This window comes from Streptopelia decaocto (assembly GCF_964273445.1).
Source record: "Streptopelia decaocto genome assembly, chromosome: 19".
Lineage (NCBI taxonomy): Eukaryota > Metazoa > Chordata > Aves > Columbiformes > Columbidae > Streptopelia > Streptopelia decaocto.
Window position 1 is genome coordinate 2,097,836 of NC_138674.1, and position 249,064 is coordinate 2,346,899.

General features: G+C 47.7%; 14 protein-coding genes and 5 long non-coding RNA genes across 30 annotated transcripts; 12 read left to right on the forward strand and 7 right to left on the reverse strand.

Annotated features, from left to right (window-relative positions):
* Positions 1-364: 364 nt before the first annotated feature.
* LOC309448031 lies at positions 365-1,905 on the forward strand. Its single transcript, XR_014185714.1, has 3 exons — positions 365-664; positions 1,343-1,503; positions 1,614-1,905. It is a non-coding gene; the product is annotated as an uncharacterized lncRNA (long non-coding RNA).
* Positions 1,906-10,204: 8,299 nt separating this feature from the next.
* PIM1 (Pim-1 proto-oncogene, serine/threonine kinase) lies at positions 10,205-14,350 on the forward strand. The gene is made up of 6 exons (XM_082068983.1): positions 10,205-10,522; positions 10,607-10,713; positions 10,803-10,853; positions 11,403-11,769; positions 12,429-12,605; positions 12,894-14,350. Exons 1-6 carry the CDS (start codon positions 10,441-10,443, stop codon positions 13,049-13,051), a joined length of 942 nt encoding a protein of 313 aa, XP_081925109.1. The 5' UTR covers positions 10,205-10,440; the 3' UTR covers positions 13,052-14,350.
* Positions 14,351-19,849: 5,499 nt separating this feature from the next.
* Positions 19,850-33,953, forward strand: TBC1D22B (TBC1 domain family member 22B). The gene is made up of 13 exons (XM_082068901.1): positions 19,850-20,092; positions 24,115-24,171; positions 25,083-25,396; positions 26,282-26,461; positions 27,197-27,267; positions 27,854-27,982; positions 28,425-28,490; positions 28,647-28,761; positions 29,723-29,829; positions 30,160-30,235; positions 30,484-30,611; positions 30,774-30,869; positions 31,293-33,953. The coding sequence occupies exons 1-13, from the start codon at positions 20,037-20,039 to the stop codon at positions 31,419-31,421; spliced, it is 1,524 nt and encodes a 507-aa protein (XP_081925027.1). The 5' UTR covers positions 19,850-20,036; the 3' UTR covers positions 31,422-33,953.
* Positions 33,954-34,117: 164 nt separating this feature from the next.
* Positions 34,118-35,814, reverse strand: LOC309447868. The gene is made up of 2 exons (XR_014185681.1): positions 34,969-35,814; positions 34,118-34,312 (listed from the first exon to the last, which is right to left on the reverse strand). It is a non-coding gene; the product is annotated as an uncharacterized lncRNA (long non-coding RNA).
* Positions 35,815-57,344: 21,530 nt separating this feature from the next.
* On the reverse strand, positions 57,345-71,047 carry LOC309448011. Its single transcript, XR_014185709.1, has 3 exons — positions 70,863-71,047; positions 57,820-57,886; positions 57,345-57,661 (listed from the first exon to the last, which is right to left on the reverse strand). It is a non-coding gene; the product is annotated as an uncharacterized lncRNA (long non-coding RNA).
* Positions 59,437-82,295, forward strand: NGF (nerve growth factor). The gene is made up of 3 exons (XM_082069184.1): positions 59,437-59,666; positions 78,176-78,309; positions 81,429-82,295. Exon 3 carries the CDS (start codon positions 81,441-81,443, stop codon positions 82,152-82,154), a length of 714 nt encoding a protein of 237 aa, XP_081925310.1. The 5' UTR covers positions 59,437-59,666; positions 78,176-78,309; positions 81,429-81,440; the 3' UTR covers positions 82,155-82,295.
* Positions 82,296-91,833: 9,538 nt separating this feature from the next.
* On the reverse strand, positions 91,834-105,719 carry LOC309448009. Of its 2 annotated transcripts, none has more exons than XR_014185706.1 (4): positions 104,694-105,719; positions 103,669-103,740; positions 93,659-93,840; positions 91,834-92,641 (listed from the first exon to the last, which is right to left on the reverse strand). It is a non-coding gene; the product is annotated as an uncharacterized lncRNA (long non-coding RNA). The 2 variants fall into 2 exon arrangements; XR_014185707.1 differs by lacking the exon at positions 104,694-105,719 and adding an exon at positions 104,027-104,116.
* On the forward strand, positions 104,141-122,399 carry TSPAN2 (tetraspanin 2). Its single transcript, XM_082069183.1, has 8 exons — positions 104,141-104,370; positions 105,726-105,828; positions 114,450-114,547; positions 114,996-115,070; positions 115,615-115,716; positions 116,556-116,627; positions 117,310-117,393; positions 118,453-122,399. The coding sequence occupies exons 1-8, from the start codon at positions 104,302-104,304 to the stop codon at positions 118,516-118,518; spliced, it is 669 nt and encodes a 222-aa protein (XP_081925309.1). The 5' UTR covers positions 104,141-104,301; the 3' UTR covers positions 118,519-122,399.
* LOC309448010 lies at positions 105,835-123,390 on the reverse strand. Its single transcript, XR_014185708.1, has 4 exons — positions 123,106-123,390; positions 107,674-108,702; positions 107,395-107,581; positions 105,835-106,084 (listed from the first exon to the last, which is right to left on the reverse strand). It is a non-coding gene; the product is annotated as an uncharacterized lncRNA (long non-coding RNA).
* A 1,033-nt stretch (positions 123,391-124,423) lies between these two features.
* Positions 124,424-130,094, reverse strand: TSHB (thyroid stimulating hormone subunit beta; the record flags this gene model as incomplete). 2 transcript variants are annotated; one of them, XM_082069083.1, is made up of 3 exons in its annotated part: positions 130,070-130,094; positions 125,349-125,511; positions 124,424-124,666 (listed from the first exon to the last, which is right to left on the reverse strand). In XM_082069083.1, exons 1-3 carry the CDS (start codon positions 130,081-130,083, stop codon positions 124,424-124,426), a joined length of 420 nt encoding a protein of 139 aa, XP_081925209.1. In that variant the 5' UTR covers positions 130,084-130,094. The 2 variants fall into 2 exon arrangements, with proteins under 2 accessions (XP_081925209.1, XP_081925210.1); XM_082069084.1 differs by lacking the exon at positions 130,070-130,094 and adding an exon at positions 126,352-126,390.
* A 642-nt stretch (positions 130,095-130,736) lies between these two features.
* Positions 130,737-149,545, reverse strand: SYCP1 (synaptonemal complex protein 1). The gene is made up of 30 exons (XM_082069367.1): positions 149,300-149,545; positions 148,232-148,313; positions 148,020-148,066; positions 147,423-147,587; positions 146,808-146,875; positions 146,543-146,616; positions 146,318-146,376; positions 144,838-144,907; positions 144,114-144,187; positions 143,156-143,264; positions 142,795-142,889; positions 141,559-141,743; positions 141,077-141,144; positions 140,536-140,597; positions 140,087-140,191; positions 139,334-139,437; positions 138,738-138,855; positions 138,425-138,495; positions 138,108-138,189; positions 137,580-137,642; positions 136,759-136,821; positions 136,451-136,567; positions 134,518-134,628; positions 134,035-134,127; positions 133,464-133,538; positions 132,639-132,698; positions 132,233-132,412; positions 131,772-131,915; positions 131,426-131,512; positions 130,737-131,343 (listed from the first exon to the last, which is right to left on the reverse strand). The coding sequence occupies exons 1-30, from the start codon at positions 149,405-149,407 to the stop codon at positions 131,200-131,202; spliced, it is 2,883 nt and encodes a 960-aa protein (XP_081925493.1). The 5' UTR covers positions 149,408-149,545; the 3' UTR covers positions 130,737-131,199.
* A 16-nt stretch (positions 149,546-149,561) lies between these two features.
* Positions 149,562-153,680, reverse strand: LOC309448115 (bile acid receptor-like; the record flags this gene model as incomplete). Its single annotated transcript, XM_082069366.1, has 10 exons — positions 149,562-149,830; positions 149,968-150,081; positions 150,473-150,592; positions 151,143-151,271; positions 151,606-151,705; positions 151,803-151,907; positions 151,997-152,136; positions 152,281-152,421; positions 152,898-153,263; positions 153,590-153,680. The coding sequence occupies 10 exons, from the start codon at positions 153,678-153,680 to the stop codon at positions 149,592-149,594; spliced, it is 1,545 nt and encodes a 514-aa protein (XP_081925492.1). The 3' UTR covers positions 149,562-149,591.
* Positions 153,681-162,251: 8,571 nt separating this feature from the next.
* Positions 162,252-165,595, forward strand: SIKE1 (suppressor of IKBKE 1). 3 transcript variants are annotated; one of them, XM_082069217.1, is made up of 5 exons: positions 162,252-162,575; positions 162,646-162,751; positions 162,946-163,088; positions 163,730-163,843; positions 164,159-165,595. In XM_082069217.1, the coding sequence occupies exons 1-5, from the start codon at positions 162,417-162,419 to the stop codon at positions 164,282-164,284; spliced, it is 648 nt and encodes a 215-aa protein (XP_081925343.1). In that variant the 5' UTR covers positions 162,252-162,416; the 3' UTR covers positions 164,285-165,595. The 3 variants fall into 3 exon arrangements, with proteins under 3 accessions (XP_081925343.1, XP_081925345.1, XP_081925344.1); XM_082069219.1 differs by having other exon boundaries at positions 164,175-165,595; XM_082069218.1 differs by having other exon boundaries at positions 162,253-162,575; positions 164,195-165,595.
* Positions 165,596-167,100: 1,505 nt separating this feature from the next.
* On the forward strand, positions 167,101-181,103 carry CSDE1 (cold shock domain containing E1). Of its 2 annotated transcripts, XM_082069032.1 has the most exons (20): positions 167,101-167,196; positions 169,598-170,026; positions 171,776-171,974; positions 172,089-172,198; positions 172,504-172,596; positions 173,130-173,227; positions 173,710-173,791; positions 174,132-174,260; positions 174,424-174,549; positions 175,042-175,254; positions 175,588-175,728; positions 175,816-175,974; positions 176,446-176,553; positions 176,726-176,901; positions 177,210-177,322; positions 178,004-178,123; positions 178,353-178,531; positions 179,215-179,378; positions 179,524-179,656; positions 180,197-181,103. In XM_082069032.1, exons 3-20 carry the CDS (start codon positions 171,776-171,778, stop codon positions 180,242-180,244), a joined length of 2,391 nt encoding a protein of 796 aa, XP_081925158.1. In that variant the 5' UTR covers positions 167,101-167,196; positions 169,598-170,026; the 3' UTR covers positions 180,245-181,103. The 2 variants fall into 2 exon arrangements, with proteins under 2 accessions (XP_081925158.1, XP_081925159.1); XM_082069033.1 differs by lacking the exon at positions 172,504-172,596.
* Positions 181,104-181,559: 456 nt separating this feature from the next.
* Positions 181,560-188,042, forward strand: NRAS (NRAS proto-oncogene, GTPase). Its single transcript, XM_082069039.1, has 5 exons — positions 181,560-181,718; positions 182,584-182,762; positions 183,176-183,335; positions 184,139-184,262; positions 184,691-188,042. The coding sequence occupies exons 1-4, from the start codon at positions 181,608-181,610 to the stop codon at positions 184,256-184,258; spliced, it is 570 nt and encodes a 189-aa protein (XP_081925165.1). The 5' UTR covers positions 181,560-181,607; the 3' UTR covers positions 184,259-184,262; positions 184,691-188,042.
* Positions 188,043-189,941: 1,899 nt separating this feature from the next.
* On the forward strand, positions 189,942-199,961 carry AMPD1 (adenosine monophosphate deaminase 1). Of its 3 annotated transcripts, none has more exons than XM_082069036.1 (15): positions 189,942-190,070; positions 193,021-193,195; positions 193,650-193,815; positions 194,807-194,969; positions 195,076-195,295; positions 195,610-195,739; positions 196,013-196,207; positions 196,420-196,551; positions 196,637-196,800; positions 196,933-197,059; positions 197,461-197,624; positions 197,988-198,108; positions 198,538-198,711; positions 199,412-199,522; positions 199,646-199,961. In XM_082069036.1, the coding sequence occupies exons 1-15, from the start codon at positions 190,049-190,051 to the stop codon at positions 199,799-199,801; spliced, it is 2,220 nt and encodes a 739-aa protein (XP_081925162.1). In that variant the 5' UTR covers positions 189,942-190,048; the 3' UTR covers positions 199,802-199,961. The 3 variants fall into 3 exon arrangements, with proteins under 3 accessions (XP_081925162.1, XP_081925164.1, XP_081925163.1); XM_082069038.1 differs by lacking the exon at positions 189,942-190,070 and adding an exon at positions 191,223-191,231; XM_082069037.1 differs by lacking the exon at positions 189,942-190,070 and adding an exon at positions 191,312-192,166.
* A 171-nt stretch (positions 199,962-200,132) lies between these two features.
* Positions 200,133-216,939, forward strand: DENND2C (DENN domain containing 2C). 4 transcript variants are annotated; one of them, XM_082069345.1, is made up of 19 exons: positions 200,133-200,177; positions 203,256-204,172; positions 205,104-205,252; positions 205,785-205,897; positions 206,317-206,484; positions 208,133-208,229; positions 208,827-208,871; positions 210,463-210,644; positions 210,983-211,092; positions 211,552-211,621; positions 211,959-212,036; positions 212,830-212,970; positions 213,264-213,412; positions 213,811-213,988; positions 214,219-214,260; positions 214,878-214,983; positions 215,807-216,046; positions 216,366-216,452; positions 216,718-216,939. In XM_082069345.1, the coding sequence occupies exons 2-19, from the start codon at positions 203,400-203,402 to the stop codon at positions 216,747-216,749; spliced, it is 2,760 nt and encodes a 919-aa protein (XP_081925471.1). In that variant the 5' UTR covers positions 200,133-200,177; positions 203,256-203,399; the 3' UTR covers positions 216,750-216,939. The 4 variants fall into 4 exon arrangements, 3 of the variants coding, with proteins under 3 accessions (XP_081925471.1, XP_081925472.1, XP_081925470.1); XM_082069344.1 differs by having other exon boundaries at positions 200,140-200,354; XM_082069346.1 differs by lacking the exons at positions 216,366-216,452; positions 216,718-216,939 and adding an exon at positions 214,559-214,575 and having other exon boundaries at positions 200,138-200,354; positions 215,807-216,024.
* Positions 216,940-217,047: 108 nt separating this feature from the next.
* BCAS2 (BCAS2 pre-mRNA processing factor) lies at positions 217,048-219,843 on the forward strand. Its single transcript, XM_082069347.1, has 7 exons — positions 217,048-217,203; positions 217,276-217,368; positions 217,580-217,650; positions 217,732-217,893; positions 218,710-218,760; positions 219,085-219,165; positions 219,422-219,843. Exons 1-7 carry the CDS (start codon positions 217,111-217,113, stop codon positions 219,549-219,551), a joined length of 681 nt encoding a protein of 226 aa, XP_081925473.1. The 5' UTR covers positions 217,048-217,110; the 3' UTR covers positions 219,552-219,843.
* Positions 219,844-220,757: 914 nt separating this feature from the next.
* On the forward strand, positions 220,758-242,272 carry TRIM33 (tripartite motif containing 33). 2 transcript variants are annotated; one of them, XM_082069368.1, is made up of 20 exons: positions 220,758-221,254; positions 226,044-226,162; positions 226,251-226,398; positions 226,929-227,061; positions 228,762-228,878; positions 229,359-229,473; positions 229,651-229,797; positions 230,293-230,410; positions 230,894-231,138; positions 231,380-231,544; positions 232,335-232,535; positions 233,088-233,220; positions 233,900-233,963; positions 234,240-234,399; positions 235,147-235,493; positions 235,960-236,083; positions 237,624-237,698; positions 238,263-238,415; positions 240,070-240,120; positions 240,200-242,272. In XM_082069368.1, the coding sequence occupies exons 1-20, from the start codon at positions 220,807-220,809 to the stop codon at positions 240,410-240,412; spliced, it is 3,276 nt and encodes a 1,091-aa protein (XP_081925494.1). In that variant the 5' UTR covers positions 220,758-220,806; the 3' UTR covers positions 240,413-242,272. The 2 variants fall into 2 exon arrangements, with proteins under 2 accessions (XP_081925494.1, XP_081925495.1); XM_082069369.1 differs by lacking the exon at positions 240,070-240,120.
* Positions 242,273-249,064: the final 6,792 nt, after the last annotated feature.

The following is a 249,064-nucleotide window of genomic DNA, read 5'->3' on the forward strand; positions in this document are numbered from 1 at the left end:
GGGATGATGCCCTGGGAGCTGGAGATGCCCCAGCAGTGGAGATGAGCTGCATGGAGCTCGTGATGCCACGGCGGTCACCATCCTTTGGTGACCCAGCTGTCCCCTTCTCCGTCACCTCCTGTGCTTTCTGCCCTGGTACTGGGGACAGGTGGGAGGTGGCCACACGTTCCTGCTGTCCCCCGCTTGGCCTTTGGCTAACCCGCTGTGTTTTATTGCGCGAAAGCAAAAGCAGCGGCTGCTCTTGAAGAAGAGGCTGGTGCTGGTGCCTCGCTCAGCACCGCGGCTCCTCCCAGTGTCCTCGAGAAGCCCAAGGGTGACATATCTGCAAAAACGTCGCATGTTCCTCCCCATGCAGGACGTATCCGGCTGCGAGGATGCAGCTGGGGGGGCTCTGGGTGGTCACCATGGGGGATGCTCCTGTTTGTCCCCTCCTGGGACTCCTTGGTCCTGGCCATGCGTCACCTCCCACCGCCCTGTGCTGGGGGGGCAGCTGCTACGCTCAGATAATCTTCCAGGAATTTGCAATTCTTCTCCCAAAAGCCATTTCCTTCTTTGAATTTTGCAATGCGACCTGAAACAAAGCAGCATCCAGGGCTCAGCGCCTCGATAAGGCACCGCTGGGAAAAGCCTGGCTCTCCTCTCCAGCACCGGGCGCGAAGCTGTGGTGAGCTGATAAAGCCGAAAACACCGATTTCCCTGGAGCGGGAGCAACTCGGGAAGCATCTGTGCCCCTTCCCTCCCAGCGGCCGCAGGGACGGACGTGTCTGAGCGGGAGAGCCCCGGGCGCTGGGCCGGGGTGGCTTCCCGGCCCTGGGTGACCTCCCGGCATCACGTCATCTCTCTCCGCTCGGAGAGGCTGAGTTCACGTCTGGCCTCCCCAGGGCTGGGGATGGAGCCTGGTCCGCCCGCCCGGCCCGTGCCCTGGAGCGGGGGTGACGGCCACCTCCGCAGCACCAGCATCTCAGCTGGATGTGGGCTCAGCACCTGCTCTGGGGGACGGAACTGGGGTGTCCCGAGGCACCGCGCACCCCTGGCTCACCCCGAAGCCCCGGGTGCGGGACTCGCAGCCTTGAGTCGCCGTCGGGCAGCTGCCGGCCGGGAGGCACGGTGAGGGGCTGGCGCTGGGGATGCTTTCCCCGTGACTCACAGCATTCCGCGCAGGGCAGCGGCGGCCGCGGACACCCCGACAGCCCTCGCCGCCCCTGCCCTCCGCCTGAACTCCCCTGGCAAAGCAAAGTTCCCCCACACCGGCTGTGCTGGGCAGGGGGAGGCAGCGGGGTGCCCCCGATGGGGACGGGTGATGGAGCCCATGGGGGTATTTGTGCCTCTCTGTGATTTGCAGGTTTCCTCCTCTTCTGCTGCTGGTTCTGCAGAATCCTGAAGAGGAAAGGGCTCCCCGATGCAGCCACGGATGCTCCCCCAGCCCAGCTCAGCTCTGTGCCTCAGTTTCCCTGTGCCACGGAGAGGAGAATGTCACCAACCCCTCTGTTGCCATGGGTGGAGGTGAGAGGGTTCCAGCTCCTTCTTCTGCCCCAATTTGTGCACATCCCACCCCTCCTATGGCTCAGATTTCCCCCCACCTGAACTATTTCCCTTTGTCTTTTCAACTTGAGCCCTTTGCGCTCCTGGGGACCCTCGGGCTGCTCCCCCGGCACAATCCTGCATCTCACTGCATCCCACCAGCCCAGCTCGTCGCCATCCAGGTGACACATCACGAGTGGGTCAGTTCATTGTTGTAATTCCCCTTCCCAGCCAGGACCAGGGCAGGAGGAGCAGAGCTGGTGACAGCAAAGTGTCCCCGCAGCACAGGAACAGCCATGTCCCCGTGTCCCGCCAGCTGCCCCCGCGCTCAGCACGCAGGAATGCCGTGAGTTTGCAAAGTGGTTTCAGCGAGACGTTATCTAATGGAGGAGGAGGAGGAAGGCGGATTAAGCCAAACCCACACCACCGGCTTTCAATTAAACCAAGCGAATTTATGGCTTCTCCTTCTGACACAGTAAACAAACGCTCCGAGCGGCCGGTAGGGTCCTGACCCGGTGTTTCCCCCCCGTGCCCTGGCAGGCGACAGGAGCAGCATCCCATGGGTGGGAGCGACAAACCCTCTGGGCTTTGCATTATTTACCACTACGTGAAGTGCAGGGAAATGCGGGTGATGCTGCAGCGGGCAGCGTGCCCAGAGCCATCCCCAGGGACCTGGGCTGTGGATACAGGGAACGGATGGGGGAGAGGTGGGGACCTGGAAGAAGAAACACCCCAGCAGCATCTGCTGGATGGGAGACATGCAGAGAGCCTCAGGCTTTGAGAAGTGCAGGAGCGCCCTGATGGAGGGTGCTGCGGTCTGCTGCTCGGTGCAGGCAGCCCTGGGGCCGGGCCCAGCCCTCCCTGGCTGTCCCTCCATGTCCCTGCTCTGGTCCTGCACACCCCGGTGCCTCAGTTTCCCCCTCGGAGCAGGGAAGGGCACGGGCGTTCCGGGGGTGGCAGGAGCAGGGCGAGCCGGGCGAGTCGGATGAGCCAAGAGATGATCTCGCAACCAAAGCCAGGAGCATCCTGCTGGCACCGCGGCCAGGGCTGGGTGTGAGGTGCAGCCGCACGTGTGCCGGGGCACGTCTGGCACCCGCTGCCAGCAGCCCGGTCCTGCCCGGCTGCCTCCTCTGCCTGCGATGGGGGGATGGCAGCAGCCCCATCCCCTCATTCTGCACCAATGGGTCTGGTGGGATGAGAACGGTGCATCCTGACACTCCAACTCCAGCTCTGCCAGGCACCCAAGGCTCCCCAAGCTCTTGAGGTCACAGTGGAGGAGTCCTGGGCATCGTGTTGGTCCCTGGCTATGGGAGATGGGGCCATGGTAGCCAGGTTGGTGGCACAGGTGGCTCCCCAGCCACGCTGTGCCGCAGCAGCACCCGCGCCCCGGATGCAGGCACCTGGCCAGGAGGGTGACGGAGGAGCCGAGCGAGGCTGCCGGGTGACGTCCTGGCACTGCAGCTGACGTCCATGAAGGGGAAATCCCTCCCTAGAGCAAATAAGTGGCCAGGCTGTGCAAACCTGGCTTGGCGAGTGTCTCCTGGCAGGTATCTGGTCCCATCTGGCCGCTGTTTACCTGCCCGCTGGAATCCACCCCGCAAACTTCCTCCTGGAACAGCCCTGATAAGATGAAGGAGCCGCGCAGGGGGGACCCCGGTATCACCGCTGCCCCTGAGTCGGGGGGTGGTGATTCCTGGGGGACACCTCAGTCACCGCACAGGGTAACAGAGTGAATCCCAACAGCGTTTTGGGGGATGTGAGCACCCGGCTCCCACCAGCTCCCCAAGGCCGGGGCTGAACCCTTTTAACGCCATCCCAGCACTGAGCACCCCAGAAGCTGCAAATGGGTGTTCAGGGCTGCTGGGCCCCTTCCAGGCGGGTGTGGGCAGGTCACAGCATCCCCATCGCTGCCTCAGTTTCCCTCTGGGCTGGGTTCACCTGTCCCGCACGTCCCTCCCTGGCCCACGGCACCGGCTGCTGCGGCGTGCAGGGACCTGCGCCACGCGGGGAGGGGACCGAGCGGGGACATGCCCGGCCATGGCGCTGCCTGGTGCAGGCGGGACCCTGCCTGTCAGTGCCACTGCTGCTGGCTTCAAAGGCAGCCGGGACTGCTCCATCCCCCGAGAGACCTGACACACCTCACCGCACCTGCAGTGAAACGCATCCACGCTCCTGCAAGCACCTGGGTTTGCAGCACTCGGGGATGTATTTCCATCGCTACCCAGGGGAGACTGAGGCAGGGCAACGCAAGCCAGGTGGGAAGGATGGTGGCACAGCAGAGAGCAGCCCCGGCCCCGTGCTTGTTGTGAAAGCCGCCGGTTATCAGAGCGGCAGCGTCACGCTCGGAGCGAGCGGCTTCCAGGAAAGGAAGGAAGCGTGGGGTCACCCAGCCCCGCTGCGCCCTGTTCCAGCAAACAGCCCGGGCCTGCTGATAATGGGGCCGTGTCACCGGCCGCCCAGGAATCCGGAGCCGCCGGCCGCACATGCTGCCCGAAACGTGAGATTTCCCCGTTTCCTCACCCATCAAAGCCAGCCGCGGTGCTGGGGTAGTGGCAGCGGTGCTGATGCTGCGTGGCTCTTGCTCAGGGTGAGGAGCAGCATCACGCGTTGGCAATGCCCCAGTTCCACCCCAGTGCTTCTTGCTGGTGGGAACTGGGGTGGAACTGGGCTGGGTTTGCTGCTCTGGGGGGTGGGAGGGTGCTCGGGGGCATGTTTCCCGCCGGGCTGTCCCGGCACAAGGCAGGTAACCCAGGTGTGAGGTTGGACTGGGACGTATCAGGGCAAAAGGGGGCGCGATGGCAGGTGCACGCCTGGGTCCTCTCCCACCACCTCCTGCCAGACACGGTCTCAGAGGCCAGCAAACCAGCAGGGCACCGGGCATCCCACCGAAATAACGGGGGTGACCCCCTGCACCATCCTGCCACGCAAAGTGCCCCAGGAGGGAGCAGGGACTGGAGCCTGGAGCCTGCTCCACCCCGATACTGAGAATAATTACATGATTATGCGATTTGGAAGCAAAGTGCAGATTAATCTCTGATCTCGTTAGTCCGTGTTTTACCATCTGCTCCGCACAGGCAGGAGAAGCCCTCACCCCGCGGCGCAGCCGGGGAGAGGCGATGGGGAGAGCCGGCGTCCCGCGGCACAGCGGGACCTGGGTGCTTTAGGAAAGGTGAGCATGGGGACCCGAGCAGCACATGAGAAGCGGATGCCACCCAAGGCACCAGCTGTCACCCACGGCCGCTTGTCCCAGCCCCGATTCCTGGAAGCCGGGCCGGATCCGGCTGGGCCGGGGCAGGGCAGCGCTGCGGCTCCTCCTTTGACCAACACGGGCAGGCGGCAGCAGCGGCGGCCCTGCGGTCCTGGAGCTGCCGGGAGGGAGGTGCTGGGGTCCAAACCGTGGGGAGGGATTTAGTACAGTCCAGGTGGGATAAAGAGATGCAGGGATGGGACCAAGGGCACGCAGGGGGTCTGTGGCAGAGAAGGGGGTGGCCCTACGTCTCCTGGGCTCCTCAGGGGCTTCCCTCCACCTCCTCCACTTGGGATTTTTTCCCCAAACGGGCATGGAGGGTGAGATCTGCCTTTTATTATGCTCTTCCCAAGAAACCAGGTTGGAAACAGCGTTCGGCCTCCCCAGAGCCTCCCCGGATCCTTCCCTTGTCCAGCTCCAGACAAAACCCCTCTCCCGCTCCCGGGCCGCGTGTCGGAGAAAGGCCCAGGACAAGATGAAAGGGATTTCCCGGCTGACCTCCTCACCCCGCACTATTTGCGCCTCCTTTCCCGCACACAGACAGACATTTTTCCCATGCTCAGAGGGTCAGAGCCCTCCCTGCGCTCCCGGAGCAATGCCAGGAATGTACCTGGGGACAGGCAAGGGCTTCGCAGGGCGGAGCGGGGAGAGGAGACCTGGGCACCCCTGGTCCCCCATCAGCCACCAAAATAGTATTTATAACCCAAAGGTTCTTTTCACATGCAAAGACTCTGCAGAAAGACACCTGCTCTGCCGGGCAGGCTGGGGCGGTGCAGTCACCCTGAGCCTTGGGTGTCACTATATTTTGTGTCACTCCCTCCCTGCCCCTTTCCCAGGCACCGGGTGGGTGGCACAAACCCTCTTGCAAAAGCAAATTTGTTCCTGCCTGTGCACAGGGATGATCCGGGCGTCTGTAATTCAGGGGGATGGGAAAGCTCCGGGGGCCACGGGAGGACACGGCCCGGGAGCCACCCCAGGACACGCCACGTGTGCAGGGGACCGGCCATGGGGCCGTCGCTGCGGAGGGGCCATCGGGGAGGGATCCGCAGGGGCCGGGGCTGCCGCTCTGCCGTGCTGGCCGGGACGGGCTGCGGGCGCAGCGCGGGCTGGGGTCCCGGCATTGCCCCGGTGCGCCCCTCTTTCCCCTCTTGCTCTGCAAAAGGGTTTGCTTGTAAACAGCAGCCCCCGGGTAGCACTTTTAATCCCTCGCCTCTTGGCTATTATTCATCCCCAGCTAACCTGAAAGCCTCCCCCTTTTTCTGTGCGAGGCACCCCCAGAGCAGAGGAAATTCCTCAGCCCTGACGTGATGTGAAACACGAGCGGCTCGGCCCCAGCCGCCCCCTTCTCTGCCCCAACCTCGCCGGGGCCATTTCCCAACCCAGGTTTCCCTGTAGCATCCACTCCCCCCTCCTCTTTTTCCCCAACCACCCTTTTCTGCTTTAGACATTGTAACCCGAGAGGCTGGAAATGCAGCTCCTTTCATCTTCCATTTCCCACATCCTGAGAGTCTGGGGAGAAGGAGCCCACCCAGATGATGGAATCCCAAATATGTGGCTCCCTCCACCTCCCCGATCCCCTCGGCTGCCCCCCGTGCGGCTCCATTCACAAAGCAGATTAGCCATGCTGCCGCCTCCGTGCACACCTCGCCCAAAAAGCCCGCGCTAAAGCCAGCACACATGCAGGAAAAGAAAGAAAAATACAATTAAGAAGCAATGCCCATGTCTGCTCCTCCTGGGGTGCAGGATGCATCCGTGCATCTCCTGTCCCACTCGCAGTTCCCATCACCTCGATAAGCTGGAGGGTTTTGGCACCCAAAAGAAAACAACAAAAAGAAAACAAGGTGCTGGTTTAGAGGGATTTTGGGGCGCTCCAGCCCAGCAGTGGGGACTTTCCCCCTCCAGCCCCACGGTGGGACATGCGGTTCCCAAGCTGTCACTGCTGCGTTGGGATCTCTGTTGGGTCTGGGGGTTCCAGGGGACATGGAGGGGATGGGACACGCTGGGGTGCGCTGGCTCCTGGCAGCCATGGTCCCAACCCACACCTGGGGGAGCCCAGCACCTCCACAGCCCCCGGAGCCTCCACGCACCCCGGGATCGGCCGCATCCTGCTGGGCGATGCCCATCGCTTGCACCACGATGATGCTGTGCAACGCACACACTTTTTACTGCTTTTCCAAAGTCGCCAGTGAAACACTTTTCGCTGCCGGAGAGGTGACGTGAAGCAGGTGAGGGCGCATTGGGGGTGCCCCCGCCGCAGCACCCACAGCCTGGCCGAGGGCAGCGCCGCTTCCTCGCCGGCGTGCCGGGGATTGCTCACCGCGTGTTGCTCACCGCGCGTGGGTGGGAGCATCTTCGCTGGCCCCACTGGGGAAGGTTTCGCACTTTCCCCGAGCACCGGCAGGTCCGTGCTGCCGCTTCGCCCCACGCCCTGGGCCAGCCGGTTCTGCGGCGAGCGAGCCCGAGCCGAGGGAGCCACGGGGAGACGCTGCCAAGGTCACGCAATGACTCAAAGCTCACGTTAGGAAAACCACAGCCTTTCTGTGTCACGGCTTTAATGGCCCCGCAAACCTCCCCTCCTTCTTCCAGGGATGCTGCCCATCCGGAGGGGGATGCTGGTGGGGCTGATATGGGGCTGTGCTCCTGGCTTGGCATTGACCTTGCTGTTTTGTCTGCAGGACACTGGTGGAAACCTCAGTTTTAACACTCTATGGGCAGCAAATCTGCTCCCCCTCCACCCCAAGGAACTCCTGGGCAGCAAATTGCCCCTCTCTCCTCCTTGGGTCCCATCTTGGCCCTCCCCCTTTTCACCTATTTACTAATTGTGCTGGCAGGAAAGGCGACAGGGAGGAAATACAAAGTAAACTGCGAAAGCAACGCTGCAGCTCCAAGGGCCCAGCACAGCAATCAAGCGATAAAGCAGTAATTAAGCCTGATTATCATGCAAGGCAGCCCCGGTTAGACTGGAATGCCGCTGAAGAGCCCCAAAGCTGCCGGGATTGTTTGCAGGGCTGAGAACTGATTTTTCGATGTCTGCTGGGAGCTCGTCTCCCACAGATCTGCCACCAGCGCCGTGTGCCACCCTGGGGTCCTGCGAGAAGCAGGGAAGGTCCCACTTGGGTTTTTCCTCCTTGCAACCTCCTCCGAGTTGCAAAATGCTCCTTGGGGGCTCACACCAAGCGTTGGGGTGGAAAGAGGCAGCCTTGGCTCAGGGCTGCTGCTGCCTGGCTAGGGCAGGGCCTGCAGTTCTGCTTGGACATCCGTGTGTCCACGCAAGTGCAGATGTGCTAAAGGATGCTAAAGGGATGCTCTCCTGCACCCGCCATCCCCAGCGGCTTTCATTAGGAGGAAGAGGATCGGGGAAAGAGGTGATTCCTCCGGTTCAGGGCAATGTTTGTTTCATGTTAGCTTGAATGTCTGACACATCCCAATGGCCTCACCCCGGCTGGCAAGGGGAAAGGTGAGTATGTGGGATGGGCTTGGGGGGAAAAGGCGGCTCCCAGCCCTGGTTTGGGTCATTTAGGGAACAGGGATGTGTCTGGGTGATTTACTCTGGAAAGAGATGGATACAGCCGGGAAACAGGGCTGCATCCCCGCTCTGCACATGGAGAAACGTCTCCCCACCACCTCCAAGACCGGGGTTTCCCCAACCCAGAGGGGATGCAAGCCCTCCGTGCCGTGCCGGCAGGAAGAGGCGGCCACTGACTCAGTCCCCTGGGGAAATTAGCAGTTGTGCAGGTTTACGCACAAGGATGATTTGGCCCCACATCATCCAGGTTGCAAGACACACGCTGCTCCCTTCGACGTTAATTAGCAGGTGTGGGCAGAGCGAGGAAGGAGGCTGCACCTCCCCGGGAGGTGGGGAAGGCAGCCCCCAGGAAAGCCCTGCCGCTCCGGGATGAGCTTTGTTTGTCAATACAGAGTCTGGGTTTCCAGGGCAGCCCCTTCGGTACCTTTCATCATCTCGGCAAAGAATTTGATAATGAGTTTGGGGCCAGATGCTGAGTCACTTCATCCCATGGCTGAGCAGCGACTGGCAGAACCAGTTGTCCCAAATATGCCCAGGCGTCGGGTGGGAATAATGCAGGAGAAAGGTGCTGCCCGCCCCCCTCCGCTTGCGTCACCCCAAATAATAACAACAATATATTTAAAAAAAAGGAAGGTAGGAAGGCTGCTGCGTCAGATTCTCCACACTTTTCCCCAAATAAAAATGTCACCTTCTGGGTAAAAACCAATGTAGGTTTTTAGTTGCCTCAGCTTCTGAAAGAGGATGTGCAGACTTCTCGGTAAGTCTAAAAGAGGCAACGGCAGCAGCGAGCCCTTCCCGGCCGGCGCGAGGGCTGCGCCGCAGCCCCGTGGATGACTTGGGGGTTTGCGTTTTGGTTGTGTTTTATTCTTTTTTTAAAAAGAAATACTAAAGGAGTCGGGAGCTCACCAGCATTTCCAGTAAAACCCATTCGATTTCAAGCAATTCATCCCACAAGTATGTGTGGGATGCTGGGAACTCCTCGGTCTCGCTCGGGCGCGGGAGCCCAGATGGGCTTCGTCTGGAATAATTCAGCTCCCGGTGGCTGGAGCTCTTTGCTCTAAATGCTAATAGAGTGAGTAATCAGAGACCAACATCCAGTAAATAATTTATCTTATCTCTGGAACTCGGGAAAGCATCTCAGCCAGTGACTTTTGAGGAAAAGAAAAAAAAAAAAGGAAAGAAATTTTAAAAAGAGTCACCAACTGGGATCGCCACTTTTACTAGAAAAGGGAAAAGGTCAGACACCGGTTTGCTCGCGATGAAGTAACAGCGGCGTGGGATGAGCCAGCGGGATGGGGTCCAGGGGACACTGAGCACCACCGGGAAGTTGTGAGATTGCAGGAAAAAGTAATAAAGTGAAGAAGCCAAAAAATGTGGGGATTTTGATGTGGACATGGGGAGGAAGAGGAGCTCTGTGACTCCCACCCGCCGGGCTCTGCCAGGGATGCCGGAGCCGGCCGGGGAGAGCCCGATCCCGGGCCGGGCCGATCCCCCCGTGTCCTCGCCGCTCGGGTGGGTGTCCCCTTCATCCCCCCACCCACCCCACCTGCTTGCGCGCGTTTAGCGAACAATGCGCAAGGTTCAGCCTTGGCAACCGCGGCACGCGGGGACACTCCCGTTGCGAACGGGGCCGCGGACGGACGGACGAACAGCAGCAGCGGTTCTCCTTGCTCCGATCTCACTTTCTCTCCCACCCCACACTCCCCAAAAGCCCCCCGCCATGGAGCCCCGCACCCCCCACCCGCCTTTGGCGCCTTTTCCTTCCCGCCACGTCGTGGCCCGTCGCGGTCGCTCCTGTGCCCGGGTCTCTCCCTATTGGCTGTGGCGGCGCCGCATGAGTCACCGTGGTTGGTCCTGGCGCGGTGGCCCCGCCCCGCGGCGGTCCCCGGCCCGCCCCCGGCCCCCGCTACTCCCGGAGCCGGCTGGCGGCCGCCGCGCCACACCGGAGCGCGGCAGTGCGGGGAGCAGCCCCGCCGCGCCCGCTGCCTCCCCGCCCCGCTGCCGCCAGGCTACAGCCTCCACCTGCCCGGGCTCCCCCGCCCGACCTCAGCCGCTCGGCAGCCCGACCGCCGGAACCGAGGCACCGCTGCCCGGTCCGGTTCGGGAGGTGCCGGGACCGGCTACGAAATTGGGCGAGGGGACCGGGATGCTGCTCTCGAAAATTAACTCGTTGGCCCACCTACGTTCCGGGACCGGTGGGGAGTTACACAGCGCTAAGCTACAGCCAGGTACGAGAAATACGGCCCGGTTTTGCTCGGCCCGGTTCGGTTGGGGCCCCCGGCGGAGCGTTAACGGCCGCGTCTCGCCTGCAGGGAAAGAGAAGGAGCCGCTGGAGAAGCTGTACCAGGTGGGCCCGCTGCTGGGGAGCGGCGGCTTCGGCACGGTTTATTCGGGTATTCGCCTCTCCGACAGCACGCCGGTAAGCGGGGCCGGCGGCGGGGCGGAGGAGGAGCGGGGGGCGGCGGGGCGGGCGGCGTGTGCTCAGCCCGCCGCTCCCCTCGGTTGCAGGTGGCCATCAAACACGTAGCGCGGGACCGCATCTCCGAGTGGGGCGAGCTGGTGAGTGACCGCGGCCACCGGGACAAACCGGGGCGTCACGGGGGGGGCGAAAAGAGGAGGTGCCGGGAGGGTGGAAACGGGGACACGGCGCGGGGAGCGGGCGTGAGGTCACCGGGGGACGCGGAGCATCCCGGGTTGGGGGGATGCCCAGGCACCAGTGAGACCAGGCAGGGGGGCACCGGAGCATCCCCTGGGTGGGGGGATGCCCAGGCACCGGTGAGTCCAGGCAGGGGGGTACCGGAGCATCCCGGGTTGGGGGGATGCCCAGGCACCAGTGAGACCAGGCAGGAGGGTACCGGAGCATCCCGGGTTGGGGGGATGCCCAGGCACCAGTGAGACCAGGCAGGGGGGCACCGGAGCATCCCCTGGGTGGGGGGATGCCCAGGCACCAGTAGGACCAGGTAGGGGGGCACCAGGACTCCCCTGAGTGGGGGCGATGCCCAGGCAGCAGTGAAGCCAGACAAGGGGGCACCGGAGCATCCCAAGCCGGGGGTACCGGACTGCTGGGGCAGCATCAGCCCCGCTGACCACGTTGTGGTCCCCCCACAGCCCAGTGGCACCCGTGTGCCGATGGAGATCGTGCTGCTGAACAAGGTGGGATCTGGCTGCAGCGGCATCATCCACCTCCTCGACTGGTTTGAGCTGCCCGACAGCTTCGTGCTGGTGCTGGAGCGTCCAGAGCCCTCGCAGGATCTCTTCGACTTCATCACGGAGAGGGGGTTCCTGTCCGAGGAGCTGGCGCGGGGGCTTTTCCGCCAGGTGCTGGAGGCAGTGCAGCACTGCAACAACTGCGGCGTCCTGCACCGTGACATCAAGGACGAGAACATCATCATCGACCTCAACACCGGCGAGCTCAAGCTCATTGACTTCGGCTCCGGCACCTTCCTCAAGGACACAGCCTACACCAAATTTGACGGTGAGCCCACACCCGGTGGGATGCTCGCAGTACCAGGCATTGCACAGCCCAGCCTGGCTGGGCACCGGAGCTTCCTCCATTTGCTGGGGGGGTAATTAATAATTCAGCTGGCTGCCAAGTTGCTTTTTGGCGTGGGGCGGATGTTGTGAAACGGGAGCCGGCTCCTGGCCCTGCTGAGAGGCTCCACCACCCACCCTGCCCCGGGCTGGGGCGGGGGGAGCCGGCCCGACAAAAACAAACACCCATGGGGGTAGCAGAGGGGGGGTTGCAAAATGTGCGTGCCAGCCGGTTTGGTTTGCAGGCGTGGAAGGGCTTGGGCTGCTCCGCTCCCCTTGTTTGCCTTGGCTTATTTATATATATATATCTCTGGGTTTTTTTGGCCAAAGCAGGGGTGGAAGGCGTGGTTTTTCCCCACCCGTGGGGTTTTTTTTGCATGTAACGGTTGGGCCTTCCCCGCGCCCGTGCTGCCCTCTTCCGGCACCAGCGGCTTTTTTTTACAACTCAAAGTTTGTAAACAAGAGTCACGTGCTGGCGAGGGGGTGGCGGGTCACACCGCGTGTGTCCCCCGCCACCGGCGCAGCCCCCTGTCCCCATGGCTGCTCAGGCGAGGATGGGGAGCGGGCAGCATCCTCCTGACAAGCTCCGCCTGTATCCCATAGGAACGCGGGTGTACAGTCCGCCGGAGTGGATCCGCTGCCACCGCTACCACGGCCGTTCGGCGACGGTCTGGTCCCTGGGAGTGCTGCTCTACGACATGGTCTGCGGGGATGTCCCCTTTGAGCAGGACGAGGACATCATCCGGGGCCAGCTCTTCTTCCGACGGCGGGTTTCTCTAGGTGGGCACCCAGCTTCGCGGCAGGGGCAGGGGAGGATAACCGGTACCGGGCACGCAAGCATCCCGGTTTCATCCCGGTTTTACGCTACGGAGGCGGCTGATCTCCCGTGGTTAGCTGGAGGAGGTGGCACGTGTCCTGCCATCCTCTTTCCTCCTAAACAAATAATCACTTGGGAGGTTTGGGTGCAGCTCTGAGCACACCCAGCACGGCCTGGGCTCAGCAGACAGTGGTACAATATGGACGAGAACCTTCTCCAACTGACCGGCGGTTTCTGGTTTCTCTCCCCAGAGTGCCAGCATCTCATCAGGTGGTGTTTGTCCATGCGCCCCTCGGACAGGCCGTCTTTGGAAGACATTTTCAACCACAGTTGGCTGCGAGGCATTCACCTGCCTCAGGAGACAGCAGAGATCCACCTGCACAGTTTGATCCAGGAGCCTGGCAAGTAACAGCGTCACGCATCTCCTGGGCACAAGAAGCAAAGAAAATCAGACTTCTGCCTCGTGACCGTCACCGAGCGGGGATCATCAGATGGGAACACGCACATCTTGTCCCGGAGCTGGGCTGGAGACTTGTTCTTCCAAGCGCTGGTGGCCACCGTCCAACTCAGCTGTCCTGGGGTCCATCTGAACAACCCTTTTCTCATTTGACGTTTTGCCAGTCAATGGGGGTTTTTTGGGTTTTGGTTCTGGTTCTGGAGGCTCCCAAGTGTCTTCCTCACCTGCTGAATTTGGAACTGCAAGAGGATCAAAGACCTTATTGCGAGAAAAGCTTCAACCAGGGAAAACTGCTTGAGGGGAGGGCAGGTACCGCGGCCAAAGGCTGTCTCTCCTCCGCTGTCACCACGCTCGAGTGCCTTCAGTTGCGATCTGGGCTGTGCTGGAGGAAATACTTGAATTTTCCTACACTGCTGCTTTTCCAAGACTCGCCTGGGTATATAGTTCCTTTTCCCTTTTCAACAAGAAAAGGGGTCAGAAGATGGTCGGGAGCCCAGCGGGTGACGCGTTGCCTCCCGTGCCTGCAGCTCTTCTGGATTTTCTGGGGTTCTTTGCTTCCCTGTGCCCTCATGAATGCACAAACAATGCAAACCAACAGAGCTGTAAATATGTACAAAGCTCTATAGGAGCAAAGCTTGATGTACAGTTGTTAATAGTGATAACGTTTTACCTTGTTTCTTTGGGTTTTTTTTCCATTTTTTGTTTTTTAATTTATTTTCATGAATTTCTTTTTGTTTTTTTTTTTTTGGTTGTTTTTTGTTTTTTTTTTAAGAGAGAGTTCTAGCCAGTAGGATAACTTATTTATTTATTTATAATTCACGTGGGTTTGCAACCCATGCCTTGCTTCTACAGCTGCTGATCTCCCCCCGGTTTTCCATTCGGGTCTTCCCTCCGTGTCTGTCCTGTGTCCGTCCCCGGGTCCGTAGCGTTCCTGTCGGATGTCTGGCGGAGGTGCGGGGCGCCTGCCTGCTCCCCACCCGTCTGTGTACATAGTTCTGGTTGCTGTTGTTTCTGGCTGCTGTTATTTCTTCACCACGTGCAGATGAGTTTGCAGATGAGTTTTGTTTTTCCTCACGGGTGTCTTGTCTGGGGCTGGGGAGGGGGAGCCGGCCCAGGCTGTCCATGCTGTTGAGTCTTTATATGTAACCAAGTGTGTAGCCGGCAGGTTTTTTGTTAATAGTTAATATTGTACAGGGGAATTCAGAAATCTTATTTTTTTTATGCGGTTTTAAATAAAAATTAATGACTTGATGTGATGGAGTCATCCAGTTATTGCGGGGTGGGATGAAGGATGCTGGGACCGTGCGGGGTACCGGTGACCACACCGTAGCTAATGCGGGGACTACCAGTTCGTCTCCATTCGAGACTAACTCCAAAAGTCCCACCTTAACCAGGATGACCAAGCCGAAAACACGATGAGGAAGGCTGGATCCGGCCCTCGGTGGGGTGTTTCCAGCGCCGACCGCGCCTGCCAGGGCTCCTGGGAGAGATGAAAGGGATGTGGAGCCTTTTTCCTTTCCATTCATCCACAGGCTGGTGCGGAGCATGTGCTGGGGATGGTGAGTAAACAAAGATCAAAGCAGCTTTACGAAACACCGGATGTTGTCGGCTAAATTACATCTTGGTAAGGCAGATCCTGTTGCTCCGGCTCTGTTGGCGTGGAGCGGGTGTTGCATGCCGGCTGCCGGTGGTGAAGAAAGCCGCCAGCGGGCTGTCCCCACCTCCAGCTCGAACGCGGAGCGAGAGGAAGTTGATCTTCGGATTACGAGAAGTCGGTCACTATCAGTCAGCAGCGGTAATGCTTCGCTCGAGCTTTTAGCCTCCAAACTGTCAAACCCCACTTCTCAGCTCCACTTTGCTTTGGCTTCAGGGGCGTGGGGTTTTTTGGTTTGCTGTTTGTTTTGGTTTTTTCCTTGGGATTTTGTTTAATGTGCTGAATTTTGAAGCTCTGTTCCTGCTCTATCTCGTGGGGCACCTGCTGCCGGGTGCACGCAGGGCTGTGTGTCTCCTGCTCCGTGGAAGGGACACGTTTCCCCTTCTGCATGTTACTTTGCAACACCCCTAGCTACGTCTGATGCAGAACAGAACGGTCCTTTCTTTGCCTTACCCCAGGGTTTCTTGCTTAAAAACCCCTCGCTCAGGGAGTCTCCCCTTTCCCTGGGTCACCCCAGGCTTGCCAGCACCATTCTCCAAGCCATGGGGCTGCAGTCACGGGGTCCTGGAGCCACGTCCCAGGCTTGCAGGATGAGCTGGTGCGCTGTGTCACCGCTGGGCCTCTGCCTGCAGCAGAAAGTGTTAACTTGGTTTGTTTATTTTGCTGGTTTTTTTTCCTCAGCTGCATCTTTCATCTCCTCAGCGCCGCTAGAAGCAGGAAGTGCAGCTCCAAATGCCTTCAAAGTTTAGGCCTATTTTGAGATGTGGTTTGTATTGAACCTTCTTGCTTTTTCCCCTTGGCCATCTGGGAAGCTGCTCTTACACGAAAGCAAACTCCACCACCGTGCCAGGATCCCGAGCCCCTGGAGCGGCCACCGTCCCCCCCAGCACCACCAAAACGCTATCGCGGCCGCCCCGGCTGCAGGCTGAGCTTGGCCCACCCTTCCCGTAAACGCTCGCTAACTGCTGCGGCGTTTCTTAGAAAACGCGCCACAGAAAGGCCGAGCAGGTCCGGCAGAGGGCTGGGGTGCTGATAGTTGCTTCGTTTCCGCCTGTTGCTGACGATTTTGGCCCCGTGCTGCAGGAGGGGAACGGTGACATGGTGTCCCCTGGTGGGATCCCGCTGCCTGGGTGACAACTGGGTGCATGCAAGGTTTGGGTGTTGGAAAAGGAGCGGTGCGCACCAGCCTTCTGCTGCAGTAACACCATCATGAGGCCGAGAGCCACCAGGTTTGGGTCCCAGATGTCTGCCCCAGGGAAAGGACCGTGGTGGATGCGGTGGGAGAGCTGCAGACGGGCAGTCACAGCACTGGCTGCCCGCTGTTCCCTCCGCAATGCCCATCGCCATCCGCTTGGGTCCCGGAGGGGCCTGAAGAGCTGGAGACTTGGAGGTGGCATCTTGTCCTCTGTCTTGTTGCAGGGAAAACATCCAGGTGCTCCTGAGGTAGTGTCTGAAACACTTAGCTCCTGTGACTCACGGTGCCAAGGACCAATTTTAAACACCTGCTTTAGGATGGGGTGAATTATCAGCAAACCAGGTGTCCCACAGCTCCAGCTCCCTGGTAATGACTCCTTGGGGAAGTTGGTCTCTGAGTACTTTGCCGATGGCAATAGCATTATCTCCACAGGGCTTGTGGGGAAACTGAGGCACGATGCTTTGACTCACAGGAGATGTTTTGTGGTAGAGCTTGGGCTTGCTTGCCTTTCCCTGCCCTATTTCTCCTCCGGCTGGGACCAGCCGTGGAGGAACCTCCAGGTTCAGACATCCAGTGTTCCCCGGGCAGGGGATTTAGTCCTCCAGGAGCTGAGACCAAAGCCCCGCACCCCTGTCAGCATGAACCTGGGGTGAAACATGTCCCTTCCCACACCTCCTCCAAAAAAAAACCCACACTGTGACAGCAAGGGGGGGCAGGTGCTGGTTTCACGCACCTGGAGCCTCACTCAAGACTAAAGCCTCATGTTTTGGGGTTTACAAGGACCTTAATGACAGCGAGATCTGTGCTAACCCAGCCTCCGTGACACATCGAAACTGCATCACTGGGCCTGAAAGCCGGTGGGGTTTTTTTGTGAGGTAAAAACACTTTACTCACTGTAAAAAGGAAAAAAAAAAAAAATCAACCGCAAAACATTTCCAGTGTGTAAACTTGAGTCAAATTTAGCAGCTTCAGCTAAGGAAACATATTTTTTAAAGGGGTAATCAGAGTGTTTCTTTCATTGTATTCCAAGCTCTTGGTCCCCTTCCTCCAGGGTAATATTTTTCTGTTCTTAGTCACTGTGTTTATTACAGTTAGGAGGGGGTTAAGCGACCTGAAAAATGAAACAACAGCTCCTGTTTCAGACTGAAGCAGCCACTTCGGTTAACCTGAAATGACACACAGACGTGCGTGCATTTGAAAGGCGAGCGCGTTGCAGGGACGGAGATCTCACCCCACTGCCAAAGCTGTGAGAAAAACAGAAGCGGCGAAATGTCATTTCAGGTCAAGCACCGCTGAAGTTCTTCATCTTCATCCTCCCCAAAATGAGCAGGCAGGGCTGGGCTCCCCAGTACACGTGTGTGGGCTCATAAGCCATTGGTACCGATCCCAACGGAAGCCGCCCCCGCGCTGCCGACCGCATGGCAGGAATGTGCCACAGCAGCCATGGTCTCGGTGCCAGGCTACTGGTAGCAGATCTCTGGCTGTAGCATCCTTGTGCATGTGTGTCGCATGGTGCTTGTGTTGCTCTAAAAATCTTGTTTGCTTTTGGTCAGCACTTGAAGGGACTTACGATTATCACAAAATCGTAGAATCGTTTGGTTGGAAGAGACCCGTGAGACCATCAAGTCCAACCATAACCCACCCCTGGCACTGCCCCATGTCCTGAGAACCTCATGTCCGTCTGTCCAGCCCTCCAGGGATGGTGACTCCAGCACTGCCCTGGGCAGCCTGTTCCAATGCCCCACAGCCCTTTGGGGAAGAAATTGTTCCCCAGATCCAACCTCAACCTCCTCTGGTGCAACTTGAGGCCATTTTGTCTCATCTTATTGCTTGTTACTTGGGTCACTCTACTGTTTTTCTATCTGGGTGTTTCCAAACAAAGTCTTTGATAAAGCAAATAAATGAAGCATGAGAAGATGATGTGTGAAGTGTGAAAGCTCCTCCAAAGCGGATTTATCCCTCAGGCTGAGAGGGGAGAGCAAAGTGAACCCGCCCTGCCCAGGTGGAGGGGACAGCAGGCGTCCGAGGGATGTGCAGACACCAAAAGTGACCCTAGGACGGACAGACAGACTCTCCGGCGCCCTCAGCCTCCCACTGACAGCGAGTGCTCCCACTCCGATGTGGGATGGTTTCCATTTCTCAGAGTTTCCAGCTGGTATGGGATGAATTGATATGTGATAAACCCCGTTTGTCGCACCTTGTAGCCCACAGGTTTTTAACTCTGGGTGGAAGGAGCAGGGTTTCCACTCTCGATGTCTCCTTGTTGGGACCAGCTCCTTTCTGGAAACTTTCCTAGTGCAACACAGCCCCTCCTGACCAAGAGGTACCTTAAAATGCTCTATTTTTACCAGCTTTTAAGTTTCCCTTCCCCACTTCAGCTTTGGGATGGGAAAAGGAACTGAATCTTCTCTCGGCTTTCACTCTTCAGAATCGAAAGCTGTCAGATATCACGGGCTCGCTGCTGCAGTCTTGGGCTCTCTCTGCCCCCCAAAATATCTCCCTGTACCCCACGAGCAGCGGATGGAGACAGAAAGGGCAGGAGCAGGTTGGGGCAGGGCGAAGCACCCAGGCCTGGCTCTGAGGTGAAGTGCCAGCGACGAGCCTGGGCCGCCCTCTGCTGTCAGCCCTGCCTTTAGAACAGGCTGGTTTTACAGAAACGTGCCCGCTTTTTAATTTTTCTTCTTTATTTTTTTTTTGAGTGCTACCGGCCCTCCTGCGCCCTGAAAAGCTCCCAAAGCCTCTCGCCGAGTGCTCAGTAGGAGCCATGATCCCTCTGAGCTTGGATCCGACCCTGAAGGGAAGGCAAGAGCCACACGTGTCCCTTCCAGCCCAGAGGCTGAGCTGAGGGTGATAATTGTCCCTTTTACAATGTCCCCAACGCCTGAGACACCCCGAGGGACCCCCGCTCCGCTCCTGCCATTGCCCTGCCCTTTACGAACAGGGGAAACTGAGGCGCCTGGCTGACTCATGTGGGGCACGGCCACGCTGGCGGCTTGACCGGGAGAGGTGGCTGCTGATTCACCAGGGGCCATCAAACGTCTCCCTGAGGAGCGGGAGGTCCCCGTGTCCCCACAGCCGTGACAGAACATCCCACACCCGGCGCCATCGAGGCCCCTGGGGGGTTTCTCCTCAGGGCATGAGGGTGACGGCAGCGCCTTGGGCTGGTGGGGTCGCGTGTCACCCTGAAAGTTTGTGGTTTATTCACATCTGTGTGTTTTTTATCTCCAGTTTATCCCTGTTTTTTCAAGGGGTGGCCACTTGCGCCTCACAGCTTGCCCCATAATGGTGGTTCCTCCCTCACCCCAGTTGTCATGATGAGGGGACACCAGGGCTCAGCTGGGGCTGGAAATGGTCCCCAAACGGTCCTGAATCCTTGAGGGGACCATGACAACCGCGGGTGCCCGCAGAGCCACACCGGGGTGCCACAGGGACCCCTCTGGACCTTGTCACCGCTTGGTGTGTCCCCCGCCCCGCGAATGGTTCTGGCCAACGGCTCGCCCTCGCGGCCCCGTGGCGGTTTAACCCGCTTCCCCCCGCCCTCTGCCGATGGTTTCGCCCCAGGTGCTGGCTGGGCGTGTCTTCCCCCCCACCCCCCCGCAGCGTGAATGGTCTCTCCCCTTCACCAGGGCGATATTTAACCCGTCCCGCCCTCCCCTCCGCAAGATTTCTGTAGGTATCGCCGTCTCAGCGTCGCTTTCTGACCTCTCTCTGCCTGCTAGTGGTTCCCTCCATCCCCTTCTCCACCGAGGCGGAATGGTGTGTCCCCTCTCCCCCCCCTCAGTTGGTCTCTCCCGCCTCGCACAGCCCCGCCCTCAGCCCTGCCGAACCCGCCCCTTCGCGTTACGTCACTCCCTCCTCGCCCTCGCGATTGGCCCATCCTTAACGCCTTTCCCGAAGCGACCAATGGCGGCGCTCTCCCCGCCCGTACCCAAGATGGCGCCGCCGGGGGCAGCGGGCGGGCGGCGGTGAGGCGGCCTGCGGGGGGTCGCCGCCTTCCTCCGCGCTCCGCCGCTGCGCCGCGGGGCCGGCCGGCCGGTGGGCTCGCTCGCTCGCTGGCTGGCCGGCCGGGCCCGCTCCTCCCCTCCGCCATGGCGGCCGAAAGCGGTCGCCAGTTCTGGAAGCGGAGCGCCAAGCTGCCGGGCAGGTGAGTGCGGGCCCGGCCGGTACCGGCTGCCCCCCGCCACCTCGCGGGGAATGGGCGCTGAGGGGGCGGCGGGGACCGTTTTCCCCCCTGTGCTGGGGGGTGGCAGGGGCTGTGGGGCGGGGGAGGTGGCTGGGCGGGCTGGGGTGTCCCCTGCAGGGGGGGCGCCGGGGCCGTGGCCTCCTCAGCTGGGGGTTGTTGGGGAGGAAGGGGCTGACAGGGGCACCCACCCTGGCTGTGGGTCTGGGGTCCCGGGGTACCCCCCTGCAAAGCGGGGGGGATATCAACATTACCCACCCTGGCTGTGGGTCTGGGGTCCCGGGGTACCCCCCTGCAAAGCGGGGGGGATATCAACATTACCCACCCTGGCTGTGGGTCTGGGGTCCTGGGGTACCCCCTGCAAAACGAGGGGGATATCAGGATTACCCACCCTGGCTGTGGGGCTGGGGTCCCGGGGTACCCCCCTGCAAAGCGGGGGGGATATCATGATTACCCACCCTGGCTGTGGGGTGGGGAAGCTGTCTGGGGGCCCTGGGGCACCCTCTGCAATAGGGGGGATGCGAGGAGCAGCCCCTGGCTATGGGGCAGGGGAGTTTTACTGGAAGAACCCCCCCTATGTAAGAGACAAGGATAGCGCTAGGATGATCCCCTCATCTCTAGGGCAGGACAGGTCATTTTGGGACCGTGTGGACCCCCGTGTGCGCCCTCCTTGCCAGGAAGGGGTCAGGGCTTTGGAGGGGCCCCCCTGGGGCGGCCCCAGAGCCAGGGCTGTACCGTCCTCCCTTCCACAGATGCTGAACAAACCTTATCCCTTCCCAAAGCCCTTAGAGATGACATCTTGGGTGGCAGGAATTCTGTCCCAAAAAGGTGCCCCTGCCAGCACATGTGTCTCCCTGTTACCATCTCCTGGGCAGGTGTCACTGCTGGTCCAGCTCTGCTCGACATGAGGGGCTGTGGGGATCTCTGTGCACCTCCCCTGCTTCAGTTCCTCTAACCCAGGGGTGGCAGAAACAAGTGAAATGTCTGGTTTAGGAAGGAGGGGATGGTGGTGATGACGGACATGCTCCCTATGAGGCCTTGGCAGCAAGGCTGGTATGGAGAGAGTGCACCTGCCTCTCTGGGGAGGCTTTCACTGGTGCTGTTCCCATCTGGTGCTCCTCTCCTTTGCACCCCTTTGCCTTATTTGAACCCTGCCCTTCTCCTCCTGGTGTGCGGACATGGTTTGAAATATATAGTTGACTTTAAATCCTGCTACACCAGTTAAATCTCTCTTTCTAATGTGTTTTCACGTTTCTTTGTTGCTGCACTGGTTCCCTTAGGTTGGTGGGACAATCATGTCTCTGGCAAGCAAAGGGAAATGCCACGAGCTCTGCGCATTCCTCCTCTGTGCTCTCCCTGGGTCATTTTGTGTCCCGATCAATCCCGTCCCTCACCAGAGGTCACAGCTGGTGGTCTCAGCATCTCTTTTCTGCAGTGAGTGACTTCCAGCTCCGGCTTGGAAAGCTCAAACCAGGTGAACCGGTCTGGGAGGCAGCCGGTCTTGTCTAGACAATGCACTCTAACGTCGAGTTTTTGGCAAAGTTCTCCCCTGCTCCTGACTGCCTGCTTGGCAAATGTCCTGCTCTCCAGGAGGTTTGTCACCGCCTCCAAATACCCTGCGTGCCCGTCCGTTCCAGGGACGGTTACCGACAGGTCTTGGGCAACACGACCGTGAAAGGTGGAGGTGGGACATGCTGCGTCCATGGTCGCTGGACACGAAGCTCCCCTCCTTCTTTTTTGTCTGGGATCTTCCTGTACAGATTCTTGGCTCTCTCCTTTCTTTGCCCTGACAAGCTGGCAGGGGGAGGCTTTGTGAGGATTTGGAGACTGTGTGAGCTTCCTTTTCTATGAGACTTTGTGCATTTGGTTGCTTAGTTGTATCAGCTTTCAGTTGGTGCTTTTTCCCCTGTAGATTTAGGGCTGGAGAACTAGTAAATGCTGTTTTGTGTTTCCAATACTGCCCTGTGTTTTTTGCATCATGAATTCTCACCCCAGTAATTTTCCTGGGGAAGTGCAGGCAGGTTGGTCTAGTGTAATCCTGTGCGATGGGTTGATTATTTCCTGTTGTTTAGAGCGATGGGCAGCCAGGCGCCAGGATGGGTATTTAAATGTTGTTTTTGAAAGGAAAGAAAGAGAATCTGCTGGGAGTGAATACGTTCTGTGTCCAAAGTGGCAAGAAGTCACCTGTTGCATACTTTGGAGCATTTGCACTCCTGTCCAGCCTCTGCACGGGTGGATGGAGCAGAGAGTCGGCAGAGATGGGACAAACATGGGGAGAACCACAGCGGTTGGAGCTCAGCGTCTCTGGAGCCTGCTGGAAACCAGACTCTCATCTTCAGCCACTTGTGTGGGGGCATGGGGCGACGGGCTGTGCAATCAGATCGGCTCAGTGTGCCGCGTTTGGGTTCAGATTCTTTGGAAGGAGCTGCTTGGGAAGCAGGACCCTCTGCTGTATCAACCGTTAGCCAGCGAAAGCATCAGCTGGTTGCTTCAGAGCCCCAGGAAAGGGTTTCCTCACCCTGCGCTGGCTGCCACATCCCCTCCTTTATCTCTAATGCACATCATTCCTTTGGCTTGTGGAGCTGAGGCCGTTGCCCGTGAATCAAAGCTGTCACCGCACGTGGATCCCAGCGTGGTGGCTGCTGTCACGAGACGCCGCGAGCTCGGTCCTTCTGCGAGGAGCTGCCGTGAGTCACTGGGAGGGAGCACGGATCTGGAGAGCTTGTTTTCCTTACTCCTGATCATCTCCTTGCTGTGCCCACCCACGGGGGTGCCTCTGCTCAACAGCTGTCCCGACTCCTGGATGCTCATCAGTCAGCAAACTCTTTCCTGGGGTAAACACAGGGAGCCTTTTCAGCGCTCCCAGCCACGAGCCCACCCCTCGCCGGGCTTCACGACCAGGATCTCTCTGTGCTGCGGTTGTTTCCAGCCTCTGCCCTGGATCTCTGTGCCTCTCCCCTGCCAGCTGGGCCTGTTGCTGCCTCCTCGCCAGCATCAGCTGGTTCCCAGTGTGTTTTCCAGCTGCTGTCCCCCTCCTACCTGGCTGGGCTCTGCTTGTTTTACTGCCGGGCACCATCTGCAGCTCCTGGAAACCCGGCCAGCTCTTTTGACCCAAGAGAAGCCTGCCCCTTGTGCGCCAGCTCTGAATGGGCCCTTGTCCCCGCCGCGGGACGCAGGACCACACTGTGTCCCAGGGGATGGGGAGGACTTTGTTTTCCGGAGATGCTTTTTCAGGGCGGGGTGGCTGTGAATAGTTACCTACATTGAGGTAATAACTCAGGATCCCTGTCTCGTGTCCAGAGCTTGTAAAACTTGTGATGAACACTTGTCTAGTAGCTCCTCTCCGAGGTGATGTTCCACACGTGGTAGTGCCTGCAGCCCTCAGGCTCCCCTGCACAGAGACTGGGACGTGGTGACTCAATTCAGGCCGCATAGGAAGCAGTTGATTAAGCCGGGATTTGGACCTGAGTCAAACCGTGTACAGTTCCAGAGGCTGCTTGGCTGTAGCGCTGGCTACGAGCCTGAGAGCCAGCGTGGGGTTCAAACTCTCAGGTGTGTGGGGGAGCCCCGGTGCTGCTGGTTGGAGCCCTCCCTGTCCTGCAGGGCTTGGAAACGTGAATTCCCCAACCTGGGAATCCCCTCAATGGAAAAGAGAACAAACCTCGGTGTGTAAGGCCAGGGGACTGAGACACACGGTCGCTCAGAGGGAGTTGGTGGCACAGAAAAGAGCAGATCCCAAATCCCAGCTCAGGCTGGGGAGTTCAGACAAGGCTTCTTTTTGCTGCTGCAAGAACAAATCTTCAGCTGAATGTGGCACTTTGGATCTAAGGCTTTGAAGACAGAAAGTTATTGAAGTAGCTTTTGGTCTGTATTCAGTTCCACCAGCAGGCAAGAAGCGTGACCCCAGTCTAGGCTGAGAAGATTATTTGTGGGTGCTCTGTGGCTTTTTCACATTGTCTTTTTCCTTTTTTTCCCCCTTCCTACAGCATTCAACCTGTCTACGGAGCACAACACCCTCCGCTGGATCCCCGGCTCACCAAAAAGTAAGTGTTTCTCTCCTGGAGATGCACACCACAAGGCTTTGCAGGTTTTTGGCTCAGTCCTGCAGTACGTGGAGGTCTCCAGCATCCCTGGTGACGTTCTAGCAGAGCAGGACAGCAGCGGGGTGCGGTGCTGGGTTCAGCTCTGCGAAAGCTTGCAGGGAAAGCTTATCTGCTGGCGCCCTTTATGGCCAGAAATCCTTATCATACGATCCAGGAGACAGGCATATATTTTAGCAATTTTTTTCTGAGCCCTCTGCTTCCCTCTGGAGACAAAGGAATTAAGGGAAGGGGAGGTGAAGCTGCTCGGCAGCTGCAGAACCGCAGCCCCTTCTCAACAGGAAAAGGCAGAGCTGATCTGAAGTGCCTCCTTGTCCCTATCGTGCTGTGTAGTGGTGAAGGTTCCCTGGTTTCTGTGACGCTTCAGGGGATGGACTTTGACTCATGTAGCTTAAGGTTAAATGCAAAGGTTCTTCCTGTGCCTGAGAAAAGAAGCAGGCGGGTGTGGGAGCTGTCGCAGCTGGATCAGGAGTGTCCGGGAGCGCAGACGGGCTCTGTGTAACTCTGACATGCAGCTCCGCAGGTCGCAGGACTTTTTGGGGGGTTTTATGTTTTCTGTAGAGTGTGGGGAGGCGGAGCTGGAGGAATTAGAGGTTTCTCCCCTTGGCCGTTCTGAGCTGGGAAGCCGGGCAGCTCACCAGCTCTCTGCTGGCACTGTGGCCTCTGTGCCACCGCACCGGCGTGGGCTCTGCCTCCCAGCAGCCCAGAGGGACTTAAAACCTTCCTTGGGTTTGGGAGGAGGGGTGGGGAAATGGGAAAAAGGGACCGGCTGATTGGAGTGAGGATGTAGGGAAGGAAAGAGAATGGATTCGTGTGACAGCACAGCTCTGATACTGTTTCTCTTGGGCTCCCAGTTTCATCAAGGACCGCTCCAAGGCCAACGCGCTGCCTATGAAAAGCAAGAAGGCCTCCAGCTTTCACGAGTTTGCCCGCAACACCAGTGACGCCTGGGACATCGGTGACGACGAAGATGAGGATTTCTCTTCCTCGTCTTCCTCTTTGCAAACTCTGAACTCTAAAGTGGCCAAGGCCACGGCGGCCCAGGTTCTGGAGAACCACAGCAAGCTGCGGGCAAAGCCTGAGCGGGCCCAGGCCGCGCTCAGCGACGTGCCCACCAACTGCAAGGTCATCAAGTCCAGCAGCGAGGCCCAGCTCTCCAGGACGTCTGGTAAGAGCCGTCTTTGGGAGCAGCCTCCTGCTCCACGCTCTCCTGGTTGACCGTTCAACTCAGCCGCTTGCTGCAACTTGCGTGTTGTGGGCGAGAGGCTGTAGCACAGCCCGCAAGCTCTACAGGTTTTTGCCTCCTTTTAGTATCCTGTACTCCAAGGAGCCATTTTTGGAGGCCTGGCCTTAATGCTTCAGTGTCCTCTGCTGCTCTATATACTGCACACAGGCACATCTGTCCCAGGGGATCCCGTGTTCTGGGTGAAAAGGGATTTTTGGAGATCTGTTAAATTCTTGCTCAGGATCGCTCAACTTCTGCTTCCTTTGTGGCGCAGGGTGCTGCTCTTAGGAAAGGTCTGGATGGGTCCTGGCGGCCCCAGGTTGGTGCAGCTTGGGCAGGGACCTGGGCAGCCTCAGCCCCTGCTCGCCCTGTGCTCTGGATGTCACCCAGCAGGTCCTTGCTGCCCGCAGGTGGCACTGGCAGCCCGTCACCTCCTCTCTCTGCGCTGGCAATTAGCTTGATCGCTATTCAGATCCGCAGCGAGCAGAGCAGATTGAAAGTCGGTTGTTCTGGGATTCCCAAAGCTGCTTGTGCCTCATCTCCTGTGTCCTCTGCCTGCAGCTTCCCCTGTGGAAAAGGAATTCTGATCCACTGGCAGCCGCGTGTCTGGATGCAGGAGGAAGAAAGGGGAGGAAAAACGGGGGGGAAGTGATGGAGGAGCCGAACAGATGCCTGTGAACCCGCTGATCCATCAGGCTGGGACAGTGATGCTCTGTTTGCTGGGGAAGAGAGGGGTGAAATGTGCAGCGGGAGGTCTCTGAGGGGTGAGGTGGGGTTGGAGAGGTGCCACCTCCTTCCCCACCTCACCGCAGCATCTGCTCCTTGCAGAGGAGGCCTGTGTGCGCACCCCCCTCCAGAAGCAGCAGTCCCTTCCCCTTCGGCCCATCATTCCGCTCGTCGCCCGAATCTCTGACCAAAATGCTTCGGGTGCTCCCCCCATGACGGTGAGGGAGAAAACCCGCCTGGAGAAGTTTCGGCAGCTCCTTTCCAGCCACAACACGGACCTGGGTGAGTGTGGCAGACGGGGGTGTCTGCGGGGGGAAGGGGAAGGCGGCAGGGGGGCTGCTGCCTGCTTCAGGTCATAATCGGGTCTGCTCCAGGGTGGAAAAAATGACTGCCTGCAGTGGGATAGTTGTACAGATTGCTCTGGTGACAGGTGGTTGTGTCCTCAACCAGCTGCCCATCTGTTCCTGGTCTTTCTTCATCTTGCAAATGATGAGTGTGATCACCAGGGAGGTCTTGGGCTCTGCATGAGAACTGAGGGTCTGACACATCAGAGCCCCTGCAGCCACCAGTCCTGTGCCCAGGCTGAGCTGGAATCAGAGAATCACAGAATCATTCTGGTTGGAAAAGCCCCTCAAGATTGAGTCCAACTGTTCCCCCAGCCCTGTCCCTGCCCCATGTCCTGAGAACCTCATGTCCGTCTGTCCAACCCTCCAGGGATGGTGACTCCAGCACTGCCCTGGGCAGCCTGTTCCAATGCCCCACAGCCCTTTGGGGAAGAAATTGTTCCCCAGATCCAACCTCAACCTCCCCTGGCGCAACTTGAGGCCGTTTCCTCTTTCCATCTCTGCTCCGCTTGCTGCAGACCCTCGTCCCCAGTCGCTGTCGATGTGGAGCCTTCCTGGAGGCTCAGTGTCTGCAGGGCCTGCAGGAGCAGACTGGGCTTTCCTCTCCTTCTAGGTGTGGTGGTGCCTGGACGTGCGTAGGATCTAATCCATTGCCACCACTGTCCGTTTGCAGATGAGCTGAGGAAATGCAGCTGGCCCGGTGTGCCCAGAGAGGTCCGGCCCGTGACGTGGCGTCTCCTCTCAGTGAGTACCTGGAGCTGTGACACAGGACTCTGGGGGGAATTTGCCAGACCAGGGACACAGAATCATAGGATGTCCTGAGGGACCCACCAGGATCATGGAGTCCAACTCCTGTCCCTGCACAGGACACCCCACAGGTCACACTGTGTGTCTGAGGACGTTGTCCAGTCTCTTCTTGAACATTGTCAGGCTTGGGGCCGTGACACCTCCCTGGGGAGCCTGTTCAGTGTCCAGCACCCTCTGGGTAAAGAACCTTCTCCTCATGTCCAACCTGAACCTCCCTGGTACATCTTCCAGGTGTTTTTCGGGGTCAGGGGGTGTAATCGCTACATCCTCTTTGAGCACAAAGCCCACGCTGGTGCTGGGAATATCTGATTTGCTCTGTTTTGGGAAACTGAATCGCGTGATGTTGGATTACGCCCAGATCAGTAAAGGACTTGAGGGCTGGGAAAGCCCAAACCCATGAAAGCTCTTTCTCCAGCTCCTGAGTCTGTGTCTGATGCTTCTGGGTGCTCGGCTGCCTGGGGGGATTTTGGGGGTTTGCGGTGAGGGAGGAGACTCTGCCCTGACACGGATCTTGCTGCCGCAGGGTTATCTCCCCGCAAACATGGAGCGGCGAAAGCTGACTTTGCAGCGCAAGCGGGAGGAGTATTTCGGCTTCATCCAGCAGTATTACGATTCCCGGAACGAGGAGCACCATCAAGACACCTACCGACAGGTACGAGCCCTCTGCCCATCCCCTGACTTTCTGCCTTGGTATCTCCCTTTCCTCCCTCTTGCTGCTGCTTGTCCATGCAGTTGGGGTCATGCTGGGACTTCTAGCTGTAGTTATTAGGAGTCTTCTCCTTGGGGACAGGGCACCATGTTTCTGTCCATTTTCTTACTGGTATTAGTTTAAGCCTTACCTAAATTGATCTAATCACTGGATTTCAGACCCCAGCTCTTTCCCAGCTCCCACAGCTGAGCAGAAGAGACTGGAGATAAAAGTGTGGATGGTTTTCTCGGCACAGCTGCTGTCTGTAGCCCTCACTGTACTTGTTGCCATGTGCAGCTCTCGCCTGGGGGGACACTGGGGGGTGGGTTCCCCCCTGCTGGCCTGTGATGAGTTATTGTGTCCCCAGAAAGCACGGCTGGTGTGTGTGACCCACCCTCTCTTCCAGATCCACATCGACATTCCACGGACCAACCCGCTCATCCCCCTCTTCCAGCAGCCGCTCGTGCAGGAGGTAAGGGGGAGAAGGCTTGGATGTGTCTTATCTTACCCGTATTGCTGCAGAAAAGCCTGTCAGCGCATGATCTGCTCCCTGAGCTCAGCAGTTATGCTCTTCTGCCTTTCCTTTGTGCACGGCTAATGCAGGTACCTGCTTTCCCTCCTTCCCCAGATCTTTGAAAGAATCCTGTTTATCTGGGCCATCCGGCACCCAGCCAGCGGCTACGTGCAGGGAATCAACGACCTGGTCACTCCCTTCTTTGTCGTGTTCCTCTCGGAGTATGTTGGTAAGTGAAGTTTGCTGCTTGAAGCACACACGGTGCTGCCTCTGGCCAGCGGGGCTGGGAACGGTGTGAAGTGCTGGCACCAGCAAAGCTGCCCTGGCCAAAGGGGATGATGTGTTGTTCTTCCTGCAGCTGGAGATGCGTCTTGTCCTCTTACTGTAGCTTTGCTTGGTTGAATTGACTTCCGTTTCATAACGTTGCTGAGCTCCAGGGAAGCTGAAGTGCTGAGGCTGGATTTGCATTTGAATCTCCTTAACATTCTTAAAGCTCGGAGGAGAATGGGGCCTTGTGGGCGCTGCTGAGGGAGTTTAGGCAAAGCCCTGGTACACAGAGCTGGGGGAGGGTCTTGCTCTCAAAGCCTGGGCTTAGAGCTGGTTCTGGTTCTAGGAGCAGCGAGTGAGGTATAAAGAGACCCCGCTGAGAATGTAAAATAAGCCATTTACATAAAGATTCCTGTCCCATGCTGCCAGTACAGGTGTGCTTCTCAAGCTGAGAGTTTCAGAAAGCAAATTGACTTCTCCCTGCTGCTTTTGGCTTTCTTGGCAGCCAGTTGCTTTTAGCCAGAGATCAAGTCATTTCCACTCATAGCATTTTTATTCTTTCTGCAGCTCTAGCTGCGTTCTGGAGTTGACGTTGTTGCTGGGACGCTGTAATCCCTGTGCCCAAAGGCTCTTAGTTCTCACTGTAAAGAGAAGGAAAAAGGAATTTATAAGACTGCATTAGTGACAGAGAGATCCTGATGAACATATATTTTTTAAGATCTCATCCAAAGCTTGTTGAAGGCAGGGGAAGCCTTCCAGTATCTAGCTAAGGCTTTGTAAACTAGTCCTGGTCTGCCTGTTCTGAGGATGTTGTGAAGGAACAACTGGTGTGGTCAGGATTGATCCCCGAGGTGCTGCTGCCTTGGCTGGATAAAGCCCCGCGGTCTGTCCCCTGTCAACGCTCTTCCCTCTCTGTTTTGCAGAAGAGGACGTGGAGAACTTCGACGTGACGAACCTGTCGCAGGATGTTTTACGGAGCATCGAGGCCGACAGCTTCTGGTGCATGAGCAAGCTGCTGGACGGGATACAGGTGAGCTGGGCCGCGGTGTCTGTCCCCTCACTGGGGTGACAGCATCGTCGTCTTCTCCACGTCAGGGCGCGTGCTCTGCACATCCCAGCATCAGGAGATTCCACTGAGCTGAATCTGTGGGTAAAACCCCGAGGAAATAAGAGGGTGTTTCTGTGCAGCTGGTGCTGTCCCAGCTAGGGACTTCACAGCAGACAGATGATCCTGGTGCTCAGGAGCCGCATCTCCTTGGCTCGCAGTGATCTCCGCTCCCTGTGGAGCTGGGGATCTGGTTCGGGTCATTTCTGGCTGTTTTCAGAGCTGCTCCTTCTGACTCGCGGCCTCTCCCTGCAGGACAACTACACCTTCGCACAGCCCGGCATCCAGAAGAAAGTCAAAGCCCTGGAGGAGCTGGTCAGCCGGATCGATGGTAGGTGACGGGGGTCTGAGCAGGCTGGAGCTGTCACAACAGTGGGAGGCTCCTTGGCAAGGGGCGGACACTTGTCACCACACGTACGGGAGCAGGACGGGGAGGGTCAGCCAGAAACCCCCTGGGGACGGGGTTTTTCTAGCCAGGTAGCCAGAAAACGCATGAAAGCCGGAGTGTTGGGGACAGTGCCGTGTGCGGGAGCTGGGGCACCACGGTCCCAGGTGTGTAAGTGAAATGTGCTGTTTCAGAGCAGGTACATAATCACTTTAGGAAGTACGAGGTCGAATACCTGCAGTTCGCCTTTCGCTGGATGAACAATCTGCTGATGAGGGAGCTGCCGCTTCGCTGCACCATCCGCCTCTGGGACACCTACCAGGTACAGGGGCTCCCGCTGCCTTCCCTGCTTTACTGGTCACCGTGGGGACAATTCCATGGGACGTTTATAGCCACTTGGGTGATGGGTGGCCCAGTAGGACGTGGGTTTCTGGGGAGCTCCAGTGGAGCTGCAGGAGCTGATCCGGAGTTTTGCTACTTGCAGTCGGAGCCAGAAGGATTCTCCCATTTCCACCTGTACGTCTGCGCCGCCTTTTTGATCAAGTGGCGGAAGGAGATCCTAGATGAGGAAGATTTCCAAGTAAGTCCTTGGGTCTGGGGGTAGAGGGGAGGGAATTGCTCTGGTTGTGAGGCCAACGTGGACACAGCCAAGTGTTGTCTTAAAGGATCTTTGCCTTAAAGTAACTTGTGAGGCTCAGTGCTCAGGACAGAGAGCGGGGCCAGTGGAGGGTTCAAACAGCAAATCAAAGCTTGAGGTCTGATCACGGTAAGTCCCTCCGTCTTTGCTTATGGTGTCCAGCTGTAACACTCCTGGACTGTTATCTCAAGGAGTTTGGGGCATCTGCTTGGATCTAGACACAAGCACATCTTGATGCTGTCTCTGAGCCTTCCAGACCTGCGAGTGTGCTGAGCTGAAGCGACCGAGCGCTGCCGCCCCCGCGCCTGCTCCGGATCTGCGCTCTGCCTTCCACCGCCCCAAACTCAGCCCCTTCCCCTTTTCCAGGGCCTTCTCATGTTGTTACAAAACCTGCCCACGATACACTGGGGGAACGAAGAGATCGGCCTCCTGCTCGCCGAAGCCTACAGACTCAAGTACATGTTTGCGGATGCCCCCAATCATTACCGCCGATAGGTGCCAGGACTCGCCTCCCTCCTCTCCCCCGTGTTCCCTCCTCCTGGCCCGATCTGATCACTGTGGCATTTTTGTCGTCCCGAATCCTCGGACGCTCCGGCCGGGCGCTGCTCCTCGCTGTACAAAGCTCACGTCGACTCTTGTCTTAACTCGGAACGCGTGCCTGTCTGCCGCTCCGTGCGCCTGGATGTGCCGCTCCAGCCGCCCTCAGTATTTCAGGCCGTGCCAGCGGCTCGAGCCGGGGAGAGAGGCTGGAAGGGGCTGGGGGGACATGGGGGGCAGCTTTACACATAAACTGAGCCCAGGATGCTGCCCTCCTGTCCTCTCCGCCCCAGGCTTGTCCGGCTGGGACCACCTTGGCTTTGCTGCCACCACCTGCGCTGTCCCCTCTGCTCCTTCTGCTGCCATTCGCTCCACCTCGCAGGTGAAAATGCCTTATCAGAGCCCACCCGGCCGCAAAATCCTTCCCCCGGGGCGGCAGAAGCTTCTCTCGGGGTCCAGATTTGTTCCGAGGGGCTTGAGACCCCAAGCACTTTGTGGGTTCGCGGGAGAGCCCCTCGCCTGCCCTCTCCCCCCATACCGGTCTCCCTCCCCCCGCAGCGGGACGGGCGCGGGGCCGCACTCACTCCATCCACGCGCGGTTTGAACGATGCGTGTAAGCTTGACGGGACTTTTGGGGACTGATGTGCTGCCGGTACAGCCCCCAGCACGGGGCGGGGGAGCAGCACCTCCCAAAAACCCCCCCTTGCAAAGCCCTCGCTCCTCCGAGGCGTTCTGTGTATATTGTGTTCTTGTGTATATGGGTCAGAGATGTACAATATATGTTTTTCTGTTTGTAGCAGATAATGATTTTATATTTATAATGTGCACCCCTTGTTCTCCCATCCCCTCTACCCCTGGGGACGGTGGCGTTGGGCTTTGGGCCCCTCCCGAGGTTTTGGGGACATTTTGGAGCCGCCGGTATTTCTGCTCCAAGGTGTTTTGGCGGTGTTAGATGTGCCAGAAGAGCTGTGTTAGAAATACCTGTCTCAGGCTTCCTGCACACAGAGGATTTGGGTGTTTAAAGGAGCTGGAGCTCCCAGCGGGGAGCTGTGTTCAAACAGGGTATTGGGGCTCGTTGGCTGGATCGTGTCCCCGTGCGGCCGGTGACTCCGGGAGGGACAATCCCTCTGGGGCCGTGTCCTCGCTGGCGCTGCCACCCTCCGCTTTTAAATCAAACCAATCGTGAATGTTTTAACGGGACGTTTTCCGTGTTGTGCCAAGGGCCCCTCTGGTTCTCCTGCGGCCATGGGGACGATGCCGGGGACACGGAGGGTGGGAAAGGGCAGCGGGGCCGAGCATGTGAAAGGCAGAGCCTTGTTGCCAATAAAACTCCAAACAGTGTCTCAAGAAATCATTTTCCTAACCTGGAGTTGTTTTTCTCAGGCCTTTGGACTTTTCCTTCACTTTTGCATGTTGTGCCTTTTGTTGTCTTCTCAGAGACACAGGCTGGGGGGCCTCAGTTTAACATGAAAGGAGGAGGACGTTCCCTTCTCTTCTCTGTCTTGCTGGAGTCTCAGTCTGCTCAAGCACCATCACGTCAGTAACGTTCTGGACCACAGAACACTAGCGAGGAGAGGCTATTTTTTAATACATTTATTTCTCAAAGAGAAAATAGATTATGGGAGTTAAAATGAGCATTTTTTTTTTCTTTATAAACCTATATTTTCTTATTACCTCTCTTAGACCCTCCAATATAAATCATTCTAGAAAGGAAATAAACTCCTTTTCTGCAATAACCAGCGCGACCTGTGCTCTGCACAGACTGACAGCAACAGCCAGACATGAACCAGCTCAAATTCTAAAAATGTCATTTAAAAAACACCAAACCACCAAGATGTTACAAACACACAGAGGTGCCAGCTGAGCCGCTCACCTGGACCGGTGGTTGCGTTCCTCCAAATAAATGACACTACGTGCATACAACATACCCAGCAACACACCTGGGGACGTCAAGAACAACGGGTGACAACAGGTCTAAATAATTTAGGACAATATTTGACAACACATCCTTCCATAGGTATTAGTATTATTGTTTTTACAAAATCCTGTGCCCCATCTCTGTATGGCACAGGAATCTTCCTTGAAACAGGGTTCCATGTCCCAAGGTGCAAGTGGTGCTTTAAGAAAGCAGAGCAGGTAGAAATGGCCGTGATTACTCGCCACTATTCGTTATTATTAATTATTGGGTTTAACCCAAAGTGAGCCAGAAAACGTCAGAGATGGAAAAAAAGGAAGAGAAGCCGCACACCAAATGTGCACAAACCAACACGAAATGTGGATCTTCCTCCAACCCAGATCAACCTCAGTGCCTCAAACTGCCCCAGCTCGTTAGACACCCCCTACATCAGTTTTGCTGCTTAAAAAGAAGTTAATCTATCTTTGCTGAGGCTCAGGACTGTCCTAAACCACGGTACGAAACGTTACTGGAACAAGCACAGGTACACAAATCAGAATTTAAATGTGAAACAGCCAAATAATTTTCTAGACATACACACACAATCTGGTAATTTGCTATTTGTGTATTTAGAGCTCTGTGCACGCGTGCGCAGCGGAGGGGGAGGGTCCCAAAACACCCCGAGCTTTTCTAAATGTCATGAGAGAAACCTCACCTGAAAACACTGGACCCAGGCAGGGAAATGATGTGAACTCCCAGCTACGATTTGTCTTTTTAATGTGATGGGACAACCAACGTCAATAAAAAAATGAAAAGGCCAATGACAATGTAAATTGGGAGACGCGTAAAGGACCCTGGTGCGGTTCCGGTGCTGATGGGGATGCTGGTTTCTCGTTCCTCCATCATCTTCAACTCGTCTGTGCCGAGGGGATTGACTTTGTCACACGGGAGCCACCTGCAATGGAGAGAAAACAGCGTCACCGAGGGTAAAACAGCAAACGCCTGTGATAACACCCTGCAGGTATTATCACAACACCCACAGGTCAGCACAGCACAGCGCTCCTTACAATGCAAAAACCTGAATGTATCAGTTCACTTCCTCGAAAGATGCAGCACAAACAAAATGAACATCAAGGCAACGACTGACACGGCAAGTGCTGTTCACATCCCTTTTCTGCTGGTGTCATGAGATTGGAAAATCGCCTCTTACTGCCAAAAAAACAAGGGGGAGCAAAAGAGAGCCCTGGAAACACCGGAAGCGCAGTAACACACGGACTGCAGCCGCCCCCGGCCCCTGTTCCCCCAGCCCCCGTCCCTCGGCTGGTTGGTTTGGTTGTTGTTCCTAAACCACGGATGCAAAACTCTGCCCCTCGGGCTGTCCGAGCGCTCTCGGGCCCCGCCCCCGCCGCGGGCCCCGCCCCCGGCCCCGCCCCCGTCCCCGGCCCCGCCCCCGCCCGGTCATCCCGCGCATGCGCAACGCGGCAGCGACTGCACCGCGCCAGCAGGGCGCAGCACAGACCCACCAAATGCCCGCACAAAGAACAGCAGCGAACAACCGGCTGTGCCGCCGGTCACCGAGCACCGGCGCAGGGCGGCGGGCACGGGCGGTACCTGCTAGCGGAACACCGGAGAGGTTCACCGCACACCCCGCGGCCGTGCGCTCCCCGGAGCGCGTCGCACGGGAGCCCGCGCTGCAGCGAGGGCCGCGGGTCGCGTGAGCATCACGTGGCGGGGAGCGGGCCTATCAGGCGGCACGCCGCGTGCGCGAGGGGGCCGGTCCGCAGCAGAAGAGCGCGAGCGGGAGGGGGCGGTGCCAACGGTCGAGCGCGCGGGGGCGCCACAGAGCCTGCGCGAGACTGAGGCGGCGGGAGGCGGAGGAGATACCTGAGGAGATACCTGAGGAGACAGCGGAGAGACCGCGCACGGGCCGGGCGGTGAGCGGCCCCGGAGACCCGCTCCGGGCAGCCTGGGCCAGGCTCGGGCACCTCCTGTTCAGATGGAGCCTCCTGTGTGTCCTGCGTGCCCGCCGCCCCCCGCCTGGGGCTCGGGGGTGCTGGGGGGTCAGGGCTGAGGTCTGACTGAGCTCCTGCCTGAGTTGTTGTCGCTTTGCTGAACCAGGTGCTCATTTCCTAAAACCCTAAAAACACTGCTGCTGTGACTGTCATTCTAAAACAGGTGTCTCCAATCAGATCTCCACTGTTGTCTAATGTGGCATCTCCTACACAGAGAGACTTTCTTTCTTTTTTTTTAATGGATATCGGTGCTAATGCTCTGCAGGACAAGTGCTCGATGGACATCTCTGCTAACTAAATGTAAAATACAGCTTGAAAATACATAAGCCAAGCATCAAAAGTTACTTCAGCCTTTATCCTGAAGACACTAAGGTGACAATCCAACAGCCTTTTCAGTGTTAGATTCTTGTTTCTCCTTGCAGCTTCCCCTGGGCAGCCCTGCGGATCACACCAGCTTTGTGGAGGAAGAAATGCGACCCCAAGAGTGAGCGTCACGCTCACCCGGCTCTGAGCGCCCCGCTCGCACGCTGAACGGTCCCGTGTCCCGGTGCCCGTCTCGCAGGGCTCTTGGCACAGCAGTTTGTGCAGAGAAGAAACGCCTTAAATAATAAAATAAGACACAACACTGAGCAGAAAATGAAATAGATTTTTAACAGATGGTAGATGTCCTAGGGCTAGAAAGTCATTCTCCTCAGGGAAAAAAACAAAACCAAAATCAAACCCCAAAACTCCCACAAAACACAAAACCACCTTAACAGATTTTACGATCTTAAATAAACTGACACTTTTGACATGAAGTTGAAACAGAAATTATCCGTGGTTTTATGTGCATCTTGGCACTAGGGAGTATTCTAAATTCAATCTGATAAAAGAATTAGGTGAGGGTTTTTTTATGGTTAACTAACTGTATAATAGTCTGCAGTGCAGGGTTAGGGAAGTGTCACAGTGCTCCCGTATTACCACGGACACAAAAAAAGGCATTGTGATAAACATAAAAATCAAAGCCAAGCTCTGACCGAATAACACGTCTGATGAAGACAAAGAATTCTGATAGACCCAATAATTTTCTGATGGTTCTTTCCCTCCAAACAATTACTCCATTTTTCACAAAGCAGCAGCATCCAGCCTCAACAGCTAAACTCGACAAGCATTTTTGCCTCCTGGGGTTTTTCAGGGGTTATTCTGCCTACTGATAAAGCCTGTAGTGTTATGAAATTAAGTCACATTAAATGAATTGAACAGAGAGCATTAATCTGGGCAAATTACTTCCAACAATTAGAAAACCACGGCTGTAGCAAGTCAGACAACAGGTCCCATTAGGGAACAGAAAAATAATGCCATATATAACCTCCTTTCGCTTAGACCCAACAACTCAAGGAAGGTTTTTGTTCTATGGCGATCCCTATTAAGTTAACCATACGTGCCTGGGATGGTGGGTGAAAACACAACTGTTCTTTGGAGAACCCTGAATTCCAGCTGAGGGGCAGGTACGGGAACAAAACTGAAACACGTAGCGTTCCTTTGTTCTGAACAACTGTCACTGCACGTCAAACCTAACTGGTTACATTCCTTGTGCGTATTTACAGGCTTTTTTTGGCAGAGACGTGCCAGCTGCGGTAACATCTGTACAGCGGTAAGGCTTGGGAGAAATTATTCATTCTGCATTTAGGCTAGAGATACTATGGAAAGAAGAGAGATGACAGAAATAAGAGAAGTTTCCACAGGTCAAAAGCTCCTGTTGTCCTGTCTTCTTTCAAGATGTTTCTCCTGCATTTCAGCCATTCAACCAACTGCACTGAATACACATTTCTAGTCAAGCGCTTCTAAAACTGCCAGAACACCGACTTGCCGCCTGTTCGCGTTCCCATTGTTCTCTGGCTGAAGGTGTCTCTGCTGCTCCCCGTGTTTCCAGCCGTGCTCATTCTCCCGCCTCCTTTTCACGCACGTGGACAATGGATCTCTGTACTCTGCTAAAAATAGTTCCCTCATTTTCTAAAAGACATGATAGCCATTATTTTTTTCTCCAGTAACCATGCTTTAGCGACTTGATAAGTGAATTTCAGGCAGTATTTCCATTTCAATTATTTACCATCAAAAGGCACTTTTTTTCCCCGCAGACTGAATCCATAGCGCGGCAGAGAGTTTATAAAAAGAAAGACTCTTATCATTGTCTGTCTTTATTATCTATGCAGCCCATATTCTCAGAAAATTAAACATCTCAGCACATCAGTACAGTCCCCCATGTTATTTATCTTAGTATTAGAAAATGCTTTTGGGGACGCATTGACAGAAATCCTCATACGATAACTCATTTAAGCAAGCGTGTGTTTCTCTGTTGAGTCTCTGAACTACCAAGGACAGAGTTTAGCAGCTAAAAACACTGCCCTATGAGTCCCTCTTGAATGTGCAACCCCAAACTGGACATCAGTGGGACAGATTAAAATACCAAGAAATACCAAACATCCAAAAGAAAACGGAAAAGTGCCCAAGTCTAACACACAGCATCAGAATAATATTTCCAAAAGTGTTATTGGTGGGACACACGCATCAGGCCCCGTGGATTTATCCAAATACTCATCTTCAGTAAGCGATATTCCTAAACTGGCAGTCTGCAAAGAAAAATCTGTGTTAGAGCATTTTTCATTCTGATCGCCAGAGAGTTTGTGCTGGATGTTGAAGGCAAAAACAAAGACTTCATTGAGAGAAATATGGAGAGTGTCTCATTCATGACAAGGAGAAAAAGGAATCGGGAAGATAATATGACATTTCACAGGCATGCCAATCCCAGTGAATAGCAGCGCAAGAGCACTTTTCGAAATTATTCTCCGCAGTAAATCGCCTGCACACAGTCTATTCACAGATGTCTTTGCTCTGCCAATCTAAAGTAGCTATTCTCCCAGCAGTTCAAGAGTAAATACACACTTGTGACGCATCCAGATATCACTGAGTGCATTCAAGTGTCTGTTGTAAAAACCGCGCTCTGGAGCCGAGCGAGGCGCTCCAGTCACAGCCATCCTTCAGTTCCTAAAGGTCAGCAATGACAGCTTCACTTCTCCGCTCTGCACTGAGCATTTTACCACGCAAAGCTCTGGTGTCATCCGGGAGCGCGGTACAGATCAGCTCTCCCAGCCGCGCAAGTCCTAGTTTTAAGTCAACAACCTCTGCTCAAAACCAGCTGTGACACGGCCCTCAAATGACAGAATCCACCCCAAAAAATTCATCTGTCCTGTAAGACCAACCCCCCAGATTGTCGCAGCTTTCAATGGAAAATGCGAGCTGTTTATCGACAAGTTGTTCTTCCAATTCTGAATAATTTCAGAGTTGTATCTAGAAATGATCACGAAAGGTGGTTCTAGCATGGCAAACCCAAATATACTTGATAAATTCACGTAGGATTCAGTGAGCGTGAAGCAAAGCGAGCAGGGTAAGAAGAACGTATCTTAAGTGGGTGTTTCATTGTCCAGTTTGTACCTAAAATCACTAAGTTACATCCATCGGCATGAGGAGGAAACAGAGAGTTTGAATGCTGGAGAAAAGTGGGCCGAGCATCACGTGCCCAGCGCGGCTCGCTGGCCGCACAAAACGTGTCTGGATTCATTTCCAACATTGGCTCACTATCTGCGGCCGGTCAATAAAAGGTCACTGGAATTTCAACTCCAAATTTAATTAATTAATCCCTTCAGGCCAGTTAAATTATTGCAAGCTAGAAACATGACTAAGACCTTGTATTGTGTAGAAAAATCGCTACAGTGTCGCTGCTGTAAATTTGAACTAATGACATTCACAGAATGGCACCTTCTTTGTGTTTGCTCTTAGGATCATTGGAAAATCCAGGTTGGAAAGGACCTCCAGGTCTCCAGGCTCCCGCCAGGAATCAGCTCAGACCGAGTTACCTGGAGCTTGTGCAAAGGAACTCAAGATAGCGACCTCTAAATGAAACCCAAATATCCCTTGATTCCACTACTGCCACTCCTTAAAAGACCACAGTGAGCTACCCTTAAAAATACATGTCCAATAGTCATTTGCCATGTGTATTAATTTATTTGGTTCGAATTATATAAAATCCCTGTAAAGGAAGTCATATGTATTAATAGGAGAACAGAGTTAACGTCTAGGAAAAAAAATAAAGCTTGCTATTATTCCTGACTTTCATTAAAATAATCTAATGCTGACAGATTTGAAAGTGATCTTTTGTCTCTCAGTGTTTTGCTGACAAAGTACTGCTTAATACATTTTGTAATTTACTAAATGCTTTAGACAACAGCATGAAAGTACAATAGGAAATTCAAGATTTATATTTGTGAGCCCTTTGAGGAAATAATCTGAATTCTGCTGTTTCAAGCTAATGTGTTGTTATAGCATGTTTTGGAGACGAAAAGTGGAGTGAGAACCTGAAGTGAGAGCTGCGATATGCTGGTTAATCCCAAATTATTGATTAAACAAACTGGAAGGTTTTTCGGGGGTCAGCTTCGGCAGACAGCAAATACAAGGCTAAATTGCTTTTTCCAATCAACTCATCTGAGCATGGGCCACTGATCCAGCAAGTGCGGTCTGTAAAGTGGGTGTTGTTGTACTAACAGTCAGAGCTCAGGCACCAGAGTAGTTAAGAGTGTAGAAAAAAGACACTTAATTTGACCTAAATAGCACCGAGCTTACAGTCTGTTAACTTGCACAACCATCATAAAACACCACTATAATATTAACGCAGCCTCTGGAAAAACTTGTCTCGTATGCACAACGCTGACCTCCTTTGACAGTTATTTTTGGCAAGTCGTATCTAATCTATAGTCTGACATTAGTGAACTGACTCGTCGTTTATAACCAACAAACAGGGTTTGGTTACAGTTCTGCACAAGCACACTTTGATCTTTTAAGGCTGGCAAAGACTTATTTAGTATCAACATGTTTAACTAAGACAGATTCTTCTAGGATCCGCACTTGCATGATGAGAAGGAAAGTTTCCAGATTGTATTTCTAGCCCTCGCGCTGAAACCAGCCCGCAGCACAATGGCACAGCACCGAAATCAATCCAAACTCCTGCTCCTGTCGGCTCCAGGCGGCGAGGGACAAAGTGAGGGACATGCACCTACTGCCTGCACTGAGCGCTGCTGCTCAGCCAGCTTCCCCGAGCCCACAGAGGCTTCTTACCACATCTTTGCCATAATTCACCCGCCACCTTGTCTGAGCATCGCCAGAGCTCTTCCAGCTGCTGCCATTCCACCTTGCAGACGCACATTCCAGCAGGAAGGCCAACCGTCTCCCACTAAACTTGTTTTCCAGGCCAAAACCAGCGCGGCATTGGGGTGAAAGCACCACTGTTTTACAAACATGTTTCAACTAAACCCACATTCCAGAGTCCTTCCTCTGGAGCATGAGATCTACTGGCCGCAATTGATACCCAAGTATTCTAGTTGTTAGTAAGGTCAAAAATAAAATCCAAGAAGCTTTGATACTAAAAAAGCGTGTCCTTGCCATCTATACCCTTTCAAAAGGCCCCGACCTGGAAGTGATGTCCCTCCGAGGGACACATCCTGCTGTGCCTGCTCCTTCCAGGTGCAGCCAGAAGAGGCGACTCGAGCCGTTCAGTGATGTTTTCCAAGCATACAGCTTCAATATCACTTTGTTCATATATGCAGGTTAAGTGAAAATACCAGCATGGTATTCCTCAGCATCAGGACCTTCAAAAACTTGCTAATAGACATCGTGACAGCCCTTAGAATGTACAAACACAGGACAGAGGTGTAAAAACGCCCATGAAACAGCGATAGCTCGGGGGGCAGGACAGGCAGCTGCTCCCCTGCTCTGAGGGGCCTCTGCTGAAGTGCTGGTTTGCTGCCTGGTCCATGTCAGCGTGGGAGATTCTATGCGCCTTATATGGATCGTTCTGAAATGGATGGTTCTTCTAATGACTTCACAGATTTTTTCATCCTATAATCACATAAAAACATTTCCACATAATTTGTCGTCGTTAAGCGAAATTATCAGTGCACATGAGAAATATCTTTGGCCCAACTTCGCTGTGAAAATCTTCACAGGGAATTATAAAATAAATTGTAAAGTCGCTTAGTTAACTTCGGTATATATCCTAGTGTGGTTTAGAAGACAGAATGCCTTGCTTAGCACCTCACATTGCACTTGTATTAAACGGGTTCTAATTGGTTTGACGCTGGTTTTACACCCTATTCTGGGGGTTAAAACAAGCCTGGTAAGGGAACCAGACCCTGCCAGGCCAGACAGGATCCTCCCCTCTCCCCCTTTTTAGAGTTCCAAATAGTGAAAAGAAACTCAGAAACTCTTCTGCTTGTTTGGCAACTAACAGGAAAATATTTTTGTTTGCACTTAGCAACACTCTGAATCAGAATTTTTAGTCCAGAATCAGTTTCCAGAGCCCATCCTGTTACTCCGGGCTCTCTGCAACAGTTTCGCTCTGGCTTCTTGCCTTTTAGAAATCGTCAGAGCCGAGAAGTTTGTCAGGAAACGCCACTCAAGGCAGGATCTCCACGCTTCCCTTCGGGTGCTGCTCTTCCCGAGGATATTGCTTGGTTTTTGAAAAAATATATTCAGACAGCAATAAAAACACCTCCCCAATTAACATGGGAAAACAGAAATACCATGTTTATGTAAACTCACTGTACTATGTTGGGGTTTTTTGCTTGATGACAGAAAACAGCTGTACTATCTGCACATAAAAACTTTTCAGTCTCTAATGTTATACGGAAGGATTTTTAAATGGTGAGCTTAATCCATACAGTTATTTAAAAGTATAAAGTAAATGATAAATATAGAAATGGGTAAAGTTTATACCTTCTCAGGGCACGGTTGCCCTCTAAACCACCATCTGAATTCGCTCTGTCTCATCTAGTGTGGCTTAGAATTAAAGCAAGAAAGTGAAGTTCTGCCGCTGGTTCAGTTCAATAGAAAGACATGAATTGTGGATCCTGAATACATTAGGTAACTATCTGAAAACTTCTTGCCTTGTTAAAAAACAAAGAATGGTAAAAGGAAAGAGCCGGTAAAGCAGTTTCAAGGCAGCTGCCGAGAATTTGTCATGGTAATTAGCTCAGTTCATAGACTTCAAAAATATAAACAGGACTCATTAAATACAGAAGAATGACATTTTCTACATTCATAAAACTATAGATCAGCATTTGTAAGCCCTCCTGAAGGCATCCAGCCCTCATCCTAATTAGACATGGTAGTTTAAAACCTAAAAAGGGGAAGGGGCAGATATCTATTGTTGCTTTATCAATTACAGCATTTTCTAGTAGACTAAACCCATGCATATAGGCTTTGAAATACATAACCCTCCTGCCAGTTTCCGTAGTTATGAAAAAAGGGCAATGCTCACGACAAAGGCCGTTTCGTGTTCTGGTATTTCACTTGACTGTCTCTCTCATCAGTTTAAGGGACGTGGCCTGAGGCCACAGTCATGATAGTGAGCTATATATAACACTGGCAATAAAACAAGTATAGAATTCTCGTAGGAACTGGGAAAAAAATAATCCTGTATGCATACATGCATTAAACTGGAATGGTAAGTCTACCTCACGAGTCTCCTGCTCTACTTTTTGTAAGACATTTAGGAGATAACTTAAAACTTAAGCAAAAAGTTCACATATGATCTATCAAAGTATACATAAAACCAATGGTCTGCTTACCTACAAGAAACATTTCTGATTGTCCTTCCGTCAGGAGAACAATTCTCTCTGGGCCATGTGACCCTCAGGCTGATAAGAAGCAGCTGCACATGTGCATAACGAGCACCCAGAGCTCGAGCCTGTGCCTGTACCCACAGTTCACAGAACCCCAGAGTGTCAGGGGTTGAAGGGCCCTGGAAAGCTCATCCAGTGCAATCCCCCCATGGAGCAGGAACACCCAGATGAGGTTACACAGGAAGGTGTCCAGGCGGGTTGGAATGTCTGCACAGAAGGAGACTCCACAACCCCCCTGGGCAGCCTGGGCCAGGCTCTGCCACCCTCACTGGGAAGAAGTTTCTTCTCATATTTAAGTGGAACCTCCTGTGTTCCAGTTTGAATCCATTACCCCTTGTCCTACCGCTGGTTGTCACGGAGAAGAGCCTGGCTCCATCCTCCTGACACTCACCCTTTATATATCTGTAAACATGAATGAGTCCCCCCTCAGTCTCCTCTTGTCCAGCTCCAGAGCCCCAGCTCCCTCAGCCTTTCCTCCCACGGGAGATGCTCCACTCCCTCCAGCATCTTGGTGGCTGCGCTGGACTCTCTCCAGCAGTTCCCTGTCCTGCTGGAACTGAGGGGCCACAACTGGACACAAGATTCCAGGTGTGGTCTCCCCAGGGCAGAGCAGAGGGGCAGGAGAACCTCTCTGACCTACTGACCACCCCCTTCTAACCCACCCCAGGTACCATTGGCTTCCTGGCCACAAGGGCCCAGTGCTGGCTCATGGTCACCCTGCTGTCCCCAGGACGCCCAGGTCCCTTTCCCATACACTGTTGGGTCATTCCCCAATTTATACTGGAACCTGGGGTTGTTCCTGCCCAGATACAAAACTCTACACCTCAGTTCTTGGAGTGCAGCTGAACTGGAGCAAAAGAAGTGGAAAGGCACAATAATTGTTTAAAAGAAAATATATAAAAGGGGAAACCAAACAGTTAAACAACTGAAGAGGTATTGAAATCAATGAGACTTTCAAAGGACATGATGGACACGTGTAGTTGACAAAACACTCAACACCATTACATGGAGATTATTTCAATGCTGATGTTTGATTTGACAGGATGATCAGGCTGCTCTAATTTCTATCTCTCCTCCATTTAAGTTTTATTAGGATGACATTTCAAATATCAGCGTTCTGCATGAATTCCAGAAGCAACTTGTGCCAGTGGGAGGGAGATGTACAGCATCTGAATGAACGCAGGAGCTTGACCAAAATCTCAGCCTCGTGGTTTTTCTGAACACTTGCTGTTCTCCCTTCAGGTCTGGAAAGTTGCAGATTGACATATCTCTGGATTTTTTATGTTGTGATTCTTTTTTGCTAGGATCTATGCCCTGCTGGTTCTGGGAAACTTGTGACCTCTGCATTTTTAATTAGAACTCGTAACTTTTTCCATAGCAACATATTCTGATGTCACAAACACAGAATCTGTCAAATCAAGCAACTTCTGGTCAGATGGAGTCCGAATACATAGAAATGCTGGGCAGCCATAGGATGTGTGATCTGCCACAGTTAGGAAAAAAATGAAAATAGACTGCAAAAGAGGGATGGGGGTCTTGGCTTTGGTAATTTCTAAGTTTGATCTTAATAATTAAGGAATTGATACAAATATAAAAGAATCACATTTCATACTGAACTGGTTTGGATGAAGAGTTGTTAAAACTGATTTCCTTGCCGTTGAGAGCAGATCAAATGAGCTGTGACTGGTGTCCCAGGGCTCACGTGGCGCAAGGGAGCTGAACCATCCTCCAGAAATATTCTAGAGAATACCAGGAGGAACTCTGTAAGCAGGCAGGAAAGGAAAAGAAATGCTCTGCAACAAAGCCTGAGCTCAGGTAGTAACAGACCCATGAACAATGCAATTCAATATGATGGCATATCAAAAATAATTTAGTATAATACAACGGTTATAATTTTTTTCAAATTTCCTATCTAATATGAATATGTCTAAGACAAAAATCATGTTATTTGCTGGTTAACCAGACTTTTGCTCACTCTTACCACAGTCAGTGGTAAGGAGGGCCCGGCCCTCCAGCCAGTTCTTTACCCATCACGGATACACCATCCAGGCCATGAGCTGCAGCTTCTCCAGGGATACGGTGTCACAGGCTTTACTGAAGTCTACGTGCACAACACCCACAGCCTGGCAGCAGATTCACTCCCCCATGATAGACTTTCCCTCACCTGCTAAGCTGGTCACCTTGTCACAGAAGGAGATCAGGCTGGTCAAGCAGGACCTGCCTTTCATGAAGCCACGCTGGCTGGGCCCGGTTGCTCGTCTCCTTTTCCTGCTTTAAGCCAAGATTCAGCTTCAGCCTAAGAAAACGTCTTTCAGCGCCGTCACTGACACCGTGTGAGACAATCATCAAGAGCACAGGGATGTTCGTTGTCAGGCCAGCAGCCAAGAGATATGAACGTGCTCATTAAGTTTTTTTAAAACAAATGTCGAACTGCATGAACATCTTCAGGAAGAAAAGGCGAACACCGATGTGCAATAGCTGCTCTTTTTTGGTTTTCCCCCTCTGGTTGGCATTAGACACATGGTTACTGTCCCTCTGTCTATTCCATCTGTTGCCATTTCCCATAAAAAACACTGGAACATTCAGCTAAACTTGGTTTCAACCTTACATTGCAAATCAGGCCTTTCTGGGGTTCCTGGACCCTACAACACCACAGGAGCCCCAAAAGATTTCCTAGCAGACATCTGATATTTCCCCTCCCTGGTATAAAACAAAACTAAGTTCACTGTACTTGGGTAGCCTGCAAGGCTGTCCAAACAGACTATGAAAATAGATTACATTACTTACACAATTTAGATTTTCTACTTTAAAATTAAATGTTCTATTTGTATAAACTCCCCTCCAATTGTCAGAGGAGGTGATTTTTCCAATTAAATGCTTCATCTCACCATTTCACAGTCACTGCTGTGAAAGCTTTGATTTCCAAACCCCACAACTTTTAAATTTATGTAAAACCAAGATGGAACAATTTAATAAATCTACTGCTGCACATGACATTCACTGGAGCAATCTGACAGCTGGTTTGCTGCTGTTAGATATGACACAGAGGAGCATCACTATATTTATGTGTGTCTCAAAAAGGACCATATTATTTTTAAAAAACAGAATGTTTCAGAGTTAAAAAACATTTCCAGGATTTTGCCTTCCAAGTGTAGATAGTTCAAGCTTATGCAAACACTCATTCATTTCTGTGTCTGCAGTTTTCCCAGCTATTTCCATAGATCCCGGCTGCCTCCTGGGTCCTGAGGATGCCATGACATCAAACAGTCTTCTAAATGTAGAGGGGGAACCCATCTGTCTCTCGTCTGAAGCGGAGAGCCCAGGATGATGTCTACAGGGCTTCACCAGCAAATTGCTGGAAAAAAGCGCCACGATTGAGGGTCCCTGACCTTTCCCAGCCCTCCTCCAGCAGCGCCAGCCGGAGCCGGGGCTGTAAAAGCTTCTGCTCACCCAGGGGGAAAAGTTAGAAATCTTCTCCAGGAACATTCTCTTTTCTTCCACCAAGCCCACTCGTCGCCCGGCGAGACATGGAAACCAGCGAGAAAGAAGTGAGTGAAATGCACATCACTCCATGAGTTACAAACATGCATTTCACTCCATCAGGGCTTCCCACAGCAGAAAGTAAATGAGCAGACACAGAGAGGCCAGCGCTGCCTCACAACGTCTCATCCCCACCGCTCACACCAATGGCCTTTCGTTAATGGTGTATTTTCTCCAACAATGTTTGGTCTTAGTGACTGTTCTATAAGGCTTTTGGAAGGCTAATGATAATTTCTTGGAAAAAAACTCCTGGTTAGTGTCGTGTCATTTTTATCATCAGTCATCACAGATCAACATAAAATTGACAAATGTGGACAATTTTCCAATAAACTAAAAGTTAAAAATAACCAACCGCAGTAACTGGGGTTTTATAGTTCCATTCACTAGTGGTCAGGTTATAAACAGCCTTTTTTGAGACATTCAAAATGGTTTTTGTGCCCCATTTTTGTGACCACGTGGGATTCCTGTCGCAGGTTCTGCCCGGGGGGACACGAGGCCTGGAGAGATTCTGCAGCACCCGGTGAGCCCGACGGCGGCAGCACCGGCGAGAGGAGCAGCCGCGGCAGCTCCAGCCGGCTGCTCAATGGGTAAAATGCACCCTCAGCACCAAATTCACACATTATTTTACTCCTTTCCAGCCTACAGCATTCAATTATCAGGCTGCTTCTGCAAGAGAAATAATTGCCTACTCTTCATGGTAGTATTATAGGTATTTTTCCTGATTTTTAATAGTCAGTTCAGAGCCAATTACTATAAATGTAAAATTAGGGGGTTGAGTTCTTTGGGTTTTTTGCTTGTTTGGGGTCTTTTTGTTTTGTTTTTCTCCTGATGCATCACTTCTTGGAAATGAACCGTTCCACCCCATCTTCTGGCCTATTGTCTAAAGCATCCATTTCAACCGCAAATGCTGGACTATTAATTAACCAGGGAGTGTTCACTCAACTAAAATTTGCTGTAGTTTTAGTTTATACAGTTACTTTACACTTACAGAACTTCTGTAATCAAACACTTTAGCAAGAGAGACACGTACTACTTTATGTGGTTATAGTTTATATAGCAGCATTAAATATTTATAGCTATGCAGTTACAGTTTACCTGTCAGCAGAGTAAGTTCAGTTCATGGGGACGCAACACTGAGGACAAGTGAAATTTTACTTCAAAGTCACCTAAAACAAGAAGAAAAAACACGCTTTAGCAGTAGTTGATTTTGTCACTGACTGTAACAAGTAGTAAATTTCCTATTTATAGTCAGAGAGACCGAGGAATAATTTTTACTGAAGATACCTGGTTTTGCAGCTGGTTCACATAAAGTGTTCTGAGTATGAAAGACCATGGACAAATGTCACCTGTTATCTGGGCTGGATAGGAGGTGATTTTTTGGCAGCATTAAGTTCTTGTAGAACGTCTTTATGTCCAAGATTCCTCAGTATTTATTCTGTAATTATGTGTCCGTGTCCTTTGGGAGTCTTGGTCTGAGAACTTTCTGCCGTGGTTTGGTCGGTATTTGAATGAACATTCGGTTTCTTTTGTGTGTCGTGGAGTCATGCTCCCCCTCAAGCCTCAAGTTTGGGTTTCTTTACCCGTCTTTGGAGAATTTATTATCTGACACTAATCCCCTGAGCCTAGAGATTAACCCTCCTGGTATATTTAAAGCCTAAAATTTGAAAACAATCAAATGAGCACTAAAGGCAAAACATGACATTATCTGAGAAGAAATGTTACACTGATGGATCGGCTGGCAGCATTTCAGGAGCTATATGGAATTTGTTCTCATCTCCTCGTGGCAGCCAGTGAATCTTATTTTTCTTTTCAAGGGAATTGCTGTAGGGAATTATTTGCTAATGCTACATGGCTAAAATATTCCATTCTATCCAAAGCTGAACCTGGTGATCGGCTACGCTGCAGTTTAATTCTGTAGAGGGAAAGTCACTGTTCCTTGGGATATTAACTCCTCAGAAGTTCCACCCCATGAGTGAGTGCAGACTTCAAACAGGGACAACCACCCTTTCTTTTTCTAAGTGGGAAACACCGCAGAATCCTCTTCATTTAACAACATATGGCAGTAAGGAGAATAACGTCAGAGTATCCAGGAAAAGGAATCAATATCCACAGTTGGTGTGTCTGGAGGGCGCAGACCAGGACCACGTCACCCACATAAAAGATGAAATAAAAGACTCCAGCAACCTCTGATGCATGACCAGATACTTACATTCCAATCTAATAATTTTTGAAGAGCCACAGGTATCATAGATTTCTCCTTGACCAGAAACAGCATTCAGAGAAAACCAGAGAACGCTGGACATCAGGTTTACTCTCTTTAACTGCCTTAATTGCTCTGACTGCATCTCAAATTGCTCCGTGTTTTACACCATTACTGTTCTTAAATAATTTAAAGGGATGGTTGACTACTGTGAAACATGATTGCAATTGTAATAAACATAACAGCAATACCTTCAAAACATTGCCTTAACCATCTCCGTAGCAGCTGCTGATGCTTTGCCGTAAGGTTAAAACGGATGCGCTGAGCATCTGTAACTGAGTCACCGCCACAGAGATGAGAACGTTGCGGTTGTGTTCAGATTATCTGCTGTGACCGTCCTGGGATTAATCTGATGAAGTCTGATGTTTGTGCACTTCCACCTTACTGTTATCTGCTGGGAGCAGTGGTGACACTGGAAGCTGTGCTGCCATCAGAGACCTGGACAGGCTGGAGAGTTGGCTGGGGGAAAATTTAATGAAATATAACAAGGGCAAGTGTAGAGTCTTGAATCTGGGTAGGAACAACCCCAGGTTCCAGTACAAGTTGGGGAATGACCTATTAGAGAGCAGCGTAGGGGAAAGGGACCTGGGGGTCCTGGGGACAGCAGGGTGACCATGAGCCAGCACTGGGCCCTTGTGGCCAGGAAGCCAATGGGACCTGGGGTGGGTTAGAAGGGGGTGGTCAGTAGGTCAGAGAGGTTCTCCTGCCCCTCTGCTCTGCCCTGGGGAGACCACACCTGGAATATTGTGTCTAATTGTCATTTTTTTCTGCAGTTCTACAATTTAATACAAAATCTGAGAAAAAGAAAAAAAGAAGTAGCTTCTGAAGTCCATACCAAGTTTTAACAAAATGCATCAGTTTCTTCTCATTTTCTTCTAGTGAGGACACTATGATTCCAGGAATGTGTTTGGCCCAAAAGTTTCAATATCACTGAAATGCTAATCTTTAGAAAACACTGGAAGATGAACTTTGACTGTATAGACCTTTAAACAAAAATAGCATTTTTACTAATGTATTCTTCCCAAGCGCCTGCTTCTTCTTACTATGTTTCCCATCCTAATACTGTATGTTTTTGCAGCTGGCAACTGACGCTGCCAATGAGCCTTTATGTTCAATGTTGTTTAATATATTCCCATCAGAAAGCTATTTTTACTATTCAATTTCAGTATCTTCAAGAAGTGTCTTGCATATAATGTTCATATTTTAATTTGCATTTTTTTCCCATAGGATAAGTAAATAAAGGTTCAAACAATGATACTGAAAGAATTTAGGCTTGTTGGCTGAAAGAAAGAGTTTTATGGAAAGGAAACCCACTTTGTTTTACCAAAAATAAAGGAAAAAATGCAATTTTGTGATTCAGATGGCTATAGCGGAGATAACCGATACAGCACCACTGTCATGGGCTGATTCAGAGTGTTTGAAGAGCAGGTATCATTGACTTGTGTTTGCCTGGGACAGATCTCATTGCTGCGTTACAGTAAGATGGACATTTCCTTTCGTCTACTAAATAAATAAGCATCCTCTGTCCCTTGCCCTGGACTGAGAACATTTTGATTCACACACAAGCAGTATAAAAATACTATGACCTCTTTAACAATCTCCAAGCCAATACTTTCTGCTGAATTGGAAAAAAAATAATCTTATGTGGCTACAGAAATAATGTTTGTGTTTTATCAGTGTTGTTCCCGCCAAAGGCTGGATTATCTGTTTCACATCCATTTAAACACAGGAAGGTTATAACAGGGCAGACAGCAATCTGGACTTTATTGGCTGGGAAAACTGACCTCATAAATCTGATTTGATCCATCTGTCCCTCTGGCTGTCTGCATACATGCCCATGCATCCAGTTGGCCGGGTGCCTGCTCGGTGGTGGAGCAGCTTCTGTGGCTACTGCACACAGGATTTTCCATCTCCCCCTCCCTGCTACCAAAATAAATAGAGTGAAAAAGTGCGGAAAGGAAGACATGGTTATGGCTGCTTGTAGGTGCTTAACAATGTCCTGTTGTGATAGATGGTCAGGAGGCCGTTCAAGCCACCCGAGCAATGCTGATTATGTCTGTCCATCCGTCACTGTAAGCAGACGCTGCTTTACTCTCATTAGCACACCTGAGTACACAGGAGAGTCTGGGGACGAAGCGCATCCCCACGCCACGGCCAAACACCGGTATCGACCACCTGAACCCGCGTAAAACCACCCAACTTTCAAAGAGACCAAGTTTCCAGTAGGGGATGAAGGACCAGAGCGAGCACTGTCTAACTACAAAATACGTATTATGCCATAACAATTATTCTAGCTATATGAATTTGCTGAATTGCATTTACTAGAGTGAAACATTTCGTTTTGTTTCTCATCAAAGACACACAAAGCACGGTGCAGATACAAAATAGTGAGTATTTTGAAGGCAGTCACCAGCAATCCTGTGATTTAGGACCATCCATTCAGGCTTACAACATTTGGTTCCCATCAGTACCAATTTAACACAATTAGTGAATACAAGAGGAAAAAAAAAAAGAGCACATTATGCTCATTACCTTTTCAAAATGAGGATTGGCTATTTAAATAGACGTCCCTCTACCCATGGGCAGGTTGGAAAGCAGCTCACGCTGGCTCAAGAACGTGTTCTCGTTCTGATAACCGCACTGCTCTCCAGGAGCCTTGATGTGAAACGCCAGCAGCGCTGCTCTTATACCTGGAAAAGTGACACCAGATGATGGAAGCAGGAAATAAAAACTAAGTGTTGTCATTTTAGAATGTTTCCCTCCCACCTTAGATTTTCTTTTTCAATAGACACATGGGTAATTTCATGATTGATACACATTTCTGTTTGAAATGTCTGACTTAGTTGCTAGACGCAAATAACAGCAGTAAATATATACCTAAGTGACGCCTGGCATCTGTATGGATTTATTCTTGTTTCAGGCACTGTTGCTTAACTTTGCAGTGGGAGATCAGAGGATTAAAAACCAGAATAGCATCCATCCTATGGATGGATTCGGCAGTGCCGCTGCTCAGAGGGAAAGCAAAGAAGAGGCTCATGCTATTGATCCAGTTTCCTGCCATGTGCTGTGTTTGGTCTGATCTTGCAGTGACTCCTCTTCCCACCAGCTCTCCTAGTAGCGCAGGATAAGATAAGAAGATCATGGGAACAGCAGCTGATAGAATAATCCGCCCATTGATCTCTCCTCCCTGCTTGCTCCCCGTGTTTTAACTGAACGTTGTGGTTCAGTGTTGGTTTCAGCCTGTGCTTCCCGAGTCAACCGGAGCACAAAGTAAAGCAATGGGAAAAATCAAATTCTTGAATTTTGTCCAAATGGAATTGGACAAAAATAGACTCAAAGATTCTCATTGCGAATTGGACGCTGGAATGAAGGTTGTGTTGCTTTTTTTTTGTTCTGGTTTGGGTTTTTCTCCTTTTCGCTCAGCCTTCCTCGCAATAAGGGCAATGTGAAAGGAGAATGCTGGGAAAGAGACATTTTCTTGTTCCCAGCAAGCAGGTTAAAAAATGAAGGGAGCTGGAGGTTTTAAGGAATTCGCTTTTGACACAGATGTCACAGAAGACACTCAGCAGAGCGGGACGAGTTGCTGCCAGTCACCTCTTACACAAATACTTTCTTTGCCAGTCACGCTGGAACTTGGTTTGCAGTCACTCATCAATGCACTATGGAAATGCTCATAATTTAAATGCTGGACATCTAAAGGCATTACTACATTAAATAGAATTCTGAAAGAAAGGGAGACATTTAAAAATAGAGATGAACAGTTCACTTCCACTCCAATTAAGCTTCAGTCAAATATAATAACAGTGTTTCCCACCACCTTGAGAGCACGGTCCTGCATCGCTCTCTTTCTGTTTCACCTGGAGAATGCCTTTAAGAATCTAGGAGTTAAGATTTACAAACATGGATGGTGATTTGTTTGACCGTTTACTAACGACTAAGCCTATGGATGATAAGGTCCAGTTCAGTATCTCCCCCTTCTCCAGCAACCCTGCAAACTGCAGGTTTGGAGCCCTTTCCTGGTTAGCAGAGCTGTCACAAAAGCTCGGTTCCGTTCCAAAAGGATATACGTGAACAGTCCTGTATACTTTTATCAAAACTGCAAGTGGCTAAGGAACTGATAGGCCATATATAAACAGAAAATATATACATGATGGACGAAAAGAAAAAAGGCACGCACATAACTTTTCACACCCACCACAAGGTTGTACATGACGCAGGGGCCACTGAAGAGCAGAAAATCAATATCAGAGCTGAAAAATAAGGGAGGCAACTCTCTGAATATCCTGTAAGTCGTCCTGGACCTCCAGAACTCCTCAGTATCTGTTCTCTGTAGGAAAACACGAAGCACGTGCATTATGTGAGATTTGTACGTTTGAGTCCTGCTCTTAATATAGGAACACTTACAATCCCTAGGTTAATTTCCAAGCAGAATTACTTTCCCCATCTGACGGCTTGCATTCGGAATGATACAAATTTTGGCAAGGCTTATGGAATGACAAATGCAACACAAAATTGCAGTTGCATGTCTTGAGGAGAACAGCAAGAAGAGGAAAATCCAAAATACCAACTCTCCCTTCTTGCATAATGAGGAATAGCTTTAAGACATAATGCGGTACAGCATTTCAAAAGAACCACAGCATAGCGAGGAGAACGGTGCCAAGACACACAGCAGAACGAGAGGAACTCACACAGCGCCAAAGCCTCCAACAGCGCAGACCCTGGGGGTCCCGGGGCAGCCGCACGGCCCCGCTGGTCACCGGCCGCACCGGGGGGTCCCCCAGGTGACAAGAACCAGGACAAACTGGGGCAGGAGCCTTCAGCGACACTGGGTACACACACGTTTTTCTAAACAGCAACCACAGGACGGACAATCAAAACTCCTTTTTATGGCCATGGCTGCTCTAGTCTTATCTTCTTCGTGTTAGGAAAGAGGGTACGATGTGTGTGCTGCATGGAGGGAAGGAGGAATAACATCGATATCCACAGCATTCTCATTGAAACACCGTCGATCCCAGGTATAAAATACACTGCAAATCCCATGGTGGTAAGATACCCAGTTCACCCATAGCCTCCAATTCTTCAATAGCACGCAGAGTAAGTTTTTGTTTGCTGAGCATTACATAAAGCTGCTGCTAGCAATATCAAAACATATTAAAAGTTTAACTAAGACAATGTGTTTCAGAAGAATTTGCTTTCGTTGGAGCTGGAATGTCCCCATAAAAAGGCATGATCTGTACTAGACCGAGCTGTCCAATGATCTGCAAACGCTGCAGATTGTGTCCTGGAGTAAACCCTGCTTTCTTCAAACCCAAATTGGTTTGGATTCCTCTTGTGCATGCAGAGAGCATTTTCAACTCATTCTGCGGCTGCATGTCCTAAACCTGCATTTGGATTTGCATGGTTGACTTTCACAGAGGCGCTTTCATTTTGGAGCATTGCAGGTCTTCAGAGCTGCAGAGCTCTTCACGGTGCCCTCGGGACGGGGGTGCCAAGGTTCACCTGTAGCTGGTCCTATTTTCAAGGCTTCATCCGCTACTACCCTGATTTAGCCCCCCAAAAAGCAACACAGAAGTGAAAACCATGGTGCGAATGAAATCATGTCTGTAGTATTGAAAGAAAAACCTGATGCATGAGCATTACAATCCCACCAGGGGTTGACTCCATGTCTAGTTTTCCTCACAGCAAAACTGAAAAGCTGTGTCTTGCTTCCGTTTTCAACACAGAACACTTCTCACACACAGGACTATGCCTTTACTTTTACTATGACTTTACCTTTACCACATACGTGGTTCTGGCCTGGAGTTCTGTCTCCAACAGCGCCCAGAAGATGTGTAGAAAACAAGTGCAAGAAACAGGGCAAGTGCAGAGCAAGGCACTCTTTGATATACCCTCCTAATTTACTGCCTTTTTTAGTAGTAAAGACAAGATGCAACGTTGGCAGGGAGTCCCAGCGTTTTACACTTCCACCAGTTCTATTGTTACACAACGCAGAGCTCAGGTCCTGCATGGTATGGAATTATATGAAATACTGATGAAGATGGTGGAAAAGGTGAATATGGAACTGCTGTTCTAGAAACCTGACATTACTGCGGCTTGCAGACACTCATTGACATGTGAGATCAGCTCAGAACATGTACAAGAAAGTGCTTTGAAGAGAGGGTGTAGAACTTGTGGATGTTGTTGCTGCAAAAGGCTGTGGAAGCAAACAGTGCCTGTAGGCGAGAAAAAGAACCAGACAAGTTCACGGACAATAGGTTCACCCAAATATAAATGGCGTTAGGGCAGGGGTGTGCTTTCAGTGTCCCCGCTTCAATGGCTGTGAGTAAATCTCGACTCCTCCTGCCACTTCTGGGGACAAAGCGTGGGGTTTATTCATCTAATTCCGCTGTGGTCATTAAATGCTTTTTTCTGTTCCTAAAGCTTCAATGAAAAAACACCCCAAACCACCAAACCAATACACTTACCACAGAGTACAGACTAACAAAGCTAATGCTTTCAGGCACTGATAGACAAAGAGTGAGTAACAGCGCTGGTTTTAATTACCGCCAGTGCTCGGGACAGAGCCCGTGGTTTACTGCAGCTCCTCCTCAGGAGCACACAGAGCACCGGCCACGGAAGATCCTGCACACGCGACTCTTTTCTCTTTTGCAAATGCTGAATTTGACTTTGGAAACTGAACCTCGAATGAGCGGGCAGCAATCTGTGGTTCTCCCCAGAGTGTGGTGACGGAGTGATGGGAAAGCACAGGTAGCTTGAAACCTTTTACAGGGCATGTTTGAAGAAAATTGCTGATATTGTAAAGCCTGGCCTGGTACCAGAGCTTGGACAAATCCGAGATGAACTTTAAAGCAGCCATGGAATACTTGTTATCACAGAGTAATTGCTAACTTTATGAAATTATTCTCTTTTACGTCAACTCCATAGCTTGGTGAATTTTTCCTAGTTAGCACTTCAGTCTCCTCTGTTGCAGCACAAATATTCTCTTAAACCTTTCAGCAAAACTGGTGCCCCAGAGAAGGAAGTTTTAGGCAGCGTGGACCTCTCACAACCGTGTCCAGACCAAAGAGCATGAAGAGATATTTAATGAAAAGCCTCCCTCAGGAACGACGCGCGGCCCTGCGGGCGCTGCCTGTGCGTCAGGCTCCGGTACACGTCGTGCTCAACACGGCGGGACCCGCTGTACGTGAAGATCCAGCACCGCCAGCCTGAGAGAGGGAGAGTTCTGATATGATCATATGTCATTTGCCCACTAACATGGCAAAAAGGATCAGATTATAACACTCATCCCCCGTGGATATAAAATCTCTTAAGCGGCTGCCAACTCCCAAAGGTCATGAGCAAAGTATGGCCCTACTGGCAAATGATTCTCATTATCTCAGCGCGCATTATGCACATGTGATGGAGCCAGACTTTGACAGAGTTTCTGTTAGAGCAGAAAAGCGGCAGAGGGCAAGAAGAGCAAACACGAGGCCCGTTTCGCAGAGCAGAGCAGAGCTGGTTTGTACCACTCGATGCTCCTCTCTGGTCCCAAACCACCGCGCGGAGGAGCAGCAGCTTCCTGGGAACCTGCGATGGAGCCTCGTGGCACAAAAACTTGTCATCCTCTCACACAGAGCGTGGGACAAACATCTGAGTGCTCATTTTCAAAATCCACGCTTCCTTTAATATTTTAAATAGCGTTTACTCTGTTTGATCCTTGCTGCCAACCAATAGTGTTAATAACAACGTATTCCAGAAATATTTGTAGTTGCAGTATCTTTCAAAACAACTACCAGGCAAAATCTCTGCTGAGTCTGAAGAGTAATGTAAAGGTTTTCTCATCGCTCTGCTCTGTCCGTATGTCACTGCCATCAGAATTCTGATCTCTGTCTGTAACGGCACTTGAACAATCAACAGACATTTTTCTTCAAGCACACTGAGGCTTTTGAGATGCCTTCATTTATAGGAAAGTGGTTTCTTTCTACTGTGCACTACAGAACTAACCAAAAGAGAAAGAAAAGGCCAGTGAAAATCACTTCCATAATTCACCATAAATGAACGTTTGTAACCACCAGTTGGTTTGAATTGCGGAGTATTGGAAACGCATCATGTACGGATGGATTTTCCGATGCACCCAAGCTCCGCTCTGTACGTTATTGACTCCACTGTGAAGCCATGTGGCAGAAACAGTTAAGAAAATATTTACAGGAGACTGAGTCCTACAGCAAATCAGTAATGAACTTGTTTGTCTGACCTATTTACTCATGACCCATAAGTGAGCTGCTGCTTTTTTCTAGTAACTTCTACCACACACATTTTACTACAAAGGAACGCTACACAAACTAACAAAGAACAAATAGACCACTTAACTTCTGAATCAACTTTTCATGATTTGTAACTAACACAACAAGAGAATTTGCATTGTGATCATTCCTTCCAACCTCTTACCTCTTACCCAGCCCAGTGCGGGTAAGTGTCCTCCCGCTGAGCATGAAGGGAAGGGTTTACTACCTCTTTACATTCGGTTTAGCCTCAGGAAGAGAGCTCTCAGGCTGGTTTGCGTGAGAATACTACGCTCTGTTTTCTGGAACTTTTTAAAAGTGGAAATGATAAACATCTTTTAGGTAAAGCCATCGCTGTCCTACACTTGCGATGCCGCATTTGAGCTGCTCACAACTTTTCTTGCATTCACATCAAAGCGCCTCCAGGACAGCTGGGGAAGTGGCTTATTTTAATACATATTTTTTCGTGTAGAGACGTGGTATTACAAGGAAGAATTAAATGTAATCGTTCGCGTGCACCTGTAAATAAGAAATGAAGAAAATGAAACTTGTTAACCTCATCCCATCCCCCTGTACTTTTATGGGACCTCCGAAAACCGTCGGATGCTCTTCGGGCCCCTTTCCCCGTGAGCCGCCCCCTCTCTGAGTGCTGGGGTTTGGGGAGCAGCCGCGCTCACCTGTGTCACCTCCGCACCCGTTCGGAGCGGGATCCCCGGATCAGACCTTTCGGTTCCACGGGAACACCTGGAAGGAGAACACAAGCTCAGAGCTTTTTCCCAGGGGTTGTTCTGCTGGGCTCAACCCCAGGGCTGCAAGAATAAATGACAAAGAAAAAACCCCATATTTTGATATCTCCGTCTTGATGCTGTTTGCTACAGTCACAACGGACTCGAATGCTCTTCCAGATTTTCCAGCGCAAAGTTCTAATCTGAGGATATTCCAATGAAGCGAGACGAAAGCTCAACACAAGAATAGCCTGGCATTTCTGCAAGGAAATATGGAGCTAAGGCCAAATCCCGAGGTCACGTTTTACAGGCCAAACTTCCAGAAACCCCGATGGAAATGAAGACATCAGACGTCGGCCTGGGGCTGCTTTCATGTGTGGAAAGCATTTTTTCTTTTAGAAAAACAAAGCAATCTGCATAATCCCGGGAAGGTAATTTTAGCACTTGCATCAAGCGTTTTGTGCTGCAATTTCCTTCAGGATATTTCAGGCAATTTTAAACATGCGCCACCTCCAAGAATCAGTCTGGCGCTGGAGCCGCTGTTATCTTTGGCACTGGGGGGAAGGAAATTTAAGGTTTGCCTGCTAGTTTTAATAAAACGTGACAATACGCTTGCTTCGCCTTCAGAAAGCAGCGTATCCATGTGGCAAATAGGAAACATTATCTCAAAGCCCCTTTGCCTTCTCGCTCTGTGCACCTTCCCCACTCGTTCCCGTTCCGTTCCCCGAGGGTTTCGGGCCGGGGCTCCAGCCGCCCGCCCTCTTCTGGACGGAATCTACCCATGTTCATTATTTCCACACAGATCAATGTTCTGCTTTTCAATGGAGGACGGTTTAATTATTTTGTCCTCGTGTCTGTGCAATCACACTATGCCAGAATGAGAGCTATCACATTCCAAGGGGCTGCTTTATAACAGTTAGCCCACTGTTTTTAGAGTATTTAGACAACTTGCTCTTTTTTTTTTATCATATGAAACTTTTCACTTTTGCATTTCTTTCCTATATTCATCGGTGCTTTAACACACACTGTTGTTTCCTTGTAAAGTACTTAATCCTCCTCCACAAACGTAATGAAAACCATCTCCATCTCTCTTTGTTGCTTAAAGTAAGCGTGTTAAACACAGAATATTGTGGCTGGAAGGGTTCTTATATAATCTCTTCCTCTGCCCCAAGTCAGGGTCACATATTTCTTTGCTACTCTAGAGCAGTGCTTGGCTGACCCCAGTTAAACACAGCTGATAATGGGGACGGCACCATTCCTGCAGGGAGCCCAGTCCGCTCCTTCCCCAGTTAACCATTAGCGTTCCTATCGATTCCTTTGTAGCCTTACGAGTAAAGGGCTCTGGGGACGATTAGCAGAAGAGCCCATTCAGCGGGGAGCCGGCAGCCTCTTTCCGCCAGCTCCCATCTCTAAGTTAAGCGCAAGGATTAAGATGCAAAGCAGGCTGAAGCCAAGAACGCCCCTTAAAGACGGTTTCAGCGCTTGACAGCGCAATCGGTTTGTTGGTTTTTTTTTTTCTCCTTGGGGAATTACAGCCGCGGAGCCGCACGGAGCAGCGCACGGCTTTGAAACTTTCCCTTGCACATCTGTGCGGGAGCGCCCGCGCTGGGCCCGCGGCCAAGGGCCGGATTCCTGCGGCTCCCACACGTGCGCCGCACTAGGACCCAGCGCGGGCTGTGAGTCAGTGAATGGGCTGGGGAGGCTGCGGGATGTGAATGGCTCTGCTGGCTGGGGAGAGCGGCCGCAAACCGGGGTGCTGAGCCCCGAAAACCAGCACGGACCCCCCCGGGGACCCCCAGGTGAGTGACCCCGCGGGCCGCGCGGAGTAACGCGGCGCCTGCAAGCAGTTGTAGAACTTCGGGATCTTCAAAATGAGCCGATGTGGGGGTTTTTTTTGCTGCACGGTGATTTTCGCTCTCCAGAGGGGGAAAAGATCGGATGGCTTTGAAATACTGAGTGCTCGTTGCTTAAAAATAGCGTTTGGGAGAACGGTGTGGTCTAGTGAAACTGAAATTGCATCTGTTAGCGCAGGTTAAACCGCACGCACATCTGGAAGGTGTTCACAAAGCATTTGTGTTTAAGCTTAAAGCTTGAAAAACATCTTTCGTAAGAACAGCTTAACCTTAGAGAAACGTGCTGTTCGTCTCGTTCTTCTAATCCAGGTATATGAGAACTTAGTTTTGCTTGCATCGTACAGCAGTTCCACCAATATGAAAATTCTTTACTGTCTTTGTTCTAAATATTAAGGCTTACTTAGCACTTTCATTTATTTTTTTGCTTATGATATTTCTACCCTAGATAAGAACTCATTCCTTTCTTTACTCATATAAATAAATAGGAATTCTGGCAAATCGAAGCATGAGTGGCTTGGGGCAGAAAGCTGCCGGCTGCAGGCAGAGCAGTTCACGCCGTATCCTCGGGATGTTCCCTTGGAAAAGCCTCAAACCCGCTGCCAGTGACAGCGTTTAGTGATTTCTAGGGGCTGATAAGGCTGTTGTAGCTGATACACCAGGCAGAGAGGAAAACGGGGACCCAGCCAGGGCGACAGACGGGATTTCTGTGCCGAGAACAAAACGTGTTTGTGCTCCAGTTGCTTTCCTCGCTTTAAATTCTCCTTATATGCTCAAGAAGTTTTAGAAAAGCAGCGAAAGTGAGCGTGCTTGTCAGGCTGGTTTTTCCAAGTTGTCACAACTTCCAGGCTGCACTGTAACTGTTAGTCAGATAATTTATGGGTGTTTTCATACATTAGAGTATCACAATGAAGTCCTTTGGGCACTTTTTTGCTAAGCCGAGATAAAACGTGACAATTATGTGCAAGGAGATGGGGAGGACACCGATGTGCCTGTATGTTCATACTCTGCACTTGTAAGCTGTTGTGGATGGTACAGAAAACAGGCTTTAAAAAATAACCCTGACAACTACCATTTCAGACACTCAGCTGAAATTCAGGCTACAAGATTTTCGGCACTTTCACAAAGAGGTTACGGTGACGGAATGAAGAACCAAATAAGCTGCAGTGTTCACATGAGTATGACAGGAAAGATTTGGCCTTTAAATATATTAATAATTACATATATGAATGCTTTTCTAACAAATCTCAGCCCGGCCGGGAGAGCAGCCGTCCCGATGAACCCGTGCAGTGCAGTGCAGTGATTTCACACCTCGATCGCCCCGAAGGGACCTGTCGGTCTCACTATTGGGCGCTCAGGAAAGTTACTGCGGCTTTTCTCATCATCTGAGCTGATCTGTGTCCATTTGCTCAATCAGTAGCTGAAATTGCATTTTCAGATGCCTCCATTCAGTGGAGAGTTCCAAGAGCACAAAGGATCCTTCTAACCCATACGCTGACAATTGTTACGTGGAATAACCAGGCAGCCTATGTAATCACCATAAGATGCTGATTTAAAAAATCAGGTTAGAAAAATACCATAAATATGTGTTCAGATTAGTATTTTCAAGTGTCAAATGTCTTTCTTTAATGGGATACCTGGCACAAGGGTCAGATAAAAGGCATTTAAAAACTAGATTATTTCAGTCAATAGAATAAGTCCCATAAATTCCCCTATAGCTCCATGACTTTGGCTGTTTAAAAATGTTCCTTTAAATGCAAATTCTGTTAAATGGTTTTCTGTTTCTTTACAAAATGCTTACAGGACTAAAAGAATACTGAACACATATTCATTAGCATTAGCTGAATTAAACAAAGGCACATGGAAAAAATATTGCTAATTTCAAACAGTTAACACAATTCTGCCGTTTTTAAGTCTATATTTTAAGAACAAACTCTGCCAAGAAAAAAATAAAGGGTTAATGAAATTAACACTTTCATTCCAAAAGATTCAATGTCCGAAGAGCAGAAGTCAGTGCTGGATTGGTGGGTTTAGGAATATTTGTCAATCCTTCGCATCTCAGTCCACTAAAAGCGGTGGAACTCAGTGCTATAGCACTGGTGACCTCTGCCGGCAGCCGCCCCGGTCACAGTGACCACAACGAAACCCTTCGCCCCTGCTCTTGTCAGGAGATCGTGTTGTCTATTTAATGTGAGTTATCTGCGCTCTCATCTGCCTGGTTCCGCTCATACTAAAGCTATAGGACTTAGTGGAAAGAAAATCTCAGACTCTCAATGTAAAGCCATACTGCCCCTGCGTCCTGTAGTTCTGGGCTTCATTTACGTCTCAGAAAAAACTATAAGATAAACAAGAAAAGGTGCAGAGTGATGGAAAGCCTGGAACATTTTCCGTCTTTAGAGAAACTACAGAGATAATGATTTCTAAGTCTGGAAAAGAGACGGCTGAGGAGGGGTAGAATGAAGATATTTATAGTCATAATTATCCTTAAGAATTTAAAAGGAAATGGCTGTTGTCGTCTCCCAGTTCAAAAATCGAGGAGTGAGAAATGAAATTAGCAGGTGGCAAGTCCACGGCAAAGAAAAGAAGGTGGTTGCTCTCTGTGGGATTCCTTTCCACAGGATATTGCGGTTCGCAGGGGCTCAGAAAGCAATCACGCCTTCCCAAAGCAGAGCCCGGCGGTTCGGGAGACGTGTGATTGCAAAGGAGCCGGAGCGGGACACACTCGGGAGATAATCCCACCACAGCCCAATTCATCGGCTGCTGCGGGAGAGCGAACCCCAGCCTGCCGAGCTGCTGGCCCAGGGCAGACACCCCAACCTTCTGCACAGCCTCACAGTGCCAAATACCAGCCCTACCCCGGCTGGAAAAGGTGACTGAGATTTGCTATGGGCTGGTAGGTCGCTGAGGGAAGAACGGTGATTCTGGCAAAGCAAAGAGGTAAAGATAGAACTGCTTATTTTTAGAATGACTTATTTTTAGGATTACTTATTTTTAGCTTTGTTTAAGAATTAGGTGTAGACACGTGAGCTCCCACTACAGAAAGACATTAACACTGAGATTGACATTATTCAGGCAAAGCGATGGCTAAATAGATGATGGCTGAGATAGTGGAAGCACATAACTGTTTGATCTTCTGAAATCCACTGAGCTATACCGCAAATGGGAAAATACAATTTTATCTCCTATCTTTACGGCCTGTTTGTTTTGGAGCTGACTCCTTGTTTGAAACTCATTATTGAGCTCAAATCTTTCCTAACCGCTTTCACTAAAAATATACGTACATCTAAGTAAAAAGTAGCGTGGAAATATTGCAGCTTTCCTTTGAGAACTGCATCCCCTGCAAAGCGCGGCCGTCCAGGGGATGGCAAAGCAAACAGGGCGATGCCAAGAACCTCCTGCGTGTTCCGAGGCTGAAATGCAGAGACACGAGATGTCAGCTCAGCTTTGCTGACCTGTCCCAAGCGCAGCCGACTTGCTGTTGATGCATTAAACGTGTTTTTCAGACTGTAGCAAGCGCAAAGAACCACTACAGTTATACAGAACCTCCTGCGCGCAAAAGTGGGACTTTGTGCCCACAAATTTTGCTCCTCTGAGATGATTAAATACTTGCAAATGAGTTACGACGCACTGGAACGTTAACTCCTGGCGCTTGTAAACAATTACGGGGATGCAGCAGAAAGGAGGAAATGAAATGTAATGGCTCCACCAGTGCAGGTCCAAGCGCTGGCTGCGCTGGTGGGGACCCGGGAGCCCAGGACACAGAGCTGGCTGCGGGAATGCAGCGGTCAGCACGTCCCAGGCGAGGACCCGACTCCGCACGCTCGCTGTCCTGCGCTCAGGAGGACAGACAGACGCAGGACTCACTCACCTTCAGGCGCAGCGGCCGTGTCACTCGGTTCACACCAAAGACATTTAGATCACAGTTACTGTGTAAGAGAAGAGTATGTGCAAGGCGCTGCTTGTTATTTGGTGCCTTGGAGGTGAAAATCACTTATCATGTAGAAATCAGGCCCTATGCACATATCTACTTGGCAACTTCCTATTTCCTAAGTATGGCTTTGCTAGTCTCAAAATCACTTTATTTGATTTTTTTCCTATTCTTAATAATTTTGTATTTTTCCCTCTGGGTTCAGAGGTGACGCAAATGTTTGTTGGATCTGGTTCACTGAGCTGCTTTGATTGTCTTTATTTTGTTCTTTACACAATCCGCGTTCTTAAAAAAAAAGAAGAGCTCTTCAGAAACTTTTGTCATAGAAGCCAAGCACCTCATTGCTATATATGACTTTAACAGCTCTGGCTCACAGAATATGTGGGGTTTTTCTATTATTTTGAAATATACCTTTTATGTTTTTAAAGCCTCCATGTGCGGGATGACTCAGGTATGAAAAAAGACCTGTGCTTGTTCACAAAGAGCTTTGCCCGGTGGTGACAGACACAGGCCGCGGTTTCCAAAATGCATCATTTCCTGCCCATTATTTCCCTGACGTTTGGTGTCCCGTCCCAGATCAGAAGGTGTTTTGGGTGCCTGTGTTATCGCAGCTGTTCAAATCGCCCATTTGAACTGCTGGTCTCTTGAAACATTTCAAGAGCGACTCGCAGCTCTGATGAACACGACTATAAATTCAGCATTACTTAGGGACCGTACGCATTTTTCATCTTATTTAGATGTCCAAAGCAAACTTCCTAAGTGCAAGGGATAGACTGTTCCCTGCACCGCCTGCAGGCAGCTGCTGCTCCACATTGCTGATTCCATAGCACAATTTGCTTCAGGGCCATTGACGAGTTTGTTCAGAGTGATCAGGTGAAAACGTCACATTTGTACACTTCTCTGCTTGCTTCTGAGCTCCTAAGAATCCTTAAGTATCAGGAAAAGGAAATGCATGGTTACATCTTTTTGCTACCACCTTCAAACACCTAGAAAAGGACTAAGCTTTGTGTTGGACTTCCAACATGGAAAATACTTCCAAGTGACAAATGTAAATAATTTTTTGTTAAAAAACCCACAGTATACAGAACAAATTAAGCAGGTCAGTTAGACAGGGTTCCCCGAGGGGCAGATGGCCTTCAAATGGTGAGAAGAAGTGCAGAATGAAAGAATAAATCGAACTGGAAGGGATGTCAGGAGGTCACCTGTCCAGCTGCCTGCTCCTGGACACCAAGCAGCAGCAGATTGGGATCAGGTGGGATCAGGTGAGATCAGGTGGGGTCAGGTGAAATTAGGTGAAATCAGGTAGGATCGGGTGGGATCAGGTGGAATCGGGTAGGATCAGGTGGGATCAGATGGGATCAGGTGGGATCAGATAGTCAATGACAAGCAGCAAACCCTGCAATATTCTGTCCTTGGCAAGAAGTGCCCAGTGCAGGATTGCGGGGACGAGCAGAGTCCAGCCAAGGAGCAGCATCTGAGGGACTTTCTGTCTCCGAGGGAAGACTCAGACTGGCTCCAGTGATGAAGACGATGTCCCTGTGACAATGTCCTGTCTTTATTGCTGTTTTGGCACATACAAGATTTTCCATATGAGAAGCCACTGATTCTTTCTCTCATTAGTGAGTTTGGGAGTTTAAGGGTTTCTTTTTCACTTTTCCAGCTGGCTGCAGTTCACCCTCATCGGCTTTGGTATTTTCTCTTTTTATTATTATACGTTGTGTTTCACCAAGAATTCGGGTTAAGTGCTTCCATCACCTATAAAACGATATCCTCTCCCAGGCCAGATTCTTTCCTGACTGTTTGGCTGCTGTACTGGGGACTCAGCCCAGTTCTTCAGCTCACCCCATTACCACGTTTTTTGACTTAAGCAAAACAGTAAAAATCCAAAGGACCTTAAAATCCTGGGCAGATCGAGAAGGCTCAGACGCTTGGTGCCTCTTCCACTATAAAAGCCAAGAGCATCAAAGGGAACCACCTGACGAGAGGTACAACAACAACAGGAACAGTTGTTCGCACACCACGGAGTTAAGCTGCAGAACTCTTAGTCACAAGGTATTTCGCTGCTAAAAATGTAAATGGATTCAAGGAATAGCTAAACAGTTACATGGCAGGGAAATAGAGTGAAGATTTTAAACACACAAAACCCCTCTGGCACGGAAAGCTGCTCGTCCAGACACTGCAGGAGGAAAGGAGAGCGGCTGGAAAAGTACCACTAATGCTTATCTTGCTCTTAGTCACTTCCTTAGGGATCTTCTGTTTGCCCCTGTCAGAGACAGGATCAACACGATCAGTTGGTTATTTTTCAATCAATTATGTAACATTAGTCCAAGGTTGTTTTATACTTACTTCTTCCCATAATAAAGACTCCAGTCCTGTAAATAAGACTGGTATTCTTCATTCATCTATGGGTGACATTCCTCTATATTCACAGAATCACAGAATCACAGAGTGTCAGGGGTTGGAAGGGACTGTCCTGCTGGAACTGAGGGGCCACAACTGGACACAAGATTCCAGGTGTGGTCTCCCCAGGGCAGAGCAGAGGGGCAGGAGAACCTCTCTGACCTACTGACCACCCCCTTCTAACCCACCCCAGGTCCCATTGGCTTCCTGGCCACAAGGGCCCAGTGCTGGCTCATGGTCACCCTGCTGTCCCCAGGACCCCCAGGTCCCTTTCCCCTACGCTGCTCCTACCATGTATTGCTGTTTCATAAAATGTGGTGTTTGCTTATGCTCAGTTTACCAAGCAATCCATAAGGCTCTAGGAAGTTTTTTCCTCTTCTTTGTCTTACTTCTCATATTTGCAGTCATTGCAAATATTATTTGTTGCTGCAGGTCACAGATACACATGTTAAGTAGCTCGGGTTCTACGCTTCTCTGTTCCTCTGGTTCTTATGTTTTGTAGTCCCTCCACCGTGTTAAAACAAGCAGTACAAAAAGCAGCAGCAGTAATGAGTCAGAGTTTCTGGTGTCTATTAAATTTGCAAGAATCCGTGAGGTCTGAATAACTTTCAGGACACATAAGTACATGTCTGCCCCAACATACATTTTCTAATCAAATGGACCTCTAACTCCACAGCTTTTATTTTGGCCAGGACCAGTACCTATCCCGCATTTTCATCCAACTTGTAGAAACATATTATCTTCAGCATATTATATTTTTGTTTTAAAACCTCTAACCTTCTGTTAGATGGGATCGACACTCAACAGTTTCCAGGGTCATCGGGTCAAGGGTTCACAAGACAGTGTCACTTCACAAGTGTCATTTCTCGTTCAAACAGACTGAACCCAGGCGATGCTCTTTGTTGAGCCGCATTTGAAGTCACTACACTGCCCTTGTGTAGTAGCGCATGTTTTATTTGCGGAGCTGCCAAGCCGCAGAAACTGGGCGTGCTTTGATTCTCCTGGTCAAGAATCCTTTCCATCCCTCTCCTTGTTATTGGTGTTTCTTATCAATGCTATTTATACCCAACGTCGATGTTTTTGTTCTGCCTAGATCCAAATCCTTGCTGCCCCAGTAACTCTTGCCAAACCCTCCCCTCGTTTTCTCAGCACAGGCTGTAAACACCCGAGTGCAAAGGTTCACCGCTCAGCCTCACATTCCAGGACACTTCACATATGCCAAAAAGTGTGAGTTTGTGGCTCTGCCAAGCACGCAGAGCCGCGGCGGGAGAGGGACTCCAATGGACTCCAGTGCACCAGCTCTCCCGAGATGCACATTCCTGCCCTGGAAACTGCCCGAGCGAAGCAAACCAGCGTTACGGACTAAAACCGCTTCTTTTCTCTGTGTGTTTTGAGAGAGAGAAGCATGTGCCCTTTTCCTTCTCATTTCTCCCACTCATTCTTTTCTATTTGAAAGCGAAGAAATTAGAAAACTATTTAAGGAGCTGTAGCATTTCTTACCTTTGTAAGACTTTTAGGTCACACACCTGCTAGGCTTACATTATTTAACACATAAATAAATAACGTTATTTTTCTCGTGTTAGACAATCTATAATTGTAAGGTATTCATCGTCTGATGAAAATTCTAGTGAAAATGGGCAAATACCAAAGAAAAACCTATTCCCCATGCTGTGATTATGACGACAAACTGTGGAGCTCCGCTCCAGCAGCATTTGGGATTTTCACACCGTAAATCACGTCTGCCCACACAGCACAGTGCAGCCAGATAGGAAAATTTGTAATCCAGGTGCGCGATTTGCAGCCAGATGTCTGTGTTTTAACTTTAATCTTTATATGATGGGTAATTAAAGAGGACTGCTGTGTCATATTGTGTTGAGTCACAAAGTGGTTATGAATACATTAACTGTGACATCTTATTAAGGCATTCGGTGTGCTTGGAATTCCTGATATTACCAATGTGATGGCATAGCTCCACATGACAAATACCAAATATCATCAAAGCAAGCAGGCAGTAAAACCGTGCAGCCCTTTGGGGGCAGGAAAAAGAGATGAGTCATTTACAGATGTGCTGATGATACATTTTTTGTCATTGCCCCGCCTGGGGCACATCAGGAACCAGATGAGCATTTAAACAACCACTGGTACTTTCAGCCGGACAAACTCTGCAAAAAATTTGACATCACCTGTCTTCAGGTCATATATGAAACAATTTTTACTAGATGTAAGAAATGAAACCCATAGAAATACCATTTTGGGGTTAATTCTCTAAAAATAACTGAGAAACCTACTGACAACTCTAAAACGCCCCATTTCCCTTCCAAGTGTGATTTTGCTGCTGGTAGTAATACCTGCAAGAGGCTGGGTAGGTTGGTATTGTTTATCTTTCTAAAAGCTTCTAAAAACTTGTTCTAATTCCTGGGAACTCTGCAAATGATCTGTCCCAGAAACAAGGCAGCCCCGGAGCATCGTTCAGAAAGGGAATGTGGGACAGGGCAGGTGTCACCTTCCAGTCTGTTCATCTGCACCTTAGAGTGTAACCTCATGTAAACCTATAAATGGAAATAAAGTTGTTCTGCTTGGAGGGAGCCCCAGTGAAAATCTTCAGCTTGGTGCACAGCCCTGGGGGTTGGCAATTCCCCCGTGCAGGCTGATCCATGGTGAATGCTGCTCATGCCAACACCGAAGGGGAGCAGGATGACTCAGCTCATTAATCAGCTATTTTTTCATATTAAGAAGCAAGTATTTGGCTTCCCCAAGTGCCAAAGTGATTGTTGTCAAGATCGTGTTCTAACTCAGATAGTTTTGGTCACCTCTGACTCACGCAGAGAAGTGATCTGTGATCTGTGATCTGTGATCTGTGATCTGTGATCTGTGGTCTGTGACCTGCCTGTCCCCCAGCTGGTGACGGGTGAACAGCAACAGTGCACCCGGGCTTTCTGTTCACCACAAAGTCTTGGTCATTTGGGGGAGAAATGTTCCCATTCCTGTTGCTTTCCCATCAAGATTTGTCCCTAATTTGGAACCAACAGCAAACTCGGGGTTTATGGGTTCTGACAGCAGTACCAATTGCTATCAAGTAGCTACTGAAACCAGAGCACTTGTATTTTGCTAAATAAATCTACAAACTTCTTTAGCCAGATCATAGCACAGAATCTGCAGATGAACCACGTCTCTAATTGCCAATCCAAAAATTTGCTGAATTTATAACAGAGGTCATGGAAGCCCGAACTTCATTTAAACTGCATTGCACTTTGTTCTTTGCTTAAAGGATTCCCATGTACAAGGGGCTGAACAGCACGAGAAAGGACCAGATCTTTTCTTTACAAACTTTTCTGTTCAACCGTCCCTTTGCACAGGATAACTGTGTGACCAGGAGAACCTTTCAAAACACGGGCATTTATTTCAGGGACAGCTGTGGATTCTCAGCAAGGGACCGTCCCTCCCCTCTCCTGTCACACTCATCGCTGTTGCAGTTTGTGTGAGGTAAAGATGCTGCGGAGCGCTCGGGCTCCAGAGGCTGCTGGTTCAAGATCCAGACAAGCCCCTTCCCTCACCTCATTTTCATCTTAAATTTCATTTCACCTTAAATGTCTGGGCGGGGAAGAAAAACCTCCTATCTTAAAACATTCCCAGCAGCTGCCTCCCGTCAAACTCTGACATAACACAAAGACAGAAAACTCCTCCTCGCCCACTGCTCGCTGGGTCTGTGCCCAGCAGCCCACATCATACAGCTAAAATATGGACCCAGTTCAAACTCTCTCTGCTCTCTGGGAGCATCAGTCAGATTTTTTGTGCAGCAGCTGCCTGACACGCTCAGGATGCTCAGAGCTTTGCACAGTGCACAAGTTTGGACCATATTTTTCTGGCCTCGTAGGTTTAGTGTCAGGGCTTCAACTAAAGTTGGGGAATGACCTATTAGAGAGCAGCGTAGGGGAAACGGGGGTCCTGGGGACAGCAGGGTGACCATGAGCCAGCACTGGGCCCTTGTGGCCAGGAAGCCAATGGGACCTGGGGTGGGTTAGAAGGGGGTGGTCAGTAGGTCAGAGAGGTTCTCCTGCCCCTCTGCTCTGCCCTGGGGAGACCACACCTGGAATATTGTGTCTAGTTCTGGGCCCTCAGTTCCAGCAGGACAGGGAACTGCTGGAGAGAGTCCAGCGCAGCCACCAAGATGCTGAAGGGAGTGGAGCATCTCCCGTGTGAGGAAAGGCTGAGGGAGCTGGGGCTCTGGAGCTGGACAAGACTGAGGGGTGACCTCATTCATGTTTACAGATATATAAAGGGTGAGTGTCAGGAGGATGGAGCCAGGCTCTTCTCAGTGACAGCCAATAGGACAAGGGGTAATGGGTTCAAACTGGAAAACGAGAGGTTCCGCTTAAATTTGAGAAGAGACTTCTTCATGGTGAGGGTGGCAGAGCCTGGCCCAGGCTGCCCAGGGGGTTGTGGAGTCTCCTTCTGTGCAGACATTCCAACCCGCCTGGACACCTTCCTGTGTAACCTCATCTGGGTGTTCCTGCTCCATGGGGGGATTGCACTGGATGAGCTTTCCAGGGCCCTTCCAACCCCTGACATTCTGTGATTCTGTAAAGCTGAGATTCTCAGAGCATAGGAATGAAGCAACCTCTTAAATCAAATCACTGTACTTATTCAGTACAAGGAAATGAAGTTTGAATTAGTTTTTTATGAACATCTATTCTGTTGCTAATGTACAGAATCCACGACATTCTGTTACTACCCCTCTTCATGGCTGCCAGCAGTTGTCTCACGTTGCAACTGTGTGAGTCACGGTGCAACGGGTTAACACGGGAATGAGTAAATACCTTCCACAGGAGATCAAAGCAAAGGTGCTCAAGACGAGGAAAGATCCCACATTTTCTGCAGCAAAGACTTGGCAGGGCAGCAGCTCCAAGGGCCTCTTGTGAGTGTTTGCTGCTGTACCACTTCATCATTGCAGCACTCACAGTCTGGACTCGGGGATGCGAATCGTGTTCTACTGCTGCTTTTGAATCCACCATCCCAGAAAGGTGCGATAAAGGGCTATGGGAAAGAGAGAAGGAACTGGTACTCATATGGATTACAAACACTGACAAAACCCATTGTTTTTCTGCCACTTGAGGCACACACACACAAACACAATGAACAAATAAGGACAATAAGGCAAATAACAGTGTGAAGAAGTAGGATGTTTCCCAGACATCTTGAACACTCATGTAGATCAGCTTTGCAACGGTTCGCTCTGCTGCCAATTAATCAAGATGTTCTTTTAGGCTGAAAACAGAGCAGAACAGAAAACATACAGGAAAAAAAATAGGTACAGAGAATTTTACATAATGTCAAGACATTTACACAGCAACCACACTTCAACCCGAGCCCCGAGTGCAAACACGGGAAGCATGAAAGCACATGGGTAAAAGTTCCAGCAGCCTCAGTTTACAAACCAGCTCTGTCTCTTCCTAGAAGTGATGTAGTAGAGTCGCTTCTGAATTGCTAGAACTCAAAGTTTAAATCCTTTCTGCTCGTTTCCTTTTTCTGATCATGTCCAGAAAATGGCTCAAAGGTCTAAGCAACATTAGGAACCTCCTGTTTTTCTTGGTAAACTACCGTGGATGTCAGGAGACTCCTGTTTCTCCCGTAAGAACTGCTTGTGCTTCCAGAGAACGTTGCAGCAGTTATACAGATGATACCTGATCGCTCTTGCAGGGTTTCTGTGTTTTACTTGGTTTTATTTGGTGGTGTTCACAGATTTTTTTGTGGACAGCTCTAGTACAGACGTCTCAGAGGCCCCTGTTAATGTTAAGCACTGAAAGGCAGCGAAGTCAAACCACTAATGAGCCACAGCCCAATTACTTAGGTTTTTAAACATTCAATTCAACTTGGGGCATGTTGATTTAGAGAAAAATATTCACATTTTAAGTTAAAGTTGTATTCCCACATCTTATGTGGACTTCTAACAAAATGAGTTAAATGTAGTTACAGTAAGGCAGGCACAGAACACACGTGTCTGCTGTGGGGTAAATACCCATTTGCAGCTGCAATAGAAATAAGTCAAGTGCTAAAGCTTCCATTTGAGTTTCCTTGTCACGATTTCCATATTGTCACGGAAAGGAAGTAATTAGAGAGGGAATTCAATCACTAAGAAGGTAATTTCATTCCATAGGTTCAGAAATAGGAAAGAATACCCTAGAAGGTTGAGGGTTGGCTTTTTTAGGTTGGTTTGTTTAAAAAAGGGGCAGGGGAGACGCGTCCACAGCTACTGCTTGGCCAGAGTCCCGTGTTATTCTTCACTTGCTACACAAGTAACTGCTACTGATAGAGCAGGAGCTGGTGCCGAGGCCCATTTGATGAAGTGCTTGTAAAACGACTTGACGTTTTTGGATGGAAAATGCTACATACGCAAAGTACCGTTCTGTTGCAGTATTGACTGTTTCTCCGCTATCTCAGGCATCTCTGAATGAACACAAGAGCATCTCCATTTTGTAAGCTGGGAGTTTTATTTTGCAATCCTTTGTCTATATCCTTAAGGTTTTTTTAAACGCGAAAGAGTCCAACACGTCCCTTTGAACAGCTACAAATTTGTTTAGCAAGCGCAGCCAGATCCGCAGCTTCAGTAAAAGACACGTTAAGGTTCTTTAAACTCTGGCCTCCTTTGCTGCATCCTTCTGTATTTTGACTTGCAAGTACAGACACATTTCAACTTCCCTCTCGTATTTTCAGAATTCCTGTCCCACTGGAATATCGTTGAGGCTTTTAAAATAGCTATAAAAGCACTGGAAGAACTGCAGAAGATAAAATTCCTTTTGATGTAAAGAATTAATAGAACAGAAAAGCCTGAAACACACAGGTATCAAGTATTAAAAAGTCCTGAGGACCTTGGCCGTAATTTCTCTTTGAACTTACATAATGTTCTTTTTCCAAATTCAAGATCTAGACAAACATTACAGATATGGAGTCTATATTTTGAAATCTGACCATGACATAATAGCTCATTTTGACCTTCTACTTCATTTTCGGAGTCACCACATTTTAGGTATCACATTTTAGGTATCACATTTAGGTATCTCATTTGTCTCAAATATCTTTCTACAGCAGTTGAAAAGCGCAAAAGGATAACGAAAATGAAAATTATGAACTCGAATAGAAATTAAACGCCAGCACTGCTGTTGGGATTCAGCTGGTTCTTATTAATCAGGGTTTGGACAAGAATCAGGATTTATATTCCCTTGTGAATAGCTGGAATCAGATCACTAGTTGGAAAAGTTTACTGGCCCTTAAAGATATTGTATTTTTCTGCCTTAACTACTTTTGGCTGTAAGATGGAATAGTAACATCGTAATCCGACTGCCCTCATACTTTCTTTTTCCAGATGAATTCCAGTTTGACTTCGGTAGTTTCCTGACGCCTGACGTTCCTCTTCTTTCATTTCTGGCCGTTTCGTACAGGGAAGCTCAGGAGCAAATAGCGCAGAACCAGCTCAGGATCCACTTGGGAAAGGGGTAGAGGGGGCCGGGCCCCGTACCCACCTTCCCGTGTCCTTCACGCCGGGTGGGATGGAGACATTGGCTTCCATAGACCCCAAGGGCATCAGCACCATCCGGGTGGGTTTATCCCATTTATGCTGCAGTAGTTTTCATGGCAGTGGGTGCCTGAGATCTTTAGTCACCCCTTTGTGCCAAAGAATTAGGCTTTATGAAACCCTGCTGTCCTGTCAAATGTATATATACAGCTTGAGGTCTGGATTGGAAGTTCCAAAGCAATCATCATATGTCAATCATTCATTTTAGGATTTGCTGTATAGCTGATACTATAGGGAAGATATACAACCGTAGTATGCTCAGATAACTTATTCCTAGCCAGCATTTTTATTTCTAGCTCACTTAATTTTACCAGCTTTATGCCCTTGGGGCCATTGACTTCAGAAGAATCAGATTCACATGTTACACAGAATCACAGAGTGTCAGGGGTTGGAAGGACCTGGAAAGCTCATCCAGTGCAATCCCCCCATGGAGCAGGAACACCCAGATGAGGTTACACAGGAAGGTGTCCAGGCGGGTTGGAATGTCTGCAGAGAGGAGACTCCACAACCCCCCTGGGCAGCCTGGGCCAGGCTCTGCCACCCTCACCGGGAAGAAGTTTCTTCTCAAATTTAAGTGGAACGTCCTGTGTTCCAGTTTGCACCCATTACCCCTTGTCCTATCACTGGTTGTCACCGAGAAGAGCCTGGCTCTAGCCTCCTGACACTCAGCCTTTAGATATCTGCCCTTGCCCAGGACGCTGCCGATGCTCACGGTGACATGATGCTCGTGGTTACACGATGCTCGCGGTGACACGATGCTCATGGTTACATGATGCTCGTGGTTACACGATGCTCGCAGTGACACGATGCTCCTGGCGACATGATGCTTGTGGTGACACGATGCTCGAGGTGACACAATGCTCGCTCATTGCTGTGGGACAGCATTCTTCTCAGTCTGCTGCTCTCCCTAGAAATACTCAAAGGAATATTTCAGTTCTGGAGGCATTTGGAACAAAAGGAAGTGCATGAGACACAGGTAGCTTCCAAGTGACTCTCCAGCACACATCAAGCTCTTATTTACAGGATGAGTCACCGCACACATAACAGAGGAATGAAATCTTGAGTCCATTAGAAATTCCCGTTTTCTTGCTCATCAGCGAAGTTGAAGGGAAAGCTGACGTGCCGAGCCTGACGCTGCTCTTACTCATCATGGCTTAAGGATTCCCTTCCAGGCCTCTCGGGCCACAGACGTTTTGTTCCCTGAATTGCTAGTGCTGGATTTTAATTCGCATACCTGTCCAAACGTTGCGGTGAGGAAGATGTGACAGCTGACACCTTCTCTTTAGCAGCAACTCCAGAAGCAACTGCCCCCCTCACTTCTCTCTTACTCCCAGAAGCGGCGCGATAAAACTCAGACACTAACTGGTGCTCATTGGGGTGACGTTCGTGATTCAATTTGCTGCACAGACAGCCAAGCATATCGTGCATCATTGCAAATAATACCAGAAAACAATACTGGCTGCAAACCAGTAGCCACAGCACAGCACACGTGCTCCATATGGTGTCACTGAAAAATCGCACAAACTCCTCTGCTGGGTCCAATCCTGTATAATAACATATCAGCAGCTTCTTCTGCCATTATTGAATAAAGCAACAACTTCTCAGCTCTGAAATGGAGGGGTCTAATCAAATACTTTGGGGACTCTACTGGCTCATTCAATAATCTGAAAACTATTATATCCTGCTACTATGATGTTAATTTTCTTCTATTGCCCATAATCTGAATTACAAGATTGATAAAACAGGTGTGTGTTCTCACAAGCCTAATCCCTCGTATTTCCCCACCTGAGAGGAAGCAGGTTATCTGCACTAGGGAGCTCACTTCTGAAATATGTGTCGCTTCAGAAATTCAAGATATAATCAGTGTTTCTGTAATCACAAAAGGATTCAAATATCCTGTTTATTTCTTGCACATCCCTAAAATACACCAGCAACTTCAAGAATGACAGCAAACAGCGCTCCAAACTGTATCGTGCTTTAGATCGCAGTATTTTGTGCCTGTGTTTATTGCCTGTGCTTGTTTTTAGTTAGAAAATAATTTACTTGCTGTACGAGCCAAACTGAGCGTTAATTTATCTCTTCTCTTACTAGCGTAGGAGCTACTCTAATGGAACTTGGTGAATGTGCAATTAGAAGGCTGAACTGTCCTCTCTATTAAAATAAGGCACTAAAAATATTCTGTGCTACAGAGAAACCCATTTCTGAGAACTGTTTCTATTTGAAACAAGGCAATACAGTGAGGCTACGATTTCTGCTGGAAACGGAATTACTAGAATTCATGTTCCTTTGAGACTTAAATATATCTTAACTGCACTATGTTGGCAGCAAAGAAGAAAGCAGCTATTTCTCTTCGTTCTATAGGTATGAACCCCCCCATTCTTAATGTCAAGCGTGATTCTTAGCAGAGTGATCGGAATGCCCTGGGATGATGGATACTGGATGTTCTCCTAAGCCCCGGAGCAAATTTCCGCACTGGAAAGCTGTCTGTTGTTCATGATATCACGGTCGAATGTAGCCAGAAATAAGAAACATTAGAAGCCCATGAACTTTCTGAAATGTAATTGTTTTTCAAGTAAACTTCAAGCAGTGGGTTTTCACCCATCTCCCCCAGCCTTTCCTACCGAGTCAATGAAAGAGCAAAATCAACCCACTTCAAACACACATGTAAAAATACTCCTGAAATGTAGCAAAACACAGTGTTGATGTTTTGCCAGTTACCATCAAGGATATATAATATTAGTCTGTGAAAACAGCTGATTTTAGAGGAGCACATAACTGGAAGGGACCCTCCTGGGTCGGTTAAGTCCAGTCACTTCAGTTTAAAATATCCCCTCCAGAAAAGCTATTTAAAGCATGAGGATTGTGACAGATGTGCAACAGAAGTATTTGTGACTTGTTCTGACAGAGCCGAATACCTGAGGGAGGGTTTTCTGTTGGTTAAACATCATCACCGCTGCTCTCTGGAGTTGTGCTGAACCCAGTTTCCAAAATCACAGCGGCCAAAATCCAGCGGCAGCTTTCACAGGGAAGTGGCCAATCTAGAAAATGCTCTTGGAACTCCGAAACTCTCACATACATCTTTACTTGCTTTATAACCCTGTTGCGATCTGTCCAAGTGCTGTTGTCTGGAGTCGATCTGCACTGGAACAGGTACCAGTCTGGGGGCTTTACATGGAGCAGAGATCTACACAGGGATTTGGTAACAATTTTAGCACTGATATTGTTATCGGGAGCAATTCATTTAGAAAATGTACTAAATTTTCAGTTCTAAATAAGTTTCCAGGTAATGTACCCTTGTTGTCTGTTCTTCCTCAGATTCTATGGGACAAAAAATGGGAATTCCCTATATATACTTGTTTTGCTTGGCACCTGTTTCGTGCACAGGTGCCTGCAAGCAAAGAGGGTTTCTTACCCACCAGGTTTGTAATGGTGCATGCATGTAATTCTGAAGAAATACTGACTTTAGCAGGATATTTTATTAACCTCTGGGAACGGTAGGTAGAGATGAATGGTGTATAGATGCTGTCTTCAGCATCATCTGAATAACACTGCATCATTTACTGGATTCTGCCACAACCAGAATCCGGGAAGAAGACAGTAAAAGAACTTAAATAAACACCCTGCTGAAAATAAACTCCTTTGTGGTTAAAAACCAGCCAGTTGGAACTGAAACAGTGTTTTCTTAGGGTGGCAGAACAGTCGGAAAAGTTGTTGGATTATTTTTGGCAGCGGCCAGCATATTATAGCTCTATCATTACTGTTACCGAACTGTTAAGAGTCCACTGAAAGGGTTATTACTTTACTAGTACATTCCTGCAAAAATACAGCGTGCTCAATCTGGGAGCATGGAAGCTTCAGATTTTAGAACTTTGACCTTTCTGACACGTTCACGTCCCTGTAATTAGCTTAATTCCTAAATACTTCGACCACACAGGTACAGGAGAACACGACAGCAGCAAATCCAAAGAGTGGCCAAATGGCACAAGTGCTGCCCGACGTGCACAACGAGCGCACACAGACCGACCCGCGGGCACCTCCTGCAAACAGCCTTGCGAGGTTTCGCTTGGGTTTTTAAAAGTTAAGCAGCTTGTACGTGGGTCTCGGCCGGAGCCGAGCCCAGCGGCTGCAGTTCTGGCAGCAGCTCTGCTGTGGACGGACATCGTGCAGGTGTCGAATCCAGTCCATTCCTTGGCATTAGCAGCATGTTCTGCTCAGCAAATGAGTCTCCACACTGAATCCAGCAGGATCTTTTGCAGTAGAGGAGCAATTATACAACCCCTAGTTACCTTATACAACCCTTAGTTACCTTATACAACCCTTATTTACCTTATTAAATGGAACACATAAGCTATCTAAATATTTAAGATGAATAAAATACCATCTCTACCACTTTCAACGGCAGTCCTGAATTTACAATATTTGACACCACTGAGGTGTCAAAGGCACAAGTCGGAGCGCCAAGCAAAGGGATTTGTCCTGTATTCCCGCTACTGAGTGGCGAACGGTGTCGAACTCACTGCTTTGCCGGCTGTTTACTGAAACAACCCCTTCTCGTTGCAGCGGAAGGCGGCACAAGCAGGTCCCGGCTGAGCTGGCGCAGAACGGCCCGATGGCCCCGGGCGGCCCCGCGCGGCTCCGCAGCTGGAGGGAATAGAGACCAACGCGCTGCAGTTCTGTGTGCGGATCACTCGCAGGTAAGCACCCCCATCACCGATACCACAATATACCATTGAAACACTTTCAAATGATGCTCGACCAACATACAAGTGGGGAGGAGAGTTGTCAACTTAAAAATCACTGGTTTGTCTTCTAAAGAATGAAGACCAGGGCAGTCTGCGTTTACTACCTCGCTGGTCCCTGCTAGCTGGCTACCGCCTGGCTAAGATGGGAGTTTTCACTTATTCTGTCTTCTTTTATTCTGTCTCCAAACACCCTGTCTTTTGTGGGGAATGTTTACTTATAGCGAGAGGTGGTTCACTTAGAACTCACAGTTCTCATTAAACATCCTCTGGTTTAGCGCAGTTTCTGTATTTTTGGCATGGAAATGCCCCTGATAACCCTTGTGGCCAGTGTTACAGACAGACCCGCGTGCTCCCAGCGCTGGAACTGCCAGCCCTGCAGCGCCCTGCACTTCAGGTGGGGGCATTTGGCTGCTCTGTGAACACTTCTAGGAAGCACCAGGAAAGGGTCGAAAGGAACTAAATATGTCACAAAGTTTAGAAATACCCAAAAATAGCCTGTAAAATATCCGTATGTGTCAACAAAGAAGTCTACAATCCTCACAGTGTAAGGCATACCTATTCTTTCAATGTTAACATTTCTTGCTTGCGCTGCGATCGAGTCCAGTCCACTTCTTTAAACTGTCAATTTCTGTCCTCCACTAATTTAATAATTGATTGAAAGATTCAGTTCTGAATATTCAGGAAAACTACCAGGTATCTCAAATCCGTTTGGTTCATGTTTGGGCCGTACTCCCCACTCCTACCACAAGGAGAGAAAACACAAGGCAAGTTTAAATAGAAAAAAAAGGCGAGCAGGTGAGATCGTTCTGATTTTGTCTTAATGGCCTTAAAGCAACAGCCGTAGCATACGCAGCACCAGCAACGGGAGATAAATGTAGCTGCACTGTAGAGCAGAGAATCTTGCACGGCACAAACCCAGAAACAGTTCTTTGTGAACACTGAAACATCTCCTTCCTATAGAAAGCAGTAATTAGAAAAGGGGTTTATGTATAAACACAATAGGTTGAGGCTGCTATTGGCATGTCTAAATTGCGCCTGGATTTTGTTCAGCAAACCTTTCCCATTAACATTTCTGTCGGGAAAGCTAACCCTTTGGAGATGTAATGAACCATCTGATTTTAATTTGGTTGCAGAACAAGGGGTTACTCTCTGAATGGCGCAAGCCAAGCTATTGAGCTACACCCAGCTCTGTTTCCTTATACAGACGATGACGACTGCTCAAGCACGAGCGGCGTGCGGGAAAGCAGCAACCCTCAGCCTCCTTTTAAGCAAATTAAAGCAGCTTTGGAGCAGCAGGGATTTTCTCTGTGAGGGAGATTTGACTCTCCTCAGCATTGTTTTGTCCCAAATTTTTCCAGGCCAGCTGTGGCCCAGAGAACCGCTCGTGTGGCTTTCGGCCTTTCTCTTCTTCCCCCCCGTGCTGCAGGGACTGCAGCATCTTCAGCCTCTTCAGCCACCACCTTCACTTGGCATCTCCCGCTGATTTCTTAAACGCTTGTCCAGCCCTGCACAAACACCGCTGTTTATTCCATTCCAGCTTTTGTCCGAGATAACCCTTTCCACCCAAGATCCTATGGGACATCTTAGGGCTCTGCATTTTCTACAAGACTGTGCTCTAACAAAGCTAAACCCCTGGTTTGGTGCTTTAACGCAGCTGGGGATTCTAGTCTGAGAAAACTCAATAGAGAGAAGGGGGAACTTCAACAGTAATTGACCCACACCCAGAAAAAACATTCAGAGATGCTGGGAAATCACAGCGGAGCTGCAGAGCCCGATTCCTCCTTTCCAAGGGCTGTTTGTCCAGCCCTGCCCGCTGGCCGGACACAGCCACGTCGGGGCCAGCTGAGACATGTCAGGCAAACAAGGCAAAGAGACGGGAGGAGCCTCACTTACTGATTTATTTTTTTGGTCTGTTTATACCCTGTCTCTGTTCATCAAGAGGAAATACAATGTCTGCCCTTAACTGCGATTTCAGATCGTTTTGGAAGGGCTCTCATTCCCAGGGTGTCTGTTGGTGATTTGTTAACCCAGCATGTGGCTAAATTAGTCAACACATGGTAGTTACTTAACAAGGTATTACTGCTGCTGGTCTTCTAGCATAAAATTGCTCTTAGAAAGATCTAGACACTTGTGTTACACTTTCTCCACGCCCAAACAGATGTGCACGCTCTCCTGGTAGAGGATGCTGGCACTGGACCTGCTGTGCAGTGACATTTGAGGACCTTCCTGCTTACGGCACCCTGAGAAAAGGACGGTGTTTCCCCAGACGTAATTCCCAGTACTGTGGCCACAATGATTTCAGCGATGCTATACCTGAGATGCCAACCCAGAGCAGCCTCTCACCCACAGGGCTCCTGAATAACACCCATATTTGTCCTAACAGGCAAAAAAATCCCGTCTGCCTTGTGATGCCTGAACTCTTCTTGGGGGGAGCGTGGGCTTTATCTGCCCCAACTGGGCACTGCGGTGTCTGGAAAGGGCAGAAGGGGCAGACAGAGGTGGCGGTGGGGCCCATCTGCACGGCCGGTAACCGCGGCTGTCGAGCGTGTGGTAACGGCCCAATTCACCAGGGCTGCCCCGTCACCAGGACCCGCTCGCGGTCCCCACCCCAGCCCGAGGACACCTCTGCAGACACATTAACCGAACCAAAAGCTGTTTTAGCCAAGGGAGCGCTGCGGCCCTCGCTGCTCTGCAGGATATTTGCAGCCAGGAGACCGGCCCTGGCCAAAAAGGTTGCTGCAAAAATCACTAGAGATTTCACTCTTGGGAACATGCTGTCTCCATATGGTCTCCACATTAATAACACCAAACAAGTGCTTCATAAACAGTGTTCTAACAACAAATACCAGAGGAATTAATAATAATCTAGCTATTATTTTCTAGTGTTCTCGCGCTATTAGGAACATTTATGCTGTCTGGATGAGCTCTTCCAGCAGAACAACATCTGGCGCCCATATGAATACCTGATGAAATCTGTATGATCCCGAGTATCTTATAAATTTATTGTCAGCAACGGCATCCGTTTGTGCCAGCATGGCTTCCAGTAACACGACGTTTTTCTTTTGTTCTAGGTGCATAGCGTAATGTCCATGCTGTACTACACTCTGACTGTAGCTTTTTTGATCGGCACACAGGCAGCTCCAAAGTCAGAGGACGATGCTCCACTGGAGTATCCCGCAGAACCCTCCCTGCTCAATCCCCACGGCGGCGACGGACACCACGCTCCCCAGGCGGCTCCGCAGACAGCCCGCGGCCACCCCACCTGGACGATAGGTAGAACAGAAGCTCTCAATATCACCGTGGACCCCAAATTTTTCAAGAGGCGGCGTTTCCGCTCCCCTCGGGTGCTGTTCAGCACGCAGCCTCCCCCGGTGTCGGGACACAACGCGGGGTTTCTCAGCAGCGCGGGTTCCCTCAACAGGACTGCCAGGACCAAGAGGACCGCGCACCCCGTGTTGCACCGGGGTGAGTTCTCGGTGTGCGACAGCGTCAGCATGTGGGTCGGGGACAAAACCACAGCCACCGACATCAAAGGCAAAGAGGTGACGGTGTTGGGAGAGGTCAACATCAACAACAACGTTTTCAAGCAGTACTTTTTCGAGACCAAGTGCAGGGAGCCGAAGCCGGTGTCCAGCGGGTGCCGGGGGATCGACGCGAAGCACTGGAACTCGTACTGCACCACCACGCACACCTTCGTCAAGGCGCTGACCATGGAGGGCAAGCAGGCGGCCTGGAGGTTCATCCGAATCGACACGGCCTGCGTGTGCGTGCTCAGCAGGAAATCGGGGAGACCCTGAGACGGCCCGAGACCCCGCGGCAACGACCCCCCTACCTCAGTCTGTAAATTATTTTAAGTTATAAAGGACTGCATGGTATATTTATAGTTTACACAGTACAGAAAGAACCTCATTATTTATTAAACTCTTTTCGAAACCTTTTGTGTTTTGCAATTTATTTACTGGCAGGACCCTTTAAAAGATGTTCAACTCTGCAGTGTTCACAGGGCCACTGAACAATCTCTGCTTGATATCCTACAAAAATGAAACATTTTCCACACGTATTCCTTTCTTCCACAACAAAAGAGTTTTCCTCACAACACCTGTCGGTTTACTCTTAAAATCTTGTAGGTTTATTTTAGATTGAAATGTTTCTTTCAAGTACCAAGAGACTAAAAAAGGTCTTTCAAAACTTGCTTCCAGTTTTGCTAATAATGCATAAAGATATTAATCTTATATAATTAATCACCTTAGTGAACTCCTGGTAGAAATACTAGTTCTTCATGTTGCTAGGTAAATTTCTAACTAAGGCCTTTAGTGTATTTTTTAAAATGGCTAAATTATTTTCACTGTGAAAATAATCCATTCGTAATTATTCTGGAACATTTGTCTGCACAAGAGTAGAAACACGATGTATGTATAACTGCATTAAAATTGTATTTTACAGCTCATTACCTATGAGCTATATTAGAGTGATGGGGCTGCAAATGTCAATACACATATATAAATTACAAAAGTTAATGTGGCTTATAATTAAAATCTGAACATTCTCTCAAGCTGGCATTTTGGCAATGGGGACCTCACGTAAACCCAGACCACAAAGCAATAGTGAGGCTGTGTTTTAGCAAGGACCCCAAAATAATTGGCTCATCATTTCCGTGCTTTGGAGAACTTTGGTCTGTGGAAGTTCGCGGCAGGGCCTGAGGCCTTCGCCGGGTGTTCCAGGCATCGCCCACTGAACAAAGTTGCCGTTTCTCTCATTGTTTCCTTTGGAAGAGCAGCTGTTATCCGTTGCAGAAACTATTTCAAAACAAATACGCTCAGGTTTTTCAGCTTGGTTTCTCCCACATCCTAGAGGGCACGCTCACGCCCCTGCCTTCCCTCATGCACCGCTCCTTAATGAAACAAGCAGGCCTGACTCTTGCTTCCTCCATGTAAACAGCAAAGAAGGGCAGCAGATCTCTAGAGAAAATGGTAAAACAGCGTCAGTGGAAATAGCCCGACCTAGGCAAGATGTGCTTTCTGGTGTGGGGGAAGCGGAAGGCACGGAGACCATTGCTGATAATCCCTGGAATGCCACTTTCCAGCCCCCTCTAGTAGGTGGTTATGGTGTGGGACAGCAACATGCCACTGAGAATGTTGTGCTCTCTCCAGAACAACATATTTGCAGTATTTGCATGAATAGTCAGTTATCTGAAAGGTCAAGGCGAAGGCAGGCTCCTGACGGCCCTGCGTCTGCCAAATAATGGCGACTTGTTCTGGAGCAGGGGGAGGCAACGAAGACGAAGGGACGTGGAGAGCGCAGCCATGTCGGCGTCAGAGCACGGTCACAGAACAGTCACCAGGGGAAGGTGGAGGGAGATCAGTCAAACAGCATCTTTGAGATTGTTGTCGATACCCCGTTGTTTGACACCGCTGTTCCAAACCGTAGTGAAGCCAATGACAAGTCGTCTTTCATAAAGACCTTCTGATTATCTCAACAAAAAGTTCTCTCGTAGCATCCTATATCAGAGCCAGGTGAATCGTCATGGAAAATTCCTCTACACAAACACACTGCGAGGGGATCCTGAAAGCCAGTGTTTCCCACTTCATCCTGGCAACCCGGGCTCGGAACGCGATGCCTGCAGGAGCTGAATCAGTGTGTGTTTGTCACTCATTATCCTCTCTGCTCTCTGCTTCCTGGGGCAACAACTCGTATCTTAAAAGCAAAGGGCTGCATCAAGATTTAATTAGAAAACTAACTCAGTGCCAACTGTTATTTTTTTTCCCCCAGAGATAAAATGCAGCCAGAGATGCCTGAGATGTTGTCTCAGTTGCAGTGAGTTGATCCTTTACCTCGTTAGGTTACAGTAGATTGTTGTATGAAGTGCTTTTTGGCCAGAGAAAAGGGGACAGACCCACCTGTCTTCAGCTTGTTCTTCTGGGAAGCACACCCACGAGGAACAGCAGACCCAAACACGAGTGATACGACGTTCAGAGGCAGATTATGCAGATTAAATAGAGACAGCAATGCAAATTTATGTATTCTAATTTGAAAAGCCTATTTTCAGTGTTGAAATAAGTAATTTTCCCAGTACTTAATGTGAATTCATTCAGTGCAGCTGTTTGGTGACTGCAACAGCCATTATCAACTGTCAATGTAGTTGTGAAGTCTGCAGCCTGTAAATATTTTCAGGAGCTGTCCTTTCTCATGGTTAGCTTTTCTCTTTCTCCCTTCCTTTTTTCTCCAATCAAGCATGCGGTGGTCTTGTTCTGCCATTTTATTGTCACATTGTGATCAATGTAAAGAACCCTGTATTGCTGCAGAGTCAGGTACAAAGAGGCTTGAGCGCCTTGCTTAAAATGCTTTTCTCTCCTTTTTGTGTTTAAAAATATACATTCCTGTGTAATGTCGGTGTTATGTTTACTGACAGAGATGCTGCTTTCACCAGTGGTTCAGAGTTACTGATGAGATGGCAGCAAGGTACAAACTTGCTGGAGAAACCCGACTGGTGGCAATTAGAGCAAATGATATTAAGAGGTTATACAGTAGAGCAAAAGTGGAAATCTGTTTTCTTACGTGATTTTAAGGAAAGAGGAAAGCAATTGCAGGATCTTCCTGGATTCTGAACGAGCTCTTGTGTGATCTAACTTACACCACAACTGCAAGAGAAGGGATGAGGGACTGAAGAGCCAAGTGACATCTCCGCTCAACTGACACTGCTAAAACACTGTTAAAGACACCCAAACCGGCTTATTTTGCTGCGGTTTCCACTGTATCCAAGGAATGACAAGAGCATCCACATTTGGATCAGTTACTTCCATTTGGAATAGCTGCAGTTTGAGCATAAATGCTGCTTCAAGGCTGCAGTTCAGCATGGGGAGCTCTGCAACAGAATGGACTTGATAACCCCGCTCCCTATTTGTATAAGGTCAAATGACTGGTAAACCTGTGGAGAAGGATTTCTTAGAAGTGACCTTGGTTTAACGCAGCTGTCAGCTTGCAGCACCGTCATTTCTCAAGAGCGCCCCTGGTACCCACAGCCTCTCCACTTCTTTTGCAACACGGGCTACACGCTGCTTGCTGAATTCTCTTCTGTCTACCAAGTTTTAATTCTTTACACAAGCTTGACAACCAACTGCTTCCCTAAAGATGAAGTGCCTTCATTTCTTGTTAAAGCCTTATTTATAAATGTAAGGACTGAAAACAATTACGGCTGAGAAAAACGAAAGCTACTTCATATGAAATAAGATCAAGTAGATGGACTGCAATGAAAAAGACAAACTTATTGGAAGAATTCCGTAGTCACTATTACAATAATCTGAAATTCACCTCTTTAGATTACAAGGAAAGAAAACCAAGATCCTTACATTTAAAAAGCAAATCAGACCAGACTTGGTTTTACCTTTAGTCAAATGCCACAGCATGACACCAGAGATTTCACTGCTGCTCATTTGGTCTCAGGAGTGAAGGTTAAATTCTGCCTGGAGGAAAACAGATTGTTCTCTAGAGGGCTGAAGAAGGTGTGGACCATAATCTGTTTCCATCACCGACCACGGGACTCATCCTCTCGTCACCGCTGTTATTACAGTTCTGGTTTGGTGGTGGTTTTTGTTTGGGGGGGGTGGGGAGACGACACACGTCTGAAATCCTCCCGGTTACGCAATCGCTCCGACCGCCGAGTCGATGCCAACAGCCTGGAACGCCAGAAAGGCCATTGTAACGCCTGGACCTGAAACCGGGTCATACCTCACTGGGCCTTGCCTTGATTATTTTCACTTCGACTGCAACACAGACAGGAAATGTTGACATCGACAGCGAAGAGCCAGCTTACGTAACAGTCATGCTCTCCCTACATGCTTCCTTTCATCCCTTACATGACACTGATGCTTCATTATCTAATCCCTTATTTAAACGCATGATTAAAGAGAAACCCTGCAGAAGCCACACCCTGGCCAGCTTTTCGTTGGTAAGCAACGTCTTTCATTAAAGCAATTACAACCACTGCCAGGGAACTTAATTGTAAGTCTGGGAATCACTGTGTGTTGTATTTTCACTTTTCTTTGCTCTAGAGAAGCCAGCCTCTCTATGCCTACAGTAAGATATTCCGACATGGTACCTCTAGCATTATATGGCAGTCATTAGACCTGATACGTGATCATGAACTGCAGCGCTTGGTCTCCCTGACCATTGAAGACTGTACATTGACACTGCAGCAGCATTTTGGTACCTGTTGTCCAAGTGATGGGGACACTACAAACTGACTTTAATTAAAATCAGCGGGGTGGGGTACAAGGTTCTTCCATTGTGCTTGGGCCAAACCGTCCTGGAGGACAAATATTTCAAAAGAAAACAAAAAAATGTCTAAATCACTTAAATGGATTACTGTTTTAAATGCACATGGCTTTTCCTTTGAAGCGTTGCTTTTGGCACACATGGCTTTTCAACAGAATATTGCTAGCCAGCATTAAGGCACAAAATCCACCGTACTTTGCAAACTGGTGCTTCACTTAATGCTCAAATTGAGTTACTGTGCGATGGCTCCGTCTGCCAGGAAAAGGCAAGTCTGTGCTGAGCACGCTGACTCACAGATCGGCTCTTTTGTATCACTTCTATTCCATAATCCACCATCCGCGCTGGCCCCTCTTCAGGCGTTTAGCAAGATCTTGCCCGTAAGAGTGCGATCCAAAGCGTGATCACTGGAGATGTGACTCACCCCGTTGTAAAGCTGTGCAATAACGTTCAACCCAGGTAATACCTTTAGCCTCTGATTAACACAGCGCAGATGCTCTCGGCATTTCTATGAAAAGCTCATTTGCTGTTGCTACTGCTCATGTGCATCCTCTGGGGATTTTGCTCTGTTTTCCTTTTCCCTCTGGAATCATTTCATCTGGTTAGATTCCAATTCTGCTGCACAGAATCCAACTCTGAGAAGAAGTGAAGCTGTGGCAGGAAGGATGGAACGTGCACAACAATTCCCTTGTGAGATCTGTTGTCCAATAAATAACAAGACAAGGTTCTAATTAAAACAGAACTTGTCTGATTTAGGAGTTAAACTGTGTACTAATTCCAATATTCAGTTTGATATGTTGCAGTAACACTCGAGCTCTATTCAGATCCATTTTGTATTGACTCGATGCACAGTAAAAAAATGGGGGGGAAAGTGTTGATGTCACCAACTACAAATTATTGCTGTGGTTCCAGGTTATTCACACAGACTGCAACTCAAATTTCCAAAGACTGCGAGTCTTTAGACACCATGTGATGACATTTTAAGTGGGGGGAGTGCAATGAACATAGGAAAGAGCTGCCGAATAGGTAAATAACAGAAGAGTGTGTGCAATTCACTAGACAATATCAAGTATGTCAAATTATAACTGTAAGATCCAAGTTTTTATTCCGTCTTCTCACACAAAGATACAAATACTTTTTGGAAAGCCATGAAAAACAATTTCCTATTCTGGCAGTAAAAAACTGAGCAGACATATTTTGTACAAATTTTTCAATAGCTTTTACGTCAGCTGACAATGATTATAAGAAATTTTAGCCATAAATATTGTTTAGTAAACAGTAAAACTAGAGGCTTGGGTTAAAAATATTCTGAATCGGAAGAGCTGTATGTAACCAGCTGAGATGAATGGAAGGTGACCAGAATGTAGAAAGTGTATGAAAAGTCCCTTGTCCTCCTCCTAAGAACAGAAATCAGAGTAGACAAGGAGAGCAAAAAGATTTTAGTATCACAGAAAGAAATTGAGGATGTAACATAGGGAAGGCTGGGAAAGGGCCACTCTAAACTGGGCCTGTTTACTGGCTGGCGGTGGCAGCCCAGTCCTCCCACTGCAGGAAGACCAGAGCTCCTCAGGTTCCTTTCCAAGCGCCTCCCAAAGCAGATCCCTGAAGCCAAACACAACAAAGTTCGCAAGGGCTATTGTTAGTCTGAAGCAAACAACTTTTCAGATGTCTGACCGAAGCGAGTTATTAGATGCTAAATGCAGAACAGTTCAGCACTAACACCACTTCCAACAGCCTCCCAACCTGTATCTCTTGCAGAGGTATTTGCCAACTACAATGTTAGAGTTACTACATACAACTGTGGAACAGTGGCGATAAAGTTTCTGAAAAAGGTCAAGGCTTTCTGCTGTGTCCTGAGTTGAAGCAGTTTCTCTGGTCACAATTTCCAGCAGGAGGAAGAGAGTGGCCCAAGGACAATTACAGTTGTACATCCCAGGAGGGAGCTGGGGCTCTGGAGATGGAGGAGACTGAGGGGTGACCTCATTCATGTTTACAGATATCTAAAGGGTGAATGATAGGAGGATGGAGCCAGGCTCTTCTCAGTGACAACCAATGACAGGACAAGGGGTAATGGGTTCGAACTGGAACACAAGAGGTTCCACTTAAATTTGAGAAGAAACTTCTTCTCAGTGAGGGTGGCAGAGCCTGGCCCAGGCTGCCCAGGAGGTTGTGGAGTCTCCTTCTCTGCAGACATTCCAACCCGCCTGGACACCTTCCTGTGTAACCTCATCTGGGTGTTCCTGCTCCATGGGGGGATTGCACTGGATGAGCTTTCCAGGGCCCTTCCGACCCCTGACATTCTGGGATTCTGTGAAAATTTGACATACAGACTGTCTAATCTACAACGAATTTGGAACAAATTGAAACAAATAATATTTATCCCGTCTTCCCTAAGCACAGGTCATCTCCAACTTTATCCAACTGTTTAGATATTGTCTAATGCATGTGAACAGATGAGTCATCCAGCGATTAATAACTCCCAATACAGCTGTCACCCACAGCAAGGCTTAAACACTGACTTGAACATCAAAGCTACACAAGGGCAAACGCGCGTAATCAAATTAATAAACGAGATTCTGCAAACTGGAACTATTCCGAGGTTCTTCAGCACTAGGCTGAAAAACGATGTTTATTGTGAGAGTTTATTCCCTGTGTTCATAACAAGCTGTCACTCTCCGGACAGAGCACACGCTCCCATTGATCTCACACCAAATTCTGGTGTCTGTTAACTGCTCCTCACAGGATCTTACGTTCAGGCATCAAAGATGATTTAATATTGTCACTTAGCATCGCCCTGTATTTACTTAAAACCTGCTGCCTCTTTTAACAGTGCTGACGCATTTAGGAAACAACTGTATTAAAAGTCAAACAGGCTGTCTTGCAGTTTGCATGTTTCCACTTTGTTTTAGCGAATTTTCTCCATCCTATCCTTATTTATTTTTTCTTTTCATGCACTACTTTTTCTTTGCACTCAGGATCTAGCTTATTAATACTGTTTTAAATGTCCCTCAACAGCAGCAGCTCTCATTCTATTTTTGCCCATTTTTCACAATACTTACCTACATCGCACCTAATCCCATAAACCTCCCCTTTCTATTTTGCTGTTTGTTTCTCAAGCTCTCACCCTGATTAATAAGGCACATACCTTATTAATCATACTGATTAATCATACATTGAACACGCACACAGAAGATGCCGTAGCTCGCTCACCAGGCAGGTGACCACGCACAGCAGGGCCCGGTCAGTCAATCTGGGACTGCAGAACACGTGTAATTTTTTACCTAAAGGATCTTCCCTGTCAACACCCTAAACTGAAACAGCCGCTGGAGGCAGGAGCAACCAGTTCAGCTGCCTTTGGTATAGTAGATGGAGGAATAAATGCATTTTACCCACTGAAGCTGCTGCTAACACAGTTCAGTCGTTGCCCAACAGAGCATCTGCCATCCAGGTACCTCCTGTCTGTCTCTCAGATGTGTCTGCTAAATGCTGTATTTTGCAACTTGAGCATCAGTTACAGTTGGTGACAAAATCGCCGCTCCGGAGTTTTCAGAGCAACCCATGGAAACAGCAGATTTCCTCGGTCATTTGCCCTGTTTATAGGAGCACTGTGCAATCCCCTCCACTGGGAAACTGCTAAATATATTGTACCTCTTTGCGAGGCTGAGCGTTTTCCGATATCTTGTAGATGTAAGGAAGTTACTCTATAGGAAATGAATCATTTATGCTGGACTGAAAATGAGCAAAAATGCATAAACTTACAGCATTTATGTTTGACAGTTCCCTACTGGAGTCTTCACGTAAATACCACATCTCAAGCAATCATTGTAAAGCCCTAAAATACCCTTTCAAAGAAAACGTGCATTTTTGAAAAGGCTTTTTTGTGAAGCTTTTGTTTGCTTGTTTGAATAAAGTGGCTCTGAGGATTGGGAAAAAAAAAGGTTCCTGGGCTGACTCCAGTTGCTTTCCTGGCTGTTTTCCAATGATGTTCAAATCAGGAGTTGTTCAAACTAGCAAACAGTAGTTCTGTGGTTTACTCACGCGAAAAAGCGGGGAGCTCTGGTATTTTTTTAGCACATATTACTACCAGGGTCCAAGAGTACCCTCTCCTGTCATGTGCATAAACATCGCCTTGACCAATAGGGGCAAATTTAGATACTTCCCAGAATGATTCGTTGCATTCTCACGACAGTTGCGATCCCAGACTGGATTAGATCCAGTGGGAAAAATGTTTAGACAAAGTCCTGCACCAAACAACGCTCCTGAGAGATGAGCCTGTGGTTTGCCTACAACAGCAAGTAAGGTTCCAGCAAGACGTTTAATCATGTGTGTTAGAATGACCTGTTACAGAGTGATAGTCCAGAGAGATTTCAGGCCAAAAAACCTGAGCATCCAGCAAATGTGCTTGTTATCAACATCGACCTCTTGGTTCAGCTCTGTGTAATTCAAATATCGTGACAGTGCAGAAATGGAAACCAGAAGAATAAAGGAGGTGCATGGGGAGACCGGGGAAGGAAGCTGCCCCTTTACCCTCTCTCCAAACACGTTCCCTCCTCACCTGCTGGATTTTAGGCTTCAGGAGTCCTTAGGAACTATTTAGCTAAAAAGACTGTGCTCCTCATTGGGTGATCAAACACAGAGGTAAATGCGGGGAGACCGGGAGCTGCAAAGTGCAAACGCAGCATGAAAGTGGAAGCAGGAAAATGGTTTTAGCACCTTTAGGATGCCGCACCAGCCAGAGTGTAACCAGCAGGGCGGGAGGAGCAACTGCTCCCCTGTGTCCAACAGCTTCCATGGCAAAGAAAAGAGGTGAAGAGGGAGACCACTGCGATGGAAACCACCAGAGGGAGGCACTGGGAGGACACCGCCACTGTTTCTAGGCAAAAATGGAACTGGGTGAGCAGCTGGTTTTGGATTCCAGGTGTAACCAGCCTCACACCAAAGTACTTTTGCCTCCTCAAACATTTCTACCTGCACTCACATTTTACTTACAGATTTTGCAACGGATTTGCTTCCCATTCACTGCACAGTTACGCTGGAAGAGCTGAAGAGCAACCACAGCTCCTTTTGCGCAGTCAGGTGTGACGCAGTGTATAATGGTTGGGGCAGAGTTTATATCCATCACAAATGATAATTCTGTAGTAATACTAACAGCTCCTTTAGCGTCTCAGGTATTTTAGAGACTGAGCTCTGACAGCAGCTCAGGCCAGAAGTTGTTCCATGTGAACAGACAGAAAGCAAAATGATAAAACTCTTCTACCAAAATATTTCTGGCAACAAGACCCGATGAGGCAGCACATGCAGAAGCTCCAGTTCCCGAACTGCTCAGCTCCTTTGTCTTCTCAGTTCCCAAGATTTAAACCCATCTTGGACCTCTACTCATTTCCTTTCACCAGCTACTCCGGGACAATACTACTGCCCACTACTGTGGCATGTAGTTCAAAAAAACAGCAAATATTATCATTATATTACTATCACAGTTGAAATTTGGTTCCACATTTGCTGCCTATTCTTCTCATCCCCCTTTCCCTTGACATTTAACTGTCTTAATTTGGAGATAACATTTCCGTTTGCATTTCAAAAGCATACATGCTCCTGGCATCTGAAAAATCACCAAGAAGTCACCTTCACTTCCCACAATGTGGACCCAGAGCATCTAAAGTACATTTGCTTGTTATATTAATAGAATTCAGAAAATCGCTCTACAAAATTCCTAAAAGAGAATCAGCCCAAGTTAGACTTGGCATCTGCGCAAGTCTCAGTTATTTTTTGGAATACTTTGACAACGCTCTTATGTTATTGTCTCCCAGTTCATTTTTCTGCCCGTATATTCCCCAAAGAAGGAAAGAACGGTATTCCTGTGCTCTGAATAAGGACACATCTTGCTTGTTAGAGTCATTTCATTATTTATTTTCCCTTCTCCTTCTTGAATTGTTGGATCTTCAGACCATGAGGCTTCAAACCCTTCTCACTCTCACTCTTCCACATGAGGGCACAGAATTCACCCCGTTGCCTCCAACTGAAAGAAATGAGAAGGTTTTACCAGCAGAGGAGACACTTGCTCTCGGTGTTTGTTTTCAGCTGGGTGCTGCATAGAGAACCTTCAGAGATCACATAAAGCCTGACAGTTTCCTAAATCTAATTTAGTAACCTGAAATAAACGGAGCTTTTCCATGGCGGCGAGAGCTGCAACGCACACCCCCAGCTCCACAAGGCTCCGCTTTGTTTCACCTGGGGACAAAATCAAGCTGAAGGATGAACAGCGTTAGTCCTACAAAGCTGCTTCTGCAGGAACTCTGCAGCCAGTTGAGAACGTTTTCATTTTCTTTCTTCCATTTGATCTCCTCTGCAACATATTTTTTGTATTACTCCTCACATTTTACTTCCATCTGGTTCCAGCTTTTGATTAGAAACTTGGAGGTTCAACTTGAACAGCTCGATGCAGAGACCTGAACTGCTTACAGCCCTTTTGCTCCTCGGAGGATCTTAATTCAGCCGTATGGTTCTTTTTACCGCGGCGCTGCTCACACTGCAGGGTATATTCTTAGTAAATAGCTCGCAACTCTTTCAAAGAGCAAGAAGCCCTAAACGCTGCAAACACAGCAGGGTTTTGTTATCCTGAAAGAAACAAAACCTACAAAACATGATACTGTTTTAAAAACATTTGCTATACCAAGTGTCGTTGTGGGGAAGCTGCAAATTATCAGGTTTATCAGGCAAAACACAACACACATTTAAATGTTAGGCAACAGTTTCACTGATAATATGGGACCAAAAGTACTTCAAATATCTGAATTCAGTGCAAAGTCACCAAAACCCAACACCCAAGTTATCGCTCAGAAAAATAAATGAAAATGTTCAGTAATTTTGCTGGGATTTGCGTGTCCTTCCCTGTGCAGGATCAAGAGAAGCTGGCGGGCACCAGTTGTATAGACAGGTCAGGAAAGGCTGGTGATGGTCCCGTTTTCACCACTAACAAGATCATCTTCACCTGACAAGCGTTAAACCGGCATATTGAGTCAGAACAAAGACTGACCTGTATCCACTGACTGTTTGTACCAGGACACGCCGGTGAAGTACAACAGGCGAGCACATCAACACCCAACGGAAATGTGGGTGCAAAGACAAACTGGTGATTTGGGAAGAGTGACTGTCCCATAACATCTCAGGTCCAGCAAGATAGCCACAAGTGCTTAATTCTCAAGGACCTGGGAAAGTCTGAAAGAAAACATCAGAAGGAAGAGAAACCTTGTGATTTCAAGCACAATTTTCAAAGGCATTCTGAATTACCACCTTCCACAAAGCATCCATGGAAGTGACATACCCAGCCTGGAAATGCAGAAGAGACCTGTAGAAAAGGCATCCGGCTGCCAACCAAGAATCAAGGAAATGGATTAAGGCTTCCTACATTTCTGAGCAACCGAAACAAGGCAGCTAAACAAACACAGAAAGCAGCTTTCGGCTCACACTGCTATGAAAGAAGCGAGTTTCGGTATTCATCCTGCTTCTGTCGCCTGTATATTTTTTGTCTACATTCTGAGCCTGATACTGCTCCATCTGGGATGCACTTTAATATTATTCTTTGCAGTATTTGTTTGCAGAGTTCATGGTGTAAAGATTTGAGACATATGTAGGGCATATGCAGGAGATCTCCTGGAATTATCTCATGTTTACAACTCGAGGAGGGATAAGAGAGCTGAAAGTTGGTCTGGATTGTCCCCTAGTGGTCCCCACCTTTCTGGGGGAGCAGAACCCAGAACAGGCTGTGCAAGTGCTGGTGTCACGTTCATCTCGCAGTTGTCACCTCTCCACAACATGCTGTACATTTGCCTCCTTCCCGGCAGCACTTTCTGCTCAGTTTGCAGTTTGCATCTCCCAAATTTGCCACTACAGACCTTATCTGGCCATTTACTTCCAATGCTGCACGTGTGATGATGATTATTCCCCCACAAAAGCAAACTGAAAAAAAAACCTGCAAGATACCTCAAAGAGGAGGTTTACAAAAGGAAGTAAAAATGGGAGGATTCAGGTGGTCAGGGTTTCTACTAGTGTGCTCTTATGAGACAGGTACACAGGATATACCTGGAAAACAACAGATCAGATGAACATAAAGTAGATACGGGGACACAGCCACTCTATTCCACTCAGGTTTTTGCACTAATCTCATTAACAACTTTCAAGCATAACCCAATAGCAGCTTAAAGATCAAACCCAGTACTTGCCACAAGACACTTCTCCCTCTTTCCTCGTCCACAGGAAAAGGGATGGGGGTTCTCTCATTGCTCTCATTTCCCCTTGTGCCTCGATTGCTGCTGGACTCGGATCAAAAGCGCACACCTTGCATTTGAATGGAATGCACAGAGATCCGGGCTGGCTCACGGATCCTGTGAGGGCTTGTCCAACAGCAAAGCTGGATCCTCCGCACAGCTCTGCCCGGCTGCACAAAACATGGTGTGTGTCCGTCGGGCTGGCAGGTAACGTGTCCTACCTCAAGCTCCTGCGAACAGGAAAACTCCCACTGTGACTTGATATTCAAGCACAAAAAGCCAGAAGTTATAGGTCAGCAATATTTTTTTTTTAAAGTGACTTTTCCCAGCTTTAAATTATTTAACTTAATAAGGGCAAAATGGCAGCCAACTAGCTAAACGCAGCCAGCCAAGACAATTTATGTGGCTCCCAGTGCGGCTCTTGCACCCCTCTCTGATCAGAAAGCTGCTTTTTCATGTGTTTGTATGACCCTGGGCTCATCTGGAACCCCGTGCAGCTGGGAACTGAAAAAATGAGATGAGCCTTTGGTTGGCTCTAAGTTCCCGTCCCTACGGGCAGCATCCTTCACCACTGCAGCTGAGCTGAGCGCATGGGAGCGGCTGCAGACGGGTCTGAGGAACAGGACACAAGAAAGCAACCCCGGCAAACGCAGCTGGAGACACGAATCAGAACCAGAGCAGAGGGTTAAATGAGAGGGAAAAACAGTAATGAGGGTGAGAAGGTTCGGGGATGAGAATAGTCCACAGTGCAGGAAAACTGAGTTAAAGGGTGGTGAGAGCCTGGCCCAGGTTGGCCAGAGAGGTGGTGGATGAACCATCCCTGGAGACATCCCAGGCCAGGCTGGACGGGGCTCTGAGCACCCTGAGCTGGTGAAGATGTCCCTGTCATGGCAGGGGGGGCACTGGGGGAGCCGGGAAGGTCCCTCCAACCCAAACTGTTCCAAGAAAGATCTGTAGGGGCACAATGGGAAGGAGCAGGTTATAAGGATGAACGAGATCTAGAAGCAGGAAGCAGCCCAATAGGGCTGAGCCGCTAACAAAACTCTACTACCATTGATCAGTAATCTTATATTATTTATTCCTAATAGTTTACATTACCCATAAGTAAAGCTTAAACCTGGAAGTTTACACAGTAGGTTGCTGGGGAAAATTAACTAATAGTTCTACCGACCTGATACCAATAAATCCCACTAATTCCTGTGTTAATTGTGTCCAGTGCTGCTCCTGAGGACAGATCCTGCTGTTCTGACCTTTACCTACTCTGGAAAAAACAGCTCAAGTGCCCTCTAGTGTGGTGTTTGAATATCTAGTCCCTGCTTTTCCCGCTTCTGTGGGACTAAATGAGATGGTTTGTATTTGGTTTGAAACTTTTTTATAAGCCCATAGGATTTGATGACAAAAGCGCCACTGTGAGAAGTGACAGTGATTGTGATTTTTTTGGTAAAATTGCTAAATAATAGTTATGGCTGGTTCCACAGGTATATTACCTGCTTTATCCCCAAAATGCAAAACAGCAAAACTTACTAAACATGTCAATTTTTGGTGACTATTACACCTGCTAATGAAGTGATGCTCTTGTTGGGTTCTGTTCCTTGACATAGAAGGGCTCAGAGCATCACTATTCTGGAAAAAAAAATATGGTTCTTCTACTTGCTTTTTCAGCTTCTTGTATTTCCAAACTTTTAATATATATTTATCAACATAAATATTGTTTTTATTTCTACTACATTTTTAGTAGCTTTTTGACCACAAAGAAATAATTTCTGAAATGCTGAAGCGATTCTTCCTTTTCTATTTGATTGACTTTCCTCGCTGACTCAACCCAAAGAGATTTGGCCCTTTCCAAGCTACTCAGAGTCTGAATTATGAACGTGCTTGGATCACGGCACAGCACATGTTTCTGGAGGCTTTCCTGGCCGTGGTGCAGGCTCTTTGAAACCAGCTTCCTGCTCAAGGGACACACTTCTTGAGCTCCAGTGGTGCGCACACCATGCAAACGAATAGACTCGGGCACCAAACGGATTTGTTTTTTCCAAACTGAAAGTAGAAATAGGAAGAGTCCAGAGCAGGGTCTAATATTGTTTCAGATGTTGTGCAGTGTAGTGAAATTCTCAGAACTGACTTGAAAGAAATGACAGATATAGAAACAGGTTCTGGCCGTACCAATGGTCCGTCTACTTTTATCAGTGGCTGCCAGTAAGGGCCGAAGGAAACAGCTTGAAAATGGAAGTGTAAGAATAGGGGCAGCACTTTCCTAGTATGAGCCTCCTGGAATTCAGCAGTGTTTGTTTTAAGAAGAACAGGAAAAGAAAATGTAGAGTGAGAATAGTGGAAATCAAGGACGGCCCGAACTGTTCGGCTGTGGAACGATTTCAAAGGGTCCTGTCGCTTGGCTCATCTCGACTCACACAAACTGAAACACTAGAACTGGCTCTCTCAAATCCCCCTCTCCACTCCACAGACAGTAATGAAACTGCAATACCTTTTTCCCCATTCTCCTTAACCACTGCACCCTCTGTCCTTCTTAATGGCCTTTTCTATAACATCTGAGACCTGGGAAAATGCAGAAGTCTATTTAAAACACTGGCGACTCTCCAGGCAGCAGCAGCAGCTGGGGCTGGGATCAGCAGCGCTGCCGACAGAAACCTCTTCTTGTTGTGCACGGTACCACAGTACGATCGCATCAATATATTTCCTTCAAGTTCCGTTTCATGTCTGTTATCCTTAGCGTTCTTTCCCCTGACCTCCCGCACACTCTCCGGTTTCATGTGCTGCGTCCATGTGCCGATATGGCCTTTGCAGTCATATTTCCCCCTCCCATCACTGGGTATCATATCTTTACGCCCCACATTTTCGCCCACTCTGCAGTCTCTTTGATTTCAGAAATAATTGAATCCTCACACTATGGGAATTTTAACCATCTTTAAAAGCCAGCTAGTAAAAAAACCTAACTCAGTGAAGTTCTGTATACCTAGGCATACAATAAGTAGTGATTATAGACTTGAGCACATTCAACTTAGCCTGTAGAACAGACTAAATAGCAGAGAAATCTTCCCAAAAACTAATAAAGTAATTTACCATAAGCTCGTTGGATTGAGGATTCCTTGCAACAGAAACTTCTCTTAGATAACTGAACTCCGTGTCCAAATATTTTTCTGATACAACACAGAGTTTTTCTGTGCCAAGAGAATAATCCCAAGTCGTAGTAAGGGTATAGCAGGCAGCTTGGTGGTCTCCCAGATACAACACTAACTAGATGCTACTAATGATGTAGCGTTTTAACTCCAAAATATTGTCTGTACAGCTATAATTCTTAATTGCAAGCCACCATGATGACACCAGGCAGAAGTGGATCTGAACTGACGCCAGATCTGTTGGTGGGCGCGCGTTGGGCCATACACGGCTCGTTCATCCCCCAGGAGCCGCCCCAGCTCCCAGAACTCACAGGCAGAGCCCTTGTGTCTCATCATGCTACAAATCACCACTGTCCTTTATGTCAGTGAAGTGAAATGCAGAAAATATGTGGCACGTTTCACCACTCAGTTCTCTTATTTCACATTCCAGTCTTGACGCATTTTTGAAGGACCACAGAAATGTGTAGTTTAAAACTTGTCTAGTAAACTTCCTTGATCCTGAGGCATACGCTTTGAATTTAAGTAACTTTCTTTTCTTCTGTTGCCCTTTGGAACAGTTTCCTTTTCCTACTTGGCTCACGCAGTTTTTCAGATGAAGACGGCGGCAACAGCGAGTTCCGTCCTGTGATGCAGACTGTGAGTCGGGGCCTTGGGGACCTCGGTGCTGACTGAATGAAATTACAGTCGCCCCAGGGTATTCCCAGAGCGCCTGGCAATGTGTGCACTACCACACACTACCCTCAATTTCTGCTGTTGAGACACAGCATAGAAACCCTCTTGCTTTCCAGGCAAAGAGCAGAACTGCACACCCTCCTATACGTCATGGCATGCAGAGATCAGCAGAGAGGTTTTTTTAATAGGCTTTCTCTAATAAACAGTCCCAGACCACTATGAAATAAGTGACTTTTAGACCCTTTTTTAATGCATGAGATTTTAATTCCCTAAAGAGAAGAACAGATTTACAGGGGAGCAAAGCACAAGGCTGAGCTGGGACAAGTACTCGAGAGCTGAAGTTCTGGGATCACTCGGCAGCCTGGTCCCTGCAGACAATCTCCACTCTGACGCCGGGCCTCAGGCTGTCTGTGGTACTGCCACACAGACCTGAGAAGCGTCCTGAGCCCAGAATTAATGAACACACAAAAGCCAGAAGCTCTGGAAAAACAGCCACTGTAATCCGGAGCGGAGACTCTTAGGCCTAGGCCAAATAAGTTTATCCCGGTCCAGCTGCTCCGGACCCCCGTGACTCACCATAGAACTAGTTCCACAGCTCATTTTCCATGCTGACCCAGCCAGATTAGCTCAAAACAGCCTTAGCCATCATACGTAGCCGAATTCCTTCTAATTAAACCTTGAGCAACAGTTTTGATAACCAGTTTTTCCTCAGTATTTTTCACAGTTTGACAGATCATGTTATTACCCTCTAGCCCAGGTTTCCTGGGAAACGAAGCATCTCCTTTCTCTTTTAATCCTTCCAGGGAAACGAAGCCAAATTAAAACGTTTCATAGGCATTCATCACTTTTTATCATAGACAGTTCATGCACCCATCAACGTCAACTGCCCAGAATATGCTGCTGCTTAACGGGAGGCAGAAACAACTAAACTTGCTTTTTGTAACGGTGACTTCTTGTCCAGGGACAGCAGCAATGGGGACAAAACGTCCTTTCTGGGCAGCGCTTTGTTTCATCCCCAGTCAAGGGAACGCTCCAGTTCTGAGAACTGGATGTTGCCATGGCAAAGATGTGTGAAAGGGCCCTTCACAGCCACGCCAGGAACTCCGGCTTCTATTTTATGTGTTTGTCTCCTTTGATTCTACGGAGCGGAGTGTGGTGTTCTAAGTTACAGATTACAGCAGGTAGTTCGGCTATGATAGGGAACCTTGTTTCTGTTTTGGGTAGTGAAAATTGAGTGGAAATGTTTGTATAAGTATTAAGGACCACTCATCTGCACCTGGCAGAGGAACTCACCTGAGTGGGAAGAGTTGCTGAAGCAAAGTGTGCAACTCTCGTATTGGAAATCTACCCAAGGAGAGAGAAATCGGGCTCAAAGAGCAGAAGGAATGTGCAAAGGCGGTATATTAACTGGCAAATGGATGAATGCCTCTCGTTTGTTTAGCGGAGAGCTGGGACAGGACTCAAAAAGCCGAACTGGGACTGAGAGCTGCTCACTGGGAGAGAACTGAAAAGAAAACGAGGTGTTCTGTCCTCATTCCCATTTTGGCCATTAAGTGGAGATGCTAGAAATAACATCCGGATCATACGTACTGTAGAAATTAAGTAGCTTAGAGGATTCTGTGATTTTACAGACTTGCAATGCCTTTTCTGAAAAGCAGCTTTAATAGGTAGGCCAGCAGTTGAGGCACAGCAAATTCTGGACACTCTTAAAAAGAGAAAACCAGGCGGATGCAGTTGTCAGGGGATCCAGCCATCTCAACAGCCTCACACACGCTGTGCAGACTGATCTGTCACGCAAGTTCCTGATGCAAAGCAAGAAAATGTGTTTAAAAAAACCTAAAGAGCATGGAAGGAAACAAAGGAGCAGACTATTTGCTCAGACAGTTGGAGAAGCTCAGTCCCTCCTGACCTCCTTTGTAGTCCAGCGATTCCCGAGCTGCATTTGGAGACAGAGGCGGCGTTGCCAGGCCCAGCGTTCCGGCAATTACTCAGTGGAAATGGAAACAGCATGACAGATGCCAACGGTGTGATGCAAGTTTCATTGTCCCTGTCAGAATGGGAGCCCATTATGGTTTCTGGGCTGTTTGCTTGGAATTTGAAGTCAGTTGTAGTTCCACGTAAATCACATGTTTAAGCCAGGAAATAAGGTTATTTCTTTAAGGGAGCTCCTCCTCGCTCCCTGGCCTTTGCTTCTCTGAAGGGCTGTTGAGGAATTTGAACACAGAATTTGAGCTCAGCATGTGTAGAAAGAGCGAGGAACAGGAAACATGAACAATCCTTTGCAGAGCTGAGATGCATGCATATCAAAGTCTTGCTGTTCATAAAGCATAAAACTGGAATAATTGTAGGCACATGCTTGTAAAACACTTAGGAAACAGTTGAACACCAGACAGGAATAACAATATTGTGCCCTCCTAATCTCTCAAAGGTTAATGAGCTAACAGAGAATGACTTGGCAGACAATGAAAAACAGTGGAAGAATAGGTCAGACCTGGAAGAACAGTAAAATTCAGGCCTGTAAGGATATATTTTAAATGTTTTGATTCTGAAGTCAGTTTAGAGATGATCTTTATGGGATTGAAAACTCAGGCTTTCTTCTAGTAATTGAAATGAAACAGCACTTGCTCAAGCAGGGATAGTTTCTTACCTGTCCGTCATTACCAATAAAATAATACCATATGTTTAGCAGGATCTAAAGATCTAGTGCTACAGCTGGATAACACTTCTTTCAAAAGTTTCCCAGCATACTCTGCAATGAGAAAATAACCAAACCCAAATGGTCTTTGCCCCAGGATGTACATCATTGCAAAACTAACTGCAAAGAAGCTTCCAGGTTAGAAAGCGGTTACAAATATCCATACACTTGTTTTATCTAAGATATACTATGTAAGAACCTACGGGGGAAATGGCACTTTGATAATAGAAGGCTCTTTAATATGTAAAGCAGGTCGATCTGTGGACTTTGAAGCTGGGCATGTTCAAGATGAAAATACAATGTCAATCTGACTGGTGCAGCTCATGAAATAATGTGAATTTACTACCAAGTGAATGTTTACTTCACAACTTGAGAACCCTATCGACAAAAACATAGTGAGCCCCTTCTTTCCTTAATTATATTGCTTGGTTCCATAATAGTCTATTAAATTAAAATATTAACCACCTTTGTAGTTTTCCCTCAAGAATCTCTTAATGGATAGAAAACCTGGGAATCACCAACATTACTATAATAAGTGTCAGGATGGCTGAGTTGCCAGAGAAAGGCAAAGGATGTGAAGGGTAATGAGAGAGGCTGGTGCTTTTAGAGCAATAGATAGATGGGATTTGTGGCAGATCCCCCGCTGTCCCGGCCCCGTTCCGGCGGGACCGGCGGCGGGTGGTGGCGCGGCGGGGCCAGCAGGAGGCGCTGCCGCCCGCAGGGTGCGCGCCCGGGGCCGCGACCCCCCCGCTCCATTCAAATCCGGGTTTTTGGTTTTAGATCGGAAAAAAAAAATTAAAAACCGTAATTTTCGTCGGGTTCTGCTATTGAAAACTGCGTGTGACTCGTAGGAACACACTCTGCTACATCCAGATATTGGGGAGTCTAAAACTCCTGCCCAGAGCAACGTGAGGTGGCGCAGAGCTCCCCAGGACGGGTTTTGAAAGGTGATCTTTGATCTGCTTTAGGAAGAAAACACATTCTGTGCTACAGGACTGTGCAGCTTGGGTTGAAGAGGCTCCGTGAGGGGAGCAGGACCAAGACTGATGTTTATTCGCTGACATTCTGTGCATGGACTGTTTGCTGCCCCCCTTGCCATAGCCCTGGGAACACGTTTTAGAGAAAGAATAATGGGGGAAGCCACTAAAATCAACAATTCTGAAATGCTTTTGAGAAAAAGGATCACAAAAGTCTAGAATCGAGTCCATATCAGGTGATCTCACATCTCCTGCATACGGTCAAGGAGCCAAACAAGAGAATGTGCTCTTGTCACCATGAGCGACTTCGGAACAATGGAATATTAACATAAATGTACCTGCAACAAGGAGTGAGCGGAAAAGCCCAGTCACACAGAGCAGAACATCAAACCGATGCCCCTGTTCACAGCACCAGCTGAAACTGCTGCCCCGAAACAGCAAAACCTCCCTGAAAAATTCATTGTTATCTCAGCTGATTTCATTCCCTGCAAGAATCACGTAGCCAGTTCTACTGCTCCTGAAGGCTGAACGCTCCATTCCCAAACTTGTAGAGAAAATTAGCATGAAAATTACTAGAGAAGCAGAGCAGCCTGATAAAGCATTTTTTCAAACCTATCTATTTCGCCAGCATAAGCCAATGCAAAACTTTCCCCCTTTTACATTTTTTACTGCTTCAAATGTATCAGGGGATAATGAAGCACTTCCCTACTGTTTGATACATCTCATTATTTTGTCTATTCAAAAGGATTCGTGGTTTTGGTTTTCCTAGAACACATTATACCTGGTAGGTTGGTACCATTTAGCACAGTATCACTCTGAAGCAAAAAGGGGAAACTGCAGGGTTGGGTTTGTGTCATAAGGCAGGCTGAATGTTGCTTAAAAAAATAATAATAAAGTGCATTTCATTGCAAATGGAACATGAAATTCTTAATAAAACGCCGCCATTGCAATTCAGATAAGCTACTTGGGATGATTTTCCCAAAATGCTGCCAGGCTTGAAAGCAGCTGAAAATAAACAGCAAAGTGAGTGAAAACAGCAACCACCTCCAACATCCTTCAGTATTACTGGATTGTGAGTGTAACTGCATTCAAAACAAGACCCAAGCATCTTTTCCTATGCCTTTTTGCACGGTTTTCATACACACCTTGGGAAAAATTGGTCCTAAACATGAAAACACTCTGGTAGGTGAAACTGTACAGTTACTTTGATACAGCACAAACCAGGAAATAACTGTTTTTGTTAAACAGTGAGAGGAAATGTTTCCCACAGAAAACCCACTTCTGAGGAGACTCTCCCTTACCTTGTTCCCTGTCCAAGCCCTGCAGGCAGCTCCACACTCAGACTCGATGAGGATTGGGAGAGACAACAGCAGCTGAAAAAAAATTGTAAGAGGAGAAAGGTCTAAGATTTTTGTAACATATTTGGGCAAATCTTGAGAACGAAAGTGGATGTATTAGTGATTGGAAAATGAACTTTTGGGGCTCTTAATGAGTGTGAGCAAACAGTGTTAAGGAGAATGGCCCTTTTCCTGCTATGCTCGGATTTCACACATCAGATTATCGATCTTGTTTGTAGTCCCGCATAATTTAAATGCCTCATTTGAATCCTTGGCCTGAGACACACGCCACGCCCAGAGGGCCCAGAGGGATTTTACTGACTCCACGCGGAAAAATTAAAACCCCGAAGGTGCCAGGGCCTGCCGGGAAGCGCGGAGCTGCGGCGGCGGGGGCGGGCGGGGTCCGGCCCCCCCGGGCACCGCGCTGGGCACACGGCCCGCCCAGGGCCGCTCCCCGGGCACCATCCCCACCGCCCCCCGGGGCGGGTCCGGGACTGCCCGCCCAGCGCTGCACCTGCCTCCCGGCGCCGCCCCGCGCGGAGCCGCCGGCGGAGTTGGGCCGAGGAGCCGCCTCGGGAGCGGGAGGCGGCGGCCGCCATGGGCACGGAGTACTGGGAGATGCGCTGCATCAAGATCCTGCTCTTCATCTTCAACCTGACCTTCTGGGTGAGCGCCGGGGCTGCGGCACCTGCCGCGGGTCGTTCCGGGCGGTGGCGGATGCGGGGCGCGAACCCGCGACCGCGGGGGAGAGCGCGGCAGGCGGGGGCGCGGGGGCCGGTTGGAGCAGCGGCCCCGGGGCTGCCCCGCGGCGGGGCCGAGCTCGGGGGGTGCGGGGCCGAGCTCGGGGGTGCGGGGCCGAGCTCGGGGGGTGCGCGGGTCCCGCGGCGCTGCGGGCCGGGCCAGGCGGGGCCCAGGGCAGCGGTGCCCCCCGGGCAGGGCTCGAGCTCCTACTCGCTATTTGGTACAGCCCTTCCTGGGGAAATACATACTTGGTGCAAGGTGGCATTGCTGAAAAGACAACGTCTTCTTAAGCTGATGATCTGAAGTAGTGAGCATTTCCCTAACAACCGTAGAATTTCCCACAACAGGAGGCTGTGAGGTTGTCCCCGCGTCCCGGGCAGCGTGGGACAGCGGGACACTTCGCAGCATCACGATGCTTTTTGATAATGTAGTTTCTAAAAGTGAGCCAACAGCTGTTACTTTTACAAGCGCATCCTAAGAGGAAGTTACTCTAATGTGGCAATGACCAGTGTCTGTGGCAGAACCCCCAGGAGATTAAGGGAATTCTGTGCCCATTCTCCCTCATTGCATCTTTGCAATAGTCTCACAGTTCCATAACACCATTGAATTCAAGCTTGCTTTCTTCTTTCTCTTTCCCTCATGCATCCCTTGCAGTAGCTTTACAGTCTTTCACACTGGAAAACAATTAGCAATATTATCTTCTTAAAATGTCTTTTTATTTCTGATTCGCTGTTGTTTTTCTTTTTTTTTTTTGAAGAAGTCACAAAATAATCCTGTTCAGCCTCTCTGGAGCAAGCAGTTTTGGGCTTTTGTCTCCTTTATGCTTGAAGCACAGTTAAAGCAACTGCTTTTCCCTCTTGGTGACAGCGCTGCTGTGCTCGGGCTGCGGGAGCAGTGATGCTGCCCAGCTGCAGCTGCAGGCCAGCACAAGGACAAAGCTTCGCGTTATGTTGTTGCACAAAAGTGACAATTGCTGTGTGTTGTTATCTGCCTTTTCACTGGGATGGCAAGAACCATCTCCTCAGCTGGACTTGGGGACATTCATGTCAAATACACCCAAATTAACAGAGGCACTGAGATTAGAGGGGGGGGTCCTGGTGCAGTCTGAGCTGAGCCCATCCCTGCAGGCTGCTATCAAACACTGGCAAGTGCTTCCTGAATTTTCTGACAGTGCAATCCTGAGCTGAGGGGTTTCAAAAAAGCATAAGGTGCCAATGACTCTCATTCGATGCTCTCCAGCCGGTTGTTACTGAAGTCTTGACTGGTGTGTTATGTTCCAGCTGGCAGGACTGGCTGTCATCGCCTTTGGCCTCTGGCTGCGGTTTGGTGGGGTTATGGCAGACTTGGCTTCAGACAAAAAGTCTCCGGAGTATTTCTTCATGGGTAAGTTGAAGTGCCTATGATGACAGGAGCCTTTAGCCGTGGTTTCATCCTGGGGCGTGTGACATACCTTTGTGCACTGAATTATACAAAGGCGGACAATTCCTGGGCTGAACTTCACAAAACTGGACATCCTGGTGCTGTGTGTCACGTGCACGATGGCTTTTGTTTTTCTCTGCTTGGCATCAACTTCCTTAGGCCTCACTGAACTCTCAGACTTGATCCTGTTCTCATGTATCTGAAGTGAATTGTGCAAATGCTGTCGGAACAGAAGTTGAGATGGGTCAGAGACTCCTGGAACAGGACTCACCAACATACCCTTCCAGAGTTTTCTGTGGAGCTGCTGGCCAACAAAGCAACAGTGTCACTTGTGAATGTTTCCAATACCAGTGCAGCTTTACTGACCAGCGTCTGCACACAGAGGCCCTCAGTGTGACTTCAAGTGTCAGAGCAAATCCTTCCACAGCTGAGAAGTAAAACTACACAGTGTTCAGTCATCTCAAGAACTGCTTGTCCAGCCTAGGCAGGAATTGACTAGTTCCCCAAACCCACAGAATCAGTCTTATCTACTTTTAGGCATTTAAGAGACTTTTTTTCTCCCTAGGATTTCCAGTTCCATCCATTCAGATGAAAATTTGATTGGGACCTGGGGGTTACTGTGAAATACTCTGTAGCACCTCCACTGACACAGAGACCAGGAAGTATGATTTACCCTGTTTCCCCGACAATAAGACCCTGTCTTATTTTTGGGGAAACAGGGTAGTTTTTCTCTTACATCTGAGCTGCTATGTCAGCAGCATATTAGATCAGCAGCTTCATTTCCAGATCCAGTTTATACCTGGTGAATTTCCTGTGCTGGATCTTGGAACTCTTCCCTGCTTTACCCACTTATGTTTGACCCAGGAGAGTGTTCTGGCTTTCAAAATCAAGTGCTGTTGGTTTGTTAGAAGGCAGAAAGTGCTGCATGCTGTGATGTGAAAAAGCACCACAGTCATTTCACAGCCTTGTGGTGCGGGCTGTAACGCTGTGTAAACAAGATATTCTTTGGTGCATTGTGTATTTAAATCTCTAAAAGATGTAATCTGCCTCAGTCCTGAATAGGAATTACAAAAGCCGCTCAGAGTTGTTAATTTTGGGAAGTCCTGGGGAATGTTCTTGTAAAAGTTTCGTCATGTACCGTGACATTCAGCTATTGGGCTGCCACATGTATTTATAGAGCTGTACGCTCTAAGATGTAAATGCTAGCAGAGGAAGTGCTGAAGAACAGGACATAAATACATTGAGAATTATTTTAAACTTGTACTTTTGACTGAATTCTAAAGCAAAATTTTGGCCCTTTTTTTTTGTAACAGGTATTGTGCTCTGAACGGAGCGTTCCTGCTGCCCTCCCTCATTACAAATTGTGTTAAATGCTGTTTTACTTTTGAGCATTTGCTGGGACAGCCATTCAGAAGTCTGAGGCTGTTAACAATCTCTCACTAAGGCAACGGTAAAGGAATGGTGATAAGTTCAGTAACGGGTGTTTTTTGGAGGAGACAAGGCTGCATTTGTCATGCTCAAGAGCTTTACCTCTCTGGATTTCAGCTGAGTCCCCTGGACAGGTGTGTGCTGGTCCCTTCTCCCGGGCACTCTGCAGTGTTGGTGACTTGCTTTGTGTGTTGCTCTGTAACACACATGCTGGGTGACAGCCAGAATTCTGCACAGGAATTCTTAGTATGGAGCGCTGGGCAGCACAAGGGAGCAGCTGCCCAGAGGGCTGGAAGAGAAAGCAGATCATCAGTGTGACTCGGACATACAAACATATGGCCATATATTTTAAAATAATTTCTTTAGCTCTGCTCCACTGACCGCTTTTGTGGCTGCCTTGTGATAACCCCTGTGATCTGATTCTGTGATCAGGTCAGCTCCGTGTCAGTGCTTGGAACAACATTCAGAGGTTGCTTTGTAGGTTGAAGCGCTCTCCAGAATCACCATCTTGTGGAAACAAACTGATTTTCTTGCTTCTAAAGCACAGCACATTCTGCTCTTTTGGTACCTGGATTCAGCTGCCAGCTCTTGTGCTTCCTTGTGATGGTTTTTTTCCTAGGTCTGAAATGTTGTTTTAGTTTAAAATAATTGATAATTACATCCTTGCATTTTCCATTAAGCCAGGAGGAGTCTCCTTAAATAGCCTTGTTCTTTACCAGCAGTCCAGCTGTCTTTTCTGCCCCCTGGAATAGTTTGGGCCATGACTTGGCAACCAGGCCTGTTCATCTTTTCCAGCCACTGAAATGTTTTTGTTGGTTTGAGAACAACTTCCAGGCAGCAGTGCTGAGGTCAAGCACATATGTGTTCTTAGTTTTCTGTTGCTTGTGGTTTTGTGTTCAGTGATGCATATTCCCCACTGCAGCTTGCAGTTTTTTAACCTACAACACAACAGGTTGGGACTGGAATTCTCTGACCCACGCAGTGTCTGTCCACTTTACCAGATGTATCTGATGCTGCAGCAGCCTCCGAAGATTGGACATGGTCTCTCTGCAGCTCCCCAGCTTCTGGGGTTCCCTCTGCAGTGGCAGGCGTGACAATATTTTTATGTTACTCCATCTGACAGCATGGTTTTTGTGCCTATGCTTCAAGTGCTAAGGCAGAACTGTAGCTTTCCTGTTCTGTTGTAGTCTAGCTCTGGTACAGTTCATGTATTCTTCTCTTAGATGTACTTGAGAGAAAAAGAGAGAGAATTTCAGCAAAGGTCAATAGCTGGGCAGTTCCCTCTTTCATCTGGTTTGTCTGTGACACTGCACTGACCCAATGCAGGAAAGAGCTGTGGAATAAAGGGAATTCCCTCAGATTGCTCAACCTTCTTGAGGCTCTGGTGAGTTTTTCACTGGGCAGGAAAGTCTGCAACAATCAGAAGGAAAAGAGAGATGCTTGTGTGAATGCAAGATGTCAGCATTTCTGTCTCACAATTAATTAGTTTTAAATTAATTATTTGTAGTAGTGCTGTTCTTAAACTTAAAAATACCTAAAGTACAGAAGTGAAAAAGTGTCTGCTGAATGCAAGTTGAACATTTTCTGAAGTAAAAACTAACATGGGGACTTTTTAGGGGTCAGTTCAAGACACCTATTCTCCCCGCTTTGCTTTTGGTGGATGAAGAGGAAAGTCTGTTCTGGCTCCTTTTGCAACTTGAGGACAAACTCCCTGTATCCCTAATAAATGAAGTGCAGAGGGTCACACCACTGCCAGCAGCAATAAAAATGAAGTGTATATACTCAACAAGCCCCATCAGGAATGGTAACAAAACCCAATGAATGCAAATGAATCAATCTAGATGGCTCTTTCTCATGACTGGCAGCACCAAAGCATCGCTTGTCCTGCTCAGCCAGAGCTCACAACCCTCCTGCTGTGTTACATTCTCTTTGCTCCAGCTCCGCGATCCAACCTGCGGTCCAGGCGTCCATCGGGGCCAGCTGGGGACAGACAGGGGGGCTGTGGCTTTTTCTTGGGGTCTGTGAGAGTGTGAGCAATCATTCTGGCTTTGAAAGGTACAGTTAGATGGCGCATGCCTTAGCATATGAAGTCATGTCTGGAGTTGAAGGATATTAGTAGTTTTTCTCCACAGTAGCAGATGCCCATACAAACAGGAGTTGGCCGGCAGTTAAATCCATGTAAACTGCAGTTCTCTGCTCCTGTGCCTCATTTTGCTATAGTTCTGTTAATGTCTTTTGGAGTCAAGCACTAGACCCTTAGTCAACAGTATTTTCTCCCCAAAATCCATCGCCTCTCAAACTTCATCAGCCTTTAAAATGAGAGCTATTGACAAAGTAGCCTCAGTGTAGAGATGCAGTACCACAAGAGGTACCACAGATGGTCCTGCCATCAGGCTTTTAGTCTGTACTTAAGATTTAAGCAATGAACTTGTCATTCTTTCTATCATCTTGCGTGCAGTCTCTTCTGCAGAAGAGTGGTTTAGAAAAGGCTGATAGTGGCCTTGAGTGGAAAACAAAAGCTGCTGCACTGGAAATCTGCTTAAAAAGTATGACGCTACCACCCCACCAAAAAGGCCTTAGTCAAAATGAAAGATGTTCAAAAGCTCTGTGCTGGATCATAAAATGTAGCAATCAGTTCCTACGAGTCGGTATCGTCCCCCCCGTCCTGCGTAAACCTTTCTCCCACCCTCTCTTTGTGCAGCGGGTTCCACACGGCGGTTGAACCGACACTTACACCATTTCCTCCTTTGATCCACCCTCCTGTCTTTAACAGGACTAACTCTGCTCTAGATGCCACTCTCTGAAGTGGCTTCTAGTGAAAGAACCAAACCAGTATAACATATTGTTTCTCGATGCAGACGTGCTGTGTTGTGTTTTATTCTGGCAGAGCACAATGGGATTGTCTGCTATGAAGCCATTAGGAGGACTACCTGCGGAGTCTTAATTTCTGCTGCTCTGGGGCTCCAGGTTTCTGTGGGTGCATTATGGCCATGCTCCGTTTTCTGTTTTGGGTGGCTTGGAGCCTGTGCATTTAAGCATTAGAAGTGTATAATTGTTACTGACATCTGCATGGAAATGTATGCATTCAGGATTATTCAGGGTGTCCTAATCTAGAGAGAATTACAGAGAATCATGAGAGGATTTCAGAATACCAAATGACTGAGTATTCAAAAGCCAGATGAAATGCAGTATCAATAAAGCAAAGTGACGCACGTGGTAACAGATAATCTGAGCAGTATAAACACTGACAGACTTCAAATGTAGTTATAAGCACACAGGAACATGATTTCAGACTTACTGTCAGTTGCTCTTGACAAAAGTGCTTTGCTCAGCTGCAGTCAGAAGGGCATATAAATGTCAGGAGTTATTAAGAAAGGAAATGAGAATCCAACTGAGAAATGTTAATGTCATTGTGTAAATTGCCGGTGCACTCGGTGTCTTGAACGCCGTATGTGGTTCTCGTCAAAAAGGATGCAATAAAACTGGAAAAAGCACTAAGAATTTTGACAGGATTATTATCATAATATACACTATGGCCAACTCCCATGCTAGGAAGTTTTCCACACTATTCACATCATTAAACTGTAGAATCCATTCCCACAGGATCCTGTGAAGTTCAGCTGCAATAGTGCAGATCCACCACATACAGGTTCAGAGCCACTGGGGACCACTGAGAAGGTAACAACTCACATACTGCGGCTTATGTGAATTTGGGACATAATTATTTAGGGTTGTGAGATGCGTGTGAGCGAGATATGTAACAAGTGCTGGTATTTTGTGGCAGGGGGGAGGCAGTGGGCCAGGATGTTACTGTAATTGCAGTGAGGTTGCTTTTAAATTGAAATTCAGAATTCGTGCATCAGCAGCAGCCTACAAACAAGCTGGTATCTCTAATGCTTCTGTGGTTCCGGGAAGATTAACCACGAAATACCTGTTGGATTCACACAAGACGTGTAATTATGTCTGTGCATTATGCTCAAATTAAGGGTATGTTCCAGTTCCCCAGAAATTAATCTTTCTTCAGCGGACTCTGCCTCTCTTTTCCAGTTTTGTAAATATATTTTGTAGATAAATATACTAAAAATTTATTAACACAAAAGTGATAATCTCTAGTGATGAGCCCATTTCAGAAGCGGACTTTGCTACCATGTACAACGTCCCCAACGGCCCCTGTCTGGCCCGTTATTTCCAGCTCCTGTGTGTGTTTCTCATCTTTGCCAGCAGAGCGTTTGCAGGTTCCTCGGTGCTCCGAGGGCTCGGGATCCCGTCTGGCACCCAGACCGTAATGCACACATGGCTTCACCAAACTCTCCAGGTCGTGTCTGGGTTCTGGGGTTCCTGTCATCGCTGCTCCTGGATCCCTGTACCAAGAACAGAGCTGCTTGTTTTCTCAGTGGAGTGCGAACAGTTGGCAGCTTGTTCAGTGTTAGTTACTCAGCCCAAAAAAAGAAAAAGTGGAATTATTTAAAATGGAAAGTGACCATAGCAGCCAGGTAAACAAGAAACCCACGTGAAATAAAGCCAGAGAGAAACACAGTGTATGCTTGTCTGCTTCTGCTGCTTGCAGTAGGCTCGAGACAGTGGGTTGTATCTCAAAGCTGTCAGTAAGATTTTGGGGGAAAAAGAAAGAGAGGAAACAAAACCAAACCACCCACCAAAACAAAATTTTCCATTGCCCGAAACAAGCTCTCAGCTGTGACCTGACTTGCCGCTTCTTTTTGCCACGCTGAGTTTTGTGGTGAACTTTTCCGTGTCAGAGTTTCTAGCTACCAAACGTGTTCCATTTTGTGATTATCAGCTAAGTCTTTCTTGTTTCTCTGCTGTGCTGTATATGCCAAATCGGAGGCCATGCCAAGGCTTTGTATTTTACAGTGGAAGCGCTTATGAATAGCAGCTGATAAAGGCTTTGCTTTCCATCCTGCTTTTTTGAAAGGAACAGGCTTTATCTAAGCTTAGTTACTTCTGACATGTTAGACTATTGCATAGCAATGTATAACTTTAACACCACCCAATTTCTGGATTTGTCTGCTTTACTGACCATAGCTGGGCTGATTCACGGCTATCGTTGCATGATGTTTCTGTGATTCTAAGGGGTGCCACACATTGTTATCCTTTTGTTTTCCTTTCTAGAGAGTCCACTTTTCACTTTAGGTCTGTTCCTTTTAGGAATTTGAGGTGATCATTCCTACACTGCTGAGTATTCCTCCCTAGGACAAGCAATACTAGCTTCCTATATTATATACGTACACCATCTAAGGTGTTTCTGAATCTATTGCTTTGATATCCTTCCTGGAAATCCTGTTCCAGTGGAGCAAACCTGGATCTGGCTGCGAGGAAACCTGGCAGTGCAAGCTGAGAAGTAACCTGGTCCCTTTGAATGTTTTCCAAGTTTCTCATTCCCACGTGAAAGATTACACCTGTGTATATAGCAGAAAAGTTAAAACATCTTTAGTTGTGTGGATGTTTAAGTGTTGTCATTCTTTTCCAGCTAGGAATAGTTCTATCAGCAGCTACTAGTCCTAAACTGAGAAAGGGCAAAGCCTGGGATGAATTCTCCTGAACAGAACATGAAGGTGGTTTAAAACTCCTGGCTGGCTCAGCTGTGGGGCCAGACCCAAGCAAGCTCAGCTTTGTTTGGTGTGTGAGCTCTTCCTGTAACACGCCTTAAAAGGGAAGTTCTGCCCGAGGTAGCGGTTGAGCTGTGAGTCATGCCAGTGAAATGTTAAGTCTGTTTCTCCGACAAAAGCAAATCTGAATTCCAGAGAGTGGTCTCCCCCGGAGCCTCAGAGAGCTGCATCTTTGCTTCTGGAAGCAACAGAAAGAAATGGGAAGACTTATTTCTAGTCGTCTTAATGGGAAAGTCTCTCTGCTAAATTGCCTGATGAGTAATTACAGGAACTGGAGTAGAAAGTAACATCCAGAAAGGGTCCAGGAAACACCTTGGTAATTACAGTCTGTTTGTTACCATGGAGAGCTCAGAAAATGGCAGTTTTGGTGTCTGGCAGTTGAACAGCAGGTTCTACACCTCAGAGAAGTTGTTTTTTTTCCCAATTAATCTTCTTTCTCTCCTGAGCCATATATATCCCTCCCAAGGTAAAAAACACTGTGTTGTGAGTATGTGTGCAAGTCTTAGCTTGGTGAATGCTCAGTCCTATGAAGTCCCAAGATGCTGATATTAAAAATCCAGAAAATACAGAATATGAACTGCCAGCACAGTCAGCAGCAAATCCCACATGTCTGGCGTCACAGACCTTGCAAAGCCATATGAATTATAATCATTTTGTTATTTAGCAGAATGTGTTCCTCAGCAGCAGTCCTTGGCACGAGAAAAGTACCAGGGCCAGAAGGATGGAGGGGAGAAGGATCACGATAGCTGGGATAGATGTCTGGCCAATATACAGTGACAGGACAGTGATGGGCCTATAAATGTGCAGCAGGCAGGAGTCTGTCTTCTCCAAGCAGGTTGCATCTGAGTGGCAGCGTAGAGAGATGCGTTGCATTCATATAGTGATTGTTTTTGCATTTTCCTAGCAGTCATTGCAAACTGTCACTTGTAGGGCTTTCTAGTCCAGGTTACACAAGGCCTGCTGGCAGTAAATGCCAGCAGCTCTGCCCACCCTAAAGATTTGGGTCAGGTTTTACAACAATGTTTAAAGCAGTAACTGAGAATACTGAATGTTCTCACTCAAGTTTGCGCAGCCGAAGCGGGAGCAGGGCGGCTGTGCCCTCTAGTGTGCACGGTCCGTAGCTCCGCTGTCCCCAGCTGCCAGGTCCGTTAACATCCACCCCCACACAGCAGTACAGCACATTTCCAGCACCAGGCTTCACAGACATAAGCCTTCGAGCATTGTGGGATTTGGTTTTTGCTTTATGTTCCTCACTGGATTGTTGCCAGGTGGTTGGGGATGGTGTGGTGTATGCCCTGGGGACAGGACCCTTGGGAGGTGGGAGTCTTCTCATTTCTCTTCATGAGATTCCCCAAGAATTTGTAAGAATTCGTCTCCTTTTGTGGTGAGAGCAACTTTTCTGTGTAACAGGTATTTTTGTGAGAGCCAGAGATCATTGTTACTTACAAATGTGCAGTTTTAACAAAATAGGGAGCAGACTTTGGGAAGAGAAACCTTCTTAAATTCTTCTCTGATTCTGATTTCTCATAGGACTCTATGTATTGGTGGGAGCAGGGGCTATCATGACCACAGTTGGATTTTTTGGGTGCTGTGGAGCAGCGCGGGAGTCTCAGTGCTTACTTGGAGCAGTAAGTAAAAGGTTTCAAGGGCCTGGGCTGCACAGGAAACTCTTTTAAAAGCGTTTGTTTTGTGTCATTAGCAGAAAGATCTTTGCTGTCCAAGACCTGAAATGTCTTATGGCCCTTTACTGGCTAACCTAGTGTCTCTGGCCACCGTGCTATTGCAGACCTTCCATAGATGAAGAAGTTCAGTTGATTGTCTCACGTGATATATTCCTGGAATTACCTTCTGTCTCTTCTGAAGCCGCCAGCTGAGCCACATCTTTGCCATTTTCACCTTTTTTCTGTATTACAAGAAATCTGACTTTTTGATGCCCCTTTTATAGACTTAGCAGCTTGTTTTCAGTTACTGTGTGGGCTGTTGGGGCCTGGGCAAGGATGAGGGACTGACCAGCAGTCTATATAAAGTAGAATTGTGCAAGGTATATTAATATAAGATTCTCTTCCTCCTCTGCAGTTCTTTGCTTGCTTGTTGGTGATATTTGCAGCTGAGATCACTGCTGGAGTATTTGCCTTTATAGGCAAGAAAGTGGTAAGTAGCAAGTGACTTCTAATGTACTAAATAATGGGGCAGTTGTGGGTTCTGTGATGACAGACCTACAGTCTGGCTCGTGCACAGGAAAACTTTCCAGGAGACTTTTTCCAGGAAGACTCTGGCATTCTTATCTGGAGTCCAAGAGAGCTTGTGTTATCACAGGTCCAGAACAAGAGGCAGTTTTTGCCTCCCCTTCTGTTAAAGAAGATCTGTAGGTGTGGTTCAACCTCACATCCATGGGGAACATCCAGTAGAATTATACGGCAAGAGGGTATTGCCTGGGAAAAGGGCACATTCCAGCACGGAACTTCTCCAATTAACAGGGTTTAACCAAAACACAGGACATAGCATATGTCCATCCTGACCCTTGCAGGGTCCCTCTGAATGCCACCAGGCCACAAAATCTATCATTCCAATCACGGTACCTCAGTTTACTGGCCATAATTTCCTGCTCCGGAGGTTGATGACACCAGCTGGAAGTCTGCACTGGACTGGGGGTAAGACTTACTAGCCGCTTACTTGGAACGTTTGATTTCTGCAGGCAATACAGGAAGCCCAGAAAATCTACGAAGATATTTATGATGACTATATGAAAAACCCCGGGGGGAAGGTCAACAAGACCATCTATCACTACCACGTGGCTGTGAGTAGTCCCGCTGAGCTTTAACACCTTGCACCATTTCACTAACTGAACCGAGTAGGTAAAGAACCGAAAGTATACATGTGACTCCGTCCAGGCCACCCAAAAAGTTAGTGTCCGAATCAGAATTAGAACTCTTGACTTCTTGAATCCTGTTTGTGTCCATCCTGCCTCCCACAGAGATCAAGCCCAAGCTTTGTTGCTCCTTACAGCATTCCCACGTTCTTTAGAACAAACATTTCACAACCTCAGACCCTTTTGTCCTTCTCCCATAGCTGTTACTTCTGACCCAAACAGGAATCCCAAGCATTTTGTGGGAGATAGGCAAACAGGAAAAACAAACCCTCCGAAACACTCAGATTTATTACTGTGTCCAAACCCAGCACTATGTTTTGTCAGAAATAAAGATTCTAGCGTTGTTTGGTTTAGCTTTTGTGCATTGCCCATAATTCTGCAGGCGCTATTTGAACTTTCTGCTTTCTCCCTTTAACAACTCCTGTTTCCTTGTAAGCCAGGGATTTGCGTTTCCAAAATCCACTTGTTTGCTTCGTTATGAGATACTGTGATACAGATCCTCTCTGGACGTTGTTGTTAGTACAAATTTGTGTGTTTTCTGTGGCTTCAGACAACTGAAACTGATTTTTGAGAATTTTGTCCCACACAGTTGGAACTCTACCAGAGGTACCAGTTAGATAGGGAATAAACTTATGACTTGATCTGTATAGTTTCTTTTTTTCAGTTATTTATCAGCTCACTTTCAGCATGAAAGTAGTGACTCACTTTCAGTATGAAACACATCTATGGTTTCCCCTTCTTTGATTCTTCATCTCTCTCTCATTTAGCTCCAATGCTGTGGTAAAGACAGTATAGAACAAACGGCATTACCCTGTCCAGAGAATATCCAGCTGCCAAAGGCAAGTGTCCTCTGTTCTGATTACTCTAATCATGTTTTCATGCCGATTGTTTAGTAAAATGGGAGACATTCTATAAGTAAAAGAAAGGAAGAACATGAAATTCCATATGAAACAGAGCAGAGCGGAGGCAGAAATGAGCTGGAGGTCATATTAAACATGCTCAGCCCTCAGCTCTGAATCCTGCTTGTAGCATCCCACGGTGGCTGAGACAATATTACATCATCTGAAAAGAAAAGCAGGGAGGACGTAGCAGTCCTAAAAGAAAAGCCCCACGGAGGCGGAATTTTGGCAAGTGCCTGCCTTAGTCATGCGTGCAGACGAGAAGCTTTGTTGGTGTTAAGAAGGATCCTGTTATTTCTGTCTTTTGTGGGATCCGCTTCTGAATACGATGTCAATCATAGGGCCAAACTTCCTGATTTAGTATAGCCTGTCATATAAAGGGGTTTAAATATAGGGAAACACGTAAGAAAATGACTTGTATGTGTCAGCCTGTGCAGGCAGGAGGTACAGATGTCTCACTAGGAGAAGGAATATACCCAACAAAACACAAGGCATGGATGCAAGAATGACAGTGACAGCAATAATATGTCATGTTTGTCAGTTGTTTACTGAGCACAGTGGACAGAGTTGGTTGGAGTATATTCTTCTAGGAGTAAAAATCTTTCCATTTTGTTTTTAATAGAACTGCCTGGTTGAAATCCAGAATGTAATTGATGCTCATCTGCACTTAGTTGGAATTATTGGAATTGCAATTGCTGGCACCACAGTGAGTAAAGTCGCATTCTCACTCTCAAATCTGTATTTGAGTCCCTTACTCAGAGCTTTGTGGAAGGTTTTTTGTAGCAACTGGCACGATTCCTCAAAGGTGCAGCTGTTCTTACGCTTCCAGTGTGTGCTCTCACTGGGAACGGCCCACGTTGACACAACCAGACTTGCATGACTTTGTTTCACCAGTTCGTCTCATGTCCTTACACAGGGTCGCAAGTAGCTAACAGTAATCTTATTTTGTTGCAATAGCAGGAAACGGGAGTGCACATGAACCAAACTGAAAAGCAAAAGGCCGTAGCAGCATTTAATCTATTCCAAAACAACTGCAGACTGATGCTTTAGATTTCATAAGGAATAGGGAACATGCTTTGTATAGAACCGGCTTTCCAGGAAGATGCTGTAGTGTTGGTTCAGTGGGAGGGATGGTTTATGAACAGACTGTTGTGTTCCCAAGGCTGCTCCTTCTTGACAGAACTGTGACCAATAGATGTCACCCTGCGGCAGGAGCGGCCAGGCTGTTGCACAGGCTGTAACAGCATTTTCCAGCATGCGTGTGCTGTGACTTCTGCATGAGGAGCCAGAATATTGGTGACAAAATACACCTTCAGCTGCTCTAAAGTGAAGGAGGTTCATGGGCTTGTGTGGACACTTAAAAGCCGATCAAGGGTTTGTGTACGTAACAGAAACCATGGTGTGGGTAAATGGGATTAAATATTCCTGTGATTTGTATAAAATGTGATGGTGTACTCAAAAATACAGCAAAGCAATGCGGGTGGGACAGAGTTCCAATAACCTCAGTGCTCAACAAGGATGCACTAGAAATGCAAACATCCCTTCTACGGCTTCCCACACCAAATACAGCAGGTTATGAAATTATAACCTCTTTAGCCACAGAAACCTGTCTGTACATTTTCTGTGCTTGTTTCTAACAATAGGGATGTAGATGGAAGCAGCCACTTGCTACTCTGCCCTAAGAACCTTCAGATTGTTCTGATGTGGAAACTACTCTATAACTGTTTTGTAAGTGCCTCCCTAAATTGCATCCCTTCTCTTCTAGATCTTTGGCATGGTATTCAGCATGGTTCTGTGCTGTGCGATCCGTAACACCAGAGACATGATCTAAAACGTTCACTGCACAACTTGTCCCAGGAGTTCCAGACTAAGCTTTACAAGAAGTGCTCTTCTACACAATTTAATAATTGTAATGCATTTTAATGAGTGTTTTAACATACTGAGAGGAAAATATCCCATTAGGTGAGCAGGTGAATTGTATTAGTTACAGTAAAACCGAAGTGAACAAAAAAGGGTTTTAAAATGTCCTTTTTAATGAAAAAGCAAAGGTGTATCTAAGACTAATTTGATTTTTAATGTTTGTATATGTGCAATTAAGAGTTTACACATCTATAGGTATTGTGTAAGCACATGCATATCTCTCCTTACAAATATATTTGTACATGAGCAGGTACCTGTATATGCACTACCTTGTTTAGGTGAGTCCGTGCAAATGGAACACGCTGTGTGTGCATGTTCTCGAGTCTCGCTGTGCAGGAGTGCACACACACCCAGAGGGACGAGTGCTCGAGACCCTTCCATGTTGAACTCCTGTTTGCCAAGAATTACCAGAGGAACAAGTGCCATTTTTAAAAGTAAGGCCTGTGATCCATTCTGTAACTGTTCTTTCCAAAGCCCAAACAGAGTAGAATTAATAACACTGGACTTCATGAAAAAAAACCTTAATGCCTAAGGGCCTGCTCCAGCAAAATAATTCGTGTGAGTAGACCCATTGACTTCACTGTCATGCAGAGACTGGATTTTTTTTTTTTAGGACTGGACCCTTCATGCAAATGTAGAAAGCTCTGGGGAGGAAACATGTCCAAGGAGATCCAGGCTAAAGGAGGAGAGGGAAAGAGGTGGGAAGCTGGCAGGATAACACAGTCATTTGGGAGCAATTGCAGTGCCAAGTGTGCTGGAGACACACCAGAATAAACCAACCCGATGAATTAAAGGGGCCACTAAAATCTGTATTCAGAAGCCCCTTTACCCTGCAAGACTCTGTCCGGTGTATAAGCTGGTGCAGGAGTGGAGCCTGTATACAGAAAAGCAGGAGCTTTGTCAGATACTCTGTAGGTGCCAACTAAAGAGTGAAAATGGTCAGGGAAAGACACACAGCACTTTAATATCCTCTGTTTCTGCTTCTGTGACTATCACAGCTTCCACGGGGCTCTTACCTCAACCTCTCACCCTTTCTTGCAGGTGTAAGGCAGGAAAGAAAGATGGGACATTTTTACAGAGCCATAAAGTAAATTTTTTTACTGACACCTTTAGATTGCATGTCAGGTAGAAAAAATTATACTGTGTGCTTGAAATACCTCAGGGCTTGCGTTTACATAGTTTGTTTCTATATTTTTATTTTTCTATTTGTCATATTTATTCGTAAGAGAATGTTCCTTTTAAAACAGCCTAGAAGGGAGAAGGGTTGTCCCCAGAAGGGGAAGATAAATTACATCAAAGGCTCAGAATCTCTTAATTTTTGGCTTACTCGAGATAATTCACCATTTCAGAGAACAGCTTTTTGCTAATGATACCTACATAGTAGCTCTGTCTCTCTGATGATAACTGGTTTAGATTTCTGATGCAGTTGTTCAATACACGATGGGCAAAAGCTCAGCTGAACTACGTGTGTCATTTAAATGGTCTATGATGTCTAACAGGACTTGGCATTCGCAAGTCAGCGAGTCTTTATTCCACTGAAACATGACAGAAAGAAATTGGATTTCAGAAATTATGTGCATTTTAGTGAGTGTGTTTGTGTGGAATGTACACCCCTGATTAGCTATGGATGCCGTGTAAACGTAGGGCCTGGGACCAACTGTTACAGCCAAAGCAGTTTCCTGGATCCCAGGGACACTCAAGACTGTCCCTGCAACAGGTTCTGCTCTAAATAGGTAACGGGATAGGACACAGTAACACTGGCAGCAAGAAGAAGCCTGTGTATAGTGTCATTTTTCCCATTCAGAGCAGGACAACTTTGCAGGAACACCAGTAAAATTACCACCATAGGGAAGCCAGTGGTTCATATTCCAAGATTATTGCCCTACAGAGACAGAAATTTTTTGCAAGTAAAGCTATTTGCATCTATTACACTCCCCCTCCTAATGATAGTATTTTATTTAAACACAGCTACATATAATTGGTTTTAATTCCTCAAGTCTATAGCACCAGAATGTAATGAAAGGACCAGAGTTTACGTCTGTATTTGTTTACTGTCTCTTGAGTAAGTTGGCAGACGCCCACTCCTGCTTTTGAGATGCACTGAATAAAAGAGCAGCTTGCAGAAACTTGGGTTGCTTCCCCAGCTCCCCCAGAAGTACCAAAACATCCAAGTGCCTTATGAACCCAGGGAAGAATGGTAGAAGGAAACATTCTGTAAATTCAGACTTGAACAACCGAACTTTCTGCTGAAGTGTTTTGGGTTTGTGGGGTTCTTTCTTCCTCTGAACAGTGCATTTGTTTTTTTTTTCTGAGCAAATTACTGCTTATACTCCAGGGTTTACTGCTATTTAGTTCTAGGGGATACTTGCACTGCATATCAGGAACAGAATAATACCAGTTTCTGGTTTAGTTCTCTAAGTTATTGGTATAATTTAAGCTGGAAATCAGTGTTATGCACCTACTAGTGCCTTACTAGAATCCAAAGTCGCAGTCTCTTTTGTTGCATCTACTGCTGTGAGGTGCACAGTGTATTTGCAGGTTTCTCTGCATCTTAGTAACTGAAAGTCTTTTTTAGCTCATTACTGGACAGAAAACACAGCTGTTCTTCCCCTGTCAAAGCTGTAGGAATTCTTTCCTGTCGCTTTTAGATCCTAGCTCGTTAACACCTCCAACTTCCATTGACTAGCTGGAGCAGCCCTTTTGAAAGCTCCACTGTCCCAGGCCACGTTCTGGCTACCGAAACCGCATCAGTAGCGCCTGCAGTTTGTTGTGCTGCTGCTCTTTCATTCACCTCTCCAAAGTGCAAAATCTTTGATATTTGTCAGCAGTACAAGATCATTTCCAAGCAACTACAGTGTATGTCTTCAATAAGAAAACTTTTCGAAGGTAACTAAATCCAAACCAGTATCTAAAATTCCTCAAATGCAGTTAATGCTCCAGAGTTGCATGCCAGGGTTTAATTAACAAACTACAATGCTTGTATGCACCAGATACATAGTAACTGCCATTTAAGTCAGCAGAAGTACCTATTTATTCCTCTCCCTCGCACCCATTTCAGAGGAAAGAGGGAAAAGATCAAATCCCTCCAGCTGATAATTCTGAAAACACATCGCACACATTTTCTTCTGTCAGTTTGTTCTAAAGCATAAATATGCAAATTGTTGATGCTTTTATTGTATCTCTAAACACCGTTATTCACAATTCCCTTGTCTAATTTTTCTAAGTAACTGACTTCAGTGGGAGCTTCATTTGCTACAGGAGAACCTCAGCCAGTTTTGATGTCTTGCAGAGATAACACAGGAGCTGATGAAGCACAGCCCTGTAATATCCCTACAGTGAAGGTTCATATTTCACTTTTCTTCATACTGAAAGTGACCGTTTTATAGCAAAATGTATTTCATTTGTATTGAAAAAGAAATTGAGTCATCTTAAGCCTTCAAATGCTCTATTTTACAGCCTTTGGAGGCTACTGACTAAAAGCAACAGATGCTGTTCATAGAAAATGTACATAAATAAAGGTTTTCAATCTTCTTCCTCTCTATTGGTGCTCCAGCCACAAACACAAACCACTTCCCATGTCACTTATTTGCTTCTATAGCACAAATTCTGATTTTGGGCAGAACTGGCACATTGGTTTATGCTGCAAAGTCTCTCTTTGAGAGAAAAAAGAAAAAACAAACAACAAACCTTATTCTGTTGCTGAAATCAGCTTTCACTTCCCTAACGTGTTCTGAAGTGGCATTTTATCACCTTTTCTGTCTTGAATTTGAACCAACTTTCTAATAAAAATAACCTGAAATAAACAACTACTGGACAGAATGTGTCTCTGTGCCCTGTCAGACCAGCTCCCACAAACTGCCCAGGAGGTACCATGGCGAAGCTTCTCCTGCGAGCGCGGCAGCGGGCGGCCAGAGGGTGCGGAGCTCTGACCGCGACAGGGCAGGGCCCGGACCCCGGCACCTGCTGCACCCGGCCCGTGCCTCAGCGCTCACAGAACAACAGAATCCCAGAGTGTCAGGGGTTGGAAGGGACCTGGAAAGCTCATCCAGTGCAATCCCCCCATGGAGCAGGAACACCCAGATGAGGTTACACAGGAAGGTGTCCAGGCGGGTTGGAATGTCTGCACAGAAGGAGACTCCACAACCCCCTGGGCAGCCTGGGCCAGGCTCTGCCACCCTCACCGGGAACAAGTTTCTTCTCATATTTAAGTGGAACCTCCTGTGTTCCAGTTTGAACCCATTGCCCCTTGTCCTATCACTGGTTGTCACCAGAAGAGCCTGGCTCCACCCTCCTGACACTCACCCTTTCCATCTTGACCCCCAGGAATGAGTCCCCCCTCAGTCTCCTCCAGCTCGAGCCCCAGCTCCCTCAGCCTTTCCTCACACGGGAGATGCTCCACTCCCTTCAGCATCTTTGTTGCCCTGCGCTGGACTCTCTCCAGCAGTTCCCTGTCCTGCTGGAACTGAGGGGCCACAACTGGACACAATATTCCCCTCACCTGCTGCATCCCGGCCCTCGTCACGCGCCGTCTCCGGGCACCCGCTGAGGCGACGGCACCAACGCCGCGCGACGCCCCCGCCCGCCGTCTCCTCAGGCCGGGGCGCGAGCGCAGGCTGCGGGGCGGCTCTTCCCGGAGCTCGCCCGGTACTCTCGGCTGTGCGATCGCGCCGGCGCCGGGCCACGGGTGGGCTCCAGGTAACGGAACAGGACCCGGGCAGCGCGACAGGAGCCGAACCGGCGGCCGCCGCTTCACCGGCCCCGCTCTCCTCAGAGACCCGCGCGGCGCCCCGGCCCCGCCCACCAGGGAGGGGCAGCGGGCGAGGCTCGCTCCCCATTGGCTGCACGCGCAGCGGGCAGTGCGCCTGAGCGGAGCTTCGTCCGCGCTGCGGGTGCGGGAGGGCGGCGTAGCGGCCGGTCTGTGCGATCGCGGCGGCAAGGCCGAGGCGGCCGGCGCGCCCTGAGGTGTACCGGGGGCAGCGCTCCGGTTCGGCGGGGCCGGGTGAGAGGTGGTTCAGTGTGCATGGCGGGCCTGGGGTCCGTCCCGTCGCCTCAGGCCTCTTCTCCCGGCGCCGGGGCGCTCTGGGCGGGGCTGCGCGGCGGCGCCCCCTGGCGCGTGGGCGGGGCAGCGTTTTTCCCCCTCAGCCGGAGCGGCCGCGGTCCCGATTCCCCAGGCGCGTTAATTCGGTTGGGATTGTGATGCCCCAAATCGACCGCAAGGAACCGGCTCCGCGCCCCTGCTGCGGGTGGTCGCAGGGGGCCCGGCTGCGTGGCTGGAGCTGCTGCGGTCAGAGGGTGACCCGGTTTTCAAGCCTCTCCCAGGTAAGACGGGGCTAACCAATGTGACAGTGACATCAGTGATGAAGAGGAGGCCGATGACGTTTAAGGGATAAGTTTGCTTCCACGTGGATTCTGATTGACCAAGCCCCCTACGAGCCTAATTTGAATTCTCTGCTCCTGTGCTTTCCTGTTACTTCCTCACCAGAATTAAGATGTTGAGAAGAGGATGTTGGGATTGTCTGCAAATCCATTGCTTAGTTATGTGAAAAGGCATTTTAAGATAAATTAAATGTAAACCAACCCCTGACCCTAAGGAGCCATCACCTCAATAGAATGCTGTTGCTGTATTTGAGGGTCTTAAAGTTGGACACAAATTCTGCTGAAAGGACAAAGGGACACAATGTTCTGAGGGCATGTCAATATGTATTGAAATAGAATAAAACTCCGCACGCCAATTTGCAAACCTATTGTGAAATACGCTTTTATTTACGTGTAGCTGTGAGCAGAGAGGTACATGTTGACCACGTTCTGTTGGAAGCTTACATGTTACAGAGCTTCTGTGGTTTAGTGCAATAGTTTGTCCTCACCTTCTCGTGAACACAGTCACTGTAATCGGTGTTACATTTGCCACACTTGCAGCTCACGGCCACAGGGTAGGAATAATACGGGACGGTGTGACGAGGGCAGCCCGGAATCAGCACCGTTTGATACATCATCTCTTTGTACGTGCACACGTTCTGGGACAGAGCACTTTTGAGTAGCAGCTTCTTGCCGTTGCTGTCCTACAAAGAAAAAACAAGCGCATCGTTTCACCAAAGCGTACACGAGTGTCACTAGACCTCCTTTGATGTTTTCTCAAACACGCAGACAGCAAACCTCTTCACCCTTAGACTGGCTCTGATATTTTCAGAATACTTCTGTTCAGATGGGCAGTTTTGCCTCTGTGTGTGACTGGGGCTCTCTACCCCTGTACATACGTTCACTTTGCTTTTATGGTTTTAACTAATGTGCTCGGCTCACAATGCTCTGTCATCCGTATTGGCTGCCTGCTGACCACTGCGGAACTTGCTACATTGAACAGTAAAGCTCAAGCATCGTGTTTGGCACATCTACACACTAGTTGGCGTAATGGTAGTGGGAGTAGGAGTTACCCAAGTCCTTTACATTAAATAAGAGTGACTGAATATCATCTGCTTCTCACCTGTTCCATCCTGACCCCACAAACTGACTAAGCAGGCTCTGCAGTGCCAGCAGCTCTGGGGTCTCTGCTATGCCACCGGAGGCCTGGCATTTCTCATCCATACCTTGGCAAAAAGCCAACTTGAAAACATGATAATAGTGTGATTTTTTTGCCTGTGACAAATTGGATCATTTACACACAATTTTTCCAGGGAGAACAGGCACTTGTTTTGCAGTCACGGCCCTTATAGCAACAACTGCCTAGAACAGAGTAACGCCGTGTACCCGAGTCATGCAAAATCCAGCGCAGATGGTGGTGTTGATGGCCAAGCAGAAGGCACATTCCCTTTTCTCCACATGGATTACATACTCAGAAGGAGCACAAAGTGATGCTGTTTGACCAAAAGTCAGGCCATAGAGGAGAGACATCACAAAGAAGGGACTCATGCTAGACAGGGGAAAAACAAACAAACAAAGCAAACCCTAATTAAAATCAGATACACCTTCCAGCCCTTTTCTCTGAGTTTCACAAGAACAGTTACGATAGTCTCAGACTAGAAGTAATCTTAACTTTTTTAGCTACAGCCTGACAAATTCTTTCCAATCCCAGACCTTTAATTGAAATAGTGCTAACCACTAAACAGAAAAGAAAGGTAAACAGGCCATTAACGATATATAACAAATTTACATATTACATAGAACTTTTCAATAATGAGTGATAAAATGCTGACACAGATAAATAACAGGAGCTAAAGGATTTGAAAATGTGACTTATGTGAGAGAACATGAGCTCTAGAATTAAGCAGAGATGCTAAAATAATCTCGTTGGTTTAAAAGCAATTTTCTAAAGAAAGTATCTTATGAATGTTCAAGAGAGAAAAAGAAACAGCTGTGCATATCAGACATACCACTGTATTTTTTACTTCCCAGTTGGCTCAGAGGCATGACGAAACGGGAACACTGCCAATAATTAAATAATAGATTCAAGCAAATTACAATAAAGAACATCAACAAAGAGTTAATGAATCCCCGCTTTATCTGCCTGTTGTGCTGACCTAATTTTTCAGACCTGCTGGGGGATCCTGAGAACAAAGCTTTGATTAACTCCGAGACAATTCCAGGGACTACTCGACAACTTCTAAACTACAAACTTTAAATGACAGTGTCTACAACATACGGACATCACCCTCCAGTCTCTCCCAGCTGCCAGTTTCCCACAGCAAAAGCCGCTCGTTCCACAGTCTGGTTTACCCTGTAGCTGCAACAATGCAAGTCTGGAAAGACCAACCTCTTGTCAGCTGAATTCTCCCCTATTACAGGAACCTGATTCTGCCTTGAGCTGGGAGAGGCAGTGAGCCAGCACGAGCTCCGCGTGTGCTTTATACTCTCCAGGCTAATTCCAGGCTGATCTTACTGTTTATATAATTGCATCTGAATTGCTGCTTTCTTATCGTAAAGTCATCTAATGAAAATTCATGCTGAACCACAAAGCAAATGTGATAGGAACAAATGTGTCCATAATATCCTAACCTGGAAACTGGAGCTGGAAATCTAATTATTTTAAGAGTCATTCTCTTCTCAGGCTTTTAAACTAACCACTGCTTTAAAAGAAGTTATTATTGATGAATTTAATCGCTACATAGGACAGCAACATTATGGCAGGAAGGCTAGCATGGCAATGGCGTCATTTTGAATCACATATGACATTCTACACCTTTGTTTTGTGGCAGTTTAATGAAGCCTGGTTCACGCAGTTTGCTCATTAGCAGGCAGGCACAACTGAGATGCAGTGTTACACACGTACACTAACACACCTCACAGCAACCGCTCTACAGCGTGGTTAGGTACAACCTGACTTACTACTGGAACAAAACACTGAGAATTTGGCTGACCTTGAACCTACTGAGCAAATATCAAAGTAACAAGCAATTCACTCTGAAATACTAATTGACTGTAAGAAACCACTCCTTGTAGCACAATGAGAAGCAAAATACTGCATGACCACCAGTGAAACTGAGATGTCTACAGCCAAGGGAAAAACCCTCGCGGTTCGGGCTTTGTGACCACCTGGGAGGAGTGGGAGTAAAGGGTCGAGTCGGCGTGCACGTCCTGCGCCGGTTCAGCACAAAGCCCCCGTCCTCACTGCACCAGCCGTGTCGCCATGCTCGTCACTCAGCTCTGCTCACACCTTCCTGTCCAGCTCACCACCCGGCGCCATCGGACTTGGCTCTGATGTATCTCACGCGGCTCAACCACACTCTCCATTTACCCAGCCCTAAGAAATGAGATAAAGTTGAGCGTGAACTGGTAAACATGGTCACTTTGGGCTATTTGAGGAGCGATCCAGTCAGTCCGATCCGTGTGCAGCTAATTCCTCAGTAACGTTATGTCCTTTTCCTGTGGTTTCGGACTGCTGCACACAGCTTTGTGTCCTGGACTAATTCTTCAACATGATATAGTTCTCGTTCTATTAAGACTAGTTGAAATCTTTCCATTTTCATGGAGTCTTTAATTATGGGTTAATTTCTACCATGTAACTTTTCAGGAATTAAATATAATTTACTGGATTAAGGACATGAGCAGAGCATATTTGCAAGAAAAATTATTAAATAACTTGTATAAGGAATAAATATTTTAAAATCAATGTCATTAGCTAGCTAATGCTAATTTCAACCAGTTTGGGAATACTGAGGAAATTTCAAAACATTAAGAAAAGTGCTAATATTAGGCCAATATTTAAAGAGAGAATGCTGACCCAGGTAACTCTCAACCAGCTAGCCTGACACCTATCCCTGATAAATCAGGTAAAATAACAGAAAGTTGATACAGGATTTGAGCAATAAAGAATTAACGGATGAGAACATAATTAATGCCCTTCAAGATGGTGTTCCATAAAATAGGTCATGCCACACAAACCTGGTTTCATTCTTTGAGGCGATTACAAATTTGGTTGTTAAGGCAACTACACAGATGCTAAGTCCTTAGTTCCATCTGTCCAGAGCCCCACGGTCATGAAGGTTTAGAGCTATTAGGCAGAGTCCTATGTGGCATATGCTAGATGTCGGGAATTATTAATCACTGGAGCAGGCAGTGTAATTTCAGTAGTGCCTTTCTTCACTGCAACTTTTTTTACCCGGCCTCTGGATGCACTGCAGTGCATTACAGAAATATCTGACCAAGTATTAAGAATGAAAATCCCTTGATCTGGAAGCACAATAAATTAGTCTGAGTGGACCTTGAGACTAACGTGGCTACTGCTGCTCATACTCAGGTTGGCTCCACACTGACATGGACACAGAAGCTCTTTGCTGGCATCACACTAACCTGCCCGTCTGTCAGGTGCACTAAACATCACCGGAGTGATACAGACATTCACGTCCCTTTAGTAATTCACACAAACTTTAAGCTGGTAGAAAAACTTTTCCCTGACAGAAGACTGTGGCAGGACAACAAAGTCCCGTGTGGCGATCTCTGAGTGGCCAAGGCTTCTTTCATACAGTTTCCTAAAATCCAGAGTTAAAAGTCTGATGCCTATGGATGTAGTTCTTTGTTTGCCCCCCTGCTGACCTGCAGACTGTTCAGTGATAGAAATTTTTAATGTGTTTTTACAGCCATCAGCTTTGCAGCCCCGTTCTGGAACAGCCAGTTACACTGTTAATTATTTATCTTTAACCTTTTTGTTAACTAAACCAATCCGTTCACTGACATCAGTTATTTTACACTTTCATTAAGTGAAAGACGGCATGCTGATGTTCTACAAGAAGTGTTTTAAGTGATGTCTGGAAACAGAATTTAGTAATCATAAAATTCTCGGGTTCATTACCCAGGAATCTCTGTAACAGGCTGGAGAAATTCAGTGCATACCAGAAGCTTATAGGTAAAAGTAATTTAATAGGATTCTCTGTCACTGACCGATGCTTAAGGTAGAAGGAGGAACAGTGAGGACAAGTTGTCACATATGATTCCTACCCACTCTTTGCCTGTTAGTGTAACACAACGAAAACTTTGTGATCTTACAAGCAGGTTAACTTCTAGAGCAGAGTACCTCTTGTTTCCACTGCAGGTAGCACTGTGCAGATTAAAATAAAAACATGTCCAGGCTTGCAAGCAACACAGAATTAGAAGCAATGCTGATGAAAAAAAACAGGCAAAGCCAATCAGATTTCTAAAAGATCAGTATTCTGGTAGAGGAATTGTTTCCGACCTCATCCTGTTGCAGATCACCACTGATAAAAGGAAATAAGATCCTAATATGCTGCCATAGAAACAAGCGTTTTTGCCAGGTTTTGCATTTAAACAGACTGTGGCTGCTGAATTTCCAAAGCTAATCTGTCTACCGCAAGTCCCCGTGTAATAGCGTGAAACACAGCTCTCATCTCCTACATTTATAGATTCACAGATGGTCGCTCTTTTCTTTCTTTCCTAGGATTAGCTGCAGCATTTCCTATCAACCACAGATTAAACAGCAGTTCTCTTTGTTGCATATCATCTGCCAATGATCTCCATTTATGGTCCGAAAATACTTCCTAATCCTATTTGCTGATTGGCTCATACGATAGACCACTTCATACTTGGTTTCATTTCTTTGGAAAGTGCTGGAGATTTCTGTTATTCTGAGATACACAATGGCTACACAGGCCAAAATTTTTAAAAACCCAAACAAAACCAAGAGAAGCCAGAAGCTTTCTGCAATATTATCAAGGATAAGTATATACCCACCCAATATTGTGACAACACCAAGGGATAAAAGCCAGAGACACTTTTCAGTCTCTGAGAGTTGTAGTGTTCTCCTATCTGACTGGCGATCTGATAAGCAGTCAGTAGGTAACCAGACAAGATCTTCACCCATGAAGATCTGGTATGGAGACTTGAGACTACGCATATACAATTGACATTTTTAGATCAGAACTTCAGCTGATTAAATACACTTGGGATGAACACCGGGGTATGTTTCTGTTTCTCCCCTTAGGCTTTGGGCATGCAGTCCTGTCAGATGCTGCTCTTACCCAACAGTGGCCATCCCAGCAGCTCTGACTCCAGATGGCACAAGCCAGGCCCCAGGCAGGCGTCACGACATAGCACAGCAACATTGCCTTGAATTGCTGGAACAGACCTGTTTGGGGTGAGCTGCAGCGCAGACAAAGAGCTGAATCAAGAACTTGATGACAATGTGGAAGTTTGAAGGTCTAGGACACACCGTTCCATGAACAGGGCGGGTTGAAGAGGTGAGAGCAGGAAAGTGACGGCATTTGCCTTAGTAAAAAAGGAAAAATATTTAAAGGACTACAGAAAAATCCAATTGCACACATGGTAAATACGGATAAATATGTATGTTTTGCTACTCATGTCAGATGAATCCAGGATTTTGATCTTTCGTAATATTTTCAGATGGACCTGTACTTTTCTTGTTATCTCTAGGCTCTGAAGCAGGTTTTTGTCATTGTTGTGACACCAAGGCTGATCAAGGGTTAATGCAGAAATATGTGTTATTCTAAACTACTCTTACAGGTGCATGGCAGGAACTGTGAGTCGTTGGGAAGGCTGCCTGATGATCCATATCTGTGTTCTAATACATAAAGCTACAACATTTGGTCCCACACTTTATGGTTCAGCTAAACAATTTAATAACATCTTAACATTATTTTTGCAATCTTAAAACGTGTGTATATTTTATTCCTTGAGAAGCTGAAATATTTTTAAACCAACGTAATGATATTGAAAATTCCATTTTTAAAGTTTCAAAACCGTTTTAACAAGCTGAAACAGCAGCTACTGAAAACACGAGTCTAAAAAGACAGTTCTGACAACATTTAAAATGAACAAAAAAGCAAGACCACTTCAGGTACAAGAGCATGCATTTTAACAACTTCAGTACTTCTTTCACTAAATAATATCCTGTTGTGACTTATGTATCAAGAAACTACATTTAAGAGAGTCAATTTAAAAGAACAAAACTGAATTTCTTTAAAAGCAGTATGTCTAATCCCAGACTTTTTTTATCTTTTTGAAACAGCCTTCTATGTAGTTACACTACGGAGTAGGACATAAAAATGCAACGATGTCCTAACTCTGAAACAACAAAAATCCTGTGGTTGTACTAATTCAATAACGCTAGAGCACTAGTCACTTTTTCATTTTAAGTAAAGAGCTTTTCGGCTTCTTTCATCTTCCTTTTCCTGTCCATTTTAGACACTGTGGCCCAGCCAGCCTCTCGCATTTTCCTCATGGCTGTGAGTTTCAGTACAGAGCCTGGAGTTTTCAAGTCTGATGTAGTTGGTTTCTAAGAAAAACAAAGCCAACCATTAGTTTTTATAATCAACTTGATTAACTGTTGGTTTTGATCAGAAGAAAAGCTAAACTACCTTTTTTGGTGTCATGGCGCATAATTGTGAAGCTTGAGGACAATCTTTGTACAATTTTTTGAACATTTCTTCCTCTGAGACCATGCTCTTCAATGAAAAATAAAGAAGTTAGTTAATCGCACTACATGAAAAGTGTAATTTCTTTATCACTCGAAAGCTCATCCAGTGCAATCCCCCCGCCGGAGCAGGAACAGCCAGATGAGGTTACGCAGGAAGGTGTGTCAGGATGCTCTGATCTTATGCCTGGTAGAAACAGTCCCTGAACACTAACCAACTATCTTGGGCCCCTTTACCTTCAAGCAGCACAAAGAACTATTAAATACACCAGTTGTTCTCTGGTTTTTACCAGGAGGTCGCTGTGTTCCGAGCTGTCTGAATGAGTATCCAGCTGTAGAAGCACCTTTTGCTTCTTCCTCATGCACTGGTCCGAATACAGATTTGTGCTTTCACTTTGCAGTTTAGGTATTGGAGGAGTCTTTATACTATATGTCTGGGAAAACAGAGCATTTAAAATTACATTTTCAGTGGTAATTATAGAATCTAAAACTCATAACCCAGATAACAGACCTGAGTATCCTCTAGGACAGGAATTGTTACTGATCAATGATAACAGACAAATTAAGTATCTGTGCAAGAAAAACAGCACAGTGAGAGCCCTTATATAAACTGCTTACTAATATCACTGTGAACACATTTTTTGTGGCTATCTACCCTGTAAATCCTCACTTACCACAACAAAAAATAAATAAGCATCTACAGAGAAATACAATCAGAAAAATAAAACACTCACTGTTATGAGTTACAAACCTTTAACAATGGACTACGCAAGGGACTGTTTGTGGATACTGAAGGAGGCATTTTTTTCTTTTCCATCATGCTGACTTTTGTAGGAATATCATATGGAGACTTTTTTGTTTTTACATTAATGGATGCATACTCCAGATCTAAAGGAGTCTTAGGAGTCTCAGAAAAATCAGTTTGTATTTTCTAAAATTAAAAAAAGGTTTAAATTAAAAGCATTTCAATGTCTTGTCAAATGTACAAAATTTATCATGGAACTTCAATTAGATTCAGTTTCCCAGGGATGGAGGTGAGGCTGACTGGTCTATAGTTACCCGGGTCCTCCTTCCTGCCCTTTTTGAAGACTGGAGTGATTGCCTACATATAAATATCACTGAATTCTAAAATGAATTAATGATAATGTCAAAGCTACCTTGTTCTTCTTTTCATTTTCAGGACGCGTATTTTGGGGGCGTTCTTTTGCAAGATTCTCCTAAAAAGAGTTATGTGATAGGAAGTAAATATTTTAGTTGAATTCAGCGGTCGAGTGTAATTACAGAACACAGTTCACAATCTTACTCCATTACAAAGTTCACAGTAATACATGACCCAACTGCAGCATTCAAAAGACGTTGCTTTTCTAGTCACAGTTTCATTTCTTACACAACTTCCTCCATCTCTGCTAAGTTACCTACATACCAGCCCTTTCTCATGAGAAAATCGGATACAATTTTTATTACAGCTGCATTTAAGAAAGAAAGAGCTCTATTTTCTAGTTATTATTTCATGCAAGAAACTGGAAGCATTCTTCTTTATTAAAGTAAATGCTCCTTCACTGTCCTTTTATTCTATTTCGCAATCCTTTTGTCAGCTGAATACTATATCGCAATCACAAAATCGCAGAATGGTTCGGGTTGGAATGGGCCTCTGGAAATCTCTGGTCTAACACTCCTGCTCACAGCAGAGCGACGCAGAGTAGGTTGACCAGAACTGTGTCCAACAGGGTTTTGAACGTCTCCAAGCACAGAGACCCCACAACCTCCTTGGGCAACCTGCTCCTGTGTTGTATTATCCCTGGTGTTTAAATTTTATTTCTTGTACTTAATGACTTCAGAGAGCATCAAGCTCTTGAAATTAGACAGCGAGTGAGAGCAAGATCTAGAATCCAAAGTGCACTTCACAGCTGTCACTGTTATAGTGCAGAAAACCAGGTTGAGCACGTCACCCATACTGCTACATTTAATTGAAAAGAAAATACCTTCTCTTCGATTTCTGCTTTAAGTTGTTCCTTAAGGGATGACAGTTCACTTTTCAAAGATGAGAGCTCACTTTCCTAAAACAATTAGATAAAGGATAGGGTTAACTATGCTTAACCTGGGGAAAAAAATAAACAGTCCAAACAAGACAGTAATTAATAGGGATATTCATTATATACAACAAAAAAAATTCCATTTGTTCAGCAGAGCAAACTTATCCACAAAGTTCGCATTCTGAGAGGTACCTACTAGTCCTTTTCAAAATGATTCAACCACCAGAAACATAGATCAAAGAAGCAGTTGCCAAATTAAAAACCAAAACCAAACAACGGCTACTCCAATTTATTTTTAGAAACATCTGCTTTTGTTTAATGTACATAATAAAATCTGTAAGAAGTAACAGTAAACAGATATTAGTGGGTTGATCTTTACTGTTCAGGCCCATTAAAGCAGACACTTAACCCCCCCAAGTGTTAAACTGGAAGAAGTCTAATAAGATATTTATAATCATATTACACTTTAAGGACAGCAGCCCCTCCATTTCATTACTTAGTGCTGAAGAGTACACCTTACCAATGATCGTTTGGATGACAACTGCTCTTGCTCTTTTATTCTATAAAGTTTCAACTCTGTATCTTTTTCTTCAACCATTTTATCATATTCATGCTGCGTTTAAAACAAAACAAAACAACAAGCTCAAAACATTTGACTGAAGGGTACAGATCTACCTAATCTTAAAACATTACTCATATTTTAAATACAACTCTTTTGAAGATTCAGAAAGTACTAGGAACAAACATTGATGCTTCAGCAGAAACTGTAGAGGAGAAAATGCACAAGCAGTAGTATTTTGTGGGCTGATAGAGAATGCTTTATCTTTAGGCAGCGGCACATGTTGCACATAAAAGCCAGCCATGTTTTGATTAATGGTATCTGCTAACTATACTTCAAAGCAGAGTAATAAGAAATGTAAATTTAAATATGTTGTATTAAACTGCTGAATGCAAATCTGAATATTAGAAATTACAAACCACGGAAATCAGTAAAATCTCTTACCTTGTGTTTTTCCATAAGCGCCACCATTTCAGTTATCTTGTGCCGACACTGGATATCGGTTTCTCTTTGTGCTACTGTTGCTTTGTCAGCAAGTGACCTCATCTTTTCTACCTGTTAGTAACAAGTTTCATTTAATTCATAAACAATTATGCCACTCAGAGAGGCTCCAGGGGGATACCCCCCAAAAGGTGATGGACCCCCTGCCCTGTCGGGCGGAAGGGGAAGACCCGAGACAGCCCCTGCCCTGTCGCTGTCAGGCAGAGGTAGTGGACCGAAAAGATGACGAGGGTTGGAAGCAGGTTCCAGTTCAGCACCGCAGGCAAACCCCCTCCCTACCTGCTTTGCTTTCCCAGGTGCCCCTCTGTAATAGGTTTGAGGCCTTGGATCTTGAAGAGGAGGTAGGTGAGGATGTGGTGCAAGGCCCACCTACGAGGTCACATAGAAAGAGGCAGTTGACCCCCCGCCTCAAGACGGCCTCAGATAAGAAAGAAAGAAGGGTAATTGTAGCAGGCAATTCCCTTCTGAGAGGGACTGAGGGCCCAATCTGCAGAGTTGACCCTCATCGTAGGGAAGTGTGCAGTCTACCTGGAGCCCGGATCAGGGACATCACCAGGATGCTCCCCAACCTGGTGCACCCAACAGACTACTACCCGCTGCTGATCTTCCAGACAGGTGGGGAGGAAGCTGCTTCCCGCAGTCTGATGGGAATGAAGAAAGATTTCAAGGCCCTGGGACGGATGGCAAAAGAGTCTGGGGCTCAAGTGATTTTCTCTTCCTTCCTTCCAGTTTTGGGTGATGACATGGGATGGAATAGAAAAATTCAGTCCCTAAACAATTGGCTACAAGACTGGTGCTACAGGCAGGGCTTTGGGTTCTTTGATAATGGCTGGTTTTACAAGACACCAGTCCAAACAGTGATACGTAGGAAAGGTTTATCTCGCAGGGGCAAAAGGATGCTGGGACAGGAATTAGCAGGGCTCATTTGGAGAGCTTTAAACTAGACTCAAAGGGGGATGGGGTGGTAGCTGGGCTTGCATCAGTGGGGCAGCACTCTGGAGTTGATGAAGGCTGGGAAGCCTCCCACACCCCTGGGGTGAAATTGGGGTTCTCAGCTTGCTCTCTGAAATGCCTGCACAGCAATGTGTGCAGCACGGGGAATGAGCAGGAGGAGTTAGAAACCTGTGTTAGGGCAGGAGATGATGACCTGGTGGCAATTACGGAGACACGGTGGGACAGCACACATGGCTGGAATGTGGGCATGGATGTCTGTGTCCTTGTCAGGAAAGACAGGCCAGCCAGGCGTGGTGGTGGAGTTGCTCTCTATGTGAGAGAGCGACTGTAATGTATTGAGTATTGTCCAGGCACGGATGAGGAGCGAGTTGAGAGTCTATGGTGAGAATCAAGGGGCAGGCTGGCAGGGGTGATACTGTTGTGGGTGTCTATTCTAGGCCACCAGATCAGGGTGAGGAAGTTGATGAGGCCTCTACAGACAGCTGAGAGCAGCCTCACAGTCACAGGCCCTGGTTGTGGTGGGGATTTTAACTTCCCTGATGTTTGTTGGAAGGACTACTCGGCCGGCAGCCACAGTCCAGGAGGTTCCTCCAGTGCCTTGACGAGAACTTCCTGATGCAAAGGGTGGAGGAGCCGACTAGAAGGTGCCCTGCTGGACCTCGTCCTCACTGACAAGGAGGGTCTGGTTGAAGTGGTAAAGGTCAAGGGCTGCCTTGGTTGCAGCGACCATGAGATGGTGGAGTTCAGGATCTCCTGTGGCAGCAGATGACACCAAGCTGGGAGGAGTGGCTGACACGCCAGAAGTTCCACTTATGTTGATAAGACGACTATGGAAGAGCAAAGGCACTGGCCAGTACAGCTTCACAAAACCATCATATATCAAAAAATAATTATAAGTTGCAGAAAAAATAACAACTCTCACCTCTTCAAGAAGTTTATTTTCATTTACTTTCTTCGTTTCCAAGTCTTTTTGATAGATATCAACTGTTTCCTTATGTTGCTTGTTCATATTTTCCATCTCTAACTGTAATTTATTCACCTTTGCAGAATGGAGAATTATTGCTGTTATTTGTTCAGGAAGAAATTTGCCAATGATTCTTTTTTTACCTTTAATATGACTATATTATGTTTACAATTACATATATTTTTGCAATTAAGAAGTGAAGAAAGAGTTTATCTAGAAATAGTTTACTTACAGAATTTTATTTAGTTCTAAAAGATTAAACCTACCTTCCTTTCGTAAGCACTTGTTTTCTTGCTTTCTGCAGTAATCTTCTTTTTCAGCACCTTATTCTGTCAGAATAAAACAAACACTATACTTTAATAAGTTAACAGAATCATGTAATGAGTAAGTAGGTTGGAATCTTAAAAATTTCAGCTTTCAGCAAGCAAATAACTCTCCTTTTGTAGTGCAGTTCAGGTTCCAGATTGATTCTCCAAACAAAAGAGTGCTCAACTACTTTAATAACACTCTTACTTCAGGACCTTATGAAAGACTCGTCATGGGTGAGAACAGAGAATAACGAAAGAGGGTGCAGGGTGGGAAGAAAAACTAAGAAAGTATGCAGATGGAATGACAAAAAACACAAGTTATATATTTTCACAGTACAGTTATTAGCAATAATTCACAATTCTTTTGGTAACTGAGGTCATTATTTTAAGTCTATCAATTATACCATGTACTAAATGAAAACAGTAAAAGTTATTAAGGATATTATTTCCATAATTGCATTTTTCACTCCCTAATTTGCTGAGAGTTAGGATAAGAAAGGAAATGTTACAAGTTACATGGGTATATCTGAACATATTACATCAGACAAAAACTGTCAAAAAGTAACGGTTACCACAAAATACTATGTTTTCTGTATTTGTGACTTTTAAAAACCATACATACGTCCTGTTGCAACTCTTCAATGCATTTGTTTTTAGTTTCCACCTGTTTTTTTACATTATTCAACTAAAAGAGATATTTCAAACACTAATTAATAAAGTAAAAAATGATTCACTGCGTTACAGAATCACAGAATGTCAGGGATTGCGAATTTTCATACCTCATTTTCTAGAATCTTCAACTGCTTTTCCTTTCTTGATATTTCATTTTCAATACTCTTAGCCTGGAATTATAATTGTAAATCTTTGACTTTTACAAAAAAAATTTTGTATCTATTATAACATTTAAAAAAACAGGTGTGCTTTGAAACTACAGTAAGAAAGTAAAAATATTTGAACATATTTAAACTAAAATTATACTACATATTGAAAGCTAACCCGTACCCCACCCATCACTAAGTAGGTATATGGAAATAACTAAAGCTAATTCTGTTTGCTTGAAATCTAACAAATCTGGACTTTTAAGCCTCCATGTAAAGAATAACCATCCCAGCAAAGGTCCTTGTCTTTTAAAATAAAACGTGTACATTTGTTGAGTCGGTAGCTGCACTGAAAGAAGAATGGCTCTGTAAGAGATTAAATCCCTATGTAGGGCTTTGCAGAGAACAAAACAAACAAGCTTTACATTTAGGTTTTATCCTATGGGGTATGTTATGTATTTTCATGGTAAAGCATATGATATGGCATACATTTTCTTCTCTTTCATCCAGTTGACTTTGAATCTCTTCACCTTTCTTCACCATCTTCTCCTTCAAAGACTCCAGTTCATTTCTAGACACCAAAATAACAAGCATTAGTAAATATTTGCTTAATGACTTTAACTTCTTTTTGCTACTGCTAAATAAAGCCATACTTTATTTATAGTTTGTTTAGCTATATCACCTAAAAAAAGTATTAATCTAAAAATCACAGAAAGCAGCATATAACACAATATTTAGACTGACTCTGAAGGGATCAAGTCTACTTCCTCTAATAACATTGTACATTCATATTTGGTTTTACTTGCCTCAGCTGGTCATTTGCTTCTTCCAGGTTTTCAACTAGCTGCTTTGTATTTTCTTCTTTTTTTCTACTATCCTAAATAAAAACCCATGTAAGTAAAATGAATAAAATTCAAAGTGCCATCTTAAAAAATTCAAAGACATCATAAGCCAGATGTTGACTGGACTTATTCACAAGGGTAACTGTACTTCCTTCGTATCTTTAACACAAAACTAGCTCAAATACTCCACAGAACCATGTCATGTTGCAGTTTTCCATATGATTTATATTGTAAATTGAATGTTGTCTTTTAAACAAGCTGGAAGTTCACAACTTGCCTCATTACTTTCTTGCAGTTTCTTGAGTTCTGTAGCCATACCACTTTTCTCTTGTTCTATTTGTTCTTTTTCTAATAAAAGCTTATTGATAGATGCTGTTAGTTTTTCATTCCTTAGCCTAATTTAAAACAAATGGTCAAGAGGATTAAGAACATCTATTTTGAAATTTCCTTTGAAGTTAAATTTATCCATTACAAAATGTTACTTCACGCTGAAAAAAGTCCAGGCCTGTATCTACAAATTTAAGCTTCGCAGCAAAGTTACAGTGATGCAAAAAGGTACATAAGGAGGAAAAAAACCCGAGAGTCAGCTTTTATATAAAAATAATGGTTGTTAAATACAATGTAATTTGATATCCAGCTCAAAGCAGGGTTAACAATGAAGTCAGAAACTTTCCTTTCATGTTAACCCAACTAAGTCACAGAGATATGGAACAATTGCATATATATACATACAGGAAATACAATTTATGAATAGAAGTATGTAACAGATGTCACGCTGTGTGCATAGGTTCATAGATAATTGTATATTAAAGTAACTTCTATATAACACACACAAAAATTAAACTAATACTATATTTTCAAAAATGATCATACGTCTCTTGTTCAAGATCTGTATTCAGTGTCGTAAGCCGATTTAAATAATCTTGTTCCTTTTCAGCTGTACTAGTCAGCTGTACTTTCAAATCATGGATTTCTTCCTGACGAAGAAAAAGAAAGTGTTTTGAGTATACACATGTAAACTACAAGTCATGAAAACTCACAGAACTGAACCTACAACCAAAGTTTTAAGACGAAACAAAACTACATGCCATAAATTTAAGATGAAACAAAAATCCATGCCATAAATCAGCCAGAGTGTATCTTTATCTCTGGTGTTAGTTTTATCTGCCACGTATCTGAAAAAGCTCTTTCTGTTGTCCTTGACCCCTCTCGCCAGGTTTAATTCTAAGGAGGCCTTAGCTTTCCTAGTTGCTTCCCTACATCCTCTGACAACAGCCTTATATTCTTCCCAAGTGCCCAGCCCCTCCTGCCATGATCTATAAATTCTCCTCTTCCACTTGAAGTTGTGTGAGATACTGAACTCCTATATGAATGTGAAACGTGTCCCCTATTCTAACTACCTAGCCTGCAAAAATACTGACAAAATTAGCTTTCCTTTGACATTATTTTAAATAAAACGTTTGCTTCAGACACCATAAGCTTTTGCATTCACCTAAATAAATTAAAAATAAAAAAAACAGAGAATTACAGTACTATGTAATAGAATAAGCACATATTTTAGATGCATCCCAAACCACAAAGCAAAACGACTTATTAAAACATGTTACTGTCACCCTTTATTCAGACCTCTCTGATTTGGAGAACACTTTTAGTTTCTTTTTCTCTCTGCTGCAAATTTTCTACAGTAGCCTCAAGACCTTTCTTCTTCTCTAGAAGACCTTCAACTTTTTCCTGTTTAAGAACAATGGTGAAACTCAGTTTAGAAAATTCAATGTACAATATATAAGGAAATACTAGGCCTAACTAAAAATGGGAAATCTTTATGTCCAGAGGGAGTGGCATTTGAATAGGTGTGAATAAACAACCAGAAATGTTGACAAGGAAAATGAAAACAAGAAAAACAGTGGAAAGAATCAAGTCCTTCAAAGAAAACACTGAAATCATCTAAAAGACAGTTAAGAAATTTAGTAGCAACATTAAGACAGTGTTTATATATAGCATTTAGGGTACTTAAAAAGCATGAGAACCTTCATATGAAAAGTAAATTCCATGAGACTAATAAAATGAACATTTACCAGTGTTTCTGACAGCTCTTCAAGTTGTATTTCTTTGTCACATTTCAGTTTAGTCATCTCTTCTACAACACATGCAATGTAAAATTAATTGAACAGAAATCAATTTACGTAATTAACAGGCAGTATGAAGCATTAATCCCTTGGCAGTACCCAGTTTCCAAAACTTGTGGGATTAAGTTCTGAAATAGTAAAGCTAAATTACAACCTAAATTCTGACTTAATCTAAATGTAGAGTTGAAAAAATAATTCAGAAAGACATTAGCAAATATAGATCTGAAGAGAAGCTAATAATTTGTCTTAAATAAAATTCAGAGCCTGTTATATTTTCTGCAATAATGCCTTCAAATAAGCCATGGAATGTTTACAAAGGAGTAATCTGCAAGTATTGATGCATCTGCATTTTTCCAGAAAAAAATCTGGACTGCTTAAGATATTCATATGGATATACTGAAAAAGGAAACCACTTCTTAGTAACTTCAAAATGCTTTCTAGGTGCACACTCACATTGCTATTTTTTGCAAGTTCTGGATACCAAGCTTACCCAGTTCAGCAGACTTATTTCTGAGCTCCAGGGTAAGTCGCTTTGACTCATCCTCATATTTCTCCGATCTAAGAAAAAGTGATTTAAAAAACTGTATAGTACAAAGCACTGCATTGGAAACTTAAAAGACAATATGGCAAAGTCTTAGCACAAGCATTTGAAGAACATTTGCCTTTCAACAGGTGGATCATGTATCTGCCTGCAACATGTATCAAATTTCACTTCTACAACTTCAGAACAGCAGACCTCACAGTAAACAAGTATATACATACATAACCCTGTATTTCTTAAAAACAGAGTTATGCTGTCTTAGTTAAGAGCTGCCATCTTCAAGTGCTAATAATTCAAATAATCAGACGGGTAAAGGACTTGAAAAAAAAGAAAAAAGTTATCAGTGAACAATTAGTTTTTATTCCTAGCAGTTTGGTAATCTAGTATTTTACCTGTATGATCATTGTTTGATTTCAAACTGTAGCATTTACCTGTTTTGCTCTTTTTGCAGCAAGCTTTTCAAATTGGAAACAGAAGTCTCAAATTCCTCTCTCAGGCACGCAAGCAAAGCCTTAGATTTTTCACATTCTTCCATCTGTGCTTCTTTTTCTGCAGTGACCTGAGCTAATGCCTTCACTGCAGTCTGCAAGTCAGTTTCTAAGCTCTTTTGAGCAATCTCAAAAAAAAAAAAAGAAAAAAAAAAAAATCAAGCAATTGCTAGGGGAAATCCCATGGGCAAGGCTGCCTGAAGGTAAAGGGGCCCAAGATAGTTGGGAGGAGTGGCTGACACTGGAAGCTGTGCTGCCATGCAGAGACCCAGACAGGCTGGAGAGCTGGGTGCGGAAAAATGTAATGAAATATAAAAAGGGCAAGTGTAGAGTCTTGAATCTGGGCAGGAACAACCCCAGGTTCCAGTATAAGTTGGGGAATGACCTATTAGAGAGCAGCGTAGGGGAAAGGGACCTGGGGGTCCTGGGGACAGCAGGGTGACCATGAGCCAGCACTGGGCCCTTGTGGCCAGGAAGGCCAATGGTATCTGGGGTGGATTAGAAGGGGGTGGTCAGTAGGTCAGAGAGGTTCTCCTGCCCCTCTGCTCTGCCCTGGGGAGACCACACCTGGAATATTGTGTCCAGTTGTGGCCCCTCAGTTCCAGCAGGACAGGGAACTGCTGGAGAGAGTCCAGTGCAGGGCAACAAAGATGCTGAAGGGAGTGGAGCATCTCCCATGTGAGGAAAGGCTGAGGGAGCTGGGGCTCTGGAGCTTGGAGAATAGGAGACTGAGGGGTGACCTTATTAATGTTTACAATTATATAAAGGATGAGTGTCAGGAGGATGGAACCAGGCTCTTCTCGGTGACAACCAATGGTAAGACAAGGGGTAATGGGTTCGAACTGGAACACAAGAGGTTCCGCTTAAATTGGAGAAGAAACTTCTTCTCAGTGAGGGTGGCAGAACACTGGCCCAGGCTGCCCAGGGAGGTTGTGGAGTCTCCTAGTCTGGAGACATTCAAATCCCGCCTGGACACCTTCCTGTGTAACCTCATCTGGGTGTTCCTGCTCCAGCGGGGGGATTGGACTGCATGAGCTTTTGAGGTCCATCCCAATCCCTAACATTCTGTGATTCTGTGAAACAAAGGGAAATAATTGTTTCATATCTAAAGTATCAATGATTATTTATGTGATTATGTGTCGAATCTGTTTACACTGGAAAATTATAAGCAAGCTCTACCTCTGCTTTTTGCAAGGAAACATTGACCTCTTCCAATTCCGCCCTCAAATGTTCTAGCTTGATTTGGGATTCCTTTAGCATTTCTTCTTCGTGTCCTAGCAAAGAAAAATGCTTACATTTAAGAACAATGGGATATTTACTAAAAAACGCTTGCATTTCTATTTCACACATAAATACATTTACACACATCCAAATTATGCTACTAGTCCTGATCCTACCTCAGCAGCTTTTGTTCCAAATTAAAATTGGCCTACAGGATCCCAAAATTCTGCTGCTGACTACTAACAGGGTCAAATTATCATGATTGTTTCCTTTACTTCTATAACCAATTACATTTTAACATAGCAGAAAGAACTCTTACTTTTGGCTTCTACTAAGTCCTCAATCTTATTTTTGGATTCCTGCAGCTGAGTCTTGATCTCTCTTATTATATCATCTTTTTCATCACTCTGTATTGTAAGAACTGAAATCTAACAAAATTAAAATAATATCATAAAGAAGTCTAGAAAAAAGGACAGATTGTCATCTTCATTTGTGCATCATGTATGATAAGCATCCATGCTGCTGTCATTCAAGTTAAAATAAGGTGGTCGGCTTTTAGCCAAATATTGATCAAGTCATATTAGTCTGGATGAAAAAGCTCTTAAGTTCAAATTCAAAACGTGAATTCCAACAGACCCAGTACACTGGAACATCACTAAACTTAGAATCTGACATAAATGTGGCTCCAGTTGTTATATTTGACCTTTTTACTGATGCCTTCAACTTAATCAGTCTTTCATCATGGCTACTTCATCACCACTACAAAAAACCTACTCTAATCTCAAATTCCTAAACTCTCTTACCAGCCTGGGGTCTGATATACAGTATAACCCTTCTTCTCACCTTCCTTCTTAGCAGAAATGAACAATATCTTCCCTAACTATAAGGAGTGATGACTGCTTTGCTAATTTTATGCTCCTGCAGAAGCCACTATTCTAAAGGCGAGCGTATGTTTAGCGAACAGAAAGAGTATTCAGTGTTTACATGGTGCTTTTAAATCCTGTCACTAATATGTCCCTTGTTACAATACAGCAGCCTAATTGATATTTTATTCCAAATAAGTAACACAGAAGGAACACACCATCAAAAAGTCATTCGCAATATTAATTTCCATCATTCCAAAATACAAATATTTTACAAACATCAGGGCACTTTTATTGTTTTCATTTGATATATCAGTAAGTCACAAAAGCAAAACAGAGTTCAACTATTTAAGAAACTGCAAGATTTGGTCCATAAGTAAAGCTGTATATACTAGATTGTAAAACTGAGCAAACCTGTTTTTCCTTCATACTGACTTCCAGTTTGCATTCTTTTTCAAACTTGTCCACTCTGTCTGCTTCTTCTTTTACTTTTGGGATATAGTAATATCCATAGTTAATACATTAGCTAAAATATACTCCAAGCTCAATACAGTTTCCAGTTTAAGACTGCTTATAACTGTGCAGCTGTACAATTTATTTCCTAATTGTTGAGGTCACGTTCGAAACTATTTTCTAATCAGACAAATTAATTGTTGCAGCAGCTTCCCACAGAATTATTCCATTATTACATGTATTACTTAATAGTTTGTTATAAGAAACGAACAAAATTGCACATGTACAAATGAAACGGGCACATAGGAGCGTAAATGAAGGAAGTATTTAATTAACATTTCTGTAGCTATACACTAGTGAATTATCATTTAAATAAACCAACCACATAAAATAAATAGTCACCTCTAGACTGTACTTCACAAACAAAACTTAAACTTCAAGTGACTCTTTGAAAAATAAAGTTCCAAACCGGATCCAGTAGAAAAACAATAAGAGGGCCCAGGCATTTAATAGCAGGCGGCAGGAATAAAATAGTGTCCAGCCTGTCCCAGTGCTGCCGGTTCACCGTTCCAGCACTTGCTGTCTTTCTGGCCTCAAACTGGGTGTAATAAAATCTATGCACTAAAATCTATGAAGTAAAAAAATGTTAAGCCTGCAGTATGAACACAATAAACAAAATCCTCACATTTGAAACACATTTCCAATCTGGTGTTCTCTGCTTGCACACGAAGCTTGTCAAATGCCGTTATCATTTTCTAAAAATAAAATTCAATAGGTCATTGATGGACCACTCTCCATCATCTCTGCCAAGTCTTGGGAAATGGGAGAGGTGCCTGAGGACTGGAGGAGAGCAAATATCACTCCAGTCTTCAAAAAGGGAAAGGAGGACCCAGGTAACTCTAGACCAGACAGCCTCACCTCAATCCCTGGGAAACGGATGGAATGACCTATCCTTGGTGCTATCTCAAGGCACATCAGGGAGAAGAGGGTCATTAGGGTCAGTCAACATGGCTTCACCAAGGGGAAGTCGTGCTTGATCAACCTCATTGACTTTTATGAGGACATAACAAGACGGATGGGTGATGGCAGAGTGGTAGATGTGATCTACCTTGACTTGAGTAAGGCATTTGACACAGTCTCCCACAGCATCCTCACAGCTAAACTGAGGGAGTGCGGTCTGGATGACCAGGTAGTGAGGTGGAGTGCGAACTGGCTGAAGGGAAGAAGCCAGGGAGTCGTGGTCAATGGGGCACAGTCCACTTGGAGGCCTGTATCTAGTGGAGTGTCTCATGGGTCAATACTGGGGCCTGTATTATTCAATATATTCATCAACGATTTGGACGAGGGAATAGAGTGCACTATCAGCAAGTTTGCTGATGACCCCAAGCTGGGAGGAGTGGCTGACACTGGAAGCTGTGCTGCCATCAGAGACCTGGACAGGCAGGAGAGTTGGGCGAGGAAAAATTTAATGAAATATAACAAGGGCAAGTGTAGAGTCTTGTATCTGGGTAGGAACAACTCCAGGTTCCAGTATAAGTTGGGGAATGACCTATTAGAGAGCAGCGTAGGGGAAAGGGACCTGGGGGTCCTGGGGACAGCAGGGTGACCATGAGCCAGCACTGTGCCCTTGTGGCCAGGAAGGCCAATGGCATCCTGGGGTGGGTTAGAAGGGGGTGGTCAGTAGGTCAGAGAGGTTCTCCTGCCCCTCTACTCTGCCCTGGTGAGACCACACCTGGAATATTGTGTCCAGTTGTGGCCCCTCAGTTCCAGCAGGACAGGGAACTGCTGGAGAGAGTCCAGCGCAGGGCAACAAAGATGATGAAGAGAGTAGAGCGTGTCCCTTATGAGGAAAGGCTGAGGGAGCTGGGGCTCGTTAGCTTGGAGGAGACCAAGGGGTGACCTCATTAATGTTTACAGATATATAAAGGATGAGTGTCAGGAGGATGGAGCCAGGCTATTCTCGGTGACAACGAATGATAGGACAAGGGGTAATGGGTTCAAACTGGAACACAAGAGGTTCCACTTAAATTTGAGAAGAAACTTCTCAGTGAGGGTAACAGAACACTGGAACAGGCTATTGCAACAACCTACAATTAATATTTAACCTTTTTATATATATATAACCCAGATCATATTTGAGCCTTTGAATAAGCTACATCACTTACTTCAACGTTGTTATTAAGTTCCATGTATAGTTGTCTTGTTTCATCTCTTTCATGTTCATCTGTCAAAGTAAGAACATACCATAAAGTACTCTGATGCAGAGCCACACACAATTTATCTCAACCAGAGAAGTATTTGGAACAGAATGATAGTTTTTTTCTTTCATGAATTTACAGCAAGGTAGAAGTACTTTTACTTTCATAAATCAAAATTTAAAGAGCATTTACATTTGGTGGACTTCTCTGTGAAGTGAGTACAGGTTTCCTTGAGCAGATTACACAGATGCCTTGAAACGCTGTTTCTAAGAGGGAAAAAAATACTGTAATATGTTGTCACAGGAATGCCTGGCACTTTGCATACCTATGTAGTAACAACGTAAATGCCCTGATGATCTTTACAATTTAACAGCTCTATGTAACTTCCCTTACTAATACAGTTCTCAGCACAAAACTTGACTATTTTCACAAAACTATATTTGAGTGCATTACTTACTCTTTCAAGAGATCTTTATTTTCAGATATCTCATCTTCCAGTTTTAAACTTAGTTTTTCGTTTTCAAACTGATTTCATAAGGAACAAAAATAAGACATTGTTACAGAAAAATATACTAGAAATATACCTTCACTCACATCTGAGCCACCTTTTGTTATAGTTGGCATGAACGACATACTAATGAACAATAATTTACCAGCAACTGGAACACTTGCAGGTATGTTAGTGATATACACCTGTATGTGCTGAATACAGAAATATGCATGAGCATACTTTATACATACTAGGAAGATTAAAGCTTATTCAGTCTTGAACAGGTTTCTGCATACCCACAGTATGATGTGCATGTAAATAATACAAAGATGGAATGCACATCGTTAAAAAGAGGAAAACCATTTTTAAAAAACAAAATGTTGCTTTTTCCTTTAGTAACAGTAGAGCCATAGGTCACTGGTATCCAGCCAAATGGCTTCTTCGAAGTCATCACATTAACAGTTCAAAATTTATTCTGCCTCTGCAACACTCTTTAATATTTAATTGTATGAATAATAAATTCATACTAAATCAGGAAGAACTTTGTCTTTGCATATTCAATGTATATTGTACAATACTGGCCTGCAATTCTTGAATGGCTTTACGCTGTGTTTCAATAATCTTTCTGTTTTCTTGCAGTTTTCTTTCCTTCTGCTTTAGTTCCGATTCTACAGTTAGTTTCCACCGCTTGATCTTCTCAGCCTCTTTGTAGAGTTTTGAATACAACTCATTCATTGTTTCTATAGTCTATTAAAACAGGTTCCACAATTTAATCTCAAATGCCATTTAATTAATAAAGTTTCAGATACATATTTATCTCAGAAATATCATAATTTTTTTTTCCATAGATGGTGACACGGGCTTATATACAATCAGGAATCAAAGTTTAAATCTTTGTGCATCCACTGCATATGTACCAACAGACATTACAGAACAAACAGGAGACATAAACACAAGTGAAAAATACCCCAGTGCCTTCCGATTTAGTGACATTGCTAAATAGATCGCCTTAAAGATACGGATAACTGTGATTCAGCTTTGAATAGGAGACAGAAAATTATTATTCCCCTTTGACTCCTTCCTTTAGCCCTAACATATATACTGAAGAGTAGGGACTGTTTGGAGAACAAATTAAGAGGCTCTAAGAAATTAGAGATGCAGAGTTTATACTTAGCTGACCTCTTCATCTACCTCAGAGCAAAGTTTTACTTGCTGTGAAATTGCATCTGAAAAATTAAGATATTTTGATCAATGTATTTCTAAAAAAATAACAGTGGAACTGTATTTAACAGTGTTACAGCAAAGATATTGTTAAAGTACTCAGGAAAAATGCTGACAATAGCAAACAATTTTAAAAGAATGTGCAAGGTAAATGCTTATTTTAGTCTTACCTGAATCAGAGATTTCACCACAGTTCGGTGTACTTGTTAAAAACGGCATATTAAAGTCATCATCTGGACATTTGTTAAAACCCTGCACAAATTTTAAAATTAGTTTCTTATGGGCAGATTTGCAAAGATTATAAAACCCAGAAAAAAAGTACAGCTAACGTGAAAATAGACTTTTCCATTATTACCTACAGTTTTCAAAGCCCAAGGTATTGGTAATGGCTTTGGAACTCTCCTGCTTGCTTCTTCACAGAGGCTTTTCAAATTGTTGGCCTTTCTAGTTCGCTTTATAGACCACACTGTGGTCAGTGGAAGATTTTGATGACAAAAACCTCTGAGCTACTGCACGGCCGTGCACAGCTGCGCAGTAAAGGACTCATTAACCAAAATGACTTTTCTGAAGTCCAGTATTTGATGCTTATTTTTTGCTTTATTCCCAAGAGTACTTCTAAAACACATCATGTTTTAGCATGAAAATTTCATTTTATAAGCTGTTTTAAAATTCACATAGATTTGTGTTGTAAATAGTATAGCTCGTCTCCGCTCAGATTATCACATTTGAGCCTAATATTTCATAATGAGCCTCAACATGAAAAAATATCTTGTTGAACGCAGAGAGCATAGTGACGAAACGTTTTCACTGCACACTTGATCTGGTGGGACCAATAAATCAAATCAAGTAAGGGCATCAGGGTGGTGTATTTCCCCCTTACTGTTCTGAATCACTCACATCAAACGTGTTTATCATTGCAGGTGTACAGTTAAAATACATAGCGGATGCTCGAGAAGATGATTGTCTTTGGTTTTGATAGAAAAAAGTCATAAGTCTTTGAAATTAAAATTTAAGGTGGTCCCCCCCCGCAGCAGCAATCTTAAGTTTGCAGAAAAACGAGTTCAGCGCACACGCTTTTACACATATATATGCATGTGCTTTCCAGGGCGGAAGGTTCAGGACTTCGTGTGGGGACAAGCCGCCGGGAGGACCCGTGGAGCGGCCCCTTCGCCTCCCGCTCCCGCCCCCCCCGCCGCCCCTCAGCCGCCGCCTCCAGAGCCGCGCACCGGGCCGGTTACCTGACACAGCCCCGTTGCCCGAGCGTTCGCTTGTGGCTTCACCGCAGACACCTGCCCACCGCTCAGGCGCGGCGGCACGAACAATTTAAAAGGTTTTTCTTTATCCATGGCCTCGGAGGTCTCAGAGCCGCCACCTCACAACAGGCGCACTAACGCCCCGGGCTCGCCGGCCGCGCTGAGGGGGGCGCGAGAAAAGGCGGGAAGCGGGAACGCGCGACCGGGGCGTGAGGGGAGGCGGCGCGCGCCGGGCTGCGCTCGCTCCTCAGCGCGGCTCCGTGAGGCGCCGCCGCGCTCAGTGCAGGTCCCAGATCTCGCAGAGCAGCGAGGTGAGCCGAGGGTCCCTCCTTCGCCATGTCACCAGCACCTCCGCGTGGGTGTGGTTGAGGGTGCGCAGTTCCGTCAGGCGCCCGATGAGGCGGGCGAAGTGCTGGGGGTCCTCGGGGTGGTGGATTTTCGAGTATTTGTAGAGGATGGCCAGGAGTGGCTCCTGCAGCTCTTCGACGTGGCGCTTGTTCCTCAGGAGCGGGCGGTCTGCGGGGCGGGAGAGCGCGGTTAGCGGGCGGGGGGCGGGAACGCGGGGCGGCCGCACCGGGAGGGGACAGGGGGCAGCGCCCGGGGAAGGGACCGCTCGTTGTGACACCCTAACAGGGATCAGCCTCCCAGTTTACCTGAAAAAAACACAGTTGTTGCTACAAGCAGGGCATATTCGGTCTCAGTGACTTTCAGTTCCCCCATGCTTCTGTAGAAGTAAAAAAGCGCGGTGATAAACTCCTCGGTTATACCTTAAAAGTGAAATAGAATAATTAGAATGTTATTTCGTAGAATCATTTTGGTTGGAAGAGACCCTCAAGATCATCAAATCCAACTGTTCCCCAGCCCTGTCCCTGCCCCATGTCCTGAGAACCTCCTGTCCGTCTGTCCATCCCTCCAGGGATGGTGACTCCAGCACTGCCCTGGGCAGCCTGTTCCAATGCCCCACAGCCCTTTGGGGAAGAAATTGTTCCTAAATCCAACCTCAACCTCCGCTGGCACAACTTGAGGCCGTTTCCTCTGCTCCTGGCGCTTGTTCCTGGGGAGCAGAGCCCGACCCCCCCTGGCTCCAAGCTCCTTTCAGGCAGTTGTAAAGCAAAAGTAAAAGATTCCCAAGTGTTTTGATTCCTAGGCCTCCATTACCTGTGGTGGTAGTGGAAGTTGGACTCTCTTCATTGTGGGACATTTCCATGGAATAAATGTTGTTTTTATCAAGGTTTTGAACGTGATGACATGTCCCACGATCGGAAAGTCTTATATGACCTGGAACAAGAGAGATGACAGTTCCCAGCTAAGCTTAATACGGCTGAATATTTATCTGCATCTGCTTTGGAGACAGACACCTGGAAATCTGTTAATTTTTCCCAAAGGGAAAAGGGTGGAGGAGCCGACTAGGAGAGGTGCACTGCTGGACCTCATCCTCACTAACAAGGAGGGTCTGGTTGAAGCAGTAAAGGTTGAGGGCTGCCTTGGTTGCAGCGACCATGAGATGGTGGAGTTCAGGATCTCATGTGGCAGGAGCAGGAAAGCGAGCAGAATTGCAACCCTGAATTTCACCTTCCTGTGTAACCTCATCTGGGTGTTCCTGCTCCGGCGGGGGGATTGGACTGGATGATCTTTTGAGGTCCCTAACTTTCTGTGATTCTGTGAAAAATATATAGAAGGTATGTGGGCATTACCATTACTATTCTAAGTGCCACTATGCTTGAATAGGAAATTATTTTAGATCAAGTGAATTAAAATAAGTGGAAGTTGTTTCAAAATGACAGAACCTCCCAGTGGTGTTAATAGAAAGCATGTTAGTCAAACTTACTTCCACTTGTTGTTGGTTGGCATTCACTAATTCTTTGGTTATATATTTGGGCTGAACGCAAAAACATTGCCTCAACTGTTGACCCTTTTAGTAGCGCGATCTGGTCTTCACTAGCTAAACTTTCAAATCCTGCAGAGAAAGATACATGTTAAGAATCAAAGAAGGCATAAAATAGTAATTCACTCAAGATGGTATTTTAAAGTCCATGTACTTTCAGAAAATTTCTCTATTTTATGTAAAAAATAGAGAAGAAATCTAATCATAGCAAGCTTTTAAAGTGAATGCTTCTGACTTGTCCTCATGACAAGTAGATGGTAATCCTGGTTGTTGGAGTTGGAAGATAAAACAGTCAGTTGAATGAGAGTTTTCTTGGATTCATGCCATCAGTATGGTTTCTGCCTCTTAAAAAAAAAAAAAACAAAGCCACACTATTCTGTAACATTTTCCAAAGGAAGGAACTTACCTGGAAGTCTTTTTGTGAAATCCACTAACACTTGCACATGGACAACTGCGGTCTCAGAGAGCCAGAGAAAACTTTCCTCAGGACTTGCAGTTTCTTGTAGCTGCACGAAAGAGCATTTAGACACCTGGTATAACCAAGATACAAAGCTTAGGGTAATAATAACTTATCAATGCAGGCGAATTGTTCTGGATACTTACAAACTTCTTGGCTTCCTCAAGGGGAATTGTGTATTTTTGGTGTGCTGCTACAATGTGGTCAAGAAGCTGGTGTTCCCCTGGAGTAAGTTCCATCTTCTCCGGGATCTTTTGAAAAAATAAACCAATCAAGTGGCAGTGACTTGGGGCAAAAATAAATGATAAAAAGAGATATTTGAAACAGAAAAATATCTCACTTTTCCAGATCTTGTTGTAGATGATACACGCTTACTATTCAGTCCTTCATCTTCCAGTTTTATGTTGCAAAGAAAACTGCTCTTCTGTTTGAAATTCTTCCTGAGTCGCTTTGACTTGCACTGTACTTCAGTCAGCAAACCTGTAAGGCATGGAAGTGTGTATCAATACGCATGAGAATTTTGCATGAAAAACTACTGTGCAATTTTTTTTTCCGGGGACTGACTTTGGAAAAGGTTTTATCCACGTTGATTAGTAAAGTAGGCAGCACGGAAGGAGCACTTACATTCTGCCAGCATTCCCACAGCTTTGCACTTCTTCAGGCGACATTCCTGACACTTCCTTCGCATGTACATGTCCATTTCACAGTGACCACCGTTCTTGCATCGATATACTGCATTTTTGGTTATGCTACGTCGAAAGAAGCCTATGGACAAGGATGGGTTTATGACTGAAGGAATCTAAGGAGTTTCATCTCATAATGACGTAAAGAATTAAAGTGTCCTTTGGTTTTGTTTCTTTGATTTTTTTTTTTGCATTACCTTGTTTCTAAATTTGCTTTTTAACAACATAGTTATGCCCAGGGAGGCTGTGGAATCTCCTACTCTGGAGGTATTCAAGACCCGCCTGGACGCCTTCCCATGTAACCTCATCTGGGTGTTCCTGCTCCGGTGGGGGGATTGCACTGGATGATCTTTTGAGGTCCCTTCCAATCCCTAATATTCTGTGATTCTTTGGAGTAAGTGTGTTAGATAAAACGTTCCTTAGATAAATTACTGTCCTTTGTAGAAATATCAACATAGAAAACAATGATTCTGTTTGCTTAAATCACAGATGTGGAAGGTTACAATGAGCACCGTGGGGCTGTGGTCCTGGGTAGGATACGGATCAGCCTGTTCCTACCTTTGCAGCCTTCGCAGGTGAGTGCGTTGTAGTGATAGCCGGACGCCTTGTCACCGCACACTACACACAGCTCCTCGTGTCCCTTCAGCCGCAGGGAAGAGTGGTGGAATCTTGGCCGTTTCAGTCCTTGGTATCCACCATCATCGACGTGGGGAGCCATGAATGGGGGTTTGGTTAACTCACAGCTGCTGCCAATGCACTGGCTGTCGCTGTACGGGGAGTCCAGCCCATACGGGCTGTACTGGGACTGAGGTGGCGGTGACTGTAGCACTGGAGGAGGAATTGGAACTGTTGAGTATTGGCAGTAAGGCGCAGTCTGGAAATCGGTGTCTTGCAGGTGGTAGTTGATGTGCTCCGGTATGACATCTAGATACAGAAGAAATTGGAAATGATATAACCTGAAGAATATCTCAACATCAGCTACTTGAAAGCTGTAAAATGTTTTATAGATTAAATATTTAATCATAAATATTAGAGGAACACATTTTCAGAAGAGCAGTCTGACACATTCTTTTTAAAGAATGTATAAGCACATGGTAGTATATGTCAGTACACTTTCATTATGGGCCTGATAGTCAAATGTGTAGCTTCTAAGAGCTTGTAAAGATAAACTAAAGTGAAAAAAAATATTTCCACAGATGTTCATTTCACTATACCGCTTTTTCATAGTGTAGAAATTTTGCTTTACTCACCATAATACTGTATGGGCTCGGGCAGACAGTACCCGTCAGGTACGGTGACAAATGTGTTTGCCATATTCTGCTCCCAGCTGCACTGTTTCATTCACTTTGCCGTGTGATGGACTTTTAAGAAGGCAACCTAGAGAAATGGGAAAGGAAAGGAAACATCATGTGAGAAGGAGTTGCTGGGTAGGTTTACGTACAGACCTAAAACCAGAAAACTCCAGAATATGAAACAGTTTGCACATCGTAAGAGAAGCACAAGTGTGTACCAACTCACATCATACTTTCAATGCATGTGACATATCTTTGGAAAATAATGCTTTCTCTGTGTGTTGTCAGCAGAAGGTGAAAAGATGAAGTGAGGCTGGAATGCTGATTTTTTTGTTATCTCTACTAGTAAATATTTGTTTGAAAGCGAAATGACTCACTGAATCATGAGGTCCTTATCAGTAAGATCAATTTGGCCTGGGCAAAGTCTACATTTTTCCCCAAAAATGTCTGTTTGCTGAAGAAATGCATTCCTGGATTCCAGGAGTTTCTTGAAATAAAAATAATAAAAGAACAGAAGCTAAAATAAAATGACACTGATGTAGTCTGATAAAAATATTATATTGGGAGCATGAAGTACATATTACTAAATGCAAGGTGGACAGCCCCAGCTCCCTCAGCCTTTCCTCACACGGGAGATGCTCCACTCCCTTCAGCATCTTTGTTGCCCTGCACTGGACTCTCTCCAGCAGTTCCCTGTCCTGCTGGAACTGAGGGGCCACAACTGGACACAATATTCCAGGTGTGGTCTCCCCAGGGCAGAGCAGAGGGGCAGGAGAACCTCTCTGACCTACTGACCACCCCCTTCTAACCCACCCCAGGTACCATTGGCTTCCTGGCCACAAGGGCCCAGTGCTGGCTCGTGGTCATCCTGCTGTCCCCAGGACCCCAGCTCCCTTTCCCCTACGCTGCTCTCTAATAGGTCATTCCCCAACTTATACTGGAGCCTGGGGTTTAAAAAGCATTGAGCTTTTTAAAACAAACAAAAACAATAGAGTAAGATATGTATGGAAGGAACTTAATTTTCTAGGATAGGAAAGTCTGGATTATTTATAAGATTGTCTGTCATAGTCACATGTTATGACCTTTGCCTCACCCTTTATATATGAGTCAGTCAGCAATGGAGCAGCCACCTCCAGACTTGAGGAGTCGCTGAAATTTTGTGATGCACTATATGCTGCTCTCTGAAAGGTTCAGTAGCCACCCTGAGCCACTGGCACTGAGCCGTGCCCCGGAGCCCACACAAACACTCAGGAACCTTTTGCCGAGCAGACAAGTACATTCTGTGTGCACACAAAGCTCCACTCTGCACTGGGACGCTGTGGGATCCTTCACAGAATGTTGCATACGGGCCCAATTGTAATTTTCAAAACATAATAACTTGGATAAAATTGCAATAAGATTGGAGTAAGAGCTTTGGGTGTTTGGGGCAGTTATGGTCATATATATACATTCCTGAGGATGATGCATAAAGGTCTATCAGCCTAAAAAAGTAGAAGTAACTGAAAACAAAATAAGATTAATGTTTTAAGACCTTGTTTCATAGAATCACAAGCAGTAACACAGTTATGATGAAAATCTTCAGTCCTTAGTCAGACATACTGACCTGCAAGAACATGTTGGATGCATAAAGGCGCACGGTGCTTCCTGCTTTCCCTTCTTCTCAGTTACTTCTGAGGTGTTATTTCTGCTGGGCATTTTCATATGTGAGATCGTGATCGTGGGGGTTGTTTATTTGGTTGGTTTTAATTTTAAAAGCCTCTACAAGCAAGACAATTTTTTTTCGGAAGATGTGCCCTAGACTCTGGGTTGCTTAATCACGTTTGAAAATGTTGCGCTTTTACAGGCTTAGTTTTGACAGTAATCAGTCTTCTGAACGAATAGCGTTCAATATAAATTGGAATATATGTTGATTCAAGCAGCTGCTTATCCATCTAATACAGTAATTCAGCGACATTAAGGTATTAGTCCTAACTGAAATACTTCAATTTATCAAAGATGGAAGCCATTAAAGAAAGAAAAAGCCATTAATTTATAAAAGGAAAGAAGAATCACAAACCAATCACAGAATGTACACGTTCAGACTAGAATACGTACTGTACATCTGCTTCTTGTTATTTATGGTGAAAGATGTCGCTTTTAATCATTTTTATTGCTATAAAATATCGTATCATAAAGTAACATATCATCAACTTCTATCATTAAATTTATTAAGATGCAAAACGTACTTCTTGTAGAAGAGGCTCCAGGGAGCTCTCTCAGTATTGACAGTACTTTAACTGCTATCGTAAATATTTTGACAGTTGAGTCACAGGGAAATTTCTTGTTTACAGGGAATTTTAGGACTCAAGCTGAAGGTCTTCAACATTTATTTAACACACCTTGTGGCATGTTAATGATCATGTAGTGGAACTAGACAGCTCATTGCAATCTCGATGTTAATCACGGTACTTTTTTTGCTTCTGGAGAGCATAACTTAATTTTTCGATTTGTGACATTTCTACCAAAACTGAAAAAAATTTTAACAGAGCACAATTGGTGGCAGCTCTGTGTGATGGCAGGTGATATAGTCGCTTCACTCAGGCCATTCAGTAATCACTGGTTACTATAATTAAAGAATGATTTTGCAGGGGAAGTTGTAGGATCCTCTGATTGATCCTGTATGCAGCTTACATGCATTAGTAAGGATTTATCTGTTTTTCCCAGTTTTAATATGCCAGGAAGCTCCCAAAGCTGCTGTTTGAAGAAATCCGCTTCTCATTAAACATGTTCCTTCCTTGTCATATAATAACCATGATAGGAATTGGCTCTGTATGTCAAACGTAGTAATAATGGAACAAATTGTTGGGAGCAGGATACCAAATTTAAAAGCGCATGTTGTCTGTTTTCATTTAGTCAGCCGTTTAAAAAGAAAGAACAAAAAAGGAAAAAAAAAAAGAAGAAAAAAGCCCAATGCCTGAAATATTTTCACATGGCAAATTGTTTATGGCTACAGCAACAATTTATAATCCCACAGCATTTGAGGAAATAAGTGAAATACTTACGGTAGTTCCAGAGAGTTTCTTGCCTGCAGAGCGGAGCTGGGCTGTCGCGCTGATCCCGGCTCTGAGTCCAGCTGGAGCAAACGGGGCCTTTTCCCTATTTATCAGTTTCTGTGCACACACGGGGCTCCAGACACTCCGCAGAGCAACGCGCCGGCTCTGAGACACAAACTTCCCACACAGCCTCCGCTGGGGTCGGAGCAAGGGCAGCTGTGAGTCCACATAAATCAAATAATAACTGGGTCATCAGGGACAGAGGCCAGAGGGACCCTCACGTCACTGTTTCCCAGAGTTCTCCCTGCCCAATTGCTAAATATTCTGCTTTCTTGATAGAATTTAAAATTCTCCCATTTTGATTGCTTAACATTGACATGTCTGAGTGCTGATGGATAACATTTCCTGCACAGAGAAAGTATTGCAATCGGATTATTTGTAGATATATATACATGACATAATAATTGAATTTGGAAACACACAGCTAGGCCAGTATCTCCAAATACAACACACCTTGTTCTCCCTATTCTGTGACAAGGGGTAATGGGTTCAAACTGGAACACAAGAGGTTCCACTTAAATTTGAGAAGAAACTTCTTCTCAGTGAGGGTGGCAGAGCCTGGCCCAGGCTGCCCAGGGGGGTTGTGGAGTCTCCTTCTGTGCAGACATTCCAACCCGCCTGGACACCTTCCTGTGTAACCTCATCTGGGTGTTCCTGCTCCATGGGGGGATTGCACTGGATGAGCTTTCCAGGTCCCTTCCGACCCCTGACATTCTGGGATTCTGTGATTCTGTGAAGTTGTCTGTACAATCTTCATCACTGGATGTTTTGAAGATCAGTTTGGGCTACCTGATAAAACTTATGAATTGTTCTCTCTGAGTTATTTTGGTCTGTAAAGGAAGAGAAAGGACTTGTTGAGATCTCTTCCAGCTCTCTTTTCTGTTATTTTCCTTACATACATCGATTTTGTAAAACACTGATAAAGTCTCCGATCAGTAACATGCCTAGTGCCATGTAAATGGGCAAAGGAAAGAATGCTATACTTCAAGCATGCTTTACTAGAGGTGAGTAAACAAAGTGTTACTCATGGATACAGCCTGAAAATATTAGATGACCAAGTCCATGTCATGAGCCAAAATCTAGAAGTGCCACTGAAGTGGAGAATAAGGGACACACATGTTTTCCATGGAAAATAATCAGATCTGGTGACATTGGTCTGACCTGAACACCGTGCACTGTGCCGCTTTTGTGGCCTCTTTCCATCGTTAGTGTAAACTGTGAGCTTCTGCGGAGTCTCATCTACACACCATGTCTGTCTTTGTGCAGTGAGGTCTAAGAATTTGGTGGGTGCTGAAACTGCAGATCAAGAAAGAGCTTCCCTGGGCTGATACCTGTTGAGAGAATTCGTTTTCAAGCTAAGCAGAATTCTTTGTTCATTGGAACTAGAGATTCCAGATCTCTGTAACTTGTTTGGTATCCGAATAGTTAAAGGAAACCGTATCTACTCCAGCTGGATCTTCTCTACATAACTGACCCGTTCGGCTTGATCTGGTAATGGATTGTTTACGTAACTTCAGTAATTAACCACTATCAGCCTCATTAATGAAACATAAACCACCTCTTCTGCTCATTTATAAAGTATTTGTCAAACAAAACTTAACCAAGGGGCAGGATCTCAGCAAAGTAACGGTCTTTCGAAAGCTACTGAGACTGACTGAAAGTCATGATGGTCACTTTGTTGTTGTTTTTCAGTAAAAATGAACCAGAAGCGATGGCATTGTCTATTGCTTTTGGCTAACTTCGCACAGAAGCATCTGAGATCTGTCACATGAGGTCAATGATGGCTGGACAACTATTTTGGCCACTTCACTACAAAATACTGATGTTCCAGCTCATTACTGTAAATCATTAAATGATGAAAGCAAGAGTCAAATACTAAACAATTGGCAGCCTTTGGAAAATTAATTGCTAATTACAGTAATGGTCGTTATGTGTGAGTTAAAGGTTATATTGAAATAGAGGTGCACTGGTGTTCAGCAAGGCACAATGTGGAGGAAAATAAAGATACAAACTAAAGCTTGATTACAATCTCCTGCAATGATTTCAGAATCGATAATTCATAGAGAATACTTGTAAATGTAACTTTAAGCATTGAGGTTAAATGAGTGTACTTCTTTGTAGGTACAGCAAAGAAAAGCCAAGTCCTGGAACCAGTTTCCATAAAGCAGAACATCTTGACAGCATATTAAGCATTACAAAACAATTATATTGGAATCCCTTGGTCAGCATTTTATTGGCAGTGGCGTCTTGCTGCTGAGAGACCGAAATAACTGGATATATCCATTTATCAGTGAGAATGTTTTCCTTTTTTCTAGCCTGGATTCCATCTTAAGGACATTTGTTTTAATAGCAAAAAAAGAATATTAGACTCATAAATGTTAATGCTGTGGTGGAATTGGTCACTCTTCAAGATTTATCAAAGCAGGATAATGAAGATGAACAATAAGACTGAGTTTCCTGGTAGTAACTTTTGTCACAGAATGCTTCTTTTATGCAACAGTGATCCACCTGGAAGTATAAGCTGGAAGTGCAAGATGAGGATTCACGTGGCCTCCTGCTTTGTGAGTCTCTGTGCTACAGGTTTTGTTGAGGACAATACTGGTCAAATTGTGACCGTAGCTGATGACTGTGTTAACACCGTCACTTAATTTGAAAAGCAAGCGGTCAGGAAGTGTTGGCATGTGTGGCGTGACAGAGAAGTCTGGTTTGCTTTTTAACCGAGCTGGAGTTGCTGCAATGCTTGGCTGTTAGACACCGAAGGAAAGACTTGTAGGGGAAATTCAGTTTTTGAAAAGCTAATGGCTGCTGCAGTACTATGTGGGACTTGCACTTTCAGAGACTCACCAAAATTTTGCAAACAGTGCAGACAACACTTACAGTTAACACGGTTTTACGGGACGCCCAAGAATTATCCTAGAAATTTGCCCTTTATTTTTTTACCTACTTCCAGATGTTGCCATTTTCTAACCGTCAGTTCCTCTTTGCATTATTATCCATCATTTACTCCACTGCCGGTTTCTGGATAAGCTACGGGCGTTACCTCTTGCGCATTGTTTTAACATCCTCAGCACCGATGCCTGAACTCAGCCCAGGTTTGCAGATACCATGTTGTGCTCAGGATTCTGTGCTGTGCCTGTTACCAATCTCTCTATTTTTTCCGTGCTGTTGGTCTGTCTAGATTTCTTTCCTTTTTGATTTCCCTGCAGTAAGCAAGAACCTCAGCTGTACTCAGAAATGCTGTGTATTTATTCCATCGCAGAAATACTGTTTATGATTTTGCAAAGATGGCCTAGAAATGGTCTTGGTTCTGCAGCAGCTTGGCTGGTTTGGAGAGCCTCAATATGCTTCTATCTAGCGTATACTTCTCCTGCTAGAACATGTTCTGTTTGACAAAATACAGCCATGTGGTTAAGAGTTATTAAAAGCATTAAAGCATTAACCTCTTGTAACCTCATTTTTCACTTTGTACACATACATAAGTGTTTAATCGAATTGAAGTTAAACACTAAAAAGTTTGAGAGGCCAAATTTATACATTCTCTGCAGTTTATACAGAAGTGATGTGATAAGCCAAAGGAATTATAAGACACCACTACTCAGAAAATGCTCCACTGATTTGTTTAAGCTCTGTTGCCACATCCTAGAAGTTTTGGTGATGAGCATTCCCAGCATTTAAACCAAGGAGCTTTGTCCTGCTGGGATCCAATCTGTGTCCTGGCGCCACACTAGCTTGTTCTTCTGTCCTTTGGAAGTTGAACAAATGATTCTGTGTCAAAAGATCTGTGGAGAGGGGGTGAGGAGACAAGACTCAGCGCTGTGTGGCAGTGGGACCGGTGTCTCCCGTCTTCTCATTCTGCATTTTTATTTCCAGCAGCCAGAATGCCACCGAGGGACTGCACCGATGGCCCTCGTCCCCCTGCTTGTCTCTGCTTGGCACGAAAGGCCAGGATGTCATCTCTGAAGCCAGGGAAAAGTGAGTATTAACTCATAAGTATAAACACAAGGAATAGAACAGGCCAGAGATTCAGGCACACAACCCAGGTGCGGCGTCTGCTGAGGTGTAACGAAGGACCAGAAGGTAAAACATGCTATAAAGCATGGTCTGGACCTTGAGTTCCACACAACTTACTATAAATCAGCCTTACATTTCCCAAATTTGAAAAATATATCTCATACTTTACTACTTAATCTGATTGTGATTAAATACTCCAGATGCTTGCTCTATTATCTTCTGGATTGTATGAATGCTTTGAGATTGTTGCTGATATAAATTTATCTTATTCAGCACTTCTGCAGTGTACTTGATTATCTCTGGGATCATAAAGATACTTTTATCTGATAAAGCATCCTGGATTTTTCTTATGTGTCTGTCTGAACGGGGATTTAAACTTGAAAGATGACTCATGTCAAAGGGAGTCCTGTTAAAACATTATTGTTGAAAACATTATTAATAAGGTTCTTAATACTAAATAAAAAAGCTTTGTGGCACAAAGTTAACAAAGCATCAAGGACATCACAGATCACCAACAGTAGCTTCAGTTAGCAAATAAATATCAAAGCAGCAAGTCAGCATTACAAAGCTTGTTATTTTAACTTGAGTGGAGGATGTTTACTGTTAAAAGGGACAAACAAGAATGTCAGATAAGATGACAGCTCAACAGATCTCAACCCAGAATTTATCACACACTGTTTAAGGGAGTATTTAAAAAGATTACCCGGACCCCCTGGGGTCAAGGCCAGATGCCCTTCTGCAAACAGCCTGCCCCACACAGAGCAGCGTCTGTTTGAACCAGAGCCTTTCCACACGGGTTTCCTCTCGCAGAAGAGTGTCGTGATGCTTCTGAGTCACCACGTCTGAGAACACGGATCTCTGTGGGTGTAAGAGTTTCTGTCATGGAGAGAATGTGCAGTGTTGGGCTGGTATAAATAGAAGTGCATTACGATGGTGGAGGCATTAACCCGGTGCAGATCGGTTTGCGGTGCTGTTTTCCAAGGGAAGTTGGTGTCTGCTTCCCCCAAAAGCCAGAACCACAGAATCATTGTGGTTGAAGAGACCCTCAAGATCATCAAATCCAGCTGTTCCCCCAGCCCTGGCACTGCCCCATGTCCTGAGAACCTCATGTCCGTCTGTCCATCCCTCCAGGGATGGTGACTCCAGCACTGCCCTGGGCAGCCTGTTCCAATGCCCCACAGCCCTTTGGGGAAGAAATTGTTCCTAAATCCAACCTCAACCTCCCCTGGCGCAACTTGAGGCCGTTTCCTCTGGTCCTGGCGCTTGTTCCTGGGGAGCAGAGCCCGACCCCCCCTGGCTCCAAGCTCCTTTCAGGCAGTTCAGAGCTCAGAAGGTCTCCCCTCAGCTCTGTTCTCCAGCTGAACCCCCCGGTCCCTCAGCCGCTCCATCACCCCGCTCTCCAGCGGACACCGACTGTCCCGGTTACCGAGGCCCCGCAGCCCCGCCCCCTGGCGGCCGCTGCTCAGCCCGCGCGTCAATTCGAGCGGCGAGCCACTCCGTCCCGCGCATGCGCATATGCGGCGTGCGCGCAGCGGCCGGAAGCGGCGGCGGCCCCGGCCCGGGACTCGCCCGTGTCCGGCGGCGGCAGCGGGACCGGGGCTCTGCGCCGCCGGTGCGGAGCCGTGCGGCCGGGCATGGGGCCGCCGCGGGGCTGAGCAGCGCTGCCCGCCCCAGCGCCCGCCATGACCTGCACCATCGAGAAGATCCTGACGGACGCCAAGACGCTGCTGGAGCGGCTGAAGGAGCACGACACCGCCGCCGAGTCGCTCATCGACCAGTCCGCCGTCCTGCACCAGCGTGTGGCCGCCATGAGGGAGGCGGGCGCGGCGGGGACCGAGAAGGTGAGAGCGGGCGGCGGGCGGTGGGCCGGCGGGCGGTGGGGCGGCGGGACCGACCGGTGTGTCTCCGCAGGGCCCGGGCGCCGCGGCGGAGCGGCCCGACCCGTCCCGGCTGCGGCCGCACCTGCTGCTGTCCCAGGAGAACACGCAGATCCGCGACCTGCAGCAGGAGAACCGGGGTGAGCGGAGGGCGTGGGGGTGCTGGGGGCGATGTGCAGAGGGACCCCCGGGGCCGTTGTTGTGGGGGGGGTCCGGGGGTTGCATCTGTTCTTGCCTTAACCCCTGGGTAGCAGCTGGTACCAGGTACCTCTGGGCACCTCCCGCTGTGAAAAGTTGCCTGTAGTTTGTGACAGTGACACACTGTGTTTTGCAGAGCTGTGGATTTCGCTGGAGGAGCACCAAGATGCGTTAGAGCTTATTATGAGCAAATACAGAAAGCAGATGTTACAGCTTTTGCAGGGGAGAAAAGGTGAAGATGCAGAACCGGTCTTGAAAGTTCATCAGGCTAATTCTTTGGTAAGGTGGGATGGGGACAGAAGAGAGTTCAAACCCGCAGTTTCCTGTCTCTTGCTTGCTTTCATACAACCTTGTTTCCGTTCATGGAACATCTCTGCTCCAGAATACATTCTCTGAAACTCTTGTCCCTCTTTGCAGGCTTTTTTTCTCTATACCTTTTACAGCACGCAGTCATAACAGTTATCACAGAGGACACTAAAAAGCATATTCCTTTCATGGCCCAGGTGAAGGCTTGTTTTTTATACACTAGGTGGTAATTCCCTGGGTTAAGCTTAATGCACTTGATTCTCTACTGTGAAATCAAATCATATTCACATGAACCTGCATCTGTTGTCTCGGTCCTTGTCACACTTGAAATTATTTCTATCTGAGTAAGTCTGGGTGCCTTATCTTGCCCACTGATGTTCTATTCACTGTTTTCATTGATGACTCATGATAATGGACAATAAGGTACATGTGTTCATCTTTAGATAGGATACAAGTTAGAAAGGATTGCAAGTCCTTGGGGGGGAAAGTATTAAAATTCGAAACAGATAAATAATCCAAAACAAAGAAAATGAAAGTTACTGATTTAGAAGGGATAAATTATTATTGCTGCTTTTGCCTGAGCATATTGAATATATTACTTTTATGTCTTCCAGGAAATTGAAAGTCAAATAGACAGAATATGTGAGATGGGCGAGGTGATGAGAAAAGCTATTCAAGTGGATGATGATCAGTTCTTTAAAGTTCAGGAGAAACTAGCTCAGCTGGAGGTAAGAACAGATCAAATTGCTAAGTATAGACCAAGCTTTGGGAGTCTCCAGACTTACTCTGGACTTCCTGTGTTTGTATGCATCAAGGATTTAAAACAACCAAAAATTTTGGGGCGGGAATGCAGAACGTGGTCTGTTTATTTTCAAGTTTTGGATGTTTGTATTATATATATGAAGCCAGAAGCAAAAGATAAGCTTTAAATGATGTTCCCCTCTGGCTAGCACTGTGTTAATTGTCTTACAGAACCAATGTTTTATTCAGCTGTGAAGGAGTGTGGGCTATTTAAAGATTATCATCCTTTAATTGTGAATTAGTTCATTTCTGTTTCAGCGAAAATATTGATTTTGCAGCTTGAAAACAAAGAGCTGCGTGAACTCTTGTCAATCAGCAAAGAATCTTTTGAGGTGGGGAGAGAAGATGTGCCTGACTGTGAAGCGTAGGTCACAAAATAACCTTATCTCCAGAACCTGACTTCAGAGACTGTTACGAAACTACCCTACAAGGCTGGGTTTCGATTTGTTCTTTCAGGTGTTTCTTTGTATGTTTGCTTTATCTTTCAAACGTGTGGGCTGTTTTCTCTGCGTTTTTCTGAAATGACATACTCTTGATGGCAAAGGCTTGCGTTGCTGCTCCGTTGTAGTAATTGCAGCATACAGATGCTTAACAATTAAGTATTTATGATGTGTACTCCCTTGTGATAGTTTTTATTTCCCTGTTTTTGTTATTTTTGTGAGCTTTAGTTAATAATTCCAACTTAAACCCACCCGTTCAGTAGCTAGAGAACATAATACAGGTGATTCTCTTATTTGCTAGAAGGGATATTATTCAAAAACTCCACTGTAAATGGTAGGGGCAGGTTTTGCTCTGCCTGCACAAAGCAGACACGCTGAGGTTTTGTTTTGCTCTGAAGAGCTGCCGCTCGGCGTTTGGCTGCGTTAACGTCGTCACTTGGACAGCCGCGCAGAAGCAGGTCAGGAGAACCACACTTGAAGTAGTAACTACGTCAGGAGCATACTTTACCTTGATTTACGGGTGAAAATTGGAGTGGTGACCCATCCTGACACTTGTGCGTTTTTGAAGGATGTTATTTAGCTATTTTTTTGTATTTTTCTGGGTAGACCTGTCCTATCTTTCCCAATGCTCCAAGGTGGGTGGTGCTGGCCAGCTCTGCTCTGCGGGCAGCGCTCTCAAACCCGCACAGAACACGGCCCGTAGATCAAAGCTCTTGGGCCTCCCACCGCTTCGGACTTTGGGAAGGGCGAGCTGAGGTGTCCACCTCAAATCTAAACCAAAACCAACCACGTCAACGTGTTTTTAATGTTGCATCACAGGTAAGTGTAGCGACAGATGTTACGTAGTTATTGCAGAATCCTACATTGAGTGAAATTAGAGTTGCAGCGTTGTAGGAATTTCTCAATATTGTGATATTTTTAATGACGTTTTTATATAAAGATTTCTTTCTTACCTGTGATTGAAGAATAATCCTCCAAGAGCAGGAAACGTCTCATTTCCAATATTAGTTGAAATTTTTATGCCACTTCTTCCCAAGTGAGAATTTTGGTAGGTGCGGAAGGTGATTTACATTCCTGTGCTTATTAAGAGACATTTTCTTGCAACCGTTTGGAATATCCAGCAGGATTGTTTGGAAGTTATAAGGGATTTCTGTACAGGAGTATTCTTGTATACAGTCCTTTTCTATTAGAACTTGTGTAAGAGGGAATAAAAAACCCCGATGGGCAGTATTTTCTCAAGTGTATTCTGTTTTGTGAATCCTGGGGATAATTCTGTCTGTTGCACATGTACCCAAGCCTTCACACCACCTCTAAGTTTTACTTTGCCTGAATGAAATATTACAGTGCCCAAAAACGTTGCTTTTTATCTCTTTTAAACATGGTCTGAAATGCCTGTCATGATGCATTTTTATTACCCTGGTGTAGGTTAACATTCCTCTAATGGGCCAGTTGCTGTGCAGCCTGAAAAAATGGAAACTAAATAGCAGTTGCTTTGAGTAATGAGTTTATTATTCATTAGTAGAGGGCCATAATTAGCAGGGGAAGTGTAACTACATTTCATTTGCCACTGGCCTGTTCTGGATCTGTAAGTGTGGAATCAGGGAGTGGAAAAGTCTGATTGTATACGGTTCTTACGGGTTGCCCGGCCTTCTCCGAGCTTGCTCAATGCATGTTGAAAACCAGATTGAAGCTTCAGGACTGAAAACGCTCCTTGAAATCCAGGCTCTGCCTTCCCCGTGCCGAGGAGCCAGCGCCTCCTGGAACCAGCAGAGCTGCCGTGACCTGTTCCCTTTGGGCCACTGAGGTGATCCAGGCTGGAACAGGTCTGCTATGGGACAGGCTGAGAGAGCTGGGGTGTCCAGCTGGAGAAGAGAAGCTCCAGGGAGACCTTAGTGTGGCCTTTCTGGACTTAAAAGGGGCCAATAAGAAAAATGGGGACAGACTTTTGAGCAAGGGCTTATTGCAATAGGACAAGGGGTGATGGGAGTAGAGCATCTCCCTGTGAGGAAAGGCTGAGGGAGCTGGGGCTCTGGAGCTTGGAGGAGACTGAGGGGTGACCTCATTCATGTTTACAGATACAGAAAAGGTGAGTGTCAGGAGGATGGAGCCAGGCTCTTCTCGGTCACAACCAGTGATAGGACAAGGGGCAATGGGTGCAAACTGGAACACAGGAGGTTCCACTTAAACATGAGAAGAAACTTGTTCCTGGTGAGGGTGGCAGAGCCTGGCCCAGGCTGCCCAGGGGGGTTGTGGAGTCTCCTTCTGTGCAGACATTCCAACCCGCCTGGACACCTTCCTGTGTAACCTCATCTGGGTGCTCCTGCTCCATGGGGGGATTGCACTGGATGAGCTTTTGAGGTCCCTTCCAACCCCTGACACTGTGCAATTCAGGCTGGACATGGGGAAGAAATTGTTGGCCCTGAGGGTGGTGAGAGCCTGGCCCAGGTTGGCCAGAGAGGTGGTGGATGAACCATCCCTGGAGACATCCCAGGCCAGGCTGGACGGGGCTCTGAGCACCCTGAGCTGGTGCAGATGTCCCTGTCATGGCAGGGGGGGCGCTGGGGGATCTGGGAGGGTCCCTCCAACCCGAACCATCCTGTGGTTCTACCCTGCTCCCCCCGCAGCCGCCATGTTGCCCCGTCCCTCGCGCCGCTGCCCGCTCAGAGCCCGCCGCGCGCGGGCCGGTTGCCAGCCGCGCATGCGCAGCACGAAAACTCCGTACTGGGCAGGGCGCATGCGCGGCTCCGCCCCGGCGCTCTCGCGAGAGGCCGGGATTTATTCCTACGTGCTGTGCCGTGCTGCTCATGGCGGCGCTGGAGCGGGGGCGCTGAGCTGTTGGGGTGAGTACGATCGGCCGGGGGCTCCGGCGGCCCCGGCCCTGCCCAGGAGGCGCCCGCGCCACTGAGGGGATCACTGGGGCCCCCGAGAGTCGGCGCAAGAGGTTGAGGGCGCCTCTGGGGCCGCCTCCCGTTTGTCTCTCGTCGCCGCGGGGTAAAGCCGCCTGGAGCCCCGCGGAGAGCGGCGGCGGGAGGCGGGAGGGCGGGCGCCTGCCTGCGAGGCCGCCGCTCCCGGGGATGGAGTTACCGGCGGCCGCGAGTCGCTGGGCCGTGGCGGCGCGCGCACTCCGCGTCCCGGCGTCCCGCGGGCAGGCGCCCGGCCGCCGGGGCTCCTGGGGGCTGCAGTTCCGCCCCGCCGCGGGGGCGGGGCCGCGCCCGGGCTGGGACTCGCCTTCCCGCCGTGCTGCGCGGCCCAGCGGCCTGCGGGGCCTGCCGGGGCCGACAGGCCGGCGGGCGGCGGGCTGGCTGGGGGCGGCGCTGAGGGGACTACGGGTCCCGGCAGGCCCCGGGGGGGTCCCGGCGCTGGGGCTCCTGGGGACGGGGCGTTAGCGGCCGCTGAGGGGGGGGCGGCGCGGCCCGCGGCTCCCGGCGTGCCCTGCGCGCGGCCCCGCCCGGCGCGGAGCCCGGGCCCCCAGCCCTTTGTGTGCGGGGGAGCGGCCGCCATCGCCCCCCTTTGTGTGCGGGGAGGGCGGCGGCGGGGCGGCCCCTCCCTCCGCCGGGCCTGCCCTTCCCCTCGGCCGGGCCGCGGCCCCTTCGCTGCCTTTGCGCTGTCACCGCGTAGGCCGCGCTCGGGCAGGCCCGGCGGGCGCTGCTGGCGCCGCCCCCGGCTCCGCTCCGCTCCGCCGCCTCCATCTTGCTGCGGCGCGGGGAGCGGCGGCCGCCGGAGGGGCCGCGCCGGGGGGCGGCGGGGCCGCCGGGCCCTCCCGAAGGGCCGCGACGAGGCTGCATCGGCCTGGGGCCCATTTTCTGTTGTTTGTGTCGGTAACAAGCACAGGGCTCTGCCCGAGCTCCACGCCTATTAAAGGAAAATAGACTTTTGTCTTTATGGTTATTTAAAAAAAATATTCCATATGTATATATGGCTTTGCATATGTCCTTGGAAGTTCTTTAACTTGTTTTTTTCCCCTGCAGATTTACCTTTTTTTTTTTTTAATGTAAAAGTAACCCAGTGACAGTTGGCAGCTGTTGTGGGTGGGTTGGGGTGCTCAGGGGCTGGTGTTCAGCGCTGCTTTCCAATATTCATTGAAAACATAAGAAATATCTTTATCTCCGAGTATCCAATAGCTATGTTATGCATCCTGAACATACAAAGTTTTTATCTTTATTAAATTTGATAGACCTGTAAGAGGTGGCTGTTTCTGGAAGCAGGTGTTCTAATCCGGTAAAACGTGTGTTCTTGCAATTACCTGGTTTTGTGAAGAAAACGCCAAACTAACCAGCATTTGTAACCCGGCCTGTTCTGCTGTCAGGCTGTATAGGTGGTTTCTACCTGTGTCTTCCTGGAAAAATCTGCACCTGAAAGACCTCAAAACAGGTCTTGCCCAGCTCCTCCCTGTCTCTTCATTAATCCTTTCAGCTGGAAATGTCCAAATGCAGAGCCCGGTGTGACCGGGGGGGCTGGGCAGCTGCTCAGGGTGTTTACCATTTGGAGGAGTATTTATAGTAGCTGAATTAAAAAGTAAAGAATTTGAGACTTGAGTTATGCTTGCTTGACAACCCCATTTTTTAAAATAACTAGTTGTCAAATTGAAGCAGCTTTTGAGGGAAAAGCTTATGGCTTATCCCCTTACCTGACAAAATTCGCTTTAGTCATCTTTGGGCAGAAAAGGTGTTTTGATTATTCTATGAAAATGTCATATATTTCATGCCCAGAAAAATGAGAAATGCAGCATGATGCAAGTTAGATTTCTATAGCATTAGTCTAATTAGTTGAGAGAGAAGTACATGAATAAGAAGACTCCAAGTGTCTCTGTGCAGTTCCTGTGATACAGAGTTTGCAGCTCCCACACATACAACCTGTTGCTGCTCTGAAGGTCTGTACGAGCACCTATTAACTGAATTATGAAACAGCACCTATATGAAGTTATTGATAGTAGAATTAAGTCTTACATTAAATGATACTGCTGTTCATCACAATGAAGTTGCTGGTTTAATTGTACACACTGGGACCTTCCCTGAAATGCGTCTGGAGAGTTCAAAATTGGAAGTACTGTGAGATAGTGTGTTTGGAAAACAAAACTGAAAATGGAAATGTCAAATGCATCTCTAAAACAACCTTTCCTAGTGCGGATCAAACATGCGGTATTGAGGCAGAAGGAATATGTCTGTTTGTGGGAACACCTAGGACTGATATCTGTTTTTTTAAAGTAATTGATAACTTAGTGTGTCTCTTCCCTTTCTCCAGTATGAAGTGGAACAGAACAGAATTTACCACCTGAAACTGCTGCTTCAAGTTCAGATCAGGAAAAGAATCTACCACATCGTAACAACAACTCAAGACCAAAGAAGAGGAAACCTACGCTGAAGATACAAGGCTTGATCTGAAACAAGAAGTTTGTGCCTACTCAACAGCTTCACAAGAGCACGTCCCGACGCTGCTAGTAGTCTTTGTTTTCTCCAGTGCTGTATTGAAACTGCCCAGGGCAGCAGCGCTTGAATTCTCTATTAGCTCGATAGATCACGTTCTCTTGCTCTCTTTTTTTCTTGCTCTATTTCTCTCTTTTTCTATTTCTTTTTTTTTTAATAATAGCAGTCTTCATCCTTAGAAACTTGTGCTGAAACAGAAGAATCGGCTAATACTACTGAAAGTGCAATATTTGAATATCACTGCGAGGTTGGTGCATGTGTTGTATATATTTCTACACTTCATAGGAAATAAGTTGTCAACAGAGGGGTATAATTTTAAGTCTTTTCTAGCAGTTCTTTGCTGTTGGTTTAGCAGTAGTATGATGAATTAGTATTACCTGCAGCGTGGTTCTGTTTACCAATCCCTGTAACCCTAGAGAGCTGGTTATTGATGTTTTTGTCTTCTAGTAACGGTAGCATTGTGGTTCCAGTCCCTTTTTTTTTCAGATAACTTCTGTTTAGTCATCTTCAAATCTTATTGCACAGGGTTTTTCTTTACCCGAGGACTTTCACTGTTGGTCTGGGCAGCACAGGGAGTCATGGTCCAGTATATAACCATGATATAGTAGGTCCAAGCAAGTCTTGTTTGTACATTAATAGGTTGTAGCCTGTTACTAGAAGTTTCTTATAGTTTTATGACAATGCTCCTGGTGATACGTCTAAGTGGACGTTGTGTTTGATTTTTGTTACGCTCTGTTATAACATCATGTTTGAACAGTGCAAGAATAGGATGAGCACCTGGAAAGACGGCTGACGTTATCACGTATCTTTCTGCAGCAGATTTTAGTGCCACCCTGAGGAGTGTATCTTGGGTTTAACTTCAGTTGTCAGGGTTCAGATGGTTGATGCTGAGTTCTTAGTGTTATAGTACTGATACTCCTTGAAACTCAAGCTGTTCAAATGTTGTCATGCAATGGTTGTCTTTGAGCAAAGGATTACAGCAGTGTGGTTTTTTCTAAAATCTAAAATAGCCTATTCCGAGCTTGCTTTTTAGGTAGATTTTTGCCATTTTCTGTATCTGATGTGCCTTTAGTAGTGTGTTAATTAATGTCTCTGGCAGGGGTGTCTGTCTTGTGTTGTGATTTAACCCCAGCCAGCAACTAAGCACCATGTGGCCATTCACTCCCCTGCAGTGGGACAGGAGGGAGAATGGAGGGAAGAAAAACCATGAAAACAGCTGCATTGAGATAAAGACAATCTAACACAACAAAGAAGGGAGAGAAAATAACAATTATGATAAAACAACGTGCAAAACAAGTGACGCACAGTGCAGTTGGTTACCAGGCAGCAGTCAGTGCTCAGCCTGGCCCTGAGCAGCGGTTCCCCTGGCCAGGTTCCCCCAAAATCTCTGAGTGTGATGGCACATGGTGTAGAACGTCCCTTTGGCCAGTTTGGGTCAGCTGTCCTGGCTGTGTCCCCTCCGGGCTCCTGTGCATCTGGCACAGTGTGAGAAGCTGGGAAAGTCCTTGACTACTTAGCAACAACTAAAACATCAGTGTGTTATCAGTGTTATTCTCATCCGAACTCCGAAACACAGCACTGGACCAGCTACTGGCAAGAAAATTAACACTATCCCAGCCAAAACCGGGACGCCTTGTGTCTGGGATGTCAAGTGGCCATTTTGTAAATGACTCACAAAATGTGTATTTTCAGTTTCTGATGTGAAATAGTGGATGTGGGAGTACTTTGAAGTACAATACTTATGAAGGTCAGAAGTTGGTTTTTATCTAAGCAAGGTTTATTTCAGTGTTGTATTTCTGTCTATTTATAAATATGTTCTCTGTCTACATTTCAGGGATTATTGTTTTGCAAAAGCTTGGCTATTTTGGTGTTTCTCTATTTTAAAAATGGTTAGAATTTGCTTGTTGCAATAACTTTCCACAAGCTTTGTGTTTGTTATTCTGTTATGTCGGCATGGAGAAAAGAAACTTATTTTGAGTGTGTGGTTTTTAAACAGATGAGCTTTGATCCAAACCTGCTCCACAACAATGGACACAACGGGTACCCCAACGGTACTTCGGCAGCGCTGCGTGAGACGGGGGTTATAGAAAAACTGCTGACCTCGTATGGATTCATCCAGTGTTCAGAACGGCAAGCCAGACTGTTCTTCCACTGTTCCCAGTACAACGGCAACTTACAGGAGCTCAAAGTAGGAGGTAATTCCGCAACCGTTAGAGCCGCTTGGCTGCCTGAAGACCAGTTGTATTGAAGAGGTTCCACCACCCAAACAGAGCTCTGTGACACCTTTATCGTGTTTAATTGTCTTGTAGATGATGTTGAGTTTGAAGTGTCTTCTGATCGCCGAACTGGAAAACCCATTGCTATTAAGTTGGTGAAGATAAAGCCAGAAATATTACCTGAAGAACGAATAAATGGACAAGTTAGTGTCTGTTTTCTATATACGTGTGATTCCCATCCTTTACTCCAGCACAGAGGCTAGGTTAATTAGCGTGCATATTAATTACATACAGTATTCAGTCACACGGGACTGTGTTGTTTTGGTAAAATGCAGAGGTTCAGTTTGAGCTCTTAGCTACAAACAGTTCTTAGAGTCGAGAGCTGCTGTTGAGTTCCACTAAAGTGCATCCCTCAGTGTATGGTAGAGGATACTGGGATTGGTTTTGTGTTCAACAATGCTGCTCCTGAAATGACTAGCAATGGATTCTGTTTTTTTCTGACCGGTAGGTTGTGTGCGCTGTTCCTCACAATTTAGAGAGTAAATCTCCAGCTGCCCCGGGTCAGAGTCCAACAGGGAGTGTTTGCTACGAACGTAATGGGGTAAAGCTTCTGTATTTTACTTGAACTCTTCACTGATCCATCGCTGTGATCTATGAGCAAAAAAATGATACATTTTAATGTAGACAGTTGCCACTGCTAAGAACTGTAGTTCTTGGCAAAAAAAAAGCATGCTTAGGTAATGAGTACTACAAACAGAAATGTTAATTTGACAGCTTGCTTGCTTACATTTATGAAGAACTTTATATAGAGCCGAATAGTTGTTTTCCTCTTTTAAAACTTAAGAAAGCTGGGTTATGTAATGTTCACATATCCTTATCGTGAACTTTTGAAGTTCGGCACTGGACATTTAGAGATGGTCAGGGACAAACCTTTCGATTTAAGCTGCTTATTACAGACGCATCCAAAGAGCACGATGGAAAAAAGAATGGGTTTGCATGCCATGTTTGAGTATATTTGATTTTCCCACTAAATTAATTTCTTGAATAGCACCTAGTTATTGAACAAAACTGTTAGTCTGTCGTTGAAATAACCATTCTGCAAATCGGCTAATACTAGTCAATGTTAATTTGCAGGAAGTATTTTACCTGACTTACACCCCAGAGGATGTTGAAGGAAATGTACAGCTGGAAACAGGGGACAAAATCAACTTCATAATTGACACAAACAAACAGTAAGTTGGTATTACTGCACACATTTACTAGTCAGTCAGCAATTGATGGGGTTGTAGCTGGGCTTGCGTCAGTGGGGCATCACACTAGAGTTGATGAAGGCTGGGAGGCCTCCCAGACCCCTGGGGTGAAATCGGGGTGCTCAGCTCGCTCTCTGAAATGCCTGCACAGCAATGCGTGCAGCACGGGGAATAAGCAGGAGGGTGGCAGAGCCTGGCCCAGGCTGCCCAGGGGGGTTGTGGAGTCTCCTTCTCTGCAGACATTCCAACCCGCCTGGACACCTTCCTGTGTAACCTCATCTGGGTGTTCCTGCTCCATGGGGGGATTGCACTGGATGAGCTTTCCAGGTCCTTCCAACCCCTGACATTCTGGAATTCTGTAATTCATGCCTGTTCTAGAACAGAAATGACATGATGACATGGCATCTGAACTTCTGTTCCACCTCTGAGTTGTTTCAGATTTACTCTGGTTTCTTCCCCTCTAGTACTGGTGCTGTAAGTGCTCGTAACATTATGCTATCAAAAAAGAAACAAGCCCGCTGTCAAGGAGTCGTCTGTGCCATGAAAGTAAGTGATGCTTTAGCCTTAATGTTTCATTTGAAAGCAAAATGCTGTTCTGAAAAGTGCTGCTACAAGTAATATATTTAGGGCATTAAGAGCGGTTTGGAGCTGTGGGTGTAAACTGGTTGAAATGATTTAAACATCTAATTTTCGATACTAATATTCTTCTTAACTAAGTCCCGTTTATTTCTGTGTATATATTTCTTGTGGTAGTCTGTTAGCTGTGTGCGCTCACGTCTGCTATACTGGTGTGTCGTGGTCCGTTGTGTTTGATAGAACATGTACAATTTTGCTGTGGTATGTTAAGAGAATAGGCAATTTATTAAATGCTCTGTTCTGTTCTTAGGAAGCCTTTGGATTTATTGAGAGGGGTGATGTCGTGAAGGAGATATTCTTTCACTATAGTGAATTTAAAGGTGACCTAGAAGCCTTACAACCTGGTGATGATGTGGAGTTTACAATCAAAGACAGAAATGTAAGATGAAATCCAGTGAAAAAAGGAAGACAGATCCGAGAGCATAACGGGACAGCTCCTGTTTGCTCAAATTCCCTTGTAAAAAGAAGGGGGGAGGAGGCTCATTGGGAAATGGCTGCTACGTTACCTCTCCTGCATATTTCACTGTTTTTTGTGCTTTTAGGGTAAAGAAGTTGCAACAGATGTGAGACTGCTGCCTCAAGGAACTGTCATTTTTGAAGATATCAGCATTGAACATTTTGAAGGAACTGTAACCAAAGTAATTCCAAAAGTACCCAGCAAAAACCAGGTGAATTTCAGTATTTATCGAAGTATATGTGAAAAGTTGTATTGAATTTTAGTCAAACAGTACAAATATTCCCCTTTCCCTGTAACAGTCTGCTGGGTAAGAATTGCACCAGGGGGAGGGAATAAGCTTGTGTGTCGCCTGTACCAGGCACTGGTCACAGTCATAGTGTTCAGTCTTCCTAGAGGTTGTAGAGTGAGGATTGGGGTGGTACTACACACATTTTCTTTAACATTTTGAATCCTTCCATTGAATTTTGTGAGTTTAGGGTGTATCTTTAAGGCAAAAGCATCGGGAGAAAATATTTGCTGGAATAAGCCTGGTCTAAGGATTCCTGTGAGCATGGACAGTTAAGGAGGTTTTTGACAGAGGGGTAACCGGACCTTTAACATTTGGCATTGAGGAGGGGGTGTATGTGGGCACATCCATGAAGATTTTAGGCGAGTCTGTGTTGTTTGGGTTGAACTGACTCCTGTTGGGTTTTCTGTCCGCTAGAGCGACCCGTTACCTGGCCGCATCAAAGTGGACTTTGTGATTCCTAAAGAACTTCCCTTTGGAGACAAAGATACAAAATCCAAGGTGACCCTGCTGGAAAGCGACCATGTTCGTTTCAATATTTCAACGGACAGACGTGACAAACTGGAACGAGCTACCAATATTGAGGTTCTCCCCAATACTTTCCAGTTTACCAATGAAACTAGGGAAATGGCAAGTATCTATTTTTTTAAAGTTTTTAATTATTGAGGGGAAATGAAAGTAAAACGTGGGGTGTTTGTCTTAATAAGATTCAGAGGAGGCTTCTGTGTGCAGATTCTGGATTTGGTGGGTTTTGGCCAATCTTTGAGGGTCCAGCAGGAGGACGGGAAAGAGCTGCATTCTATCACATACAAAAAACCAGCGCTATAGATTGCAAGGAAGCACGTTGCATGAACCAAGAAGTATTGTTGTAGGATTCAGGCCTTACGTTCCGATTATTACGTACTCCACAGGCAGATATCGTCTGTCAGTAGTAAAACTAACTGCCCGTTTGTCGACCCTCAGGGTGTGATTGCAGCAATGAGAGATGGCTTTGGCTTCATTAAATGTGTGGACCGGGATGCTCGCATGTTCTTTCACTTCAGTGAAATAATGGATGGAAATCAACTCCATATTTCTGATGAAGTAGAGTTCACTGTCGTTCCTGTAAGTGAGATTCATATCTTTACGAAATCTTAGTTTTTAAGGAAATTAGTGCAGTCGGGCTGAAATCTGGTCGATCTTGTTTTTCAGGATATGTTGTCTGCCCAAAGAAATCATGCTATAAGGATTAAAAAACTTCCAAAGGGCACGGTTTCTTTCCACACCCAGTCAGACCACCGTTTTGTGGGCACTATAGACAAAGAAGCCACTCCAGCCAAAGCCAGTAGCCCAAATAAAGGCAAAGAGAAGGTAATTCTGCTCTTGTGAAGTACCTGTTCTGTGCTCCTGGTGCTGGACGCTGAGGCCGCTTCCTTAAAATCCGTAATTCAGTGAAAACTAACTTGTGTGAAACAAGGTTAGAAAAGCATCATTAATGATCATGTGGTTGTGGATAATTTCCAATACCTTGATGGGAAGCTTCTTTCTACCTCCTATTATGCAAGATGCAAAATTAAGTTCCTACAGCTAGGGGAGAACCGCTGGGATTTTTTTGTCATGCTGTTTTGAACGATGCCAGAATAACTACATTTCTGATAAATACTTAACTGGAGATGCTGGTGATACTTTCTTTAAAAATACTGTCTAATATAACTGAAAGCTGCTTACTCAGAGGTTATTGCTCTGTGTTTTTCACCAGTTACTGAGCAGTGCTTGCATTCTACGTAGTAAACTCGTTTGCTTACAAATAAGGGTTGCTGAATTCTGCTGTTTTGTTTTTAGGAAGCTGAAGATGGAATAATTGTTTATGATGACTGTGGAGTTAAACTGACCATTCCTTACCAGGCCAAGGATGTGGAAGGATCTGCTAACCCCCAGATAGGAGATAAGGTAATGTAACTAAGTATACCATTGGGAAATGCTTTGGGAGATGGGAGCTTCTTTTTGCCTTGTTACTGCATTTATTCTCCTTCTCAGGACCTTTTTTCCTGGGTTTTTTTGGTGGTGGTCACGCTCTGTTTGGGTTTTCTCTGTCTGGTATTGACGAACTCCTCTCCAACAGGTCGAGTTCAGTGTCTGTGAAGTGAAGAGAACTGGTCTGCAAACAGCTGTTTCTGTCAGGATGCTGGGACGCAATTACAGCTCTAAGAGGCTTTTGGGATACGTGGCAGCCCTGAAAGATAACTTTGGATTTATCGAAACAGCTAATCACGATAAGGAGATCTTTTTCCACTACAGGTGAATGGCAATGTTATTATTTGTTTGTTTGTTGCGGGCTGTTTGTTTGGGGGAAGTGGAGTTCAGTAGGGTTGGCTGTTAAACCCATTTGAACTCAGCAACCTTGGTGTCACGTGCCTCTGAATCCAGGCCAGGAAATAGAGTTGTGTTGTATATTTGAAATGCTTCACTGTCTTGAGTGGGGATTTCTGGGAAATGCGAGGTGCTGAGCTGGCGAAGTGGTTTCTGAACAGCTGATGTAAATGTCAGATGCGCATCACTGTTGTCGTGCAACTAAAGGGAAATTGTACATCCTTCTGTTCCTGTAGCGAATACTGTGGTGATATTGACAGCCTGGAACTTGGAGACACTGTTGAATACAGCTTGTCAAAAGGCAAAGGAAACAAAGTTAGTGCAGAAAAGGTGAACAAAACACATGCAGGTAAGACTGTGCTGCGTATTTTCTGCTTAGAGGCTCTTGGCAGGTGCTAACAGATAAAGCTTGTTAATAACCTATGTCTGTGACCATGAGGATGATGTTTAATGTGGTGGTCATTGGTTTCCTGAAAGCTGTTACCCGTGTTTCCAGAGAACAGGCGAGTGCAGCCGCACAGTCCTGGGGACAGCAGCAGCATTTGCACCTTTGCTGTGCTCTGTCCCCTTCAGCTGAGGGTTATAAAGAGCTCTGGACCAAGGAGCAGAACGAGCCCAATTAGTAACTGCACCAGTTGTGCTGTATCTCACAGAAGGAGAATTGCAGGAGGAATGCGGATGGTGTTATTAAGGGGCAAAAAATACTTAGTTAAATGTGATCGATGGAAGTGAGCAAGGAATGGGAATGCAGTGGAGGAGAAATAAAGCACTTTGATTTGCTTTGCAAGTTCCATGGCCTCTGGTTTCATGAAGAACTAATTTTTCTACTTCTGTGTTTGAACTGCTGGTGTAGTGTTGATTAGAAAAGCTGTAATTACTGAAGTTAAAGCTGTTCCAGTTTTAGTGGGTGACAGATCTACCTGAGGTGCCATGCAGTGCAAGCTGTTCTCAATCTGAATCAATTATGAATTCTTTTTAACACAAAGTATGACCAGAACATCCTGTTGCTGCACTGTGTGTTTCTCTTCAGTGAATGGTATCACCGAAGAAGCTGATCCCACAGTTTACTCCGGTAAAGTAATTCGTCCTTTACGGAGTGTAGATCCCACACAAACTGAATACCAGGGCATGATTGAAGTCATGGAGGATGGTAAGATTTGTTGCTTTTAAATTATACGTGTTCCTCTTGCAAATGCACAAGAAGTGTAAAAGTTTAATAAACTGTAAATAGAGGCGTTGAGGATTATATTCACACTACAGACTATATTCATACGACTAAGCTAAAAATAAGAGTGTCATTTCTAACATTGTGAATAAATTCTAAGTGCCCTCGGGTAAGAAAGGACTCTTGTGAATTCTGTCTTGTCCTTTTCCTCTAGGAGAAATGAAGGGAGAGGTGTATCCGTTTGGGATTGTCGGAATGGCAAACAAAGGCGACTGCCTGCAAAAGGGAGAGACGGTGAAGTTTCAGCTCTGTGCTCTTGGTCAGAACGGGCAGACGATGGCTGTGAACATCACGCCGTTCCGCAGAGCCACCGTGGAGTGCGTGAAGGATCAGGTGAGCGGCCGCCGCGGCGAAGATGAGACGCGGTAACTTGGCGTAGAGCAGCCGAGAACCCACTGCAGCACTTGAATCTGAAGCTTGTTGTGCGCAAACGGATTTGTGCTTGGTTTGTGTAACCCAGGCGCCGGTTTGCGCAGCCTGTGCGATGGGACGAGAACTCAGTACTTGGGTTGGCGCTGAGACATCTGTACAACTGGGCAGCGGTTCTGGTTGTGATAGATTCTGCAGAGCTGTTTTTGAGATGTCCTAGAAAGAGCTCCAACTAGTTTCTGCTGAACGGGGTGTTAAAAAATGTGTTTAAAACAAAGAAACAGAACTGCACATACTGTGAAGCTTCCCAGCCTTAGGCAGTCAGGGATCACAGCCCACCTGAATCGGGGAGGCTGAGCAGTGCCTGGTGAGCTGCATCTCAGAGTGGTTAGAAAATCAGGTGCTGTGAATGCTTTGTTTTTACAGCCATTCTGCTGCACTGGGCTGTAGTCATTTGTGGAGAGGTTAGCTGAGTTTTGCTGGTTTATACATGAGTGAAACAGTAAATGGAAGTAACTGATCTTTTATACCAGTGACAGACCAAAAACCAGTTTCTACTCCTTCTGTTGAACTGCAATAATGAGTAAGTCATAACATCTGTTTGGATGAAAAGGAAGGAAATAACCTTGCGATGTGTTGGTTTTCAGTTTGGTTTCATTAACTATGAAGTGGGCGACAGCAAAAAGCTCTTCTTCCATGTCAAAGAAGTTCAGGACGGCGTGGAGCTCCAGGCCGGGGATGAGGTGGAGTTCTCGGTGATCCTGAACCAGCGCACAGGAAAATGCAGTGCCTGTAACGTGTGGCGTGTCTGGTGAGGATTCACAGTTGAAGTGATTTAATTGGGCACGGTGTTGTCTACAGCCACAGTGCGGCTTAACGGGGAAAGTGGCTGGTAATTAGGTAGTCGACAGCAGTCTCTTGGAAGTCACGGTGTTCTGTGTTTGACTCGGTTACAGCGAAGGCGCCAAGGCTGTTGCTGCTCCGCGTCCCGATAGACTCGTTAATCGTTTAAAGAGCATTAATCTGGATGATGCCAAGGCTCCTCGTCTAATAGTTATCCGTCAACCCAGGGGACCGGATAACACAAAGGTACGTAAGATAAGAGGACGAGCTTGCGGAATAGCTGCAGTTTGTGTTTTAATTTGGGTCACATAACGTTGCTTCCTCTGTTGGAAGCCTGAGCTGTTTGAAATGTGGTGTCTGCTTTCATTCCGTCACCGGCTGTGGGAGGTAAGATGATTATTGTGGTTTCGGAAGAGCACACAGTATATAAGCAACGAACTGCTGGCTGTGTTCTAGCCCATAATGGCTTCTCTTGGTTTGTTACTGCTTTTCTAAACCTCCCGCTCCCCTCCTCGGTGACAGTCAGTGAAGTTGAAATCCCTTTATCTGAGCTTGGCTTTCACAGGAGGTTCTGCCACCACTTGGTGAGCAGGAGCAGTAAAAGTGGTGTCTGGGAAGTGTCTGGGACTACAAAGAGCAACTCTCAGAACCTGTTTTGTTAGAGTCGCTGTTTCTGAAGCCAATTGTGGCAAATTAGAAACGTGCTGCTGCCGTACTTGCCTGGAACACAACGGGTTTCCTTCAAAGCGCGATGCTGGAGCTAAAAGGTTTTGTTTTCCTTTGCAGGGATTTGTTGCAGAGAGAAAGATCCGTCAACCCGGTGTTCTAGACTGATCCCCAGCCCGAGCCGGCGCGCGGAGCGGTGGGGCTGGCGAAGGGTACCGAATAGCTCCCAATTCATTCTACGAAGCTATTACACCGGTTTTAACATCTTCTCATGTTACGTTTAAAATAAATTGATGAAACCATTTTAAAAATTATGCACAGTTGCATTCTGGAGAACTTAAGGTGGCGCCTTATAGTATCACATTTTAGAAGCTTGTTTTGAATGGTGCATTTAACGCAACCGGTAACTGCAAAACCTACATTGCCTACGTGAGTAAACGTTCTAGACAGCTCTGCGCTGGCAGACCTTACGGAATTCTGCACTCCGGTATCTTTGCTTTGTCTCTGTTCCTTTGGCCGGGTGTTACTTTGCCTTAGCGCTCAGTCGCGTTGTGTCCTTCCCCGCGGACGCGGAGGCTCCTCCCGCTCGGACCCCGAGGGCGGAACAACTCCAACCTTATAGAAAATGCGGATCGAACGTTCCGATAACTTAAGTTGGTGGCCAAACGTTACGCCGGTTTCAGATTTCATTTGCCTCGAGTCCTTCAGCCAGCGAAGTCCAGAGCTCACTGAAAGTCTCTTGCCGGGGTAGACTTAATTTTTGTAGCGTTGGAAACAGGCGCAGTGCGGAATTTCCTAAGGCTGAGCTGTGCCATCCGTGTGGTGACTTAAATATATTTAAAACAATGCACAAACCTGCTGCTTAGAACACTGCAGCTTCTCAACCCCCTTTCTTTTACTGATTTAAATTTAAAACGAAACAAGTTGTGCCTGAAGTGAATCCTTTTTTTTTTCTTCTCTTTTTTGCAGCCGGCACCCCGTGTACTGTAAGAGAATAAACACTTAGGCTTCCATAGCTGTATCGAGACTCATCGAGGTGAAATAGTTGATGTCTGTGTGCTCTATTTTATTTTGTTCCTTCCCCCGTTTCCCCGTCACGCTTTATCAAGCGAGAAAATGGAATGATTGGTCTAAGTATTACTTTAACCAAAAGGATCAGGAGTTCTTTCTCGAATAGAGGGCAGTTCTGTGGCGTTTGGGTTTGGTTTATTTTTATTTCGGTTGGATTTTTTGTTGGTTTCCATGTTACCTCTATTCTCAATTTAGGGTTTTCTTCTCTGGGAGATGCATTATCTTTGTAAAACAAACATTGCTTTCTCCAGTTTTTTTTTTTTTTCTGTTAATGGCAAAGAATGGAAATAGAATAAAGTTTTACTGATTTTGAAAAAAATTAATAATAATAATTAAATGCTCCGTGCGGGCGCGTCTCTTGCGTCACGTGTCCGGAAGCGGCGGCGCGTGGTGACGTCACGCCGGAAGCCGGAAGCGCGGGCAGGGTGTTCCGCGTTGGGCGGGCGGGCCCGGGGCGGCCATGACCGAGTACAAGCTGGTGGTGGTTGGAGCCGGCGGCGTCGGCAAGAGCGCGCTCACCATCCAGCTCATCCAGAACCACTTCGTGGACGAGTACGACCCCACCATCGAGGTGAGCGGGGCGGCCGCGGCCCCGGCGCGGCGCGTGGAGCCGCCGGGCGGGGCGGGGGGCGAGCCGGGGCGAGCTCCGAGCGCGGCGGGGGGGGAATGCGGGGAAGGCCCCTGAGGAGGGACCGCGCGTCCCGCCCCGCGTGTTCGTGTTCCCCCCCCGCGCGTTCCCCCCCAGGTGCGGATCCCGTCACGGCGCTGCTTGTAATGGGTTTTTTCTATTTGCTACTTAATGGGGTTTTTTTATGAAGAACGAGATTTATTTTGTGTGTGAGAGAAGTTGAGGAGGCTCAGCCCAATGTTCTAAGTGCTGTTGTTTCTATAGACTTGTATTTTCTCATTGGGGAGGGGGCCAAGAAAAGCTCCTCTGAACCACACTCCTCTATTTCATTATCACTTTGATTTTTCCTTAATAACACCTGACATGAAAAGAAGCGGCACAATTGATCTCATTAATGGTTGTAAATATCTAAAGGGTGAGTGTCAGGAGGATGGAGCCAGGCTCTTCTCGGTGACAACCAGTGATAGGACAAGGGGTAATGGGTTCAAACTGGAACACAGGAGGTTCCACTTAAATATGAGAAGAAACTTCTTCCCAGTGAGGGTGGCAGAGCCTGGCCCAGGCTGCCCAGGGGGTTGTGGAGTCTCCTTCTGTGCAGACATTCCAACCCGCCTGGACACCTTCCTGTGTAACCTCATCTGGGTGTTCCTGCTCCATGGGGGGATTGCACTGGATGAGCTTTCCAGGCCCCTTCAGCCCCTGACACTCTGGGATTCTGTGAAACTCACCTTTCTCTAATAACCCCCGGTGTGAAAAGCAGCGCTGCGGTGCTTTTCTCCGCTCTGACCCTCACCTGTGTGCTGCGCAGGACTCGTACAGGAAGCAGGTTGTGATCGATGGGGAGACGTGTCTGCTGGACATCCTGGACACGGCGGGGCAGGAGGAGTACAGCGCCATGCGCGACCAGTACATGAGGACCGGCGAGGGATTCCTCTGCGTCTTCGCCATTAACAACAGCAAATCGTTCGCCGATATCAACCTTTACAGGTACAACCTGGCTCTGTGCTGCTAAAAAAAGCATCAGAGCTATTTGCTCTTAGACCTGGCGAAGTCTAAATAATAGACAAATATTAAATCTGCACTTATTTCAAGCTTCTCTGTGGATATGTTCTGAGGCAGTTGAGAATAGGATAGTTACCTGGGTTGTTGTGTTAATCTAATGATATTTAGAGCGTACAGTACACGATCTCTAAGAAAATGGCAAACGCACATCAGAGTGAGGTTATGCATGAACTAGAAGATGGAGCATACAAAGTTATCAGACATAGGTTAGAACCCCTGAGGTCCTGCCCAGTTTTAATACACATTTTTGTAGCACGAGGCTGTTGAACACTCAGCTAAACCGGCTTTTACGTTTAGAAGATAGCCCCTGACTTTCTTTTTTCTTTGTCTTTTTAAAGAGAACAGATCAAGAGAGTGAAAGATTCAGATGACGTGCCCATGGTGCTGGTTGGGAATAAGTGTGATTTGCCCACGAGAACAGTGGACACAAAACAGGCTCAAGAATTAGCAAAAAGCTACGGAATCCCCTTCATAGAGACGTCTGCTAAAACCAGACAGGTAAGACGCTCCCGGTCCTGGCCTGACCTCCTGTGTGTAAGCACAGAATGTTCTCATGTTTTCCCAGGTAGTTCTTTTTCTTATCTACAGGAGCAAGTGTTATTTAATCCTTCTGCAGCCTTTAGCTTTTGATTTCCCAGCTCTTAGCTTGAGTTCTGATTTTATCACTGGACTAGGCCAGTACACAAATTGCTTCGGATTGTATTGATTTTCCTTCAAGTGGGTCATGTTCGTAAGAAGAAAAGAGCTTCATCTGCTCTGGCTGAGCAGGTCAGGCTGTGCGCTCCGTCATCGAACACCTGCTCGGTTTGCTGGGTGTTTTAAATACAGCCAATTATAAGATTATATTTACAGAAATAATTTCCTAGAGTGGACTAACGGACTTTTCCTGAGCTGCGTTGACAATGTGGCTCTGTCCTGTCAGCCCGTGTTCTACCTGTGTTGCTGTGGAGTGAAGCAGAAAAGGTGCAATTTTTTAAGCAGTAGCCAGAAAATTGTCAGGATTGTAAACCAGGGGTGATGAGTCAAGCAGTAGCTTCTTTCTCTTTTCTTTGTCCTGCCTTGTTTCTTTTACCGGCTGCGACCCTGGGTGTGTGTTTGCCTCAGGGGGAGAGTTAAGAGTGCACGTGGAGAGTTTTGGCCATAAGTGCTGGTGTCTTCCCCTTATGAGCTATGGGGAAGTCGGGTGCTGCTCTTTCTGTACGAGTGTGTCTTTCAAGTACACTAAGGGATTCTGCGATGGAAAGAATAGTGATCATAAAAGCTTCAGGAAAGAAAATACTTTACTTTTCCTTTGCGTTCAGGGCGTGGAAGACGCTTTTTACACACTGGTGAGAGAGATCCGGCAGTACCGGATGAAAAAGCTCAACAGCAACGAAGACGGGAATCAAGGCTGCATGGGGCTGTCCTGCGTTGTGATGTGATGAGGTGAGCTGGAGTTCGCATTTTTTGTTGGCTTCTTGTCTGTGTGTCCTTCAGTTCTTGATACGCGTGGCTTAGAAACACTGGCAGCTGCAGGTGGGCTTTTTCCCCTATTGTACAAGCCACTGATACCCCAGGTTAGATCCTACAATGAATTACTTTTCCAAATGTTTTATTTTTTCTCTAAGTAGATAGCAAGGCAAATTTTCTTTGCAGCAACCTTTGGCTGCAGCCACTGACCCGGTAACGCTGTGGGTTTCTGTTTCATCCTGTCAGTGTCTCCTGCCTTTGGGAACCCATTCTGACTGTTTGGAGAGCGTGTCATTTCTGTCTTGTACACAAGGAACACTTGAACTAGAAAAGGAGCGTGTACAATTCTGCAGTCGCTCTTTGGTGGCGATCAGTCGATCACTGGAGATGCTTTTCTGTTCCAGATGCCAAGAACGCGCGGTTCAGATGTAGCTGCTGGACGAGTCGGTGCTGCCGTGTTGCGTCTCGCGCCGATGCCCGGCAGCGCTCTGGTGCCGGCGACCAGAATCTTGGTACCAGTTCATTAGCACAAGGTCGTTTGCTGTGCTCCATCTGAAGAGAACATCCATGGCATCTACCTCCTTGCTCAGCTAACGGAGCAGCCGCGTCTGTGACGTACTGGGATTCTTCTCTCACTGTGTTATCTGGGTTTGCTCAAGGAGAAAACCAGTCACAAGAAAAGTGAACTATAGAGACTAAATGCTGTGAAAAAGATGACACTTGACCTCTAGAGTAAAAGCTAGAAGTGCTGTTTGTCCCCTTCCCGTTGGATTCTGGTTTGCGGTGCTGGCGGAGGAGTGACGCTAACCGGTGCTTGGCAGGTAACATCACAGATGGTTTTGCCACCACGAACGCTCCTGTCACGTGGCAGATCGGTCTCTGCTCCCTGTGCGCTCGCACAGAATATTTGCAACATCCCCTTTGTGCCGGGAGCGCCGCTTAACTGATCCTTTTCTGTAATAAAACAGAGATATCCTTCCTAACTTAAGTGCCTGTTTGCTGAGAAGATTGGAAGTTGCCCTCTGTTCCCTGTGGTGAGGAAACCCCCAGGACTGGAATTTCTCGGGAGCTCGTTGTGGTGTGTGGGGGATCCCTGTGCCCAGGGGGACGCGGACCCGGGGCTCTGGGGGCTGGAAGGTCCAGCAGGCGCTCGGAAGACTCTTCACCGAGGGAGGGGACGTACGGCCTCTGCTTTTTACTTTCTTTGTAGGTGGAACTGTTTATATTCTATATTGTTTTTCTGCAGCATTCAGATCTCTTTGGGATTGGACCAAATTAGTCAGCTGTTCATTTTTAACATTAACTGCCAACATTTCCAGGCAGCTTCTCGCTAGTTAATCTAATAACTGGAGGTTAGTTAGTTGGGACAGCCGTTACTCAGCTCTGCCTGTAACTTGCAGATTATTTTATTCTGAATTATTTTTTTACCACAAGTCTTTTTAAACCATCTCTCTGTAGAATGTGCTTGAAGTCTCCTTGTCGGGGGGAGTGTGGGATTCCGGGTTCGCTGTATTCGGTGTGGTGGTTGTCACGGACTTGGCGTGTCCAGCCCGAGGGGCGAAGGCAACGAGCTGGAACAGAAAACTGTTCTGATTGCGGCATCCTTGCAAAACGAGGGAGGGAGCGAGCGCAGCGCTGATTGTGCAGGTGTTTGTGCTGATGGGAATTCTGGGCTTGTTCTAACAGCCTCAAAGCACGAGAGAACTATTGCACAAGCTGCGCGAGTCCTTCCTAGAACAAAACGTTGTCACCTCGTATAATTGGGATGTAAAAGCGCAGTTGCTGTTGCACAACCTCCCAGTGTTCCTTGGAATGCCGAACCCTTCCCTGGTTCTGGTGCTGCTGCTCCTGGTTCTGCTCCATATGCTCGGCCCCTGTGTCCCACAGCAAAACCCCGTTCCCGTTGGGTGGAAGAGGAACGAGCGAGTTCAGTCGCCGCCAGCGCCGGCAGAGAAATCGCAATTCGGTTTGATGGCGTCGGGTTCACACGTCTTCATTTGGAGCGCTCCATCTCAAATGGAAATTAGAAATCGGTGAATACCGAGAGAAGAAATTGTTCCTTTTAATGTTTCATCTTAATTCTCTTCTTAGAATGAAGAGGATCAACCTGCATCGCATTTTCTTTATCCCTGATAATCCTTCTAAGTACTTTTTGCGGTTTATTTTACCCTTGACTGATGTGACGCTGGTAAAAATGAAAAATACAATATTTTTACATAAAACATGATATTGCAGCAACAAACGCCGTGGTGGGCAGCGTTTGGAGAGCACCTGAGAACGTTTGAAGATGATCCGACGCAGTTACCATCAGTGCGAGTGTCACGTCTGGAATCAGCGAACGGTGTTTTATTGGTGCGAGAAGTTATTTGTGACCGCGTTCTGTGGCACGAGGTGACTCTGCTTCTAAAGACGAGTGACGCTGTTGTCCGCTTAATAAAACTACAGGTGGAAAACAGCTGTTGGGACACGGGTCTGGTCACACGGGCTCAGCGTTTGGGAAGAACAACAACGTGGAGTTTGTAACGTATGAACGGTGAGACCCTGTCCTCCGGGATTGCGAGTTGGGAGCAGACGGCCGGTGGCCACGGGAAGCCTGTGCTGTTCCACGTTTGAAGGCTGTGGGGTCAGGTATGGAAGGTTATTTTGGGTGGAGGTTCATCATCATAATTCTCCATGGTGCACGGCGTGTTGTGGTTGTTAAAACGTATCGGCCGTAACTCCAAGAGCTGTGAGTTCTCAGCATTGTGTGGGCGCTGGCAAATACACCCGCTCTTCAGTGTTTCCTTTCTCTCAGAATATGTAAAACCTTGGTAACTCAGAGGAGGCTGCATCAGTTCTGAGGATTCTGCACCACCCCAGTGGTGCTCCCATCTGCGTTATTTTAGGTGTGATACAAAATCAGGGTGTTGTGTTAGTCATGGGCATGAAGTAAGTGGTTGTACTTTGTTTCCACTCTCTGTATAGTTATATCTAAATAAGAGAACCCTGATTTTGGTGGTGACTGAGAGTGGAGGGACAAAACCCCAGGAACTTTTGGGAGAATCATTCAGAATGTAAGCACAGAAGTTTTTGCACAAGACAGGTCCCTGGAAAAGGTGGTTTTGTAGATTTAACCCAAATGTTGTTATTTAGAACTAACAGGATGACGCCGTGTTAGTGTCAAGCTGACTTTATTATCCCAACTGGGAGGATCGAGCATAAGCAACATTGAGGTAAAATATTTAAAAAGATAACGCTCTTGTTTACAAATTACAGGTGCCAATAACTGAAACGTTTGTGTTATTACCAAGATCAGCTGGTTAGGGATCGTATAACCCTGTGGTGCGTTGCGGTTGTTGTCCCCACTCCACGCTCTTGTTCAAACAACAGCGCTCAGGTTTTGTTCTCATTGTCATCAGTCAGAGTTTGGACGGTACCCACGACACTGAAACCATCGTCACTTTTCAAGCAGTTTAATGACTTGGAATTGAACATCCAGCAGCTTCAGGCCTACGGGGGGACGGAGATTTGTGGAAGTCCGAATTACGTTCTCAGCCCATACGTGGTCCTGCTTTACTCCCCAAGCTTTCCTGTTTGTCTGTAACCTCCAGGGTAGTAGGAACTGTTGGGATCTGGACATTTTATCCAAGGGCTAATTTGTTGTTACTTTGTATAATTATTTGCTTTCAATAACGCATCTCTCTTGGTTTGAATGGAAGTAAATTATTCTGCTTCTTAAATAACTTTTTTAAAGAATAAACTCTGAATTCTTTGGTTGTTTGCGGTGGTGCTGTGGGCGCGGGATGCACGGCCGGCTCGCACAGCGCTGGTAACCGCGCGGGGTCTCCGTTGCTCACATTGTCACTTGTGCAACGTGACACGAGCAGCTGTATCGTGGATGTTCACTGTAGCGTGAACAAGCGGCCGGAGTGGCTCTGAGCCACGCCATGGGCTCGTTCCACAGTCCCGTTTTAATCGTTTCACCAATCTGTGCCCGTCTCATGCATCTCGCGTTGATGTTGAGTCTCTATATTTGCACTGAGGACCCTCATAGTATCTCTGCTGCCTTTGCCCTTGGGAAGGATGCTCCTAATGCAAAGAAAGGGGGAGGAGAAGGTTCTTTACTCAACATTCCCGGAGTGAAATCAGCTATGAAGTTATTGCTGTGTCCAAATCATGCTCTGTTAGGCTTTCAAGTTGCTTAATTCAGTCTTGTGAAATCCCTCCCGGTTGGCTTTCCTCCTGCAGTAATTGTGTCGCACCGCACAGTGAGCGTGTTTCACACGTGTTTCTCGAAGATGTTGTGACAGGAACCCAGGGTCCAACCTGGTTTCTGTGTGAGGAACATAAGAACAGGCTCCTGGTACCAGGTATAAACCTCCTTGCCCGGTGTAACTGCAGCAGCTGGGAGAAGAGACTTGGAATATGAGCGAACTGGGGGAAGATCCTGCTAAATAACCAAAGCTGCCGAATTCCTGGCGTGTTTTGCCAGCTGAGAGTGGGAAGATGGCTTGTTTGTATTCGGTTCTTCAGTTTGAAGAGCTGCGGGTCTAACTTTAGCACGGCATACCCAGGCTTTACTCATATTTCTATCATGAACCCAACTAAGTTGATCCTGCAGTTTAGAAAGCTGGAGGATCAAGAGGCTTCTCGAGGAAGATGACCTCTGCACCCTAAAGGTTATTTTTGGTCTCAGATGTGAATCCCAAGCTTATGTTGATATATCCAGAAAGGTTAAGGGCAGATATAGGCCCTGTGGGAGAGCAAACAACCAGGAACCAGTTTTTATTGATCTTAAACGAAATAGTTAAATAATAATGCAATGTGGGGAATGAGTAAGAACAAGATGAATTCCCAAACTGCAGACTGCGCTCAGTGTGAAAGAGGAGACCACACATTGGCTGCATCTCCGCGTGGTGTTGGGGGAAATCAATTCATAACATGTTCCTGGGGAATATCTGAGAAGTGGGGCTGAAAGTCCCTGAATTCTGGAGAATTTCTGAGTTGTCAGCAGCGCGTTCTGGGGTTGGGCACATCACACACTGATCTCGCAGGGAAAGGCTCCGGGTGCTCTGGGAATTATCTCAGCTGGAGATGCCGCCCCAGGTCTCAGCTCATCCAACCTGACCAAGTTGTGCCACAGCTCCCCATGCACCCAGGGACAAAACTGATTGTTGTTTCTAACTCCGTATCTTATGCAAGTAGGTATTTCACTTATTGCAGCCGCCTTTTGGGACGAGGCCTTTTCGTAGCTGGAAAGATGGAAGGACAACTGCACAACTGTTGCTAAGATCTCTGAAGAGCACGCAGGTTGGTGAGAGCGCACGGTTTGTACCCGTCCACAGCTCCTGTTCTGATGAAAACATCAGCCCTGGGCCTTCGGGATTTCCTTTAAACCTTTGGCTCAGCACAGAAAACATCAGTTTTAGTCGCTCTTAAGCCTGACTTCCACAGTCCGCTTCAGAGAGTGCAACTGTCCTGCTATGTAGCAACCTGCCCAGCCAACAGGTGAAGCTCTACTCAATGTAAAATGCAAGCCTAACTAAAAATCAAAATAATTAAAAAGTTAAATTTGAGCTCTGCTTTCACCTGTTTCAGTGCAAGTGCTTGCGGTTGCACTTTAAATAGTTTTATAGTTGATCTCCGTTCTCCTTTTAGAGCGGGAGAGTCTGATTACAGGGAAGGGAACAGCAGGCTCGCTGTCAGGCTGTTGCGCCGTCAGTCGCTCCGTGTGCTCGCGTCCCGCAGGGTGTCACCCGAGGCTCCGCAGACCTGCTGCAACCATGTCGCGGGTGAAAATGCCAGGTAGGTCCGAGAGCAGGTATGAGACGAGGAGCCCAGGGCAGGCCGCTTGGATGGTCGGTATCTTCGCCATCCAGGACACCTTGCTGGGGGCTTTGAGCATTCTTCTTCCTGCCTGAAGACATTTTTGGACAGCAAAGAATTAGCATTATTGTTTAAATCTTACTCTGCTAGCATTGAAGAAAAATGTTGTCCCTCCTGCAGCGTAATGTACTGTGTAAGTGTATCCTGTAATGAGACTGTGGAAGGGGTCGGAGGGATTTGGGGAGTCTCTATGACCCCAGCTGAGCTGGGGAGGTGGGGTGCTGTGGTCCCGAGGGACGGGGACACGAGCTGGGCAGCAGGAGCAGGGCCAGCCAGGCTTTGCAGAACAGCCCGGAGCGATGTTACTGCTGCTACAGGGCCCTGGAGAACATCGGCACCAAACAGTCCCGATTTGAGGCGTTTAGAATCACAGTGCGATAAACGCTGTCCTAGTATGTGAGGCTGGTTTTAAAGCCTGGCCTTGCAAATCGGGGCGGGGGGGAGTTTGACTTTCATGAGTGTAATTTCCATCCGTGAAAGAGATGAAAGGTCAGGCTGGGCATGTCTGGGGTGCTTCATTTGCAAGTGAATCCAAAGGGTTTACGTGCCAGGCGAGTATGTTCTGCAGGCCGGACTCAGGGAGCCAGCAGGTGGTGACTTGTGAGGCCGCAGCTCCAGCCTGCGGTTTCTGGGTCAGATGGAAAGGACGTGAGTTGCACCCCCAAAACGTTGCTGCCACGCTGTGTGACCCGGAGCGAAGATCTGCGGAACCGCAGTGTCTGATCTGGCGGTGAATAACTGGGGATGTGACCATAGGCGGCAGGAGGATGAAACTTGGCGTCTTTGAAATGCCCGTCCATGCCGATCATCACCAACAGTGACAAGTCACAGACAAAAGCTAGCAAAGCAGCCCTGGTGCTCTGAGTCACTGAAATATTTGCGTTCTCTGCCCTCCTAAGTTGTTCCTTTTCTGCATCCCCGCGCCTGGACGGGGTAGGGACAGACCTTCCAAGGCTGCTCGGTCTCATTAGATGACAGTGGAAGGCTTTGGCTAAACTTGTACTTTGCTGAGATTTCGAAGGGCTGATCACATCTGTTCATATTTTGTTTCTGTTTTATCTCAAACAGCAAAAGAAAAACGTGAGTATTGCGAGGCTTCCATATGCTCTGCTCTGTTACTGCCCAGACATGATCATTGGAAACAAACAGCGGTTACATGATCATGGTACCTCCCAGCACCTTGAGGAGATGCTGTTTCTCAGCAGCGCCAGCTGTGCCTCCTGCTGTTTCATTAAATGGTTCCAGCCTTTTATTCACTTGATATGTGAAGCTGCTATTTGTTAAATATTGTCCTAGCACCCCTGAGCTCCTGCTTAGGAGATAAACTTATTTTAGTGGAGTTCTTTGTGTCAGAAAGTGAAACATTTTGCAAGTTCACTTGGATCTATCCACACCTCTGTTGGTTTATTTTTTTTCTTTATTTTACTTTTATTTTATATATTTTAACAGAGATTCATCCCAAAGCAACTTCTTTTGAATGCATCCTGCTCCTAGTGGATTTGATCCACGACGGGACAGATCCAATGCTTCATCTCCTTTATTCAGGCTGAAGTCTGCAGGATGGGGCCCTTGCCCTCTTCTTCCTACCCCACGTTTGCTGAGGCCTCTTATGTGCCAGCAGAAAACATTTCTTGCTGAGACACCAGTCACTCCAGCGCCCCCAACAATGGGCAGCAATGGGATAGTGTAAAATAATGCGTTTTGTCTTCTGAGCAGCATGTTGGAGCCCATTGATGACACAGCAAGGAATTTTGTGGCTGAAATCCTGGTTTTGTGACATTGCGCTGCTGAGAAACAGACCCAGTGCCAGAATTTTCCCGTGTTTGTAGCTCAGCACAAACCCTTTTGTCTTCCGACATAACAGCAGGGAAAGGAAACCCCTGTGTTATGTCCCCCCGACCCGCAGCTGGGACCTCGCAACTGCAAATCCAGGGCTACAGGGATAAACTGTTTTGATCCCTGTGGAAACAACAACAACAACAAGAGCTGCGTTCATTCCTGAAAATCTCTTGCAGGTCTGGCACACTTCTGCCATGCATGCCAGTCCGGTTTGGTCCTCACCAGCTGACCGTGTCCTGTCTGACACGTCAATGGTGTCGTCCAACTTGCAGCGTCGATCTTCGCTTCACGCTGAGCTGCCAAATGCTGGCAAAACCCGCTCGATTAGCGTCCATATGCCGCTATGCAAATGTGAGCTTCTGGGAGATGTTGCCAGAAGAGCCTTTTGGTTCTTGTTTTACGGTATTTCGTTGGCAGTGGAAGGGCTTTTAACCTCCTTTCTCCCACTTCGTAAAGCTCCGGCCAACCTGGTGTCAATGGCGGCTTCCGTAGGGCCGTGTTGGCCGGGATCTTTGCAGCATGATGCACGTGATGGGCCGAGATGGGTCCCCACACGATGGTTCCCCACCTGGGAGCTCTTTGCTCTGTGATAGTGGGAACTAAGTGCTTGGGCTGCCAGCTCTGTCCATCTCCGTCTGTACCTCTGTCTTCATCTTGTCCTCGTGGTGCAAAGTGGGTCTTGGGCTTCCTAGAGCTGTGTGGGCTCTGCCCATCTTCCCCTCTTGCCCCCAGTGCATGTTCTCATAAGTGCCCTTCCCAAAGATTTGCTTCTTTCTGGGCCTTTTTGCACTACTCTTGGACTGTGGGTTGTATATACCTTTATTTTTTAGTGTGCTGGGGATGTCTAGGTATGTCTGCAGCCCACTATGTGTGCCCCAGGTTCTGTAAGCTTCGTTGCAAATTTTGGAGGTTGCTCAGAGTATTCCGGGCAGCATGGAGGTGTCACAAGGGAATGACAGCTGAGCACTGAGCTGCCTGCAAGGGCGCTGGGAGCCCAACAGCGGTGTGACTCTGCTCCTTCTCCTCGCAGAGGTGGACGAGGCGATGCGCTCCTTCGCCGAGAGGGTCTTTCTCTCGGAGGTGAAGGATGAGGAGACCCGGGAAGAGATCTCTCCTTTCGACGTGGAAGACATCTGCCCCATCTCGCGCCACGAGATGAGGGAGCACATGATACTTCAGGAGAGCTCTGCCGCGACGGAGAAGCGGTGAGCAAAAACAGGGCACCTGGGGAAAGGAGAGGAGAGAATTGTCTGCGTAGCCCGAGCCGGGGCTGGAAGAAGGCAGGGGGATGTAAATCAAGGCCTGTGAAAACAGTTCACCACACCCAGGGGATAAATCCTTGGTAATCCCAAGGCATCTGTCAGGTACTTCAGGTTTTCCTCTCCAAAGACACCCTTGGCCTGTTTCGTGGGTGTCAGCACAGCCATGGCCACAGAGCTGCTGGAGAAGGGACACTTGGAGACCTTTCTCTGAAAAGGTGCACCTTCCAAACACCACACTTAAAAGTCTGTGGCTACTTTGCGGCCTCTGTTCTTGGCAGCATCTGTTGAAGGTGCTCAGAAAGCACCAGAGAGATGATTCATGTTGTGGTAAGTGCCCCTGACCCCACACGTGCCCGTGGAGCTGGAGCTGTTTGCCTGAGGTTTCCCTCCCCGGCAGGAGGAAGCGCCTGTTCCGCCTGAAGACAATTGCGCTGGCGCTCCCTGTGGCTCAGAAATCTGCAACCAAACTGTCCACCATTGACGAGGTCATCTCCACCTCCCCCCTGTACCAGACCGTGCCCGACTTCCAGCGGGTGCAGATCACGGGGGATTACGCCTCTGGGGTAGGTACTTGCATGGCTACACCATTCCCTGTGCTCACTGCCACCCGTCCAGTCCCTGCCCGTCCCTCAGTGTCACAGGACTCAGCACCAGGTGCAGTGGGAACAGTCTGTGTCTCACGAGCATCTGACGGTGCCCTGGAGGATCCCACGCTGAATTCCTCAGCAGGAGTCCATGGGGTGCTACGTGCTTCCCAGGGGATTCTCCAGGCTCCTCCTCACACACAGCTCTATACATCTGTTGGCAATTTATGTACATCATGGAACCCAGAGCGGTTGAGCTTGGCAGGGACCTCTGGAGGTCACCTGGTCCAACCCCTCTGCTCAGGCAGGGTCACCCAGAGCCCGTTGACCAGGACTGCTCTCAAATCCCGTGCTAATCCTCCTCCTCCACAGCCTCCTGCTACATTTGCGCTGCTTCTGAGATGCAGCTGGCAGGTTGCTCAGCTTGGGGTTTCACAGCAGAGAGGAGCAATGAGGGGAAGCTGGAAGTCCTTCCATGCACAAGCACACTCCTCCTGCCACGACGGCCACTGGCAGCGGGCACTGCATGGCGTTCTCCCCTGCTGCTCCAGTCTGACCTCTCCTGACTGCCCAAAACACTTGTCTGTGCAGTAAATCAAATCATCTTGACACTCTGGGCCAGCGTGTGCTGTTGGTCCCGCTTCAGTTTCAGCCCGGGCTCCAAAAATAGCTTGTAGTGTTTTGCCCAGGCCTGGCTTCCATTTCAGCATCAACTAATTTGCAGTGGGGAATGTGAGAGGGGATGACAGCTGGAAATCGTTGGTTCCAGCACGAGGAACTTCCATTCGCTACGTCCAGGACTTTGCCTGTCGTCCCTCCTTTGCCCTGCTCGGGCAAAGCAGTGGGAGAGAGGGGACGATGAGGTGTGGATCTTGCTGTGAACAACATTTCCCTCTCGCTGGTGCAGCAGGGCACCTCAGGCAGCTAAGTTCCAATTGTTGGCCTGTGTTCAGCAACAGCTCTCCTGCAGGTGACAGTTGAAGATTTTGAAGTTGTTTGCAAAGGCCTGTACCGTGCCCTGTGCATCCGCGAGAAGAACATGCAGCAGTCGCTGCAGAGGTTCCCCCGCACGCCGTCCCAGTACCTGCGCAGCATCGAGGGCGAGGTCTGGAGTGCCAGTGACACCGGCCCAGGTACATCCAGGCACCTGGAGGGTTGTCCCTGCCCTCCGCCCAGGCTGGAGGAGCACGTGGGGGTTTGCTCATGGTGTAACCTCATGGCGTTCTCCTTTTGGTCCAGTGTTCACCCCGCCAGTGAAGGATGGACAGGATCCCTTTGAAACTGGGAATCTTCCCGAGGACCTGGGGTACCACGTCCAGATGAAGGATGGAGTAGTTTACGTCTACGGAGACAAGGCAGCGGCTGCCAGAAATGAGCCCAAGGACCTGCCCTACCCCAGCCTTGAGCAATTCGTTGACGACATGAGCTTCCTCTTGGCCCTGATTGCGCAGGGGCCCATGTAAGCGCGGAACCCGGCGGCGCTGGGTGCAGCGGGGCAGGCAGGGAGGGGTCAGGGCAGAGCAATGGTTGTCCCCATCCCTTCCTGGGAGGAGGGAGGGACCGGCTGGTGACGTACCTGCTGGCTACCAAAGTGTCCTTGGCTCTCGTCAGCCACCTGGGTTGGGGTCTAAGGAAAGTCGGCACTTGGGGACTGGAGCAGGGCAGTGTGAGCTCCTCCAGCTCAGGTGGAAACTGCATCCCTGTTTGTCCGGCCATGTCCCTGTGTTGGGGGGTAAGGAGACCAGTCAGGGTTCTGCCTTTTGCTTTCTCTAGTAAGACCTACACTCACCGGCGCCTGAAGTTCCTCTCATCCAAGTTCCAAGTGCATGAAATGCTAAATGAGATGGATGAGATGAAAGAGCTGAAGAACAACCCCCACCGGGACTTCTACAATTGCCGGAAGGTAAATGGCAAGGCTTACAGCCCTAGGGACTCTGCAGACGAGCTGTCTTGGTGCCTTCCCTCCCTGAACACGATATTAGAGTCATGGTCTGTGGCACCTACACTGTTCTTACTAATGGGATGGTGTTGACTGGGCTGCTCTAGGCCTAGGTTGATCTGGGCTGGGCTGTGCTCCACACACAATTAGGCTCGCCTAAAGGGGTTTGTGAACCTCCCTGTGATGGTGCCTGAGATCCCAGCTCGCAGCTAGCTAGCTGTCCCTCTGGTTCCTCAGGTGGACACACACATCCATGCTGCAGCCTGCATGAACCAGAAGCACCTTCTGCGTTTCATCAAGAAATCCTACTGTGTGGATGCTGACCGCGTTGTTTATGATGCCAAGGGCAAACAGCTCACCCTGAAACAGGTTTTCGAGCAGCTCCATCTGCACCCCTATGACCTGACAGTGGATTCCCTGGACGTCCATGCAGTAAGTGGTAGGGCATTTACGGGTTACTCTTGTCCACCTCGTAGTTACGGCTTTTCCCCTCCCTGTGTACCCAGGACACGTTGTGTGTGTGTTAGTGGCAGCGGCTCCTGGCTTTCCCGTTTTGGGTTGTTTGGATCAGTCCCCGCTCAGCTGGTACATTCGTGCCCAGTGTGTGTGTTTGTAGTATTTGCCTCTGCTCCTCCCCGCTCCAGGGCCGGCAGACATTTCAGCGCTTTGATAAATTCAATGACAAATACAACCCCGTGGGTGCGAGCGAGCTGCGTGACCTCTACCTGAAGACAGAGAACGCGATCGGTGGCGAGTACTTCGCGACCATCATCAAGGTGAGAACACAGGGGAGGAGAAGAGCAGCTCAGCCGTGCCCGGGGGCTGGAGGGTCCCCGTGCAACTGTCTGTGCTGCTCTGCAGGAGGTTGGCTCCGACCTGGAGGATGCCAAGTACCAGCACGCGGAGCCTCGTCTCTCCATCTATGGGCGATCGGCGGATGAGTGGCCCAAGCTGGCCAGCTGGTTCTGCAGGCACCGCGTCTATTCTCCCAACATGAAGTGGATGATCCAAGTACCCAGGATTTAGTATGTGCTGTTGATCTGGCAGCTCAGTGCCCGACAGTGTGCTACGCTTTATTTTTTATCCCGAAGGGATTACAGGGACAGTGGGCCATGTTGTTGCTGTGCTTAGCAGCTCATCCCCATCTCTGTCCACAGTGATGTGTTCAGGTCTAAGAATTTCCTTCCACACTTTGGGAAGATGTTGGAAAATATCTTTGTTCCTGTGTTTGAGGCAACTGTCAATCCCCAAGCCAACAAAGAGCTGAGTGTCTTTCTACGCCACGTGAGTGTCACCTGATGATGCTGTCAGAGTGCGGTGAGCCCTCAGATTCCTGTTTGTGCATATGAAATGGGGCATTGGCCCTGACATGAAAAATGTCACCAGGGAGCTTGTGGCCCTACTGCCACATTCTGGGGAAGGGGGGGTGTGTCCAGAACCGCTGGGAGGGGACGGACCCCCTGAGCTGGCTGCTGTGAGACAGGCTGCGCACTCACCTCCTGGAGAAGGTGGTTTGGTGTGAGCTTCATTTCTAGTCCTTGATGGGGCTTGGGGGTTTGTGAGGAGCAAGATCTGCAGCCGTGGCCCCGACTCTGCTCCTGTGCGGGGCAGGGTGAGCCAGTCTACCTGGGCACGATGAGGTGGGCAGCTCGGAGATGCAGCTTTCTCGTTACCTTGCCAAGCAGATCACTGGCTTCGACAGTGTCGATGATGAATCCAAGCACAGTGGACACATGTTCTCCACGAAGAGCCCAAAGCCAGATCAGTGGACTTCCGAGAAGAACCCATCCTACACCTACTACATATACTATATGTATGCCAACATCTTGGTGCTGAACAACCTGCGCAGGTGAGGCCTGGGACGTGCGATGGGCTGGCAGAAGGGGGGCTGCCCCATAAGTTGTCTCAGCTCTTTGATTGTTGGGGTGGAAGAAGCGGGGCTCTCCTCGCTCTGCCACCAGCATAGTTCAGAGCTTCGTGTCCCGGAGCAATTCAAACGCTCCTCGGTAGGAAGTGCGATGGACTAGGATGAAAACTGGGATTGCAGAGATGCATCTGCTGTGTGCACAGAGAAAAGAGAACCAGCAATGTGCTGCAGGTCACGCTGCATTCTTGGGGACCCACTGGTAGGGGCAGAGCTGGGGCCGCAGTCAGGGAATCTCGCATCGCGTGCCAACTAACCCTGCTTTGAGACCTCCTTCCGTGTGCCCAGGCAGCGCGGCATGAACACGTTCCTCTTCCGTCCGCACTGCGGGGAAGCCGGGGCCATCACGCATCTGCTCGCAGCCTTCATGACAGCAGACAACATCTCCCATGGCCTCAACCTCAAGAAGGTGAGTGGAGCAGCCAGCCAAGGCACAGCGGAGGAGGAGGACACGTTCACAGTCGTTTCTGCAGCTGACAGTTAATTGTGCCTCTGCTCTAGACTGACACAGACAGCCTGGCTGCAGGCAGATGCTACACAATTCTCTGGGTGTCTCCAGGCATGTTTGGGGATGTAGCTGAGAAATGTATTCAGATTTCAGGGGTTCAGCCTCACAGACCTGTTATCTGAACCAGCTGAGTTCTGAAATCAGATAGATTTGAACTCAGCCCTTCATGGGGTGGAGGGTTGCTGGCTTGCCTGTGTCCTGTCTTGCACACGTGGGCTCTGTGCACCAGGTTTCCCAGCTGATGCACCAGCTGATCTGAGGAGCGACCCTGGAGAGGTGGGGAGCGCAAAGACTTTATCCCTAACCTGGCAACTCTGCTCATCTTTGCAGAGCCCGGTGCTGCAGTATCTGTACTTCCTTGCCCAAATTCCCATTGCCATGTCCCCACTCAGCAACAACAGTCTTTTCCTGGAGTACGCGAAGAATCCGTTGCCTGACTTCCACCAGAAGGGCCTCATGGTGTCCCTTTCTACAGATGACCCCATGCAGTTTCACTACACCAAGGTACAGTGTGAACGGGTCACCTACAGTGAGCACTGGGGCTGGGACTGGGTGTGCCTTGTTTTTCACTGAAGCAGCAGCATTTGCAGAGTGACATAGAATCACAGAATAGTTTGTGTTGGAGGGACCTTCCCAGCTCCCCCAGTGCCCCCCCTGCCATGACAGGGACATCTTCACCAGCTCAGGGTGCTCAGAGCCCCATCCAGCCTGGCCTGGGATGTCTCCAGGGATGGTTCATCCACCACCTCTCTGGCCAACCTAGGCCAGGCTCTCACCACCCTCAGGGCCAACAATTCCTTCCTCATGTCCAGCCTGAATCTCCCTCCTTTAGTTTAAAACCATCACCCCTTGTCTTATTAAAACAGGCCCTGCTCACAAGTCTGTCCCCATCCTTATCGGCCCCCTTTAAGTCCAGAAAGGCCGCACTAAGGTCTCCATGGAGCTTCTCTTCTCCAGCTGAACACCCCAACTCTCTCAGCCTGTCCTCCAGCAGAGCTGTTCCAGCCTTGGATCATTTCTGTGGCTCCTCTGGCCTCTGTCCAGCAGCTCCATTTCTCCTGTAGCGAGGGCTGTGAGCAGCACTGCCGGGTGTCCCGGGGCAGAGGGGACGGTGTCCTGCGAGCTGGGCCATCCCGGGCCAGCCCTCGCTCCACGCCGGGCTGCGCCAGCAGCAGCCGGTGTGTGACACAGCCTGTGCCCGCAGGAGGCCCTGATGGAGGAATACGCCATCGCCGCCCAGGTCTTCAAGCTCAGCACCTGCGACATGTGTGAGATCGCCAGGAACAGCGTCCTGCAGTGCGGCCTGTCCCACGAGGTGGGTGTCCCGGGGCGGTGAGCCCAGCCCTGCCCGGGACAGCAGCTCTGCCCGTGCCCGGAGGGACCCGCCCGCGCTCCCCCGGGTGCCCCAGCCGCTCTGAGCCGCCGTCCTCTCTGGCAGGAGAAAGTCAAGTTCTTGGGTGAAAACTACCAGGAAGAGGGGCCGCAGGGCAACGACATCCGCAAGACCAACGTGGCCCAGATCCGCATGGCCTATCGCTACGAGACCTGGTGCTACGAGCTCAACCTCATCGTCGAGGGCCTGAAAACCGACTAGGAGCGCGGACGGGCGTCGGGACCCTGGGGGTGCTCGGACCGCGGGGCGGGGAACGCGGGCTCGGGGCGGCGGCGGCCGCGCAGTAAAACCGTCTGTCAGCGGCACCGAGCGCCCTCCGGCGGGGGCGGGGCGTCGCCTGAGTGACGGCCGCGAGAGCCAATGGGTGTGGTTCCATGCGCGCCGGGAGCGTCCTGGGGGAGCGGCACTGGGTGAGGCGGGGCGGAGGGGCGGGGCGTCACGTGAGTGACGGCCGCTCGAGCCAATAGGCGTAGTTTCTTACGCACTGGGGGCGGCACCGGGTGAGTGACGGGTGCGCCAGCCAATGGGCGTAGCTCGATGCGCGCCGGGAGCGTCCTGCGAAGCGGGGCCGGGCACGGTGAGGCTCCCGCGGCGGGAAGCGGGGCCGGGCGGTGCGGGAGCAGCGGGCGGCTCGGCCCGGGGGAGCATTAGGCTTTCCCGCGGAGTCGCTGCCACGCAGTCCCGGGTGCTGCTGGACTAGACGCGGCGGAAGCGGCCGGGCCGCGGTGTTGCCGGCAGCGGAGCCCGGGAGCCGGTAAGGAAGCGGCGGCGGCGTGTTCCGCCAGCCCTGCCGGCCGCGGAGCTCCGGGGCGTCCCGGTGAGCCGGGAAGGGCGGGCAGGGGAGCAGCGGCCGGGTCCTTCTCCCGTGGAGCGGAGGGAGCGAGCGGGAGCTGACCCGGGGGAGGGAGGCGCCCGCTCCAGCCCACCGGCCGCCGCCGTGAGTCACCGGCCCCGCGCGCCGCCGCGCTCCCGGCCCCGCGCGCCGCCGCGCTCCCGGCCCCGCGCGCCGCCGCGCTCCCGGCCCCGCGCGCCGCCGCGCTCCCGGCCCCGCGCGCCGCCGCGCTCCCGGCCCCGCGCGCCGCCGCGCTCCCGGCCCCGCGCGCCGCCGCGCTCCCGGCCCCGCGCGCCGCCGCGCTCCCGGCCCGGGCCGTCTGAAGGAGACTCGGGAGGTGTGGGGGTGCTGGGGGTTTTACCAACGTACGCAAGTGCCTGAAGGGGGGTGCAGAGAGGACCTGGCGCCTCATCCCGGTGGTGCCGGTGACGGGACTGGCACAAACTGGCACACAGGAGCTTCCCTCTGAATGTCAGGAAACACTTTTTCATCCTGAGGGTGCCCAAGCTGTGGCACAGGGTGCCCAGGGAGGTCGTAGCATCTCCATCCTTGGAGATATTCAAAGCCATCTGGACACCAACCTGCTGTGGTGTCCCTGCTGGAGCTGGAGGTTGGACAAGGTGATGTCCAGAGGTCACTTCCAACCTCGACCACTCAGAATAAACCCATTGCTACAGAATAAACTCCATGCTACACGGTCCTTTGGGGGCCTGTCCCTGTGCTACTTCTGCTTCTAGTGTCTGGAGACCTGACAGGGAGGAGAGGTGCCTGGGCTGGGGCTGTACCGGCCAAGAGGAGCCTGTTCGCCCCTCTCCTGGCCTGGGTTTTCCCATCAGAGCCATCGTGTCTTTGCCTCAGGTCCTCAGGAGCGGACCCGAGCGCTTGTTGCTGTAGACTCGCAATGGCAAAGGAAAGGGGAAAGTTGCTTTCCTGTCTGCTAATCAGAGCTGTGCAGACAGGGCTTGAGGAAGGATGGCTCTGCCGTAGCTCAGGATGTTTTGGAAACGATGCCTATTTATAGGAGAAGGCAGGGGCCCCTCGCTGGCAGGGCAGCCCGGCTGCGAGCTCGGCCGGAGCTTCACCACGCTGCTCTGGAGACGTGCTGGGCGCTCAGGAACGTGGGGCGGGCAGGGCAGAATGCTGGTTAGGGACAGAGAGCTGGTGATGGAGTGAAAGCCCTTGGGGTGCTGGAGCGAGTTGAGAGAAGGGAACGGAGCTGGTAAGAGGCTGGAGCACAAGGGTGATGGGACCTGGGGGGTTCAGCTGGAGAACAGGAGCTGAGGGGAGACCTTCTGATCTCTGAACTGCCTGAAAGGAGCTTGGAGCCGGGGGGGTCGGGCTCTGCTCCCCAGGAACAAGCGCCAGGAGCAGAGGAAACGGCCTCAAGTTGCGCCAGGGGAGGTTGAGGTTGGATCTTGGAACAATTTCTTCCCCAAAGGGCTGTGGGGCATTGGAACAGGCTGCCCAGGGCAGGGGTGGAGTCACCATCCCTGGAGGGTTGGACAGACAGACATGAGGTTCTCAGGACATGGGGCAGTGCCACGGGTGGGGAACAGTTGGACTCAGTCATCTTGAGTGTCTTTTTCAACAAAATGATTCTGTAATCCCCAGTTCAGTTGCTCACCCGGGTTGTCTGAATTCAGCCCATTCACTGCTGAGCGGGAGAGTTATAGGCAGCTGCCTGGGACAACGCGATAAGCGATGCCAGACTGCGGGAAGCCACGGTGCGCTCTGTGCAGACGGGCAGCAGTGAGCTTCCTGCCACAGCGACCAACGCTGCTTTGGTAGGTGGTGTGACAGTGCAGCAGAGAGCTGAGGCTTGGTGCCGTGTGTGCCTAAGCTATCACCGAATCATTTGCTGTTAATTGCACCACAAATGCCTCTGCCGAGCAGATCAGAACACCGGGGACAGAGCCGGTGGAATGAGGCGTGGTGTGGAGGACACGGGTCTCTGCCGCGGCAGGGGCTCCCCACGCCCAGCCTGGTGCACGGGGCACAAACCCTTGTCGGGCAGGTTTCAGCTCCTCTGCCTTCCAGCTTGATTTGCTTCACATCCTCGGTTCTGCAAATTCTTACGGGCTTTGACAAGCTGGGCATCGTAACGGCAGATTTGGAGGACACAGACCCAGTTTTGGGCAGTGGGAGCTGTCTGGATCTGTCAGGTGGAGCCTGGGCACAGACTTTGTTTGACCACAGCCTGTGTTCCCACGTGGAGCAAGTCTGGTTTGCCTTCTGCAGAGGTTCTCTGGCTTTGCCGCAGGTGTGCAATGGGACTGTTTGCACAGTCGGGCTCCTCTCCAGTCACCACAACTGTCCGGCTGCTGCTGGAGGAGCAGACGTGGTTCCCCTTCCGTAGTGCTGGCGCTGTATCTCGTATCTTGCTGCGTCTCTGCTGCGTTGGGGGCTCTGGCAGAGACGCGGTGCTGCAGCGGGTTGGCTGTGCTGCCCGAGGTGCTCTGAGCACTCCAGAGCATCAGGAGGCACCGCTACGAGGATGCAGCAGAGGGGCTGGCCGAGAGCTGTGCTCCTGTGCCGTTAAATAATTTCCTTGAGTTTGCACCTCTGGAATCCCTGTCTGTGTTTTGTTCCTGTTGGGGTGTTTTGTTTTGTTTTTTTAAACCAGTGAGACCTCCGCTTCCTTTTGTTGGCCCTCCCAGATGTGTGCTACAGAAACGGGCTTTGTGGGGAGCGTGCTCTGCAAGCCAGGCTTCAACACGTGATTTGGGGAGGAATGTTCTTCAGCAATTGCCAGAGAGCAGCTGGGAGCTCCTGGTGGTGCGTGTGGCTGGAGCGCGGCTGACGCTTCGTTTCTTTTGTCCGCAGGTTGTGTTCAGCAGCCGGTCCTCGCAGAGCCAACACCCGGGGGACTTCTGGATGTTGCTTTGCAGTCTCGTGCCGGCTTGATGTGCGCAGGACACAGGTGGAGCTGGATGAGATGAGGGGTTTGTGAGCGCCTTGGCACTTGCCATGCACCCAGCGGGGCCGCTGGACGGCAGCTTCTCCCGCTCCGCTGTGCAGACCCTTTCCCGGAGCCACTGCCGCAACATCAAGCAGAAGATCTCCCAGTGGGAGGGGAGGACACGGGGGTGCTCCAGCAAGGAGAAACAGCAGCTGAAGGACTTTGGGGTAGAGTGTGATCCCAGCTGTGATGTTCTAGCCAAAGGGAAGGCAGAACGGACAGAGAAAGGCAGAAGGACTGCGTCCAAAGATCCAAAGAGCCTGGGTTTGGATTTCAGGGAAGATGCGCGGAGCTGCGTGCAGGCTGGGGACTGCGGTGAGCGCCGGCCCTGGGAGAAGGAGGACGAAGGAGAATGGCAAGCAGGCTTCCTGCCCCCGGGTAACTTCTATACCTCACAGGCGCTGTGGAGGAGGGTAGATCCCCTTCTGGCTGGGAAAGCCCCACCGGTTCCCTTGGACCTTCAGAAGCAGCGAGGGATCTGTGGCTCTGCGGAAAGAGAACTTAAAATCAAAGGAGTGGATGCTCTCTGCAGGGCAGAGAGGAGCTCGAGAAACATTTACTGTGAGGCTGAGGGGCAGGAGGAGGAGCCGGCTGCTGTCCCACCGCCCAAGCCCCGCAGGACTTTCCGCTATCTTGCAGAAAAGGCCGCCGGTAGCGGCAGCGATGCCGCTGCTACCAGGGAAGCTCCCCTGCAAAAGCAGCACAGAGGAGACTCGGCGTCATCCTCCAACAATCCTGAGACGAGAATAGCCAGCAGGAGGATCAGAGGGAGAGCCCAGAGGTACCTTGGTTCATCTCTCGTGTCTGAAACATGTTTCCTTAAATCAGTTTCTAGATGGGTTGAAACAGCTTGCTCGCTGTGATATCCTTGAGGAGGCACTAGTACTGATGATGTGTTTGATGGGGAGAGGATATTTCTGGATGAAAGTGTCCCCTTTCCAGCATTGTGTGCACGCTGCTTTTGCTGCTGATAATCATGCAAAGAAGGCTCAGAGCTCCAAATGGATGTTAAACCAGAGTTCAGTGACCATACGCTGGCCCCAGGGATAGTGCTGCTTGCTGCTTGCCCTGGGCTTGTGCTCCGCTGCAATTTGTGGACTACAGAATAGCTTTCTCCTTGGGGCAGTGCGGTTGCTAAATGTTCTGGCTTTCTTGTGCGTGACAGATTCTCTCGTTGCTTGAAGTCGGAGGCTTCACAGCGGCAAAGCATGCGGCAACAAACCAGATTTTATAATGATGGGCTAAGCGGTCAGCAATAAAAACTGGGGGAAGAAAAAGGAAGGGAGGGGACGTTCGGAGTTACGGCGTTTGTCTTCCCAAATCACCGCTGCGTGTGGTGGAGCCCGCTGCCCTGGCGATGGCCGAACACCTGCCTGTGATGGGAAGGAGTGAATGAATCCCCTACTTGCTTTGCTTGCCTGTGCAGCTTTTGCTTTTCCCGTTCAACTGTCTTTATCTTGGCGCACGTGTTTTCTCACTTCTACCCTTCCGCTTCTCTCCCCCGTCCTGCGAGGGGGGAGTGAGCGAGCGGCTGCGTGGGGCTGAGCTGCTGGCTGGGGTTAAACCGCGACACGTGGAAATGAGAGCGTTCAGACTGGAGCATCCGTGTGCTCGGTGGCCCCAGGGAGGAGCAGACTCTGTGTGGACTGGAGACAGCAAATCGCTGGTACATGCAGGTGCCTTTAGAAGAAGTTACGCTGGTTTTCCTCTAGGAAATCTTTTGAGTTTGAGGACATCCAGGGCTTCCGCAACCAGATGGCAACCACTAAGTCCCACAGACTCCAAGAAGAGGCAAATGGCACTGCAGGATCCAGGCTCGTCTACACACAGTCAGAAGACAACATCTACGAGGACATTATCTGTATGTGCCTGTGCTTCTGGGGAATGCACTCACTTTATTTAAGGGTAGCAAATTTGCTGGGAGGGAGGAAGGAAGATGAGAATGCATTGAGACCCTTTCCAGATCTGTGACTTTTGAGGTCTGGAGTTCCTTGTAACTGTCTGCATGGCAACAGCTTGATCTCGGATGTCATGGAGGGGTTGCTAGAACCGGCCTGCACTAAACTGATTTCTTTATTAGCTCTTCACTACTTTGCTCGAGTGCTGCACAGAGATCAGTGTGAACGCTGACGAAATCAGCTGCTCTGCCATAGGGCCGCTTCCTCTGCCGCGGTGGAATTGGTTTGCTTTGCTGAGTCTGTACAGTTTGCCACGTTGATGCTTGTGGGTTAGAAGGAACTTTGAGTCGTGGAAACCTAATCCGTGTTAGAACAGATCTCTCTCAGACCCTGTTAAAGCTTGGCAAACAACCGCACGCTCTCCCTGCTTGCGTCCCTCGCGAGAACGCAGGACTTTGTCTCTTTTTCTGAATCTCCCATCCAACCCTTTTTTAGGTCCCGCAAGAGAGAACCCCTATGAAGATATCGGGGCGCTGCCCCTACCCCTGTGGAAGGTCCCGTCTGTCTGGAAGTTCCCACCCCCCCGGAGTACCAGGGGGGCTCCCAAGGTAGGGAGAGGGGATTAAATTGTCACCCGTTTAGAGAATCCTCCTCACAAGGGCCCTGTTTTGTGCTCTCCCCAGCCCCACATTGCCCACTCCTACATCATCCATTTTCCTTATTTTATTATTGTTTGTTATTAATGTAAATTCCAATGAACAGCCACGGCAGCAGCAGTGGATTAAGCTGCTAAGGAGCAAAAGAACAAGAACAAGGGACTGTTGATGAGATGCTTGAGTGTGTGGGGTGGGGATGGGATGGGATGGGATGGGATGGGATGGGATGGGATGGGATGGGATGGGATGGGATGGAGAGCCTGGTAGAGCAGGAGGCTGCAGGATGTTTATTGTTTGTGCTCCCATTGACTCTAAGCTTGGACCAAAGCTTAATCCCACACTTAAGCATCTTTTCTGATTCTGTTTTCCAGCCTCCCCCAAAACCTGCCTTCCTCAGTCGCAAGACTCTTGAGCTAAAGCCCTCCCAGACAAATTTCCAAGGGAAAATGGTGAAGGACACAACCCTGCCTGTCACCCTGAGCGAGTGGAAGCTGTTCCGAGCAGCAGAGGCTGCCAGCAGGAGGAAGAACTTGCCCTGGGTGAGATTTGAGCACGAAATGTTACTTCTTACATGGCTTTTCAAACTCTTGTGCCTTTTCTAGCATCTTCAAAATGCTTTGGAAGTGGTCACAGCCTTCTAAAGGTGAAGAGCAGTTATAGGGATGAGCTGAACAATGCTTGTCAAACGTCACTTTGGAGTAACACGCAACTCCTGTGTGTGCTTTTAAACAAGTTGTGGGCCGGGAAAATCAGGAAGGAGATGGCAAGATTATAAAAATGCTGTGATGGAGAGTATTTTTCATTTGGAGGGGGAAAATAAAACATTCTTCAAATGCAAACCTGTTCCAAAAATCTGGTAACAATTTGCATGCAGGAAGCACACTTGACTCTTTTTGCTCCCAAGGAATTGAGCCAAGATTGCTCGAGAGATTGGAGTGTAAGAAGAAAAATCTTACTTATTGCTCAAGAAACACATGGATGCCTTAAACACACCCAGTGTCTTGCACTGGTGACTCAGCTGTACAAAAATGGGAGCAGAAATGGAAATCCTCTAGGTCAGGCTGGGTGGGAGAGGGGAAAGAAGGCAGATTTTGCAGGAGCAGCACCGCTTTCTGCTGTGGGCTAGTTTCTTCATGCAGCTAATGCAGAAAATTGGGAAAAATAGATCTTAAAAAGGAGAAGCGCATAAGCCAGGTCTGCTGAGCTGGGGATAAAGGCTTGAGCTGAAAAACAGGTTCTCTTGCTGAATATGTTCCTTTTTATGCAGTATTTGTGGTGACAAATGGCTGGGCCCCACCCTCCCGCGTTCAGTGGGAGCATTTAGTGAATTCTTGAGGCAAGATTGAACTTGACCTGCTCTCTGCATTTCATGTCAATCCTTCCCAACGGAGCCATCGCCGCCTGTGACGCGCGGGATCCAGGAGCCGCCTGCAGCGTCCTGGGCCTGGCAGCTGAGGGGCCTGTGACAGGAGGAACAGAAAGCACCAGGACTTTGGTTTCAGGGCTGTTGTGACCAGCGGAAGGGAGGTTAACAGCGTCAGCTCCAATTGGCGAAACGCTGACCCTTCTTTCACGTTGGTACTTTAGTCTGCGTTGGGCTAGGCTTCTTTTCCAAAGTGTTTCTTCCACTTGCCCAGGTCTGTGGTGTCGCTGCAGCACAGAACAGTTATTCTGTCCCACCGTCTTTCTTCACCTGTGCAAAATGAAAGCACATTATCCCTAGACAAGGACTGCGCTTAGAGCAGCTTAGTTCTGCGCCTGACATGGTGCTTTGGGGAAATTCCAGCTGTCTGACGTCCAGCTACAGCATAAAACTTAAAAAACCAGAACAAACAAAAACCAAAGCCCAAGCTACACTGAGAGAGCTCTGCTTTATCTGGGCTTGGAAAGAACTGGAATGCTTGAGAGCATGCAGAGTCAGAGTCCTTTGTGGTGGAGGGTTTAGAAGGTATTCTTGCAGGTGCCTTTGCCATTGGGCTGTGTAATAGAAAACGGAGATCTGGTGCCGGACACTTTGCTGTTCTGCGTCTGTTTGGTAAGCAAAGTGTGATCACTTCCAGAACGCTTGCGCAGTTTGGTGTCAGTTTTGAGTGGTGCTAATGATAATCTCTCTCACAGCAGAAATTCTGGTGGCATCTGGAGCCTTTTCTCGACCACATTAACCTCTGCTTCTGCTTTGCATTTCAGCTGGTGCTAAAAATCCAGGAGATCTTTGATTCTAAGCGGGGAAAGAAGAGGGTGAAGTTGCTCAGTGCTGCTGGGAGAGAAGCGCCTCCAGTGAAAGGTAGAGAGGTTTCCAGCTCCCTTCTCTATTGCAGCCCCGCTAGGGTGGGGAACGCTGCCTAAGCCCAGTCTAACGCTGTCACACGTGGAAGGTTCCGCTGTGATCTGAGCCTGAAGAGCTGCGCTACTGGTTAAAAGAGCTTTTTCAAAAAACACCCCGCAAAACCACTTGGCACGAGAACCACCTCTGACTACTCCGCTCGTCGCTTTTGTGCCTCTAAAGTGATATTCTTATGTACTTCTGATTTTTTTTGTAGCTGTGGTATGGTCTTTATTTACAGTATATTCTGCTCAGCAACTCTGTTAACTTACAGCAGCATCAAATAACCGCCTGGTTTCTGTTCTTGGCCTGTGTTCAGCTGACCTACAGGTGGTTTGCTGGAAAAAAGTGATTTAATAGCAACTCTGCTTTTTGAAATTTACTGTTGTAGCGTGTTTGCCAGTACCGGCTGCTCTTTGCTGATGTTTCGAGCAGGATAGATGGGCAGCCCTGGGTGACGTTGGTCTGACGAGTCTGTAGTTCTGTCTCTTGCCCAACTTTGGGTGTTGCCCATCTTCCTTCTGCATGGCTAATCAGTGAAAACTATGTGTGTTTCAGGTGAAACCAGCGGGAATGAGAGTGATACGGAAAATCAGCCAAAAAGTGAGTGAATCACAGGGGCTGGTCTTGTCCCCACAGCACCACACGTTTGCTGAGGCTCTGGGGGGATAAACACTGAGTAGTTGTGGCCTCTGTCGAGAGAGAGAGAAAGGGAACATCTGAGAGGCAGCATTGCCGAGGCTGGGAGCTGTTGCTGTGACAAATCAGCCTCTGTTTCTGCCACTTCTCCTGAGCCCTTGGGGTTTAATGCCATTAATCTTCCAGTTGCTTGGAGTAGATTCATTTTGGGGTTGGTAGAGTCACACTTATCTAAAATATGTCTTGCATGATGTTGTCCCTGGGTCACCTTTGCTGTGAACACTTGAGGTTATTTTCCCCCTACTTCTTTCTCTTGGTTCTGTTTTAAATGTATAATATTGTGAAATGCCCTTTCCTCTGGGGAGAAATCACTTGGTTATTTGTCTGGTTCCACAGTCCTGAGTTTTATCATCGGGCCAAACTACAGCCTTGAAATACCCACTTGGTTTTAGTTGGTGTGGGAAGGACCGAAGGGGTGTGGGTTTCTGTGCTGGTGAGGTTTGAATGGTGGGTGACTCTGGCACGTCTCTAAGCAAGCAGCTAGTGAAAAGGAGCAACAGAATTGCTTTAATGTTCATTTATTTGGGGGGAAGCATACAGAAGGCTTTAACTTGGAGTGAATAGTTCTGCTTTTTGATGTTGAGGGTAATGGAGAGTGAAGAGTCCCTGCAGAAATCCAGTGATTGAGTCACCGCCTGATTTACGAGTTGTTTCCAAAGTGTACCAAATGTGTCACGGTGCCTGGGCCTCAGGAATTTCTTACATCAGAGTGCTGTGCCCGTGCTTGTGAGCCTGTGCTGCCTGTCAGGACATCCCAGCCTGGAGGTTTTTTGGCCAGGGAAGCGGCTCTGCCTCTCTGCGATGCCCAAACTGGTGGAGCTGGGCTTCTCACAGCTGGGTGTCCCTCGCGCTCACCACGATATGTCGCTCTGAGACATGTGGAAGGAAGGTCAGGACAGCAGGACGGTGCTCGCTGTGGGTCAGGAGGGGTTTGCAGAGCTCCCCTGGCCAGAACAGCTCTGTGCTTGAGGAGCTGGCGCAGGGGTCCGGGTCCCGTAGGGTGCTGCAGGTGTCTAAAGGTGCTGACGAGTCCTCTGTGACCTGTTGGTGTGTGGCAGTGAGAGCTACAGGCTAGTTCTGGATTTGTTCCTGTCCTGGGAGGACAGGCTGAGGGAGTTGGGGTGTTCAGCTGCAGAAGAGAAGCTTGGGGGAGACCTTATTGCGGCCTTTCTGTGCTTAAAAGAGGCCGATAAGGAAGATGGGGACAGACATTTTATCAGGGGCTGTTGTGATGGGACAAGGGGTGATGGTGTTTAAAGAAGGAGGATTCAGGCTGGACACGAGGAAGAAATTGTTGCCCTGAGGGTGGTGAGAGCCTGGCCCAGGTTGGCCAGAGAGGTGGTGGATGAACCATCCCTGGAGACATCCCAGGCCAGGCTGGACGGGGCTCTGAGCAACCTGAGCTGGTGAAGATGTCCCTGCTCATGGCAGGGGTGGGATGGGGGAGCTGGGACGGTCCCTCCAACCCGAACCATTCCGTGATTCGATGACTCAGGTCGACACAGGTGCCTGCTACAGTCAACCTGCAAGAGGAACCCGCACTACCAGACTTTGGAGAGGGATTTGATAGAGCTCCAGGAGCAGCGGCTGTTCGAGCTGTTTGTGGTGGTGTCACTGCACAAGAAGGCATCCGACAGGACGTACACACCACAGGTCATACAGCAGTTTCCCAGCAAGGTACGAGCTGCATGGAAACCTGTCCACAAAACACACTCAGTGGCTGTTTATTTCCTCTCGCAGTGTGTCCCTTCCTAAACTGTACTAGTAAAGCTGGCCCACTGATTAGGATACAGGCTTGGAATATAAAGCAGCTTGCTCTGTTACAGACTTAATGTATAGCACTGGGCTGAGCATCTTTCTTGATAATGAGTTTACTGTCTTGTTGGAACTAGAAGTATCTGGTGGTTCAGCATTTGGAAGTGCCAGGAAGATACTGTCTCCCGTTGTTTTATTAATAAATTCTGCAACTGTGTGTCACACTTCAGTGACTTTAAATGCACGTGTTACCCCTCCAGCCTGAACATCCCTTCCGACAGTCCAAGGATACTGAAGAGAGGCTAAAGGTCATTCCCAAATTCTGCTTCCCAGATCCCAAAGACTGGTTTCCTGCGTCAGACCTAAAAAGGTAAAGACTTGTTTTTGAGCACTCTTGCCCGAAATGGGCAATACTGAAAGCTCAGGTACGTGCCAGGGAACTGCAGCCAGAGCAAGGAAATATGGGAAAGGCTGAGTCCCTGACCCTGTGGAGGGAAAGATGAGATACAGAGGTGGACTCACAAGTGCTGCTTCTGCCCAAGCACCGTCTTTCCTATCAGAAGGAAGTTTGTCACATCTGTTCCAGGCCAAGCCCTGGGGCTGGCGGGTGCTTCTGTTGCTCCCTGGCAGAATGGAAACGCAGCTGAGAGGGAAATGAGCTGTAGCAGCTCAGTGAGAGTCCAGGTTTTACAGAGAATAGAGCCTGAAGTCGCTTGCTGACCGCAGCAGGACCAGAAAGAGAATGGCTTGTAGCTTGTGTGCTTTGTTTGTCGGTCTCTTCTCTGAGCTGCACAGTGAGTTTAACCCTGACTGTTCTTTGCTCCCCCAGTGAAACGTTTTCTTTTGTGTTGACGGGTGAGGATGGCAGCCGCTGGTTTGGGTACTGCAAGAAGCTCCTGGTAAGCATGTGTGTATTGAGTGGAGTGTAAAGAATGCATTGAGAAATGCACAGTCAAGCACAGGATGCGTATCAGCAGTAATTTCCCATGTGGGTTATGTAGCCGCTGTGCTGCTGCTGAGGTTCGCAGCCTGTTGGATGTAGAAGAGCACGAGGATGTCCAGCAATATGGTGAAAAGGGCTGCGGGGGTGAGAAACAGCTCCTGGAACTGCTTATTCGTCGTGACTCTTAAGTCAGAAATATAGAGGGAAGGAATTGTGTGGATCAGCTACCGTGTAGGTGCTGGGTTCTTTATTGCATCCCTGTTCTCTGCGTAACTGTTCCCGTTGCCTTTCAGCCAGAAGGGAAAGGGAAGCGCCTTCCCGAGGTGTACTGCATCGTCAGCCGCCTGGGCTGCTTCAACCTCTTCTCCAAGGTGAAGTGGGGAGAGCGTGTTACTTCTTATCCGACTTGAGTCTGACAACCTGCAACCTCCAGAAAGCAACTGGATGCTTTTGTCCAGTCTAGAATTGCGTAGCTTTTGTCATTCACCCCAGCAGAGTGGTGCTTCCTTGCTGCCTTTGCTTTGACAGGGCAAATAAAATTATATCAGTGCTGCAACTTGTCAGACAATACACAGACGACTATCACTGCATAAAATTGTTGTCACGAAGTGGCTTCTAGTACCTGATATTACTGATGATGCCACTTCACGCTCTTCTTCCGTGACTTGGAAATGGAAGATCAGTTTAAGGGCAGAGGGTGGAAAGATCTCAGCTTGTTTTTTGTAGCACCGTGAGGAGATAAAGGGATAAAGACTGGGGAAAGTTACTGCAGCTAAGGGGCAAGTATTGCAGAAGAATACAGGGGCAAGCTTATGAAGAAAGCTGATTTCTAATCATTGGAGCACAGGGTCTCTAGAACAGTGCTTCAGAAAGCTTTCTTGGGGAGGAGGATGGGGTTGTTGCTCTTCTTTCTCCTCCAACTAGTTATGGGAACTTGGTTACCTCATACAAGACATTTCCTTGCAGTAGCAGGAGACTGTACTTGAGAACGGGGAGTTGTGCTCACAGCTGTCTATTCCCATTGAATTATTGAGATATTTGAAAGGAGCTTTCACACTGAGGGGGAGAGGGCTGCGAGCAGAGCCCTCACGTGTCGCTGTGGGCTCGCGTCTCCCCCGGCTCACCAGCAGGCACTGAACCAACGTTCAATGTGTTTTCTTGCAGATTTTAGACGAAGTGGAGAAGAGGCGAGAGATCTCCCCAGCCCTAGTGCACCCGTTCATGCGCAGCGTGATGGAGGCGCCTTTCCCCGCGCCTGGACGCACCATTACCGTGAGGAGTTTCTTGCCGGGAGCGGGAAATGAGGTAAGAGCGATGGGGACCGGCTTTCCTGCGCCGATGGTGTCTCTGGGCCACAGTGGTGCTTTGCAAACCGCACTGCAGTGATGCTGCCTATAAATGATTAGTCTGAAGATAATGCCCCAAAGTCTGAAGGAGTTTATTGCACAAACTGGCTTCCTGTTGAATCCCCTACCGTAGAAGTGATTCTCTGCTTTTTCTAATAAGGAATTGCTGCTCAGAAGCCCTGTGCGGTGCTCTGCACCCCCTGCCCGGGCTGGGGTTCCCCTTCTTGAGCAGCAATTCCTCTTGCGTCTCAGGTGATGGAACTCTGCCGGCCCTTGGATTCTCGACTCGAACATGTTGACTTCGAATGCCTCTTTAAGTGTCTCAGCGTCTCCCACATGATTCGTGTCTTTGCCTCTCTCCTGCTGGAAAGGAGGGTGATCTTTGTTGCTGACAATTTAAGGTAAAAAATGAGTCTGAGCGACTAGTTCTTTCTGAGGGATGCTATTTTTTCTTCTGTGTTTGGGCCTGTTTCATGTGCAAGCTTGTCTAACTTTTTGTAAACAGTTACATTTAAAAGCTTTTTGGCAGACTTTCCACAAAATATGTGCATGTTTAGAATTTCAAGTATGCTATTTAGCCAAGAGGAGTTAAGGGAACGTTTCCTTTACCTCTTTAGTCTGGGTTGTTGCTATTTGTAGCTCCCCACAACTGACTTAAAAAGTGGACGCATGGAGCTTCTGCTGATGCATAAAGAACATACGTGAATTACGTTTTCCCTGAGCATTTCTAACCTGTGTCTGCAGCCGAGGCCTGAGTGAGACACTGACAATCCACCCTGTGCTTCTCTCGCCTTTCTAGCACGCTGTCTAAATGTGGCCATGCCGCGGTTGCAACGCTTTATCCCTTCACTTGGCAACACACCTACATACCAGTCCTGCCAGCTTCCATGATTGATATTGTGTGCTCTCCGACCCCATTCTTAATTGGCATTCTCTCCTGCTCGTTACCGCAGCTCCAGGACCTGCCCATCGAAGAGGTGAGAATTGGGTGAAGCACGGTAGATGGAGAGTATCAGTGGTATGAGGCTGATGTCTCTGCAGTAATCCCTTTGGATTCTGTTTAAGGCTGCACTTACGCAGAAGTGTGTTTCATATGTGACATCCCCTGGCACTGGAGATGTATTAAAAAAGGAAAAAAAAAAGGCTTTTTTTTTCTGTATATCAACATATGTGGTTGTAAGAGGATGTTTTGTACATCTTTCCCCAGGTTCTGATTGTTGATCTTTGTGCTGACAAGTTCTTGCAAGAGGTGAGTGAAACAACAGTACCAGTTACTCATGGTTATATGTCCAGAAAAAGCATCAATGGAATGAAATTAAAGCAAGAAATCGGCAAAAGCTGGTACGCATGTGTTGACTCCAGTGGCGGAAGAAATATCTCACGTTCCTTTTTGATCAAGAGAGAAGGGAACAGGCTCACAAATCTTTGCTGAACTTTACCTAATGTGCTTCTATATCACCTCACAAGTAGGTGGAGTATTTATTACTAGTTCAGGAGGATGTTTGCATCTCCATTTCCTTGCCTCACTGTTCTATTTTGCATTGCAGCCTGCAGCTGGAGAAAGGTATTAAAAGACTGGGTTTTTTAACCATAATGTTGAGACTTGTCCTATTTTTTTGTTGTTGTTCTGGTGTGTTTTATCTCTGGTATAATAAGCCGAGTCTGTGTTGTGGATGTAGCACGTGTTGTTCTGTGTTGGCCAGTTGTGTGTGTGACTCAAATGGTGCCACCAAGATACACCAAATCCCAGAGTAACTTCCCTCTGTTTTGGGCATGCTATGAGTATTTCTATCTGTTTGCAATGAGAATGTTCTGTTTATAATAGATACAGCACAAAAATGCTTTCATGGCCATTTTTCTCTTCAGGTATCAGATGAAGATGAGATCCTGCCTCATAAACTCCAGGCTGCGCTGGTACAAATCTTGGAAGAACGAAGCGAAATCTTGTCACATGAGCAGAGCGACACACAAGGTACTTCTGTGGAAAAGTGTTTTCACGTTGGCAAATCCCTGCAGCTTCCGTGTAGTTGATATAAAAATGAGCGAATGGAACTAAACATAAGTGACATTTTAGAAAGCTGTTTTTCGGTGCTCTTACTGAGAACATCTTTCTCGTGAATGTGTTAGAAAGAAGTTTGGTGTCCTAACAATTGTTCCTCTTTTCACAGTCGGTATGTGCAGAGCTCATCAGTTCCCTTGCTTTGAGTTTTCTTTAATTTTTTGAGGTGGCAGAGAGAACACTTTTCTTAAACAGAGAACAGTGAGAATTATCTGTCAGATTACCCTCTAAACTGGACAGCTTTGTACATAATCTGACAGATCAGTAAGTGAGAATTTTGAAAAGCATTGTGTAGCCCGAGAGAATGGCATCGACAGATGATCTATTTCCATGCACGTCAAAAGTAACGAAGTCCTCCGGTGGGTTTGTGTTTTGTAATTTGCCTAATTCCTTAAGAGAATTAAACTTAGATGTTAACAGAATTAAACTTAGAATTAAACTTAGATTAAACAACATGTGCTTACAGTTTATTAGACTCTAGATGTTTGATGGGAAAAGAATTTCCGAATGCTTTAACTGCTAGAAAAGCTTTAGAATGAAATGTGTCTCAGCTGCAGCAGAAAGTTGGCATGGGAGAGAAATCTTAATATTTGAGCTGTGGCTTCTTTGACATCATCAGAAATGTCACAGTCTGAGCCAACCAGCCTGGAAAGTGACCGCTGCTCCTCCTTCAGAAGCGGAGTGTCTGAAGCGATGAGCGCGGAGGGAAATTTCTCCTCTGTTGTCCTCTCTGCAGGTGACATTCCTCTCAACTCCCTGGTCTCCGAAGCTTTTGTGCAGTTCTTTGTGGAGGTGGTTGGGCACTACTCCCTGCACATGAACGTCACAGAGAAAGGGGAGCGGGCGTTTCAGCGGGAGCCGTTCCGTAAATCTCACGCGTCGCGCAGCGTGCGCCATTTCTTGCACTGCTTCATGGAGACGCAGATGTTCGCTGGGTTCATACAGGACCGAGAACTACGTAAGAACGCTGTCAAAGGTGAGGTTTGATACCTTTGAAACTCACTTTCAAAGTATAATGTCACGTAACTTGACTCTTAAAAAGCCTTTTGCCCTGGCAAGTTATCCTGGTGGCATTTTGTCACATGTAGTAGCTCCATGCCCTTCTAATTACTCAAAGAATTCATCTTATGAAGTAAAGAATTTTTGCATCTCTCCTTTCAGGGCTTAATCCCACATCTTACTTTACGTGCATGATTTCCTCTTCGTGACCTTGTTAATGATATGAGATGCCACATGCTAAAAGACTTTATCGATGATCTAGGTGAGTGATTTTCTTGTTTGTTTTTGCTCTTCAGGCCTCTTTGAGATCCGTGCCTTGGAGTATTTGGAGAGTATTCCGGAGACGGAACCAACTGGAATGAATAAAATCCTTCGCAGTCTTGGTAAAGGGACATCCTTGCTTTTTGTTGATTTTAAAAAAATAAAATAAATGTAGCTATTGAACGAATAAGTGCACGCACACGAGAGCAGGGCCCGTTCTTTGCCTTGCGCACTTGTGTGCGCGTTTCCCTCTTCTGGGGACACCAAACACTTTGTAAGATTGTTTTATTTTTAAGCTTTTGCATCTTTAGATCAAGAGCTCCCTCAGCCAGATGCCTCCTGGAGCATCTTTTCCACTCCTAATGTTGTTTGTTTTTCTCTTTGTAGGGAGCAAAATGAAGTTTCTCCAGAAGCGGTGACCGTGCGCTGCTGCGGGCCAGCCAGGCGGCGGGGCCGGACCCCTGTTTGCCTGCGGGAGGGCTGGGGCTGCGCGGGGCACTGTGTGCAGCTGCTGCTGCCGTTCAACAGCCGTTAAATGACGTTAATTAACGCCCTTCAAACCGCGCCGCTTTCTGTTCCTCTCCCGCCGCAACGGGGCCGGGGAGGGCGGGGCTACGTCGCGGCGGGTGCGCAGGGGCTCTGCGTCAGCGCTGATTGGCGGAGGGGCGGGCGCGCAGCGGCTCTGCGGCAGCGTTGATAGGCGGAGGGGCGGGTTCGCGGTGGCTCTGCGGAAGCGCTGATTGGCGGAGGGGCCGGCGCAGGCGCATAGCCGTGCGCAGCATGGCGGGCCCGGGGCTGGTGGCCGGGGACGTGGTGGTGGACGCGCTGCCCTATTTCGACCAGGGCTACGAGGCGCCGGGGGTCCGGGAGGCGGTGAGTGCGGGTCGGGGGAGGCGGCGGGCAAGGCCGGGGCGACGTTCCGGCCTCACAACGCGTGTGCGCTAGGCTGCGGCGCTGGTGGAGGAGGAGACGCGGCGGTACCGGCCGACGAAGAATTACCTCAGTTACCTGCCGGCGCACGACTACAGCGCCTTCGAGGTGAGGCGGCCGGTCCCCCCCCGACCCCGGCCGGTTCCCCCCTCACCCCGGCCGGTTCCCTCCTCACCCCGGCCGGTTCCCCCCTCACCCCGGCCGGTTCCCCCCTCACCCCGGCCGGTTCCCCCCTCACCCCGGCCGGCTCCCGCCCCCGGTTGTCCCCCCCGGCCCCGGCCGCCCCTCTACGGCCGCCTCCCCGCTGCTCTCCCCGCAGACCGAGATCATGCGGAACGAGTTCGAGCGCCTGGCAGCCCGGCAGCCCCTGGAGCTGCTCAGCATGAAGAGGTGAGGGAGGCGGCCCGAGCAGCCGGTGAGTGGTGCCCAGTGCCCGGTGCCTCTTCTCCTGAGCCAGGCGGGCTGTTGTAGGTACGAGCTGCCGGCCCCGTCCTCCGGCCAGAAGAACGACATCACGGCGTGGCAGGAGTGCGTGAACAACTCCATGGCGCAGCTGGAGCACCAGGCCGTCCGCATCGAGAACCTGGAGTTAATGTCGCAGCACGGCTGTAACGCCTGGAAGGTGTACAACGAGTAAGGCCTTGGCTTTGCTGAGCCTCACTTAAGTTCTGGCTGTAATTTCTGTATGTCCCTCGTGTTCTGCTGTGTAAGTCCAATGGGAACCTGGGTACTGTATTCTGGAGTAACTGAGCCGCTTTGAGTGAGGTATATGTGGTAGAAAAGGAGGCTGATCTGAAAGAGAAGGAGCCGTCTCTGCAGCCAGGAAACAGCCTGTGTTTTAATGCATCCCAGTGTTAAATGTTGAGAGTTGTGGCTTTAATTGAGGATAACTAAAGGGACTAACGACAGCCTGCAAAATTATAATTCAGTAGTGGAAGTAAAGATGACTTGCTACTAATGCTGTTCAGCCTGGAGCCATTGTTAATGAAGCTGTTACAAAAGCCAAAAAAACTTGTGGACAGTATGGCTGCAGGGAGCACCAGCACTATTTCAGGCAGAGAATATTAATATCCACTTTTGGGAAGGGTTGGCTTAGCCTTAGATAAAGGCTTAGCCTTAAATAAAGGTGCGTTTGAGAGGAGGCAAAGGGTTGCTTGGCTTAGGAGAAGGGCAGCAATTAGAGGATCAATTAGTTCACGTATATGTCAGTAAGCAAAAAGAACTGTTGGTGCTGTGACAATGTTACATGAGGGAAACCACAATAAAAAATGGTTACAGGTAATTTTAGAATTAAAATTAGAAGATGGATGATGAAGTAGGGAGATGTTACAACAGCATGTTCTCTGTTGTTTGCCTTGAAGTGTCGTGTTGTGTCCTTGCCTCTGGTTAAATGGGTCCAGTCTAACAATTCTGTGTTTTCCTAACGCTTTTCTTGCATTCTGCTGTTAGACATCTGGTTCATATGATAGAACAAGCCCAGAAAGAGCTTCAGAAGTTGAGGTGAGTCGTTTTTAGTATTTTTGTACTGCAGTTTGGAAGGAAATTGAATGCCTGTCCCCTCCAAGCTGTGCAGAGGCTTGTGGATACGCTGCTGCCGTGGTCAGAGTGTTTTCACTGCTCATAGACTTTTGTTTAGTGTGCAGTTGTCTCTGCAGAGAGACGTTCCCTGATGTTAGGCTTGGCCTATCATTTTAAAGTGGATGCCTACACAAATGCTTTCTGGTAATACTTCTAGGGGTCAGGTGTATTTTGAAATTAGCAGCATATATTACAAATTTTAAAGAAAGGAGACAAAAAAACCCACATGTATCTTTTTCTCCCCAGGAAAAACATTCAAGATCTGAACTGGCAACGAAAGAACATGCAGCTCACAGCTGGGGCGAAGCTACGAGAGATGGAATCTACGTGAGTATCTGGAATTTCTCTGTTAAATCTGCCACAAAGTTTTGTGTGTTACAGTTTAGCTGGGTTAAAAACTACTTTTTACCACTTTGATTGTTCAAGTTACCATTAATATCAACTGAGAGTTTATCACGTACTGAGAAGAATAGTGCTTTAGTTGGTGTCTTTGTACTTCTTTGGAGCAAGCATTGCCTTTGATTTTATAACAGAGGACTGTTATTTAACACTTAAACGATTCTTTCTTTCTTTTCCCTTCCAGGTGGGTCTCTCTTGTCAGTAAAAATTATGAGATTGAACGAACTATTGTGCAGCTAGAAAATGAAATTTCACAAATCAAACAGCAGCACGGGGAAGCAAACAAGGAGAATATCCAGCAAGAATTCCAGTGACTTAATCCTTGCTGTCTTACCGCAGCATATGTTAAAAACCAAAACACTTTGGAGATGCTGGTTTTGTAGACACCTCTAGTTGCAGTTGTGTTAGGTCATAAAAGGGTATTTTCATTGTTTTAAATTCTAGCATGAGGTAAAGTAGACTTAAAATGTCCTGTTCAAATGAATCATGGGCACAGTTAAATGTACTGTGAATTTTTCACTTACTTACCTGAAGCAGGAGCTCTGAAAAAACCCTGTTTTCTGTTTTAGCATTTCCCCCTACTTTAATAAACATTGTTTCGCTGTCTGTGTGGCTTCTGCTTCATGTTCAAAACTGCCAAGGTAGGAGACTCCACAACCCCCTGGGCAGCCTGTTCCAGGCTCTGCCACCCTCACCATGAAGAAGTTTCTTCTCATCTTTAAGTGGAACCTCCTGTGTTCCAGTTTGCACCCATTGCCCCTTGTCCTATCATTGGCTGTCACCGAGAAGAGCCTGGCTCCATCCTCCTGACACTCACCCTTTAGATATCTGTAAACATGAATGAGTTCCCCCTCAGTCTCCTCTTGTCCAGCTCCAGAGCCCCAGCTCCCTCAGCCTTTCCTCACACAGGAGATGCTCCACTCCCTGCAGCATCTTGGTGGCTGCACTGGACTCTCTGCAGCAGTTCCCTGTCCTGCTGGAACTGAGGGGCCACAACTGGACACAATATTCCAGGTGTGGTCTCCCCAGGGCAGAGCAGAGGGGCAGGAGAACCTCTCTGACCTACTGACCACCCCCTTCTAACCCACCCCAGGTCCCATTGGCTTCCTGGCCACAAGGGCCCAGTGCTGGCTCATGGTCACCCTGCTGTCCCCAGGACCCCCAGGTCCCTTTCCCCTGCACTGCTCACACCGCCACAGCCTTTCCCCCGTCCCAGCTCCTCCCGCTCCGCTGGCCCCGCAGTTCACACCGCACCGGGGCCGCTCCGGTGCGCACGGGGATCCCGGCCCGCTCGCTCCGCCCCTAAGGGCGCCGTTTCCCTCTGGCGATTGGTTGGGAAGCCGCTGCCGCCGCCCAATGGCGCCTCACGGCGCGGTGCGGTGACAGCTCCCGGCCCCGCCCCCCGACCGGACGCTCCCGTAACGGGGGATCACGCGCCTCGGCCGCGCCGCGCGGGGCTGCGCCTGCGCGGGAGCCTCGGCCCCGCCCCCTCCCCGCCCGGGGCGCGCGCACGGCGCGTGGTGACGCGGAGCGTGCGCGGAGCGGGGAGTCGGGTTCAAAGGAGGAAACATGGCGGAAAACAAAGGAGGCGGCGGCGGCGGGGAGGGGGCTGCCGAGGCCGGGCCGGGCGGCGGCGCCGGCCTGGAGCCCACGGCCGCGTCCCCCACCGGCGCCGCTGCCCCCCCGCCGCTCTCCGCGCCGCCCGAGGAGCGGGAAAGCCCCGGCGCGGCGGCCGCGGAGCGCGGGGAGGCCGAGGCCGAGGCGGCGGTGGCGGCGGGGCCCGGTGTCGTCCCAGGGCCGGGCCCCAGCCCGGTGCCCCCGCTGACGCCGGCGGTGCCGGGGCCCCTGTCGCTGCTGGACACCTGCGCGGTGTGCGCGCAGAGCCTGCAGAGCCGGCGGGAGGCCGAGCCCAAGCTGCTGCCGTGCCTGCACTCCTTCTGCCGCCGCTGCCTGCCCGAGCCCGAGCGGCAGCTCAGCGTCCCGGTGCCCGGCGGCGCCAACGGCGACGTCCAGCAAGGTGAGCGCGGCCTGTCCCCGCCCGGTTCTCCGTTCCGTTCGGCTGCGGTTCCCGTAGCCTTTCTCGGCTCGCGGTGCCCGGGGAGGTCGCGTTCGCACCCCCGGTGCTCCCGGTGGCCTCGGGCTCGCAGCAGCTTGCGCCGTGTTGTCCAGAACTTGGAGTTGTTGGAGTTACGGTGTGAACTGCGTTGTGCGTCCTGTTTTGGCTCTGGGGTGGAGGCGTGTCCGTGGGAAGGGGTTCGACTGGTCACTCGTAAAAATAATAGTCTCGGTGAAATCGGGCTTGCTGCAGCGTTACGGCGTGTAGAGCACCTGGGGCCGGAGCTGTGCCCCTGTGAACTCGGTTCAAACCCCGCAGTGCTGTTTGTCAGCGGACTTGCTATGCCGGTCAACTCCGCACGTTGTTGCAGGTGCGTGAAATGCACCTTGCTCTGAAGAGAGAAGCAGGCTTATTGAGGTAAAACAAGAATTTGACAGAGTTCAGGCAATTTGATGGAGTTTAGCGGAGTTAACAGTGGTTTGACAAGGCTCAACATGTTTGGCCATGATTATTTATGGAGGAGGAATACAGAGGAAAATTGAGTTAGCCTCAAGTTAGAATAACTCGCGTAGAGATGTAAAGCGTAAGGAAACCCTCCTGTTGACTAATGAAGCATTAGTATCAGTTCAGCATGCAATCCAAGTAACTAAGGCAAAATCAAAGTTATTATTCTACAAGGTTATGTGCCCTATCGGTCACTTACCAAAGGTGTGTCGCTGGGAAAAGGTCTCTCTGCATAGAGGAGCCACCTCGAGAGGTGTCCCAGCGCAAGGGGAGGTCGCAGCCGAGCAGGGAGAGCTCAACGAACACTCGCCCACGCTCTTGTATTTATGGAATAAGGTGGTTGGTTTGTAGGCAAATCATATTTGGCAGGAAAGGTCTGCACGAGACTCCTTGTGCCTACAACTTTCTTTGTTCCTTGATAAATGAGTCTTGGAACAGCCACCTGCTATTGATGTGTCGGTCTCGCCTGATGGGTGTTCGGTGCTCGCCGTGTCGCTCTGCTCCTGCCCGCCGGGCTGCTCGGGGCGCAGAGCGCGGCCGTCCCACGCACACATCGCTTTTGTGCCGTGGAACAGATATTGAAATCGCAGGTTGAATTTTATTTTTGTATTTTATACGTTTAGGGATGGAATTGAAAAGCTTCTGGAGCTTTTAATGGAGTGACTCACGTGCCGTGGTCTACAGACCAAACTAGGGCCCTGGTAAGTGGTTTTGCAGGTCGTAACGTGGCCCTATAGTCAGAGACACCTTGTTTGGTGACATCTTTCTGGTTTTAGCAAGGGCTCCAGCCTTTCCTATGTCACACAGTAAAGGAATTGACCTGGCTTGGTAGTGGTTCTTTCATCCAGACTGTTCAGATGTGGTCTTAGAAAGTCCATCGGTTTTAAAAAGATGATGTGTTAAATATATTTCATAAATGCAGTAACCAAAGAACTCAGTTCATCTTGTGTTTCTTCTTGTTAAATTCCAGATTCTACATTTTGCATTAGACATGCTAGTGAAAGATACAGAACTTAGAAAGCTGGGTTTATTTTATTAACACTTAGCAGGAGTATCTGAATCCCGCTGTGTTAGGATACAAGTGTGTGAAGAAAACAACGTGTGGCTTATGAAATATATATGGACTGGAGTATCGGTTCTTGTTATACACCTTTTAAGAATGCTTGATTGTGTGCTTTGGTGAAATAATAATTCATCTTTGAATTGCTGCATCAAAAACTTTTATATGACGTGAGCAAGATGTGCATTTGGGGTCCAGGAGAGTGCACTGGGAAAGGTGTGTGTGATCCATAAATCTGCATGAGCAAAGTATTAACCCAGCAGGTCAGTTAAGAACAAGCCATTGACCAACCAGAAAATGCAGTTCTGTGGGCAGATCTCTGCAGATTGCGAATGGAACGAGTTGAATGGCACACGAAATGCTTGCCAGCAAATCAGGTACAAAATGGCCATTCTCAACGTACGGAGAAGTTCCACGTCGCTTTGTCACGCAGGTTCCTTCTCTGTTGCCGTGGGTTTTGGTACCGTGAAGTGTTACTTCCACTTCTTCGGCTTCTCCTTAAGCCATAAGCAGGTGTTTATTTGTGAAGGACGAGCTGATGGGAAGTGGTGCCCAAAGCTGCGCTTCACTGCAGGCTCTCACTGCTGGGTTATGTGCTGTACTAGCTTATATTCATTTTAAAATTAGAAGTTTTATGTATTTAAAACACACACATTTTTATATCATTTATTTAACATAAAAAGCATCATCTCATATTCACTTTGGTGACTTAATAGGTCATTGGAACACGTGTTTTGTTTGATGGGTAGATGATTTCTTAGTGCCTGGTGTTTCGGCTGTCCAGCTGAACTCTTCCCTTCAGGTTGAACAGGTTACAAGAAAATACCTTGTATTTGTATCACAGTATTCTGAAAAACGTTTATTTCTAAGTCAGATGGTTAAAGATACTACAAACCAACTTTTTATACACCCGCTGCTCCTGGGAAGGTGGGTTGTTCGGAGGTTTCACCGCCTCACCGCGATGCTTCGATTCTCCTTTAAGACTGTTATCCCAATAGAGAGAAGTGTGGCTGTCCCAGCGCCCTGTGGGTGTCACCATCCTCGGTGAACGTGTGGAACCTCTAGCATGGAAGCCTCTTACAGAAGTTGGTTATTTTGCTGTAGCTGTTCCAGTGCTTGGAGGAGGAGGGTGGGTTTCCATGGCGGGTGGAAACCGTTCCCCTTTCCTGCCTCCCCACTTCCCCTTTGTTTCACAGTGCTGGAGGATCCGGGCAGTTCCCTCTTGTGTTTGCCAATACAAACCAGAAAGGCAGATCAGGAGGATGGTAGCACGTGGGTTTGAGTGGGAAACAGGCTTGGGAAGCCCTGCCCTTCTACACGTGGTCTCTGAAATCTCTCATAGAATCGTGGAATGTCCTGAGTTGCAAGGGACACACAAGGATCATCGAGTCCAACTCCTGATGAAATTCCAGCAGGGAAATCCCAGAACTGTGGGTGGGGAGCAAAGAATAAGACTCAGAAAATTCCGGGGATTTTTCTTGCGCAAAAGTAGTAGATGCTGGTAGAACAAAGATGTACCGGGGCACATCAGTCGGTTCCAGCTCGTGTTGAAAGTGCGAAGGGTCTGGATTCCGTGATGTGGAGCTGCAGTCGGTAAGTGGCCAAAGACGTGACGTGGACTTTCTCTAGAGACCATTTCCATCCTACAAGACTGGAAGTGAGGAGAATCCAGCCTTTCCATCTCTGTAGCTCTCCAGCACTTTTAAAATTTGGAAAAGTATTTTAGCGTTGTCCGGATCAAGATGTCAGACTGGGGAAATGAATTCGAAGCAGGTTTGAATGAATTTCCTGTTAAAACTAGTTCAAGATAAAGCCTTTTGTAGTTATATTAACCTGTTGAAAAAATGGCCTGAGATGCGTGCAAGTAGATGTCAGAGAAAGGTTGTTACGCTTGGAAACATTAAACATAAATATATACAAGGTGTTCTCATAGTTCAGAGAGTTACTATTCAGAAAAATACTTCTGTTTTGGCTTTAGGTGTTGGCAGTGGTGGTTTAAAACCCTTTTCTATTGGGAATGTTCCACTGTGATTTGCTGCTGGGTTACGTTGTAGATTTTTTAGCGGTGTTTCTGTTTTTATGAAAACAAAGTTGCTCTTTCTCAATTCCCTTCAGTCTCCTGTGGTGTCCCTGGTCTAGTTCAGCGCGCTTTATCCAAACCATAAGCAGTTAAAAGGATTACATCCATTCTACTCTCATTAGTGTTCTTAATAAAGTCTTGGACAAATAAGACCGTCTAATGTGCAAAGTAAGGAAGATGCGACTTGTAGCGGTTGTATAATAATGGTTCAACAGGTGTTGTGTAGTAAAATTGGTGCTGTTTGCCTCTCTGTGCTGTGCCAAAACTCTTCACCCAAGGAATTCTGCGTTCCGCTCCGGTTACGAGTACAGGTGGTGGTTTGAGGAGCCAGGGAGTTTTCAGTTGGGTGGTTGTTGCTCTGCAGTGAACCTTCTGTGCTCTGAAGCCACCCTTAATTTCAGCACTTGAGAAAAATTAATGCTAATTTACTACTAATGTAATTAATCTCCCTGAAATAAGTCCTGCTGTTCTAACTGAATATCCACAAAGGAGTTTGAGCATCCTTTAATTACATTTACCTTTCAAAGTTGTTTCAGGTGTCCCAGTGTATAAAAACACCCAACGGCTTTGAAAGCTGCTCCTAGAAAATGATAATCGCAATGAAATTATATAGGAACTGGATTTAAGATTTGATGATGCTTCTGGGAGGAGAGCGTTATCCCCTGCCTTAGTGGGAAATAAGTTTCCAAGCCTTTAACGTAGGTTGTTTGTAGAACATCTTTAAATGTCAGTTTGGTTCATGGCGGGGGGAAGATTATATTTGCTTGGGGAGAACAAATGACTTGGCTAAAAATATGGATTTTTTTGGGGGGGAAGAAATCAGTAGGAAAAACGGAGTACGACTTATAAATAATCACAACTTCACCCTAGGGGAGGCATCCTGTGCTGAAGAGCCATGCGGGTGGTTTTTGTTGGTGTTTTGTTGTCGTTGCAGTGGGTTTTTTGGGAACCCTGTTACATGTTCTAAGGGTAGCATCAACTGTGGAATTTGTTCATTTCCCCAAGAGATATGAGTGCCCTGAGGATTTTGAGTTCGCTCGTGTCATCTTGTGATTCCAATGGGTTTTCATGTTATTCCTCTCCCCCCGGGACCCTTTGTGTTGCAGTGGGGGTGATCCGATGCCCGATATGCCGCCAGGAGTGCCGGCAGATCGACCTGGTCGATAACTACTTTGTGAAGGATACCTCGGAAGCCCCCAGCAGCTCCGATGAGAAGTCAGAGCAGGTACGGCGCTTTCCTGCACGCTGTTTCATTTCTGCACGTGTTAATTCTTTCCAGGAAAACGATGGTAACCGACGGTTTCCCTTTGCAGGTGTGTACGAGCTGTGAAGACAATGCCAGCGCTGTTGGATTTTGTGTGGAGTGTGGGGAATGGTTGTGCAAGACTTGCATAGAAGCTCATCAGCGAGTAAAATTTACTAAAGATCATATGATCCGAAAAAAAGAGGACGTGTCTTCAGGTGAGTGTTTCCTACCCACGGTAATTAACGTTTTCTCTTTGGCACATGTGAAAAGAGAGAGGGAGGGTCATTTAGGTAACAACCAGCTGCATGATTTATTGAGGTTTATAAAGGTTTTGAAGCCATAATGTAGAAAACCTATGGGTGTTTGACAGTATGAAAGTTTGCGAGGTTCGGTCCATCCTTCAGTGTGTCGGGTGAAATTGTGTGTAATTTAATCTTTAAACACGTGTACACAACCCTGGTGTTTGTGTACAGTTTTACATTCTTACAGGTGCCAGTGTCTTTTGAGTGTGTGTGATAGGAGAGGAATTCTTCCTCTTTGGGTACAAGAAAGGAACAGCTGTAAACCACTGGCACTGTAAATATTTCAGTGAGAATGAATTCACGGTAACTTTAGGGTGAGAAGAGGTTTGTAGGTGTCTTTGTCCGAATTCTTGGTTGTTACGTAGCTAGGAAGTTGTGGTTTTGCTCTTCAGATTGTCTAGATTGTGTTTTAAAATGCAAAACTGATTTGTTTTTAAAAACAGAGGCTGTGGGAGCATCTGGTCAACGTCCTGTTTTCTGTCCTGTCCACAAACAAGAGCAGCTCAAGCTTTTCTGTGAAACCTGTGACAGGCTGACGTGCAGAGACTGTCAGTTACTGGAGCACAAAGAACACAGGTACCAACGTTACCATCCCTTAATTCCCGTGCTGCGCTTTCTCAGGGTGAAAAGGCATTGATTTAAAGCAGTTGTGTCATTGAACACTGTTGTATTTACTCTTTGTCGGACTGAAACGATCCCTTGCCAAGGAGAACCTGTGTGGATGCTGAAAACTTTTTAAGTGATCAGTCGGTTGAGCTTTGTTGAGTATCTTAAGAGCCGATTCCAAATGTGGTCTGAGGCGATTTGATGCGATTAAGGTGTTAATTCGCCTGGTATTTACTTGCTCTGTCCCTGTGTTCAGGATTTGAATAGAAATTGCTACATCCCTGAACACCTGGTGCTGTAAGGAAGCAAAGGAGGAGCAAGGAAAACCTCCATTCTCTGTTGGACCTGGAGGGAAATATAGTTAACAAAGATGAGGAGAAAGCTGAGGTACTTAATACCTACTTTGCCTCAGTTTTTACCGGTAAGACAGGCGGCCCTCAGGACAACTGGCTTCTGGAGGTGGTTGACAGAGACAGGAAGCCAAATAGCCCCCTTGTATTCCAGGAGGAAATAGCTGGTGACTTACTGAGCCATCTGGATCCTCACAAGTCTATGGGACCAGCCGGGATCCATCCTGGGGTGATGGGGGAGCTGGCAGGAGAGCTCGCCAAGCTGCTCTCCTCTATCAAAAATAGCGTGCTCAGCAGGCCAAGGGCAGTGATCCTTCCCTTGTACTCTGCATTGGGGAGGCCACACCTGGAGTATTGTGTGCAGTTCTGGGCCCCTCAGGTCAGGAAAGAGATTGAAGTGCTGGAGGGTCCAGAGAAGAGCAACAAGACTGGGGAAGGGACTTGAGCACAAGCCCTATGGGGAGAGGCTGAGGGAGCTGGGCTTGTTTAGTCTGGAGAAGAGGAGGCTTAGAGGTGAGCTCAGCACTCTCTAGAACTACCTGAAGGGCAGTTCTAGCCAGGGGGGGATTGGGCTCTTCTCCCAGGCATCAGCAATAGGACAAGGGGCCATGGGCTTCAACTGTGCCAGGGGAAATTGAGGCTGGCGATTAGAAAGCAATTCTGTGCAGAGAGAGTGGTCAGGATTGGAATGGCTGCCCAGGGAGGTGCTGGACTCACCGGCCATGGAGGTTTTTAAACTGAGATTGGACATGGCACTTAGTGCCGCGATCTAGTCAATGGACTGGAGTTGGACTAAGGGTTGGACTGGATGATCTCGGAGGTCTTTTCCAACCCAGTCCATTCTGTGATTCTGTGAGTGGAGCCTGTGGCGTGTGGTGCTTGCTGACTTTAAAGGTGAATGGGTACAGAAGGGAATTTACACCAGCTGGGAGCAAACCCCAGGGTTTTAATTCTAGTTCCAGCACTATCGTGTCACAACTTTCTTTAAATAACGTAAGTGGTGTTTTTTGGTTGTTTGTTCGTTTTCTTTCCTCACTGTATCCATTTGCAAAAGCTTCGGTGCCCTGTACCGTAAGCCCAGGACACAAAGGATGATGTGCAGAACGCTCTTGTGCTTTCCTGGGTGTGAAGGAAGGGTTGGACTGGATGATCTCTGAGGTCTTTTCCAACCCAGTCCATTCTGTGATTTATTTTTTTTTTTGCCCTGTGCATTTTGTCGTAATTTTTTCAAAATGTTATAGCTCTGCATCTAAACTGGAAACCCCTAGTTTTGGCACGTTGCTCCTTGGTAACTGGGATCTTCTTTTGCCTGTTGAAAAGGTACCAGTTTCTGGAAGAAGCTTTTCAGAACCAGAAGGGTGCGATTGAGAACCTATTGGCCAAACTTCTGGAGAAGAAGAATTATGTAAATTTTGCAGCTGCCCAAGTTCAGAACAGGTAAGTACCCCACAGTGTTTAAATGTTACTATTGTATTGTCTTTTTCATGAATCTCAGTAAGAGGAATGGTGGCACTAGAATAATACATTTTAGTTGATTCCATATCTTTAGTTGCATTGGATTGAATTACTTTTTGGGACGTTTTGTTCCTTACAACACTGTCCATGTGTAGGAAGTTGTTACCAGAAACACATGTCCAAAATGATTCTTTATGGCAAGTTTGAGTAGAACCAAAGATGTGACCCATTTATTACACTTATGGGGGGAGGGAGGAAAAAAGGGATAAAAAAGGGAAGGCAAACCTGTCTTATGGTGTCTGCGAAGTTCAGCTCCAGGTGACAGAAGTGTTGGCTGTAGAGAGAAACCAGTTGTTCTTTGCTTCTTCACCCTTCAAGCATGGGAAGGTGCCTGTGGTGTTGGGTATTTGGCAGCAGAGTATCAAGTGACTGCCTGACAATACATTTCTCTCTCTTTTTTAGGATAAAAGAAGTAAATGAAACTAACAAACGAGTAGAACAGGAAATCAAAGTGGCTATATTCACCCTCATCAATGAAATCAATAAAAAGGGAAAATCTCTCTTGCAGCACCTTGAGGTACAGTTAAGAGAAATAGAGAATGCTAACTCGATGGTCCTACCTGCTCTGAATATGAGCGTTAGTATAAGCTGTTTTGCTTGTGACATTTCTTTTTGGCCTGAGAAGTGATAGCGCTCTACATTTTGCTCATGAATCTGAAGCTCCCGTTGTAATAAAGCTTTTTCTTTTTTGTAGAATGTGACAAAGGAGAGACAGATGAAGTTAATACAACAACAGAATGACATCACTGGTCTTTCACGACAAGTGAAGCATGTGATGAACTTTACTAATTGGGCTATTGCCAGTGGCAGCAGCACCGCTTTGCTCTACAGTAAGCGGCTGGTAAGGACACACACTCTTAATTTGTCTGTACAGTACACAGAGTGTTTAGTCCAACGTATTGTGTAGCCTCACTAGATTATACCCAAGGAAGAGACAATGAGTTGTTCATGCTTCATTAAAAAAAAAAAACAAAAAACCCTTCTTTAATAATGGGATAAATTTCCCAACTTATATACCACTTCTCATTTGTAAATTAAGGACTTAACAGTTTTATCATAGAAGGAATGGGGTCAAGCTCTGTAAAAGCAGCTCAGTGTTTCCCTTGAGTCATTGCAGAAGTAGTGTTATTGTTGAACAGGACTTCTCTGTAATCCTCTGGGTTGAGTAAGAAATTAATTGTATGGTGGCTGATTTTCCTGGTGAATTGAGTACTTACCAAACTTGCTGTTGCCTGTTGGTGACCCAGCCGTCTAAACTTGCTGGACAAACACATACTTCTTAATGTTCTTATTCTTTATTTTGTTGTTATCAAGGCTTGTTTTTGCTTTCCATTAGATAACATTCCAGTTACGGCACATTTTAAAGGCGCGTTGTGATCCCGTCCCAGCTGCCAATGGGGCAATACGCTTCCATTGTGACCCCACGTTCTGGGCAAAGAACGTCGTCAATTTAGGTGAGAAAAAGGTGTTTGTTTATTCTGTGTTACTTGAAAAACTAGTTTGACTTGGACATGTTTATCTAATGTGAGTTAGATTGCAGCACATTTCTTAATGCAGAAGACCAAAACTCTCTTGACATAACCCCTCCGGTCCTGATTACCCTTCTAATCTGCTCTGTTCTTTTAATTAGCGAAGCTTTCTCCACGGTTTGGTTTCCAATGGGAATGATTCTAGGAATGGCCCTTTTTCCCCCCTCTTAGAGTGGTTCTGATGGTTATAGTATAACCCACTAGTGCTAAGCGGATGCTTCAGTTTCTGGAATAAGCTTTTTTGGCAGTAGGATCAGGGTTTTTTTAATCTGAACTCCATATGTAGCTGCATATGGAGTAATACTTGATGTCTTAATGTATTGCAAATTGCATGAACAAGCATAATTAGGACTGTTGATATGAAATGGAGATTTAAGTGTTTACTAGTTCTTTTTTTGTTTGGTGTAGGTAACCTTGTCATTGAAAACAAACCAACTCCTAGTTACACTCCTAACGTCGTGGTTGGACAAACTCCTCCAGCCACCAACCACGTCAGCAAAGCTCCGGGCCAGATCAACCTGGCGCAGCTGCGGCTGCAGCACATGCAGCAGCAGGTGTATGCGCAGAAGCACCAGCAGCTGCAGCAGATGAGGATGGGGCAGCCGGCGGCGTCCGTTCCCCGGCAGAGCAGCCCACAGGTCTTACAGCAGCAGGTAAGGATCTTGTCGTCTTATTTCACCTTTTACCGTAACGCTGAGACCTAAAATTACCCTATCGAATATAAACTTACAAAGCAGTTTATGAAAGTGAAAATATTTTGGAATTTTGCTTTAAATGTGACAGCTATTGGCTTTTCTTGATGTTGTGTAACTGGTAAACCTACTGCTGTGGAAAGAAATTGGCTTTTTTTCCCATGTTAAAACCAAAAATGTTAAAAACCAAAAACCCTTGCAGCCTCCCAGGTTGATCAGCATGCAGACCATGCAGAGGGGTAACATGAACTGTGGGGCTTTCCAAGCACATCAGATGAGAATGGCTCAGAATGCTGCTCGTATTCCAGGAATACCACGCCACAATGGACCACAATACTCCATGATGCAACCTCACCTTCAAAGACAAGTATATCCTGTGTACACGCTTCATTTGTGCCATTGTGCCAAACTCTCATGACAATAGACGGTACCTCCAGCTGTAAATGTGTTGATCTGTAGCGCTTGTAACTCACAGCTACACACATTTATGTGCTTTTCCATGTTGCATACTGCGCTGTGACACTTTTTGCTGAACGTAAGAAAATTCAAACCTTAAGAATGGAAATGAGTTCTGATGTTTGTATTGTGCTTTAGTTCTGGGAGACAAACTGTTTCCTTTTTCACTTGTCAGTGACATTCAGCTTTGGGTTCCTTAGAGAATAGTCAGGAATAGTGACGTTCAGAGTGGTGTAGCTGAAGGTTTTTAATGAAACCAAATTCTAAAGTGCTTTTAAATTCCAACCTGAAGCATGATGCAGAGCTCTGTATACTATCAGGAATTAAAGTTCTTGACAATGAATGTTAGCAGGACTGGAAAACCAGAAGTGACTTTATAATACCTGAAACAGTTACTCTTCTATTTATTTTAAAAAAGTTTGTAGACAGACTTATGGACTCTAAAGATGTCTTTGGAGGAAGTAATTGCTTTAAGGCAGCATAACTATATATGAAAATAATGTGGTGGAAGATGTGCTACGTATTTAAATATCTAGTAGTTGCTTTGCATTCAGCGCTATCAGGTTATGGTGACAGAAATGCGAGTTTATATGTTCTCCCCCGCCCCTGTTTTGTTGAGGACTCTCACAAAGCCTGTTTGACGTGCTCTGGCTGGCTGATTTGTCCGTAATGCGCTCACGGTCTCTTCTCTTTCCCTGCAGCATTCTAACCCTGGCCACGCGGGGCCTTTTCCAGTTGTTTCTGTGCACAACACCACTATTAATCCAACTAGTCCTACCACAGCAACGATGGCGAGTGCAAACCGCGGCCCAACGAGTCCGTCTGTTTCTGCGATCGAACTCATTCCTTCTGTAACAAACCCAGAGAATTTACCTTCCCTGCCGGACATCCCACCCATCCAGGTCAGTGGAGCAGATCGGGCTGTGGGTGAAGCGCTGATCTGCTTTCCTTCTGTGTCTGTCTTTATTTGGATATCGCTACTTGTCTGTGGAATAGTGTTGTTATTTATCATATCAAGTTGGAGAATTAAAATCTTCAGCCCTTGACTTGGGCATGCAGCTGTTTTCGCTGTATGGGGCTGACCTGCTCGACCTGCGTTAGCCGTTAGACTAATCAGTAGACTGTCCTATAGTAAAATGGATAGATTAATTAATCCAAAGAACTGTGTTCACTCCATTCTTCCACAAGACAATCGTACAGGAAGGTATCACTAGAGCAGTTGAATAGTTATGTATGTCGAATGCCCCGAGTGGTGATTTTTCTCTCTGTGATGTTCCTAAACGTCAGTATCAAATGCAGGCGGTACAGAGAGCAGGTGTCCCGCTGCCCTGCTGTTCTCTCTCCTCATATTTCCTCTGTACCCTGTAGTGTGGCTGTAAGAACTTCTTTGTAGGTGCTCCAAAAAAACTTTAATCAGGCTTCTCTGATTCTGACTTTTGTTTTTTGCTTCTTAGCTTGAAGATGCTGGTTCAAGTAGCTTAGATAACCTTCTGAGTAGATACATCACCGGCAGCCACCTACCCCCACAACCCACCAGTACCATGAATCCCTCCCCGGGACCCTCAGCTCTGTCTCCAGGCTCATCAGGTAAATGTGACGGGTGTTTCTGGTATTTAAGGTGGAAATAATCACCTATTATTTCCTGCCAAAGGGGAAGGGATGTTTTATTAGTTTAAAATGTATTTTGCTCAGAAATAAATTCTTTTGGAAACTTAAGTTTTACCCTTCTACAGTACCTGTATAGTTACCAACTGCCAGCACGTGGATGCAGCGTTCTGGATACATGTATGAACTGTATTCTTGTCCTGTGTTACCACAACCCTTCTTTTCTTTCTCGTGTATCACAGGACACAGTTCAGATATTGCTGGTGACTGGCCTAGACCATTCCGAGGTTTGGGAAGTTTATAGAATAGCTTAGTCTTAGAAATACTTACACCCAACGGCCATTTGAGCAAGATCATTCTAAGTGTAGCTATTATAATTGATGATGAGCTTTCATTATGCATGTGAAAAATTAAGTCACCAATACCTAATCTCAAGTTATTTGAACATTGAAAATATCCACTGCTGTTATTAAGAAGCTGATTTCAGTAATTCGATATGTTTTTCTCGTAGTCTTCTCTCTGCAAGGTTATTGTAAGATGCTGTGAAGTATTAAATCAGGATATTCTAGCAGCACTTCTGGTGTTACTTAACACCAGTCATTTATTTTACAGCAGAATGTAAATTTTGTACCAAGTCAACATCGACGCTGCTTCTTTGCAGGTTTATCCAACTCCCACACTCCCGTGAGGCCGCCCAGCACCTCCAGCACGGGCAGCAGAGGGAGGTGAGTGTGGAACGTTAACACCGCCGCGCTGAAAAATCAGATGTGAACAATTAAAAAGTGAATTGGCACTGGGTCAGGAGGGTTGTGGTACAACCGTGACCCAGTGCTGGAAGAATTCTTACATGAAGAGTTGGGGGTTGGTTTGTTTGTGTGGTTGGTTTGTTTTTTTCCTTCACTATGATTCTCTGCTGTCTTGTAAACATTCTAATGTGCATTCAGCAAACAGTCAAACTTCTTAGCTCTGATTACTCTTATTTATGTCCTGGTATCTTCCAGCTGTGGCTCCTCAGGCAGAACTGCTGAGAAAAGCAGCGTTAACTTCAAGTCTGACCAAGTGAAGGTGAAGCAGGAGCCCGGCACAGAGGAGGAGATTTGCAGTTTCTCAGGAGCAGTGAAACAGGAGAAAACAGAGGATGGCAGAAGGAGCGCTTGCATGGTAAAGTTAGTTTGTGCAGCAGTGTGGTACAGTTTTCTGAGCAGCATGTGAAAGAATTTGGAAATAATAAAGCCATTTTGAAAGCAGTCTAATAGGAAACAGAACTTAATCTCAGTTTGGTCCATGTTGAGGACTTTTAATACAGTGTTCTGCCAGACTCAGGGTAGTCTGCCATATAAATTATATCTTTAAGTGTTAAAATGAAATACCCCCAGCGGTGTACTGTATTTGCTGCTTTTAATCCCTAACTAATGAAAGCTGTAAGTCACCCATTGTTAGTAGTTCCTGAACATTCATACGCATGGAATTACCTTGAGAAATCTTCCAATCAGTCTCAAGTTCTTATGGCAGAGCATAAACAAAATATTTATGCAAGTGAATTTTCTGAAGCGTTTGCCAGCTATGCTTGATTTAATGGGATTATATACTGGGAGCGGGGTGATGGATTGGAGGATTGATCCTAGTGACAGTGATGGTCTATTTTTAACAATTTATCAGTATGTTTGGCTTGGAAGTTTGTTTATCATGTTGTATATCAGTGGAAATGAGTCTGTTCTTGAAAGGCTAGACTTGTGGAAAAGTAGTTTTCAATACTATATGCAACTCAGGTCTTCGTAATGATTTCCCACTTGTTTTGGGAAATGAGTGTAGTACCTTTAAGTGATGGATGGCTTTTGATTTCCAACATATGAAGAAAGATGCCCTTGTGGAATTAACTCTGATTTTCTTGTGCCACTTTCATTTCAGCTTAGCAGTCCCGAGAGCAGCTTGACACCACCGCTGTCCACTAACTTGCATCTGGAAAGTGAATTAGAAGCGTTAGGAAGCCTCGAAAATCACGTAAAAACAGAACCAGCAGATTTAAGTGAAAGTTGCAAACAGTCCGGACATAACTTTGTAAATGGGAAATCCCCCGTGCGCAGTCTAATGCACCGCTCGGCCAGAATTGGAGGAGAAGGCAATAACAAAGACGATGATCCCAATGAGGACTGGTGTGCCGTGTGCCAGAACGGCGGGGACCTCTTGTGCTGTGAAAAGTGCCCGAAGGTTTTTCACCTGACCTGCCATGTACCGACGCTCCTCAGCTTTCCAAGGTACCAGAAACCGTGTCGTGGTTCCTGAGCACAGCTCTGTGGGCTCATTCTCATGGTAGATTTGAACGTAGTACCAAAACTGGTGTTTCTTCCTCAACATCAGCTGGTTCTGGATGATTTATCATCTGACATTCCAAAGGCCTGCCTGAATTGTTGAGAGTGATAAACATGGACCAGTTACACTCAAAAAGTGTGATTCTGTTGTGTAAAGTTCGTTTTAGAGCCACAGTGAGAAAGGTGGTGTAAAGTGTTAGAACACACTTGGGAGAGGAATATGAGGGCAGGAAAAATGGCCTTGACTGGCAGATTATCTTGAGCATTAAGGTTTATTCATTATTTTTGGATATCCAAGTCTTCACTACAGTACAGTGTGAATCTGTCAGAGCGAATCCAAAAATCTTTGTAGTCATCACTGCTGAGACTTTGTCGCTGGATATCTGGAATAATTGTGTTTATTTCTGTTTAGTGGAGAGTGGATATGTACATTCTGCAGAGATCTCAGCAAACCAGAAGTAGAATATGACTGTGACAATTCACAGCACAGCAAGAAAGGGAAGACAGCGCAAGGCCTGAGTCCCGTGGACCAAAGGGTATGTCTCAAATCTGCAAGAGTCCGTTTCGCAGACGCTTGTGCTTTCTCACATTGCTGTCCCCCACGGTTTCTTGGAGATACTTTTCCTGTGGCTGCAGCAAATTAAATGCAGTTTTGCCTTGTGAAAAAACAAACCACCACCACCCAAACCAAGTAAAATAACATTTTTCTTGCTGTGGCCACGTATCCAGACGTTGGTGACTGTGGGAGGGCCCCATTGCATTGGGACTGTAATCATGTAGTAGCTAAAGCTGGCATGTAAACACATATTCTGTATTGAAATGCATCCTTTAACATGCATGAATCTCTGCAGCATTCTTAATTGGGAGTTCTTTGCATTTCACATTGATACAACCTCCATAAAAATAGGGATGTAAGTTTGGCGTGGGAAGTCGGTGCTGCGAGTGCTGAGCTGCGTTCTGCGGAACGCGGGATGACCCTGTTGGGGGGAATTATTTTTAGGTTTATCAATCAGCCTGTGTATAAAGTCTCAGGGTATTATCAATCAGATTCCTCCAAAGGAATCACAAGGAAAGAAAAACGCTCTGGTTTCAAATAGTTTAACTTTTACTTGTGGGAAAAAGAACAGAAGTCTGCAACTCAGTCCTTTCCTGTTAGATGGAGTTAAGATTGGACAAAAGCGATGCTAGTTTGTCTTTTTAAAAAAAAAAAAAAATGATCGTATGTTAGCATCCATCTTCATGTTGAACGTTAGCCCTGGGCTTTTGTTTAGGAAGAAGGGGCCCAGTGCTGGCTCATGGTCACCCTGCTGTCCACCAGGACCCCCAGGTCCCTTTCCCCTACGCTGCCCTCATAGGTCATTCCCCAACTTACACTGGAACCTGCGGTTGTTCCTGCCCACATTCAAGTCTCTACACTTGCCCTTGTTATATTTCATTAAATGTTTCCCCGCCCAGCTCTCCAGCCTGTCCAGGTCTCTGATGGCAGCACAGCTTCCAGTGTCAGCCACTCCTCCCAGCTTGGTGTCATCAGCAAACTTGCTGACAGTCACTCTATTCCCTCGTCCAAATCGTTGATGAATATATTGAATAATACTCGCTCCTCATCCGTGCCTGGACAATACATTACAGTCGCTCTCTCACATAGAGCGCAGCTCCACCACCGCTCCTGGCTGGCCTGTCTTTCCTGACAAGGACACAGCCATCCATGACCACATTCCAGCCATGTGTGCTGTCCCACCGTGTCTCCGTAATTGCCACCAGGTCATCATCTCCTGCCCTAACACAGGTTTCTAACTCCTCCTGCTTATTCCCGGTGCTGCACACATTGCTGTGCAGGCATTTCAGAGAGCGAGCTGAGCACCCCGATTTCACCCCAGGGGTGTGGGAGGCCTCCCAGCCTTCATCAACTCCAGAGTGCTGCCCCACTGATGCAAGCCCAGCTACCACCCCATCCCCCTTCCAGTCTAGTTTAAAGCTCTCCACATGAGAAATACAAACCTTTTTAAAATAGATATGAACTTCTGGACTGAGGTTAAATTTAAGTTACTAATGTGAAGCTGTTTGTTTCTTTGTAAGAAATGCGAACGTCTCCTGCTTTACCTGTATTGCCACGAGCTGAGCATTGAATTCCAGGAGCCAGTCCCAGCCTCGGTGAGTCTCCTGAAAAATAATCTGTGATGTATTTTTGGCATGGACGTCTCTCGGAGTCTAAAGTTGAGTTTGGGGAGGAACTGACTGTGTTTACTTGACGCGTGTGCCCTTGGCCAGTCTCAAAGTTCTGGCTGTCATCCGGGATTTTGTGGTTCCGAGAGGGCCAGGAGCTGGGTCTGTAGTTTCTCTGTGCGGAGGCTCCACTCCCATCTCAAACCCAGACAGTTACAAATTCTTCCTCCTGGCAGTTGTTGAGTTGGAGGAGAATGTCTCAGGATACCCATGAAATTCAAAATGGTTTGGGGATGATCTTTTAAATGAAAGGAGGAGAGAAACTGCTGTGACTCTTGTGTTTTCTAACGAACAGCATCGCTGTGCTGTGGTAGACTCTGAGGGCTGGAAAGAACCTCTCAAGCAGTTAGAGGAAAAGAAATTATTCTCACTTGCTGAACGTGCATACAGTGTCTGACGAGATTAACTGGTTGATACTTTAATAAGTGAAGAAATCCACCTGCTTCTGTGAACTGTGTAGTCATTGTAGTGATAAATCGCTGTGTTTTACAGATACCAAACTACTATAAAATTATAAAGAAGCCAATGGATTTATCTACGGTGAAAAAGAAACTGCAAAAGAAGCATTCCCAACACTACCAGACTCCTGAGGATTTTGTGGCAGATGTCCGGTTGATCTTCAAGAACTGTGAAAGGTTTAATGAAGTACGTTAACTTCCTATCCGTATTTATTTCAACATGGTCATGCAGCTTCTCCATTTCAAGGCTCTGCTTCCAGTTGTAACTTCTGCTTATGGAGCAGATGCTGAATCAGACACTTAAAAACAAACCAAACCAAATGCAATTACAGAACTCTCTGTCAGTTTTAGCTTTAGATTCTAGTTTCAGGCTTTAACAGAGGGAAGTTCTGAAGTGCATTGGCTGGCGTGGATGTGACCGAGGAGCAGGGTGACCCTGTTACCGCACATCGAGTAGATTGCAGAAGTGCTTAGGAAGTGTGGTAATAATGACAAACAGTCCTTAAAACTGTCTCCAGCTATACAAATAATTGTTGTTCTACTCATGAAACGTGGTGGAATTCTACTGAGGAAACTTCCTCTACTGGGGAAGGTGCCTTTCTGAAGAATATTCCACTGGTTCTAGTACCTCATGCAGCTGAGCCCAGAAGAACGTGTTTGTTACAACTGGTATTAAGCTTAGTGCTTCAGCACATGGGTAACTGGGCTCTCACAAAACCCAGTTTTCAATAGAGAACTTTCGTGTGAAGTCATATATTTGACGAATGCGGCAAGTTTGCTTATTTTGCAATGAACCTGTCTGATAATGGAATATTTTCACCCAAGTGGTGTTACTAGGTGGAGCAATGGAAAAAATAGTCCGAATATCAAGAAAAGTTGTGGTGTTATAGGAGCTAAGAGAACATCCTTATTTCTGGGCTGCCCTAAAGCACGAATGACACAAAGCCCTGGGGCGAAGGGCTTTTTCCTGACCTTAGAAATGCAGAAAACGGCCAATATTTTCCTGTGAGATGTAACCTGAGTTTCGCAGCGCTGGCGCTGCCTTTCTGGCCCTCTGAAGGACTAAAGGGAGGACACAAACCTACAATTAACATCTCGGCTCTTTCCCAAGCACACTAGTGAAAAATCAAGGTTAATGATGTAATGCTGTAAATGCTCCCAAGCATTTGGGACTTGGACACCCCTGACTCCCTCGTGTCTCTGTGTTAGGTGGAGGTTAATGAGCACTGTGGAAGAAGTCGCAATTATGTGAGCTTCTCAATCGAGGGAATTAATGAAGCGTCTGCTGTAGAGGAGAACACGCCGCAGCTCTTAGGGACAGAGTAAACCGAGGGAGCGAGGGCTGATGGATGGGTTGTTTTCTTGTTGTTTTCTTGAAGTGTTTCAGGCTTGTGTCACTGTTTGAAATGCTGGCTCATGGCAAAGGATGAGTCACCTTGACCTCTCATCACGTCATCACGTGTGGTGCCTCTGAGCCATCTGCTTTAAAAGAAATTCAATTCGCAGTGGGGTAAGACCCCCAAACAAGTGCTCTCGTGGAGCATTTCTCTCTCTAAAGTGAGACTTGTCCAGGCGACTGAAGTTTATGATGAGGAAAAGCGGCCACGAGTAGAGCACAGTCTTTAAAATGACAGGCACTTATTTGTACAAAAGTTGTGTGTTTTGTTGAAGGTTTATTTACGTGTTTTAAAGCCGCTTCCACTAAGTTTGAGCAGTAAAGAGGTGTGGTCCATAGCAAACTGTTCCGTTACGGCTGACGTTAGTCATCCAATCCTATGCAATCTCATAACTTTAGAAAGGATTATAATTCCGTTTTTTTTTGACTCTGGTATCCTTTTTAGATGATGAAAGTTGTTCAAGTTTATGCAGAAACACAAGAGATTAATTTGAAGGTAAGCGTTTCAGACCATGCACACTTGGTGAAGGGATGTGCATTTCCAAGGGTGAATGTTCCTCTTCTTCTGTCCGCAGGCCGATTCAGAAGTAGCGCAGGCAGGGAAGGCAGTTGCATTGTACTTTGAAGATAAACTTACAGAGATCTACCCAGACAGGACCTTCCAGCCTTTGCCTGAATTTGAGCAGGAAGAGGATGATGGTGAAATAACTGAGGACTCCGATGAAGATTTTATACAACCACGTAGGAAACGCCTAAAATCAGATGAGAGACCAGTGCATATAAAGTAATCTAATGATATGGACCTAAAGTTTATTGTAAAAACTGTTATTTAAGTGTTCCTGGAATATTATAATGCCTACGGTGGCCACCTTGAAGAAGCTGATAGCTTTTTAAACAGTATTAGATGACAAAAAACACTTGTACAGAAAAGCATTCTCAGCAGAAGGGGAAAAAGCTGTATTGTAAATTTTTGGCGTGTTTTTTTTTTTCTTTTCGTTTCTTTTTTCCTCCTCGATTATTCGCTATATTCTGTTCCTGCTGGAGGGGACACGCTCATCCCGCTCTCACAGGCAGAGCCGGGTGAATGTTGAAGAGCAGCACGTTTGATCCGAGATGTTCCATGTAGAGCTGAGCCTGGTTGGTAAGATGCTCCTGCACCTGGACTGCAGCGCAGACTGAGCAGCGCTCCCCAAATCCCCTCTTTGCGTGAACTTCAGTGCGTGTTGGTCGTTGCTTTTCTCATCTCATTTAAGCGGTATTGTGAACAACTGATCTGTGTTGAGCCGATTACCTAAATTTGACTTTCTTTACTACGTTTTCTGTATAGCAAAAGGAAGAAAAAAAACCATTAAACTGTTCTGAATTGGCAAGTGCAGGAGTGTGAGTTCTTGACAGACCGAACTGGTTGCAACAACCCCTTTGCAGTAGGAGCGGGTGTATTCGTTACGAATCCTGTACACAGAACATTTTAATTCAGCGTTTAATCCCAGCGTTGTCACCTGTCCCTGATCCCCCAAACGAGGCAGAATGTTCTCCCCAGTATTGTCTCATTTTCTGTACTTAAATTATAGACTGAAGAGCTAATAACTGATTGGGTGTTTTTCCAGTCTTCCTAAATATCAGTTTCTAATAGACCACTCGGCAAACAATAACCTATTAACTACCAAATGTGTAAAATTTCCTGTATTCACTTTGTCTTATTTGTAAATAGTGACTCGAGATTTCTCGCAGGTCAGCAACATTTGCTGAACTGTTTTTAAGCTAATGATGTATTCTTATTAATTGTTCCTATCAAGAAAAGATTTGTAATATATGCCATTTCTAACGTTGCGTTCATTTTGAGGTTCTGTCTTATTTTTATTGGAGTACTACTCAGAACTTTCTTCAGCAGCAGCTTAGGAGCGAAATGTGAGAAAGGTTGGAATCAATCTGAGGTTGGGTTGCTTGTCCGTGCATCGAATGAAGCGCTTGCGCAGGATTTGGCCTCGAGCGGTTTCTGGTTGAATATGAAAGCAGAAGAGTTTCCCCGTCCCCCCGTGCCGGGGCAGCATCTCTGCATCCCCACCTCCTTGGATGAGGTCGAGTTGACAGGAATTACTTTGCCATAAGGTTTGGTGTGGATACTGTGGTAAATCAGGGTTTTGGAGTTCTCAGCCACTCCTGTGATGGATCTTTACCCGAATGGTAAAGAGAAATATTTCAGCACAGTGTATCAAATTGAGAGATGCTCTTAGAAATTGTTACGCAAATCACTTAAGATTTGATTTCTTTTTATAAGAACAAAGTGTATTTACATTGTGACCGTACCCCTCGCAATAAATAAGGGGACTAAAGGTGTTTGGAACTTGAAGCTCAGTTCTTTAGATTACGCACATGTTACGCTGAGAACGCAAACTGAGGGGGTTTGTTAATGTCTCAGATATTCACACAGTGCCAGTTGAAATTTGCATTTTACCAGTTTGTATGTGAAAGGAAAAGTAATTCTCCTTAAACTCACCAGATTGACAAAGAGCCAACGCTCGGCCCATAGGACGAGGCGCATGAGCAGGACACCAGGAGTAACGGATCATTTAATGCCTCTGTGTATTGCCTGTTTGTGCATTTCTAGTTTCTCAGCTTCATTTTGCAAAGGAATACCATTAAAATCATAATGAAAATAAGATTTTTGTGACTTCTCTTCACTCGGGGTTACTGTTTTTATGGCGCTTAAGCACCGCAGGTTCTGCACCTTCAGGCCTCGACTCTTCAGTGCCGGATCCCAGCGCTCAGGACGAGCTGGTGGTGTCGTGGGTGACAAGGACCATGCTACAAAGCTGCAGGTTGGGGCTCCGTGTGCTGCTGCCAGACCCCCTGGCACGCGTCTGACTGTTCTAACGCGGTCAGACCCCACGGCACGCGTCTGACTGTTCTAACGCGGTCAGACCCCACGGCACGCGTCTGACTGTTCTGACGCGGTCAGACCCCCCGGCACGCGTCTGACTGTTCTGACGCGGTCAGACCCCCCGGCACGCGTCTGACTGTTCTAACGCGGTCAGACCCCCCGGCACGCGTCTGGATGTTCTAACTCGGTTCACTCCTGGCAGCGCTTTTCCAAGGTACTTCTAGACCGCAAGTATCGACGTTCTCCCTGCAGCGCTGAGGTGTGAGCACCATCCGGTTCCACGGCAGAAGATACCCAAGTCTAAGCTCAACTCTGAGTTTAGGCCGGAGATGCTGCGATTTCGCCACTCTACACTTTTTCGTTAAACCATTTTTTTGGCACCTACTACATGAAATACAGGTATTTTAAGGTTTTTCTGGGGGGGGGGGGGGGGCTGTGCTGCTGTCACCCCAGAGGTTGTCGCAGCCTTGGAGGTGACAGTTCTGGGTGCGTGTGCAGCCCCTGGGTGTTCCCAGAGCCCGACAGACCCCGGAATGGTCTGTGGGGCCGTTTCCCGCACCCACGGGAAGCCCTGGAGAAATGACAAGAGAGTGACTTGTTTGCTCTGTCACTTGTGAACGTTGCGGCCGTAGCCGAGTGATGCTCCTCACGCGTTGTGCTCTGTGTGTGCATACACCAGTTGGAAATGGGTCCCTAGGGAACGCGTAGCGTGTGCCTTCGCTTTATAAATGTGTATTTTGGCATCTGAGGGACCAGATCCACGCGGGAACTGATGGGTGGCCCTGCACTTGGGCGCAAGGTGCGATTCAGAATACGGGAGAGCCGTGCCAGCAGCGGGATGTGTCACCAGATGGTGCTCTCACACAGCACCTGCCTGCTGGTCCTATGAGCAAAGAGGTTTTTTGGGGAAGAAATTCTCAGGCAAGGCTTTGGTTCCTGCAGTGAGAGGCGCCTGCTGGGGACCCGGGAGCAGTGCTGGTGTTTCAGCAGAATGTGGTAACCTGGGGACTTCTAGTGTAAGTTGGGGAATGATCTATTAGAGAGCAGTGTAGGGGAAAGGGACCTGGGGGTCCTGGGGACAGCAGGGTGACCATGAGCCAGCACTGGGCCCTTGTGGCCAGGAAGCCAATGGTACCTGGGGTGGGTTAGAAGGGGGTGGTCAGTAGGTCAGAGAGGTTCTCCTGCCCCTCTGCTCTGCCCTGGGGAGACCACACCTGGAATCTTGTGTCCAGTTGTGGCCCCGAGTTCCAGCAGGACAGGGAATGGCAAACATGATTAATCAGAATGTGTTGTCAGCATTCAATACTCTGCTTTGTTGTTTGGAAGTTTTCTTTCCCCAGCGTGGTGTCCACAGCTGTGATCTTGGTTAACTCCGCAGTTTCTCGGTTCCCTTCCACATCAAGTGATCTGATGCTCAGTGTGCTGCGGGCTCATGGGGCCACTGTGGACATGTCAAACCGATTTAATCTTCTGCCCAATTATAATCAATCTAATTCTCCTCCAGCTACACCCAGACCCAGTGTCCCCTTAGTGCCTGAGCAGAACACAAATGTGTCAGGCCACCTTATTGCTGCTGGCTGTTGGAAACTAAATTCTGTCAAAAGTAATTCAATGATGCTGTCGGGCCTGGAGACTCTATCCTTGTCCATCCTCCCAAGGAGCCCTCTCTCTTTTTTGCCTTTGCAGGGTGATGAGCACAGAGTGGCTTCACAGAGGAGCCTTTCTGGGTGCTTCTGAGATACAGAATCATAGAATGGTTTGGGTTGAAGGACCTTCCCAGCTCATCCCGTCCCAGCTCAGGTTGCCCGGGGCCGTTTCCGAGGAGGCCGCTCGTGTCCTTTGGGTGCCGGACGGGGCATCGGCCCCGGGGGAAGCGGATCCGCGGTTCTGCGGCGCGGGGTCTCTGGGGGCTGACGAGCTGGTTAATCAAAGAGCTCGCAGGTTCCTTAGCGCATGTTAATTTTCTTCCTGAAATAATAAACACTACAGCATTTTCTCTGGGAGGCACAATGGTGCACTCTTAGTTTTGTTTTCTCATTTATAGAAATACTGCTATATTTATTACTTGTGTTTCCACTGGGAGGGATTGAAAAATAACTAGAATACGGCAGATACTTTGTAAGCACACCGTGTGCGCAGGGGGGAAACACCTTAAAACTCCTTATTTTCCACTACAGATATCGCCTTAGCTTGTTTCTTCCTGAAGGCTGACATTAAGTATATTCTGCTTTGCTTTTCTGTTTCCATAAGAACAAGTTCCGTAACGAACTTTGTAAACCAGGCTGAGGAACTGCAATGGGCCTAATCCCAGCCTAACGCTCATCCCTGTGAGGCCGTACTGTGTGTGGGTAGCAGGATTTGGTGTTGTAATCTTCCTGAAGTTTATGTCCTAAATAACCCTTGCTCATCAAACCATGGGGCTGACAGGACCTTGTCCCACGTGTGTCACCGCGATGGAGCACCAGGCACAGCCACCAAGATGCCAAATCCTCGGGCAGGCGCCCCAGCGCGGGCCCTGGGCTCCCACTTCATTAATTAGATGTGATTGTGCCTCGTGTTAAACGCAGCCGGTTGGAGAGGGGAAGGGCAGAGTTCCCTGAGCTATTCAGCTAATGGCTTTTGGGCACTCACAGCTCTCCGATACCATCTCATCTGATGTCTCGCAGCCGTCTGATGCTGCTGGAGCAGAAAAGGCTTTTCAGAGCTTGCAGCCCCGCCAAATCATGCCATGACTGTTCACCTTGAGGCTTCGCCAAGATTCCAGGTCAATAAAACGTATTTCAGAAGTCCCATCACCAGAAAACACTTTTAGACGGTAGCCCTGCCCCTAGAAAGCTTCTTGCCTGGATGCACTCGGCTTCAAAGAACTGTTTGCGGTGTTCATTTTCGGTGCGCTAAGCTGCAGTGCCTCTCCAATCGGTGCTTTTCAGGACACCAAGTGGCATTTTCTTGCCTTTAAACCCATGAAACCCGCATTACCCAGCAGCGCCTTTGGGACAGGAGTTTGCAGCAGGTCCTGCTTACCCCTTTTTGCTGTGCAGGTTCATTGTGTGCTGTGCTGAAGAAATGATTATATTTTTGTCTTTAAACTTCACATCTCAGAGCTTGCTTGCAGTGCGGTCTGTGGACTCTCAAATGTCTGTGGTAGCATCTTTGGTGCTTGTCTTCTGCTTTACCGAAGGGAAAATGATCATCTTTTCCCGATCTGCTCACTCTCAAGTTATTACTAATTTTGCCGCTTTCTGTCTCGGTTCTGAGCAGCCATAATTCTCATTCACTCTGTGGTCTTGCCGGAGCATTTATTTCAAAGGTAACTCAAGAGCTGCGCTGTTGCCTGTAATGTGTTTCTCTCTGTAACCGAGACATTTCCCCCTAACATTTATTCAACTCTAAGACCTTCTGGACTTGCTACAGACGCAGCCTTTTCTATTTCACCGTTAGCTCTGCCTCTCTAAATGTAACGTGAGGCCGGCGGAGCGGGAGAAGACAAATGCTGCCGTGTGAGGGGACGGCACGATGTGCTCCCCAAATGCCACATGGATGCACCGCGGGGAAGAGCTCGGCAGAGATGGGAGCTCTGAAATGCCAGCGAGGACATGAGGAGACCGAGCTGCCAACCCCCTTTGGGGATCATCAGGTCCCTGGGAGCGTGGGGGGGCTCTGCTGTTGGTGCTGGGGGGTGGAAACGTGATTTAGAGGAGCAATTTGACCTCCCTGTAGGAGTTCAGCCTGAGGCGGGCTGCAGAAAGGGTGCTCTGCAGCAGTGTAGGAGCTGTGCCGGTGCGTCTGTCCTGTGCTTCTGTGTCCGTCCCGTGCTTCTGTGTCCGTCCTGTGCTCCTGCCCCTCCACCCTGGGACCACAGGGTCCCAGTTTGGCCGAGGAAGGAATTGTTGGCCCTGAGGGTGGTGAGAGCCTGGCCCAGGTTGGCCAGAGAGGTGGTGGATGAACCATCCCTGGAGCCATCCCAGGCCAGGCTGGACGGGGCTCTGAGCACCCTGAGCTGGTGAAGATGTCCCTGTCATGGCAGGGGGGGGATGGGGGAGCTGGGAAGGTCCCTCCAACCCAAACCATCCTGTGATTGTGTTCTATGAACACCTTGTATCTCAGTAGCCATGGGCAATGTGTATGGGAGAAAAGAAGCAGGCGTGAGGGACCTTGCTTGGGAAAAGCAATGTTTGGATTTTCAGATGTGGCAGCGGTTATCTGGTTGTTTTCCAGTCTTCTATGACAGACAATAAAAGGTACATATGACATAAATTAAAAGCTACAAGGTGCCAAGATGTCTGGCTTTGTGTTCTGAAGAAATGTTTGTTGAGACTATGGCTCCCAACACCAGGGTCTTCTGTTATTGTTACCCAGCAAGCCTGGAATCCTCTGATACGTAAATGAAAGGGAACAATTGACCCAAGGTGACTTCAGATTTAAAAGTAAGAAGTTCTTGGTATTACCTTTGAAATAAAATTAGCTTTTTTCCAAATAATTGAATTTTATTATTGATTTCTGTGTTACAAGCTCTCAATTGGACATTAACCTTTTTCTAAGGGTTTGTTCGGAGTGGGTTTTTTTTGTCTGTTGAAATCTCTTTAAGGTAAATTCAAATTTCAAATGCAATACTGGATCAGTTTTGGCGGCTCAAGCAGAAACTCTCCCCGTGCTGGGGTGACGTGGTGGTGGAATCATTAGTGGGGGGCTGACCTGTGCCCCCTTGGGTCTCACTGCGCTTTGGGTTTGGGAGTGGGGGCAATGAGAGGAGGAGCAAAGAGGTTCTGCTCAGCTCCCCAGACCCAAAGCAGGGAGCGAAAGACCCTTCTACAGCCTGAGGAATAATACTGTGCAATGAATAAGGAAAGATGAAGGCTGAGGGTGTCAGTGATCGCTCTAAAGACAGGTTTGGGGCATAATTTGAGTTTCAGCTTCCTTTGAAAGATAAAGAGGTGGGTGGTTTCAGTGAGTTTGTGGTACGAATGTAATGCATAGCGTACCTAAGCCTGAGCTCCCGCGGCAAATTGCTGGTTTAGCTTCCAGCCTTGCAAAGTCTGGCATCTCTACCCACTAACCACGGAGCTTCGCGAGCCCTGGTGCCGCGGGGTGATGCTGGTGTTTGCTCGATGTGGTGAACGCTTCCAGAACACTTGTTAATCTCCAGGACTCAGACTTTGCAGCAGAGGGTTCTGCAGGACTGACCGGGAGGTGGTAGCGTCTAATGCAAAGTGTCTCTTTGTGACCAGCTGTAGGGTATGGATGTATTAATAAGAGATTGCACAAGTGTTGTCACGGCAACAGAAGTTTTGGGGAAGGAGGTGTGCTTGGTAGGTAAGTTGCTCCCACCAGGCGCTGGATAAAGCACCGTGGCAGGTGCCCGTGCTCTGCTGGCTATGGTGAGCTGCCCAAAACACATTGACCTGGGCAGGAACGGCTGGTGTGACCGAACGGACCCTGTGTGCACTGCACGGGGCTGCTGGAGCGAGTCACCAGCCCAGCAGGTGGAGGATCTGCAGGAGGGTTTGTCCGGCCGGTGCGGGAAGGGGAGCTCAGGGTGCAGCCCCAGCAGCGGTGGGACGGACGCCTCGCTCGTGCTGACCCGTGGGAGCGGTGTGGGCAGTGCTGGGACAGCACCGGTTCATAGAACCATAGAATCATTTTGGTTGGAAAAGCCCCTCGAACTCATCGAGTCCAACCGTTCCCCCACCCCATGTCCTGAGAACCTCATCTCCATCCGTTCAACCCCTCCAGGGATGGCGACTCCACCAGACCCTGCAGTTCCCAACCTGGGGGTGCAGATACGGCGGTTTTGGGGGGTTTGCTGCCCCGTGTGCCTGGGCTGGGGGTTGTTAGAGGACCTGGGCTGCGCTGGGTGCTTGTGCAGCTCCTGGGACTCAGGTGGTGTGATGGCTCAAAGTGCTTCAGCAAGTCATTAACAGGCAAAACAAACACAGTGGCATGAATCTAAACAGACTCAGTTGCCATGTGGGGCTGAGGGACCTGTGTAGCTTTAGCTCTGGCTCTCCAGTCTGCTCATTATATTTGTAACTCTGCTCCAGAAGCTGCAAGAAATCATTCTGCTGTACATAATTTTAATTGCCTGTTATACAATTGCTTCTTTTCCAATGCCTGTCAAATACATATTCTCTGTTCAAAAGTGTAGCTCTGTCATATGGCGCGACCTGCCTGCTAAATTACAATAGGCATTAAAAAAACACTGCAGAAAATAAAATAGAATAAATCTAATTACGAAATAAAATGGCATTCTCAATCTCTATTGCCATCTGCAGCCCCTTGCGTTAGGACCAGTACAAACAAATCAATAAAACCTGCTGCTTTTCTTATGTTGCCTTTGGCAGTTCCAAGTAGTTTGTGCAGTGCTCCCGTTCCTCTTGTCTGGTGCTGTGCCGTCCTCGGCCAGAACATTGCCGCATTTCTCGCCAAATTGCTCCGGGGCTGGAAATTGAAACTCCGCACCTGGAGAAGGGGCAGCAATGAAAGGGTTAAAAGAATTATCCAGGCTGCGGCTTTAACAACGTTGTGTAGGGCAGAAAGAGTTCGGTAGGAGGTTCTCTGC

What these genes read in the sequence shown, in the direction of transcription:
- NRAS (XM_082069039.1), top strand. Translation starts at nt 181,608, where the DNA reads ATGACCGAGTACAAGCTGGTGGTGGTTGGAGCCGGCGGCGTCGGCAAG. An exon ending in AGTACGACCCCACCATCGAG is followed by an intron (nt 181,719 to 182,583) that starts GTGAGCGGGGCG and finishes TGTGCTGCGCAG; the next exon opens with GACTCGTACAGGAAGCAGGT. An exon ending in GCCGATATCAACCTTTACAG is followed by an intron (nt 182,763 to 183,175) that starts GTACAACCTGGC and finishes GTCTTTTTAAAG; the next exon opens with AGAACAGATCAAGAGAGTGA.
- DENND2C (XM_082069345.1), top strand. Translation starts at nt 203,400, where the DNA reads ATGCACCCAGCGGGGCCGCTGGACGGCAGCTTCTCCCGCTCCGCTGTG. An exon ending in GGAGGAAGAACTTGCCCTGG is followed by an intron (nt 206,485 to 208,132) that starts GTGAGATTTGAG and finishes TTTGCATTTCAG; the next exon opens with CTGGTGCTAAAAATCCAGGA. An exon ending in TTTGTTGCTGACAATTTAAG is followed by an intron (nt 213,413 to 213,810) that starts GTAAAAAATGAG and finishes TCGCCTTTCTAG; the next exon opens with CACGCTGTCTAAATGTGGCC.
- CSDE1 (XM_082069032.1), top strand. Translation starts at nt 171,776, where the DNA reads ATGAGCTTTGATCCAAACCTGCTCCACAACAATGGACACAACGGGTAC. An exon ending in TAGAGTTCACTGTCGTTCCT is followed by an intron (nt 175,729 to 175,815) that starts GTAAGTGAGATT and finishes CTTGTTTTTCAG; the next exon opens with GATATGTTGTCTGCCCAAAG. An exon ending in ACCCCCAGATAGGAGATAAG is followed by an intron (nt 176,554 to 176,725) that starts GTAATGTAACTA and finishes CCTCTCCAACAG; the next exon opens with GTCGAGTTCAGTGTCTGTGA.
- TSPAN2 (XM_082069183.1), top strand. Translation starts at nt 104,302, where the DNA reads ATGGGCACGGAGTACTGGGAGATGCGCTGCATCAAGATCCTGCTCTTC. An exon ending in TCTATCACTACCACGTGGCT is followed by an intron (nt 115,717 to 116,555) that starts GTGAGTAGTCCC and finishes TCTCTCATTTAG; the next exon opens with CTCCAATGCTGTGGTAAAGA. An exon ending in TTGCAATTGCTGGCACCACA is followed by an intron (nt 117,394 to 118,452) that starts GTGAGTAAAGTC and finishes CTTCTCTTCTAG; the next exon opens with ATCTTTGGCATGGTATTCAG.
- SYCP1 (XM_082069367.1), bottom strand. Translation starts at nt 149,407, where the DNA reads ATGGATAAAGAAAAACCTTTTAAATTGTTCGTGCCGCCGCGCCTGAGC. An exon ending in CAAGTGCTTACGAAAGGAAG is followed by an intron (nt 136,568 to 136,758) that starts GTAGGTTTAATC and finishes CATTCTGCAAAG; the next exon opens with GTGAATAAATTACAGTTAGA. An exon ending in AAAATGAAAAGAAGAACAAG is followed by an intron (nt 132,413 to 132,638) that starts GTAGCTTTGACA and finishes TTTTAATTTTAG; the next exon opens with AAAATACAAACTGATTTTTC.
- BCAS2 (XM_082069347.1), top strand. Translation starts at nt 217,111, where the DNA reads ATGGCGGGCCCGGGGCTGGTGGCCGGGGACGTGGTGGTGGACGCGCTG. An exon ending in ACGACTACAGCGCCTTCGAG is followed by an intron (nt 217,369 to 217,579) that starts GTGAGGCGGCCG and finishes CTCTCCCCGCAG; the next exon opens with ACCGAGATCATGCGGAACGA. An exon ending in CTACGAGAGATGGAATCTAC is followed by an intron (nt 219,166 to 219,421) that starts GTGAGTATCTGG and finishes TTTCCCTTCCAG; the next exon opens with GTGGGTCTCTCTTGTCAGTA.
- PIM1 (XM_082068983.1), top strand. Translation starts at nt 10,441, where the DNA reads ATGCTGCTCTCGAAAATTAACTCGTTGGCCCACCTACGTTCCGGGACC. An exon ending in GCCTCTCCGACAGCACGCCG is followed by an intron (nt 10,714 to 10,802) that starts GTAAGCGGGGCC and finishes CCTCGGTTGCAG; the next exon opens with GTGGCCATCAAACACGTAGC. An exon ending in AGCCTACACCAAATTTGACG is followed by an intron (nt 11,770 to 12,428) that starts GTGAGCCCACAC and finishes TGTATCCCATAG; the next exon opens with GAACGCGGGTGTACAGTCCG.
- TRIM33 (XM_082069368.1), top strand. Translation starts at nt 220,807, where the DNA reads ATGGCGGAAAACAAAGGAGGCGGCGGCGGCGGGGAGGGGGCTGCCGAG. An exon ending in CCGATGAGAAGTCAGAGCAG is followed by an intron (nt 226,163 to 226,250) that starts GTACGGCGCTTT and finishes TTCCCTTTGCAG; the next exon opens with GTGTGTACGAGCTGTGAAGA. An exon ending in GCTGCCCAAGTTCAGAACAG is followed by an intron (nt 228,879 to 229,358) that starts GTAAGTACCCCA and finishes TCTCTTTTTTAG; the next exon opens with GATAAAAGAAGTAAATGAAA.
- NGF (XM_082069184.1), top strand. Translation starts at nt 81,441, where the DNA reads ATGTCCATGCTGTACTACACTCTGACTGTAGCTTTTTTGATCGGCACA.
- TBC1D22B (XM_082068901.1), top strand. Translation starts at nt 20,037, where the DNA reads ATGGCGGCCGAAAGCGGTCGCCAGTTCTGGAAGCGGAGCGCCAAGCTG. An exon ending in CCAGCTCTCCAGGACGTCTG is followed by an intron (nt 25,397 to 26,281) that starts GTAAGAGCCGTC and finishes TGCTCCTTGCAG; the next exon opens with AGGAGGCCTGTGTGCGCACC. An exon ending in GTTCCTCTCGGAGTATGTTG is followed by an intron (nt 28,762 to 29,722) that starts GTAAGTGAAGTT and finishes TCTGTTTTGCAG; the next exon opens with AAGAGGACGTGGAGAACTTC.
- SIKE1 (XM_082069217.1), top strand. Translation starts at nt 162,417, where the DNA reads ATGACCTGCACCATCGAGAAGATCCTGACGGACGCCAAGACGCTGCTG. An exon ending in GCGCGGCGGGGACCGAGAAG is followed by an intron (nt 162,576 to 162,645) that starts GTGAGAGCGGGC and finishes GTGTCTCCGCAG; the next exon opens with GGCCCGGGCGCCGCGGCGGA. An exon ending in AGAAACTAGCTCAGCTGGAG is followed by an intron (nt 163,844 to 164,158) that starts GTAAGAACAGAT and finishes ATTGTGAATTAG; the next exon opens with TTCATTTCTGTTTCAGCGAA.
- AMPD1 (XM_082069036.1), top strand. Translation starts at nt 190,049, where the DNA reads ATGTCGCGGGTGAAAATGCCAG. An exon ending in ACTTCTACAATTGCCGGAAG is followed by an intron (nt 195,740 to 196,012) that starts GTAAATGGCAAG and finishes CTGGTTCCTCAG; the next exon opens with GTGGACACACACATCCATGC. An exon ending in AGTGCGGCCTGTCCCACGAG is followed by an intron (nt 199,523 to 199,645) that starts GTGGGTGTCCCG and finishes CCTCTCTGGCAG; the next exon opens with GAGAAAGTCAAGTTCTTGGG.